The 287,835-nt window shown below is 40.4% G+C and overlaps 8 protein-coding genes and 1 long non-coding RNA gene across 17 annotated transcripts; 8 read left to right on the top strand and 1 right to left on the bottom strand.

Moving 5' to 3' along the window:
- Positions 1-11,904: 11,904 nt before the first annotated feature.
- On the bottom strand, positions 11,905-13,279 carry LOC146392214 (uncharacterized). The gene is made up of 2 exons (XR_014801235.1): positions 12,577-13,279; positions 11,905-12,482 (listed from the first exon to the last, which is right to left on the bottom strand). It is a non-coding gene; the product is annotated as an uncharacterized LOC146392214 (long non-coding RNA).
- A 76,382-nt stretch (positions 13,280-89,661) lies between these two features.
- frmpd3 (FERM and PDZ domain containing 3) lies at positions 89,662-177,770 on the top strand. Of its 6 annotated transcripts, none has more exons than XM_084943609.1 (18): positions 89,662-90,201; positions 128,366-128,443; positions 134,007-134,117; positions 160,238-160,347; positions 160,458-160,609; positions 160,697-160,799; positions 161,098-161,143; positions 161,773-161,877; positions 166,531-166,638; positions 168,285-168,416; positions 169,461-169,580; positions 169,802-169,938; positions 170,469-170,595; positions 170,948-171,037; positions 171,114-171,293; positions 171,458-171,593; positions 172,297-173,190; positions 173,722-177,770. In XM_084943609.1, the coding sequence occupies exons 4-18, from the start codon at positions 160,310-160,312 to the stop codon at positions 176,520-176,522; spliced, it is 5,169 nt and encodes a 1,722-aa protein (XP_084799735.1). In that variant the 5' UTR covers positions 89,662-90,201; positions 128,366-128,443; positions 134,007-134,117; positions 160,238-160,309; the 3' UTR covers positions 176,523-177,770. The 6 variants fall into 6 exon arrangements, with proteins under 6 accessions (XP_084799735.1, XP_084799743.1, XP_084799726.1 ...); XM_084943617.1 differs by having other exon boundaries at positions 128,366-128,447; XM_084943600.1 differs by lacking the exon at positions 128,366-128,443.
- A 6,301-nt stretch (positions 177,771-184,071) lies between these two features.
- Positions 184,072-187,570, top strand: LOC146392212 (uncharacterized). Its single transcript, XM_084943676.1, has 3 exons — positions 184,072-185,758; positions 186,065-186,200; positions 186,476-187,570. The coding sequence occupies exons 1-3, from the start codon at positions 185,163-185,165 to the stop codon at positions 187,226-187,228; spliced, it is 1,485 nt and encodes a 494-aa protein (XP_084799802.1). The 5' UTR covers positions 184,072-185,162; the 3' UTR covers positions 187,229-187,570.
- A 5,548-nt stretch (positions 187,571-193,118) lies between these two features.
- Positions 193,119-197,019, top strand: prps1b (phosphoribosyl pyrophosphate synthetase 1B). 2 transcript variants are annotated; one of them, XM_084943666.1, is made up of 7 exons: positions 193,119-193,454; positions 193,880-194,063; positions 194,631-194,729; positions 194,950-195,074; positions 195,256-195,429; positions 195,617-195,776; positions 195,923-197,019. In XM_084943666.1, the coding sequence occupies exons 1-7, from the start codon at positions 193,333-193,335 to the stop codon at positions 196,013-196,015; spliced, it is 957 nt and encodes a 318-aa protein (XP_084799792.1). In that variant the 5' UTR covers positions 193,119-193,332; the 3' UTR covers positions 196,016-197,019. The 2 variants fall into 2 exon arrangements, with proteins under 2 accessions (XP_084799792.1, XP_084799781.1); XM_084943655.1 differs by having other exon boundaries at positions 193,880-194,069.
- A 1,381-nt stretch (positions 197,020-198,400) lies between these two features.
- On the top strand, positions 198,401-202,095 carry LOC146392210 (solute carrier family 25 member 53-like). Its single transcript, XM_084943575.1, has 3 exons — positions 198,401-198,505; positions 198,897-199,183; positions 199,316-202,095. The coding sequence occupies exon 3, from the start codon at positions 199,323-199,325 to the stop codon at positions 200,199-200,201; it is 879 nt and encodes a 292-aa protein (XP_084799701.1). The 5' UTR covers positions 198,401-198,505; positions 198,897-199,183; positions 199,316-199,322; the 3' UTR covers positions 200,202-202,095.
- A 661-nt stretch (positions 202,096-202,756) lies between these two features.
- Positions 202,757-206,058, top strand: tmsb1 (thymosin beta 1). The gene is made up of 3 exons (XM_084943587.1): positions 202,757-202,897; positions 203,824-203,938; positions 205,164-206,058. The coding sequence occupies exons 2-3, from the start codon at positions 203,836-203,838 to the stop codon at positions 205,202-205,204; spliced, it is 144 nt and encodes a 47-aa protein (XP_084799713.1). The 5' UTR covers positions 202,757-202,897; positions 203,824-203,835; the 3' UTR covers positions 205,205-206,058.
- Positions 206,059-208,771: 2,713 nt separating this feature from the next.
- On the top strand, positions 208,772-219,343 carry LOC146392208 (SLAIN motif-containing protein-like). Of its 3 annotated transcripts, none has more exons than XM_084943555.1 (9): positions 208,772-209,104; positions 209,451-210,113; positions 212,858-212,994; positions 214,595-214,714; positions 215,919-216,059; positions 216,197-216,523; positions 216,658-216,801; positions 217,755-218,052; positions 218,307-219,343. In XM_084943555.1, exons 2-9 carry the CDS (start codon positions 209,455-209,457, stop codon positions 218,359-218,361), a joined length of 1,881 nt encoding a protein of 626 aa, XP_084799681.1. In that variant the 5' UTR covers positions 208,772-209,104; positions 209,451-209,454; the 3' UTR covers positions 218,362-219,343. The 3 variants fall into 3 exon arrangements, with proteins under 3 accessions (XP_084799681.1, XP_084799689.1, XP_084799674.1); XM_084943563.1 differs by having other exon boundaries at positions 209,446-210,113; positions 217,848-218,052; XM_084943548.1 differs by having other exon boundaries at positions 208,773-209,104; positions 209,446-210,113.
- Positions 219,344-219,751: 408 nt separating this feature from the next.
- znf711 (ZFX family zinc finger ZNF711) lies at positions 219,752-227,978 on the top strand. The gene is made up of 8 exons (XM_084943536.1): positions 219,752-219,939; positions 220,973-221,056; positions 221,152-221,252; positions 223,182-224,018; positions 224,109-224,255; positions 224,342-224,521; positions 224,816-224,950; positions 225,124-227,978. Exons 3-8 carry the CDS (start codon positions 221,174-221,176, stop codon positions 226,302-226,304), a joined length of 2,559 nt encoding a protein of 852 aa, XP_084799662.1. The 5' UTR covers positions 219,752-219,939; positions 220,973-221,056; positions 221,152-221,173; the 3' UTR covers positions 226,305-227,978.
- Positions 227,979-233,527: 5,549 nt separating this feature from the next.
- On the top strand, positions 233,528-251,676 carry kctd12b (potassium channel tetramerisation domain containing 12b). Its single transcript, XM_084943526.1, has 2 exons — positions 233,528-235,333; positions 249,511-251,676. The coding sequence occupies exons 1-2, from the start codon at positions 234,490-234,492 to the stop codon at positions 250,080-250,082; spliced, it is 1,416 nt and encodes a 471-aa protein (XP_084799652.1). The 5' UTR covers positions 233,528-234,489; the 3' UTR covers positions 250,083-251,676.
- Positions 251,677-287,835: the final 36,159 nt, after the last annotated feature.

The raw sequence follows: 287,835 nt of genomic DNA, 5'->3' as shown, positions 1-287,835 counted from the left end.
AGAACAGTAGTGGCTCAAAGAGAGGCAGTTTCAGACTTTTTGTGTGACATTTTGGTCAAAGGCAATAAATCTCAGCAGCAACTTTTTGGCTAGAATGGGTCCCCCAAACATTTCATACACACACACCGTGGTTCAGTATGAAAACTGTAAACTACTCTTTAAGATAATTTGCATACATTTAGATGAGTCTGTGCTTGAATAACTGCACAGCTCATGGGATTCTCACTCAGTGTTTGTTTAGAGCTAGATATAGATATATGTGCACATACAACACATGCCAGATCTGTGCCAGCTTGCTCAAGGATTCTGACTATAGTGTCTGACCCATTCGTACACAGATTGCCTTCCTGTCCACACGGTAAGTTATTTCCTTGTAAAGCATGACTTTATAGGTGATGGTTAGGGTCTGGGCGCCTGATAACTCTTTAATGTTTTTAATACCTTTTCAAATGTCAATTTCCGGTCTCATTAGTACTCATTTCAACTCATTTCAAAAAACAAAAAAAAGTTTAACACAGGACCCAACCACTTTGCGTCACCAGTAGTTATTTTGGCCATTGTCACTCGAATGTTGTGGCTGTAGACCGCTGATAGCCGTTTCCATGGTGAATACCCCATAACTTCTGTGGCATTTTTTATTGTTGCACAAAACCAGGAAACAGGAAATAACACTTCATACATCACAAGTTATTGTTCAACATTTTACTGTTACAAACATCTGTCTTTGTATATGTCGCAGTAAGTAATTCTGTTTAGCTGACTTTACGTTTAGTGACTATGCTGACATGAACCTAAACTATTGTTTCATTCCTAAACCTTTTAAACTACTTGTCTTACTGTTACTTTGGTTTTAGTCATTACACGTGTAAGTCAACCTAAGTATGGACCGGAATACTTAATTGTAGGGCTGTGCGATATGACCAAAATCTCATATCCCGATATAAGACATCTATCGTCCCGATAACGATATAAATCACAAAAATTTTACATTTTCTGTACATTCTGAGAATCGCGGGCAGCTCGACTTGCTTAAAGTGTTTCCAGCTGGGCGTCGTGTACCTGGAGTCGAGTGTTTTAACCGATGCATGAAACTATACATTTTTAGACATAAGTTGTAACGGCCGCCGTTTTCTTTGTGAGTATTTATTACACAGCGTGCTGCGGAGAAAAGCCTGTTCTAACATTTAAGGTTTATTTTTTTAGCACCTGGCGGCTCTTTTTGCTTCTCATCCGTAAGTAAAAGCAGTCGCTTGTCCGTCCATAGTGTGGTTATATTAAATATAAGAGAAAGAGAGAACTTTAAGAAATTAATATAGCCACTACAGTGACCATCAAAACGATGAAAAAATATTGCCGTAAACAGTTTATTTTGCGACACCACAAAACAAACGATAGCGTAAAATGAAACGATAGCCGTTTTTATATGTTATCCGATATATATCGTTATATCGAACAGCCCTACTTAATTGTAGCTACAGAAGCATGAAAACCTGCACAGCACTGTTCAGACAGACCTGTATATGGACAGCAGCACAGATGGGAAAGGATTTTGAGCCAAACGACTCGTCTAAAGCTGTCATTTAAATACAAACTTTGACAGGATCTGGTCCCGCTCGTTTAAACATGATGGGATTACGTGGAGTGATCCCCTCATGTTGCTCAAAGCATCATTGTGCAGGGTTACGTGGCCACTAGTTGGGCCCATAAATTTCTTTACATGTGTAGATTGCACAAAGTAAAATAAATAAAATAAAAGTCTACCAACATAAATGGTACTACAGCTATACTGCTATGACCAAAACGATTATCTGTCATGTTTAATCACACATATGTATACATATATACACACATTTGGAGGTAAAGACCCTACAATTATTGAAGGAAACGGCAAAAATCATACTACTTGCTAAGCAAGCCCTTGGAGACAGCAGAAAGGAAAAACTCCCTTTTAACAGGAGCTTATTATTAAAAAGGAAAGTTTTAAGCCTAATCCTGAGAGTACAGAGTGTCAGTCTCCAGAATCCAAACTGGGAGCTGGTTATTCTCTTGTGTAGCAACCCGTGTATTCCTAGAAGGTAACAATAGCCCCTGCAAACAGCTTTTGGGTGGTTTAAAGTATAAGCAGCCCTTTTAGCATTTGATGTGTTACCCTGATATAAAAGAGGGAAAGCAAGAAAATATGTCAATGGTACCCAGTAGCTCTGACTTGCTCCAGTGATTCCATTCACATGTCTGTGCCATCTATCATGAACTCCAGTCAGAGTATTGCTGTGCCAAGCAGAGGTTTCGCTGGGAGGCCAAACGAGGGAGAAGCGGTGCCATTTATTGACCCACGCCACTATCAAAGCCAAGGACAAATGGGCTGCTACTCCACGATGGGATTGATTTTTAGTCTAACAAGAGATCGTAGAGAGGAACAGAGAGTGTCCCACAGAGTGAGGACGACCGAGGGGTGGATAGTTCTCCTGCTATGCGGCGGCCTCTATATGCATGTATGTGTGGACTGAATTCTTTATAACCTGTAGAAAAAAGTCTGGCTCTAAAAATGGACTGGAACAAATTGGGCTCTTTAGCAATATGTCTCTCTAAAATATCCACTTTATAACCATAACAATTGCTTCACCTGTTTAATCACTCATTTAGTCTCCAACTATCAAAATAAATGAGCTCTGATGTGTATGTCTCAGCAGCATGACTCTGGGGAGTGGAAGGGCTAAAAGTCCAGGAGAACTTCTGCTTAAATGTGGCAATTTGGTGTTGTCACAGTTCAATAGAAGGGGGAATGATAATGTTAATGTTATTTATTTATTTTTCTTGGTTTTGTGTTGGAGGTGGGAGGAGCGGTATCGGAGAGTCCAGGGAGAAGAGAGACCTGACATCACTTCTGTGATTGCTATGGCAGGGTTCCCTCTTTAGTTCCCTCCTCACTATTTTCTAAATTATTTTATTTACATATTTTTTTTAATTACTAAGCTCCTTTGTGTTGTTCTTTATCTATTTTTTTCCAATTTATTGAGCTCCCCTCTTGTCTGCATTTTTTCTTACCTTATTTAAATATTTGTTTTGTTATATAGTATTTTAATTACTGAGCAAACTGTCAAGGTTGTGTTTAATATCTTGTTTGCTGTTAAAGAAATGTCCAAACATTGGAAAACAAAAAGTATATGTTATCTCATCTTGCCAAGCATGAGCACTGCTTAGTATGTGGTTCCGCTTTGCGTTGCTTTATTTTATCTTTATTATCCTGTATAAATCTTTCTTTAACTTACCTTATCAAAGCACTCACGACACTACTCCCCCCCCCCTATATTTTTTTCACAGTAATATTATTTTAATTAATTCAATTTAAATTCAATTTAAGATTATCTGTGTGTTATTCATTATTTGGCTAAACTATGAGCCAGTTCCAGGTCAACCTGGAATACTGCATTCACTCACACTGATGCACACTCATTAAATGAACCAAAACAATGATTAATGTATAGTTTGGTCTACTGGCTTTGTGATGCAACCATAAGGTAACTCTTAAATATTGAGAGTGAATTCTTTACAGAGTCACAAAAACCAGTTTTATCTAACAAAGTTACTTCATATGCGCAACACAATGTCACATCAATTTCATTTGCAACACAGAAAGCATTACCACTGATTAATGTGCTTCCCATTAAAACCGAAAGAAGCAACGACAGACAGGGATATGGCATAAATCATTTGGATTCATCAAAGAAAAAGACATGTTAGCATGCCGACTAAAACAGTTTAGGGTCATAATACAAATGGCTGTTTAATTAGGCATCAGATGCATCGCATGCTAGCTTTTCCCCGTTCATTACGCAGACGTGAAAAGAAAACCTCGCAAATGGGAAAGAAGCCGACGTTTAAAAGCTCCAGCCAAATTTTCCTCTGTTGTGATTTTCAAAAACTCTTCTCTAAGGCCAGGGTAACAATCTCCTGCAGAGGGTTGCATCAGCAAACACAAACAGGCGCCGTCATTCTGAACTGATATCGATCACACAGATTGATGCACCTTTCGTTAAACAGTAGCATAAACAGTCCGCACAGGCCTTTGAAGAGTTACAGACGTGAAAAAATAAAAAACGGCTGCTGGGTCAGAGACAAAAGAAATCAAGTGTTGTTGTTAAAGATAGGTTTGAATCGGGTGGGCAGGACATCGCTCTCTGTCAGTCTAACAGCTGACAGAGAAATTGGCTCTTGTATGTTTTGTGCTCTCTACTTTGCAGAACAATGAAGGTTGAATTTAAAATTTTAAAACACCAACGGTAACAGAAAAAAAGCTCTATTTTCACCTGTTTGAGTCAAAGTTTGTGAGAATGAACTATAAAGGTGTCAATCTCCTCAGCACAACCACAGACTTCCTGTTGAGCCACACACAGAGCAGGAAAATTGGACAGTATTGAGAGGTGGACTATGAATGATTGCTTATGGGTTGTTTTTTCTTTCTACGCTTTTCATGGCAAAAAGCCGAATGACACCATTCTCTCCCTGTAAAGCCTTCGAGTTGTTTGTTTTCTCTTGGGGATTTTCTCACTGCAGATCCAGAATACACTCTGATGCAATTCGCAAAGCCCTGCTCGCTATAGAAAGGCCGGCACACCGAGTTCAGCAAAGTTTAAATGTGACACTTGCTATTAATTTGGCCAGTTAATCACAAATGCTCACTATTCTCCATTAACTAAGCTTTTAATGCCCCCATTAAGAATTAATGTCAGCCTATTTTGCACTTCAACATGGGTGAGCTCATTAGAGACAATCGCTGAACATGGCTCTTCTCTGGCCGGCCATGACATAATACATTAAAGCCCTGGGTTCACAGTCTAGATTATAGTGTTGGCGAGTAAATCTAATCTGGTTCATTTAAGTCTGTAGCACAGGCAGGTCTATCGTTATATCCGAGTGCAGTTTAGCCCTCGGTTTCAGCTTCCACCATGCTCTTTTCTTTCCTTTCATTTGTCCTCTCTCAGTCCTCTCTTTTCTTTTTCTCCTCCAGCACGACAGGGCACTTTACATATCTAGTCTAGACCAATTCCAGGTTGCCATGACCCCTATTTATCAGCTGCAGGAATTATAACAGGTGTCAAAACGATAGGGCAGTGCGGAGTTCCTCGGTTGCTTACACTGTGAATCACAATCACAGCACGATCTGAGAATTACAGAGAAATGCTGCCTGGATCTTTTCGTTTAATTAGAAATGCTTGGGAGCCGAAGTCGAGCTGCCTATCACGCCGACTTGTGACTGGAGAGGAAGGCAGCCCTCAGTCACAACATCCATCAGTGCTAGAAAGTGTCGAGTGTGTGCTTACAATAAATATTGTAAAGGTGAAAGGGTGTGCGTAGGTGTGAGGGCAGGAGAACTTTGCAATATCACAGCAGGCTGCTTCCAAAAGATTTCATTTTCCACATCTCCCAGCACCCTAATCTAGGCGCAGGGTAGAGCTGCAGAGCCGAATTGACCGAGAGAAAGAAGGATTATATGGAACATGCAAAGCGTTGTACCTGAAAGGATGTCAGGGGAAAGAATCTAGCAGGAATAGACTTTTGTAAAGATGAATTGCTGCACCACAAGGTACATTTGGCCCATTTCACTCCACCGCATTCTGCTATACTCTGCCATTTAGAAAGTATGGTGATAAAACACTCCAATCATGATCTCATGCAAATTTGAGCTTTAATTCTGTACTTCCCCTGTAATACTTGTAAGGCGGTCGGGGGGTGTCAAAGAACACAGCTGATCTGACTCAGACAGTTTGAATCTAACACCAGGCGATAATAAGCCCGGCTGGGACAATCAGTCACTGTCACTCATGTGCTTATAACTGGACCATAATGTGACCGAGCCAAGACAGTAAGTACTCTCATAACTCTATACTGCTGTTGCTTCTGCTTAGCCAATCTCACAGCACTGTGAGGTGACTGTATATGACATTTCATACATCTTGGCCAGCCCCTTATTGTATTACAATTGCTTAGCTGTATGAATGAGCATACAGAGCAGCACATACTTGCTGAGAAAACAGAAATTCTCATTATATTTATTTCAAAACAGCATGTGGTCATTACGGGGCCGGAGAGAAGCAAATAGAAATTCCACGACCTGTGAAATATGTATTTCTAAGCCACACCTTGATTATGCGAAAAGCTCTGTGTGTACGTGTGTGTTGGCTAACGGAAAATGAACTGAGGTGAAATGCGTGCTGAAGGGGGCGGGGAGGCAGAGAGTCTGTAGGCTCTGGATCGGCCTGACAGAATCAATGGAGTCAATTATCATAAGGAGAGTACGGAAAGCAAACACAATATCAGATCTATCTGCAATCCACTGCGTGTTTCTTCTTTGTGTGTATGTGTGTGTGTGCGTGCTCTGACAGGCACATCAGAATGCAGCAACAGTCTGCATAACATATGCACTGGAGGAGAAAGTGAAAAAAGGTCATTTCCCCTTACTGGCTTAGAACAAGTCTGAGGTGAAATGTAAAAGAAAAAAAAAGAAAGAAAGTATTTCTTAAACTCATAATGCTGAGCTTGTGGAAAAAAGAAGAAGAGTTTTTTTCTTGTTGAAATACTTTATTATCTGCATCTTTATGTGGTGGACTGAAATCCAGATTGGTAGATGATAAAGAGATTAAGAGAAAACACATTACTTTATATAAGACTAAAAAAAGGTGAATAAAGCCCTGATTGTTCAGTGCTAATTTAATTCATAATCATTCTTTATTTTGCTGTTTGACTTCCCTAGGAATTCTTGTTTTTTCCTGTTCCCCAGTAGCTCCATGTCAACGCACCATTCAACTACCAACCCTGCTTATCCCGCTCTTCATTCCCCATCCACTAACTGAACTCAAAGTACCTGCCATGCTTTCTGCTGTACAAGCCTCCTTCAGCTCATCCTATCCTTCCTAGCCTCTCTACCTCTACTAGCCCCAGCTCACCATGAGCTGCCAGCTAGCTTAATATTGTTGAAAGTTCTTCTAAAAGCAAGAAATTGTTGTATTTAGGCACTCTGTTTTAAACATGTGTCTAGACTAGGAAGGCACATGGTGTCTAATCAGATACTTACTTTGGCATTACCTCCGCCTCCAGTGACACTGCGAGTAATCTTGGAGTCATTTTTGATCAGGATTCGTAAACAGAGAGGTTCTTATATTTTCTATACAACATGGCTTTTATAAAACTTGCCTCCTTACCCATTCACACCAGCACTTTCTTTTTTATATGCGTTTCCTGTGTAAGTGCTTTCTATCTCACATTGACACATTTGAACAACTTGGGGTTAGTATGCAGACTGGAGCACACGGGGACTGGACCGCCAATGTTCCAATTAGTAGGTGAACTGCTCTACCGCCTGAGCCACAGCCACCCTATATGCCCTGTAACACGCACATTAAACAAATATATTAGGGCCGCCTTCACTCAGTTGCGCAATGTTGCTAAAATTACAAACATCACTCTCAGAATGATGTTGAAAAACTAGTTCACGTGTTCTCGGCTCAACTATTGTAATTCATTACTATCAGGTTGCTCTAAAAGCTTGCTGAAGAGTCTTCAGTTGATCCAAAATGCTACAGTAAGAGTACAGACAGGGACTAGAAAGTCACTAGACTACATGCTTACTTATGGTCCTACACAAGCCTCACGAACTACACAATCCTAGTTTGTTGTGCTGCACAAGTAACAAACATTAATTACATTTTTAAGGAGGTGTAGTCCTAGAGTGGCCTGATGCATTGGGTTAATTCCCCTTGCCTCTCAAAACCTGTACAAATTGTAGTCTCCAAAACTAAAATATGTGAGAACCCAAACAACCCTCGACTGTGATGATTAACTTTGACTTTCTTAAATCGGTAGGTTGTCCCCTTAAGGCCCGGCTGGACTGAACCAGTTCAATAAACCGAGATGTGTTAAATCGATAACAACCTTCAGTCAGTCATGTGGAAGAAACTGTAAAAGCAGCCATTTTGTGTATATCCATGGGTCTCATCGCACTAACACTTTTGAAGGTAACCTGGTGGAGAAGGAGATAATGATACTCTGAGACAAATACCTGCTTTGGACCCGTTATAGTAAATGGTGGCATTATGCTTCCCAGGTTCCAGACAGTTAGTTCTGCCTTTGCCTTCTTCTCATTTGCTCAACTCCAATAGCACTATTTATGCGGGGTGCTGGGAAATGATAAATAATAGGATGCTGCCTAATAAATATGAAATCCCTGGATCATTAGCTGGATTAGATTGAAGGGGAAAGCCATCAGCCTATGGTTGCACTACAGGCGGGCAGTCATCGATATCATGGCATCAGCTCCCCCAAAGAGTCAGACAGAGATAGAGCGACAGTTAGAGACGGTTAGGGGTATAAGAGAGAGAAAGAAGGCCGTCTGAAAGGATTAATTCAGTAATAGAGAGCAGCTAGAAGCAATTACAGAATATGAGCATCTATTTAGTATTCAAATAGGCACTGTTATTACCATGGAAGAGCAGTTCTTTAGTCTTGGACCTTGAAGAACGCTGCAGGATGTGAAGCGGGGAATAGCTGGAGATTAAAAGATAAAAGTTCCCTGTCAGTAATACTACACAACAGCGAGAGGAGGTAAAACAGTGGAGATGAAGACATGATTTTGTGTTTTCAAATATACTGTGCTGACATCACTTTACACCCAGCTCTGCTTTTGACTTTTAGCCTCCAACTAAGGCTCAGAGATGGTGGAGAAGTGGTTCCATAGAATCCTGCAGCGGGCCATCCTTCCAGCCCGCTGACAGGCCAGTCGATGTGTTTAATCAACCAAAGACACGCTGTAGCGAAACAGGCCCTGCATCAAAGAAGTGCTGACACATTAATTCACCTCTCCTCCAGACATAACAGCACACTGCCTGAACTGGGGCAGCTGAGTGCACGCTCACATTTACAGTCATTATTACAGAGATGGAAAAATAACCTGAAAGGCAAAAATAATACTGAACAGGAAGCGAGGGTGCTTACCAACAGAAGATCAATACGGTATTCAAGTACTGTTGTGTTTTAACATCACATAGAGATGAACTCACTCCATCAGTTTTGTACCAAAAGTGCAAATGTTGCACTACAACTGACTGTGTTGTTTAGAAATTATTTTTATTTGCATTTTTCCCCCAAGATCTAGTCATGAAATCTATACTGTTTTCAGTATCTTTAGTTTCACGTCTTTCATTATAAATACAAAGTGGGACTACAAATAAATACAAAACTACTGCCCCAATTTGCAGTTTTTTTACAGTGTTGCTGAGCACAGAATAAACAAGAGTCTTCTGGATAAATACACAACACAAACACCTGTTTGCTGCTGTCTGCATTTCCTCATTAATACTGCAGAATCTCAAGGGGGCGTGCTGGGGAATTTCCATATTTGTAGAAGCTTAAGACCGTTAGCAGAAACACCACAGCGCTCTGTCATGCCGAGTTGTGTTTGTGCCATGATGAGCGCAGTTCAGCAGCTCCAGTTGTGTTTTATTTGCCTTCACGTTAGATTAGCAAAGGTGGGTTGCTGGATTTGTCAGCAGAGATGGGTGTCATCAAAGTGATGCTTTGCATGCTGTCAAAACTAAGCTCTTAAGCACTGGTGTGTTGCTGATTTCTGTAGAGATTTTTGACATTTGATATTTCTTTAGTCATTCAGTCATCGCATATTACAGAAACTACACAAAACAATGAATATAAGCTCCATAGCTAAAGCATTGCTTATATTCATGTCTGACTTGGAATCTTATCATTGAAGGTACCCTACCTTTCAAGCAGGCAAAGGAAATAACATCAACAAACAGATAAGAAACCATATTTTCACCTGTTTTTGGTAGTGTTTGCCCTTTGTGCCTTTCTGTCTGTAAACTCAATAGCTTGAAAAGTTTTGAATCAGATTGTGATCAAACTGTGTAGGGCTGTAGGGTGGGTTCATGTTAACAGTCCATTAAGATTTGGCTCATTTCCACCAGAGTCTTCAAGGTCAGCGTAATGATTTATTGGTCGAAAATGGACAAAAAGCCTTATAAGACAAAAACGATGCTTACAAGTGTGGTGTGTGTTGTCAACATGCAGAAGGTACCATATACAGATTTCAAATATCATGTCACATTTGACCTCTGACCTCTTTTTCAAGGTCAATAGATTGATCTTGATAATAATGTTTTATATAGCTATTTAGAATTATGCTTTTTACTGCCATTGTTAGTAATGCCAGCAAAAAGGCAGCACATAGGGGACTATATATGTGGATTCCAAATATCACATTAATTTGAACCTCTGACCTCTGACCCTAACCCTACATGGTACTATACTCTTTGAAAATGCCTAAAATTTACTGCCTTTGTTTGTTTTGGCAACATTCAGGAAATGATGTAGGTATATGTAGATTTTAAATATCACACTATATTTCACATCTACATTTGACAGCTTTTACTTTCTTTTAAGTTGACCCCGAAGGACTTTTAGGACTTTTTACAGTAACATGTTAAAATCGTTTAAATTATAGCAATATGACAATTTGAACACATCTACAATATTCCTGAATAAGTCATATTTTTTCTGAACACAAAAATAAACTTGTACAATAATATTCTTTTATATACTTAAACACTGCCCAGAGAGTGAGCTACCTTGGTGGAGGTTTGTGGTCTCAAAGTGTTTTTTGCCAAAAGTATTGGTGTGTCACTTGGATATTACTCTCAGCTTAAATCACACTCAAAGTGCTATAAAAATAGATGTTAAGCTGCAATAAAAATAGATATCTGGAGCTGTTAAATGAGCTCTAACAGTTAAAAATATGATCAGAGAATTACTACAATTAATTAAGCTGACATGAGAAGAATATATCTTGAACTACAGCTCACCAACTTTTTAGCAGTGTATGGAATATATAGCAAAAAAGCTTGATAGGCTGCAATGCTGACTGTGAAGTTCCTCTCATCTGCTAATACCCATTTACATTTGGAAGCCCTTCACCAAATCATAAAGTTGACGTATTACTCCTCAATGCACAGGCTCCATTTCACTTCCACTGTCTCCTTCTGGGATTGTAAAAATGAGCAATAGGCAGTGTCATTCATGGGACAGTGACTTCTCCCAAGCAGCTTTCTTTAAGTAATAAAAGTCTTGAAATCTCTGAAGTAAATCTGCACTTACACCCTCATACAGCCCCTTTAAGCCTTATCTCAGGTCTAATTCACTTTACAGTAAGGTTATCATTCATCACATGAAAAGTGCTCACCTGCCATCAGGACTAACCTGGGGTGTAAGCATTTCACTAAAGGACACGCGTGTCAGAGGGCCGGGGATCAAACTCCCAACAGCGTGACTAGCATGAAATCCACTCTACCACATGAGCCACGGATGTCACGTTGTGTAAAATGATGTACAAGTATGAGCGACCAGATGTCCCCCTTTAAATGATGGCTGTACAGCATTTTTACGCCTTGTCCTGCGGTCCCCGTCTCTGCAGGACATGCACTTTCCTAAGTCTGGCTTTTAATCAATGCATGTGAGGGGAAGACTTTACAGTCAAATGAAGGTTAGCCTGTCTCGCGTTATGGCGATTAGTGAATGTTACACATGAACAGAAAGTCATAAGCTTAAGTAAATAGGTAAATATGATGGAAACTACCACAAAGAAAATGAAGCAGCCAGTATATTCTAACAAACAGAGTTTTTGTCTTTTTTGCTAGACTCACTTTTCAACTTCGCTGAGGAGGAAAATATAATGCGAAGCAACACACAGTATGTGTCATAATTGGCTAAAATTGTCAAGTATGACTCAAAATAATAGGTATACCAATTTTTGGATGCATCCCTGCTGAAACCCAAAGACTGTTACTAGATGCAACAGCAGGTGAAATAACAGTGAGATAACAGAGAATACAGGACGCCATAAAGACTCGCATGAGCTTTTATTCTTATTGTGTTTACTTAGCAAAAGAGTTGGAAAAGTTACATTCAAATACAATACATCTGACTACTTCCCAGCATTGTATCCCACATTTAGTTTGTTGGGATGTGGTGGCCCAACAAACTAAGGCTTTACAGATCTTTGTCACACACTCATATTCCATCACATATACCTATCACAAGGTTTATTTCAGGTAAAACTCTGAATGCCATCATAGGAAATTGGTTCTCTAAAGCATCTCTCTCTTGATCCTGTGACACAGGCCTTCTTTTATATCTGCATTTCACACAAGCCTTTATTTTTTGTTTCATATACTCAAAGAGAGTTCAGCAAATGCAGTTCTTTCTTTGAGGATATGTCCTGTAAGATTACGTTTCTTCTTACATCATCCTTTTCCATCTGGTCTCTACCCTCCTCACAAAAAAGAAAAAAAAATATGAGATGATGGAGCCCTCTAGGTTTCCTTATGCATTTCACTGCCCCTCTGCCTCGGCCTGGCGTCGTTAGCTCACTGCAGGCCTAATTGGGCTGCGTCTAATAACAGCAGTCCCCAGGGTGTGCTCTAATGAACAGAGAATATAATTAATGCCACGGTGACGGATATTGGCTCTTGGCCCTCAGGCAGGACCTGCTCAGCATTCAACTTCTTCACCAACCTGTCTCTCTCAGTCTCGCCATTCAGTCCACTGAGTCACATCCACCAGAGCCTAAGTGTGTATTCACCCAGGTTTCACCGAAAGGGCTCCGCTCCAGAGTGATCACTGTTCTGAAAAAGCTACAGATGCATTAACTTCCATTTCCATATTAATCCCATTGTAAACAGCTTTTCGATTTGCAGGGCTTACTGTGAATTTTAAACATGTTTGTGTGTGCGTGCGATAAGCCGAGGGTGAATGCGCGATTGCATTTGTGGGTGCCAGTGCTGTGTCAGCGCCGTGTGTCAATGGAGCGTCCAGGTGAATCCAACGAAAAAAAAAAAGAGTGAACAGCCAGCTGCTCTGCCAGTCACTGAGCACGCCTACGGGCATCCATCTAACTGCCCGTGATTCTGTCACGCCTCACAGGAAGACGCTGATTGATTCACCCTCGATCCTGCCCTTTCTCCTCTCTTGCGACGTCTCTCGTCTTTGCCCGCCCTCCTCCATCTGTCTACCATCTGCTCCATCCTTCTAAGTCTTTTCTCCCATATGTACAGTTTAATTTCACTCTTCCTGCATAGCCTCTTCACTTACATGGTCACACATGTTTGGGCTACATGATTTTACTTTTGGGTGGGGGGGCTCAGGAGGAACACTTGAAAGTAAAGTAGGGTTGAAAAAGCAAATTCTTTACGGCACAATATCACCCCTTGGTGGTAGCTTGCCGCAACTACACCAACACAGGTACGAGTACTTCCACTGGCCAGGCATTTGTCCAGAGTAAGCTGTTTAATGAGCCTCCGGGAAGGAACTAAATGAGATGAGAGCCGAGGTATTAGGTGGAAGGAGAAGGAGATAGAGGGAGAAAAAAAAGGTTGGCAGGATTGAGAGCTGCAGTAAGTGGGGGTAAAAAAAAAATGATAACAAGGTGTCACTTCAGTTGGCTTGGTGTTAAGCTAGGCTAGTAAGTAAGGCTTTGGCAGGGTTAAAGCAATACGTGCACACTGAGAGTCACCACAATAATGACCGTGCCAGAAACTGACGGACAAATGACTGCACAGATCCGTGTATGACTGTTTATAGGTGACTGCATACCTTTTTTTTTTTTTTTTTTTTTTTACGTACGTGTTTAGGTCATATTTGTTTGTCTGCGGTTGCTTTTGCTCTGCTTCTCCTTGACTGACAGGTCATTAATGCACATGGAAGCCCACATATCTATCAGGCTGACAGAGTAAAACCAAACCATTATGTTAAAACCATTAGCAGGAGGCAGAATTCATGACATGCATGGTTTCCACGCCAGATGACTAAAATAGCTATAAATGGATTAAATTAAATATGCACACATCCTGACTGACACAGACAAAAAATGCTCCTACATTTATGGTTTCAGCGCTGTAATACTGTGGGACGATAATAACGTCTTTGTTTTAATAAAAAATGAAGATTTCCTCTCCCTGTTGCGTGCTATCGTGGGTATTGGTGTGTGCACCGGCGCTGAGTAGGACAATTATGCTATAAAAGCGCTCATTCGACATCTTAACATCACAGTGCATTGCACTCCATTGCACTGACCTTGGCTGTAATTGCAGCAGGACCTTTTCTTTTATGCATTGGACACCAGGATAGAGAAATTAAATGTCAACCAAGCCCGAGGGAGGAAGAAGCAAGGTATTGCACTGTATCGGATTGGAAGCCATCCAAAATGTCCGACATTCAGTCCCACTGTTCTCTCTGCTTCCCTCAAGAGAGCTCCAGTCTTGTACACACACACACACACACACACACACACACACACACACACACACACACCATCAAGTACTTGGAAAGATGTCAGAAACAGTAAAACCGTACACTGAAATAGATACTAATGGAATTCTGTGAGAGTCTATTTAACTGATTACACACATCTATTCATTCAAGCAGACAAGCACAGAACTGCAAGACAACTGCATAAACAGAGTACACTCTACACACACACACACACACACACACACACACACAGCCACACATACACCTGTCCCTAAACGATATAGAAGACAGAGGGATGGAGAGTATTCACATTTGGAGGGGAAATAGAGCATGTGGTGACAGCAGAGTGGTGGGAGCGTCCAGAGGGAGTCGGTGATGTGCAGCTGAGAGGAACCGCTTTGAGTCAAGGTTTCTCGGAGTCACAGGGGGAGGAGCACAACACCAGGCTTTTAAAAATATTTTTTTACGATTCAAAAAGTGCCCACTTACTTTTTCCCCCCTTTTGGCTACACACCATCATCACACTCCTGCATTCAAGCGTTTAGGGACCAGAAATGGAGTAAAATATGATTCGTTCCGTAGATTAAGCACATTTCGAATATGCCAGCATACACTTAACTCTCATTTAGATAATGCAAAACAAAGTAATTTATCTTATATTACCATCCTCTCTGTGTCTATTTGTCATGCCACATGCAGAACATCACAAATTTTCTGTCTTTAATCTTGTTCTACTTCATTCTTTTCCCAGTCCCATTTGGGATCAACATTACAAAAAACAGGCACTTTTTTGATATTCACTGGAAACTGATCACTCTCAGACTGCTCTTCAGGAAGTGGTGCAGCTGAAAGCTCCAGACCCCACGGTGGCCGTAGGGTGGTGAGGTGGTGGGTAGAAGAATATCTGAGAGGATAAATGGGTAGACATTCAGCAGTTCAGCAAGGTACTGTGAAGCGAGGTTGTGGATTGCCTTAAAGGTGAGGAGCAGAATCTTGAAATCAACACGATATTTAACTAGAAGCTAATGGAGCTTCTGAAGGATGGGTGTGATTTAACTAAAGCAGAACAAGAATGGCAGTAATGTTAGGTGAGAGAGATGGACGGAGGCAATTAAAGTTCTGAAAACAGAAGTATGAGGACCTAGTGATGTTACTGATATATACTGATAATAGTTCTCTTTGCAAAAACACTATTTAATAGCATAGCTTTTTAGATTTAGCTCAAAAGTAATTTATTTTAATAATTTATTTAAAGTAAGAGGACATTGGATAAATGAATGAAACAAAATGTCATCTTGGCTTGGTAAAAACTTTAAAAAGATCACTGTAAATGATGTATAATATGCTCTTTTGCTATCATCACTACTTGGCAAAACACCATATGAGACTCAGCGGTTAGAAAGGCTCTTTCAAGGCTCCTCATCACATGTAAATGTGAAAATCCTGGGTATTATTCACAGACTGGTATTATATGATGAGTCATCATCCATATCTGAAGTGGGGAACTGAGTTTGCCCTTAAATTCCCACCAGACCTCTGAAGAAAGTTAATTCCATTGAACATGGCACTAGTTCATATTTCCACCATGCAAAGGCAGCAAACATTCATAATACCCCAGTGCAAACTTCCAGTCCCTCATATAAGATCTCCAGCTGCATGAACACGCTGAAACGGAACAAACAGAAGCAGCCTTTTCATGAACGTCTTTAACAAAAACTGTCTGAACATACTGTTCTCGTGACAGTTTGATGCCTTGTCCTGCTGGGTGAGTCAGGTGCGCTTTTTAAATAAGCTGCGATTAGTATGCCATCGCTATTAAACATTCTGGGCACACGGTGTAGCAGCAGAGTATTTTGTTTGTGCGATTTTCCTTTTATCTTGAAATGTACTCCAAAATATTAAATTCCAGAGTGAAACTCAAGTCAGTTTGGCACACTTCGATGGCCCCAGCTTGTAATCACTTTATATTCAAAAGGTGTATGAAGGCAGGGAATATCTTTCACCAAAATCACCCCTTACTTTAACCCTCTCTAGCAGAGCATATTATGTGCAATTTACTATTTAGGACAGGAAATAAAAGTGATATGCATGAGTACTGCAAGTGTAACTTGTGAAAGGTCTGTAATATGTAAACATATTTTTCCACATGTGTATGCAGCTGTAATGCGGTCATCTCATGGGTCTGAATGAACATTTTCCAATCGATATACAGTAATGTAAACAACAAGGTTTTCACAGGACTCTGCAAATCTGTGAAAAATAAAGTACACCCTTTGATTGGATGTGGAGCCACCTTAAGCGGCAATAACTTGAACTAATTATTGTCTGTGTAACTTTGTCTCTCACATCAGAGACATTTTGTCCCAATCTTCTTTAGATCACCTCACATTTGACTCCAGAACAGTCTGGCTCACAGAGGAATTGATGGTTGACTCAGTGCCTGCAAGATGCTCAGGTTCCTGTGGCTGCAAAGCAAGCTCAAATCATCACCCCTCCACTAAATATGCTTGACAGCTGGTAAGAGGCGTTTGTGCTGATAAGCTGTGGTTAGGTCTTGCCAGATGTAGGACTGTGCATTATTGTCCAACATGTCCACTTCAGTCTGTCCAAAGGCCAATGTGGCAGAAGTTCTATGGTTTGTTTCAGAGCAAATTTGCAAACCTAAGCAGAGCTGCCATTTTTTCCCCTCTTGTCACCCCTTCAGACATACTCGTTCATTCTTTTTGTAATTCTATTGTCACAAGCTTTAAGATTTAACGTGTTAACTGAGGCCTGTGAAGCTGGCACAGTCTGACCTTGGGGTGAATTTGCTGGGATGTCCACTCCTAGGAAGTTTGCAGCACAGTGTTAAGACACACCTGAATGCTCCAGACAAGAAAACTGCCAAAACCTCTGCGTTTATACAGGTACTTGGTGATGATCAATGAAGCACATTTCCCATTTCTTATGGAATTAATGAATGCATAGTTATTTGAAAACTTCCTGTAAAAGGTTTGCAAATTTATACATCTATGTAATTTCAATTTTCTGTGTTCAGACATTTAGTAAGTAAATGTGATACACATGCAACAATATGAATGGAAACTGCATTTTTAATCAGTTTGCCACATTTATCAAACCCAATTTACTATTAAACATCCAGATTGCACATTTAAACTCTACCAAACACAAGTAATCCTTCACACTGTATCAATCAGCAAAACTTGTGTTTTAACGTTTGATAAACTGCTGCTCTTACATTACATTAAACATAAATATATAGCATTTTTGCTAATGTAATCCACTTGCTTTGGGCTCTAATAACATGTCAGATTCATTTAAGGTCAGGTTTATACATTCAGAAGTAGATGTACTGCATGCTACATGCTCTCTGGACAGTGGAGCACTAAGGGATACTCACTTTTGGTAGATAAAGTACTCCAATGAGTTTTTTCTAGATAATGCGATAACAAGTAACTTTTAAGTGGAAGTGATTTTGTAATGCAATTTAAAAGTCATGTTCAATGGAAAACAGTTTTGTATAGTCATTTAATTCTAATTACAGGGCCTTGAAAAAGTCCTGTGTCAGTATTCTTCTCCACTGTTCCCCGAGGTCAGGAGTGGGCAGGAGTGGCTGTCTTTCTTGGATGTGGTAGGCATTTCTCAGGCTCCTTCTCCAGAATTGAACCCTAAATCTGTGTTACCCACAATCACCATGGTACGCACAAGAAGTTCCATCGAAAGCTAATGGGGCGGACATTCGAATAAGATGTCCCTGGAGGGACTCCTCAGATAGGTTTTGGTCATAGATACCTGCAGGTCAGTCCTTATATGCATGTTAGCTCCAGAATTGTTGTCCAAATAACCAAGGAGTGATCAAAGGAGCCATAACTGATTTAATGAGCCATTCACAACTTCACTGAGGCAGTTGCATGTACTTACACCAGCATGGATTAATCTGAGATAAGCATATACTACTGGCAGGATCAATTAGGAAACCTCTTGGCTATCTTGGTCTGGCTGGGAAAAAAACAGCTCAGGCTGTGGTTTCTCTCCAGACTTCCTCCCCAAAACATGCATGTGGGTTAAATAGCAATTGTAAAACGGGTTCGGCGGGTTCAGGTTCCCTGAATTGTGGAAGAATAGTGATGGGCTGATGGATAGATAGTCCATCCTGGATTCATTTAATTAGACTGTGAAGCCTTGTAGCAGTGTTTTTTTTTTTTTAGTAAAAGAAAAATGCAGCATTTTAAGACCTCCTTTTCAGTCTTTTTAGAGCTGGGGGACGAATTATGTTATCCAGTCTGTATTTATGTCCTAATGAAAATGTTCTTTTCCTCTTTCTTATTGTGCATGCTGTTCTTTTTCAGATGCAGCTAATGGAAGACAAACAACTTTTTGATTAAGCTCAGTGACCTTTCATGCAAAATAACAGAAATGTGTGCTGCTTTAATGTGAATGACATTAATATTCCACATGTGTTATAGACACTGTGGAAACCCTGATTGTGAGTATAATTACGGTGATCATATCAGATTATAGTGTTTGCTGTGCTTGATTTCAGTTTGCATTAATTGCACCGCGGCAGCATATCAGACATACATATAAATCCTGAGTGCCTAAGTAGTTCAATCTAATATACATTTATAAACATGTACAAATGGAATATAAGTATTATATAAGTTTATTATAATATGCTAATCTGGGGCCAGGGGTGAAGAATGACAGCTCGAGGAGAGTGGGGTATGGGTGGGTAAAAGGATCGAAAAGTGGGCGAGTGGTGGGGAGATAAAAACAAAGACACATATTGCTGCACATACCAGTCCTGAGTGGGTGCCGTGACACTGAAGAACTACAGTCTTCAGAACAAGAATGAACACAAAATTAGCACATATTATCATAATCCTTCCCTGTTTTCAATGTTTTATGACTTCTGCCTGAATCACTCTCTTTTCTCATTTAGGTCTTATTACTCAAATCCAGTGTCACTGCAAGTCTTTGCTTCCACAGTGAACTGGTGGGCCACATCTGCAAGTCTGCCCAATTTGTTTTTCTATTCAGGCTGATAAGAGCTACATAGAATTAGTCGTTTGACAAATACAAAAAAAACAAAAACTACATGTAACGAATTCCATATACATAACATTTATTAAAGGGGGAGCAACCCAGCGAGGAATTAGAGGATTATAGGAGAGACTGAGGACGCTGCTCTGCTCTGAGGTGAGTCACAGCGACTTATTGAGTAGCTGACAATCCCGACTCTGCTGATAAACGATGAATACCTGAAAACAAGACTGGATTACGGATGAGGAGATGTGGAGCGTGTGTGGCCATGTGCATCCAGGTATGAACAGCTAAGTGCAGCTAGGTACAGCTGTCTCAGAAATGGAGGGAGGAATTAAGGACTATTCAGACTCATTGTCCCCAGCTTCCCTATGACTACTGCAAAAGTTCTGCTAGAAAACCAGCTCCCAAGACAAACTCACTTTCTGGCATCTTATCCGACTTACCACCAGATGGACCACCACTATCAGTTCACGGCTCCTCTATTTCAGTATCTATATATGAGATTATCTACCGCTGTTGCTAGTCCATCCTTATGCTTACTTGAACAGAGGATTAGTTATGGACTAACTGTGATTAGCACCGAAGCCCACGATTCAACAAATCCACGCATACCGAGGTTTTGCAACTGTTACCTACACGAGTCCCCCAGCACTACAACAATGTTCCCAGATGAGGAGCCTTCCAGCACCCCTCCCAAGGACTCCAAGAAGGCCACATATATTTACTGCTTTTATTTACAACCTAATCACAAACAACAATTAGAGCTGGCGCCTGACCTGAAGCTGCAGGGAACGGTTCACGGAGGAGGATATTATTATTACTTGTAATTAAATGCTTGTGTGATATATTAGTTAAAAAAAATATTACCCTGACCTTCCCATGTGAATATAATACCCCATATCTCTCTAAGAGTAGCTACTCCTCTACTATGGCCAAATTTTATTCAATCAGAAAAAATTATTATGGCTTCACATCGAGGCTTATGTTTAGGAATAATCCCCGACACATAAATAATATTGTTTATGGCCATATTTGAAATGCTTTGTCTCACTACTTACTCATTTTCATTGCAATCGATATCCATTTCTTGAGTAAAATGCTAGTTAGAACTCATTGCTAAAGTCTGTCTAAGCCCTATATATATGTATATATGGAAGCATAGAGTTTTGAGGTCCTGGGTCCCTGTGAAACACAGACCCTCTCCTGAAAGCCTTGTGAGTGGGGAGGCAGAATGAAGGTGGTAACAACCTCCTGCTCCCGCTGCCTGGCAACGCCTCTTCACTGGAGGACGAAAAGTGCCTCATTGTTTTTCTGCCATTCACAGCAGCTGTCTCAAGGTCCCTGTGTCTACAGGAGAAGAAGACTCCTTACTTTTTTCTGTTTTTCTATTTGTGCATCTGTGTTTGTGTCAATCTGTGTCTGAGGACGAGTCCAAGAATCCATGTGCTGAATAAAACAAAGACAGCGGACCCCAGTGGGTAAAGGGTGATGTAAGGTCTCAATTAAAGCGTGCCACGGTTCCCCTGCTCACTTTGGTCTTCTGCCTCTCTGGGAATTTTTTTTTAGATTTCGAGACATATGTTTCAATCATTAAGACAGAGAAAGGCAGAGAAAAGTAGAAAAAAGATAGAAAGGCACAATGGAGGAGGGGATGAAGACCCAGCCCAGTGAGGACAGAAAAAGCCCGTCGCTGTCACAATTTCAGTATCCAGTCACGTAATGCTATCTCGCTCACGCTGCTGCTTAGCTCCAACTTGGCTGCAGATCAATAAAATGTCACCTATCACCAGAAGCGTGGTTTCTCATACTAACCTCGAGGACAACATGCCGCGTCTTTAGCTCAAACCACCCGCCGTATTTACACACACATTCTGTCAAACTTCCTTTCCCTCCCGAAGGCATTAAAGGTTTTAAACCAATGTTCTCCTCCTCTTCTGCTTTTCTCACACAGCAAGGCCTTCGGTGAGGAAAGCTTCCCTTTCCTCACAATAATGAATGTTCTATGAAATCAGAGGGAGGGTTATTCTGTTTGATAATAAATACCAAGCATACACACCAAGGAATAAAGATGCATAGTGGCGAGTTTGCACACAATCCGACAGAGGCAAAGCAGTGAAGTGAGGGCAGACTCTTCTGTACTTTAAACCAATTGCACCAACAGCTTCAGAGCAGATAAAATGAGGTCTGGGGAAAATAAATAAAAACACAACTCCATTTTTAAACCTTTAATATAAGTGCCCGAGTCTTCCTTTGACTCTCAAGGCCTGGAAATTGGGGAGATGGAGAGAATGCGCCTTATCTTCTTTCAGCGCCCTGTCACTCTTTTGTGCTCGTTTCGGTTGGCCTCAGAAAAACTCTTGTCTCTGATAATGGCGCTCAGTGTCAGACTCTTTCACCTCCATTTAAAAGGAGCATTTTTACTCATTCATCGTGGCTGGACGAACTGGGAGCTGTACAGCATATGCCATAGGTACCGTTCTGTGCAAGTGTAGTTAGCAGCAAACAATAAAGCTTGATGTATGCTCAAAATATTGCAAGACAACAAACTTGGGTTAGCATGTTTATGATGAATTTTGGCTCAATAAAGCAAGGGCGCAATAGCCAAATTAATATATTTTTTTAACTTGCTAGTTAAATAGCCACTTATAGCTCATGCTGTAAACACCGTTAGGCTGATTTATGTGGAGCTGCTTTATCAGAGCACAACAGGCCAACCAAGCACAATGGCAAAGATGGTGGGAATTAATATTTCCACGCCCCGTGCAAGTTGCTCTGAACTGGACTACTTGTAACACGGTGAAGATATGTCTACTTTTATTGCACTTCTCCTCAGATTTTCTTTTTTTTTAATGAAAAGTAGTTAATTGCAATACATCCAAGCTAATTTTTCAAACAAACATAAACTCAGATCTAGAAATAAGGCTCTCGTCTGTAATCCAAACAAAACTGCAGGACCTGTAAATAGTTTCGGCACATTGTGTAATGATTAAAGGTCACTGTTTTCGCTCTTGCAATCTCAGTTAATTGACTGCAGCTTTCCACCAGAATGGTTTAATTGGTGCTAATTACAATATGGAGGGGAAAAAATAGAAGAAAGAAAAACAAATACCCTAAAAGTGGTTGATACAATTTATAGACTTTCTTCCCTTATACTGATAGTATTTTTTTTAAATAATGCCTTGTAGTGATCATATGCCTTGGTTGACTAAAGTGTATCGCATAATTAAATCATGGTAAGGGCTTGTTAAATCTATAATATCAGTGAAATTGAGGGGTGATGTTAGCCTTAATCGACTTGCAGACTCGGACGATAAACAGTTTTAACAAATGACTGATGGCATGTCCTCACTGCATTGGATATCTTAAATAAGAGGCACTTCTGCAGGAATCTCTTTATGGAGGAGCATATTTCCCACACACACTCTTTTGTACCTGGGGAGATGAAGACTAAATCCAAATGAATCTCTTGGCAAAGAGTCAGAGGACCATTAAAACCTCCAGCAAAGTTCAAGTTCTTATAATGAACTAAACACTTTTTTTGACCTGCTTTATAATCACAGTTTATAAATGTGCCACAGGAAGCAATTACTCTGTGCAGCTAAAGCCTGATTTAGATGAGGAGATCACAGTAGGAAGTCTACTTTGGTTTGAAGCACTACAGCAACGATCTACTGGCATACTGTAGACACCGAGGGAATATCTGGTCTTCTGTTTCGACTAAGTAACATGGTGCTGTTTGTATGTCGTCAGGCAGGATTCAATTAAACGAACCACAGAAAAATGTTGTAAATATTTGAAGGGGAAAAATGTAGTGAGCTCAAAGAATTGTTTAAAAAAGTTAAAATGTTTCATTATTCCTACTTATTACCTCTGAAGAGAGAAAGCACTTTAAAGCCCTCATAGTTTTGACAAAACCCCCATCTAACCTTTTTAAATATTCCCTTTTTAGTCTGCAGACCAGACAGCAAACCTGAACACAGACAAATGATGGATAATGCCTCCATCCCATAATGAAACATAAAAGCTTTTCACTGATTTATGGGTGCAGTTAAAGGGAAAGCAACTTTTTAGGCTGCCATCAGAAAGTAATGTTCTGAATAATGATATATGCTGCTGGCTTTAAGCACACGTTCTGCTACATCTGAATCAGATAAATTGAGAATGAAATTACAAAAGACCATCACGGAGTTGGTGCCTCGGGCATGCAAGTTAATCATCACAAACTGCTCATCAAACAGCGTGTTGTTGCTGTGTGGGTCATCGCTGCAGCTGGGATCATAGAAAAAGAAGCCGGAGCAGAAATGTTGTTGGTTTTAGCTGACCAAAAGAAATTATGAATCAAATGCTTGCATCGTGAATTCGTTGTAAAAGAAGGGGCTACATGCAACTACTCTATATAGACAAAAGTATTGGGCCACACCTCTTTATCTTTGAGGTCACAGGTGTATAAAATCAAGCAGCTACCATGCAAAGAATGGGTCAATCTAAACAGCTACTGTAATAGGACGCAACTTCCTGTGACACGTCTTCACCCCTACACTATATTGCCAAAAGTATTCACGCACCCTTCCAAATCATCTAATACAGGCGTTCCAATCACTCCCACGGCCACAGGTGTATAAAATCAAGCACCTAAGCATTCAGACTGCTTCCACAAACATTTGTGAAAGAATGGGTTGCTCTCAGGAGCTCAGTGAACTTCAGTGTGGTACCATGACAAGATGTCACCTGTGCAACAAGTTCAGTCATGATATCACTACTAAATATTCCAAAATCAGTTGTTAGTGGAACAAAGTGCAAGTGAATGACAGCAACTCAGCCACAAAGTGGTAGGCCATGTGAAATCATAGAGCTGGGTTAGTGGCGTCATGGTCCAGGTTGACTGCCTGTGTTTTTCCATAAAGTTTCCACCTCTGGGCGGAGCCACTCCATTCAGTGTTCTGTCCACACCTGTCAGCAATTAGGCTGCCTGTATTTAAGACCAGCGATCTCATCACCAGATCTATAGCTAACCTTTTTTAGTGTTGGCCGCCAAAGCTCTCACAGTTATTAGTCTCACTTACCTTGTTTTTTTTTTTTTCTTTTTCCAGTAACCCACCCAGTAATCTTGTTCACCTACTAACAATACTCATCTTTATTCGGACGCTGGTCTTCTCAGGAGCTTCACTGTAACAGTCCATGCTCTACTCCTCTCTTCATTCCATCTGCCTGCCTCCCTGCCATGGCTACTGGGATTCATGCGATCACGACATCTGACAGGAAACTCACCCGGACCTCTCTGACTGCTTTCTCCACCACGTTGTTCTCCACCTGCGAACGAGTAAGAGACTGAAAGTCACCTGACTTACTTACCTGACACCTCTTTGGAACTCTCCTGACATTTCTCTCCTCTCGTTGCAGTGACTCTGAGCACCTTCTCCAAACAAAGACCCATTTCACCTTTAGCCCCCGTTCATGGACTCTTTAATCTGTATAGTTTCATCGCTCATAGTTCATGCTCTACGTCTGGCTCACAGTTCATGTTTGAATTATAGTTTAAGATTTTCATAGTTCACAGTTTATGCTCCACATTTGTTCACAGTTCAAGTTTGCCATATCAGCCTGTAAGTAAAACACAGTTATCACGTCTAACGGTGCCTCCGTACGTGTCCGCGTTTGGGTTCATTCTCCTGGCCTGGCCTCCTGGCCCTGACAAGCAGATGCTGAAGCACATAGTGTGCAGAGGTTACCAACTTTCTACAGAGTTAATCGCTGCAGCCCTCCAAACTTCATGTGGCCTTCAGCTCAAGAACAGTGCATAGAGAGCTTCATTAAATGGGTTTCCATGGGCTAGTAGCTGTTGTAGGTTTTAGCAATATTGGCTTATCTCAACTGGCACCCTGTTATATCCATAATCTAATAATCAGGCCCCATCTTATCTTAAAAAACCTTCTAATAACATATCACCCCAATAGAGTACTTTATTCTATTCAGAATTACAAAGTCAAGAATTATAAGAAGAGGTTGACTGACATATTGTTTGTAAATCAAACAATGCCTGGCTTTAAAGTAGCTGGCTTGACTCGGGTGTGGATGCAAAAATAAAAGTAACAGTAAGTTAAAAAAAAAAAAAATTGGATCAATAGAAAAAAAATTGAAAAGGTTCACAAACACAGCACAAAACCATTGAACAAAAGACCACGGAAGTTGAATAAAATATAAGACAACGCAATAGCGGTTGAAAAAAAAAATTGTCACAAAACACAACAAATGAAATATGCTTAAAAGAAGCAAAGGGTTCATTAGCGTTGTGAGGGAGAAAAATATGCAGTAATGTGTGTTCTTATTGCATGATTCATATAATACTGTAGATACAGCTAGTAGCTGGTTACTGTTAGCTTTGCACTTCCGCAGCTGTTCTGTGACATTACTGTCTGCCCAAAAACACTTCCATTTTATTTTGTTCAACCTTCGTGTTGTGTTGTATTATGATTTGTGTACTTTTGCAGCATTTTTCTATCTGCTGGGGTCTTAAGTTGCAGTGCAGTTGACTGCAAAGAGCCACCACAGTATGTCCTGGTTAAATAAATAAATAAACGTGAAAACAAAAACAAAAATTCATGACAGCCAGATAATGGAGCGCACGCACGTGTTTGTGTGTGTGTGTGTGTGCGCGTGGGCACATATATATATTTTATCCTGACTGTAAACATGTTGTAAACAAATGTTTAGTAACAAGATTTGCTGGTCTTTGAGGGATCTGTGGAATAACAGTTTTTCAAAAAAACAAGTACAAAAAAACAGACGCAATATTACAATAAGCTACCAGAAAAAACAGTAATACTGAAATCTGTGGAGAACACGCGCACACACACGCACAAACACGGATTACACAAGAAGGACAAGCAATAAAAACCAGCTCCTAAAAGCCTAGGAAAAGCCCATACACGCATACAGTACAGGGATATGCATGCACCTGGCAATAGCAACATTTATCCTTCCATTTTTATACCTGTTTATCCATTCAGGGTCACAGAAGTAGCATCATAAAGTCTGATCGCACCCATTAAGTCTCCATTAAAAATATGCCCAATAAATAATGTTGCTGATTTTCTTTCCTTTTTGCTTTTATTTGACTGCATCAAAATTGATTTGATTAATATTTTACTATCATCTAATAAAATTAGTCGATTTTCCTTCAGTTAAGCTGAACTGTTTATCACCAGTGCCCCCACTGATGTCCTGATGCCAGTTTATATCAGACTGACAGCAAAGAAGAGTCTTTTCACAGCACATCTTGTCACGGGTGGGGTGATGAGTGCCTTAGGTGACCATTCATCTTGGAAACTCTCTCATTGGGGCAGGTGTCAAGTGGTTCAACAAGTGATGGAAAGCTTCTCTTCTTTGCGACCTCTCTTTTAAACTGCTGTACAAACAATGTCCTCCACGGCGGTGCTTGCTGACTGTATTAGGTCTGAATTAGCAGCTAGAGGGAAAATAGTGCAGGGGCTGGCATTTTTAAAACTGTTGGCTAAACTTGAATTTTCTTTATCCTAGTGTGCCTGGTGTTTTTTTCTTCTTCTCACATTACATAACCAGTTGCATGTGAGGTAGGTGGTTTCTCATACTATTCTTACTTAAAATCGAAATTCCAGGGTCACAGACATATAATTTAAAACGTTTGGTCATTAAAAAAAATGTAAACAGTAGTGGTAAAAATAAGCAGCAAGTGTCAAATATTTTGGTGTTTTTCACAATGTAGTGCAGCCCAAGAATTCATTGATGGGGTGCAAGTGAAAACACAAGGACATTAATCTGTCTTTAGCCTGCCAGCTCCTGAGTACAAAGTCTCTGTAAAGTGCATCTGTGCCTACACAGATAATGGTTTGAGCAATTCAGTGCACCTTAATGTCACGTTTGCTGTCTCGGCAACCTCATCCCAGACAGCTACCCTGCTTAAAAACAAATAGTACTACCAATAGTGACAGCTGGTTTTAAAAAGATTAACCACTGTTGTGTGGTACATGTAAAAACGAGCAACAAACCAACAATATCTGGACCTGATTACAGGTTTTACAAGTCATACGGTCCAAAATAAATTTAAAAATTGCACATTACAGCTTACAGTCATATGAAGAAGAAAGTTTTTATAGTACAAGTAGTATCTTTACTGCTTCCATAGGATTTAAGAGGGTCCTTTCAGGCAATGCCAATCATATCCCAGGAGTCTGTGTTACAGTAATTTCACTTCAAGGCCAGACACTGAATTTTTCAGATACTCTACAGGCCTCACTCAACACGTTAAATGTTAAAGTTCATGACAGTCTGTGAGCGTGCTGGGGAGCATCTCCCTCACTAAGTGATGTATGCACTCATGATGTCTGATAGGAAGTTTTGATTTTGTTATGCTTTTGTTTTGAAGTCCATTAACCTCCCTCTCTCTCTCTCTCTCTCTCTCTCTCTCTCTCTCTCTCTCGAAGTCAACTTCCTGAAGGCCTGAGTCATGGAGTACACACATGATTATGGCCTAATGATGTTCACCTGAAAGGAGTTCTCCAATCACTCATCTGAACCATCTGATGAGAGCTGAGGGGGGGAGTGGGCTGAATTTTCAGTTTGATTTGATTCAGTTAGTTTGGATATTGTTTACCTGGGGGGTGTTTTGTAATCAGATATTTGTGAGGTGTGTCAAAATAACCGCAGTATTTCACTCATTTGTAGCTGGGCTGTGTCGGGGGGGGGGAATGCATGCTCAATCATCCAGGTAAGTAAATCTCCAAAAAGTTTATTCTGTTCATCTGGACGTAGCGTTTTGTGGGAGAAACGTTTCGTCACTCATCCAAGTGACTTCTTCAGTCTCAGCTCACTGCAGGTTTCCCCAATCTTATAAACACTACATTTGCATAATGACTGAAACCAGCCCACTGAAGGAACAATGGGCTGGGAGGTCAGTTCCTTCATCTTAATTATGCAAATTCTCGTGACCATTGATCAACAACCACTGATCAAAACCCACTGATCAAAACCCACTGATCAATGGCCATGAGTACCATTCACAGAGAGTTGGGGAATGGCTGCAATCACAGCATTGTAAGATGGTGACAGATGTACCCTTAGGCCCCCTGCTCGATTCAGAGATGGTCTTTTCCTTTTTCACGTAAATGGCCTCTTTGACTCCAAGCTCAAACCAGCGTTCCTCCCTGTCCAAGATGTGTACATCCTCATCCTTGAAAGAGTGTCCACTGGCCTGTAGGTGTAAATAGACTGCAGAGTCCTGGCCTGACGAGGTAGCTCTTCTGTGTTGTGCCATCCTCTTTGCCAGAGGTTGTTTGGTTTCCCCGATGTATAAATCCTGGCAATCCTCCTGGCACTTAACGGCGTACACTATGTTACTCTGTTTGTGTCGGGGGACCCGATCTTTGGGGTGGACCAATTTTGGCACAGCACATCAAGATAATCCTGAGTAAATGTGGTTATCCCAACTGGACTTTTGTCAAAGCTAGGAAGGCGCCAAAAGAAAGCTCCAGCCAATCGAGGAAAGAAGGACAACCGCTGCCTAAGCGAAAACCTGTAATGATCCCGTATGTGTCAGGAGTATTGGAGCAGTTGAGACGCATTTTTTCTAAACACCATGTCTCTGTGGCTTTTTAACCCCCAAACACGCTGTGCCAAAATTGGTCCACCCCAAGGATCGGGTCCCCCGACACAAACAGAGCAACATAGTGTACGCTGTTAAGTGCCAGGAGGATTGCCAGGATTTATACATGGGGGAAACCAAACAACCTCTGGCGAAGTGGATGGCACAACACAGAAGAGCTACCTCGTCAGGCCAGGACTCTGCAGTCTATTTACACCTACAGGCCAGTGGACACTCTTTCAAGGATGAGGATGTACACATCCTGGACAGGGAGGAACGCTGGTTTGAGCGAAGAGTCAAGGAGGCCATTTACGTGAAAAGGAAAAGACCATCTCTGAATCAAGGAGGGGGCCTAAGGGTACATCTGTCACCATCTTAGAATGCTGTGATTGCAGCCATTCCCCAACTCTCTGTGAATGGTACTCATGGCCATTAATCAGTGGTCTTTGATCAGTGGGTTTTGGTCAGTGGTTGTTGATCAATGGTCACAAGAATTTGCATAATTAAGATTAAGGAGCTGACTTCATATGTAAATGTACTGTTTATAAGATTGGGGAAACCTGCAGTGAGCTGAGACTGAAGAAGTCACTTGGATGAGTGACGAAACATTTCTCCCACAAAACGCTACGTCCAGATGAACAGAATAAACTTTTTGGAGATTTATTGGTGATGGTATGACCAGCATCTATTTAAGGAGGAATTTGTTGAGAGGCTCGAGTGGTTATTTCTAGATTAGCTGCTGGTGAGCATGACAAAACTTCTGTGCCAGAAAAAAGAAAGAATACATTCAAAGCTTTGAAAAACAACTGAAGGCTCGTGTGGTTGTTTTTTTTTCCATTTGGTCCCCTTCACATTGCCTTGCTACCGCTACACAGTCCAATTAGAAAAAGGTTAAACAAGTATGACTTGTATGGAAATGTTGTCAGATTTGCATCAAAACAAAATCACAAGACTTTAGGAACAATGGACAGATGAGCTCAAAGCAGTAAAAAACAAATCAGCACAAACATCTCATACATCTGTCAAGCACTTGTTTTGCAGCCACAGGACACGGGCACTGACTTAAGAGAACTGTGCATGAACTAATTCCCACAAATCTCAATGAACAGAAGAAACATTGTAAAGAAAAGTGGGTCAAAATTCCTCCATAGTGATGTGAGAGACTAATAAAGTCAAGCAGAAAATGACTTCTACTAGTTCCATACATCCATTGATCCCTCTTATCCAGTTCAAGGTTGTGCTGGAGCCTATCTAGGCTAACACAGAGACAGACAATAATTCACATCTACAGCCAATTTAGCATCACCACTTAATTAACCTAACACATCTTTGCTCTGTGGGAAGAAGCCAAAGTAGAGAGAGAGAAACGACCGAGCTCTGTCACAATATCAAGACGGAAAGGCCCTAGACAACCCATGGATTTAAACTCAGGAATCTTCTTGCTGTGAGGCAATGGTGCCAACCGCCACACCACCATGGTGCCTTATTTAGCTATCAGTCACAATCACACTGGTTAAGTATCTTGGCCAAGGATACTTTGGCATGCAAACTAGAGGAATCAAATTCCTTGGAATCATTAGTCCGCTTGCCTATTAAACCTTATCGGATCTTGCACATGTGATATAATGAGCTGATTTCCGTTCATGTGTTTTAGGAGGAAATATTAGAGTAGTTTACAGCATGGATATGGACATTACTTTTATTTTTGTTGCACAGAAGGACAAGAGCGTAGTGATAAAGTGCAAACTGTATTCAGAACAGAAAAAACTGTAATATGCTGCTAACACAACTTCAACTCTTTGCAAGTATCTGCAGAGAGAGCTGATAATGGTAAGCTAGCCAAATACCCAGAGTGATGCTGAAGCTGAGGGAATACCAATCCCAGCCAAGGATTGGGGTCAAGTGAGCCGTCATTTGTGAGCTGCAGTGAAGCCAGCCGCCGCTGAACTTCATCAGGTAACAAACAGATAAGCAGTCAGGCCGCAGCCTTCGTTTCTACCTGCACGTTTCTATTGTTCATACCTAAATACTAAGAAAAAGATCACGTGTGTCCTCATCAGGACAGGGATTTGTGTTGGTGTGTGGGACTGTAGCCTCAGGTTTATATTGTTAATGGTAATTATGAGCTATTGTGTTTCAAATCATTTTACAGAATAAGATCAAAGTAATGTTATGAGTAGCATCATGAATTGTGTTCTCCTTGGCGTAATTAAGTAATGTACTGCATCACTTTTAATAAGTGCTCTGTGTAATATGTGTACCACATTACTTTTTGTGAGTAATGAGCCAACACTGATCAAAACAAGGAGGGAAAACACCTCCAATATCCACAAACATTTGACGTCACAGCATGAAATCCACGCACAAATGTAATGTCTTTGATATGCTGCTTAGTGATGGTGATTAGTCTCAAAGCAGAGCTAGCAAGGACCCAATGAGAATCAATAAGAGAACTGATAACAAATCAAACCTATAAGTGACATTGATAATGGAATCAGAATCACTAGATTCTTATCAATTCTCACCAGTTCCTATAAACATAACTCACTCAGTGTGCATGAGGTTCCAGATAAACTCATATCTCATCTCTTCTTGATATCTACGTGTAATAAAATGAAACTCACAGTTTGCTCATTTCACTCTAAAAGTGATTTTATGCCCACTGAGGAACAGTTTCAGGACTGAGTTGGGCTTAAACACAATAATGCTTTAAAATATCTGCGTGTTTGCTATGTTTTTTTTCACTGTCCAATCCAGTGAACACTGGATTTCAGCTTTTCTTTTTTGTATTTCTTGCCAAGAAGGTACATTTAAGAATTGATTTGTACAACATAATTCAATTGAATGAAATCTATTGGCCACAAAAACAATGTCCCTCCATAGAGCATATGTTTTTTTCATTTAATTTGATACTGTTTCAGAGAGCTGTTAACAACTTACTATAGTTCCTAAACTGATTTTGTGTCATGCAGAGATTTCTTGCTCCACTGACAATTTTACTATTGCAAAACAGTCATTGGTATGCTACTCACCACTGATTCTTCCTTAAACTCCCGATGATTGTATCCTCATGAAGTCACCCACCAACTGCCATCATTTTGATATATAAGCTACAGTCACTGAGCCGCACTTACACTGAAGAAACGAGAAAACACCAAAATAGCTGCAGGGTACGCCATCTACGTTATTGTGTATATAAAAAGAGACATTTTTATTGTGCATCAATGCAGTACTGTATTTTGTTTCCACATTACCGAACAGATATTCTGTAGGGATTATAGATTGAATGTAGATTCATTATGTAAGTTCAAAGGAGTGAATCCGAGTTAAAATGTATGTGTTGTGTTGCTGTGTCTGCATACGGTATGTTGTATGCTGTGTTCCAGAAAGTGCTTGGGGCTTCTGGTAAAGAGATGACAGATGCTGAGAGTGCAGGAGTGAAGATAGACTGAGTCTCTCCAATGCTAAGTAATAAGACATGAGTTTGAATGTCTTTTTTTTTATTTTCCTGTCACTGAGTCACTCTACATGTGGGAGATGTAGTCCCTGTGTTGGAGCTGTCCTCCACATTACCAAACACACCAGACTGAAGTTTGACTAAAGTGCAAGAAGACGTGGTGGTGTCCTGTGTGGGGTTTTAGACAGTACTCCTGTTACATAGCAATTTGAGTCATGCACTGACTGGTTCAACACACAGCAGATACAACTTAAGGCTGAGTTTGGACTACTAAACCAAACTGTGTAGCGATTAACTTTTGCTTTTGTCTCAGTTTTTAACTTTTGGATTCAAAATGTTACATAGATATATATAAAAAAATACAATAAGGTATTTGATAACAATCTGTTATTTGATCTGATAATCAACAACCTCCACAGTTTCCCAGACTCCCCCAGTCAGGAGAACTGAAGAGTTGTGAAAAGTCTGCCCCATTAGGTTTAGTTGATTTAAAAAATATATCGGAGGTTTGCGAGTTTGTAGATGGGCATGAGTTCGGGAAGATCTATAATCACTAATCTGCCTAGTTTCCTGGGTGTTTAGCTGCTAGTCTATTTTTTACATCACTTACCCTTTCCCAAGCTGTCAACCTGAGAGGTGACATCACTGCCCTAATCCAATCATCTTCTTTCCAGCGTTCTTCAAGCTAATCAGCCTCCACTCAGCATGCTTTCAATCTCACTGCTCTTCTGCCTTTTAGACCCTCATTGGTGCAAAACAACTCCTTTCTGCCTCACCCTGGTTACTCAGAGCTCCATCTAATCCTCCATCTTCATCTTCACCAGCGTCTAAATTCCACGGGGTCCTGTCCTAATCCCCATCACTGGCACCTGTAAAATTCCACAAACACCAGTGAAGCTCCTCATAATTACATTTTTGAAAACAGTCCAAAAGTTGGGATTAAAGATGAACTGAAGTTGAGACAAGCCAACACTTTGGAGTACCAGTATTAGCATTAGTGAAATTACTTGATATTTTCCTGCTACTGTATATTTGATTTGATTTGATTTGATTGATTAGCATTCAAATATCTCAATGAATACAGAACAAAGATCTACCACAAAGCAAGAAAGCATGAGACAAGGCTAATCAAAAGGTATTGGCTGAAGCATTTGCTTATTACGCCAACCCTTTTTATATCTGTGTATATCTTCACAGGCTTCACAATGAAAAGTCAGGCTCCAGTCCCCGTGACCAAAGATGAATAGTGAACTAATGGTCTTACATTTTCACTGTCAATCAAGCTAACTGGATCAATTTCCTATCCCTCCCATACCTCACACAATACGGTTAAATTTCAGCTTAATGTGTATTTTGCTCAAATTTAATCAAATACTGTGACCATATGTCTCAGCTGCAGGCATGTCAATTATGCTGATCTACAGATGCAAAAACAAAAATATCAAGGTACATCTCCACTGACACCGTTTACAAAAATATGCGATGTCCCCTGCAGTTTTGTCACATCAGCCTCTGCACTGCTCCTTTATACTCTGTTCATGTACTGTATTTCCTCTATCACTGGAGAAGACTGATGAAATACAGTTCACTTTAATAGATGATGTGGAGACCTTGCTCTGATATAATGGAATCTAACTAAACAGATCTTGGTGATGGACACAGAAGCTGTCTCCTTTTATACACACAAATAGAGCTGCCATTTCTTGCTGAGAACCACATTTTAGTTTATCCACCCACAAGACTTCTTTTAAGGCAACCTGACATGCAGCAAGTGGTATGTGGCATTTTCTTCCTGACTGTCAGAGAGAGGTGACAGGTTGAAGTGCACAATTAAAGCAGATCTGTTAGAAGAAAGGTACAACATTTGGAATCAAAGTGAATTGTATTAAAATGTCAGAGAGAGAGAGCGAGAGAGAGAGGTAGCCCACTCACTGGCAGAGCTGGGAGAGGAGACCATCAATTTTCTGCATCCCATTAAGCAAGGCTTTAAATCCATCAGCACGCTTGAATAAGCCGAGGTGCCTCTGAACACTTAATTGCTCCTTTTAGGCACTAAAGGAAATCCAGTTATAAAAATTACACATACAGGTACAGTACATGTGCAGAAATGTACTGTACAGCTGTCATATATTCAGCTGTGCACTGCGATCTGTAACGCCATCTCGCTATTTGAATTCTATAAGAGATTCACATTTAGACTGTTTATCTATGCATATGAAACACCAGGAGTCAGCATATTAGCATAATGAACTACTTTGCATTTCAAATTCTATTTGAAATCTAAACATTTCATTTAACCAAGACAGCCTAAGGCTATTGATCATAAGAATATAAAGAAAGCAATTTGGGCCTTTGACAATATTTCTGTGTTCTGTTTTCAAGGTCGTTTAGCACTCTCCATAATGTTGTAAAACGATTAAAAAAAGCCTTACAATTTTATCACTGTGAATTCATGCAGCGCCACAGTGCTTGTGTGTTGGTTTTTTATTCCTGTTTTTCTTTTTTTCCATGCACACTTACAGTTAGGCCTGAGCTAAGCAGAGCTTTCAGACCTTTTCAAGAGCATCCCATAGCCGCCGCCACCGGCTACCACCTGTAATCTCCTCTATCCTCCATTATATATGTAGAGACAGCATAGAGCTGCAAGGACTACAACATCATCTTCAATTCATTCAATATAATTCCATGTAATTATCGAAAATATTTGGATCCATACATATGCATAATGCAATAGATGCATTCATATCTATATGAATCTGGATGGCTATTTCATATCCTTGTGGAAAGCCTTGTATGGTTCAAAAGGCCTGCCTGGGCATATGGTCTGTTTACTCTAAGAAGAAAAAAAGGTGTAAATTGCCTGTGCATAGTGATGTAATGCAATTACTCTGCTGGAGTACTTGATTCCTCTTGGGACAGATAAAACAGGACAAGCTCTTTTTGTCCACCAGCCTGCTTGGTTAAATATTGATGCCTTCAGGGCCATCTCAGTCTATAATCAGGTTACACAGTTGCATCTCGAGGTTTGTAAACAGGCTACCCCTGTTGTGCCAGCTAACGTGTCAGCGGTGTCAGTCAGACTAATCACCAGCTGCAGCCTTTTTGTTCCCCATAATGCAGAGCCAACAGCTGATGGAGCCTGTTGTTTGATTGCTGAGCGTTTAATGCACTTGTCCATCACAAAATCTGTAGGTGTGGAAAAGTGAAAGCGAGGCTTTCTACTTTGTCCAATTTAATCAGCCTTTAACCTACAGTCATAGTAAAAAGAAAGTACACCCTCTTTCAATTCTAAGGTTTCATGTATCAGGGCATGAAAATAATCTGATCCTTAACAGCCCCCAAAGGTTGCTGGTCTGGAGCATTCAGGTATCCGTTGGCACAATGTTAAAGAGAAAAAACGCCAGCAGTGATCTTAGAGAAGCAATTGTTGCTGGCCATCAGTGAGAAGGATTATTCACAAGTGATAGAGATTCAAGACAATCTTCTAGCAAATTTGCACTTAGGTCAGACCATTTCTACCAAGCCAAATTTCGAATGGGCTCTGGGTGTACTCCTCCCACTTAGGGATGACCGGAAAACCCCCAAAAGGAGGTGCCCAGGAGGCATCCTGACCAGATGCCCAAAACCACCTCAGCTAGCTCCTTTTGACATGTAGGAGCAGCGGTTCTGCTCCATGAGAAAGCCATGGCAGCATGGATTAGGTTCACAAAACTACATTTGGAAAAACCATGAGACTTCTGCTACAATGTCATTTGGACCAAAGAGATCACTGTAGCACTATACTTGGTTATAATGCACAGCAACACATCTGGTGAAAACCAAACACCGCATATCTGCAAAACATCTCATACCAACCATTAAGCACCAATGGACAGGCGATGATTTGGGTTTGTTTTGATGCAACAGGACCTGAACTCCTTGCTCTCATTGACTTGAGCATAAACGCCTCTATACACCAAAATATTCTTGAGTCAAATGTGAGACCATCTGTCTGACAACCTTGACTGTAATTGGGTCTAATCCCAAGCTCAGCAGAAAATCAATAACTTAGTGTCAGAAAATGAAAAGAACAAAGGTGCTGCAATGGTCCAGTCAAAGTCACGGCCTCAACCCCATTGGAATAGTGCTCTCAAGGTCTTCTCACAGTATGCATAAACAAATCTAAAATACCTCCAAACCTCAACATACCGAAGCAACTTATTAAAAAGGGAGTGTGCCAAAATTCCACCACAGCTATGTGAGACACAGATAAAGCTGTACAAAAAGAGTACTTCAAGTTACTGCTCCTTAAGTTGACACCGAAACATGCGATGTACTTTGTTTCTGACACTTTACATTTTGGCTACACTCCGGTTTGGTGTTGGTCTCAGGCTGTATTTACCGCATTTCAAGACAAGATGATTTTTTATTTTATACCAATATGTAAAATCTTACAACTGACAGGCGGCATACTTAAGCATGGCTATACAGTCATTCTGAAATGTATTTATTTATGTATTTTTTCATATTTCTTAGCTCTGCACCGTTTCCTGGATACAAAGAATCATTTTTTTGTGATTCAAGCCTCAGCTTAAACCAGCTGCTCCAACACCAATACCCATCTGATAAAGTATCCAGGGAATTGGCTTCATTCAGACAGGATGTCCTTGCTCACAGCACCAGAAATGAAGGCCTCCACACTGATTGGCATTTTTACATCTTACTTCCTCAGTTTGATGTTTCCCCAGAGGATATGTTGATCTGGAGGCAGATTTCCTAAAATGTCCATTTTCTTAAGTTTCACTTGACAAAACATGTTTTCAAATCCATCATCCAGCTGAGGGAAGCTGAAAAGGGGCTGATTTTACAACTGCGTGGTCAACTTCAACTTCAACTTTCCACTCTATAGCACTCAAGATGTAGCAGTGAGCAGTGTGAGCTCACTGTCATGTGAGCTTGCCGAACAAAAAAAAAAAAAAACATACACAAAAAGTCTGCTCTCTTATACTGAAAATCACAAGGGGAGTGAATAAAGCTTGTTCACTTTGAATGATGAGGTCATTAGCAGAGATAATAGGACTTTGCTGTAACGATCTTAAAACTGGGATAACACATCACATTTTAAAAAGCTGAACCGCACAACCATAAGTCACAAGTCTCATTTTCCCGGTCAGATCTCCGCCAAATCTCACCACTGTCATTTTCATACAGGGCCTAAATTTAACACCATTCCCTCAACGCCCATCTGAATTTCAGAATCTTTGACAGGGTGAATAATCACCACCCCCTGACGAAACATCTGACACTCAAATTATTTCTAAGTTGAGATAATGGCAAGGTAGGTCATGCATACTGGAAGCTGTAATGTGTCAGTGGAAATGGTGTTCTACTCTTTCATACTCTTTTATATGTGTGTGTGTGTGTGTGTGTGTGTGTGCATGCATGTGTGTGCTAGGGGTTAGAAAGGGCCCAGAGTGAACAGCGCAATTGTTCTTCTGTGTGCATATATGAAAGGTGTGATGGCAGATATCATCATGAAAACAGACAGATATGAAAGCCAGAGGGTCGCTCTCTGAGAGAAACAGAGCTTAAATGAATAAATAAACAGCCAAGAGAGCTGTTCAGTCATATGTAAAGGTGTGTGTAGACAGGCTTCCACATGTTTGGAATATAAGATATAGTTGTGCACACATACTGTACCAGCTGAGATCAGAAATGTATGACTCACAAGTCCTAAATGATTTGCTCCACAAATATCCAAATACGCATTTTTGTTGGTTTTCTCCACATATCTAATGCCTTGCCAGGAGTATTGTTGAAACTCTTATTAAAATGGAGCCTACAGGGTTTCCTGTTTGCTTGGCAACCGCACAGTGAGAACATGACTACAGGAAAAAAACGAGACCTTTTTAATACTTTGTTCTTCATGTTCAGACTAAGAGCCTTGGAAGCATAAAACTGACAAGCTCAATTCGAGATTTCAAATTCCAGAGGACAGGAGAACACAATCAGTTTGTAATTGGAACAACATTTTTGCCAGCCACCGTAGCTGGACTGATTACAACACATGTACACCTGTTGTGACAAATGATCTGAAGTGAAAGGTCCGCTGATGGGCTCTTTTAGAGGGAAAATGGCTTTTTGTTTCTTTCAGCTGCCGACTGTGAGAACACAGCTCCCTTTACTTTAATGTTGTAAGGCTTTCAGTGAATATTCTAAATTTTAAATTGTTTTCCGAGCTGCACAGAATGCAAAGCTAGATTTCTTCTAGAAATGTTGTTAGACCCTGCTCTGCAGACGGGTGGGTTAATGAAACAGTATCCACCTGCAATAAGGCATACTGTGTGTTAAAGTCGGAACAGCAGTGCAATGCACCCTGGTGCAGTTTTCTCTGCTTCAGACTTCAGATGTAGCCTATGAGACATGGAGAGATTGGCCACTCCAAGCTAAGAAACATGGCAGGGAAACATAACATATCATAAATAGTGCAATGAGTTGTAAAAGTCGGATTTTACTTTTTAAAATTAAAACGATTTAGTTATAACAAGGTGGAATTGGATAAACAGAAGAAAATTGATCGATGGATTGAACTATAAAGCTATTTGTTTTACTGCAAAACAAATCTACCTAAGGGTATCAATAAAGGAACCTGAACCTGACTACATATCTCAGACTGTTAGGGTTTGAGCAAGTTTGGGGTTTACTCAGTTTTCTTTCTCCTTGTTCTCTTAGAGCTGGGCTGGTTTGTGTTCTGCCCATGGGCCGAGCTGTGCTTCCCAAGCTTGCACCTTCACACCTGTTGTGCCTCTACTGACTGTGGCTGTGTAGGACCGGCTGTGCGCTTGCCTCTCTTAGTCTTGCGCTTGTGTTAATGTGCTTTGTCCTGTAACCCAGCATCTTTGTTTCCTTCCTGCTGGAAGATGGCGCCAGCAGTATGCACGGCGACACGTCCGTCAACTCTGCTAGCTTTGCTTTGGCTTTTGCTAGCCTTATCCTTTTCTATTTTATCCCAAAATGCCCTCGCTCTGCGTGTGTACAATCGCCAGTTACTCTTAGAAATCAAAGCATCGTATGACCTGGCTCTTAAACAAATGGAGACAGGAGATGATTATGGGCCTCCTCCACCACTTTTTGAGCCCTGTATTCCGGTTCATCTGTGCCAACACTCCTACACCACTTCCTGGAAGAAGCGCCCGAGGAAACGAGGAAAGCGGGCTGGTACACTCATCAAAGTCCAAGCTCTTCTCCGTGCTTCTTATGGAACTACTGGACCAGCAGAGTGCATCTTTAGATGGATCCTGCCTGTTGTCCCTGGAGCTCCCACGACACTTGATCCCCCGCTCTCAGCATTCTATTTCCCTAAGCGGCCTCGGACCCGTGGATGCGGTGTGGACCACAGAAATCTTCGCACACTTAACCGAGCTGGAACATCTGATGTTAGGATCTACACACTCCAAATGGCTTTACTAAATGTAAGATCATTAGCAAACAATACGTTTGTATTAAACGACTTCCTAAAGTCACAACAGTTGGACTTTGTTTCTGACAGAAACATGGCTTCAACCCGGTGAGTCTGTAGCTTTTTCGGAACTGGTTCCTCCTAATTTCTCATTCTTCAGCCTCCCTCGGCCCTCTGGCAGGGGGGGAGGCTTAGCCACCGTGTTCAACACTCGATTTCATTGCCATCAAACATTACAGCACGACTCCTTTTCTAGTTTTGAACTCCAGCTGTTTGAGTTACACCTAAACTCTGCTGCGCCTTTGCTGTGTGCCCTCATATACCGTCCTCCCAAGTTTAATAAGGATTTTATCAAAGAGTTTTCAGGTTTTATGGCTGGAATCGTAATTAAATCCGACAGTTTTTTAATCCTTGGTGATTTTAACATCCATGTCTGCTGTGACTCTAAACTTTTGATCAAGGACTTTTTAATTATTATTGACTCTTTTAACTTGGGTTACCGGTCCCACGCATAAAAAAGGTCACACACTGGACTTGGTGCTCTCCCACGGGCTGGATGCGTGCATCACGGAAATATCCGAGTTGTGCATCTCCGATCATCTTCCTGTGTTGTTCACTCTAATGCTGCGCTGCTCGGTAGATAAGCCGTACGTCTCAGCGCGCAAAAAGCAAGCGCTTAATGCTCTAACAGCGACCGCTTTTTCTGCTGCCTTTATGGATTCTGGAATAATGAACTCCAACTGTAAAAGTGTTGAGGACCTTTCGGACATTCTTCATTCTACCTGCACTGATATCTTGGACTCTATTGCTCCGCTCAGGACTGTGCGCGCTAAGCATTTATCAGAGCCGTGGTTGAATGAACATATGCGCTCCCTCAGACGCGACTACAGACGCGCCGAAAGGAGATGGAAAAAGGACAGATTGCACGTTTCCCTACAGATTTTAAGGACTCGTCTTTCTGCTTACCAAGAAGCTGTAAAAACTGCAAAGACAAAGTTTGTCTCAAACTTAGTGTCAGTAAACAGTCACAGGCCTCAGGTACTTTTTAATGTCCTTAATCGCTTTCTTAGTTCACGTGATAATGCTGGAGTCATTTCTTCACCAAGCATGTGCGATGATTTTTTAGCATTTTTTAATGACAAGATTCTATCGATTAGGGCTCTTGTCTCGTCGTCTGCTGCTTCAGATCCGAGTCTTTCTCCTATGTGCTCAGCTGTCTTAGAGCAGTTTGATCCCGTCTCCCTTAATGACTTGACCGCGGTAGTTAGTAACCTAAGATCATCACACTGCCCCTCTGATTGTCTCCCTCCAAGCTTGCTTAAAAGCACTTTTAACACTGTCGGGCCTTTTATCCTGAGATTAATTAATACGTCCCTTGCTACAGGCTGCGTCCCATCATGCTTTAAACAAGCTATAGTTCAGCCTCTTCTTAAAAAACAAAACCTGGACCCAACTGTTCTGTCCAACTACAGGCCTATCTCAAAGCTTCCTTTTCTATCTAAAGTCTTGGAGAAAGTGGTCTACCTACAGTTGCAGGCCCACCTTGATTTTAATAGCATAGCACTGAGACGGCACTTTTAAGGATTTTTAACAATATTCTTTTAACTCTGGATTCTGGCAGCCCTGCTGCCCTTTTATTGTTGGACTTGTCAGCAGCTTTTGACACGGTCGACCATGACATCATGTTATCACGGCTAGAATTTCATGCTGGCCTAAAAGGATCTGCCCTACAGTGGTTTCGGTCCTATTTGTCAGAAAGGTCTTTTCATGTCAATATGGGCCCCCACAACTCCAAAATAGCCCCTCTTAAATACGGTGTACCTCAAGGCTCTATTTTGGGTCCTGCCCTGTTCGCACTCTATTTGTTGCCGTTGGGCTCCATCTTCTCGCGGTACAGCATTTCATTTCACTGTTTTGCTGATGATTTGCAGATTTATCTACCTTTAAAAGCAGGGTCAGACCATCCGCAGCTCTTATTGCGCTGCCTTGACGATGTCAGTGGGTGTCATTAAATTTTTTAAAGCTAAATGAAAATAAAACTGAGGTTGTCATTTTTGGCAACTTTAATCATATCGACAGCACTCTGGGCCCCCTTTCCTCGTATTGTAAAACACATGTAAAAAACCTCGGTGTCTACATTGATGGTTCTTTTAAATTGAATAAGCAGGTGAGTGCAGTAGTCCAGTCCTGCTTCTTTCAGTTAAGACAGCTAGCCAAGGTAAAGCCATACCTCCCGGCTAACGTCTTTGAGTGTGTTATTCACCTTTTCCTTAATTGCAGATTAGACTACTGCAATTCATTGTATTATGGTCTAGATCAGGCCACCATCCATCGTCTTCAGATGGTTCAAAATTCAGCTGCTCGCCTGCTAACTGATACCAAACGGAGAGAGCATAAAACCCCAGTTTTAGCTTCTTTACACTGGCTTCCTGTCTCCTACAGGATCCAATTTCAACTTTTACTTTTTGTTTTTAAGTCACTTAATGCCCGAGCCCCTCCTTACCTGTCTGAGCTCCTCTCTGCCTATGCTCCAGGAAAAACCATGAGGTCTAGCTCAAAATGAATGCTGTCCATCCCACGGACTTATCTCAAATCCCATGGTGTGGCAGGTCCCAGACTTTGGAATAGTCTCCCCTTAAATATTAGATCTGCACAAACACTTGAGCAATTTAAATCATTACTAAAGACACATTTCTATGCCCTGGCTTTTAACACACTATGACCCAAGCATTTTGGTCTTATTTGAATTAGTTTTAGTTATTGTTTTAATTATTTTATTGTCCTATTATTGTTTTTTATTGTTATTATTGTATTACATTGTTGCTTTTTAATGCCATTTTTATATTGTTAAGCACTTTGTGCAGCATCAGCTGTTTGAAATGTGCTATATAAATAAATTTGACCTTGACCTTGACCTTTGTCTGTTTCCTTGTTTCTTGCCTGAAGTCTGCCTCCTGTCCTTTGAAAAAACATCAGCCCGTGTTCCCTCGAGTCGAGAGTGCAGGGCCTTCTTTGCTCTCACAGCCAAAACCACAGCTCAGATCTCCTACACTAACAAGTAAGACCACAACCTGTCAACCCTCTCTTCGTTTTAGAAATTGTCTGGCTCAGACTGGCCTTATCTAATAGTCTTTCTCTTTTCTAAAGACGCTGTCCAAATACTCGAACAGTAATTAAAATTTGCCCCGTCTCCCTACCGGCGGTCACTGAACTCTTCTCATTTGCAAATAAGCCTTTAAAAGTTTTAGTTGTGATTCATCTGTTGCTGTGACCACAGAACCTTATTTTGTGGAGTTTGGTCCAACATTCTTCCTCAGTCCAAACAAATGCACAATAGGTTAAGTGGTGATATATGTTAGCCCTGCAACGGGCTTTGTTTTTGTGTCCCAAGTGTTGCCCAGTGACAGCTGGGATAAGCTCCAGTCCCTTAAGACCTAAGTTTGATTAAAAAAGATTGATGAATGGATGAAATCTTGAGTTTGAACAGTGTATGTGTATCATTTTCAATAATTGCACAATGTTAATTGTGATATGAAAACTTTACTTTTATAAAAGAATGCACCAGCAACAAACACTACAGCCATCATGTCAGATTCTAGTTTCTACATAATCATCAAATGTGTGTTTATAGCCACACTAGAGGCTAATGACTATGTCAGTTGGTTAGTGCTGGTCCAAGACACGAGATTCATGATATCTTGGTCATCTGACGAGCAGCTGTACATTTATATTAATGCATAAGCTATTATGCTATTATACTAAGGCTCGAAATAGTAACAGAACTGTTATGAAAGAAAATGAGATGCTATCAAAGTACAGTGAATTCAAAACGAAAAAGCTGAGTTTCATTATCTTTAATCACACAATTCTTCCTCAGAAAGAGAAAATGCAAGATGGAGACGAGACCTTCGTTCTGCCTCTCTCATTTTCTCTTCGCATGAAGTCCAATGACACCAAGTGCTGGTGTTCTGAAGCGTATATGGACAAGATGTTATTTTTATGCTGAGCACAGACCCATCCCTTTGTAGATGAGAGGTGAGATTTTAGACTGCCAATTACTTCAGGCTGCAGAGAGGTCAAGCATAGCGGCCAGAATCCACCAGCTCAACCGGCTTTGTGTGGACGGCTCCTGGGAACGTCAGCGCAGTTAGCTGAACTCCCAAAACAAGTGGAGGAAGTGAATTGTTGCAGAACGGCCTTGTTCACACCTGGGACCTCTTGTGAATCTGAATTTAAGCCAAATATTCAATAAGACATTATTGAACATTTTAGTTGTTGTGTTTGATGTTTATGCTTTATGTTTAGGTGTGAAGCTCATCAGTTATAGCAAACCAACAGCAATAACAGTGGAAGTTCATCACTTCAGCTATCAGTGCAATTCAGGACATTACATTTTTCCATGCATTATGCAACAGAAAGGCCCTCCTATGCTGATTAACATTATGTGATTTATGAGGAATAAAAGCTAAGGCTGTACGGCATTTATGGTACATTGCTCATGAATCTTATCTTTTCTATGGGTATGCCTCAGAGAATGACCTTCTCAATGATATTCTGATTCAGTGCCTGTAAACCAACATCACAACCACCCAGTACAAATGAATGAAAGGGTAACCAGGCGCAGAATAAACAAGTGAAAGTTAATATTAAAGAATCAGTGTGTCTACCAATAGTTAGGAGTCATCTACTACTAATTAAATACATTATAAGAACACAAAAGGAACGCAAAATGAAAAAGGCTACCTGTTAGCTAGCAAAGGTGCTCACTGTGGTGCATTACCTTTGACTCTTCAGTGTGGAATCAAGGGAAGGGTGTGATTTCTCTTTCAATGAGTGAGAAGGTCAGCACACCACTGGGGACCGGGAAGGTCTCCTGCCCTGCGAAGGTGAGAGCCAACGGTCCCTTTGTGGCGAAAAAAACAATGGATAGCATTTCAGAAAGGGCAGGGTATGCCCTTGAGGTATGCAGATTCAGCTCCAGATGTAATATCTTGGCTCTCTGATTGCACTGTGCTTCCTTGTAGTGCCCTGTGGGCATGCTCACACTAGTTATGCAACAGTTTATTCACACACACAGGAGCATATATTTTACTAGTCTGGATTATTTTGAGAGGGCAATGCCACACCAAATCTGAACAGGGCTATACCAAGATTATATGCATTATAAATAGCAGAACTAATGTATTTTTTAACTCCTGTGGAGTCAGGGCTGACAAGCTGAATCAATTCTTTGTGTTTAAGATTCATGCTGACTTTTTTTAAGCTAAATTGTGTGGTAATCAGTGTCCAGGTGAAATGCTTTAAAAGTAATAAAAAATTAAAAAGTGATGGCCATCTTAGTGACAGGCCAGCAAACCCAGTTTATCAGATCCATTCATCTTGTCAGTGCTATTGGTGATCCTAGACTGTATGATAGATGATGTGACAAAGACACAACAGGACTTACATCCTACCATTAATCACCAGGCTGGTATTTACACACTAGGAGAGCTGTTAACAAAGACAGACGAGGGGAAGGGTGGATTAGCTAACAAGAGCATTTCAGAATACTATTCTGTCACTAAATGCACTGTAAATTTCATGTGTATGTTGTGTAATTATTGAACGTTGCAGTGCACGGAGAGGCACACCTGTTTTTATTCTGTTTCAACACAGCACCATGCACATGTTCACGATGGCACGTACACACCATCTGGCTCTGGCACTTGTGAAATCCCACTAACAGACCGCTGGGCTGCAGGGAAATAAAGATCTAAAAAGTCTCGCTATCAGCACCAAAAAGAATGTCAATATGAACCGTAGAACTCTTCGTGGATGATTTGTCATTTACTGCTACTGTTTATTATATTTGTAGCGAAAGCACATAGAGCTTCTTTGTCTTTTCAGAGCTGTTTGACAGTTTTACGTCAGTGCTAACGATTGTAAGTAAATGACAGCTGTCATTTGATGTTTTCTTTATGGATTCAAATATTCTCTGTGACCCTGAGGCCAGATTTATTTAAATGTCAATGAATAAATGTCATTGTGTGTGTGTGCATCTGTCTGTCTGTGTGAGGCCTGTCCAGATAAAGATTAGGGAGACAATACGCCCATATGAATGCCAACGCTCTTGGTCTCATTTCACAGATCTATCTGCTTTGTAGTCACCAGCCAACGCCTTTAATCTCTCGTTATGTTAGATTCTATTACTAAAGAAGTGACAAAACCTTTTACAGACAAGTTGCTTTAAAAGTTACTGTATGTGAAATGCAGAAGCCCAGTGCATAAATGCAAAAGGCAGACACTCGTGGAGGAGTAGATTACATCCATGGGGAAGAAAAGGGGCGATTGCTAACCAGAGTTAGCCACGCAGACATGTTGGTGGTATATATCTGATCAAAACATGTCCTGTCAAAACAGGATCCTTCACCTAAGCAAACAACAATGAATGATTGATTTACATCATTCAGTATAATCAGGTAGGCATTTAATTCTCAGTTATTTAGACAGTATGACACTGACCCCACATAGCGCTATCTTAAAAGAATGAAGAATGGATAGTTTCTCTCCACTAAGAGTCACATATGCCATAAACAGAAAATGCAGGGAGCTTAAATCCAAACCAATAGGGTTTTTGGTATATAATATCTAATATATATAATATATAATAATACTGGAACAGATTTCTACATGGAAAAAGTGTCATCATAGTGCCATATCATTACTATAGCAACTCCATGTATTTAGGTTTGCTAATGCGCACAACAAGGAGACAAACTCAGAAATGTCTGATAGATAGAGCAGTGTGTCTGCATTCGATGAAGATTTCATACATTTCATACGTTTTGCTACTTGAGACAAAAACATATCAGGGAATACAATTAGAGTGCAAAGGCACACAAATGGCTCAACCAAGCTTTTTTAGAGCACTTGCTAGTTAGACTCTGTATGACAGGAAGAGAGAAGGTGGATGGAAATTACTGATGCAGTTACATATTGTTGGGCAAAGTATGTGATGCCATTTCAAATGGTGGATAAACACAAACGCTAGAAAATTCGGCTCAAGTTACAACATCCCAGGTAGAAACTTTTTTATTTAAAATTTTGTAGTTTTATTTTATGACAATATTGTGTAGGGTCCAGAAGAACTGCAAAGTTAAGTTGCTTTGATTATTTTTAGACTAAAACGTTAAGCAGTTCTGTTTTACTTCTACTTAAAATCTCCAGGGAAAACGGTACCCAGGCTACTTTTGTTCTTACAGTTGACTTACGTTGTGCCCCTGTATATACTGCTGTCTCACTATTGCACTATAAAGCTGCTGCTGACACTTTGTGGCAATATATTCACACTTCAAATCAGGTAGTCTGTCATCAGTGACAGTAGTTCATTGAAAAAGAAGGGTGAAAAATGTCCTTCATTTTATTCGCGCTAATAAATGCTTCTTCCTGCAAGCTGCAATCATCGATAAAACTTTCAGTTTATTTTCATCTATATCATGAGAAATATGAACACAAATTTAGTTAAAATACTGTGATATAATTTTGAGAAAATATCGCCCACCCTTTCCCTCCAAGTGCCTTATTAGAAATGTGCATAAAGCGATCGTGGCTCAAGAGTTGGGAGTTCGCCTTGTAATTGGAAGATTGCCGGTTCGAGCCCCGGCTTGGACAGTCTCGGTCGTTGTGTCCTTGGGCAAGACACTTCACCCGTTGCCTACTGGTGGTGGTCAGAGGGTGGTCACCAGTGGCGCCAGTGTCCGGCAGCCTCGCCTCTGTCAGTATACAAATACAGGCCATTTACCATATATTAATGGAAATGATGTTTTGTAGTATCAATACCAGCTAAAATGAAGCAGAACACAGTCGGGTCCTTTCAGTGTTGACCACCTCTGCCAGCTACTGTTGCAGCGCAGAGCTCTGTAATGTGAGCATCACTCAGTGAAAATTACATGTGTAAATGAGAAAACTGTTTGGTTGCTCTGCTGATTGTTTCTGTTCTGAGTCAGTCGCTCACAAAATATGCAAAGCTGTTATTCTTCGGTCTTATTGATAAATGCGTACAGTTGTGATCATAAGTTCAAACACAATCATCATGGGTATGAATGTTATGGTAATTTTAGAGCTTTTACTGATTTCTTTGAACTGTTCTTTCTCCAGGGCGGATTGATTATATAGCAAACATCTTTAATGACTTCAAGAAAACAAGAATTCAGTGCAACAATTTGAAATTCTATTTGATGTTCTCCAATCCACACAGGGTCAAACGTAAACACGCCCCACAATAAAATTAAATGTCCCTCCTGTGGTCAAATATTCAGCCAGGAATTTTATATACTTATACTTAACACTTGACTGCCACTTTGAAAAAACTGACTCAAAATTAGTGCAGGCAGCAGGTTTATTAATCATAAGCGTACCACCTGCAGCAGATGCACAAGAAAGAAAATAACTCCGACAAACAGCAGGTGCTGAAGTTATGTGAGATGTGCTTTAAGTGTATGGTGACACCGGCGCCTCGCCAAAGATCGTTTACGAGGTAAATCATCACACTCATCATCAGCTGAAATTAGTGTTTATGCAGTCTCGTTTTTGACGCCAAGAATCTTTCTTTCCTTCTTTCTCTCTGCTAAACTCTCATTCATAAAACATAAATAACCTTTTATTATCAACTTCAGTGTTTGGCTCCAGAGGCTTGTGAAAAATATGGTGGCAGGACTTATCAGCAGCATGAGCAGACATGATATATTAAAGGGATCTGAATCAAGATAAAAAATAAAATAAAATAAAAATTGAGCATGACATCCCAACCTATTTTTAATGTATTTGCTTCAGAAGGTTTGCAGCAATTTTAAAAGAGCTGCTGATTCAGAGGCAGACCACACTAAACACTGGGATGTGTGTTATGTTGATATACCAGGCAAATGTGAGCATCCTTCAGTGCATAAGGATTATGTCTAATGAAATGATGACACTAAAATTTCCTAGCTTACTTAAACTCAGTGACAAAAGGTGAATTTGCAGCTGCTTTTCGAGACAAAAGATCAAGAGAGTATTAAGGAGAATCAATATAAGCAAGATTGCTGAGTCTTTTGTACACAGAATGATCACCTTCTGTCCAAACGGGCCTTAAAATCAGTAAGCAGTGGGATCGGTGAATCAATGGTCAACCACCCTGTGAGTAGATGTCCCCAAATTACACTCTTGGTATAATTAAAGATTGACTTCACATTACTCTTTTTGCTTCCAACTTAAATGTACTTGAGAGCATTAGCAGGGCAAGTGTGTGATTTTTTTTCTTCAACAACATCAGATCTTTGCAGGACTTTTACAAACAAGGGAAAAGTGTCTTTATCTCCTGTTAGAAAGCGCAGAGAAAAGGAAACAAAAACTCAAGGAGCATTGCATCTGCTCTTTCACAAAACCAGTCAAGTCTCATGAGTTAATCATTCTGTGAGAAGCATCTGGTCCCCCTTCCTGGACAGCAGGTTAGGAGGCAAGTCTGGTCACAAATCAGATAGCTGATTCCCAACCTGGAGGCTAATTAAAGAAGGTGACATTCAACCAACAATTCAGAGGATGAATTATGGCAGCCGTGTTAATAACAATCTTTAAAAAAATAACCACATCGAGGGCAAAATGAATCCAATAGAGTAAAGAAGAAAGCAGTCCGCACCATTATTTCTCCATTATCTGCTATCATGGTGAACGACAGAGTTAATAAGGACTCGTCATCTGTTTTGACAGATGGCTGTCTTATTCTGTTTCACGTTTCCATTGTTATCCAGAAGGCTTGGATAAACATGCCAGCAACTTACCGATGATAAATATTAAAATGCACCCTACACTGGTCACCCACAATCTGAGCACTACTGCTCAGTCATACAAGCTGTGAATACATTAAATTAAATATAAAACAGGATCATTTACTATTTACTTTGCCTTTAGGTTAATTTAGCAGCACAGTATCACAAGTGACAGCTTTGACATGAGAGGCCAGAGGAGAGCATGTGTGTGTATGTTGAAGCCAGTGAATGAGTTAATCACCAATAGCCCAGCAGTGATAAATGAAAGGTCAATGGGCCTCATCTCAGCGGCTTTCCAACCTTTTTTTTCTTTTTTTTTTTTTTAATCCTGCCGGCCTCTTTCCTAATCCCCCCTTTGACTTTCTTTCCTGGCATTTTGTCTGCCTATTACCAGCCTATGCCTTCCCGCTGATTTCCTCCCTTTTCTAAAAGACTGTACATAAAACCGAATATAAAACACTGATGTAGACTTTAGGTGAGAAAAATGAAGTCAGTGCACTCAGTGCTTCTTCTAGTTTCAAAAAGAAGTCAGATTATATAAAAGTCCATGGGAAAAATCACCTTATTTCTCACTTGATTTATAACTTTAATAAATACTTTCCAGACAGTTTTATGATCCCAATAGGCGATCTCAATTCTTCTTCAATACAGCATGATGTCCATTTTGTAAAGTGCGGACCCCTTTAGAGTAAAAGAGACAATAAAGCAGGGTCACGTCCTGTTTAAAAAAAAGAACAGAAAGGGAAAATAAAAAAGAAAGCTCAGCTCGAGGCTTCAATAGAGTAGTATCCACTCCATTCATTTTCTCTTTTTTTATACAAAACCTATAGTCTAATCTATTTCACTGCTCTTGAATTGATTTTGGAGATATGGGTCTGCAAAATCTGACCCATGCTGGACCGGTCAGGAAGTCCACATCCCATCTATAAAGGTCTGCATGTTCAATATCAATCTTTCCAGCTGGTGATATTTTTCAGTCTGGACCATCCACTGCCTGCTTCATGCTCATCATGACAGCTCATCCCATTCAATGCCATGGAGTGCCAGATCTCTTTACAGAAACCTTTTTGTGGATTACTTATTACCGAGGACTGACTAATGTATCTGCAGCTAACAGGTAAGATGGGGACAGATGGTGGCCAGTGAGAGAGAGCACGTCTGCTGTCATCAACTCACTGCATCAGGCTCAGACAGCCTCAGCTCACCATGAAATACCAGACCTGTCTTTAGGAATTAAAATCAAACATTCATCCTAAGACCCGATCAATAAACACACATAAAGACAAACTTCTACCCACTTCACCTATGGTCAGTGTGTGTGTGCATGGGTGTCTGTGTGTATTTTTTTAATATGTTAGAAATTAAAATTCAAGAGAAGACCTGCCAGTCTCCGAGCACTCTGAATTCCTGCCCATTCTTCAATTGTTGGACTCGGTGAACAGCTTTGCATTGAAACTGCTTTCACCGCTTCGCTCTTGTCTCTCCACATCAGTCACTGCCAGAGCAGAGAGGACGTAGTCGACACCAAAGATAAAGGGTCACATCAGAGACGCCGTGCTCCTGAGGCCAGCGCCGTGTGTGGACTACACCGCGCTCCTCAAACTTCTGCCAAACTTGTCAGCGCATTTAACAACTGTTATGAAAAAAGTTAGGCGTGCCCGCTCGGATGGCATTTTCCAATTACTGATGGGAGACGACAACTTTATTGCTGCACTCTTTGTCTCTCGTTGTTTGTCTTCATCTTGATGCCGTCTCCATATCTCAACTTTTCTTTCTCTCCTTCTCTTTCTATGGCGCTCTCTCTGTCTTTCCTAGAAAATCAATAATTTCTAACAGATTCAAGACATGATTGAGTGGAGGCGTCAGTTCTCCCTAGGCTGGAGGAGAAGCATATTAATCACAGAAAATGTCTTTTTATTATTTTGCACCATAAAATCCTGTTGCGAGCCTCAGGCGAACTGTATGCATGTATGTGTGTGTGTGTGTGTGTGTGTGTGTGTGTGTGTGTGTGTGTGTGTGTGTGTGTGTGTGTGTGTGTGTGTGTGTGTGTTTGAATTTTGAAATAAAATCATGTCATAAGAAAGATGAGACACACAAAACACAAATTGAAGCTATTGTCACATTAAATACATATTGTTATTTGGTATAGATGAATACTGTTTGTGTATGTATATATATGTATATCAATAAGCAGCCTTTAAATAATGGTTCAAGATAACTACAGAGAGTAAACCTTTTTCTGTTTTTTTATTTGCCACCTGTGTTTCTCTCTCTCAGTCTCTCTCTCACACACAAACACACACACACACACACACACACACACACACACACACACACACACACACACACACAAAAACCTCAAGGAAACTCTATCGTGAGCATAAAAGCTTTTAGTCTAAAATATCCAGGAGGTGTCAGGGAGAGAAAGAATATCTGTGGCTCTCCAACCTTTCCACTGCGTGAACCACATTTACCAGAACAGAACAGCCCAACTCTGTACAACATTGAATTCAAGATCAGCAGAAATATACGATCTACCTACACGGAGAGTAAAAAAAGAACTTGAATGGATGAATAGAAAAAACCCCAACAAATTCAGATGCTTTAAGCTAGTGGTGCAGACCAATACTGACAACTTAGTTTAGTTAGTTTTGTTTACAGCATCGCACATCAGCAGAAGTGCAAGTGTACACCGTGAAAAGGAGAATTAGCATTGCATTTAATACACCAAAAACACTGATCTGGAGAGTCGACAAACATGGAAAAGCAGGGTTGTGGTTATATTTAAATTTGCTGAACTTGCTTTACTATTTATTAGGATTTTTGTTTTATATAGCAAAGTAACATAGCAAGTATAGTTTGGCTAGGTTTTTTTTCTTTATTTTGTATTTTTTGGTGCCAATGCAAATACATGGAACAATACGTTGCTTTTTATTCACAAATACCATCACATAATTTTGATAAAATGTGTTATCCTGAAATATTTGTTCATTTAGAGGCTTCAAGGTGTCCTTTGTCTGATTGCTTATTTACATTTCCTACTTTGGCAAATTTGTCTGGATTAAAAAAAAGATGTTCTTGTTTGCTTTACTGGTTTCTGGTCTGATGTTAATGTTTTCAGATTAACAGCACCTGTGCATGACAATGAGCTCACACTGTGAAGCGTGGATGAAGAGAAGAAAGAAACTAGCGCTGTAAAGTACCGTAAATTACACCAATATGCAGAAGAGACTCTCATGCTGCGGTAGAATGAGCTAAAATAAATTAGCCAAATAAATACCCTCTTCATTTGTTTTATTGCTCCCACATTAGGTTATGTTTACTTGAGTTATTTAGCAATTGCATCTAATCACAGTTTGGTGTTGGTGATGCTCAAAAGACAGATATTTGGACAGAAACCCCACATATTACAGCCTAGGTAAGACAATATGCCATTTCACCACTATGCAATCCAGCTGAGAGCTGATAAATCCTTTAGTTATTGGCCAGCCCGGTTCCAGTGTTGTGTTATATGAATTCACCATTGCTTTACAGTGCTTCTCAAGGCAGATGTTCCTGCCTCTTAAGAAACCCATGGGATAGAACAGAAATTGTAATTTTGAAGGCAGATTTTGTCAACAGTGGTAGCAGGAATCTCATTTTCAAACCAGTCAGACACAGAAACCAAGAAGCCAGCCAGAAGCTTTCCCTTCAGGATTAGCGACACAGCGTCTCACTCAAGGACCCGGCGACAGCTTGAGCTCAAGCCCTTTGATTAAACAACTGTGTATCGCTGCCCGTGCTGCTAGCCTGCTGCAGCTCTGAAAGGTGCACGGGCTGGCAGGTGCAACACAACAACAACACAGCACATGCATGCCGACTTGCAGTGTGTGTTAAGAAACGATGCAGAAGTGAGAATTAAAATCAGTCAGAAGGTACAGCAGCCTTCCTCAACAGAAACCGGCCTCACACTTGGCCAGACCACATGGCAGATGCGAAGTCAGTGGATACTAACTAGCTCCTGCCAACAGTGCCCATTATCTGCTGGGCACGCAAGCAGGGCACAAGGTTAAACTAACAGGCCTGTTTGTCCCAGATTGAGCCTTGCTGACTAAACACACACATGCAGGCATAAACAGCAAGTTCAGCACACTATTCTGAATTTAAATATACAGGAAGAAATCTTGGTTTTGATTAATTTCAGTGTGTGCGTGTAGAGATTGGTGCAGTCTGTAGCAAAGGGAAAAACAGGAACGCATATAAATGGCATGCATGCATGCTCTATAGACCCGCATGCGTCAGAAAGAGAGAGGGGGTTGCTGTTTGCATGTAAACAGTTCTATTAGCAAGCTGTCCTTGAATGATTGAGAGCACCATGGCCTCCACAGGATGTCTTTCTCCGGTGTTCTGACTAACAACCCCTCTTTCTTTCCTCTTCATTCTGGCATCACAAGATGGCACATAATGGAATACTTAACAGACTGTGGGAGCCTTTATCGTTTTCCTTGTCATCTCTGATGCATCCACCTCTCACTGCATGGCGCAGGAACGACCGCTAGCTCTGACAAACTGTTGCTAGCCTTCTGTTCAGACGTCACTTTACATTTCCCCCTTCTTTAATATTCAACCACCACCTCATAATTACATTACGGTCAAAAGCCTACTTTGTGTCCCATGTGTCTCATGATCTCGTTTTTCTCTCTGACAGTGAGCTGGCAGTAAAATGAGCCTCGTTCTGTTCTCAGGAGAGACGGCTGAAGATGAAGAAGAGCGAGGGACACAAAAGGCAAGGCAGGAAAATGGGGAGGGCAAAAAAGAAAAAGGAGACATGGACAGAGCAGAAAGGAGAGCCAAATGCAAAGGTTTAGGGATCCATTTTTATGCCAAGGCGTCAAAGTGCTCAAAGATAATTGTCAGATCGAGCTCCACCTTCAGGTACTCTGCAGTCTATTAGTTCACATAAGACCTCTTCTAATCTCTTACTCCCCTGCTGCTTGCACATGTTCGGCACCACTTCATCATCATCCAAAGGGCTCCACCGGAAAAAAAAGATAAGAGAGTGGGAAATCTTTTTTCATCAATGCAACTCTGATGGGGCAGAGCACACAGGAATGCAGACACCTTGGAGCTGTCTTTGGTTAACATATTGCACCATTACCTCCTCACACTGCAGTACAATAAAAGACAGATGATAAGACCTGATGTTTGTGCGTTCATGTCTGTTTTTGGCTTAAATTTCAAACTACCTGACAGCCCACTATTAGCCTGTTTGCAGGTGAAAACATATTTTACATGGGAAATCTCTGTCTTTCTTACACACACACACACACCGGTTGCTGATGTGTTATCTCAAGCACTGTCACCGAGACACCCCTTCTATAACATACATCCAAGCGGCGTAGGCCAAACACATCCATACAAACACACACAGGTGTTCAGATGCACAGCCCAGGGGGAAGAGGCGGGGAAACAGACAGAAGCATGCTCTCATGAGAAACGAGCTATGTTATCTCTGTTATCTCTCTCCCCAGCTGGGCTGGGCGAGACACAATAACGTTGTCGCAGCGATCGATGCATTTCTACAATTCATAGAGCTGATGGAGTAGGTGTCAAACTCTGTAACTTACTTTTTACATCCCATTCCCCAATGCACGCGCACGCAAACACCTGCCTACGCACTCCCCAGAAGTACTCAATCAAAAGTCCTTATCTGAGTTATGTAGAAGGTTAAAAACATCAAAGGTCACGGAAGATTGTGGATGTGTTGGGAAGAAGCTTTATTATGTTATTATGTTGCTTGGCAGCTTTTATATGCCAGTGATGAAGGTTGTGTTGTGCCACAAAAACGTATTTCACCCGGGAAGAAGGAGTGATTGCTCAACTGCTTAAAGCGTACCTTGCATACTGAATATCTCAAGCTGTATAGATGCAAAGTGCTGATTGATGAGTCATTTCACAGAAAAGCTATTTTAACAATCTGTTAAAAACCAGTCATGTTTTAAAGCTTCAAGTTTTAGATGTTCAGTTGTGCAGGTTTGCCGTTTTTCTTTAACATATGTGAATGCCAGAGGTGGCAAAAGTAAAAAACATCATTCTTATTTTAAGTAGAAGTACAAATACCTGGCTTAAAGAAATACTACAGTAAAAGTTGTACAGGCTCTGAACACACTCAAAGTCAGAAAGTAAATAAAAAAGCTCCTTGAAGGACAATTCTACCAACTCTTTCTAAGCAAAGCTATCTGAACCTTATGCCATATTAATATAATATTAAAATATTATTAGAACACGAGAATACAAAACGTTATTCCCATTTAATTTCTAATTCTAATGAATGTACTTAGCTTGAATGTGTTATGTGTGACACAAGCAGGGAAGGAGAGTTAAAGAAAAATAGCAATTTTATTTTCTGATGCACTGTCTGGGGTTAATTTAAGGTTCGAAAAGTGGGGAAATGTTGACATCTGCATGTACAGAAATTCACATTAATTTACAATGAAAGTCCAGTCAAAACCTCACAGATTCGAAACAGAAATTCGGAAATTTCAGAATGGCAACTTAACTGCAAAATGACATAGAGACGTTGTTTTGAATATAACCTATCCCAGCTAATCAAGTCAGATCCCTCTGCAGAAGAGTTGGACTCTGACTCAGCCAGACAGTTGCAGTCAGACTGTCTGGATTTCTAAATTAGATGGCAATTTTTTCTGAACCTCCAATTTCAGCCCAAGTCAGACCAGAGTTAGTTGGACACGAGTGTCCTTCCACCAGGTGACCTGTCCAATTGCCTTGAGACCAAAAGTGGTTTCCATAACTACTTACAATTGGTTGCTGAATATGAAAAAACTCAATGTAATCACTGTGCAACCACTGAGTTTTTTCCTAGTTTGAATCCTTGCTGTCCTGTTTTTACTCCAGCGTGATTGAGTCAAAGTTCAACTTTGGCATTATGTAGTTGTTTAACTGCACAGTTTTCTCGCACAGTTTAAATAATTTCAGGTTGTTTAGTATTTAATGGAAGAAAAAAAGTGACAGCATATCTAAAAGTTCTTTCCTGTTACCATTTATTTTTTCATTTTACCTACCTTAATTATTTTATGTGCTGATGGCCTACACCGATCTGTAATCCTTATACTCAATGAGGTATATGTTTGTGTGATTATCAAGAAGTAACTGTGATGGAATTAACTTTTAATAGCTTATTTTATAATTGTAATTGAAACAAAAGGTATTATGAAATATCCTTCACAACAGTGGAGCAGTGAAAACTATTGTAATTTCAAGAATGATTTATTTATTTGCCTCAGTCTATCCAAACGGCCCAGGCCACATGGGAGTACATGACTTTCCTCAGACTGTCTCCTGTGTGATTTTACATCTTACAACCTCGGCAGCGACAAACGGGGTCTTGTAATGAAAAAGAGAAAAAACCTCAGGGACTCGCTGTGGCAGGTGGTGTCAGGTTTAGTTTGTAGGTTTCACCGTGCAAGAGGACACACTCTTACACACATTTGATTTTTGTGTGTGGGGGCAGAGAGTGTTTTATGCTGTCAACATGTGTTTGTACATACATTGTCTGTGAGTGAGAGAAAAAGAGGAGGAGGGGTTCCTGGATTCTAACACACTGGTTACAGGATTCGGGCTCGTGACATTTCTTGATCTTGATCTGGGCTTCAAAAATTAAAACACTTTAACTTGCTGTCTCCTTCTGTTTTGGCTCTTGAGGATTTTCTCTATACCTTCCTCTCTCCCTCATTAAACATCAACCTGAAAACAATCCACTTTCAGCTACACAAATTTTGCATCATGCTTCATCCCAAAAGGCCACAAAATTTTAACTCCTATTTGCAAGAAAAAAATATTTTTAATGTTCATTAATTAATATTATAATATTAGGACTTAGAGGTTATTTATAGTAAATATTATACTAGGACTAAAAGGATGGAAGCACTGGGGGAAACGGAGAGCTCCCTCACTGCAGAGTAAAAGAGAAAATAAATTGAATCAGGGACCGTCGCATGTGTAGTCAAAGAACAGTATCTTCCACTTAGATAATTGAATTTCCCAGAAACTCTCTTTATCCCCAGTAGACAATAAAAAAGAAACCTGTGATTAAGTTGAAGGTGAGTGTGGAGGAATGGAAAATAAGTTCTGTAATTAGCTGGCACATTAGATTTAATTTGGCGTTATACAGTATTCCCACGTTTCCTAAAGTGGAGCTGTGGGTTAACTGAGACAAATGCCGTTTCGTGGAAGCATCTGTCTGGTAAAACAAGTACAAATCCTGTAGCGTTTAACAGATTCTAAAAAGGTATGAACATTTAAACTGCTAGAGACAGATAAAGAGCAATATTATAATATTAGGTTATACGAGTGCAAGAGCCATATTACCAGTATTGCAGTTGGCCTCTTATTTACTCCATTTAAAAAGTGTGGTTTAGCTGAGCAAAAAAAATGGCTAAAAGGAAAAATGAAGAACCTTGTGTGTTGAATGGGAAATGAATGGTGCTAGATTATGTTGGGCATGTCTAATGGCAGCATCTAGATGTTTGGAAAGTCAGCATTGTTGCAAAGATGTAGACATTTGGAAAGATGCATCCATGATTCAGACAAAGAATTATAATCCAGCAAACACCTTATACATACTCATACTCAGGGTTTTACCAGTTGTTGAGATGAAATGCAGTGTCATTAATTACAATAATCATCTTAACCTTAGGCTAAAGCCCCACACACTGGCACAAATCCTTGTCTTATTAAAGAGTACATGCAATAAAGTTTTCCTTTAGCGTTTAAATACGAACATAAATCCAACAGCAAAGTTGGTGGAAACGAGCTTAAAGAGTACTTCAGAGAAAGAAACTTTTGTGCGGTAAAAATTGAAGCCATGTTTATATTTTCACTCTGCAAAAGATGTTGATTGTTCTATTAGTTTTTTCTCACTTTACAGGAAATTGCAAGTCCACAGGAAGAGAGTACATTTGATCTATCACTTAAGGATATAACTTAAGGACTTATGTAACACAAGTAATGGTATAACTGTTTGCCAAGTAAATGTCATGATTACTCATTTAAGTACAGTAATGCACTAAATTACAGCAATACTGAAAAATGCAATGAGATTATGAGAATGCAACTATTACCGACTAATTTGTGCATGATTTGTTTTATGCTCTCTTAAATAATAATAATAATAATAATAATAATAATAATAATTTTTAATTTTAAAAAAGCATTTAATAAAAAAAGACTTCAGGTATGTGAGGGAGGTACTAGTTTAGCTCATAAGGTTGAGCAGGCAGCCATGCATACGGTGAATGTAAAGGCACTACTACCTACTAAGACAACAAGCAGTAGTATAATCACCACCTGCATGTGTAACTTCATCTGTATTAGGTTGAATTAAGATTATATTTTGGTTAAAGTTTGCATTGACCAGCTAGAATATCAGGCCAATTACTGACTCAAAGCCATTTTCACACATGAACTGCAGCCCTGATCTTTTCTCGATCTGCTGGAGCTGCATGTCAGAACACAAACTCACTCACATCAGACATAAAAGTCTTTTTCTTGCCAATTCTAGTACAAAGTCTGTGTAATGAGCCCATAGATGTCATGTGTCTTGCCTCCTGTGTGCTCTGCTCAGGTGCCAAACCCAAAAGAAGTATTTATAGCAGAAGGCATCTGATATGTACGATCCCCTGCTGCGTAGTACATGTAAGAAGAGCCACCATGAAAAAATATCAGGACACGATTCTACAAAAAATTTCTGAAGTTCACATGTGAAAATGCCCACGGATCCTTGGAAGGAGAAAGAATGCTAACAAACATTCTCAGAATTAAAATCTCATGCATTATTAATTCAGTCACACACTCACTCACCCCAACATCCTCAGACACGGGATTCTCAGCACGCTAACATACCCGCACAGGCTTAAGATGTTTCTTATGTGAAAATAGGTCTTTTATGTTGAAAAATCGATAATGTCTTCATTGCTTCCCCTGCAGCAGCTGAGTAAACATTAAAATAGGTCTGTTTCTTTTGAGTTACAAATTTAAAGTTATTTTTATTCCTTAAGACAGAAAGAACAGGTAAGGAGGATCCTGCGCTGTCTGTTCCCGCCTGCACATTTCTAAACCCACTGTGGACTTTCTGTCTTTGATTAAGCTGCCAAGACGCTGAAAGCAAAGCTATTGGGTACTGCCTGCAGGGAGAGAAGAGAGATAATGTGATAGATAACGGGCTCTGAGGTGTTCAGACTTCTTAATGCTGCTTTTTTTTTTAGTGTCTCAGAAATGAGAGAATTTCTCTCTTCACCTTATTACAATATGATCACTGCTTTGAAATGCAGCCGCTTCCTCTGATTGGAAACTAAACATTATGTGTATAGATATATAAAACACAGCAAACTAGACCAGCACAAAGACCTAAAGACTAATTTGATTCAGATTTGCCAACTGAACCAATTACAGGTGTAAGACATCCTCTGGCTGTATGGGCCAGTATGCACCAAAGAGCCGAAACTCAGTCCAAATCAAACTACGAATGTCTGACAATGATTTTGGATAGTTTACTTCCAAGAAGTGGCAGGCACAACTGAAAGGAAAAATGAGCCACAGAAGCATGTGGTAAGAGGATATTAACTGTTTAATCTGAGGATAATCCAGTGATGGTATAAAAAGTAGTGATTGGAAGTCTAGCAGCAGCAGTACTAGTGGGAATCAGTAGAGAACTGATTCCCACTAGTTCAATTCCTTGGAATTCCTTGGAAGTCTGCTTGCCTATCGATTCAGCTTATCTGTGTTGGTTGCACTTTTTCTATAGTCAGCAGATTTCAGTTCATGTGCCAGAGTTGAAAGCATGGTTATGGACATTACTTTTATATTTATTACACAAAAGGAGAATTGCAAATTGCATCCAGAACAGAAACAGCTGCATTATGCTGCTAACACAACTTCAGCTCTTTGCAAGTATCAGCACAGACAGCATGCTAACACTAACTAGCCAAGAACTCAAGAGTGATGTTAACGCAGAGTGAATGCCGATCCCAGCCCAGCAGTCTGGCTTTTTTTGGTCTCCGATTTCATCTGTTCATGTTTCTACAGTAGAATCACAATGGGGATTGCAGGGTATCCTCATCAGGATAGGGATTTGTGTTGGCGTTTGGGACTGCAACTCATAGGTTTAAATTGTTAAATTGTAATTATACGACAATGCATTTAAGGTCATTTTGCAGAAACACATAAGACGTAGTGTAACTAATTACTTTCTCCTGGAAGGGATTAAGTAAAATACTGCATTATTTTTACTAAAATGTGTTCTGTTCACAACAAAGAGAGGAAATACATGCAACATGCACAAACATGTGACTGCACAGCATGTAATTAATTTTTACAAATGTAATATCTTTCATATGCTGCTAGTGATTATGGAGTCTCTCAAAGCAGAGTGAATGAGAACCCAATGAAAATCAATAAGAGAATCAATAAAGAATCTAATCAATAAGCAATATCAATAATGGAATCAGAGCTGTTAAATTCTTATCAATTCCTATCCCTAATAAAACCTAAATGAAAAAAAATATATATATATATTTCTACTGTAGGTGGTATGAGAAAGAGAGGGCACTGCACTGTGAACTAATAAGCCGAAGCAATCATGCGAGAATCTCAGTGGGATCAGATGCATTACTGGTAATATTTCAATGTAGTAAACCTTTGCAATGATCAGGATGGATTAGATTGCATTCACTGTGAAAAGTTTGATTACCTGTGTGAATATGTCACTGACCTTTTAAGACACTATTTATTTTAGGCCTGCAACTGTTTTTAATCAGCACTTAGTCTAACAGTTAAAAAGAGAGCCTCACCAGACTCCCTGCAGTCAGTAAAAAAACACACCTAGTGACTCGGTAGCTTGTAGAACCACCTTTAGCAGCAATGACTTGAAGTAATCGTTTTCTGTATGATTTTTTCAGCGTCTCACATTGTTGTGGAGGAATTTTGGCATACTCTTCTTTACTACATTGCTTCAGTTTGTTGAGGGTTTGTGGGCAGGTCAGTTTGAGGTCTGGACTTTGATACTGGGGCATTGCGATGCCTTGATTGTTTTCTTTTTCAGACATTCTGGTATAGATTTGCTGTTATGTTTGGGATCATTGTCCTACTGTATGATCCAATTTCTGTGAAAACGTATTTTTTCACATGACTGTATAGTCACTAATCATATACACGTCTAATATACAGTAATGAACGTGACAAAAGAGCACACGATGACTTATTCAGTGTTTATTTTGTTTAACCAGCATTGTAAACTTAGCTATAATATGGCAACGGAGCAATTAGCCTCATTTAAGAGGCGGTAGCCAATAAAGGCTTAACATTTGCTTAGTAATTGCTAAAACAGTTGACTCGTCATAAAAATAATTTAAATTAGCTATTCAAATGACTGAATATTCAATGCTGTTTACTTTAAAATAACCTTCAGACAGCATTACATATCCGATAAATATTATGATAAAGTAGGTAATATAATAATTTTTGCACTGACAGTGATTTCAAATAAAAGTCTTTTGGTTTAAGAATTTTTATTTTCATAAACTAGTGTGACTTTGTTATAACATATGAATTTTAAAGACCGTGTCTCTACAGCTGGAGGGTTGGCAAAGCTTGCCGAGTCATTCTAGGGCTTTTCCTTTCTTCTCTTTTCATCTTTCTCTAATGTCATTAAGGTTCAGGCATACCTAAGGCGCTTACAAGTTCTCACTAAGGGGTCTAGAGTGTCTGAAAACACAGCGTAAAAGCTGTTACAGGCTCCTTGGACAATAGGCACCAACATCATCTCTGTAAGATAAAGGAAAGTGGCGCTAAAGGGGAGATGGTCTAAATCCTTATTAGAGCAGGCCATTTGTGAGCTGGGAATGAGTAGCTTTGCCTTTCCTGAATAACTAATAAACTCCAAAAGGGACATCTTTTGGAGAGTTCTCATAAAATTCTTCTTAGTAAGCAAAAAATGTTTGCCTCGCTTTGCAGAGGACAGGGAAAGGCAGCGGACTATGTTAACAGATGAGCCTTAGCTTAACTGTTATTTTGTCTTTTTTTCTCTGCTTCATTCAAATAAATGAGCTTGCAGCTGGCACCTCTGCCAGCTGCCAAGGATGAGTATGTATAAGGTGTTTGCTGGATTATAATTCTTTGTCTGAATCATGGATGCATCTTTCCAAATGTACAGCTTTGCAACAATGCTGACTTTCCAAACATCTAGATGCTGCCATTAGACATGCCCAACATAATCTAGCACCATTCATTTCCCATTCAACACACAAGGTTCTTCATTTTTTCTTATAGCCATTTTTTTTGGGGTCTGCTAAAATGCTTGGGTGGATGAACCACTGCAGAATTGCCAAAAAGCAACTATGACTTATTCAGACTGTTTAACGAGCATTAGTTCGAGTCATTTCATGCTATACCAGTGAGTAATTAGTAACTGCATGTCTAACCTAGACTAATAATAGACAAAAGGAAAGGCTGCTAAAGTGGAATGAAAAACATATGTTCAGAAAAACAATCACACTGGGTTCATAATTTGCATGCACTTAGACAAAAGCATATGTTGAGGTGCCGTTGAGGATAACTACTGAGGAGCATCAGTGAGGAGCGATTCATAAATGAATGAATAAACATTTTGACACTGTTGACTTATTCATGCTGAGCTTTCAGGCGCAGACATATATTTTCACATTTGGCTTTCAACGATTCTCAGCTGGTATGAGAAAACTCAAATGGCTCCATAAAAAATGAATCCCCTTCTCTTCCTTTCACTCCAAGAATAACACAAAGTGCAACAAACAGACTAACCTTGAGTTTATAAAGATGGCTGACCAAGGAGTGGTGCTCCTCTGAACTCTAATGTCATTTTACAGTCACGCAGACATCAGCAAAGAAACATTTGTAGAGGGTGGAGGCACAATTCTGTGCTTTACTTTTAGCATGTCGCCGTAACCAGCAGTTATCTACAGCAGTGATATCACTGATTATTGATTGAATCACAATGCCAGTGTCAGGAAGAGACAACCTTGGTACAAGGTGGTCCCTCTTGTTTTCATTTAGTGGAGCAGACTGACTGAAGAACACCATGATGATTTAAATATTGGTTGAAAGTGATTTACACTTCAACTTCCAAGCATGGAAACAGCATCGCTCTCCACACACAGCAACTCTCTTTCGTTCTTGGGATGTGCAGCTCTAAAAAATAAACAAACTAAACTCACACTCACACACTAAAGGCAACTGAACACTTGAAGGTGATCACCAAGTTAGGCTAGTACCAGGGTCTAAGGCAGACTATAGAGCCTTCTGGAAACTGCTATGAGAAACAAAAAAAAAACTCATTTAAAAAAAAGCACCAGCTGCCAATCAGAAACTAACAAACTCCTGAAAACTTTTTTTTTTAAATCCTGCAATCATCAAGTAGAAGATGTTGAACCTGTTTTAAACTCTCAGTCAGAATACTCTTTCTTGAGAAAAGCCCAAGGGATTACTTCAAAGGCACATTAACATTTGCAGTGTCACTATAAGATGGACACAAATTTAATGTCTTAGCACTGATTCGAATTTGGATTTGACCTGGCTACATAAAACTCTCCAAATGCAGTATTAAGCATCTCCGGCTAAAACATTTATAGAGGGACAGACCTGAAGGAAGAGATTAGAGGTTAAAGTTTTATGTCACAGATAATATCAATTGCTTTCAAATTCAGTGGTGAAGTGATAATGGACTTATGTAATGGACCTGAAATTACATTGTCCACAACTGCTGTTCAACCCTGTTGGTTTCTAGGCTATCCTCTTGCAAAATTGATTTTGAACAATAAAACATATATTTAGGTCATTTTGAAGAAGAATATCATAAATATGGAAGATAACAGAAAAAAAGACAAACATAATTACTTTCACTCTATCCAGAAAACTGTCCAAGAAGCACTCCAGTCCATGTAACTTCTAAAGTCCATGCAGGTCAGATTTCCAAAGGGAACCATAATACTTTAAAAAAAAAAAAAAAAAAAAAAAAAAAAAATGAAAGTAGTAGTCTGCGTTATTTTGATGTTAACCTTGATGGCTTGGTTTTCTTGCTTAATGAAAACTAAACTAGCCTGAAGACAGAAGATAGATTCCCTAGTTAAATGCCAAGTGTTTCTCTTTTAGCTGTGTGGCCTGTGACTGCTGCAGGTCCAGAGTTGGGAATAATGGGAAACTCTTCCGCGTATAAAGCAGTGGTGTCTTTTACGGACCAACAAGTGGATAAAATGAGACAATATCTACAGGGGATGAAAAATATTAATAAAAAGTGCTTTGTTAGATAAACAACTATGCTGCAGGTCTCTCAGCTTTCCCTGCTCCAGAATTTGATACAAAATACACTTCAAACACAGCCAATCGAAATGTAGCGACAGAATAGCAATAATTTAGTGGATGGATATTAACTGGCAGTGGGAGATCTTATATGGGACAGGATGCTGTTTGAGATTTAAGCAGAGATTGCTTTTGCATTGGTAGGTTTTAATTGATGTCTGTTATAAATATTATAGATTTCAAAGGACAAGCACTGTTTACCTTGCTTGTCCTGACAGAATGCCACGATGTCAACTTTACTGGTTACTTAAAACAATATTTAGTGATTCTCACTATATAAAATGAGAGCATCACTCTTATTTTGACAGTTCAGCCATTCCTAACCAGCAAGCCTCAGCCTTACCCATCATGCTCACAAGAAGAGTTTGCAGTCTTGCAACCAGAAGGCCTCCAACTCTACCAACATGGACTGCAGCACTACAAGTCCACTGTGACTATTTTAGCAGGCGGAGTGCTGCTTCACAGGCCACGATGCCAAATTCACCGAGACTCCAGAGCAGCTGATTACTGTGCTACTGTCACAAAATATATAAGTATTATTTAAGAACTTGATTAAGGAAGCCTGCAAGTGCTTTGTATGCCTTCCACTTGTGATTAACACAATGAATTAAATTTGTTTCCTAATTGCAGGAAACGGGGATATCGATATTATGATTATTTAACTCACTGGCATCAAAGTATAACAAAAAATGTCTAACAGTATGCATCTTGCAAACAAGTCCAAAAAATAAATAAATAAATAAAACATAAAATCTTTCTGTTGAGTTAAGGCTTTCCTCTTTCCATGCTCTGGCACTAAAGGGAAAGTTGTGAGGTTAAATCATGTTAGAACGAGGCTCAAGAGACTTTCGGTCTTCTTGTACAGCACGGGAAAATGAAGTGCAGCAATACAGGCTGACACATGTAAAATTCATCCCAGACTGTAAAGGTCATTCCAAAACGTGATGTATTTATCCTCATTTGTACAGATCTAGAAACCCCTATAGAATTTAAGACTTTCTTCAATTCTGGGGAAGGAATGCTAACCTGCAAAATATTTTTTTCTCTAAGCTGAGTGTGAGCGATGATTGTGTTGGTATCGCTCTACTGGCAGGCAATGAATGTACACTCAGAATCCAATCCAGGTGAAAGAATTCAGGGTGCACGGCGCATATCCCACAGATGTTGGAAATAAACAACAACCATTTACCAGCTCGGATTACCTTGACATCAAGGCTGGATCAGTTTGATACAGATGTTAAGTTTTGCTTTCAAGCACAAGGTTATTAGGTAAGCAACAAACATCATCATTAGCATCATTGTTCTAAACACCATGAGTGTTTAGAACAATGATAATCTATTTTTAAAATGCTGTGGTTTGTTTTTTAAGGATCACAAAAGTGAGTAAAAGCAACAATCTTGTTTTTTGGCGATATTTTGTATTGCGTCTGCAACACATGTAATGTCAATATATCGCATAAGTTTAGCCCTATAGGTCTGAAATATGACAGCTTTGGATATGAGGATGCAGAATTGTTGCTGAGATTTCTTTGATAATGACAAAGATATGACCTATAAAACTCAAGACTCCAAAAAACATTTTGAGTGTGATATTTGAGCTCATTTAGCTGAGGCTTTGCTTTAACCACAAGCTAAACAAGCAGTTTTGCAGAAACAAGAAAAAGTTACGTTTGAAATTAATTATTTTATATGATTTAAGGCTCTACAGTTATTATAGAGCTTTTTTTCAGCTGGGTGAAAATTTAATCAAAACCAGGTGGAAGGCAATTTATTTTTTCCATCTAACAAATAAACATGTATTTTATGCTCAAGTTACAGTTTTTGCTTTTTTTTCCCAGTGCAACACCTATGAGAACTGGCTAAAAACAAAGAGCTTTCACCAGGTATAATCCAGCCTTCATAACTTATTAAGCTCATTAATTAATTAATTATTAATAACACTAATTATTATTCATTTTTTCATGTTAAATACAGGTAAAATCACTCTGCCAGAGGGACTAGTTAGAATTTAGCCAATTAGCTTTACTGGCACATTTTAAATGTACGATATGAATAACAAGTCTGTTATGTGATTAAACAACATATACATACACCACAACCGACTTTCAAATGGGTCATCATCTTTTCGTTTTTCTCTCAAGTGAGAGCAGGTCATTAAAACTAGTTTTCAGCTTCCTCCAAAGTATTCCATAATTATGGTTTAAGTGTGCCCAGACGGCCCAATCGTATCCGTTTACTGCAGGCAAGGCCCAGCTAATTCAATGTTCCCATAATGAACTAGACTTTTCAGAATTAATATGCTCTTGCAACAAATAGCATAAACCGACATTGTTTATAATGTCATGCATTCCACTTCAGTGACTAATGAAAAATAAAAACAGGCAAATCATCATTAGCTTTGGGAGGCACTTTCAATTTACTCATGTTTAAAGGAGGGTTTAATCACAGCCAAGTTCTCAAAACACCTTTGAATAAGCCCAAGGAGAAATTCCTTCAGGAACTTTTTGGAAAAAAAATACCATCAGGGTAAGCTTGCAGCTTAGTTTCTCCTAGTGAGAGAAGAAGTGTGCCTGTTTTATAAATATAGATCTGCTTATTGAACAGTATAGGTACAGTTGTGCTACAGGCCCCCCTGAGCCCAAGTATAACTTAACCTCATGTAGGACATTTATATTGTTTTCTTACTCCAATTGTAACAGTTGCTGCACTTTATGGACCCATAAAAACTGGAAGAAGACACTGAGGTTCATCACAGAAAAGGTCAAATGTGCAATTCCATGGGAAGGTAGGCAAAGATGACCTCTTATAACAGAATGACAAAAAACAACAACAACATAATAAAGTAAATAAATTGAAGTCAAGAATGCGAACACTGTAAACATAAATTTGTGAGAGCAGCTGCTGTATCAGCTGAGACAAGGACCGCCACATAGGATGGTGGTACAGGTACTAAAGGTACTTTTACCTTTATAGGTAGAAGCACCTTTAAGTCATCTGTGACAGGAACTGGCACGACATAAAGAATCTGAACTTTTTATTAGCAGCACATTGTGAAGGCTGGGTGACGTGGCTAAAAATCATGTGCCTCAATAAGTTCAGGGGATACATTGAGATAAAATCTATTTTAGGATTTTCATTGCAAAGTTAAAAATATCAGAGTTTATTTGTAACACAAATTTGATAGTTCTGTATTTAAAAATAGTTCCTGTAAATAAAATTGTGAAATATAAGTCAATAGAACTAATGTGTTATTATATGAAGCAAATGTTAAGAGTCACACTTGTGGGAAAAAAACAACTCTCAGTGTGTCATTGTGTGAGAAGTAATGCTGCCCCAGAAAGCCCCAGCCTCTGTAAAGTGCATGTCGACAAGGGAGAATTACTACAATCAGCCATGAAAAGTGCAGAAAGGCTGAAGTTCCCGTATAAAAGTTGTCCAAATGTTGTGCACCATGTGCAGCAGCAGAAAAGGAAATAAAGGCCCAGTTCATGCAAATTTATGACAGCGTCTCTCTGAATCTGCCTTATCACTGCAGAGTGGAAAAGCTAGTTACCATCTGCATGCTAGAGGAAAGACAGTTAAGCCATCTAGCATGGCTGTGCAGTCTGGAACTTGAAAAGTCAGTGTACAACGTCATTGTCTGCATTTCACCTGTGTGAGCCTAGTGTAGGTAACTGCAGCGCAAATATGCAGAAGGTGATCATTTTGTGACCAACCTCATGCTCCATCTACCAATTTCTGGTACTGAGACTGTATATATGCAGATTTCTTTCTCCTGTTGTGTATTAGACATAAAGAACAAGCAAATTAGGTTTTTTTTGTTTTGTTTTTTTGTGATTCTACCAACCCTTAAGTTCATGTATGAAAATGATATCAGCCTAAAATTAAAGGTTTTCCTTCTATACTCAGGAGTTACGGATCTGGGTATTGTGTGTGCATGCCAAGATAAACTTAACTTAATTGATAAATCAATAATTTTCTTTAAAAAATATTTTCACCTATTTTGAATCAGTTCATAATGTATTCTTATCTTTGATATTTTACCTAGCCTTCATTTAAGCTTGGGATTTTTGACGACGACATTACACTGTTGCAACAGTTCATATGCAAAAACTCTTTAGAGCATGTGTTTCACAAATCCTCTGAAAGTAATTTGCGCTGCAGTTTATCTCCTGTAGGAATTTAAAATCAAGTAGAAACCTGCCATATACAGTGATCAGCAGACATTTCATACACCGTGTGGACCGTCACAGTGTTAACCCGAGGAAATCACAGCATCTTACTAACCCAGAGCACTAGTTAAAAAGTACATTGTAAAGTCCAGCAATCAGCATATCCTGATTATCAGAAGAGCATGTTGCCACTAATGTAAATGCTAAAGAAAGATTTACAGAGCTGCTACTGCATGAATATAACACTGTGCTTTAAGTTGGTTGGAAAAGGATAATTAATAGGGGAGCAAACACAAGCAGCTCAGTGCTGGCCCTCTCGTTCTGCTCCATTAGAGGGAGGGAGCATCATTGTCCTAATGTGCCCAGAACCAGCTGTAAAAGAAGAAAGAGATGTCTGGAGTCCAAGTGGATGCACTAATGAGCTGCTTTTAAAGACACAGCCCTGCTACTGGCCAACAGACTGAGGCTCCAGAGGATAACAGACACACACATGCACACGCACATTTGAGCATGGACACATATAGAAAATGGTCAACTGGATACCCAACACTAGGCCTGTCTCCTCAGCTAATGAGAGGAGAAGAGGGAACAGGATGTAAGGAGACAGCAGGGTAATTGTGTGAGTGGAGTGAAAATACTTTGTGAAAAAAAGGGCAGAAAAAGTAAAAGGAGTGTAATGGCTACTGGATCGGAACCTTCCTCCTCGCTGCCGCCGAACCCTCCCCCCAAAAAATTAAAAAAAATTATATAGCACAGAGCGATGGCTCAGCAAACCACAGGACTATTTCATGCTGCACATTCGTCTTAACCTCCCTGAAGAATAACATTCTTTATTCTGCTGAGAGCTGCTGATGATGAGACTGTTTAAAAATCAAGGACACACACAGAACAGCACAAACAAACAAACATGCCCTCGAACATGCACTGAGATATACATCCACCCACACATCCAAGAGCAAAGTGATCCATAACAGTGACATTGCTGTGTAAGGCATGACCTCCACGGTCCCAGCAATCCCTTTAAGCTGCTCTCTTGGTGGAAAACCAAAATTTCCTGCAGTGTTACAGTAGGGGTCATTTCCCTGTTTTTTCCTTCTTTTTTTTGCGCTCCTGCCCGACAAACTTTCTGTTCCCGGTATTATTCTGTATTTTGAAAAGGACAAATTTATCCAAAGGTTTGCCAAATTTTGCAGCACCTCATAAGTAACAGCCGTCTATAACACTGGTGTCGTCTTGCTTGTCTAACATTAGTATTTTAAAATATTTTAGGTAAACATCAGGTATATTATTCACAGAGTTACTGAAAGAATGTGTTTATTTTCTCAGCAAACTTTAACATTTTAGTCTGATTTTATTTTATTTCATGATATATGGTTACATAAGAACTGTGACTATTACTATGTTAAATATTTCCCTTGCTTTTAATTAAACAGTATGTTGTTTTTAGACAGCTGCATCATATGAAGTCAAGCTAATACTTAGAAAATGTGTCAAAAGAGAATAAAAGCGGTTAAAATTACATCAGCTCGATACAGCAACAGTTACTCACCACACATGATAATGCAGCAATATGCAGCATTTTAGAGTGAACTGTCTTACCTTCATCCAAGCGTTTGGTCTTTTGCCTCTGTTGGTGCCAAAACATTTGCCACTAATTATAATGGGCACAGACTCAATTCATTCTTTAGGCAACATATTACAACTCCAAAAACCTGACTGGTCAGGTTGTTCTCCTTAAGCTAGCTAACTGAGTGCTGAATTTTTAATTAAGAGCAGCTGGCACCAGCAATGCTAAATAACACCAGCTAGTTTCACTGGCTCCAGCTTTTATCCCTCTGCCTTGTTCTGCTTAGTTTACTTCCACTTTATATTCACTTCTTCTTTTCTGTAAATGAGCAAATTAACAAATTAAGTATATTTCCACCAACTCTAGTTGGGCCCATCTGTTGTTCCACTTCATGAAGCTAAGCTTCTTAAGAGAGCCATTCAAAAAAGCTTTTCTCATAACAAGATAATCGATCTTTAACTTGAGTGAGATCAACAGTGACACCCAGTGGCACAGTAGCAAACAATGAAATGTATTATGGCTAATTTATCAGCTATTAGCGCAATCGTTCCTCTTAACTGTTGTTGAGCTAAGCTTGATCATGTGAATCATACGCTGAGAATGTAACTTCCCCCCAATTTAGTTTTTTGGTGAAAGCGCTGGCTTTAAATCAAATATTTTGTATGCTAATATCACAAATATGAACAAAAGAACTGAGCCACGTACACATTACGCATAAACAAGCTGCTAATCAATGGAAACCCACACCATGCAGCTCCAAGTGCACATGTTTTATGCTGATGTTAATGCCAGAGGATGACTGGAGCTCTAAAGTTGCAAGATTTGAAATGAATATATCAGAGGGCCAGCCCAGATCGAGTAGTTTGCAGACAAAGTTAAAGAGGTTGAGATGGTTTCGACACGTGTAGAGGAGGGATAGTAGATGGAAGTATATTGGAGAAAGGATGCTGAAGATGGAGATGCCTGGCAGGAGGAAAAGCGAAAGACCACATATTCAAAGATTAATGGATGTAGTGAAGAAGAATGTCCAGAGGTTTGTTGTGACAGAAGAGGATGAGATAGGGTGAGATGGAGACAGATGATTGGCTGTCTAAGGAGAGCAGCTGTAAGAAGAAGAAGAATTTAACAATCGTGTATAGGCATTTGACTGATTTTAATTAGCTTGGTTTTGAGCTCATCCGGGAACATCAGACAGAAACAAACTCTGAATGTAAGGTATCAATATTACTTCATGCATCCTTGTGTGAAAGAAATATCCAACTTTTTATTCATGCTAAAACAAAAAATATTCTCTATAAATCACAATCTTATTACTTTTGAGAACCCAAAAAAAACTCTGATATTTTTGCCAAATTTGTGTAAAAATTGATGTAAAATGAGCATCGAAATATATGATGATCTAAACACTTATCTTTCTATCTGCCAGCCTCACTTATGTACAGGAGATGAACCGCACAATACCACACATTCATTACATCTTAAACTTGAAAAATGTTTTATATTGGAAGCATCCTGCCTAAATTATAGAAAACCTCCGCACTTCTTTATCATCTCACAGCACCTCAGCACTACTTTCACTCATCCTAACTATGACAGACCGCCCCTTGTCTTGTCAGAGTGATTTATTCTTGGATGACTAGAGTCATACCTTAGGACAGTTCAGTGACCTCAGATTTATGTCGTTTTAGTTAGTGCAACATCAGCCTGAGGGTAAATTCCACCAGAGTACTAGCTATTCAAGGACTGAAATGCAATAATAATGGTCAAGTGACACCCCAGTTTTGATGTCAGAGGAACAAAGAGCCAAGCCCTGAGGTAAACAGTAACAGCCCCAATAGCTGTCCCAGACAAATGGCTGAAGTCAGAGGAGTTTAGAGAGACTGAAGGTGTTGCCGGCTGACACGCTGTGACAGACCACTGAGTCTGCCTGTTGGTATCGTAGCATAAGCATGTCATGTTAGCTGAAATACATGAACACTGGGAGTTTAGCTGCCAGTTTAAACTGAGGTGCAAAAGAAACATAAGTATACCAGTGTCAGGCATAATGGCTGAAATGACGCCAAAGGAAATCTGGGCTGACTGCTGGGTGACTGACAAATGTTTCTTGCAATACTTAAACACTTTGCTCTATGTCTGGTTTTTTTTTTAAATTAAGCCTGCTCTTGGCCTTTTGAATTATCCCTAATTGCAGAATAATTTAGCATCGATCAGATCATTAGCTTCGATGTCAGGCAGCAAATAAATGTCAGAAAATCGCTGCCTTTTCAGAAAAAGCAGCTCCTACAGTGAGAAAAGCATTAGTTGAAAACAAAACAATTATTAAACAATACAGACCTCACTACTTGTCATATATTCTTTTAACAATAAGGTGAAACTAAGAAGACTAAATGTAGTTATAGCTATATTAGTTTTACTCTTAATATCTTTATGTCACAACGTAGAGACAGCCGCTGGAGTTTCATACAGTAACAAATTGAAATCCCACACTGTCATATGATTATCCTTGAGGCCAAACAAAAGTATATTTCCTAACACAGCTGCAAAGGCTCTTCCCCCCTTTTTTCACACATGGCTGACTTAGTAACTAATTGTGATCGCAATCTAGGTGTTTAAAGCTGACTGATGTAAAATTAAATGTGAAAAGCAGGTGTGATCTTTTTCTGTCTGGCTTGTCTGTCATTTCCATTTTAATCCATCTGCAGTGTTACGCCACTATCTGTCTACTACACTTGCCTTTTATGAAGGTAAAAGCAATTACACTGTTAGAACAAGTGACCTTGAAAAAAAAACATTAAACTTTTTTTTTTTTTATCCTGAGATAACAAGATAATTAATTTAGGATCTTGAGATTAGAGGAGTTGAAAAGCATGTGAAACAATGAACTGCTGAGGTCCCAGATCTGTGGTGGAACAAAACGTGACTGCTATTGTAATGTGTTTAATGGTTAACTTTAAATGGCCGAGAAACATGGGGGGGGCTTTGTCTTCACTTTCTTATCTCATTTACACCTGATGTATGCAGCAGTCTTCAGAAAACGAATTAATGGGTTCCTTGTAATGAGACACCCTAATTATCACAGCTAAAATAAACAAACAAAGTCTTCCCATATACAATGAGATACATTTTTTATGCAGACACAGTACAATAAAACAAATGGCAAGAAAGCAATCTGTCATTGTTAGCACATTGTGGCTGACTGATCATTCTCTTTTAGGGTTCAGACTGTGCTGTTAAACAGGCTTCTGAATCAGACTAGTGCAGAGACATTCACAGGTAGTGCAGCCAGTATTTGACCAGCTAACTCGGTCCCAGGGCAGGTCTGGATATAGTGTTGACGTTTAATCAACAGGTGTGTGTGTGTGTGTGTGTGTGTGTGTGTGTGTGTGTGTGTGTGTGTGTGTGTTCCTCAATGCAAATTATCTTTGATGATCAGTAGTTTAAATACACTCCAGTAATTTCCAGTTCATGGCCCATTTGAGCCTTTGGAGGTTCCTGGGTTGTTTTTAGACATCAAGACCACTTTCCTCTGAGGGTGACAAGTGGGTCTTCTTCCAGACCTTGGCAAAGTTGTGACACATCCAACTTTGCCAAGTTGGCCACGGTTTTAGTTTTAGTGGTACCAGGTACTAAAACCGGTACAGGTACCTCCCCACCTGGGGTTCCAAGCAGGTACTAAAATGTGACTTTGTCAGACTGCATGTCACTGATTGGCTGGTCAGTAGCATCACTCAATGAGTCATGAGAGGGTCTTCTTTATGAAAACCAAAACGACCATTTTTGAAACCCAGTAACGGGGCAAAAGCTACAAAAACAACGTCCTGGTCCCTGAATCTGATGAAAAGCCACCGACCGAGCAGCAGGTATATTCTTGCCTCGACGTCCACTGTTGTAGCGTTCGTGTCGCATATTAGTTACCCTGTAGGAAACTCACGTGCATTGCTATGACAGCAACAGCGCACATTAGGAAGTACTCAACTGTAATGGAAAACCAGTCAATCTGAGTCGAGTTGTGGCGAGTCGATCCAAGTAGGTACTAATGGAAAATGGGCTTAGTACTTTGGTATGTGACAACCCCCAAGTTGTCACATACTACAGCTTGATTACAATCTTTTCGAATCACAGATGAATCCACCTAACAAGGTAGTATCCTGTCAGATAAGGTAGTGCAGTAGGATGTAGGTGTGGTGGCCTGGACCACAGAACTTTGAAAGGGTAAGAGTTTTGCATCCCTTTTGGACTTGTAATTTTCAGTGGTTAGATTTAGGCACCGTGGTACATGGGTGGGTTTGGGAAAAGATCATATTTCTGATTAAAATACACCCTAACACCTGCATCATCTCATGGATGATGAAAGGTGGTTCTGCAACAGGAAACAAAGAACATTTGTAGATATCACGGACAGACATCAAGGGACTTCTATTGGAAACTATCAGACTCTTCTGCATGCTGGATAATTATGCATTAGTGAGTTCAAATGCGATGGCTGCCTAACCAAGTGTCAGTGCGTGATGACTTGGGAGTTGGACCGCAGTATTTGGCAGGCTGCAGTGTGCAAAGATTGAATTCAGCTGTGCAAGAGTGCCAGTTGTAATCAGTAATAAACAGACCTCCTGTTGTTCTCAGAAAAGGAAAGGGGTGTAAAATTGTTTTGTGTAGGTTAAAAAAGAACCACAAATTGATCTGGGACCCAGGATCCCAGGAGCCCAAGGTTATGTACTAACAAGCCTGTTTTGTGTCTCTCTGTCTAATATGCTGGCGGAAGTCCCTGAGGCTATTTTTAGACTCACTCCCATGACAGTAACAGTCAAAACCTTGATATGTCTGGGCAAAGACCTATTCAAAGAACTACCCTGTACAGTCTTTTAACTTGGACAACAAGGACTGACTTCTTCCTTTTAAAGGACAGAGGCCCTCGGTGGCATGCTTTTATCGCTTTAGTGCAGCACAATTGGCTTAACCTAAAACAAAAACACACAAGCGCACAAAACATAGCATCATTGTTCTTTCTGACAGTTGGGATTTGGTAGGGAAAGCTTTGGACAAAACACAATGGGGACAACCAGGCTTTGAAACAACACAAATGATTTCTTCTTTTAAGGTTCTTTATATGCCTTTGCACAAATTATAGAGGATAAAGTTGGTAACAAATACCAAGTGAGATGACGACCAAAATCTCATAGAGCCCTGTTGTGAGAAAGCCCAGTTTAGAGCTTTTGGTTATTGAACTAAACTGCCCAGTTGCCATGTCCAAATGAAAACATTGTGTGTTCAGGTGGTAAATTCAAGGTAAAAACAACATAATGTAACTTGCAACACTTGACACATAAGAACCAGATTATCATCAGTGGGAAGAAAATACAGAAATTAAATATGTGTCTTTTTTTTGCATTTGGGACATGAAATAAAAATGTACACATGTTTTAACCTTCCATCCAAGAAGAAAATAGACATGTTTTAAGACCTGAATTGAATTGAATTCAGTATGCAGCAATTACATTAACCGACTTTTGTCACAAAACATACCTTCTAAATAAAAATAGACTTTTAGATTAAAAACTTAAAAAGTCCTGGAGAATGAAAGCACCAGCCTGTTATTTATCATTAGTGGAAAATGTAAGGGTCTGAATATTATAGCTATAAATCATATAGCTCCAAATCACAACAACAGTCCCCTCAATGTGGTTTGTATTGTATGGTAAAGACCCTACAATAATAGAGACAGCTGTATATGAAGTGAGATGAATTTTTCATGTTTAACATTTACTTTACAAATCCCTACTTAACATCTCTATTAGAAAATCTGAGTGTTTGCTTTTTCTTTGTTTTTTTCCCTCTTGAGTCTGTATGTTTTTTCATCAGGCCTCAAATTACACAGTAAACAGTCAATATGTCATTAGACTGTACAACTGGCCATCATGTCAGTTCAGCCTAAGGTCAATGTGGATATTAACAGTCTTACTTCTCATTCTGTTTTGATTGCTCAGCCACTCATAAATCCAATAGATGCAATGAACACCAGGCTGTGTAACACATGACCCCTGAAAATGATGGGGCAGATCGACATCTGTGTTCACAAACCTAAAGTGCAAATTTGACCGATGATCGAGATGATGGAGCCATTATCTTGCAGCGGGGCATGTGTGTGCAGTATCTACTGCATGTGTGGGCTATACGGCTTTGTAGATCACATGGATCAGATGAGATCAAAGGGTTAATGAACTGTTAAGCCTTCATTTTGTTGAGATCAAAGACTTGCAAGCGTTACGATCGCAATCAGCACCTTCGCCGATGCCGAAGTCTTTCCGGCAAGGTCATCGCTAACAGAACTTGGGATATGTTATTCTGGGTTTTTGTGAATCCATGTTGATGTGTGCGTGTGTCATTCTGTAGTCCTGCCATACCACAAGCAATGACTTTTTTTTTTTCAGCATCTGTTTACATGGTGAAATAGTGTGAAAATATTACACATTTCGTCTGTTGGGAGACAATCAAATCAAAACAAATGGTTCATTTCTTGTATGGTTGCTTCATTAAAAATAAAATGATGTAGCCAGGCAATCATAAGGCAAATAGATATGTATGGAAACAGAAAGGCCCTGATTGAAATTACTATTATTATTTTTTTCATTACTATTATTTTTAAATGGCGTCATTACCTCAAGATTGGGAGTTAATTATTTTGTTATCTCAAGATAAAAAAAAAAGGTTGTTTTCTCATCGGTTAAATTGTGTCATTATTTCAAGAAAACAAAAGGCAGATGTCTTGAGATAATGGGATCATTTATCATGAGAAACTGACTTTTGTTTTTTTAAGATCACGTCATAATTACAGAGAACTTGGTAGCCCTGAAGACAGCTCGGTCCCCTTATCTTTTTACTGATAGAGTTATCAAGCAGGATCACTAAAGTGGCTGTGAAGTTGTGGTGGGACTAGTGTTCTTTTTAAATGATGAGGATTGAACTTTATGTTATCTCCAATAGAAAAACACAATCCAAATCCTTCAATTTAGACTTCGACTGATCTGCAGTTTGTCCATCCATCCATCCATCCATCCATCCATCCATCCATCAATCATTTGGTATTATATTTATTATAGATATTGATTAATTAAATCAGTTGCTTCAGTTGTCATCTGTCAAAGCAAGTGAGACTATACTTCACCTTTAGACAACCTGACTATGTGCCAAAATGGACAGATACATGATTTCTAAACCACTCTATTCACTCAATTCAGTTCATATTTATCATTGCTCCCATTAATAGGAATATAAGTAACACTGATAAGGAAAAAGATCAGATTAGCTCATGCTCATGCTTCGGTGTCAAAATAAGTACCACTCTGTTTTCTCTGCTTTAGGTGAGAACGAAAGATGAGAAAGAAAAAACAATAGAGCTCATGTTGGTACCTTTATTTAAGTGAGTAAGTTGAAAATCGTTCTCATGCATGAATCACACACCAATAACAGCCTAATTATATGCATGACCGAGAGGAATTAAGGCATAAAGAAATGCATGGCAAAAAAGAGCATGTTGTCAGTCATTCGAAAGACCACAAAAGACCCCATAAGAAGGAGAGCTCATGTCTTGTTAAGAGGAGAGGCGCTTTCCTTTGGCTCCCCTGCAGTTCACACCCTGCTGTCTTGGCACTCCAGATCTCTTATAAATGAAGTGGAAACAACCTTTTGTCTCCTTGTGATAACTAAATAATGAACCCATTACCACAAGAAGCATGCCATGTTATCTCAGCATAATTAGATAACTTTAACAGTTTAAACTAAATTAAACAATTATACGTAAACACGGTGAACAGATACATTTAAAAAAAGCTGTATATTTATTTATCTATTTGAAGTGACTGCAAGATCTAATTATAGTTGAAAATAATAATATATTAATATAACTTTTTTGTGCAAAGTGGTAACTGTATAGCAGTGGTTGTTTAAAGGACCATACACCAATATTATTTGTTTTGTTGTATTATGTGTGATAATCATCACCACTGCCAGAAATCACTGGCTCCTTATATACTGAAGGAAGCAGTGCAAACATTTGTTTTGATTAAGGCATGCACATGGGAAAGCAAAGCAGTAGTGCTACTTTGTGCCCTCGGTGTTGCAACAGTTTTTAAAGTAGATAGAGTTGAACTGTCAAACTGATGTGCCAATCAGAAACATAAAAGAAAAAGCATCCGATTTATTTGGAGTGGTGCTGAAGGATCATGGACAATGCATACTCTCTATTACAGCTAAACACTGCAAAAGTGTATAACCATAATATGAATGTTGTGCTGTTTTTCCAAAGCCAAGAGCAGTATAGAGCAAAATATCTATAAAAAAATAAAAGTTTTAGAGGTAACATAAAAACTCTCAGAGAAACGTGTCATGGTAGTACTTCACTGTCACAGGAATTTAACCTCGGTTGCAATTATGCATAAATTTAAATCAAATTTAAAGTGATTATTTTTATACATGCCTTAAATCGCTTTTGATCTGATAATAATTCTCTCTCTAGAGAAATTATAATTAGCTATAATTTAGCAATACACAGGAAATATTTCTAGGTTTTTATACTAGCCTCTGATTATTACACTAAGATTGTAATCAACTTATTTTAACGTTGCACTTAAACACCATAATTCTGTATATATAACAGTGGGGTGGGGTAAATTCTACAGAAAGGCAAGAAGAAACAAATCATCCTCAATTGTTAAACAAGACAAACTGGAACAGAGGAAAACAGGCTGTTTTATTATTTTCTTTTATGTGTTATGTATTCATTGTCTCTTTCTCAAGATCTTTGCCTTTTCTGCACTGATTCATGGATCGTGGAACTAATTAATCAACTAAGGGATTGTTTGCAGACAGTAATCTGAAAATGTTGGTTGGACTTGCACCTGTTGAACTTACATGTTTTATTAAACAGGAAATGGCAGGTTGATCAAGGATAAACTACCAAGCTAAATAAGTTAACTAAAAATTTCACACTATACTGTAACTTATCTGTATCATCCGCTCCCTGAAGACCAACACAGAGAGACTGAGGAGGAGCTTCTTCCTGCAGGCGATACGGTCTCTCAATCACACCACCACACAGTCCTGACCCACACATATAGTTCTTACACACACACTGGACATTCTGGACATTGTTTTTCACTTAATCACTTAAAGCATATTTGCACTGCACAAGACACTAAATAATGTGGATTGCACAACACTGGTCATTATATTCTTCATTTCCAGTTAATACTTGTACAGCTGCTGTTATTGTATATATATATATTTATATTTCTTCATACATTCTTATATAGTTCTATACTGTGTATTGTGTATTTGTTGTACAGTTATTTTATTTTTCAACTTTAATTTATATATTTTATCTTATTCTTTCCCAGTTAAATTTACCCTTCATTCTAATTTGTGTTGTACAGTTATTTCATTTTTAACTTTAATTTTTATATTTTATTTTATTCCTTCCTAGTTAAATTTACCCTTTTAATTTTCATATTTATTTCCTATCTTATTCATAGCCTTTTCTTTTTTTCTTTAGGTCACGAGCAGTTGTCTAAGCATTTCACTGCATATCGTACTGTGTATGACTGTGTACATGACAAATAAAATTTGAATTTGAATTTATCATACATGTTAACCAAAATGGTTAGCAAGAGAAAACTTATCTGTTAAGATGATAAATCACAGGAGCTTTTTTATTTATTATTGCTAATGCCAGCTCTTTATCCAGAAATGGATAGGTCGGCCTATCAAATCAACAGATGATACCATTGGTTAGTAGTCATGTGTTTTTAAGCCTGCTTCCAAAGAGAATAGCCAACTGTGGCAACAGGGTAGCAATAAATTAAAGAATGGATGCAAATATGAGAAACATTCTGACAGAAAACTGTTGTAGATGCAAAGAAAAATATATTTTTTTCTTCTCTTTTAACTGATGTCTATGTATTTAGATTTTACTGGACATGCAGTACTTGCTTTGCTTGCCCTGACTGAATGCAACTGATGTATGACATGAAAACAAACAACTAATTTGCTTTGAGAAATAATATGAAAGATTACTTCACATTTTCTCTACAAACAGCCCTATTTTCTTTTCATATTTGAGCAAGCTACAAGAATTAAAAGAATGACATATGCAGAAGGGCTTTTGCCCTGCTGGAAATCATCAAACCAAAACAGAACAAATTCAACGCAAGAAGTGGAACGAGGAAATGTGAAAAAATGAGAAAATATTACTGCAATTGTCAAAAATGTGTCATTCCTGAGCCACACTGTGGCAGACATTAGGAAAAATAACTGAAGAATGAAATGAAAGAAAAATCTGGACGTGTATGTGCTTTCATGCAAACTGTAATTGGAAAGTCACACTGGACAGCAATTTGCAAAAAAAGAGAAAGAAAATCTAAATAGCCCCTGCTGATAACAGAATAAATAAATATAAAGTGAGTAGCATGTTTAATCTTTACTGGTTTCTGGGATTTTAGATGCAGAAGCTATGCTCCTCTCCATATGCAGGATAGCCAGGGAAAACAATGTGTTTTTGGGCTATCCTGGCCCAATCATGATTGATAACAGTAATCATAAGAGACACTGTGAGAGAGGTAGAAAGTTGGTCAACATGGTCTTACAACCAAATATTAAAAATGACCATCTTACATTGTGACATTGTGATTAGTTTGTATACTAAACAAATAATCAGCCAAATTTGCAGAATTGCATTGATGCCCATATTTCACTTTCATCCTAGAGTGTGTATTAATTTATGTCAGTGCTGTAACCGAACTTTCCTACATCCATTTCTCACAGTATAGCTGGCAATTAACTAACATTGCTGAAATTTCACTGCACACTCAGATGCTGACCTGCACTGTTTGGGTTCAGAATTGCTGGAATGGATAAGATATCTACAGCCCCGAGGTCTTCCTCTGATGCGCTGACTGTTAAAACAAACTTCCTTCTAACTTTGTGAAAAAAGCTCAAAATTATCCAAAAAAGGTTACTGGGAACTCTGGAGCTTCTCTCTGTGAACTTGTAGTCAATGTCTGTTTTTTTCTGTCTACTGCTGGTGGTCCAGACAGAAAGTTGGAGCTTCTAAAAGTCAGACTGCACTTCTATGATCTCTTTACTGTGGCAAGCCCTCGCCCAGGAGCTTCAATTCCTGCTTTAAAGGTGGCCATTGCTTTGAAAAGCTTTTTCTTAAAAGTAGACGTTCAGGTGTTCGTCTCCTGCTCCACCAGCTCATCAGACAATCTTCGCAGACGCTGTGACTACATGACAGAAGAACAAGGCTGTCAGAGGTTTCACAGCAGTCAGGATAGTCGAGGTTCTCCCCTGTCAAGAAGGACGTTTTCTTACTTTGTTTAAGCTGGAAATTCAGCCGATGAAAGAGTGAGTGATGGCTCCATCCCCTCCTCCAGTCTTTTCACAGACATGTAATTTTACTTTGACTGTTTTTAAACTCAAATTGTTCTTTAGAGTTAGCTGCACTCAGAGTCTGTCCCAAATTATCATACCTTCAAATCTTAGCGCACTGATGAACCTTCAGATAGTTACAGAGACCATCACTAGTCATAGAAAAAGAGAAGATAGATTTCACTTTCACATTTCATTTTATTAGGACAACAAAAAGGTGATGGATAATTGTGCCTTCAACTCATTGAATTAATTGAGATTTTGCAAGAGCAGGTGACATGTATGTTGTTAACAATCCATTTTAATTTATAGATAATTGCTGCCTAATTTATTGCTCTTTGTTTTTAAATTATAATAAATACAAACTGCTTTGAATGATTACCAAAATACAGACACGTCTTTGTCAGACATTTATTCTCTGTGCAAAGACCCCAAATAGTTTAATATCTAACTTCTCCAGAACATTGTAATGAGTGTGCTGTGCAAGAAGGCAGGTTTAACACCCCAATGTTCAGAAACAGGTAGGTAAACTCAAAAAATTCAGCTTTATTGCTGGGACTCACAATACATAGAACATAAACTGTGCAGGAAGCCATGACCACAAAACTAGGAAACTATAAGAGATGACACAACAAAGAACAAGGGGAGACTCAAGATGTATACACAGCAGGATAACGAGAGGAGAGACATTAGCTGGGACACACAGCTGGGAGTAAAACTAGACACGAAATCACAGAGGGACAATGACCACAAGAAATAACAGATGGCAGACCCATAAACGAACTAAACGGGGAAAACAAACGTGGACTACATACCAAAGGGTAATCCAACACAAGACTGACTTTACACATGAGACTAAAGGACTAAACATAGAGAAAACACGAAGCAAGGACAGACATGGGAACATAACAGAGGCAAGAATACAAAGGGACACAAGAAATAAACTGAAATCGTGAACAGATTAAATAAGACCCTAGACCTGGGAAATATAATGAAACAAATGCACATAAAAGATACAAAACTCAAAGGACTCAGGAACCATGACAGTCATACCTTTTAGCTGCTTCATGTGTGTGGTGGTATGCAGCAAAGATACCACAAGATTTTGGCAAATTTTACTGCTGAGAAAAACAAAGCATTAAAACAAAAATTCTCCACAGTGCTTTCATAGCAAGGGTTTCAAACATAAATTGGTTGCAAAGTGGGCTCAGGGGCTCTGTAAGGTTCATTAGACACATTATAATTGCATCTGACATATCAGCTGACTCCTCATGACTTGTTAGAAAGTGAGAAATCCGTCAGCCTTTATTAATGACTCTCCATAGCCACAGTACAGATGCCTTATTAGAAAGTAAGGCCTATTACCCTATATTAATGACTGACTTTGCTAACTGCAGACTTCAGGGTTTATTAGAGACTTTTCACAGTGTAATGCTGAAGGATAGCCAATGTATAAGAGTTTTCTTCACAACTTAGAATCAAGTTTGTAATCTTATATAATCCTACTCTGCACCACTGGATTATTCTGTTTCGCTTCCAACTGCTCCTAAAATGTAGCATTAATGCAAAATGGATATTTAAGCTAAACTCGTGGGACTGTCGTAGCACATCTGGATATGTGTCAGAGACACAGACACAGTGAGGAAATGTATAGATATAAGCTCAGCTGTAATCCAGAGGTCTGCCAGGAGTGCAGGTGTGACAGGGATTTAGCATCTGTTAGTCCTCTGCCAACATCCAAAGCAGTACTAACTGTTATCCTCATGCATAATTACCCATGCACACACTCCATGTGGCTGATTCTTCTCCACAAGATTGCCCCAGTTGCTGTCTCAGCTCACTTTTAGAGCCTGATTTAGCAGCAGATTACAAAGTTAGATTAACACCAGCAAGCGTTGGGAATTACTTTCAAAAGCAGACCCCAGATCAGTGCAGAACTGTTTCCGCTGCAGGATCAGGTCTGGATTTTCTGAAGGCTACCTAAGCTTTGCTTTGAAATTAATGGGGAGGTTGTAAAGGAATATTTAACTGTTGTTATTCAGTTTCTTCCCATTGTTATAAAATGAACCTTTAGGAATTGTTATTGGTCAACGGTACTTGTGTGACTGCATTGTGCCAGGTGTTCTGTTCAGTTTGGGGCAGGGGGGATTATGGTGTGGAGGTTTTTTTCTTAGGAGTTGGGCTCAGCACCTTAGTTCAAGTGAAAAGAACTCTTAAAGCTTCAGCATGGACGTGCACAAAGCAAGGTCCATAAAGCTATGGGTGAGTGAGTTTGGTGTGGAAAAGCTTGATGGTCCTGCCCAGAATGATGACTTCAACCCAATAAAACACCTTTGGGATGAATTAAAGCACAGACTGTGAGCCAGGACTGGTCAGGTTTTCTAATTGGATTATATATCTATCTGGCACATGGGGTTAGATGGAGGTCAGGTAAAGAGAACTGATCGTATTACCTTTATTATCTGTATAATTTGTAAATAGACAAAGAAAAAAAAATGAATCTCTCTTTTCATGAGTGCCAGAGCATCCACTGCCTGGCCTCAATTTGTGCAGGAAATAGAACAAATGTGGAAGCGTGGTCTACAAATTCAACTGTTGGAGATAGCCACATTACTATATCAAGCACAAAGTCAATAACATGAACCTAAAGTGCAAAGACTTTTGTATTTCCTTTGTGATGGGAATTTCTACTGATATCCAATTACTTTTTCTGGGAAATATATAAATAATGTAACAAGTAATGTACAATATAATGATTTTTATATTGTAAAGTTTTTTGATGTTTCCATAGACTTTAAGGGGGGAAGGTAGCAGTGGGATGCTGATTATCAAAAGCACTTGATTAATTGATCATCAGTAAGTGTGCGCAAGCTCTGTAAAAGCGGAACTTTTGGCCACTGTGTGTTATCAAAGAACTAAAGAGGAAAGATTTCAACTTTGAACATTAGAACTGAAAGAGAGAGTACTTTGTTTTTACCATGACAAAATGCGAATCAACCAGATTTCCTTTCCTAATCTGGCTGATTCATGTATAATCCTCATCACTGAAGCATGTGTCATAAAAGCTGTCATATTTAAGGTGTCTTGATTGACTCATAATGTAGGAAAATATTCCTTAATTAAATGCCATTTGCTGTCTATCTATATTAACTAATAAACGTAACATCTATTGGAACACTAAAATTGTATCATTGAACATTATAATTTAATATTACCAGCTTTTTTCACTTACTGTATTTCCACATATAGTGACCTTTTCCCCCTGAGCTGCTGTTTGTAGCTGTACTTTTCTAATTACCTGTGTTTAATACATAATTGCTTTTAATTTATTGTTTTTGATGCATTCCTGCCCTGTTAAGTTAATACAAAAGTAAGACTGGGTAATATTAAAAGCCCCCAAGAAAGTGTTCCAAGAATAGAAATACTTCCTTTCTTACAAAAAGCTAGTCAGATGTTAACATATTTACAACTTTGCAGGTCTTCTGTCTTATACAAATACAAAATACTGGACTCTAGAGCAGAGAGACATGTTCTCCAACGTGTTTCCTTCTGGCAATTCAATGGTGGTTTCCAGGAGAACGGTACTTGTGTGACTGCATTGTGCCAGGTGTTCTGTTCAGTTTGGGGCAGGGGGGATTATGGTGTGGAGGTTTTTTTCTTAGGAGTTGGGCTCAGCACCTTAGTTCAAGTGAAAAGCTTCAGCATGGACTTCTCGTCCAACATCAGTGTCTGACCTCACAAATCTGCTTCTTGAAGAATGGTCAAAAATTCCCATAATCACACTCCTAAACTTTGTGAAACCCCCCCCCCCGAAGAGTTGAATTATAGCTGCAAAGGGTGGGCTGACATCATTTTAAACCCTATTGATTAAGAATGTGATGTCACTCAGATTCATATATATGAGTGTGTGTCTCTGTGTGTGTGTATGTGTGTGTGCAGGCAGATGAGTGAATAATTCTCAGGTATTACCAATATTCTCAGTTATCATTAATTAACATCTGATTAAGTGCACATGATTGGACTCAAGAAGGTGTAAGCTGTTTTATTTAATCTTTACTTTGCCACAGATGTGTGTGGAATTAACGTGCCACAGTCTTAAAGGTTTTCTAAGGCAGCGGTCCCCAACCCCCGGGCCTCGGACCGGTACCGGTCCGTGAGTCGTTTGGTACCGGGCCGCGAGAGTTGAGGCTCAGGTGTGAAATGTATGTTTTTCAGGGTTTTTATCGGTTTTCAGCGTTATTTTGTTATCGTTTTTATTGTTTACTCGGTTTTCCTGGGTCTTTTCACGTGTGTTATGAATAAATCTTCTTTTTTTCGGTACCGGTACTAGTTTTATTTTGTTGTATTTATCCGCGACACCTTAAAGGCCGGTCCGTGAAAATATTGTCGGGCATAAACCGGTCCGTGGCACAAAAAAGGTTGAGGACCGCTGTTCTATGGCTTTCGGAGCACCGCTGTGGAAGCTTGAGGCAAATTGATTTAAACCAACCTCCAAATTATTTGAAATCAAACATTTCACTGTAAGGAAAACTCTTTTCAAGAATGTATTTCAAAATCTTCCCAGGACTGGCTTTTCTAGCAAATTCACCACGAGAGCAGATCATTTTACTCAAAAACAAACAAAATAAATAAATAAGTACATAAATCACCAATAAGCCTCGCATTTATTCTCCAGGTAACTCTTGCCACTGTTAAAGCGTACGTGGCTGCAATCAGAAACAGACTGCAAAAATTCGACCTGCAATGGAGAAATGCCAGCAAAAGGCTTTGCTGTCCAAAAAGAACATTAGTGCAAAACTACAATTTGCCAATGAACATGTAGGCCAAGACCACATCTATTGGTATAATGTGGTCTACAGAGATGAATCGATGTCAAGAGTTGCACGGCCACAGTAACAGCAGTCATTTTGGCCCAGATGTTAGGGAATAGTGAACAATTAGTCAAAAAGTCCTGGGAAGTTTTTTTCTTACAAAAAGGGGCATATGTAGCTTTTGAAGCCTGTAAGTCACTTCCACGGTTTACTTGTCTGCAAATATGTGGGGAACAAATTAAAGGAAAGAGCTCTACCCCTGCAGTAAGGGGATTTGGTGCCTCTGTTTAGTTGCCAGGGGATTTTCTGGCATTGTTTGGGTAAACGTCTCCCTTTAGAGCAAAGAGTCCCTGCAAATCAATACAAAGTTAGACAGACTGATCACCCTTATCCTGTGATGAAACAGTTCTTTTATGATGGGAGTGATCTCCTCCTGCATCACAATGCTTTCATCTACAGGGCACAAAGAGTCACTGAATTGATGTGATAAGGTCTTTACAGTCAACAGATCTCATCACCAAAACAAGCGAAATGATGGCTTAGTTAATGAGGGCAGACAAAAAGAGAGGAAGTGTGGGAGTCTTCCACAGACAAAAGCATAACTACAGAGGAAATAAGCGCATGCATGACTTATATAAGACAAAATAAGAAAAGATGAAAAGGTTGGTATGCAAGTTGTGCAAATGTCCTTGCTTTATCAGAAGGAAAAATGTCTCACTCCCTGCATTTTTTTCTCTCTCTTGCTATTTCTCTCACCAGTGGCGGTCCTAGCCTGTTTGGCGCCCCGGGCGAACACTCCCCCCCCCCCCCCCCCCACACACACACATAAAACATATCAAGGATTATACATTAACATAAAACTGTTGTCGAAACCATACTGAATTTCGCCAGAGACACACACACACATATGAAGAGAGAGAGAGTATGCATTGTACGCAAACGGCTACCAAACAGCCATCATAATTCGTCATACAATGAGAACAGGACAAATCAACAATTGACAATGACTAATTAATATTAAAATCTGTAACATAATGTATTGTTTGGAGTTTAGTCTGTTACTGTTACTATTTTTACAATTTCTTTTTGGAGCAACTGTAACCCACATAATTTCCTTAGGGATTAATAAAGTATTCTGATTCTGATTGTTTCAGGATGACCTGCCATTATCCAATGACACATCTGCTTACCTGTATCTTTTGCTCGTTTCTCCTCCTCTTCTTTTCTCTTTTTTCTAAACTGAGCACCTGATGGCTTTGAACTTTTCTTGTCCATCTTCCATTGGTTTTAATTTTGCACTCCAGTATGAACACCCATCCCCCAACTCGAGGATCACCACAACATAACCTAATAGACCTACACCTTAGTTCACAGATTCACTTTGTCTAAGGTGTATTTCTGGGATTTCACACAACCCAGGATTCAAATCATGAATACATAATGGGCTTGGATTTACATCATTATGAATGAAATGTGCTCTATTTGGAAGCAGCCGGCCCCCCTCCCCTTTCAACGGGTTGTGTGTGAGACTTTAAATCAGCAAACTGTAAATTATAAAATTTAAATTGTTATTGATCCCTTTACCTCTAGTCCTAAAGCGTATATTTATTTTCTTACTCTTCTTATATTTATTGTTTGTTTACTTGCACTGCTGTAACTGGAGCCTCGTCGTCTCGTCTCTCTATATACTGGACTGTATGTAGCGGAGATGACAATAAAGTTTACTTTGACTTCAGCACCGAGCAGGCCGCCCGTGTCGCCCGTATCAAAAACCGCTACTGTCTCTCACTGTCAATTTCAAAGGCCTTTCATCCTATTGCCAGATCTTCATTCTTCTTCATTTTATCTCCTACTGCCTCACTCTTTAATTCTTTAGGCAGTCAAAGCATAGCAGACAGCATGCTCAGAGAACAAAACACTGTCGGTGAAATTGAGCCTCAACATTTCACCTCTTGTCTGTCTTATTTTCGTTCCACTTCCTTCCCTTTCCTCTCTCTAATCAAACGGCTCACCTGCCTTTTAGTTCTTTTCGGAGGGGTGTCTCACTGCAGGGGATTTTATTTTTATTCCTCCCCTCTCTTCACCTCTTCTCTTCTCTCCAGAGTGTTGAGGTGTGATATATCATTCCCCTGGGCATTGGGGAGGCAGGTAGCCTTTTAAGGCTGTAGGTTCTTAGGGCTTGTTGATATAGTGATAGCCTGAAGAGATACTGAGCTTCTATTTAGGTGTACCTTTTTTTTTATGTGCATTTATTTTAATATATATGTGCATTTACTCTGTACCTTTGTGTGTGTAGATGCCTGGTTGTAAACCTCTCAGGAAGCAATTTTAAGCACACTAAAAACACATGAAAGCTACACAGAACACAAACAGGTAACCTCCTAATTTCATGTAAATATATTTGTCCTTTGTTTTCTTCCCTTTTGTTGCACGTCTCACACAGACACACACACACACACATACAGGCGAGCAGGCATGCACACGTGCAGGTTCAAGTGAGTCATTAACACAGCCATGCATCTCTGATTGATTGATATTAATAGACGGAGCAAGAGGACCTTTCAAATAGTCTCCCTTGCCATTGTCCCTCCCCTGTTCCCACATGCACCTCTTCCTCCCCTCTCTCTCTCTCTCTCTCTCTCTTCCTCTCTCACACTGCCTCAGCATCTCATCTCGGTGCCACCAGCAGCATTAACAGTGAGGCAGTAGGCAGACTCTTTTTTTCCCCCCACACACAGCACAGACAGGAGCCGGCACTGATGCGCAAATGCACAGAAACGCACACACTCACATGCACTGGAAGCAAACAGGAACTGGACAGAGACTCCAGCTGCAGCATGTCCACTGGCTGCAGTCAGACATGTAGGAGGAGGAGGTGCTCTGCTCGCTGTTCCATGTCCGTTTCAGTCCTCTAAGCACCTCCCATCCCCCCGCGTTCGCTCCCTGGCTCTGCGGTTGCTGAGGGGCTGGCTGGAATGACCCGGGAGAGCGGGAGACACAAGGAGATGCGCTAGATGGGGCTGCTGGCTGGGAGGACTCTCTGATCCTTGCTCCCTCCTCCTCTCCATGCCGACAGAGACAGCAGAGCTCTGATCTGTCCCACAGATGTATGCCCATATAGGAGGGCATGGCTGTGTAACGCGAGGGTCTTCAACAAGCACAGCTTGAGAGGAGGACCACCACAGAGACACCAGGTAAGAGGTGCACAGCTGGGGCTACTCTGTTGGATTTCCATCTATATTGATCTACGCAGATGTGAAGGAATCGGCAATGTGTCTGAGATATAGAATATGTCATTGGGTTTTTTTTTCATCCTCATCAGTGTTCAACTGTTGGTTTGGTTATTTACTAAAGGTTTGTATCTGTTTGGTTTGTGTGTGCCTGCTGTGCTGCATGGCCATTGATTAGAAGGGAGATGGGTCTGTGGATGAGCACTGTGGCAGCATAATAATGGAATATGTCTCCTGGAGGACATGGTCTGATATCCATCTGAGGAATGTCAGTGGGAATGAAGAAGAAACAACAGAGAGGTAGCAGGAACGGGGAAGAAAAAGCAAAACAGAACAAGTGATTGAAAGTCCATGACATTTCGTATAATTTATATGACTGTCATATACTGTAGGCTTGTGCTGCTTTGGGGCTGGGAGGGGGGGACCATTTTGCTTTGTTTGTTTTTTTTCTCCTACTGCTTCATTTGTAATTCATATATTCATCCCACACTCCACATTTGGACAGTTTTTCAATTACAGTCTAAAGGCTGTATTTCACAGTGTGGCAGGGTAGCTGAAAGTGCTCATGTTGAAGAAATGACGCAAAAATGCCACACAGGATTTTGAAGAAATGATGCCGACTTGCAGAGCGGGACTGGCCCCTGGGTACAAGTATGGCACAGATGAGGGTAGAAGTTTGGGTATGAACACAGGAAGAGCAGTGAAACTGCAACAAACACATGTTGAAGCCGTGTGAGGTTAACACAGAGGATGCAAGTGAAACTGAACAATCACAACTATTAATACGAAAGATGAAATGGTGGTGGCATCCCCTGCAGACCAGGGAAAAGGTCGGTTTACAACCTCTGCTAATGAAGGATCTTTCCCCTGAACTCACCTCTAACACTCATTACAGGACTTTAAAATGGTTACAGTGCCTTTATTTTTCTGTGTATATCAAAGACCAGGGGGCAGCAACAGCCTCAAAGTGCATTTCAGAGATTGGCTCTGGGTGAATGTGCTTATGCAGAGGTGCCTGTGGCTGAAAGAGATGAGCTGTCCGGTACCGTTGCATGGAGCATACATCACTGAACGCAGGGCCATGGACCCAGGAGGAATCAACAGAAAGAAATCCATTACTTAGATGACCAGGCATCTCTGATCTCATCATTTGACTAGGCAGGCTATAGAGACAGTGGGTAGGAGCAAATAGAGAGAATGAAAGCATTGAGGGAAGCCAGTCAGATGTGGAGAGAACACTTGCTTCAACGCCATGATTAATTCTAGAGGCAGTACATTCAACATGTGCCAAGAAATATCAATATTTTCCATTATGCGGCGTGTTTAAGAATGGACGGTGGCTGATTTAAAGGTTGTTTTTAAAAGCCATACTGCAACATCCATCTAAATGCCACTCAGCTCACTCAGAGTCTGGTTAGACTGGGGTTTGATAGAGTGGATGTCTGATGTTGATTAGGTGTGCTTTTGCGGAAAATATATGCGTAGGTTGATTGTATGGCAGTAAACAAGAATCACTGGTGTAGACCACAGTTTATCAGGTAAATTTTACTTCAGAAAAAAACATGTTTTATGAATGTATAAAACATGATTTAAAGCCACATTAAAGCCCAGTAATATTTTATATGATCTTGTTGTACATTGCGCTTTCAGATGCAGCTGCTATGTCATCTTATCTGCCAAGTTCTGCTTAGTCATTAGAGGAAGCAATAAAGCCCCAAGGTTATCGACTACAGCAAATTAACAAAACTTGCGATGCAGCCATTGCCCAAGTGCACAAACTTATCAACCTCTCATAATATGGCTCATTGAGAGATCCCGAGTAAGAGGCCCACCACTGACAAATACACAGCCTGGACATGCTTTCAAAATCCAATCAGCTTCATGTAAGGAGAACTAGCTGGCACAGGCTGGCAGTTCTGAAGAGGCACATAAAAGCACAGTTAACAGACTTGGCACTAGATAAAACCTACCGATTACACCAATTACAGTAGAGGGCATTTAAATGAGTGGAAACAACATGCATTATTTCAGTCTCATGAACATTTTACCCTGATAGTTGAGCACAAGTGGATAGCTCTGTTGCAAGACACGTGGGCACTCCAGAGATGCACATGAATAGGCACACTTGCACCAGCTGCTTTGATTTTAAATCTAAGCAGTGATGCCTATCTACAGTCTTGTCAGGCACAATGATTTCTGTCCAGTTTTCAAAGCTCTGCAGGCCTTCAAAGCAACAATGTAGAGTGGAATTAAAGGATAAGGGTAGGAATGTTTTATATTTTTATTGCAATCAAATGTGGTTAAAAAAATGAATGCCATTGTACAGCGGGTATTCCAGAGATCAAAAATATGGAGCTATTACAGTCTTGTTGAGATAAACTATCCCTGTCTTTCCTGTAATGTTGGGATTTGCCGATCAGTACCACTGAATTGATTTTATTGACATCCAGCTGCAATATCAACCATCAGGGCAAGTTTAGGTGTCTAAACTCACCAAAATAGCTCTGACCAGTTGAGACATCATCGACCGTGATTCTGAAGGTATGCCATCTGTGGGTAACTTGTGGGGTCTCTGTGGACTGGACTTGTTCCAGCCTGTATCCTGCTGATGCTTCATCAGATTGGAAGTGGGGAGTCTGCAGACTACGTGAAGGCCTTAGGCTGTTTATCATGTACAAGCCGTTTCTGAGCAGGTTTTGTGCATTGCCCTGCTGGGGGGTGGCTGATGCCATTGGGAGTACTGTTGCCACGGGTGGTGTGCTTGATCCGCAACAATGTTGCAGGTGGATGGTAAATATCTATCTATCTATCTATCTATCTATCTATCTATCTATCTATCTATCTGCAATGTTCTGTTACTGTCACCCTTGACAACCAGCTGTTCTGTTCTGGTGCTGTATCTCAGGGCCAGTTTGGAGGCCTCAGACGCACACAAGACAGAAAAACATTAATAAACTGGCAATGTTACTGTGGTAATAAATATCTGAGTAACAATATGCATATGCATTGGTCTTTTGTGCCAGCAGATTTCTGAGAATCATGCTATTGCTTTGCAGACGAGCAGTGCAGTGTGAAGTCATTGCTTAACTTGGCCAGGATCCCAAACTATCAATTGGGAAAAGGAAGCATGTGCAGCATACATAAAAATAAAGCAGACTTTGAACACTGGATTATAATATGTCTGTGTCCTTATGGTCAGCCCTCCACCTCAGAACCATGCTTCTCTTAACCTGTGGACTCACTATTAACCTGCTTTCAAACCACCACAGTTTTTTATTGGTTGGGATACATTACTTCGAGTACCCGTCTAATGAAACATGAAGATTATCCAGCAAGTCCAGTTTGAGAAAAACATCCCTGGGTGTGAAGGCCTATTAGATGCCAAAACACAGAATTTTTACACCTCTGGAAAGTTGTCACAGTGATGGTGATAAAAATGTCTTCCATCAAAACACTTGGTAACTAAAGGGTAGAGGAAAATGTTGATTTAGAAAGTCAATCATAGCCAACAGGCAATTTGCACAAGAGTGAAAACTCTTTTGGGAGGGCTATGCTGCACAAACACTGAAGCTCCATCCACACTGGCACTGGTGTGGTGATCAGAGGACCTAGAAAGTCAGCGACACTTGGTGACTTCAAGTAATTACAGGTGAAATAACCAAGACAGATACAAAGTGGGCAGATCCTTAACCTTTCCCAACTTTAGAGTGAGGACTTGAAGTTCCTATAAACAAGAATGCAGGCTACTGTTGATTGACACATTACCTGGTAGTAAATATATTAGAGGGCTATCTACAGTAGGTGTACCAGAGCTTGTAATGCCTGGAAAAGCGACCAGCTGTCAGCTTCAAAGCCATATGTGTGGACGCAGCTTAAGAAAAAACTTTCTGTGGTAGAAGACATACTGTATTCTGTAAATAAGCTTGAGTATATCTTTGTTAAATGCATATTCATCAATGTGGGAGGAAGAAGAGCAATTTTAACCATTTGTCAGTAAAAAAAAATACACAGATTCAATGTATGCAAGTTAGAATGTATGCATTTAAACAACGCCTCCTTGTGCAAGCTGTAGTTGCAACCTACAAAACCCACTCTTATTTTTGTTTACAATTAAGCAACATAAGTGGGCATGCAAACTGGTGAGTGCATGTTTGATATGTGAAAGGTTTGAGTGGAGTTTAACTCTTAACTCTGTGGTTCAACTTAACTAAGGAGGGAGTGAAAATAAACGATAGCAAGTAAAAACATTTTTAAAAAGTCTCGTACTCCAAGCTCCGAGTCACCTCTCCCGCACCCTAATGTATCCTTTAATGGGGTCATTTCAGATAGCAGAAATAAATGACGCCATTTAGTCGGAGAACTTGTTGGGTCTATAACAATAAGAAGCTTTTAGATCCCTTTTGCTGACTGTGTGAAACAGGAAATGAGCAGTTGTATATCTTGTTAAAATTGTGTTTTTTGCTGAGTCACCCATCCACCTCAACCCTCCATCCCCATGCTCTGGCTTTGCAGCTGTACAACAATGGCACCTTATTTCCTCCTTTGCTCCCGTCATAATTACCACAACCATCTCTGGGCTCAGTCACTTGAACATGACCATATGTCATTTTGTGGCACTTCTGAAATGACTAATTTCATTTTGTCGTTGTAATTCACTCTGACCTCGCACTTCATTTTGTACATTTTGAAGCCAAACATACCGCATCACTTTTACCGTTAGCATACGGTGTGGAAAATAGCATATAAAAAATTAACATATAAACTCAAGGAATTAACTCTAACTCTGAATGCAAGAGCTTTCAAGCCAGAAATGGAGGATTCAAATCTGTAGCACTGTACCAGCAGTATGCTGAATATGCTCAGGGTCATGAATCATCATTGGAGATATGTGCAGCCTTTGAGAACATTTGCATTCTCTCAAACATAATATAATTTTGCATCCTTTACACACACATATACACATCCGCACAAGTCAAAATATAATCATCATTGGTAGGATCGTGTTGAAGATTTTTTCTTGTTGTTGCAGTTGTTGTTTTGCAGGGTACAAACATAGCCAGGGGCCATAAAGTTAATTACTTTTTTAACTTTGGCGTCACGTTCCTTTTTCTGTCACCATAGCGTGCCAAAGGCAGCATTAAAATATCCATAGCATTTCATGGTTGGGCGTCACAAATTTCCCATCTAGTCCACTCTCTGTGTCTCTGTGTCTTCCTGCAGGTTTTACATAGAAAACAGATGACTGCAGTGTTTCTTGCAGGTTTGCTTTTTCAGAGGTTTTTATTTTTTAGCGGGCGGAAAAACAAGGATTTTAAGTGTGCTACATTTGTTTACTATAAAAACTCGATTCTGCACGTGAGGTCACTTTTAGAAAATTAGCCATGGGTGATGTTGTGAGCAGAGGGAAGGTGGCGATATGGCCACTGAGGAACAGAGATGGGCAGTAACGCAGTAATGCGTTACTGTAATCCGATTACTTTTTTCAAGTAACGAGTAAAGTATGGGATTACTATTGCAAAAACGGTAATTAGATTACCGTTACTTTCCCATAGGAATGCTGCGTTACTAAGACCGTGATTTTTTTGCGAGAATGTCTCATCACAATGTCGTAAGCAAGACGTAGAGCAACAGGACCGCTAGTCTTTGATTTTATTTATTTTCTGCTGTGTTTTACTTGCATCTATTTGAAAGACTGAGTGTAAACACAAAAAACTATTTTATTTTATGTGCTGGAATGTGCAGAAAATAGGTTTAAATGTTAAACAAATTTCTTCCAGTCAGAGAATGTTGCATATAATTAAATTTTTGCTTGATGCATAAAGTTAAAAGATTAAAACTAATAAAACAAGATTTAAAAAGACACTTTTCCATTTGATTACACTTTGTATGATGGATTATGCAGAAAAAGTAGAATTGGGCTGAAAGATCTATCGCTTTATTACCTATTCAGGTTGTAAATCGTGTTTTTAAAAAGTAACTAAGTAACTAAGTAATTAATTACTTTTGAAAATAAGTAATCAGTAAAGTAACTGGATTACGTTTTGGGGAAGTAATCAGTAATTAGTTACTGATTACCTTTTTCAAGTAACTTGACCAACACTGCTGAGGAATGAGCGGATCATTGAGGGAGCCTAAACTGAAGAGCCATCAGGGCCTTTTTTTATCATCATCTACAGTCCATGTCCACATGTGTAGAAAACAGAAGTATTTACTCAATATTTCAAAAGGATTTAATGGATTTTACTGATGCTGTCCCTGCGTCTCTCTTTCAACCCCATCTCCCACCTCTCCCACTTCTCAGGTCCTGTTGTGTTGTTCCTTTCTATTCATGAAATCTTGTTTACACGTGCGTCTACACTGTCGAAATACTAGAAAACATGTGGAACAACAATGTTGATTATGCAAGCTTCAAATGGCTGCAGTTTTACATTTTTTTATTTGTAAAAGAGCTGATCTGCACAAGCAAAGGTTCAAACATTTACATGAATATTCTTAATTAAGTAAAGCAAAAAATCAAACTATTATCTGAAAGTTTACTGTAAGCACTAAAACTGTCATAATGCATGTTTTCACAGTCACTGAAATGTGTATTATACACAGTGCTGTGCAAAAAGTCTTCAACCACCCCTCATTTCTTTATATCTTGCTCAGTAGGAGCCATGCTTTCTTCTCATTTTTATACTAGTCTTGCATAACACCTTCCCGGCATTTGGAGGTTTTTTTTCCTTTTTTAAAAATGTTTTTCTTTAGTCTTTGTTTTTTCAATTTATTTCATGTTTTCTTTTGTTCGTATATGACGCAGTGTCATATCTGCCCATACAGTAACAGACAACTTGGCAAATCATCAACTTTAAATTGTATCTTTAGACACTAGCAGCATGACACAAAAGCACATCTTTTGTTCCGATTTCATCAGTGGAATCTAAAATGATATTCTTAAGAAAGAGGAAAGAATTCAGCAAAAGACCTGACAGAGTTACATCTGGCCATTGTACTCCTCACTAACAATGAGAAAAGGGCTCAGTGGCTGTCAAGAAGTCATTCTTAAAGAAGGGAAACACCGAGCAGGTGAACAGGTGTTAGTGGCAACAGGTCTTATGGACTGATAAATCCAGCTTTGAACTTTCTGGTTCAAATCATTGTCACAGAAGAGGTCAGGAGAGCAGTACAACAGCAGCTGTTGTAAAACACGGTGGAGTCTCTGTCATGGTTTGGGGCCATATTTCAGCCAGTGGTGTTGGAGATCTTGTCATAATTAGTGGAATTAGAAAGCAGAAAAGTACCTTTAGATTTTGACCCACCATGCAATACCATCTGAAAGCATCTGATTGGAAACAAAGCCACTTTTCAGCATGGCAATGAACCCATACACACCACCAATGATGTAAAACAACAGAAAAGCACACAGAGGAATGCCTCTCCTCTTCTCTCCTCCCAAAGTGTGCGATCATCATCTTGTCAGAGGACAAAACAAAAGGCATCTAACATACAAAAAAAGAGGTTTGAATGTCCTTGAAGAAGCCCAAAGAAATTTGTTTGAACACTTACAACAAGTTTTTTTTGTATTATTTGAATAGAGGAATTACTCCTTTTTCATATAATTTGAGTAAAAGTGACAGAAGTTGGATCAATATATATTTTTTAATGAAATCTGTTCATCGAGTCTGACAAACAGAGATGGGACACAAGATGCACAAAAGTATGTGGCGTCACAGATGATGGATGGTGCTCGTTTTTCACTGCTGAGATCTAAAACTGCTAGAAAGTACATTTTGACAGCACATTTCCAGCATTCTTAGATGAGGTTTTAAAAAAATACTACAAATGCATGAACAGCTTTTCACTTCCACAGAAAGCAACTTGAGCCCTGCCCCACTTTATGCACAGTTCAAGCCTCGAGAAGCCTCTTCTGGTATTTTAATTGTCCCACAGGTAGAAACTCTGGGTTGCTAATCATGATCGTCTCCAAATGTGGGGCATATACTAACAAGCTGCCTGAAAAGAACTGCGTCACTCTTAAACCAGATATAGCTCTGTGAAGTGGAACCTTCACATCAGCCTAGAGTGCAGCTCTCCAAGATTTTTCTAAATCACAGCCTGCAGTGGACCTGCTGCCTCTTTCACAAAGCACCACTTTTAATAAATCTCTAGAAGTCTTGAGAAAAGCGCAAGATTTCCACGTCTGCTGCCATTGCTGCAAATTGGAAGCCTTACAGTTGCTCGTAAGATGGAGATTTGAGATCAGGAGATCGCACAGACACAGGATCCGTTATATAAACAACAAAAAGAGGGATGATGATCGGGGGGGGGGGGTCTCACAGCTCATAGTTGTTTTATTTTTAACACTGCAACCACTTGTTTATTGACAAAATTGAACCATTTATGTAACAGAGTACAACAGATCATCAAATCACTGATTTAGTGCAGAACGAGGAATCACATGTTGCTGTTCTCTGGCTGGACAGTACACCAACAGTCACAAAATGGAGGCCAGAGTAACTACAGTATGCTAGCGTGTGAGCAGAGGATTTTTATAATTCTCCCCAACCATCCAGAAACGATTTGTTTCTCATTCTACACAGTGATGCAGTATTTCCCATCGTGATTACAGACAAGCTTGAAGTAATCAGTGAAGTCAAGAAGCAGAAAGAAAAGAAAGAAAGGAGAACCAAACATAACACCGGAGTATTCAGCTGCATACAAAACTGCATTTTGTTAGAGGAAGCCTGTGCTAACTGTACTGCTGCTCCATGTGAGATCACAGACGATTACTTTTCACATTTGCATTTTTTTTCTTGCATCTGCTGTTTCACAGTCATTTGTAACGAAAACTGTGTTTGACCCCAACCTCACCGCTGTGTTCTGACAACATTGTGCTGCTGAGCTAGCTTCTTCTTCTTTTGGAAGTGCAGTAATGCTTACAGACCACACAGAGTAAGCCTGGCATTACCAACAGGTGTGTGATCTGTGGCGCAAAGTCAAACGTCATTTTTAACCCGTGTTGGACTATCGGGGTTGCCCCTCGTCTCGCTGTCTGTTTAGGGAGCCTCAGAATTGTGCCTCTGCTTTTTTGTAGTTGACATGGTTCCACTGGTTTCATTATAACATGACCTTCAGCACACGCTGGGGCACTTTGCAGCAGAGTGTGAAGCAGATGGTATGAAGCCTCCATTGCGGAATTGGGCACAGACAGCTGGAGACAGCATGGCCGAGTACTCATTCCTGACTGCTCTTGATGTCTTGTTCTCTTGAAGTCCGCATGCAACGCATAAAGACGTTGTAATGTAACGTCTCTGCGGACGAATCTGTGGAAACACAAATAACACACACTCCTGCTCACTGCTGGATTAATTGATTGATTACATTTATGTCACTCAGACTCGAGCGGACTCAGAGACTTGGAAACTTTGTTAATCAGCAGCATCTCGATCTGAGGTCATCGTATCTCAGGATTTTGTTCACAAGTAAAGATAAGATGAAGCGAGACGGACCAGCAGGTGGTTTGTCAGTACAGCTGAGCCAATAAGGAAGTGGAGATGGAAGATGAAGCAGTTGGTTTAGATTTCTTATGAGCATGAGTATTGAAAGAAACAGTGAGAGGTTAGAGGAGCCAGCTGCATTTGAGGTTATATAATCTCATCTGAGCTGTGAACACCTCTGGAGCCCACAGATGGAACTAGAAGGACACCTGAAATATTACTTAACCTGCTGCAACAACAACCTAACTTTGGTTAGATGTAAAATGGATGGATGGATGTTATCTGTTTTGATTGTAGTGGTACAGATAAAATGCTGAAAACCTCCTCTCACTGTTCCAATCACATTACACCTACTGCAAACGAAACACTGTTCCCTCTCAAGAAAATATGTAATGAGAGGTTAAAACTAAGAGGATCTCTCCTGATACTTGCGATTTGTTGGAGTAAACATTTCTGAGGATTCATCTCAATCTTCTGTTATTGTCTTTCTGTGGAGATTTGCGAGGTTCTTTGAAGTGTGTTCTGCTCCCTCCCTGAAGCGGTGCAAGCCAAAGATAAAACCTTTCCTCATAATACAGGGATTCACTTCAAAGGTCTGAAAATGAAACACTTTGACATACTATCACACTTGTACACACTTGCATGTGTACATTACCAAGATTTTAAATTACTCCTTAAAAAGGAAGTTCACACTGGAAAAAAATCTATTTTTTTTATTTTACAGGAACTAATTTTATGGAAGCCTTATCTGAAATATTGCAAACTGCTAGAGTGTGCAGTGTAACAGATAAAGTATAGATAATGCCAAGATAGAAAGGCTATTCTTAATGTGCCTATTATTTCCAATGCATGCATGCTAGGTTAATTGGCGATTCTAAATTGGTCATAGGTGTGGATGTTAGTGTAGCTCTTTGTCAGCCCTGTGATAGACTACCAACCTTTCCAAGCACTTCACAGCTCGTTAAATACAATAATTAGCAACATTTATTCAGTTAAGTTAGCAGAAAATCTGATCCAGTTCCAAATTTTTGATAACCACAGTTTGACAGGATTGTAATTTAACTGCCTTTTTCCATGTTTATAATTCTTTAAATCAGTTGTAGAAAAAGATAAAGTGCCATCCCTCCTCAGATATTACATTGCACCTAATAATGCCATATTCGTTCACTGCAAACATGTATGTATTCGTAGGTAATCCATTAACGTGCAGAGAAAGCAACAATGTGCATTTAATATTCTGCTAACGTAGTCACGGCAGGCAGGCGGTGTAATTCCCCTGTAGATCATGATGCTTTCTTGCATAAAGCCCAGCTAGATTCTGCTGTCAACACAGCATGTCTATGTACAAACATGAGCTACGGCTCCAACAAAAAGCTCAGATTTGTACTTGGATGCTACTATGTCAGATTCTGTTTGAATCAGACTGATTGCTTGTGTAACTGAATAGTTCTGAAAAGCACACAGACAGGGTTTATTTTCATCTGCAGACTGTTTCGGGGGTTGTAGCTTTCAGCCCACAGGGCTGTTAGCATGCACACTACATCCTGCGTGTGTGCATGATCGAATGTGTGCACTCATGCGTGAGTACGCACAGCTACAGCAGCCCACGAGGAGTTATTACTGTAAGAGAGTCTCTTCCAAACACCCCACACCGCTTCTGCACATACAGATGTGCACACACGCACACACAAACATAAAGACTTTCACAAAAGCTGCAGCGACAACAAGGTTGTGCGAGGGTACATTCATTCTCTTCAGAAAAGACTAATTTAAAATTTTAATGGGTTCAGACTCTTTAAGGAAAATAGAGAAGTGGCTTTACTGAATAAGCAGCCATCCTTCCAACATCTAAATTTCTACAACCCTGAGGGAGAGATACAGCCCAATATGAACTTTTAATGTAATTTGGCATACTAAAAGTGTTATTATGCAGAACATGTTCTCACATAAATATCAGCCTGCCAAGAATTAATGACTGAGCAATGAACATCAGCGTTGACTTTATTTGTCTTCACAGAACATATTTAAACAAGTCAGTCAATGGTATCACACAAAAGTCTTGAGACATTTCTTTATAGTTTGCTGGAAAATGGGAAATATGTGCAGAAATGTATTGAAACATGTTCAAACATACATGGAGATAGTATATAGGGCAAAAACAGAGTCTGTACCATTTTAAAGAGCTTTAAAGTCAATATTCAGTGTGACCGCTTTTATTCTTCAACACAGTCTGAACTCTCTTAATCAAGCTTTCTTGTAATTTCTTGAAGTAGTCTTTAGGAAAAGTTCTCCAGGTGTCTTAAAAGACATTTAAAGCTTTTCTTTCGATGTTGGCTGCCTTTTATTCTGTTCCCTGCAAAGATGATCCCAAACTGCTTCAATAATGTTGAGGTCCAGGCTCTGGGGAGGACAATCCATGACAGAAACTGTTCCATCGTGTGTTTTTCTATCCAGATTTGCTTTTACTGCGCTGGCAGTGTGTTTCGGGGTCATTGTCATGCTGGAAAACAAAGTTGTTGCCAATCAAACACTTTGCAGATGGTATTGCATGAGGGATCCAAATCTGATGGTACTTATCTATGTTCGTAATTCCATCAATTTTGACAAAATCCCCAATGCCACCATCAAAGCACCTCCATAAACCATCACAGAACCTCCACCATGTCTTAAAAACGGCCCTAGATATTTACTGTAGGCCTGCCACTTCTTTGTCTTTCCTTTTTTGTCTTCCTCATGTCAAGGTTAACGTTTTTGAGTATAGCCAATAGTTCTTGTTAACTTGCTACTATTTTATGCCTTTCAAACTGTGTTATCTTTGACATTTTTCATAGATTTGACTAAAGAACACATTTTGTGTTTTATAATAGCTTGTTAGTAACAAGGTGCCTAAAGATGCAATTTAAATTTGTTCTTGGTAAGTTGTCTCTTATATGTAGATGCAACATTGATTGATCCCTTGAGTTAGATGTCTTTTTTATGTTTAAATATGCTTAAACTTTATAAGACCTGCTTCCACTGATTTTCAGTCCAGTTCTTTTGATTTTTTTTGCCATACCTCAGCCCTTTCTTCCGGTTTCCCTTCCTTGTGAACGGTTTCTTGACAGCCATCCTTCCACTGAGACCATTTCTGTTGAGGCTTCACTGAACAGAAGAATCAACTGAAGGGCCAGATGTGCCTCTCAGGTCCTGTGTCAGGTCTTTGCTTTGTTTTCCCCCCCCATTTCTTAAGGACATGACTTTCAGATACTGTTTGTCTGCTGTAGATAGTTTTATTAGGCCTGCCATTTTTTTCTCAGTATAGTGTTCAGAGCATATTTTGAGCTAATAGCCCTTTGGGAATCATATTGTTGACTGCCAAGCTGTGTTCAACTGAGGAAATGTGAACAAATGATGTGTTTTTGTGACAAAAATACCATTTAAAATTGATTCTTTGCTAAATTTTCTGTTATGTGTAGATGAAACGCTAACTAATCCCTTGAGTTAGGTGCTCGTTTTAGCCTTGGTTGAGTTAAGTGATTTAGCATACACACAAACAAACAAACAAATAAACAAACGAAAAATTATCTGAAGATGCTCAAATATAAGGGCTGGACTGAAAATAATTGAAAAAGCAGCCAATGTTGAAAGAAACCTTTGAAAGGCCTTGGCAGAGGAATTGATCGAGATAACATACATTACAAAATTACAAGAATGTCTGTCTCCTTTGAAACAAAATAAAGATAAAGAAATTAGGGTGGTTCAAGAATTTTTCACTGGACAATATACAATATACATATGCAGTACAGTTGGATGATGGTGCAGATTGTGGTAAAGATGAAAATGCTAACATATATTCAAATGATTACAGTTTTAGTTGACAAGATTTAGAGGATTTTTTTTCCCAATTAAAGTCCATATAATAATTATAAAGTAAGGATATCACTCAAATCTATCTAACTATCTATCTGTTAATAATTAAATAATATTAAGTAATATTTTAGATGATGTGATTATTAAGTCATGAAGCAGAGGAAACTGTAGAAATGTAAAAATATGAACCATAAATCACAACACAGATATTTGAACACATTTGTGAGCAATGCGATATCAGAACAGAGTAATACCTTGGTCGGTGAAGCGTAAACCTAATTGACTATGTGCACGTTAGCATATGCTACTTCCGGTGCGGAAACTCCTGTGGGGAGCTTTGTTTCTGGTGTCCTATTCGCGCCTGGTTTACGGTCCAAAACAAGTTAAGCAAATGAATGAATCAAGCGGCGATTTACATTTCTATAGATGTCTTGGGCATTTACCCAATATATCTGTAAATGATGTTCATCGACTTGTCGATATTTTTCCCCTGCGCCTCAGAGCAAAAGAGAAAAGGGATTCAAATGTTATATTTCTCAGCTGTCCCTCATTTATCGCAGGTGTTATGTTCTAAAAATAACCAGCGATAGGTGAAATCAAGTAGCCAATTTTATTTTTTGACGGTGCAAAACGTTTCGTGGACATACAGTACTGCACTTCAGAGTCACACTGCTAGCGATCGATGCAGCGATTCTGTACTGTACAGGAGAGACGTCACGGAGGAGATCGTCTGCAGCGATCAGGACGCAGGACACAATGTGACGTAAAAAAAAGCATGCAAACTTGCACTAAAAAATCCGCGAAACAGCGAGGTGAAAGGTGAACCGCGTTATAGCGAGGGACCGCTGTAATTTTGAAGGTAAGTCACAACATACCCTTCGTAAATACTAATGTATAGAAACCGTTACCAGCAATCATTCATTTTTTGTGTGGCTTTTTTCACGGTTTGTTAACATGCTGTGTAGGTGTGTACTTGACTAGCTGATATCGACATAATGGGGGAAACATCTGGTTTGACTATTCTTCACCTGTAGTTTGAATGCTGAACATTTGCCTGTTTAAATCATAAGACCAGTCATTATACAGAGATGTGCTTCTGAAGGTGGACGATGTGTCTTCTGCATGCAGTAATGCAGTTCTGCTTGTGTTGAGTGATGTAAACAACTGATCGATCTAAACGCTTTAAACGTCAAAATTGATCATTAGATTTTTTATGACACAACAGCGGTGAGTGTTCCCACCTTCTGCTCTTTGTAACTTAACGCAATCTTTCCGTTTTCGAGTTTTGGACATGATTTTGGAGTATATCTTCGTAGTAGCGATTGACCGCAAAGTAAAGCTACCGGAAATGCACAACCCCACATCCGGTCTCAAACCAGGAAGTTAGCATTGTCTCGTGCACATAGTCAATTATTGATACTAGTAACAGCAGAAATGCTGACATTTACCTTTATATAATGAACTAATAATAATTAATCCTGGAAAAGCACATTCACTGTATGTATGAATCTCCTGGACAGTTCAAATGGGCCATAAAACAGGCTCCTGAAGCTTTTTATCAAGACCTTTATTACTCTTATGTACTGAGATTTGTTTTTCTGTGAGGAGAGAAAAAAAGTCTATAGAATCCAGTATTTGTAATCCCAGAGAGCTTAAATATATCCCAAGTTATTTTATTGTATTCAAATAAGGTCATAAGGTCTTTACCAGAAATGTTATGTTTATCCTTAATGACTGTAAAATGGAGCAAAGCCTGGAAGTTAGTTAAGACACTTAATTTAAGCTTCTTCCCACACGCGTGACATGCCTCACTCTGAACATAATGTTTACGGATATACACCAGAATTACCTGTATGGTCAGTTTTAGCATCAGATTTCCCATCTCCCCCACTGGCTTGTCAATACCACGGGAGCCTGGCATTGCTGCCTGCTGTTTCGACCTCTGCACCCCTCCCAGCATCCACCTGTAAACCCCAGTAGGATATTGACTATGAGCTCAAGGTCTAGTTAAACTAACGCAGTTTGTGCTTGCTGTAATCATTTTTGTACTTTATACATGCCAGTAAGAAATCCCTTCCTGATGTCCGTTCAACACAGTGATGATGGATAATAAATCTAGTGTGAATATAGAGATGAAAATATAAAGTCAATCTAATATAATGATTAATGAGTGAAGAGGAAATCTTCTGAAGAGAAAATATTCCAAAGATACTATGAAATTCTCTTTAAGCATCTCCCCCTTGCAGCAAAAGAATAGGAACACAAAGAAGAAGTTTTGTTCTCAAAAGTTAAGAAGACAACTGTGTGGATTTTGTCCTCAATTAGGAAGGAGTCTCTTAACAGTGTTAAAAGGAAGTAAAATTATAGAAATGGGCCTATGGGAATCTGACGTCAAGAGAAAGCAGAAAATTGTGAATTCATTAATTTATCTACTCATTTAACCCTCTTTTACACATGCTAACAGTTCTTTGTTATTAGTGCATTGCTTCGTAGTGGCATCAGCTGTGAAAATGAATCTGTAATCCTATGACCACTTAAAAGAGAATCATTATTGTAACATGTAACATTAACATATTCAGTCCGATCCCCTCAAAAGTGACTCACTTGGGAAAAGTGTGGAAAAAATATCTCAAATTTATATTCTTGAAGTGAACCTAATATTATAATTTCCAGATCCACATTTTAATAGTTTAACTTTACCGATTCACAGTTCAAAATGCATGATTTTTTTTTATGTACATGGATGGACCTTCTGTGGTCATACAGAACAGGAAATAGAACATCAGGTCTGAAACACTGATGTTTATAGCACCAAGCCCAAGCTGTTCAAAGGTGCTTTGGCTCAGAATTACCTGAACTTTAACTTTTGATGACCTCATTATTTATTCTGGCATGTCTAATATAAAACTCAATTTAATTCATTTCAATGCTTCATCTGCCATTGTGACAATATACACTTACTTTATTAGGAACACCTGGCTTGTACTGGGCTGGAGCCTTTAGAACATGACAGCATCACACAGTTGCTGCAGATTTGTAAGCTGCACATCAATGATGCCACCACATCTCAAAGGTGCTCCACTGGACTGAGATCTAGAGACTGTGCAAGCCGTTTGAATACAGTGAACTCACATACAGTGTTCAAGAAACCAGTTTAAGATGAGTTGAGCTTTGTGACATGGCATGATACCGTGCTGGAGGCAGCCATCAGAAGATGAGTGCAGTGTGGTAATAAAAGGAATGACATGGTGTGCAACAATACTCGGGTAGGCTGTGGTGTTTAAACAATGCTCAGCTGGTACTAGAGGGCTGAGAGTGTAACATGAAACCACCACCATCATTACACCATCACTATCAGCCTGAACTTTTGATACAAGGAAGAATAGATCCATTATTTCATATAGTTTATGCCAAATTCTGACCCTACCATGTGAATGTTGCAGAAGAAATCGACACTTATCAGACCAGGCAACATCTTTACAATCTTTTGTTGTCCAATTTTAGTGAGCCTGTGTGAACTGAAACCTCTGTTTTCTGTTCTTAGCTGATAGGAATGGCACCCGGTGTGGTCTTCTGCTTCTGTTGCCAATCTGCTTCAAGGCTGGACATGTTGTACATTCAGAGATGCTCTCCTGCATATCTTGGCTGTAACCAGTGGTTATTTCCTTCCTATTAGCTCAAAGCAGTCTAGCCATTCTCATCAGACCTTTGACATAAACAAGGCAGTTTCAGCCAGAGTATTGCTGCTCACTGAATATTTCCTCTTTAATCAGTCCACTCTGTAAACTCTGAAGATAGATGTGTGGGAAAATCCCAGTAGATCACCAGCTTCTGATCAAATACACAGCAAAGAGAGAGCCTCTGGCACCAGCAACAATGTCACATTCAAAGTCACTGAAATCACCTTCAACTTCAGCAGGGCGCCTTGACCATGTGTACATGTCTAAATGCACTGTGTTGCCACCATGCGATTGGCTGTTTAGATATCTGTGTTTAAGCGTAGTTGAACCTAGGTGTATCTAACAAAGTGGCCAGTGAGTGTACATTAACACACATACACAGGTCTGCTTTAGCTATTGTTTTGCCTCACATTAAACAGAGCTACAAATCACACACAACCCTTGAGACAGAAATTAGGGTCACCCCCTTCCGATGTCTTCTCCCTTTCGACATTAGCTGATGGTTACAACCCGGCTGGGTGTCTTATCGGTTGATTTATGAAATCAGAGCCACCATTGATCTTGTCTAGAAATTTTACAGTCTCTGAGTGATCGTGGTTTGTTGAGCTGAGGGCCACTGCTGAGATGAAGCTCTCATCTTGTTAATTAATGGTCTGCAGGTAATGTGGGAGGCCCGGTCTTCAGCAGGCAGTGGAGTACATTCTCTGGAGAAGGATCGGCCTGTAATGAAGGGCACTTAGACCACCTGCCAGGAGACCACAGCCAAGATTAAAAGTCACCAAGAGCTTCTTCAGACTAAGACAGATTCATCGCAGATGTGTTAGTGAAATATTGTGCTGCAATAAACCCACTGTCAGGAGCATACGCTTCCTCTATCGCTACATACCATTTCTGTGTATTCTTATTCAAAATACAAACAGAAGAAACCACAGAAATACAGTTAATGGCGTGTGTGCCTATTATCTCAGTGTTGATGAAAAAGTATATTTCTGTGAGGAGTGCAGCGGTGATAAATTGTGCACCAACACCGAGGTGAAAAGCCTTGATTCAGAAAACTCCTACCCTAATGGTCTGTCATTCCTCTGGGGAATTCAGTAAAAACTGGCTCTGAAATCATTTTTCAGAGTGCATGTGTTCTCAATAAATGTGCTGACAACACAGAGTGCGAGAAACATAGAAGATGAATAATAAATAAGACAATATTCATGCTAAAGCCTGTTGGAATATGTGCATATCAAGCATTGGTTGGAATGACTAAACTGTAATCAGTTTCTAGAGTTTGCTGTGGGAATACACAGAAGGATGTTACATCTAATTTTGGCTAAAGAAGCAATGATGCACAATCACAGCTGCAGGTTTTTGTCCTTTTTCCAGGAAACACAATCAGATTAATTGTACATTTTAAAGGAAATTAAGTAAAAGAAAGAGCAGCAGCCTGCTGTCATATGAATATGCCTTCAATCCAGCATTTATCTCAAGGTGAAAATTGTGTTAACTGCAGGCTCCTCTTCGCTGCGGAGTGGCGATCACGGTTTAGTTCAACGTTTTTGTCACGCCCTTTGCTTCAGTTTGCATGATCCTATTTCACATATGTTGTCCCATAGATTTCAATTCAGTTTTTCTCAGACTCTCTGTTGGCTCGTTTCTCATAAATCAGCCGATCAGATATTGATGACTCATTTTATTCGCTCCTTTCCAAATTGCGTTTTCCTCCCTTGAGAAGCAGGGCTGCTTTCAGCCCTCTGTGTTTAGATGGGAAGCTAGAAATATTAGGTGGGCATCGAGGGCTAATAAAGCAACCGACCAGTTTGTTGTTTGCGAAACCGTCTGGATGCTGATATCTCTGAGATCACTGGGGTTGTATATGATCCATGAAAAAAATTATTATAATAAACAACTTGAACAAACTAATCTTTAGAACACTTATTTGTTCCACCCCATATGTAGCAGCTACAGGGGCTCAGGAAAAGCACTCACTGCAGTCAATCACTCCGCACATTCATTCTCTAAAACAGCGGTACAGTGAACACACACAGGGAGGCAGACTCTTTTCTTTTGTGTATGTGTGTCTGCCATAATACTTTCTTTTTTAAAACAAATACTGCTGTGATCAATGGCGTTATGGCAACTACAGTCAGTGCATGATGAAAATGATCAGTGAGTTAAGTAATACGAGTAATGTAATGTATTCATTAAGTAAATCAGCCCTCCAGTTCACATGTAAATATAAGCAGAGGAAAAAAATACAAGAGCTCATTAGATAAGGATTTCACATTGTTAAGCTGCTCTTTCGATGCAATCCTACCATTAAAAAGTGCATAAGAGTCTTATAAATAATAATTCATCATCATCATCATAATGCAGATTTAATTGAAAAGTTAATACAGATACAGAGTAGCAGGATCTCTCCCAGCTCAGTTAGAAAGGATGCAAATAAGGGAAAGTCTCTAATGTCTCTTTCGATGACTAAACAGTTTTTTTATTACCATAACAATGCAGTATTAATCTATCAATACATTAAACATGTTAGAGAGAGCATTGTGACATATCTTACCAGCACAGAAACCGCTGCAATAGGTAAACTGGAATTGCACAAAGTTAAAGGTACAGTGTGTAAAATCTCACCACTAGATGTCAGTAGATTGCAGATTGCACTCCACTGAATTGCACTGAAAGTGTATAATTTTAGAGTGTAAGCTGCAAGTCTGTTTACCTTAGCTGTCAATATGCTGGGCGTTCACATTTATTTATTCTGATATAGGCTGTAAAGCTTTGTGAAAGGAGTCCGGTACGAGTCAATGAGTGAGTGAAGCTCACTCATGTTCAGTGACGGTGATACTGAGGTGAGGTGTGCAGGGTATCGAGAACTTTTCTGTCACTAAGCGCTGCTGTGTTTGTCTCTGTTAGCCAAAACAATGTTGGTCAAACTTTCTCAGATGTAGATCTAACAATGTTGGACTCAAACATTTAGCCAATAAAGTCTCATATAATGTGAGAATCTAATCAAACTGTTTATCAGAGCAAAAGTGTGGACTGAAGGCTGATATAAGCTCGTATAATGTTAGCCTATAACCAGTCGTTGTTGTTCTTCAGTTTATTCTAAGCTGGCTGGAGATGGGAAGGTCGCATGTCTAATCTGCTGACAATAAGTAATTGTGAGAATATTGGGAATAAATGAATGCTTTTATGAACTTTTTCAAGTTTTAGAGCCCTGACTTTAGTTTAGGAGATGAGGCTTGAGATGAGGAGGAAGAAGAGGATATTTCTTTCAGATGCCAAGTGTTCTGTCTCAGACAATAAAACACAGATATGATCTTTCATATGTTAAGAGTGAAGGTGCAGACACAAATTAAAATTTTCATTTTTCAAGATGGCGAGGCAACATGGCAACTTCCACAGACCGGCGCCGCTGCTGTGCACTGTTTTTCTAATGGAGTCATTCTGAAAATGCATTATTTTGGTAGAAGATGTGGTTACACACTCATCAGTGTATATTTACAAGTACAATATTTTTCACATTAAATGTGTTAGAGAGAATATTGTGACGTACCTGCTGGTAAAAGGTAAACTGTAATGACAGAATCATATGCACAGGTCAAGTTCTTCATTTTTGTGTAATATTGTGATCTGCTTCTTCTGACCTCCTCTGTGAATGCAGAGTTTATGACACACCTGCCATACATCAGCAATAGTGATAATTAGTAAAAATTATTTTTTGTGTTTCTGTAATGGTTAATCGACAAGTATGCCCAAGCTCTTGAATTCAAATGGTATTTTTTCCCCGCTAAATTATAACAATTGTTGTCATCCACAAATTTTCAAATTTACTCTTTTACTGTTGTTTTGTATTAAAATGCCAAACTTCAGATATTAACTTGCATTCTTGAACAGCACTTATCTTTTCTGTGATGCTTCTTCCATTTATCAGAAATATAAGAACTATGCAGATTTGCATCTTTGCTTTGTGTCGAAAATCACATCTTTGGTTTTGTTTTCACCCATTCCAAAAAATACAAAAACCAGAAGAAAGAAGCAATGCAAGTGGGGGGGAAATGAAAGGGAAAAAAAGAGAAAATAACAGGAGTGCTGCTGGTGTCTTAAATCACCGGTGCTCACTGAAGGGAATAATGGTAAAAAAAGAATAGTGGGGCAGAACAAAAGCCAAAAAAATGGCATAAAGAAACCAAGTCCAGGCACTCAGAGTAGGTTTGAAATAGTAATGAAACTCCTTATTTTACTGGCCAAAGAGATTTAAATTACACCAATGCTTACAGATTGACACCAACTGAGCAATTAGCTTTACTCAATGCTGGTGAGCAAAACTGTACAGGCATCATTTTCTTTAGCCTCGAGGGGGCAATAGTGAGTATAACATTTCTCTAGATTTCAAGGACTTCTTCCAGGAAGTGCAGAGACGGACGTACAAAGATCTTTCAAAAGCTGTTAAAACATTACCAAACAAAAATAGAGCAGACACAAGACATTAAAGAATTAATTGTCACGTATACAGCACAGTCTGGTACGAAAGTCAACATTGTAACTCAACTGTAGTCAGTCACAAAAACAGTGATCTTAAATTAGGACCCAGGTGCTGATTATAAGAAACATCAAAGGTCTAACCCCTAAATTAGGCCAAGGTAGTCAGTGGCCTTTAGGCTACAAATCCAGTATGCCTTTTATCCCCACCCTTGGCATCAAACTAAGATTTTCAGTACCTGACACTCTTCATGAGACATTTTTATTTACAAAAACAATCTTTTGCACAGAGGCAGCATCGAGGTGCTCTAGAAAGATTCCGTTTATAGCCCTTTCCCACTCGTACCTACTCGGCTCGACTTTGGTCTTTTTCCATTACAATCAAGTACCACCTAATGTACGTGGGGTCGTTATAGCAACACAGCTAAAAGTCCAGTGACATCATTTGTATGCAAAATGAACGCCACAACAATGGAGGACGTTGAGATGATGGCATACCTGCTGCTCGGTGTATTTTTTTTGTCAAGACTCGGGGACCACGGTGTTTATTATTGTGTAGCCACTTCGCTCGATGCCTGCTGCTATGCCTATATTTGGTGTAGTTAATTTAAAAGCTGAATTTTACATCCAGTTTAAAAACTGGCTTAAAGCTGACTTCAGTTCAATAAGGATCATCATCATCTCGAAGAATTGAAGATGATTTATTGACATTCATAATTTAATTAAGCTACTTAGCGATTAAGTCTCCAACAACCCATCACAGAAAAACAGAACCCAGCAGTGACAGAAATTAGAGTAGGACCTCCCAGAGACTACAGGCTGGTGAGGATGAAGGTGGAGGCTCGAAGCTTGAAGCAAGAAGATGATTGGACAAGAGCAATGATGTCAGCATGGAGTTTGACACTGTGGCAAAGTGGAAGTGATGTAAAGAATAGACTAGCAGCCAACCACCCAGGAACGCAGGCAGATGAATCATTACAGATCTTCTTTATTGAACTTGTGTATAAGCTTCATTTAAGTTGCTATTGGAAAAGAACATTTCTGTTTAAGATGTCATGATGGAGTCTGATAAATACACAATAATAAAAGCAGGGTTTGTCATGACGGTATCTTCTCAAATAATCATGAACATAACAGAAAGCAATCATTGTTTTTGAGATATGTTACCCACTGGTTTCGATTTCTAAGACATTTACCAGGTTTCATGTTAAAGTCTATGTTTGTTTGGCACGGCAACAACACACAGTTGTCGCTTGGGAACAATAAACATCATGCTGAAGTTGAAAATAACACAATAAGACATCATATGATCTATGACATTACAGAAATCTGGGAGCTGAAAAAATGATTTGCAATTTTGAGAGACTTGACAGTCGATAGAGAACACTTTGCAATGCTGGGAGGGCAGCTCTAAATATAGGCCATCTCTGACTTCCCATCTGGTGTTGCGATATTTGCAAAAGACTGAATGCCTACAGTTTTAACAGTCTCAGTTAGTGCAACAAGTAAACGAGTGAAACAAGCTGATAATAGAGCAGCAAAAGAATCAACTGATTTCTCATCCAACTGGCACATCCTATTAACTGCATAGCGCTGTCATTTTTTTGTCTCCCATCTCAAATACGTCACATACTATGCTGTAAAAACACACCTCACAATCCATAATGTCTGTAGGCAGTTGAGAGCTTCATACATCTCTGGCAATTCGAGGCTGCAAAAGAACACATGCCCAGTCTCTCTTCTGCCAAACCTCTCACTGGGCAAAGGTGCTGCTCCCAGCTAAAAGCTGTAATTTCTCTTGCACCTGGCTAGTGTGGTCGGGGCCAATAACTGTGTGCCTCTCAGGCTCATCAGTCTGGCAGACACTAAATCAGTCTGGTCCCCTGCAGGAACCCCGAAGCTGTGCTACTTGTCACATGCAGCACTTTAATATGTTCCTGCAGGCTTACCGCTCTGACAGAAATTTGCTTGCTTTGTGAACATGTGGCTGTGGATGAAAACTTTTATATATCTAGCTGTATATAAATTCCCCAGCACTGCAAAAAGTCCAGGACGTAATTTTGATCATTTACGATGCAAGTACAGATAACAGGGATATCTTCCATCCAGAGGGTAAGCTTTCAGCTTCTTTGAAAAGGCTGTGCAATTACTTTGTGCTCGTCTTCTGTCGGAGCATCGGGGAGAAAACGGCACAGATTCCTTGTGTTTCTACTGGTGCTGGATTCTGATGTGTATTTGTTATCAGTTTGTGCCCATGCTTGTGCGTGTGTGCGCGTGTGTTAAGTGGATTTCTTACTGAGCCGGATGCTAGAGCCTGGTATGACAAAAGCTCATGGCTTCAGACAGACAGATGTTCCTCTTCAGATAACGATCTCAGCATAGAACATGGCTGTGAGAACAAAGCTGTCTCCTGTGATTATGTTCCCTCTGCAGCTCCAACCTGGGGAATACTTTGTGCCGGGTACAGTCGAGATCCAGCTGATTGGCGTCATACAGAGTTAAATGATTAATGCTTTTATGACAGTTTCTATTTTTACATCTGCCACAGTGGCTGTTTTGAAGCTGATGAAAAAGAAGATTCCGTGCAGACTCACCAACTTATTTGCCTTGTTTTCGCTGCGAGTTTCAAAGCCCACCGAGATAAGAGAGTGGGGGATCTGGCAGCTGGCGGAGTGGAGGGTGTTTTTGAAAGGGAAAAACTTCAGAGCTGCGTTTAATCTCCACCTTCATACCTAAACCGTCCCCAGCAGCTGGGAGAGGAGGACCCGAGCAGGTGATTACCAAAGTCAGGGGCAAGGATGTGACTGAACCACGCATAAGATACTGAAAAAGATGCGGCCCTAATACGTAACCACTGAACTTGCTTTAAAATGATGTAATCACATTCACAGACATAGAAAACGCACACAGCGCGTTTAGCATTCATCACCGTTTGACTGTCAGCTTCAGGGCCTCTTTGAGTGACAGCTCCTTTTCTGATATCTCCAGGGGAAAAAAAGGTAAGAGTTTCAAAAATCTTTTCTGGCTTTACTTGACAACCCAGACGCCACACCGTGATGTATGGAGGATACAGCCCTAATGTGACTAACTGCCTTAGGTGTAGGCTCTCAGAGAAGGTTGCTAGGCTAAACAAATGCAGTGAGAAGAGAAAATCTCATTTTGGAGGGAAAATCTATTTATGTGAGAATGTACTGTATACACAGAAACTAAGCATTTTTTTTTAACATATACAACACATATAGAGTAGTCACACAGTGGTATTTTGTACAGAACAAAATAATACCTCAAATTATTTGCCTTACAGTACTGTGCAAAAGTCTTGAGCCACCCATCATTCCTTTATGTTTTTCTTGCAAGGAGCCAGATGATCCTGTATCTTTAAAAAGTGGTCTAATCTATTCTGAATGTCAGATTTTTCACTCATTTTCAGTCCAGAGGGTTTTGTTTGTTTGTTTGTTTGTTTACATGTAACTCTGACCTATGACTCATTCAAGCCTGAAAAAGGCAACTAACCCAAAGGACAAAGCAGTGTAGTGTCAACACATTACAGAAACTTAACAAAGGATCAGCTTTAAATACATTTTGCATCTTTTTTACTAGCAGCCTGTCACAAAAATGCATAATTTGTTCTTCAGTTGAATCTGTGAAACATACCAAAGCTAACACAGTAACAGGCATAAAATAGCATTTTTTCACCAACAAGGTGATTCCAAACGAACCACCAAAAGCTATTAGCTGGAAAATTGGCATATCTGAGAGTGGTGTGTAGTGTGTCCTTAAAAATTTGTAGAAACTGGAGAAGTGGTGGACAAAAGAAGAAATAACAGACCTGAAAAGTCTAGAGCAGATGAACAGTATCTGAAAATTATGTCCTTGAGAATTAGGAAAGAAATCCAGCAAAGGCCTGACACAGGAGCTGAGAGATTTATCTGACCTTTAAGCTGATCCATCTCGTGTTCACAAAAGTCTCATCAGAAACGGTCTCACTGGAAGAGTGGCTGTCAAGAAGCCATTCTTAAGGAAGGTAAGCAGGGAGAAAAGGCTGCGGGATAACAAGTTACACAAGACTGAAAATCAGTGGAAATGGGTCTTATGGAGCGATGACACCAAATCTTTTTGCACAAAATGATCATGTATGAATTATAAATGCAGAAAAGTTCCATCACATTTTGAACCACTATCACTATCGGTCATGCATTGGCCTCCCCAGAGCTCAGACCTCAACGTTAATGAAGCAGACAGACAGAGAACAGAACAAAAGGCAGCCAACATCCAAAGTGTTGAAGAATAAAGGTGCTCATACTAAATATTGACTTTCAAGCTCATTAGAAATGGATTTCTTTGAAGGACTTCCACCCATGTCCACAAAAAGACAAAAAAGACAAAAAGATGTGTTTTGGAAGTGTTCAGCAAATATTGTGCTTGAATATATTATCATAGCTCAATATGTGTATGATACCTTTCTGTTTGGGGCAAAACTAAACTAAATACTCTGTTAAGGTACTTGAACTTGAGTAAAATCTAATTATAATTCACTTTATATAAAGTGTTCAATTAGCAAATAAACTGAAAACAGATCAATGTTGTTCTTTTCACTGATTCCAACCATCTGATGGCCTCACAGCTTTATCCCTGATACTTTTGAGAGAACCAAAACACCAGCTGAACAGAATGTACTTTAAAATTTCTCCTCATGCTTATAAACGGCCACAAAAGTATTAATGATTTATCAGCCCCAGTACTTCTGTACTTTCATAGGTTCAAATAAAAATTCTGTTGACTTCTTTCACTGCAGGTTTTGTCTTAATTGTGGGGGTTTTTAGGCCATAAAACACAAGTTCTCCTGTTTATTTCAAATAGTCAAATAAGAACTGGTTGATCTGGTCACATGAAACTAAACATACAAAGGTGATCAAGGAGGCTGTTGGTTGTAGTCAATTACAGATGATGACACACTATGGAAATCATTTTTATTTGTATTACTAATATTATTTCACGTGTTGTGAAATCACAGTGTGACTCTTATCACAGGTTTTTTTCTCTGCACTAGTGAGAGGAATGGCTTCATGATCTAATGTTCTACGGCATGGTCTCGTATTTTAAAGTCAAATATTTCAACCCAGAAATCATACACCGATTTGACAGCCAGAGATTTGCAGTCACATCTGGGACTCTGCAAAGGAAAGGGCAACCTTGACATATTGATGCAGAGAGGGGGCACGACCTGAACTGCCGCCACTAATCAATGTTCACCTCAACCTTCAACATTTCCAGCAAAGCAGCCCCATGGGTGCCAATTCGATCTGACTGCTTTTCCACTGTGTAGATGCCAAGATAGGAGAAAAATTTGTGTCTGCACTTTTTTTTTGTTCAAAGCAGAAACTTCAGTGGTTCAGTGCAAGTGCTTTTAATAATCTTGGTTTTATGGCACCTCATAAAGAATGATGTTAAAGATGCACGACAAGAATGCTGAGGAAGCAAAAGGATGTGTTGCACAGCTTTACCCCAATACGATCCCATTTCCTAATCACGGACCTACTGAGCTCCTCCCAGGTCTTCATTGCAAATTTATGTTTTCTGCTGAATGCAGACTGAGGTGTTTTGCATATTACCTATCAGCCCCTGGGAACAGCACAATAGATCATTGATTTGTTCAGTGGTTTGCTTCTGGATGAGCTATGCAGGTAAAAACAAGAGACGACAGAGCTGTCGCAACCTTTATTTTAAAGTTTCTCTGAGTGACTGTGGAACCAAAACAGTCCTTAGGTGCACTCGAGGGGCCAGATGTGTACCTTGTCTGCACAACAATGCATATGTCTTTCCACACAGGTAGACTGGCATTTATAACATATATAATATAAGAAGAATTTGCAATAAAAAAGTGTTTCTTAGTGCAAATCAAGCCTGATTTGATGTATAATTTTCTCCACTAATTTAACTAAATAATTTAGGGCAGTGGTTCTCAAAGTGTGGACTGAGGCCCCATGGTGGATCACGAAGGTACTGCAAATGGGCTACAGTAAAAACAGTTTGAAATCTGTTTGAAATTACTAACAAGTATGTACACTTACATATTTGTATAAATTTATTTATTTATATAAAACTGAATTAAAAGCTTTAGCATTAGCAATTTATAGCCAGCATCCTGTGTTGTTGATAATTTTACATCATTTTTTCTTGTGTTTTGATTAGAGTGAAAATTTAGGATTGGATGGGCCTCATGGGATTTTCTGGTTTTTAAGTGGGCTGCAGCATTTTTGACTTTGGGAATGGCTGATTTAAAGCATGTTCACTAAATGTGCCAAATTGGTGTGAGGACACTTTTGCAAAAGTAGGAGTGGGAATTCCTGCAGGGCACACTGATGGACCTGGTCATTTCACCTCAGTCCACCTCAGCCTACATCAGGGTGGCTGTAGCTCAGGCGGTAGAGCAGGTCATCTACTAATGGGAAGGTTGGTGGTTTGATTCCTGGCTTCCCCTAGTCTGCATGCCAAATATCCTTGGGCAAGATATTAACCTCAGATTGCTCTCCAATGCATCCATCGGAGTATGAATGTGTGTGAATGCTACTTAGAAAGCACTTAGAACAATGTGCTTGTGCGAATGGGTGCGAATGAACGCTTTGCGTGCTCAGAAGAGTAGAAAAGCGCTATATAAGAACCAGTCCATTTACATCACCAATGCAAATTACAATTCAAAAACTAGCAGCCCTGGTGATGAAGCGAGTAATCTGTGAACTACAATAACAGTGTAATAGAAGGTTTTAGGCATGTGGTTTCTCCCGAAACAGCAATTTAGATCAATGGGAGGCAGCTGAAGGTGAACCAGACAAACCGAAGGAGACTGTATAAAGACCACACAGGGGCACATGTTTGCACCTTCTGTGTGGAGTTCGCATGTTCTCTCTGTGTTTGAACATGCACTTAATGAGGTCGCTTAGGTTAATTGGTGATTCTAAGTTGGTTTAAATGGTTGTCTGTCTCTCTGTGTTAACCCTGCGACACACTAGTCCAGGGTGTACCTTCTTGTCCTATGGCAGCTGACACTGAAACGGAAGTAAATGGATGAATGGACCTGAAAACTGTGAAATTGTGACCAAAAACCTGAAACACTACAAGCTACTCTTTCTAAAAAGTAACTTTACCGCCTGTGCTCATATGGAACTTTTCTCTCCCTTTGACCTGGTTCATCAAAGTAGTACTACGGCTTAACAACCAGAACCATGCAGGGCTCGGCTGTAAACATGCAGCGTAAGAACACAGAAAGGAGCCACAGGACAAAGCCAACACTTTGGCATGATGCTCAGATCACTGAGCAAAACACTCGTGCTCGTTCTGATAACATCTCCCTTCAGCCTTCCCATTACATTAACACTCTTAGAGCCAACTATGACAGCCGCATCAGGCGCAAAAACGGCACGATTCTTTTCTGGTGCTAAAAAGGATACAATTTGCATCGAGTGAGCCAGCAGAAGTGTTTTTGTTGTTGTTTTGTTTTTTAAGCCAAATGACAGTCTTAGTGCACTCATAAAAAATGGTGTCCCTCACAAACATGAAGCAATAATTTTGAGTACAATGCTTCTGAAACAAAAAAAAAAAAGGTTTATTTATTTTAAAAAACATTAATCATTAATAGAAATATGCTTGGTATAAATTGAATGTATACCAATCATACCAATCGCATTTCATTTGACCAGATTCCTGTTCATTTAACACTTTATACTGTGCATTATCTGTAAACTGCACATGTACAGTACAGACATATACTTAAAGTCTGCTTTTTGGTACATGTGTAATAAGTATGATCAGAAGTATCTTAAGCCTAACATTTAATCTTATCTGCTGAAGAAAACGCAAATGTTTTGTGGAAGAAAGTAAATTGTTTTTGATTTTCTTTTTTAGTATGATTTGGTATGCATTTCCTCTGATGTCAAAACCAAGGCCCTGTACTATGAAGTGAGTATCCTGGGTTTCTTTCCATTATATGAACTCGTTCACCTTAACCTCGGCATTCACACGAAGCTGGTTGTCTTGGTAAGTTAACCCAGGGTTTCCCTTCCATGTCCTCCACGTAATACAGATCAGTGTACATTTTACAAGGGAGGATAAAACTTTAACATGGGAAAAATATGAAGAGGTTAAACACGCAATACAGGCTGAAAGTGAACCAGCTGCTACAGAGTTGGAGTGTACGTGAGAGGAAGACCTCTGTGCAGTGGTTTATTATTAAATGCATTGTATGGATTTGGTCAGTAAGACTGGACAAGACCTGCTGTATTGATAGCGCTTAGGCTATTTCAAGCCACTAGAGAAAGCCTGCTGAAAAATACTGTGTAAATTCATCACAACTCACTAAAACATGGGAGAATCTGACAGATTGTAATCGGGCATTTCATTAAATTCATGTTTAATAGATAGTTTTAGCTTTTATTCTTTCAGCTGTTGCCCCGATTAAGTTCGAGAGTAAGAATAAAGAGAAAAACAAAAACAAAAACAGGATCATATATTATCACTCTATATTATCACATAGAGCAATAAAAATGTAAAAAATTGTTAGTAGCCAAAAAAGAAAATCAAGGAATAAATTTGTGTCTAAGAATCTATATTACTGATGCTCTTTCTCCTTTCGCCCCTGCCATTATCCACATATGTGGATGTGAGGGACCTTCTGGGAATGATGATGATGTTTTTTTTCCCACAGAACTGACTGAGTAGGCGTTGATTTCATACCTGTTGATCTCTGATCTGTAACATAACCTGCTCCAGAGTCGGTCAGGTTACCATGGCGATATAGTCCTGTAAGAAGTGATCTACCTTCATGGTAAAGAAAATCCAGGGTTCACCTTGAAGTTACTTGGGTAAGATCCAAGAACCTGGCTGACTGTATTTCCACATTTGCACAGTAGAGTGAAATTCTTTCAGTGGTGCAAACAGTGATCTTATACACAAGTGATCAGTAAAGGATTGTCTACACGTGGGCATTATTATGGGATTGGAGTGTAAATCAGGCATGAGTATGTGCAAATATGCACAGCTTTATAAATCTGATTAAAAGAATGATTATGCAAATGTATCCCTTTGTGAATACATACGGTTTCTGTCCCATATTTGAGCAGATATGGGACAGAGCTTTTCCTCCACGTCATTAGAATGACTTGTTTTTGTGTTCACAAACTTTATTCCAGCTTTCTGACTAAATATTTTTTCTGCCGCCATTGACATAGAGACACTGTGTATCACCAGCTAATGAGGAGAAACTTCTGCATGGTAACAGCCAGTCATTAAACACACACAAAAAACCCCAACAAACAACAGCAACCCGAGCCAATCTTGTAATTAAACTAGAGCTACGTGGCCTGGCTCTCTAACCTCGATGCCGTCGTCACAGAGGAAGACAGTCATAGCAAAGCGAGGATTACAAGTTGTCGTGTAGCTTTAAAGACAGACTTGTTCCTTCGCTAACGGTTACCCTCTCTCTTTGCACAGTTTCGTTTTAGACAGAGACCAGCACTCTTTGAGTCATTAAGTCCTCTCACTGCGTCAGCATATGAAGATCTCTTCAGCGTTATCAAAGAGGATACATCATCTTGTTGAACTGAGAACAATTTCCTGACATGGAAAGCAAAAGCTTCTCATTACACTGATGTGACAGTTCGCACGTTAAACGCCATTCACGCACATCTCTTTAAATCGACCTATTGTGCTGTTTTCTGTCTTATTCGCTTCAAATGTATATATGAGGAAATATTATTTAGTGTTATAAAGATTCAGTGGAATCTTTATCTCCACACACACACACACACACACACACACACACACACACACGCACACACTCACACACACACACCTCTCTGTGTAATGGCTTTCTGTGGATGAGTAGTAGACTGGATGGTCTTAACTTCTCCAGTGGGCCAGACCTGTTATGATGCAATGCTTTTAACACTTTCCCTTGAGACTTGACTTTTAAAGAGTTCATGGCGGCGGCCTTTGAAGTATTAAGCTCTAGTTTATGTCACAGAGTTATAATTGGCTGCTCAAGATCACACTGTAGTGCTGGACAGTATGTCAGTGGACTCGTGTTCCCCGTGGGAAGTGGGCCAACCAAAGGTTTCTAGTTTTCAAATGCATAATTTAGTTTATTTAGAGGTGCATTCAGGTGCAGTGGAGTCGAAAGGGCGAATAACCGTAAAATGGAGCTTTGTACTTGTGCGTTTACAGCAAACACGCTTTAGCCGATCCGTGACAGACAAAAATCAAATCAGATGCAGAGAAAAACACCCGTTGTAAATAAATACACACTGTACACACAGCGTGTTTAGCCTTTGAATTCTGTCATGTTTGTCAGTGGCATGCCATGCACTTTGTCACTGACTTCTTTCTGCAGTTAAAGCTGCGAAATACCAGCGCCAGGTGACATTATTGATCTGTGACTTACATGACTTGTACAACATAACTAACAATGGCACTGCATTAATTGTTAATGTTACTAAATATTTTATGATCAGCGGTCAACGGCAAGCGTATCGTTTTGGATGTTTTTATGAGTTTTTCAAACTAAATAAATTGCACAATAGATTTTTTTAAGCAATAAATTTAAAATAATGCCAGATGTAGCAATATTATACCACTCATATATGCAAATTAATACTTATTTTCTTCTTTTACTTGTCAGAAGATTCAATAAATAAATTTAAAAAATTTGAATTTTCTGAAAATTATTTCATGGTGAGGGCTTTAAAAAGTGAAGTTAGTCAAATTTTCAACTTGGCTGCTTTATAATCTTATTCAGAATCCATATTGTGCAGAAGACATTGTGCAAGACTTTTTTTAGGCTCATATTCATGCTTTTTAGGCCCTTTAGCCCTTTGCTGTAAGATATATGTAATGCATCAGCATTACAGCATCACAGCAGCTTGGAACTTGAATTATTTTTTAACGAACACGTGTGCTGATATTGGTATTGCGAACTTCATTAAAAGCCATAATCCTACTTTAAGTGTGGTATCAAAATATACTTAAATTACCTAAAGTTAAAAAGGTTAAAGTACCTCTCTGCCTGAGTTATATACTATTAAAAGAAGCAGCTACAGTCAGCTCTTCCCTTGTCACAAGAGGTCGCCACAGCTGGTAGCTCCACATGTTTGATTTGGCAGAGTTTTATGCCTTTCCCCGAAGGGAATTTGTGCCTCCGGCTGGAATTGAACCAGCAATCTTTCGCTTGCCAAGTGAAGGTGTTAATTTTGCAGGTGGAGATAATTTTAATTCCGTACATACTGCTGGGTAGTTTTATCTGTAAAAACAGAGCATATCTCAGTATATTTATATTTTAAAGTGCACAAAACAGTAAGTTACTATAACTTTTAGATAAATAGTATGGAGTAAAAAGCACAATATTTGTATCCCAAATATAGCAGAAGTAGAAAAAAAACATAATAAAGAATGTTCCTGGGTCCTTATGCATTTTAACATTTCATAAATTTTTGCATTTTTCTTTATTTGGATGGCTTAGCTGTATAAAGATTGCTTGTTAATAACGGGTGAAACAAATAAGCTTTTGACTGTAATGTGGACTGTGTCCATAGTGCAGCTCAGTATCAATCAAATTAAACTGAACTTCATTGTTGGAAACACTGAATGCAGAAAATGAGTGAAAAACTATTTTGAAAATGAGGCAAAAGTTAAGCTGGCTGTTTGTAATCAAAAGTGGGTTTTTTTATCCTTTCAAATTATAATTGCAAATCACCAGCAGCCGAATGTTCCTGCCTTCTGTATTGCGTTGCTTTGTTGTGCACGGTGGTAAAGTACAGCATGAATAATAGTCATTTTTCTCAGCACAGAGCATCTAAGTGGTGGTGCTGTGTGGGTGTATTTTGGGCACTGTTTAACATTAAAAGAGAAAAGGGGAGAGTGCAGTGAAAGACATGATTAGTCACAGGTGTTCTAGCTGCTGACGTAAAACTCCTTATGCTGGGCACAGGGTGCGTTCATGTGGAAAAAAGGACAGATTCCAGAGCTGTGATGAGTGGGCAGCGCAAGACACTATGATATATGTGTACACTTAGGTAACAGTGATTTTAAAAAAAGACTATAGTACACAACACTTACACTATGTTTGCATTCAATTTATTACAGAGAGTGCTTATTCTGTTTAAATAATCACCATTACTGAGAAAGATAACTAAACTCTGTCAGCTGGATATAAACTCGTTTTAACCCATATATATTTAAAATAAAATCAATAAAAGCAATGTATTTAATTGGACCATGATTGATAATGATGATGCAATTTTCTACCCTAAAAGTACTCATAGTGATCAAACACAACAACAGTGCTGGGATTCAGGAAATTAGCCCATTGTAATCAAAAATCCCAACTGATTTAAATTTGATACTGATCTGACCGTAGCAGCCATCCTGAAAGTGGTTTGGAGATGCACGGGAAGTTGACCTTGAAGGGCAAATCTGGCTCTATTTGCACGACTGATTCCAGTATGAGAGCGAAGTGTCGAGGTGATACGATACTATGAGGTCTTTAAGATAAGATGGGGCCTGATTATTCTGTGAGGAAGTGCGGCTTGTATTTAAAGCCACTGTGACCTCACATGAAGGGACTAGCAGCAATCAGAAACCATGGACCATCAAACTCTCCATTATGTGGCAAGGACAGATAAAATAACTACTCATGACTCAAAGTGGGTGGGTGCAGAGTTAAACTAACCTTATCTTTGAGGCCGCTGATTGAAGGGACTACCAGAGGAGCTGGAGAATGCTTACTGACATACAGGGTTTAAAATATCCAAGAGGGTTATACAGACAACCAGAGCACAGATAATGTCCACTACAGTTAAACTGTCAGCTACAAAGTGATGGGCGGAAAGAGAATTGCTTTATATGTGGGTAATGTCTTCGATGAGATTCAGTCAGACATTTATCCCAAGGATGGATAAAGGTTTGTAAAAAATACATGTATGAACCTTAGTGGGCTGAATGCCCCTTTGTAAAGATTGAAAGGTACTCCAGTAATTTAATATGCCACTTTCCTTCAAGTAGAGGCCTCACAAGAGACCAATTTAAAAAGAATTGAAGAAGCAGAGGCCAGGCTATCTTGACTTTTAGACAAACTCCAAAAACCATTCAGCCGTGCCTTTTATTAGCCTTATCCTGTCCTCTAAATTGGTGTCTTTCTTTATAACGCAAGCTTTGATTAAAAATTGATTTGAGCTTATCTTTTGTACCTAAATTCTCATTTTTTAAAACAGCACGGAACTATAGCAGTCAAATAAATCCGTTGTGAAACGATACAATATTTCCCAGTGAACTGCGGTGGAGATAAAGCGTGAAGTATAGTGCTCCCAAATGGTAAAGCACAAACATTAAAAGTAATGCTCTCTGAATCCAGTAACACAACAAACACAACAACATAAAGCCATCTCTCAGGACGCTAAAAGTGGATATGGGATCTGATATTTGTCTTCCAGCTCCCGCAGTTTGAATATCCACAGCTTCAACCTCAAGCTTTCTTGCTGCGTTCTGTTTAGACGGAAACAAACACAGCAGAAAACGCTGAATTCAGAGGGCCTTCTGGGGGCATCGCTAAATAAATTATTAATTCACCCGACTCCAGCTGAGGCTTATTTTCACTTCTTAAAACCCTTATTTTGTGCTTGGCTAGAAACCATCGTCTTTTCCGTTCTAGGTGAACATCCCACTGATCACAAAGTCAAACAACATGCTGATTTTTAAAAGGTCTTATTTAATTTTCGCTGGAAAATCAGTTACTCTGATGCACATTTTTTTCTAACTGGACAGAAACGACTCGTCTTTGGTTCCACGGTACAGTTTCACAGATTCTCTGTGTGCCAGAAAAAAAAGCCTCCAACTGAGCAAAAAGTAAAATGATGTTGACAAAGACTAATCACATAATATTATCATGAAGGCAGGTGTACCGTTGGCCCAACCTAGGGAGAAAATTATCTCAGTAATTTGGATAGTTCCAAATACAAGCAAGTATCAGGTGTCCAAAGACTGCAGCCAATTTTGCCTTATCTGTGAGGTGTGCAGGGAATTAGAAATCAGCAATCATCCAAGAGAGCAACCCATCAGTATCAGACACACACACACAGACACAGACACACACACACACACAAAGATGAAAAAAAAAAACTGTGAAAAAACACTATTAATTAGTTGCACACCTTCCCATTCTTTGTTCTTCTCTAGGCCCTTATTTTCCTTCTGTATGTATTAGGTAATCGGGTCTAATTGTCCTGAGGTGTAAACATGAAAGTGCAAACTAAATCATTATAATAAGCCTTGTAAGGTTTATTAAGGGGAAAGCAGTAGAACAACGCATTCAAAAGGCTAATGAAGTACACAGTAAGAAGAAATAATATCCAAGTGGCTGAGATCATCAGAACTGATTATAAAAGGGGGGCTGCTCTTGGCAACGTCTGGTGGAATACGATGTATATAAAATGCTATCAAGTTAAGTTCAGCTAGCTGAAGAAGTCTGACATTTCTTTTCTATCAGTAAATTAGATTACCTTCCAGAAGGGGTGGTGGTGGGTTATAATGAGTTTCTGATGTTGTTTTGAGATTGTTGGAAGCTTGTTTAAAGCACTAGTGGGGGCCACTAGAGTAGCTTTTTGCACAACAGCTGCAAAAGTGGGAGGGGATCTGGAAAACAATGGTACTGTCTGGAATCATGCACTGGTTAATGTTAAACAGTGCAAAAGTCTTAAGCTACCGCTCATTTTTTTCTTTTTGTTAGGAAAATGGGAAATAGTTATCGTTGTTCATTAAAACATAAACATACATGGACATACAGTACATACGGCAGAGTTTGTGCAGTTCTAAAGCACAATATTTGGTATGACCACTGAACTCTCTTCGGCAGTTTTCTTGTTATTTCTTTGAGTCATCTTCAGGAAAGGTTCTTCGGGCTTCTTGAAGGACATTCAAAGCTCTTCTTTGGATGTTTCTGCCTTTTGTTCTGTACTCTATAAAGATGATCCTGCTTCAGCAATGCTGATGTCCGGGCTCTGGGGAGGCCAATCCATGACTGATGGTGTTCAGCTGTGTGTTTTTTCTATTCAGGCATGCTTTGACTGCATTGGCAGTGTGTTCAGGGTATTGCATGGTGGATCAAAAGCTGATGGTAACTGTTAAGTATTTATAATTCCATCAGTTTGACAAGATCTCTGACACCACTGGCTGAACTGCAACTGCAAACACTGACAGAGCCCCTGTGTGTTCTATAGATAGCTGTAGAAACGAACTGTTGCTCCATCTCGTGACCTCCTACGTACATATTTTAATGACAATTTGAACCAAAAGTTTCCAATTTGGATCCAACACTGCATAAAAGCTGTTGTCACAGATTTTCAGTCCAGTCCTTGTGTAATTTGGAATAGCTCAGACTTTTCTCCCCATTTCCCTTCCTTAAAAATGGCTTCTTGACAGCCACCCTTCCAGTGAGACCAGTACATTTTTTAATTGACATATATCGGAGATAACGTTGCAGATAGATTTTTGTTGATGCTTGTGCCACTTCTGCACATGCTCTGTGACGCCTCTCCCCTGACCGCCCTTACCCCCTATTTTTTATGCAGCATGAGCAGGTTTGGAGAATTTCTTTGATTATGCTGTGGGTAGGAAGTAAAAAAAAATACTTCAAAATAATAGCATGCAAAATATATATAAACGTGTAAAAAACTATACTATAAAACCAAATCAATAAAATACAGAATAAAGCATTAGGTCTACTTCTACCCCATAGCAGTAGCACCAGCTTGTGCCTCAATCTTAACTAAAATTACATTAGAGGAATCAGGGGGGTCAGGGATCAGAATAACTTCTGTTATTCTGCTGGTTTAGCCTCTGAGAGATATTTATTTTGGTGTAGCCATCAGATATCTAATATTTCTGTGCTGGTGATTGTTTACAAATACAGATTTTTGTTCTTAAAAAAAAAAAGAATGCATGAGGAAAATGCAGTCCTTCTTTTCTTATTTAAAAGAACTGTTTGCATGCATGCAACCAAAGCCTCCTCAAATATAATTAGAAAGCCAGAAAGGCAGGCAGTAGTGTCTTGATGCTGCTTCTCTAGCCTTACAGATCACTCCTGGCTTCATAGTGAGTGGTCAGTGAAACAAAAATCTTATCCTTTGCCTACAGGCTTTACACTTCTTTCAATTTTTAAACTCAGTTCAGCAGCATTCTCCTGACAAATATCACTATAGCAACATGATACGTCTGAAATTGCAACACGGCTTGGGTTATAAGCCAATGTCACAGCTCAGTAACACAGTAAGAATTCAAATCCACGTCTCGGAGACACATAAAAGCTTTGCAGGCAAAAACCAGAAGAAAAAAAATGTCTGAAAGGCTGGAGCTGGCAATACATAAGCAGGAGCGCAAACGACCAGATTAAAAGGGGAATCTAGACATCGTTTTGCTCGTTGCGACCTAAAATTTATATATATGCTACATTGTCACATCGCTTTAAGTGATACGAGCTGATTTTTATTCTATTATTTTCCGTAGGTACACTGTTTACGCTGGCTGCCTTAACTGCATGCATATGCACAAACACGGTTCACTCTCACAGGCTGTAATTACAATGAACACTTGTTGTGTCTGCAGACCTGCCAGCGCCTCCCACTCCCACAGTGCAAAGAAGTTGGCCAAAGAGAACAACCTCTGGACTAAGCATCTTAATTAGCAAGTATTCTTCCTTTTTTTTTTTTTTTTTTTTTTTTTTTTTTTTTAAATAAAGCGTGCAACAGCAGAGGACACAGTGAGAAAAGGGCAACCCACAGTTTTCCATTACAAGCTTAACTGGTTAGGAGCAAGCAAGAACATCTACCAGCGGAGTAGATGTTCTTGCACAAAGACACACAAATCAGTAAGTACTGTATGTTCGTGAGCACACATACTGACCAAATGCGTGCGCTGATCTACACGGACGCACACACACATACAGCACAAACTCGCAGCCTTGCATTAAATTGAAACCATTTATGCTTGAAAAACAGCTGGACCACTGCGATATCAGCAAGTCTTGACACTTCAGCAGGTTTATTATGGATATCCAAAAAATTCCTACCCGCATGCATCCAGTGGCTACATTGGCCACAGCCATGTGTTATCTCACAAAAAAAAGGGAAAAAACCCCAAAGCACTTCCTCTTATAAGGAGAGGGCATTTGAAGGCATTAGGATGCATATTGACATTACAGGACCTTGAGCAATTACAGGTCTTATCTTCCTGCCTGACAAACAGTCCGCTTCATTATGGGCTTTTAGCTCACACCTTACCTCAGCCTTTCCCACTGAGCCATCGCTGCTAATGCAGAAAACGAAATGCCTAAGAGGTTTGTTAAATATACAGTATCTGAATTGTTTAACTATAATTTTCTTCTTTAATAGTCCTTTTAAAGATTCCATTAGTGAGTGGATGCAGCGAATGGCAATTGAAGAAAGAGCACTGAGGGATGCAGAGGAGGAGGAATAAGTAATGCACTAACTTCTGAAGGAAAGCACGGTCCACAGAAGTTCTTTTAAGTACAGTATTGACAATTACTAGAAATAAAGGAGATTCTCTTTTTTTTTTTCAAGGCTAATTGTGTGGAGAAATCGTCAAAGGAGATTGCATTTCAGATCATCGATCGATTTGTGTGCTCGTTCTTTTGTGTTGGCAGAAGTTTTGCGTATTTAAAGTGCATTGCAGCAAATTACACATGCGTTCGCTTCATTCAGATCGAACTGTGAAGCAGTGAATGAACAGCAGTTCTTGGCTGAGTTATTTTTAAAGTTATGGCTACAAGTGTTGAGCCACAAACCAGAATTCATAAAACTAAAATAAAAAAGCCAAATAGTTGCTGGTTTAGGCTGCTCTCATGAGCATATGTGGCCAGTATCACTCAGGACCAGAAAACTTTGATTGTTTGCTCATTCAGATCAGTGATGTTTGTCTTTATTTTTCCTTTTTTTCAGTGAAAAATGAACATTTAGGCCCATGGACTAATCAGCTCTAATTGCTGATGATGACTAATGCTCATGATGTTACCATAGTAACACAGCAGGAACTATCCTAGTGGGTGTATTGTTTATAAAAGGATGCTGTGTACAATATGTTACCCATTAATTAAAATGTGAAAGCATCTCAAATTTTCAATGATAACTGCACAGAATTTTTTTTTTTTTTCCACATCTTTACCAACTAATCAAACCTTAATGAACCTAAGCCTAAAATAGACAGCAATAGTATTTTTTTAGCCTTAGATCAAGTCAGGATGATGTGGTCAAGCTTTCAAAAGAGCACTGAGTCAAGGATGAGTTTGCCCTGGCTGCAGAAATAACCCCAGCGGGGAGTTGTGAAGGAGGATAAGAAAAGAAGGTGTAGAAAGACACTGTTTGTACATGACAAATAAGAAGCATTACAGTGTGTGCCCTGGGAGAAGAGAGGAGCAGAGAGGGTGAAGATGTGCGCTGAAAAAAGGGCTGGGCTCTGTTTATGGAATATACGAATCAGATGATGGATGCAGGACGGAAGGAGAGAAGGTTAAAATGAGGAGGAGACGAGGGAGGAGAAAAGCAGTGGGAGTAATTATGGTGATGGGAGGATTAAATGAAGGAGCAGGAAGGTCTTTCTAAACATTATGGTATTGACTAATCCATGAATAGCAGGTGGTGAAAATGTCTGACCGCTCTTTCAGCATTCATCAAAGCGAAACACCAATTCACCTGGCATTGCGTTCAACAATCAGTTGACTGAACCTGAAATAAATTACATTTCACTCGATTTAACCAAATGTCAGCTTTGAAGGCAAAATCCACACACAATCCAAGAAATCTGTCAGGCAGTGGAATAACGAAGCAGAAATATCGGTGGCTTTGGAGACAGTGGGGAGTATGAAAACAGTTACATCAAATCGCTCAATTAAAGTGGACCCTCTGTAGAGGTCATTTACTTCACCATGCTGAGGCCTAACAGCAAAAAGTCTTTAAATCTTTGAGCATGTGGAGTAAGCAGACAAATATATACGGCAATGCTGACAAGACCATCTATGCAGTGTAATCTTCTCTCAGCATTAAATATGAAACCAAATGAAGAAACAAATTGATTTTTGTGGTTATGGGTTTAAAGCCATAATTAATGGAACAGCCAGTTCTTTCATAATGGACATTTGTGCCACTGTTTCCTCTGGCAAATTCAAATCTATCCATGTCTTTTCACAGCTCAACACCATCCGTGATGCTGATGCCAAGACGTGATACATTAGTGTGAGGGAGGAGGCAAACTCATAACTATGATTTCATAACGAAGAATGATGAACTAAAACAAAGACCTTTAAAAATGTGCATCCCCCCCTTTTTTTTTTTTTTTTAAAACGGTGATCCTGATTCAAGGCTCGGTATGTAGTGAAAAAAATGAAACTAAATTAAAGCCGTTAAAAGGCAATAATCAAAATCTTCGATATAACAGTGCGACTGTGTGAGAGGCGAACACTGGTGAACACTCTGGGCCATGTAGCAGCCAAAGTGCAGGAGATTTCCCCTGAGACTGGACAGACTCCAAAGCCGGAGCAAAAAGAGTATTAGTATTAGAATTAAATCTATTATTGTGCCCAGAAGTACAGTTTCTGCTGAATGTGAAAATAAGCTACTGTTTATCACATTCACCTAAAAGGTGATAATGGCAGCTGTAACTGGATTTGCATATCCCTAAGCCTCACTCTGTTTGCTCCGCTCCACCATAATCAGTATCTGTAGATTACTCAATCTATTATAGTGAAAACACTTAATATGATGTTTTTTTTAATCAAAAAGACCCCTCTGGTCTTCAGTATTAAGAAAATCACAACTACTTTAGCATCCGTGGAGGTTTGAAGCTCTAATATAGTGCCACGGTTGGGGCCAGCCTTGTGCAACGTTTACCCTTACTAACACACGAACCACCAGTGGGGGCTTGCTGGTGCTAATTAAAATCCTCCTACTTTTATGTCAGATCTGATTCTTATTTTTGCATTCTGCACTGGGCATGTAAAGAATCCTCCTGGGTCGGTTGTAAGAAGTATTGCGAGAGAGTTTGTAGCGGTCTCTACGGCTCCGGCGAGTCTTCATTTCTTCTTTGCATCCTGCAATCAAAGCGACAGGCAGCTTGTCTTTGAAACGTATAATTTATGAAGTGAATTATGAAATACATGCAGATGTTCTCGAGTCCATTAAAAACCAGAACGCTGTGCTCAACAAGAGAAAAGCGTCTCAGTCCGTGTCTTTAGAAAAGTGTGATGAAATATTGAATCAGAGCGTGTTTGAGTGTTTATGATGTCAGTTTAATGGCATGTTCTGAAACCTATAAACCAATCTAATCTAAAGAGGGCTTTTTGAATCATGAAATTAGTGCAGAGTGTGGGCGAGCAAATACAGGGAAAACAGTAAACTAAAAACACGAGGCGAATGCTTAAAATACCTGGATGCGTTATAACGCCAGTCACCCATTAGTCTAAATCAATTTGTCAGCGGGATTTAGCACCAGTGCCAGAGCATTATGTTTCAGTCGCCATGGAGTCCAGCTATCACCTGAGGCATTAGGAAACATAATGCTTCAACCTGTTAAGGATCAACAGCAGCCACAGCCTGAAAGGAAATAGGAAGAGGGCTTATATACTGTTCAACATACTCCTAAATCAAAGAAGACACGCAAGAGTGCAATACTCTAAAAATGGAACTGGAAGCCTGAACATGTGAAATAATAACACTGTATATAATTAAAACACTAGTATATGAAGATAATGAGTCAGTACTTTCCTTTCTTATCAGCAAACAGAGCTAAAGTACAAAAAGCCTGAAGAACTACTGCTCAAGATGACTTCAAAAAAAATGCAGGAATTTTTCCACCCTTTCCAAATAAACCATCGGAATGGATCACGTACTCTTTGCTTCTTATCCTAATGTAAAAGGATCGATCTCTAAAATTCAGAAAGGTCTGACTGTACAGCATCTAAGAGAACCACGGCAGGAGGATTTTGATCTCTCACATGATTGGTCTGGACAAAGACAGAATCACCTCATATAGTGGTGGAAATATGTCCAAATATTTGAAACTTTTGGACTTTTTAGACTTCGTTGGAGGTTCTAAAGAAACTCTGAATTCAGTTCTGGCACTATTTGGAGTGAAAGAAGTCCCCCTGGAACTAATCTGTACACATTGGTCTGTGTTGTTACTAGCACAAAGACTTGTGTTGTTGATCTGGAAACAAGAGAAACCACCAACCCACCTAACCTTGCTGAAAGATGTTAATGAAAACAGCGGAAAATGATCAATGATCACAGTGAAAAAATGTGAATTAACTAATAATATGACAACCCTTTTTTATTATTTTAACAAATCAAACTCATGAAAGACATTTTTCAATAATATTGCCTGTGACATCTATTTTTAAAGCTCTTCTGTGACGATTTCTGAAAGAAAATGATATTTATGTTCATATTGCACCAAAAAAAGAAAAAGAAAGTCTGGCTCCTTGGCCTTAAGATTTTTGCATGGTACTATAGACATATGTGCATAACTTCTACTCAGTGTTAAACTGGATAAAATTAGTGAGTTTGTAATTAGAACTACCGCAGGTAGAAACAAATAGTGGTATTTCATTGATGTCCTGTCCCTAAACTGTGCCTATAGTGTAAAAATCATGGGGTCAAGTAGAGCACAGGCTCAGGGCTGTATGTGAAGTCCTGAATGACTGATACACATGCTGAAGGCTGTATGCTCATAAATTTTTATCATTCATCTGTTTTTGCTTTCAGTTTGACAGATGTGCAGACCATAGCTTTCATTCCATATGGCACCAAGTCTATTTTCATTTTCATTTAAAATCTGAAGAACCAGAACCTCACACCAGCCATTATCACTGCCTTGTAAAAAATCCAGCACACTTTCCTGCTCTGAGGTATATCATTATGCTTCTGCCGTTAACCGACTTCCATAAATGTGTTCTTTCCACTGTCATTTACTGGCTGCATCAGCGTGCCGTGCATTATTGCTGCAGGGACATGCAGAAATCTGCAGTTATGTCTCTTAAAAACCAGTGTAGACATTATGTAAGAAAGAAAATGTGTGGTATTTTACTCACCCACATACGTAAACATGTTTGATTGTACTTACCATGTAATACTTTTTGTTTTTTTATGTTAGAGCTTGTCTCAAAACTCTGCTTATTTAAGCGTCTGCACAATATGACAAGCATTAAGGCTTTCTTTGCTTTTGTGTCTCTCGACAGGTACAGTACACACACAAAACAGCCCCAGCACTCGTGTGTGCGTGTGTGTGTTTGTGGCAGATCCCTGCTTAAAAAAAGAAACTCCTACCCATCAGTAAGCATTCAGAGATCGTAAGTACACCTTCTAACCTACCTTCAATTTTCTCTGACTTAATGTGCCAAAGCTGTATATGTATATACGGCTCCCAAGTTAATATCACACTGTGCGACTGTTGATATAGTACAAAAAGATAAATGTAATTCAAACTAAAAGGCCTATTAGATAGAGCATGAATCTTGTGGAAAAAAGAAGATTTCTAACTCCTTCCCTTTGAGTTTGACCCAACAAAAGCGTATAAATCCTAGTCTTACAAAAATGAATCTCTAAATCCTTTATCAATGAGCCACAGGCAAAAGCTATTGAGTTAAATTTTGCTTAAATACATCTGCGTCTTCCTCACTGAATGGTCGCACTGTAACAAGCCATTTAAAACGAGTCATGCATAATCGTTCTCAATTCTTTAGCCTCTAACCTTCTCAGTCTCTGTGTCTTTCTTCAGAAACATAACCTATATATATTCTGTCAGGAGGTTGCGAACCCTGTCTTGGCGGGACTCCTGTGTTGCTATGATATTGCAGTAATGCTGTGCTCGCACGTACAGAGGCGTTTTGTGTGTGTGTCTGTGCGTCCTCTGCAGCTTTTGCTCACATCTGCAATTCTGCATTGATTCCATGCCAGTGAGCAGAGAGCTGATGCAGAGTGGGAAGGGTGGGGGGTGTCTGTGTTATAGCCAGGTACATCAGCTAGCGGCTATTGCCATGGTCGAATGTGCTTGAGGGAGTTTAATAATGCTGCAGTGTGAAAAGTCTGCAGGCAATACAGTAATCAAATTTGCTGCAGTCATAAGACATTGTGTTGAAATGTACTGTATATGTTACATACACATGTCACAAGATTTATTTATTTTTCACCGTTTATCACTTTGAGACTGAAATATCTCAGACTAGGATTTTTAGGCATTACAGAATAGTGTAACAAACATGATTATTTTTCATAAAGGAAACACTCACCCCCAGTTGGACACTTTCCCTAATTAGCATATGAAATATTCAAAACATGTTGTTTATCCTCAGAGCGCTTCAGATATAAAAAAACAACAACTCATAGTCCACTTATTGTTTTCGAAAGGTGGCCTTTTATGCTTGTCGGACCTCCTCTGTGCCGAAACCCTGCCGTGTATTTTATCACCTCTTTTTTTGTTACGGGTTGGTGGTCAGAGACAACTTAAATGAAAAAAGTTTGCAGTGTGTCTCACGAATCAGCTGATAGTGGTCCGCGTGAGTCTGTGAGAGATGTTAGCGATGTAAACTTGCAACCCTCCCCCCAAATCGAGCATTTTCATTCCAAATGCAACGTGACGGGTTTATGTGTAAAATGTCGTTTCGACCCCGCTACTGAATTTCATCTTTGTTCCCGTGTGTCCTGCCCGTTTTCATCCAGTCTCGGTGTACAATGCAGAGCTTTGCTAAGCCAATAACAGCGAGTCTGCAGCCATGTTTGCAGCTCAGTGAGGCTGCACTTACGCACAGTGGTGCTTTCACAATGCTAATGTCACCATGCTAACTTGCTCATAATGATGATGCTGAAATGGCGGGTATAAATCATGGCGTTCAGCAGCCCATTTAGCATGTCAGCCAGCTAACGTTGCAAGCAAAAGCACTTAACATAAAGGGTCATGGCAATTTGGTTTATAAAACGTATTAGACAAATTTAAAATTTCACCTAGTGATGCCGTTAGCCGATCATCCAATGTACTGTAATGACATCTATTAAATGGGAAGCACAAAAATTAAACCTACCTCATGGTTGTGGTCAGGTATTAGTCTGCACCAAACTACTAGACTGAACAGCACACAGACTGACCAATCGACATGCTGCTAGCGTGACCAAAAAGTTTCATTTCATCAAATCTGTAAACACATTTGACACTTTTGTTCAGTTTGACAGCTGCATGTAGTTGTACCCCACAAATAAAGTGGTGCTCCTGAATGGTGTTACTGCCAGCAGAGAGAGGCCAGTGTCCTTTTCCACTTCACAGAGATTTGAACAAACTGTGATGAGCGGAGAAGGCCACAGCGGACCTGACGTGTCGGGGACAGAAAACATAAAATCATCCTCTGTGAGGGTGGATACAAACCACAACTCAACCATATGGAAGGTATAACTATCAAAGGCAGGAGGGAAGGAGTCTGTTTTTCTGCATCCGTGCATTATATACATGGTGATGTTTTTCCCTAGAAGACTCCAGTGTGATCTATTACTAAGCTTTTAAGATAGGGCAACGGCATTCGAATCCATATAGTGGGAAAAAAAACTAGCTCAGACTGACAGATCAGATAGTGATTAAGTCTGAGATGCAGTTAAGCCACAGTCACATCACCAGAAATGCTTCATAGACACTTAATATAGCAGTGTAGCTTAGCTGGATTTTATTGGACTCTCTCCTCACACTTTCTGCATCAAATTTCTCCTTACATGATTTTTAGGCTGATACTGATTGTGGGATAAATGAAGGATTTATCTCCAAACCCTCCTGAAACATAGTGACAGTAGAAGGTAATAGACACTAAATAGGACACCACAGAGACATCAAACCATTTAAACCATCCAGAGGCAGGTTAGAGACCTGTGCCCGTAGCCTGTATCAAATCTTTTCCAAAGGTTTTCATCAAAGACAGATGTACTTCAATACAGTGAAGCTGCCGTTTGAATCCTAGTTTCAAACACCAGTCCACTTCGGTTAAGAGGTCTCTTTTACTCTTTTGGTACATTGCTACTGACACGGGAGCTGGCCCAATTCAATGGCTGTATTGATAAAATTGATTAAATGACAGTCTGCCATGTGAGCTTACTGCAGGGTTCTCTCTATCTGACAACCCATGCACTGCTCAAGGACCCCGCTCAAATTTCTCTCTAGCGTCTTTGTTCACATGTCATCAGGGGGCAACATTAGCAGGTGAACTCATCAAAGGCCAGACTGGATTTCCTAGGGGTGCAGCACTTACCAGTTGAAAACCAGCACACAGATCTTCAGCCTATTCTGTTTTTGATGCTGTGACCCTAAAGTCGCTCCATCTCTGCCCTCTCTCCTGCATCTCCCACACTCGACTTCTCCATCATTTCTGGCTACAACTCTCTCTTTCTTCTTTCGTTTGTGTATACTCTGGATTCAACTTTTTTTTTTTCCATCTTAGAGCAGTTGAATGCTCTAAGATGTTGAGCTCAGAGCAGCCATCAAACACTGCAAATTTTCTTATGTCTGGTCCCTCGAGCTGGGAGGCTCTGAGAGTCCTCAGATGTCTCTTCCCCTTCTGTTTAGACAAACAGATGTCAACATCTTTGGGAAGCTAACAAGGCTAGGCTTGTGCTAACATGTTGATAGAAAAAGAAAAGAACTGCAGTAAAGCAGAGACTGCTGCTTCTAATCGAAGCTAAACTATTGTAATCGGCCATTTTCGGTAATTCTTTTTGCAAAGTTCACTATTTAAACCAAGTTTTATCTCTTCTAAATAATAGCGGGACTTTTAGAAGCAGTGTACTTCTTACTCTGTGTGTGTGTGTGTGTGTGTGTGTGTGTGTGTGTGTGTGTGTGTGTGTGTGTGTGTGTGTGTGTGTGTGTGTGTGTCCTACACGTGTACACGACTGGGCGTGATCATCTCTATGCTCCTCTACATGGTCCTCATGTTCTGTCACAACACTATCTGACAATGAGCAGCTCTGTCACACTGTGTGACAGAGCGCTCCAATTAATCACGGAGAAGGACCACTAATGAAGTCATTATGTATTCTGAGAGTTTCATCTTGACATCTACTTTTCCCAGTGAAGAAACGACTGCTGCAGAATTACACATTAAAAAGCTTAAAGGCACGGCGATAATGGATTAATAATGGAGTTTGACAAGTGAAATGTAACTCTGAACAGAACAAAACAGGGTATGATTTAGTCCGTCTCTGAAAGTGTTTATGTGGGCTATCTCCTTTTTTTCTACCGCTGCTGTTATTTTGTTTTCTTGTCTCCAGATTTTTCTAATGCCTTTATAAATATCGTAATGAGTCCAGGAACACAGACCCGATGTCCCTCTGATCTCAGAAAGGGACATCACATTCATCGTAAAAAATCTATTCATCAGTACAGTTACAATCAAAGAATTCAGACTGCCCAGAGAATAACAAGAGCATTCAGAGAGCGCAACTCCCCCTGAAGGGCGAGGACTAAAGTGAAACGTTGATGTTTTATGACCTTTTTATTACAACGTGCTGACGTCAGCCTGTTTTTTTGGAACTCCCCAATAGTGACGTCTGCATTGTTATCATAGATCATTTATGCTGATGTTAGCATTGTTAATATGGAAATTTAGTGTGGTATATTGTTCTTTTTGTGTCATTGTTAAATTACATCTTGATGTATCTGTAGCTCAAACAATAAAAATGTCCCCCAATAACTAATATATTGCTATAACGTTTAGAGATGATCCAATGGAAACTAATTTTTCTAATTCATGTGACCCTGATCTTTGACCTTTGACCTTGAAGCATTACATAATACACTGATGTTTTTTTTATTATCTTAAATGTATGATTGGAGCAGTATTAGGATTTTATAAGCTGTAAACACTTGAAATCTTAAGAAATATTCATTGGGTGAGAAAACTTGATGACATCACTATGATGTCGTAGGGCTTTGTATTAAAAAAATAAAAATGGTGCTGTATACAGCTCTCTCTGTGGCCTTTCACATGACATATTACTTGAGATGGTTTCTTGATTTTTTTTTTTTCAAGGTCAGCTTTGACTTTGGGTGCTAACAATAAAGGTCAAGGTCAAATGCTTAGTCAACCAAGGTACTCTTGTCACTCAAGGCCTACTATATTGTTGTGAAATTGAAGAGGATCCACAAATAATTGTGGGTGATATAAAGGTTGTACTGATTTTCCCATTTGCTGTGACTTTGACCCGATTGTCATCAAAATTAAATCAGCTCAAGCTGTTATCACTATCTACCATCACACAAAATTTGAAAATGATATCTTAACAAAATGTGGACTGCTAACAACAAACAGAGAAAAGGGTGGCGAATGTCATGTCCAGGAATCTATCCCCATTGCTCAATATTTTTTGACACTAAGCAGAATAATCTCTATCAGATGAATCGCTTTGTTTACAGTGGTGTCCCAACACACATCACAATGACACTCAAGCAGTTTTGATACAAGACCTGACCTGTGTACTAGCATGACAAAGGCTCCAGTGTCAGCAAAGTCTGGCGAACAGCTCATAGTTGCTTGTCGCTCTGTGATCGTTTTTTCTTTGTGTGCAGATGTGTGTGTGTTTTTTAGTGACAGTAATATATTTTCATTTGTGTAAATGTCTAAAGTCTGAAAGCAATAATTAAAAAAAAGGAGAGTTCAGTTCATCAATGTGTCTTTTAAATTACATTAATGTACGACTAATTTACATAATAAAAGGATGCGGAAGTGAAATGTAACTCTGAAAAGAACAAAACAGGGTGTGATTTAGTCCATCTCTGAAAGCGCTGCTGTTATTTTGTGTTTTCTTGTCTCCAGATTTTTCTAATGCCTTATAAATATTTTAATGAGTCCAGGAACAAAGACCCGATGCCCCTTAGATCTCAGAAAGAGACATCACAGTCATCGTAAAAATCTATTCATCAGTACAGTTACAATCAAAGAATTCAGACTGCCCAGGGTGTAGCTGAAACTAGTCTGCTTGCACCAGCAATGGAACGCTTCAAGAGACCTATTTGTAAAAATGTGGCATCCTCAACAGAAGCCACATGAAAATCTTCTTTATGAGATCATCCGTAAATGGCAGCGATCAGCAAACTCATTCTCAACAGGTCCTGAATGCAGCCGTGCATTTCAAATCACCATAAAATGTGACACTTCAATGGCATGCCCCTGACTAAATTGAAATAGTAAATAAATATTATATGTATATGAACAGTGAGGGAGAAAAATGATTGTTAAAAAAGAATCCCAGCAAGATCTGAATCTGAAAACAAAGAAGCGAAACATGAGCAACAGAGATGCATTTACACAGACACGCGTGCACCCGGCCAATCAAAAACAGCGAGTGACAAAATGTGAAAGGTAATTCTAAAGAGATGAGTAACAGCCTTCACATTGTACCATCGGCTTGTTAATGGATGCAGTGAAAACAGTAAATAAATCTAATTGTTTTTCAGCTTTGTACAAATCCTAAATCAGTGCAATAAATGGTACTCTGCTTTTGTTGATGTCCTGCGTGCGAACAGTGTGTGCGTGTGTGTGTGTGTGTGTGAGAGAGAGAGGAGCTGTTAAAGACCAACATTTGTAAGAGGATGATGAGGTAGTCTCAGGGGGTTGTACAGTGTATCATCTTACTTATAACATCTCTTTATACCTCATCCTTGAGGCTTACAGCTGCTGCACTGTGAGGATGATACTATGGGTCCCTGATCCTCAGCTTCCACAGTGATCCCTGTCCTATGGAGTATTTAATTACAACCTACTGAGTTACAGTCAGAATGCTGAATACACGCATTCATTTTTGCACTTCAGGGTTACTGTTTTTGGACAATTATTTGGACTAACTTTTTTTATAAGTGCTAAAACTACCGTATGTTGGCTTGTTATATACTACCATATACTGGTCAGATTTACTACTGAAATAGCAGTAGTCTGCTATCTCCGTGAGCTTTTTAGGGCCCTTGCAGGGAGGAAATTCTCACTTTCTCACTTTCTGACACACCTTCAAAGGGCTATCTGTCAGCTAAGGCCCGGTTTCAGGTCAGTGATGGAGGCTGGGGACTGCAATATGCCACGGAGTATCCTCACACAGACGGAAGTACAAATGTGTGTCTATCTAATAACAGAAATGAGAGTAAAAGAAATGAAGCAATTTCCAGTTTGAGTGCAATATCCTGAGAATAGCAGCGCAATATCCGCGAATACCCAACAGCATAAAGGTGTTTAAAGCTGTACACACTACTTTTCATGCAAGGCAGAGAATGTGAGTTTGTGCTTGCATATATCGTATCTCCATGCTTAAAGACTTTTTGTCTGGGACTCATTATTTGACTACCCTGCGCACCTCCTCCTTACAGACACAAAGACACACATAAATGGTGCACATGTGCATTGTGAAGGCTTTCTGAAGCATGAAATAAGCTTTCCTAGGGAACAGTGAAGAAGAGAGTGGTTTGTGTCCCTTGCTATTTCTTAATTAAGTACGCACAGCTCTTATCTTAAAATCGTAAATGTCACCTTCGGGCTCCTGGCTACCTCTCTGGTCCTCTCTTTTTCTGACGGCTTTTTAGTAAAAATGCTCAAATGTAGTCAGTGTAATGAAGCGGGTGGCCATGCTCCTAATAAAAAGGGGTACAGTGAATAAAGGGTTGTGTTGCCACAGCAGCGGGTCATTCATTATTTTGAAATCCCAAAGATAAACATTACCACTGCAAATTTTAATGAAGCATAATCCTCTCATCAGCAAATAAGTTGCAAAGTGAACGCAAAACACAATGAACGCATTTGCGAGGTTCAAAATAAGGACCTTTACCGGATATAATAATTTTGTCATTCAAACCTCATCCAGCAATCAGGCTCGGTGGCATCTGAGCGCTCATTTTGTTGATGTTCACAGAAAAATTCATCCCATGCTTCCTGAAGTGCCTCCTACAAGTTAGATTGCATTGTGTGCACTCATTATGTCCTGTACAATCAAGCTGTTCTCACAAAAGCTCACAAGGGTTGAAATCCTATTACTGTGTTGGTCACTCCATTACAGACAAAATACCTGCTGATGGTTTCTTCTCTAAAAATTTCTGCATAGTTTGGAGCTTCGTTTTGGGTCATTTATTTGTTGAGGGAGAAAATTGCCTCCAATCAAGCAGCATCCACAGGGTGCGGCATGATGTGGCAAACACAGTGAAGATCCTTTCTATTCTGTTAGAGGAAGTCATCGCATTCCCCTTCACTGTGTTTGACAGATGATGTCCAGCCCTCCTCGCATTCAGTTTTTCTTCTTCTCCAGCATCGCACAAATTTCCTACTTTCTAACGCAAACTCCTTGAACTTGGCTCCATCTGTTCATAACAGGTGTTTCATACCTTCTCCTGTCCTGTGTCTGTGTTCTTTTGCCCATCTTAATCTTTTCCCTTTAGTGCCAGATGTGACTTTTTCTTTCCACTTCTGCCTTGAAGCCAGGATAGTTGAGTTTCCACTTTACTGTTGATGTTGAGACTGGGGTTTTGTAGATACTGTTTAATGAAGCTGCCAGCTTAGAACCTGTGAGGTGTCTGTTTCTCACACTATAGGCTCTGTTGGACTCATCTTCTTGGCCTCTCTCTTCTCTTTCTATTCTGGGCAGCGCCGCTCTGTGAACGGAGTAGTACACACTGTTGTTTCCCACATGGAATAGCTTTCATTTCTTGAAACAAGAATACCATTTTGAGACTACAAGCGAACCCACAGAGGCTCGTGCTCCAGACACTCAACTAGTCATATTTCTTGCATCTTTAATCAGCAATACAGTTTTCAGCTGCGCTAACATAATTGGAAAAAAGACTTTTCTAATGATCAATCTGCCTTTTAATATAATAAACTTGCACTTTGGTATGGTTATGTCGATTCCTCTGGAACCATGAAGGATTTCTGATTAATGATTCCATTAAGCAGAAATAGTCATCTGCAACATTCCTGACCAATTTAATGTTATTTCAATTAAAAACAAACGTGTTTTGTTTTTTCAAAAGACAAGCATGCTGCAAGGCAAAAAGAATCCTCTGCACTGAATCATACGTCAAAACGCAGAAGAGTTTATTTTCCAAGATAGGTAAATAGACTCTCAAATCTCCCCTCCCTTCCCTCTCCTTCTCCTGCCTTCATATCACACTCAAGGGTGTGTGTATGTGTGTGATGCGCTGTGGACTGTGATGAGCCAAGAGGAGGTAGTTTGACGATAAGAAACATATCGGTGCTCGGCACCTGTCTGCCTGCCTACCGACTGACTGACTGACTACACAAGCCAATTGCACGTGAAGTCTCTCTCTCTCTCTCTCTGTCACTAACAAAAGTAATGAGGGAAAAAAATGTTGTGCAGGCTCGGTTTTGACTCTTAGAACGTTTTCTTGTGTCGTCACATAAAAATCTAACCAAACAAACCTTAAGTTGAAACAGAATTTTCATTATTGTGTCAATCCGATTTCAACTTTCAGTATGATCAGAAAAGTCACAGCTTTGAAGACGAAGCAGCTTCGAGGCTCAAACGCAGACTATTTTGTCTCACCCGTAAAAAAGCCTCAGTGCATTTGTCACTGTGTAACAAAAAGCTGCACTAATGCTCCTGACAGATTAGCTACTGCCAGTGCAGCTACGCACATTTCAGCTTGTTTTACTTGTTTTAATAGGCGTTCCGGCTCTGATCATATATCCCCAATACAAACAGTTTACTTTACGCACTGTAAAAGAGAAAAAAAATGATACACTCTGTATATCTTTTGTCTTTCCAGCTCCGGTTTGTGCTTGGCTCGGCTTATGACTGCAACAGGGCAGCGGAAAGAGGGCTGTAAATGCCATTTAGTACGCAGCGTCATAAAGCACAACCGTTAATTATTTTAATGCCATCAGACGTTGATTTGTCGAGAGCTTATAGTAAACCTAAGCATACACACGCACAAAAATATGCCTGTCTCCAGTGCATCAACCATCGTATCTAATTAACGTCTGACTGCATTCTATTCATTACTTCCTACGTTTCTGTCCTCCCCAACCCCTCGCGCGCTCGTAAACAAACACTGCATTGCACAAACCTCTCAGCGCCCCTGTCATAACACCACCACTTTGCAATCAACTTTGCTTTCTCAAACTTCACACACATGGCTGAGCACAGGCTATCACACTGGCGTGGAGGAGAGAGGAGGAAACGAGCTGTGACAATTAGCTGAGACAATGCCGGGGCCTCAAGGAGAGAGGCAGCGTGCACCTCTTAGACACCTCAGGGAAAGTCCACCACTGACGGAAGGTGTGAAATTTACCATAAAATGTTGGAGGAGTCTTTAGTGCTAGCTCTTCCCATTCTTGGCGCTGGATTAGAAATAAAGTTATGTGCTTTAGTGACAAAGGCATGAAAAATTAAGGACGCTTCCAAAGAACAGCTGGAATTATTACAATGTGACAAGCTTTCACCAAAAAAAAGACTTCTTCTGTTTATCTGTGGTACAAATCCTCTCATCTTTCTCCTATTCTTGCCTTTACCACAAAGACACAAATGTTCCCAAATGTACTGTAGGCACAGTCATTATGCAATAGAGATTGATCCTTTCAAACGCTCCTGCAAAAGACCACCCGGAGTATTACCTGCGATCTTGTTGATTATCTCCACATTCCCATCGACTGGCATGTGTCTCCTCCCCCCAACCCAATACTCATGCTGCACTTATCACTCTGTGGTTCCTGATACAGAGCTACGGTATTGATCGCACCCCATTAACAAGGATGAAAGTGCACAGTTGCAGCCTGATTCATCACAAATCACAGTGCAGCCATCACTCAGTGGGCCACCTACACTCACAACTGAAATAAACATCCCTCCGCAGGTAGCCTTCCAACGTGCTACCTTCTATGAAACGATTCCACCAAGTCCACCTCATAAAAGACCAGAAGAGCTGAAGTGCGTGTGTGGCTATACACAATTTATACGAGTCAAAAGGCAACAATGGGAGACGCTATCCCCCCAAAAGTATCTGATACACTCTCTCCATTAATTGTTCTGGCTGAATGCCTCCAGAATCGATATCAATGTGAAACTGGACTTGCTACTTTGTCATCTTTGCAGACAATAAATGGACAAAAGTTGGCAAAATTGTCAATATATCATGAGTCTGTCAGAATAACGTCATAAAGATTGAAAGCAGCATTTGGGCAGTGAGAAAAATTGTTTGAGCACACTTATTTATTCTTGAAAGATATCAAGGAACCATTTTTTTTCTTCAAATATTGAACACCCTGACTGATGCTCGCGAGCGAATTACACACGACAATGACAGCCGCAACAAGAACTGCATGCAGTCAGCGGTTCTGCTTCAATGCAATAGTCAAGCTCTTTTAGACGCACGCACCACAGCAGGCTGCATATTCCCCTCTCCTCTCCTTTGCCCAGGGTGCATTAAATGGATTAAAGCTCTAAGAGCAGCCAAGCATATATTCATTTCCTCCACACTGAGGATGAGAGCAGCAGACAGCATATTATAGAGTGTCACAAAGTCCCGGGATCATCTCTCCAAATCAAAAAAAGCAGAAGATTAAAATCTTTGAGAACAGATGCAATCTTCTTCATTTAACAGTGCTGATTCCAAAGTGTTTGTTTGCTTTTTACGCAAGATGAGTGGGAGTTATCCTGCTCGGATGTGAAAGCTACACAAGTAAAAATTAATCACAACATAATTACTAAGAAACAGAGCTGAAGTCAGAAGAGCTTCTGATATTTCTCCAGACAGGTTATGATATTGGTTCTGTGTCATCAGTTTGGATGAAGAATACTTGAGAGGTAAAAGAGATAAAAAAAAAAAATAAAAAAAAATGCTATGTATCGAGAGTCAAGGGTCAAGTCAAGTCATCCTCGTGGCTATTTTTTGGAAATAATACTCACCCTAAGCAGGATAAAGTCTTTCAGATGAATTACCTTGTTTTCAAGGGTGCACCAACACATATTACAATGACACAAAAGCAGTTCTGATACCTGATCTGACCTGTGTATACAGAGGCTACAATGTTAGCGGAATAGCTCAAAGTCTGGCAAATAGCTCGAAGTTGCTTGTCACTCTCTTGTTGTGTGTGTGTGTGTGTGTGTGTGTGTGTGTGTGTGTGTGTGTGTGTGTGTGTGTGTGTGTGTGTGTGTGTGTGTTTTAGTGACAGTAATATATTTTCATTTGTCTAAATGTCTAAAGTCCAAATGCAAATATTAACAAAAACTAATTTAGCTTCCTAGCTGCTGACAGTCTTCACTTCATCCCTGTCCTCTAAACTGCATTCATTTACAGCTAATTTACATCAGTAAAAATGATGTGGATGGATTTTTGTCTGGATTTTTCTCTCTAATAATGTGTCAAAAATAAAGTGTGCTTTATCGTGGCTGTTTTAGTTACTTGGTCATAAAAAAGTCCAATGTTTGTGCATAAGTTAAAATAGCTCAAATATGAATGCATGAAAAACTGATGGAGTATATTTGGTAACCTTATCACCTTTAATATACTCTGCCACGCTCGCAACCTTTTACCAGAGTCCCAGCATGATCGTAAAGCAGCGTTACATAACTCAAGGGTGGATGGATTTTTCTCATCTAAAGTAAAATTGTACACTTCATAACCTCTGCCTCCCATTAATGGCAGAACCCCACTGTAACCGTCATCAGCTACATTCTCTACATAATGGTGTCACTCTGTGTGTTTTACATTGTAATGCTGTACACAGAATGAAATTCATATCAGGTCCTTTTATCAGGTTATGCTGAGGTCATAAACACTACAAGAAAAAAAAAAAAAGACTGCATGCTTCAAGTCAGTGTTGACTTTCTAAAAACATGACCTTCACTGCTTTGGCTTCCACAGACTTTTTATAGTTAACTCTAAGAGTCCATCACAGTTTAATTTGATAAAATTAACACAGAAACACTGAATCAACCAATTTGTACAGTTTTCCAAATTGCACATGCTTAAATAAAATGATAAAAACAGGTAAATATTTTGCTTTATGGTAAATAAATTATTGCAAAATGTTAGGGAACTATACTCACTGGTCACTTTATTAAGGTGTATGTGGTTACCTTCAGGTCTAAAAGTCTTCCGTTCCATCACATCCCATAGGTGATCTATTGGACTGAGATCTGGTGACTGTGGAGGATTTTAGCATAATGAACTGTCTTTAACTGTTCAAGGAGCCGATCTGAGATGATTTCTGCTTTGTGACATGGTGTTTCACTGAATGCTGGAAGCTGCCATCAAAGGATGGGTGACTTATTAATGGGTAGATATAGTCAACAATAACACTCGGTTAAGATGTCGCGTTTAAACAACACTCAGTTTGGAGTTAAAGAGGCCAAAGTGTGTCAGAACAAGAGACCATTACACCAGAAACAGGGCGGAGCCATGCTTTTGTGTTTAGGCATAATTCTGACCTTACTGTCTGAATTTTGAAGCAGAAATCAAGACTCCTCACAACAGATAATGTTTTTCCAATCTTCTGTTGACAGATTTTGGTGAGTCCATTTGAAATGTAGCCTCGGTTTTCTAGTCTTATTTGACAGGAGTGGCTCCTAGCATGGTCTCCTAATGCTGTAGTGCATCTGCTTTAAGGATCACTGTGTTGTGCATTCAGTGCTGCTCGTCTGCATACTCTGGTAGTAACCAGTGGTTATTTGAGTTACTTTTGTCTTCCAGTCACGTCAAAGCAGTCTAGCCATTCTTCTTTGACCTCTGGCATTACCAAGGCATCTTCTGCCAGTGAACCGCCGCTCAATGGATATTTTCTTTTTCAGACCATCCTCTGCAAACACTAGAGATGGTTGTCTGAGAAAATCCCAGTAGATGAGCAGATTCTAAAATACTCAGACCATCTTATCCTCATTCTGATGCTTGGTTTGAACTTCAGCAGGTTGTCTTGCCTAAATGCATCAAATTTGTGGTTTATTAGATATTTGTGTTAATAAGCAAACTGATGTACCTAATAAAATGGGAGGTGAGTGTAAAATATTTCGCTGAGTGTCTATTTGAGTAAAAAGTAATGATACCTTTGGCTCTGTGAAAGGACAGAAATTACAATTCATGTAATCATCATCATCATCTTTATTTATAAAGCATTTTTAAAACAACCACAGCTGACACAAAGTTATGTACATTACAAATAAATAATACAAGATCACAAAGATGGCATAACTGGTGAGAAGCTAACTGGTAGTACTAAAATGTTTTGTATCTAACACTTAAAAATTTCAGGCTCAAGAATCAACACAGCTCATTTCACTCAGAAGAATTCAGAAATACCTGAACCACAAGTGCAGTCGCTGATATCGCATTTGACTGACTTGTTTAAGTTGCGCATTTAGTTAGATACAACACCAAAAAGCTATGCTGACACATTACAAAACCTCAAACAGATTGAATGCACAGCAGTGGATGTTGGTCAGCGATGAGGCAAAAGAAGAGTCAGGCCTAGCTGGACCCAAGTGTGCACGCAGCGGGAGCACAGAAACTCAGCAGGCCTGATAATTACACACCCTGATGGTAGAGCCACTTTCAATTCTCTGCACACCACCAAAACATACCAGCACTAGATAAGTCACTGGCGAGAGACGGACACGGAGGGAAAGAAAGGGAGGGAGAACTGTTACAGAAGCTCCCAGATCAGCCAGACCCAGACAGCAGGGAGGCTCGCTTGCAAATCAACCGCTTGCTGCGTTCTGAACCTAAGGTGTGGAGTTTTCTGACAGACAAAGCCAATGCACTATGCTAATGGAGCAAATCTTACATTTTACCAAATCTTGCATAATCTTTGGCATACGTGGAATCATCTCATCGTGCCAATAAGCACAAGCAAAAACACTTTCCCAGTAAAAAACAGTGGTGTTAAAGAAGCAAAGAAGCCAGACACAGTAGAAGCTCAGTGAGTTATGTGCAGTATAGCACAGAGGTCAAACCAGGTATTGTGATTACTGGTGCGCTTCACTGTTACGCCCCCTTGTCATTAATACATGTAAATGCAAAACGTGCACAGAACTGCAGTACACCAACTGACACAAGCTCATTAATATTCTCTGTTGGGCTTCTCGTGTTATCTCGAAATGAACAAAAAGCATTTGTAGCATCGGTTTTTGCACAGTTAAGCAAATGCATGCATTAATATAGGGTTTGCTGAAGTGTGCCTGAGTGAGAAAATGTGCTTTGAATATTAAGATGCTGCCCAAATATAGAAAGTGTTGAGAGTGTACATGAAATCAACTGCATGTTGCAGACTGCAGAAGGCCACTTTAATGGCAGTCACGGAAGGGTGGAGCTGGGAGGGGCGTGTGGGTGATATCTCATGGGTGGCAGCGATAGGAGAGGGAGGAGGAGGAGGAGGGGGAAACAGCCATGCTGTATTTCTTAGAGAATGAGTGTGACTCTGTGTCGTTCCGCTGTCAGGCGAGCTGCTGAGAACTGCGTGCTTCACTGAAGGGTGACAGCGAAGAAACAGAGCCGCTCTGCTGCTGTCACTGCCACTCTGCCTCTCAGTTTTCAACTGTGGACAACTGGATGGTGTAACTAGTTGCTGGACCTAAAGGGCTAATCATATCATTTCCCCCATGAATGTAAAAGCTGTAGCCAAAGCCAGCTGTTAGCTAATGGTGTCATTTATAGCAACTTTGAAGAAAAAAATAAAAACGAAAACACGAAGGAGTCTGGAATTGATTTTGTGAAGGTTGGGAGTCTCACCTCCTACACTTGTGTCTTATTATTTACAGTATTTATACATCCTGAAAGGTTAGGTTGGGTAAATAAAAAAACTAGATCAGGAATGAAAGCTGAAGCAGTCACACAGGAAAGATTCAGAGTCTTGTCAAAGCAGAGGCTGCTGAGTAAACTTCGGGGAGAGAATAATGCAATGCAGGCCTGGCTTTCTCCTTTCAGCTCCTGACTGATGAATCAAATGTAGTCAAGTGGAACCTCCGCAGCCTGAGAGCATAGATTCACAATAACCAGCCAGGGAAACTGCACCGCCTCCCTATCTTATTGGTATATGATGACTGGTCTCTTTTCCTGAATTGCTTTTTCCACTTAGGAAATATTCTTCATTGCTTACATCCCTGCCTCTATATTTCATCTGATATTTTTTTCCCCCTCCTCAGTTTCGCTGCCGTGTGGCTTCATTTAGTTTTTAAACTAATTCCCCATAGCTGCTCTTTTGCACCACCACACTATAATTTAAAAGAAGGCAAACACATTCAATCACATGCGCAAACAGTAGCGCTGCCATGACGATATATAACAGACTGGAGGTTAATTTTTTCACTGGTGTTTTTTACCCCCATTTATTTCATTTTAATTTATGGTTATTGGACTATCAGGCAAGCGTACTGTATGACTCAGGGTAATTTTTTTTGAGACTGCCATCAAACAAGTGAGTGTACTTTTGGCATGAATATTAAAATGAACTTTAAAAAAAAGAAATTCTCTGCATTCACTCAACCTCAAACGAAACTGAGAGGTGGCCGCTTCCATCTCCCTCGGTTTTAAAGAGCTTATCCACGCTGTTATGAATTAGAAGCAGCTTATACTGTATCACAGGTATATACAACTTTGTATTTTAAGGCTGGGATGGTGACTCTCGGTCTCACATAGTATAACGTCAATGCAGATGAATTAAAAAAAAAAAAAGAGGACAGAAATATTACATTTATTTATGACCTCTACAGGTGTGCCGCAGTGTGTGGACGTTTAAACCTACCACTTTCCTTCTATAAACATTTGCTTTACGACCAAGAAAGTGAGGGGAAATTCTTCACAAGCTATTACATGGATGAGCTGGCTCTCTTCACCTCCTGCACCTTTTATCAAAGAGGATCACGCTCAGGAACAGTCTGAGCTTCTGTTTTATGGCACGTTTTAATGGACTGTCGCTATGGGAGAAACCGGCTGTCAGACACGGTTTTGCCATCGTGAGACATGGCGTGTACTGTTGAGTGTGACCCAGCTGTCAGAAAAGTCTACATGCTGGGACTGAGCCTGTGAATGACAGCAGCTGATCTAAAGTGTGTGTTACCAGGGCTTCAAATAACGGTTCGGGATTGGCAGCAGACTATGTGAACTGGACGAGCAACCGGCTCAAGTCACTATGCTATTCCATAAAAAAAAATGAAAAATAAAATGCAGTTGGACTCATACGCACTATGCATAATTACAACCATATACCCATAAAAGAGCAGAAACATCTGTCTTAGATTACTGACAAAACAGGAGAGACATTTTCTCAAGATAAAGAAGTGGATCTATCAAATGACCAAATAAAAACCAGGGTGTCAGTCTTTAAAATGCTTCACCAGGTTTGTGTGCTGCTGTTCACGTGTTCTGCTGCTAGTGATGGGAGGGGCTGGGCCATTGTGTGTGTTTTTTTCTTAACAACCCTATTCTGTACATATGTTGCCTATTATATAAACAATACTGTAAAAAAAAAAAAAAAAAGTCATAATTTTCATCACATTTTCAGAATCGTCAGCATAGTTTCTGGTGACATCCCTGGTTACAGTAGAGGTTTAACCTGAAAGTAAGCATTTTACAAAAAAAAATATGAATATAGATTAATGAGAAGACTCCACATTGGTGACATATCATTAGAAATTATGGCTGCCATTAACCTTATTAGCAAATCATTTGCAGAACTAGAGCAGGGCAATATGACCAAAAATATTTTTCACGATATACATTTGAAAATTTGCGATAACGATATAACCGACGATATAATTGACACTAGACAAAATACTTTACAACTCCTTAACTTTATTAGTGCAAAAAAAAAAAAAACATCAATGTATTTCCACTTAAACAAGCAGCTTTTTTAAGGGCATTAAAGTTATATAAAAAATTAACAGTGCAAATGCAAATTCCTTGCTGACAGTTTAACCAAAAGGCATTTCCAGTGGAAATTGGCCGACATATCCTCAGCATAACCATGTATAATATCCACAAAACTTAAAAAGAGGTCATACACACACAATACGGTAATATTATGTTGAAGCACAGTACGTATCACTCCGCGAGGCTCCTGCCTACGATAGCCGTAATGCTCCGACAATCCATCAAACGTGCGGCTTCGTAGCTTAGCAAAGTCGTACTGAAACATTTGACAGATTTTCGAGCGCCGTGTACATAAAATCGTTTCGAGGTCAGTAAACACAACCAGAATTCATACATAAGACACACGGGATTATAAGGGGCACTGTCGATTTTCTGAAAAATCAAACTGTTTCACACTTTTTGGATTGCTTGCACTCAGTGTGCCATTGATACAGGTTCCCTATGAACTGATCCTTTTTCCTCTTTTTTTAAACTATGAATTGCATGAAAGCAGAAATTTTCATTATTTTTGGAACAGTCATTTATAGTGGTGAAACAATTTGGAAAAGAGGACATTTGTAACACGTGCATTGCATCCAGCTGTTTCAACTTCAAGGCTTAATAACTAGTTTTCATTTATGACTACTCCAGTCAGTAGGGCGCATCACACTGATGTGTTTCCACTCAAATAATTTCACCCCAAAGAGCAAAGAAGGGACCAGCAATTCAGGAAGTAAAAGTAATAAACTGGCACATCCTGTTAAATGAGTATTTGGTCTTTTACTACATTTTACATTCATATGAAAAAGGAAGTTTTAATCACAGACTCTACAGGCCTCGGTTAGTTTGTCAAAGATTAAAGCTCATAACAGTTGGAGTGGGAAAGGGTGGACTTTTTTGGAAGGGTTTCAAGGACAAAGCCTCTTCTTTCTATAAAGAACATGGCAGCACAGCTTAGGTCTGAACAAACCTCAAGACTTCTGGAACAACATCCTTTAGACAGATGATACCAAAGTGGAGATGTTTGCCCATAAAGTCCTGACACAAACGCAGGACACCTCACATTACAAACACCTCATATAAGCTGTCAAGCATGGCAGTGGAGGGGTGATGGTTTGGACCCAGGCACCATCACAGTTAGTGAGTCAACCATCAACTTCTCTGTATACCAAAGTATTCTCCAGTCAAATGTAAGGATATCTGTCAAGCTACAGCTAAAACTTGACCAAAAATATGTAATGAAAAGGGGCAATGATCCCAAGTGCAGCAGCAAATCTACAACACGAGCGCTGAAAATGAAAAGCCTCAAAGCATTGCTATGACCAGTTAATGTTCAGATCTCAACCTGACAAAAATCCCACAATGGGACCTTAAGAAAGGATAAGCTGTGTGCAAAAGAATGCCCGAAAACCCCAATAAACTTAAGCAACATTTTAATGAAGAGTGCAATCAAATTTCTCCACAATGTTGAGAGAGGTGAGTAAGTAATTCAGAAAACTATTATTTTAAGGTATTCCTGCCACAACCTACTGAATCGTGGGGTGTACTTAGTTTTTCATATGACTGCGTAGAGTCCTGTGAAAACTTCCATTTCCACATGATTGCAGTGGGTAGAGGCCATGTGTGTAAAGAGAGGACAGTGTTCATTGGTATTAGTCAAGTAAGCACACAGACACGAGTGTGAAAGCATAGGTAAGCAGGTCAGATATGGTAGAGCTAACTTACACTGAGGAAGTACTTACAGTAAGTCACTGTTATTTACGGTGGCCCTGAGAGGCCAAACGGACTGCAACTTAAGAAAACATCAGCAATAAGAAAAACGCTGCAAAAGCACACAAAACACAACGGAAATAGAAAAAACGACAACAGAAATAGGAAAAAACAGATTTCCAAAAGCACAAGGGAAGTGTTTCTGGGGAGACAATAACCCAACGGTCCAGTTGCAGGAACCCAAAACATGCTAGGTGTGTTTTATCGTGGTTCATATAATACTGATGACGGATTTTTAGGCTAACACACTTACCTCTCATCTTTTCTTTCCTCACAAAACCGATAGATCCTCCACTTCTTTTAAGTGTCTCCCAGCGAAATTCTTAACATATTTTGGTTCCTACAACTGGTCCGTCGGGTTATTGCCTCCCCAGAAACACTTCCCTTGTGCTTTTGGAAATCTTTTTTTTTTTCCTATTTCTGTTTTCTTTTTTCCTATTTCCGTTGTCGTTTTTCCTATTTGTGTTTTGTTTTTTCCTATTTCCATTGTTTTTTGTGTGCTTTTGCAGCCTTTTTCTTATTGCTGGTGTTTTCTTAAGTTGCAGTCCGTTTGGCCTCTCAGGGCCACTGTAGTTATTGCTATTTAAAATGAATATATATATACATACACACACGTGTGTGTGATATGTTTCTTTTGACAGACTGGATGAAACTGCACAGTTTTACTGAAGGACAGGAAGGAAGGAACTTGCAAGATTAAGGAAGAAAAGCAGTGTGCAATCTACTTCCAATTTTAGCCAGGGGACTAAAAAAGGTTTTAAATGATTCAATCCTACAGATAAAATACACAATGAAAAGTTTATCGCAAAGAATGTCCAGGACAGAATTTCATATCAGCCTTCACTTTCCCCACAGAATGAATTGGGTCGTATTCCCCAGTTGGATTTGTGCACGTCTGGCTCAGGCGGACTGCATTGACAGAAGGGATTAGGCCCAGTGCCGATGGCTTCATTTGATTGGCTCTCTTGGTGCAAAGGTCTGTCTGTGTATCGCAAATGAGAAATTCTAAAATCTTTTGTAAAAACAAAAAACAAAACAACATAAATATTTAGTGAATGTTTTATCGCAGCCTGTAACTGAAAACAGATTAAAGACAGTGGCTGCTGATATGCCAGAATGACTTTCCTGTTTGACGTTTCCTAGAGGCCAAACATGTGACAGAAAAATGTATCATTGTCTGGGAAGGCTCATTTCACAGTACACTGAGGAGATTATTGTGTCGCCTCTTTCATAATCCTAACAGGATTTCTCCAGAATCAAGGATTTGCTACATATGATACAAAATGTTGGCTGAACTTTGGGTGACAGAGGATGTCTGCGATTGAACTAGTAGTATCACTATGCACTTTAAATCCACTGCTCAAAAATAAAAAAACAACAACAAAAAAAAAAAAACGTGGGCACTTAAGTTAAAATAGAGGGATATTATCCTGTCCAGTTAGGAGACATAAACCATTTTAGCAGCTTTGGTCCACCGGAGAGGCAACAGCATAACAATCCTTCAAAAAGGAAATGGTTTTGCAGGTGGTGGCTGCAGACCATAGCTGTCTCCTCATCTCTCCTGAATGATTTCTCTCTAGTTTCACTTTTTGCTAGTGCCATGTCACTATATCTGCTGCCTATTCGGGCTGCTTATCCAGAAGGGCACAGCCATACTTGGTGTCATGAGAAGGTTTGCCTTGTCTCCCAGCACATTCTCAAGAGTGTGCAGGAGATAACAGAAGAGGGACTCTTACACAAGGAGAGCTGGACAGAAGTAGCTGCTCATTTCTGTGAGGAGGAACAGGAAGAGCACTGCTGGAGGCCTAAAAAACGACCTCCAGAGGGCATGTTTCTGTCTAAACTGACACAGACAGACTTTATGATGGCATCAGGGACCAATGTCTTTAAGTGGGACCTGTGCTTGACTGGCATCCAACCAAGAACACCAGAAGAGGCAGGTCCACCCCTAGTGCCCCCTTCTCTTCACAGATGATGTTGCAGTCATCATAACATTCACCACACTGACTCCAGACTCTTTCACACCTGTGACAGGTGCACACTGTTAACCTCCTCTCAACTGTGAATAGAAAAGGGTTCCATCGGCAGACCTGACTTTGTCTTATACTGGAATCACACCTCAATTTCTTTGACCAAAGCAAATATATAACAAGAAGCACTCAGCGAGAGCAAACCTCCACTATGGTAGCTCACTCTCTCTGAGCATATTTACTTTTAAGAGAACAGTATTGTACATTCTGTTTTTTCCTTATTCTCTTTAAAAGACATTAAGAAGTTTGTAGTGCAATAAAAAGTGGAATGGATTAGGCCCAGGGCCCATTTTCATTATTTGCCCAGTTGAAACCCATTTTAACGTACTTGTTATATTATTTGATTACTTTTTATTATATTTTTATTTTTGTGGATATAGTGCATTTGTTACATTCATTTCATTGTTTACTCAATTCATTTAAATATTTAATAATAGATATATCAACTGAAAAAATGCTTTGATGGCATATTTATTTTGTTTTCTAAACCAAATTATACTTGTGAACATGCATTAAAACTGATATGTATTCAAATAGTTACATAGCAAAGTCATAATAATATAATATGGTATTTACAATCCCCATAAACAATGCAAAACAATGGAAGTAAGAAACATAATTTTAAATAGCTCTGTATATGATTATTATATGACCTTGAGATCAATCCAGTGGCCCTGACATGATCATTTACATTTTTATATAGTATTTTTTATATGTTGACAGTACACACGATGCTGGTAAGAGTCAGTTTCTACACCTTTTGTCCATTTTTGACCAGTATTAGATAATAATAATCTTTAAGTTGACCTTGAAGGCCTTGGTGGATGTGAGGCAAATTGTAATGGATTATTAACATGATCCCACTCTACAGCCCTACAATGCTTTATTAACATTCTGTTAATGTACTACTGCTTGCTAGCAAGGACCCTATTAATAAACCAAACCAGTGTAACCAACTCTAATTTCTCTAAATGCCATTGCTGATGCCTTACAGTCTAATATGTATTATTTAGCTACAAGACATGGCCTGTCCATCAGTCACAAATAATCACTGTGATACTACACACTTATACATTGTCTGACTTCTCAAGGCAGTGATCCAATAACACTCAGCTCCTTACAACAGTCCTCACTTTCCAATTAGTGCTGCACAACTCCCAAGTTTCTGATGGTGATTCCATCTCTGATTCAAATTATAAGTTATAATTCAAGCGTTTAGCAGACTCAGTTAATCAGAGTGATTAACAATTAGTGTAAGAGTAAAATAAGTGAAAATTCCTCAAGCATCAACGGTAAGTAGCCAGATAAATCAAAGTGCCATGGGTAAGTGTCATGCCAATTGTTGCTGAAATTGACTCTTTGATTCTGTAATTAATATAATAATTAAATTGTAATTAAGAATCAACATTTGAGATGCCGCATCCAAAGGGATAAGCCGCAACTACCGCATGTGGGAATAGCCTAAACTAATATTCATTTTAAATAACGTTGCACAAGCAGGAAAAACGTTGCATTCATTGATTCATGCATGAAAAAAGCTCCATGGCCTGTTTTGCTATGTGTGCTGATGAGCTGACTAGGCTGACTAGACTATTGTTCTGGAATCTTAACAACAAATTGTCAAATTGATAACGTTGCCATGTAAGACATTTCTTTCATTATCAAAGTTGTATAGTTTATATATGTCCTTTGTGTCTGCATGTTCTGACATGTGATGTAAAATGATATTTCAGCCAAATTTGCCCTTTTCCACCACTTATCTTTCAGGCTCCCAGAATATGCTATTGCCGATCTGGATATGTCATTAGACAGACATACAGGCACAATGAATTTAGTTATTGAGTATCTGCATTATCCTTTCCTAGCCCTAGATAATGCTGAGTGCGTTTAACAAGGACAGACAACGTCCGCTGGACGGTTTGGGAGCAATCCAGACAATAAATTGAGCTGAAAGTTAAAAACCAGAAACATCTGAGCAAACTAAGCAAATGCAAGTTGGCAGCAGGGACTTTAAGTGGACAGAAAAGTGGACAGCTACAGGAGAGACAACATATTTACCCTCTCCTTGATAGTTCTCAGTGGTAAGTCTAATTTCGCTGAACAGGAGCATTTCTCTTTATGATGTCTACAATGCCCTTCATATATTCTTTGATGGTAATTTGGGTTATCATAATGTAAATGTTCCCATGGTAGCTATTGCTGCATCATTCCCATTTTAAAAATGCTATTCAAAACCCATAACATTTAAAGTGCTTTTGAACGTGCTTCATTTATGTAATTATGTATGGCAAATATATATATATATATTTATGTCATGTATCTCAGCTATAATTCCCAGTCTCAAACTTGCAATCTTCCCAGACTACTGTAAAGCTCCCCTCTCTCATCTTACTAAGAAACAGCCACAGGTCAACTACAGTGCATAAAACTCTGCTGCTTTGTTTTAATGAGGACCAGAAAGAGTGTGCATGTAGAGTGTTCTATTGAAATCAATTTTAAGACCTTTTTATTGGTTCATAAAGCATGAAATGTTTCTGTACTAAAAGGGCAAAAGTTTGATATAAGCCAGGCAAGACCTGGTAGCTGCACAGACACATTATGGATAAAACAACCAAGTACAAATTGCAATATTAAATTGAAAGAAAGAGAAAGAGGAACACGGCACAACAAACTTAATTTAGATTTTATCCTAATGTAGATGGACTGCACTGAATGTTGAGCGACTGCCTGACTGGTTGGTGTAGTGTTGCCAGTTTTGACATTACTTCGGAACTACTAAGCATTATGAAATACAGTGGCTCTCTAAACTACTGATAGGTCTGTTAGGATGCAGACCTGGAAAGATGATAAGCAAAAAGATCATTTTTCCTACACCCTGAGGCCTAGGAGACAGCTGCAGACTGCGACACTGAGGAGGGTCAGGTATATGATGCCTTGACCTCAAGGGGCCTGAGGAAGTGTTGGCATCTAGCCACAGTGACTGCAGGGTGATGAGAGAGCGTCTAGCTAGCCCTTCCTATATCTTGTAGTGGCCAGATCGCTATTCTTATCCACCCACTATCCCTCCATCCGGTTGAGCTTCAACAAGCTACTGAGAGCTGTAGTCATAGCAACGTACAGGCCTGGCGATGCCCTTGGGGATCATTTCTTGACAGAATTCCTCGGTGTCCTCTCTAAAAGGTTGGCCCCTCTGCTGAATAGCTGTTTATCTTTGCAGATGTGCAAGCTTCAGTGTCCGCTGGCTACCTTCATCTCTCCGCTTCTGCTCTGTCCTGTTTTTTTCCTCAATACTTTTGAATGCCAAAACTAATCTCTGAATTAAGTGAGGAATCTAAAACTGTAAAATCTGTGTGGCCATCGGCTGAAAACCAGATAGAAGAGAATGTATTCCTTTGTCCCTGAGTTCATAGCGGTTACCTGCAGTTGTATAATAAAGTTATCGCTGGCAATGAGCAATTTTAGCTACATCATAGACTCTTCTACAACAAATGTACAAGTGCAGGCCATTGTTTCCCTGCTTAGTTCACAGATCTTGCCTTTCACTGCACTGGAGGTGTTTGCAGTGACACACATACCTGAGAAACAGAAAATAACCGATCTCAATCAAAAATGGGTAATCTTTTTTTGGAGGCAGAACCAGCTGGTGCAGCGCCATTTGTCACCGCCGTGCACCTTTGATACAGACGGATGATCCCTCGTAAGTCAGCTGAATGTCGAAGACAGAAATTTTTTTATATGAATCTAATCTTTTTAAATTATTAGCATAATTGAAATTCAAAGCACATGCAGCGTAATGGATTGTTAGTCATGGACCGAGCACAATATGAAGCCTATCTATGATACATCTACTCTCATCTGATACCATGACACAAGGTAGAGATCAGCAATGCATCAATGGAACTGCAAATGAGCCGTGCTCCCTCATAAGCCACTGTTATCAGAAACAACAAGTGACAGGAATATGAATCTGGACTATTGACTAATATGACTACTGACAGTTTGTTCTCTGCCTGTGGCACTCAGAAAGGTATTTGCTCTCAACAGTACCCCTGCATAATAATCCTGAGCAGTGCTGTCATGCTCTTTCTGTTTTGGGCCATCTGCAGCATTAACATTACAATCAGCGTCTCTCTCTCTCTCTCTCTCTCCTTAGCCAGCAGTCATCAGAGTCCTAGATCACAGATATGAGCATAAATATCTGGCTTTCTATCCCTCGCACAATAATTTCCATTTTTTCTGCTACAAACACAGAAACCCACATGCTACATTCACACTCAGTCTTTCAGTAATCTTGCTTTCGCTGCCTCCCACACAGGCATCTGCAAAAGAGCATGTGTGGTTCACGGGAGTAGTTTGGTCCACACTTGCAGAAACTGGCAGAATCAGAGACCTTAATGTGTTTCATCCTGTGTGTGCATTATGTTACCGTTCCTTGATAAGTGCAGCTTTCCTGAAGGTGTGCCTCAAAGGGCAGGTACTTTTAACAAATATATTTTAGCGCCTACATTTTTACCTGCATCCCGCACACTCACTCGGTACAACAAACAACCTTAACCAAAGCCAAATGCAACTTGTCAGCTGTTGAAGATGTCTGGGATTGTAATCTTGAGTGTTACATTTTTCAGCTTCACATTTATGATTTTATTTTTCCCTGTAGCAGTGTTCCAAGATGTGCTTAGATAAACTGAGCACATTAAAAAAAAAACCAACAACAAAATAGTATTTTTGCTGCTGTCAAACCAGGAAACATTTTATTTCAGTTTCTCACATCCCCCCCCCACCACCTTGTTCCCCTTCTTTTGAGCAGGTGAATGATTGCCAAACAGAAAGCAGCCTTTGCAGTGCAAACCTGTCCCATGCTGCCCCGTCCTCTCAGGGGATGGCCAAGGTCCAGGATGGACACACGAACGCACGCAGGTACATGGTGCTCTTTTCGCACTAGTTTTTCTCAAAACAAAATGCACATTCATCACTGTCTCTGTGTGCACTTGCCCCTTTTTATGTCTGAATATCTGTGTTCTATATAGCACTGCAATGTTAGAGGAGAGCCAGGATGGTATGGACAGTGGTACCCTAAGTCCTGCCTCTCGACAGGTCACCATCCAGCGCCACCCGACTCAAGGCTTCGGCTTCATTGCAGGCAGCCAGAGACCTGTCATTGTACGCTCCGTCTCTGCTGGTTAGTGTTCATGTATGTGAGAAAGCCAGCATTCAGATTTCAGGTTTCTCTATGCTGCATGCATATGGTATCCCGTTTCATTTGCAGACGGCCCCTCCTTTGGCAAGCTTCTTCCCGGAGACCAGATCTTGGCTATTAACGAGGAGACGGTGAGCGACGCGCCCCGAGAGAGAGTCATAGACCTTGTAAGGTAACATCCTTTACTGTCCCAGGAGGGAGGGGGGGTGGAGGGAGGAGGGAGGAGGGGGTGGCATCGGGGGCAGGTGATCAGCAGCGCAGGTGAAGGGGAGTAAAAGTGGTGAGTGTGAAAAGGAACAAAGTGTTTCTTATTGCTGGCGATGCGTTACATCAACCCAAACCTGCGGATGAGTCAGTCACTTTTGCAGCTGAAGAACAGCAAAGGAGACGGCAGCTATAAACTGGGGGCCTCCAAATACCGTGCAGTCTTTGGCATTTTCTAACCCACTCCATTCTCTGTTGTTCCATAGACGCTGCAAAGACACGATAGTTCTCACTGTGCTGCAGCCCCATCAGGTAGTATGCTGGGAAAATCGCTTTCTTTCCTGTTCCTGTCCTTCAGGATTTCTCTTACTTCTCATCAGTCAATAATAAACACTTTCACTTTCAGCCTGAATCTATACAGTACTCCCTCCTAATAGTACACACCAATGCAGTGCAGGCACACATTAGTATTCGCTGCCATGCTTTACACGCTAGAGTGATTTCTTTTTCTGGTCACCCCTCAGAAGAACTCTAAGTAAGCATATTAGCACCTATATGAGACCTTATTAAATAAAGACTCTTCTGTGTATGCATAGATAATACAGAGAAAAAGGAAAAGCACCACTAACCATCTGACTAAACTGGACATTGTTAGAAGGTGAAACCCTGACAGTATGAAAGCGCATGAAAGCTCATTATCCATGTACTGATAATACTAAGTGGTAAAAATTTTTATTTAGCTAAAAAAACAACCAGTTTTAAATACTGAAAATGGGGTAAGGCTAATGTTAAAAGTTTGCACTTATCCAGTTGTTGCATTGCAGTAGCATTAGCCTGCTCTCCAATATGTCTCTTTAGCACTAGCAGTCGGGGGGGCTTTTCTTTCATTTATGTCTCATCCTCTAAGCTGAGTTCCTCTCCCACTCTCTTCTCATCCTCAGTCACCTAAATCTGCCTTCATAAGTGCAGCCAAAAAGGCCCGCCTGCGAACAAACCCGCCCAAAGTGCGCTTCTCAGAGCAAGTGTCCATCAGCGACCCGGACTCAGTAAGTTCAACTTGTCAATGTCTCTACGTCATGCACACGCGCGCAAACACACACCTCCTGTGCTTTTCTCTTGGTTTGATCAGCAGCCACAAATGCTTTCAGAAACCCTTAAGCATCCTCTCACCATCCTTTTAGGATGTTCAATCATCCTGTTTGTGTGTGTAGTGAGAAAGAGGCTGAGGCATTGAAAAAAAACAACCTGTAGCCTCCCTCTTTTCAAAGCCATGTAAACAATCACAATATGACTTCATTTGTTTTTTTGACCATTATAGTCCAACCTTTCAACTCAGCTGCATATGGCAAACCTCCCAAAATCTCACTCTACAAATCAACATCCACACGCTACAGATACCACCTCCATTTGCAACAAAATGCTCCAGTAATAAAAGCATTTCTGTACAGTCCCCAGCAACATGTCAATCAAGAACACATTTAGGGAAAATTAGCCCACGCACTAAATAAGGTGAAAGCAAAAACATAGCGGGAAACAGATAATCAATAAATAAAAAAAAAATCGGACAAAATTTTATTTTCCTTTTTGTGTTTTGTGTTAATCGAAGAAGACAGAGAACAATGTTTAGTGCACGGACCACCAAATCACTGATCTTTGAATAAAGGCAAACGGCTCTTTTTTCAGTATCGATTTTACTATCTGCTTTAGACTTACAGTGTCAGCAATCATCATCATGTGGTTTCTTTTGCTAAACTTTAAGGTGCAGGACACAGGGAATGTACCATTTATGTGACCAACCATAGGCTGTTATTGATGATCTATAGGGTATCGGTGTGGACCTTGCTTGATGCATAATGAGACAAAAACAGGGGCAATGACATAAATCTATAGTGTTGAGTTGTAATTTGCCTCTCTGGGCAGACTTTGCATATGTCAAACTGGCTCCAAATCACTGTAAACCAGCAAGGACAAAGGTGGTTGGCTTGTAATGGGAAGCGATAGACCTGTTTATCTGAGTCGCTTAACCAGTGCACCCTGGCTTTAGTGCTGCAGTATGGAGGAAGATCTGTTCACTCGTAACTCAGACTTCAGTTTCTTCCAATCTGCACGGAGGAACAGCTTGTTGAGTCTTTTGAATACTTAAGTTCTCCAAAAACAGACTGCTTGGGCATCTGCTGCGGACACAGCTCTCCGCTTAAACTAAATGCTTTTTGTGAGACAGATACTGTTGCAGTAAAATCCACATTTCTCTGCCATGACTAGCAATGCCTGACTAATTTTCTTACCAACCTTGTCATATATATGTATATGTATATGTATACATACATACACACTCACACACACACACACACACATACATATATATATATATATATATACACACACACACTCACACACACATATACATATATATATATTAGGGGTGCAACGATACTCGTATCGATATTGAACCGTTCGATACAGTGCTTTCGGTTCGGTATGCATATGTATCGAACAATACAAAATTTTTAATTTATTTTATCAACTTTCCTTCTGACCATGCTGTCTGTGTTGAGCGCTCAGTGGATCTGCGCTCGACAGTGCAGCCTAGGCGGAGTAGTCAAACGCAGATTCACTGAGCGCAGGGCAAGCTAGCGAGACAGAAGTTAAGCTTCTGTCTCGCTAGCTTGCCACATGCAACATGGCAAATTGAACCTCCCCCACCCTCATTCAGATCTGGCGTTTGGAACTATTTTGGTTTTCATGTATGACCCTGAAGGTAAGCGCCTCGTGGACTAAAGTAAAACAGTATGTTGGATGTGCCACGTAATGCTCAATTACATGGGTGGGAACTAGTGTGTTAGCGCAGTTAGCTCGTTAACGTGTTGGCCGTCCAGCCCCACGCACGGGGCGATCCGCGGTAGCTCGTTAACGGAGATTTGCCGTGTTGTGGCGTTAACTTCATTTCAACGAGATTAACGCTGACAGCACTAGTGGGAACACAACGAATATGACTGCACATTTACTCCGACAGCATCCTAGTGCAAAGACAAGTGGAAGCAGACAAAAACAACAAGCACGCATGCTACAAACTTTACCCGAGTCATTTAGACAGCCGTTAGTACATGATTCTTCTTATGGGGACCTGATATGTTTAATATGCTGCTGAGAATATAGCCCAGAAGAAGCGTATAGTATAGCTTTTATTTTGGAAAGAGCCATTTCTCTGTAATAAACTCTCTTTTCCAAAGATGAGTGATTCCTCAATCAGATACAGGGCTCGCAAAATCGCTAGCCCCACGTCCCGGGGCTAGCGATTTTTCCAGTCTACTATGCAAACATGACAAGTGAAATCTCCCGCAGCAAGCTTAAACATGTGAGAGGTTGATCGCGCAGAGAATCGCTGAGCGTTATGTGAGTGCGTGTGTAAAAGCAGCAGGATATATATTTTAGTTCTGCTGAGCCAAATAAGACAGGTCAGGGTGAAGAAGTGACAGCCAAAGAAAAGCTTACCACAAAACGGAAAAGTTATGACAAATCAGACTATAAGGCAAAAAGAAAGTGCAGCTTTATGGTTTCATGGACAAAATAATTTCTGTGGCTGCATTATGACGAGCTAAATAACCAGGGGTGCACATAAGTGGTCCGCAGGTGCGCATTCGCTGTCAAAATAAAAAACGCGCACAAGATAAGAAGTTGCAACGCGTGTTTGCATACATAAGATTTTCTGGAGGAGGACAGACACTTGTTTAGAACTCTTAAAGATGTCAAAGAAGCTCCTTTAAGCAATTACTTTGGTGTTCCTCCACCTCCAAAGAAATGTCAGAAGGAGTCAGAACCACAAAAGAAGCGCGTATTCTCGGAAAAGTGGTTGCAGGAGGTGAGCTGGCTTCAAACAAATGATGAACGCACAGAGATGTGGTGCAGAATGTGCCGTGAAAATCCCACTCTAGCGGACAAAAACAGTGCCTTTTATATGGACGCAAACGCGCGTTGTAACTTCTTATCTGGTGCGCGTCTTTTATTTTGACAGCGAATGCGCACATGCGGACCACTTATGTGCACCCGTGTAAATAACATAATGTTCTGCCGGGTGGGTTGTTGGTTTTCCCTCGATTTCTGAGTCGACAAGCGCCTTTGTTACTGGGACCAGTAATTTTAAGAAAGGCCCCCATTAGAACCCATGAGAAATGCAAGAAATGCATTATTGCTCAGTCTGCAATATCTTTCCCAGAACAAACACCAATTGCAAATAGAACAGCATACTATGTTGCAAAGAGTGAACTACCACTGGCACAATTTAGCAGTCTTTGCAAACTTCAAAAAGCAAATGGCCTCGATCTTGGTTCCACTTGCCTCTTACCTGTGACTTCAGTGGAAATTTCAAATTCAGGACACAGACTGATTCGTGTTCTACACAGTTCTTACAAGTTCATAGAAATTTCTGTTCAATTAGAACCAAGTATTTGAGTTGATGATTGTAATTTTTATACAATGTTGTAATTTGTTTTTCAACAATTTTTTGATTAATGTTTTGTTTCCTTTACAATATTATACTTTAATGTATAATATTGTAAAGGAAACAAAACAGGAAACAAAACATCAATCAAAAAATTGCTCTCTTTTTTATTCGGGCTACTTAAATTTATTTTGGGCTACCAAAAACTGAAGAGTCCCTGCCCGAAGGGCTACCAGGGATTTTGAAATTTTGCGAGCCCTGCAGATATATATATTTTTTTTATTACTTTTTTGTTTCAGCAACATTAAATTTAAAAACTGTACTTTTGAGTTAAAATATATATTTATAATTTTAATAAGTGACAAATTAAAAAGGCATGAACATTTTTTTTGTATCGAAAAAATATCGAACTGTGACATCAAAGTATCGAATTGAACCAAACCGTGAATTTTGTGTATCGTTGCACCCCTAATATATATATATATATACATACATACATACATACATACATACATACATACATAGAGAAACAGGACAAGAAAAACAGAGCTGGATTTTGGGAGGGAGGTTTATGGAGGATTTTATTTGGGCTGTGAGGCCGTTTCCTACAGAATCATTATGGCTTATCACAGTAAAACCAACTCAAACTTCATCTCATTACACTACCTTCTTTTTCTTGATCACAAGTGCAGCTCTTTGAAATTACACAATGACAACTTGAACATTTTTTTCTGAGCAAGACTTTTTTTTGAAAAAGATGATATTGAGGGAAGAATGGTATCACATCACATTTTAGCAAAAAAAGGGAGAAGACGTGAACTGCATATCGCAACTTTTCTTTTAATGTGTGCTTTAAGTCCAAAGCAGTAACCTTGAATAGTGCTTGTCCTCTTATGCTTTCCCTCACCCTACTCTGCAGTGAGTGCTTCCACTCCCACCATCCAATTTTCTTTGCATGACATACATATTGAATGGGTAGACCAGAAAAAGTGAATAGGCCTTTCTTTGATCATGATACAACGCATGGGTTCGGAATCGTAAGGCAGGCTCTGGAGGTTCCTTTTGAGGCTGTCCGGAGTTCAGTTAAGAATCACTCCATTGTTCTCGTAAGGCCCCTTTGTTTCTTAGATCCTCCTTTTGCAGTGCTTTTTATTATTGCCTTTCGCCAACGAGTAAAGCTGATTGTGTTGATTTTTCTTACAGCAAAACTAGCTCACACATGCCTTTCCTGGGCTAAACACAGGACTTTTTTCTCTTTCAGACAATGCTCAAGGACGACTCTTTGCTACTCATACCAAATGTGTTGAAGGTGTTCTTGGAGAATGGACAGATCAAGTCATTTACGTTCGATAGCCGTACCACTGTTCGGGTACGTACAGCCTACAGCTGAGCACAGGGGAAAGGGCAACAGGAATTACCACATGATTACAGCAATGACTTAGTGCCCCTATAATCATTAATTTTATTTGACTATGGTTGAAATGGCTACTCGTGAAGTAGATGAAGATGTGAAGTGATAATTTGTGGTGATAAACTGCAGTTCCCTCCTCCCTCTTTATTGTTTTGCTATAAAAAAGCTGGAGAATATAGTTGAAGTCAGACTAAAAGGGAAATGTATGATGGATGTACATTCATCATACATACCCATCTTGTGTTTTGGTTTTTGCGTCTTTTCTTTTTTTTTTGGTGTCGACATAAATCCATTTTGTAGCCAATAAATCGTTAAAGTACATTTTGGATCAGAATACAGAAAGACTATCAACACAATCAAATTGCCATAAGTAAATAAACAGTTTAACCACAAATCTGTCAAGCTAAGAGCCCTCAAAGTTTATCTAATTAATCACAGGTTTCAGAAAACACAGAAAAAAAATAGCTTTAATTCTATGAAACTTTTTTCCTGGCAGTTTCTGGAATGTAAAATCTCATTAAAGTGATTAAGGTCATAAAGCAACAAATGAATTCAGTCAGACAGAGGTCATTTCTGTCTCTATGTCAGCCTCTAAGATGAGTGTGACATCTCCGAGCAGACTCATTAAATGGACTCTATTAGATTTTACAAATCTCTCTTCTGCTCATGGAGGGTGAGGGAGAAAAGAAAAAAGAAAACTCAGAAGCACTTTAAAGGAGAGATAGCGGAAGCTCTCTCCTGTCAGCCTAATTAAATGGAATTTCAGCATAATAAGAAAGCTCAGATCAATAATACAATACCGCAGATTTAATCAATGGTACAAGAGGATGCCTACTTGTATGGCTATTAGAGTATCTGTCAACTAAAGAAGCTTCCCTGCGGTGTTTTCGGCTGCATTCTGTGGCTCCTTCACTTGATAGTGTGGCTTCCCCCAAGCGTCATTTAATGCAAAGCACATAGATCAATAGCATTAAAACTGCTTATCTTTTAGGGACAGCTATTGGAATACATCAGCACAAGTCAACTAACTTCTTGATGGGCAGCAAAGCATTTAGTGTACTTGCTTTTCTTTTGCAGTTGTTAATAAGAGTCCATATAAAAATTCATTACCAAAATGCAGTAACATCACTATATTAGACTCCTTTTTTCATGTCCGTGCAACTTAGAGTGCGAAGAAATTATGAAACCTTATCCTGAGGCATTGCCAGCAGTGAGGAATGCATTTTAGAAAGATGATACAAGAAGCTCTACATCATTCATAGATACTGATCTGCACAGAGGTAAAATGTTTTCCCTGCACACTCCAACGTGCCGGCGTTATTTTCCTAAATCGGTTGCAATCACTGTGCAGAATATAGAATATCTATAAAAGCTCTCTACTGCACAAAATGGCAAAACATAATATCAAAGCACAGAGATTTGAGTGAAAATACTCACTACAATGATAAAATGCACCACATAAACATGGAGGGAGGGGGGGTTCAAGGGTTCAAGGTGAAAAGTAGCTTCAGTACAATGAATGTTCATATTTCTTGTAGCTTAATGTATTCTTACTGAGGCAGTGTATCCCAGTCTCTCATCTGCTTCCATCTCATTTCCTCCAGGATGTGATCTCTTCCCTGCAGGACCGCCTTTCACTGCGCTACATCGAGCACTTTGCGTTGGTGTTGGAGGCAGGTGGTCTGGACCAGAATCAGAAGTTGCATCTGTTGCAGGAGAACCAGCCACTGACACATGTAAGAAACCTAGAATGAAAAAAAGTAGAAGACTTGTCTAAAAACACTTCAAATTTTATACATGCTATGTTAAAAGTGATTTCCTGTGTTAACAAATAATAACAGAACAAAAGCCTACCCACCAAAGGTTGTTGGCACTGAAAAGTTTTTGACAGATCATCTCGGGTAGCTGCCTCAAAGGACATCTAGAAAGAGACGCCCTTTTATAGCTACATTTAAATGAACATGATAAGACATGTTCCCCTACCAATAAATCCAATATCTTCAGATAACCAGCAGATTAAAACTCAGCCCTTGTTATTGAGAAGCAGCATTGCCTACTGCTACACCAGAGGTTCCCACGATTGTTTGAGCAAAAATTGAAATTCATCAGACCAGGTAGCCTTTTTCCAGTTGTCTTCTCATCAATTCTGGTGAGCCCATGCAAATTGTAGCTGCAGTTCCCTGTTCTTGACCACACAAGTTTGACATGTTGTCCATTCAGAGATGCTGTTGCCTTCCTATCAGCTGGAAGCAGTCTGGCCATTCTCTCCTGACCGCTGGCATCAACAAGCCACTTTTTCTCACAGACCTCCTGAATAATTTCTCTTTTTTTGGATTATTCTCTGTGTTGCAAAAGGGACACATAAAAAAGTTTCAGGGAACCGGCCCTCAAGGACTGAAGTTTGAGACCCCTGCAGTAGATCATCAGTTTCTGAAATACTCAGATCACCCATCTGGCACCAACAACCATTCCACGTTTAAGGTCACTTAAATAACTATTTTTCCGTTTTGATCCCCGTATTGAACTTCAGCAGGTGATTTTGATCATTAAACATTTTTGCAGTACTACACCTTGACTAAAATGACACATAAACAGAACTCACTGTGAAATGCCAAGATAGTGCAGATTGATGATGCATTCATGATGCATCAGTCTTCTCTCTTCACTTAAATGATACTGAAATGAATAAATGAAATATGAAATAAATGAAAATGATACTGCAATATGTGAATAAAATCAGAGTTATTTGGTATGTGGTTGATATAATTGTATTCCCACAGGTGGTGCATAGAACCTATTTCCAAGGGATGAAGTGTCTGTTCCGCATTTGCTTCTTTCCCAAGGACCCTGCAGATTTGCTAAGAAGGGACCCTGCTGCATTTGAGTACCTTTATATACAGGTAAAGCATTGGATTAAAGGAAGATTAAAACAGATCTCAACAGTCATGATACTTCATCTCCATCTCAGGCCATCTCCTCAAAGTGCTGTTTGAGCCAGAGCAAACAGTTTTCTTGCAGTTGTTCTTTGGGAATATGAGGAAATCGAAACAAATCAATAATACATTTTAAAAACAATTTGGAAAGAGCACTATACAGAGCATGTGTCATCATGTCCTCACAGAGTCGCAACGATGTCATCAAGGAGCGTTTTGGCATGGACTGGAAATCAGACGTCACGTTACGATTGGCCGCACTTCATATTTACATCACTGTGTCCTCTGCAAGGCCCAATCAGAAGATCTCCCTCAAGCATGTCGAGTAAGTCCACAAAAAAGTGACGTTTTCAGAAATTATAGAGGGGGGGAAAAAAACCCTGATCTATTGCATTCTTAACCTCATTAACCATTCTGAGTCCCTTAGTGACGTTTGTTCATTCAACAATATCTAAATGATTAATAATTAATCCCAGCAGTATTAAAAACTCAAATTACTCAAGGATCATTTTCTGCAGGTCATTATGAAAAAAAGAAAGCCATTGCTTTGTGAAATTACATCCCTCCCTCAACTTGCCCACTTACTCTTCGAAACCTCGACCTAGCAAGTAATTAGCTTCGACTATCACAACCACAGAAGCAGAACAGGTTCAATGTGCTTGTAATAGACTTAGGATAGCCATGTCAAACCAGGGCTGGTAGAAGATGTCAGCCAGGCTCACTACATCTTCCCATGGGATGAAAGAAAACTTCTTTGTTCCTGCAGTTATGACATCTTCCTTGTACTCTTGCATGCCACTCTGTTTGTCTTTTGTGTACACTTCTGCTATCCTTTGTGTTTTCTCCCTGTCACAGAAAAGAGTGGGGTCTAGAGCCTTTCCTTCCACTTACTCTACTTCCAACCGTAAAGGAGAAAAACGTGTGCAAATCCCTGTCTCAGTTGCTGAAGACGTACCAGCATCCACCACCATCGGGGAACAAGGTTTCTTCATATAAAACATTTTATCAGTAAAAATTTGAACCATTTTAATGACTGCAATAGCTTGGATCTTGCTGGATGATTTTATATGCATATGCATGCAAATGCTCCATATTCTTGATTACTATTAATGCAAATTCAAAACCTCTGCTGGATCTTAGTTTATTGTATAGAATCTTTATGTCTGCTTGATAATCATTCCTTTCGACAAGCTCTTCATCCTTATAGATGTAACTGTTGCATAAGAGTTTATTAGAAAGAACTGTGGCTCAAGAGTGCCCCTAAGAGGCTGTATGGAGCACTAAAGAAGGACTGGTCTTTATTAAAAGATTCTTCTTTATCATTCTGTTGACAGGTCCCTCCACTGCAAGGAAAGCTGCAGTACATGCGTGTGCTCAATGACCTTCCACCTTTTGGTGGAATACTGTTCCATACTGTTGGACTGGTAATACATTTTTGGATCATTCGTCTGTAAAATGTCCATCCATCCATCATGGTAAAGTTGCTGTGTTCTTCTGTAGGAGGAGAAACAATCAGCTACAACCCTGTTGGTGGGTCCTCGACATGGCATCAGTCACGTTATTGATCTGAAAAATAACCTCACAACGGTTTTGGCCGAGTTCAGTCGGGTGTCTAAGATCCAGCTCTACCGTGAGAGCCAGGGAGTGGCTCGTGTCGAGGTGACAATCCATGAGGCCAAGGTATTATTACAAAGTGCCAAAAGATTCATATTACAATAGTTTAAAACTTAACTTCGGAAATACCACAATTGTTTAGTATACACTGGTCAACAGTTTAATTTGATAAGGTCTATGCTTGTCCCCTATTAAGTCTCCTAATTCTCTTTCGTGACATTCCCTTACAGCCACTTGTTCTCCTCATGGAATGGCCTGATGCCAGTAACTTTGCGTGCCTCATCTCTGGTTACTTCAAGCTTTTTGTAGATCCTAAACGTACAATCTACTTCAGAACCCCGGGTCAGTCGCAGCTGACCAAGGCAGGTATGTCACTTTTAACCTCTATTGTTCATTTGCAAAATGCCATGTTGATGCTGAACTACATGCCCACGCCCAAGTAAAGATTTAATTTAAAACTACAGAATACAACATTGTTTCCTTAAAAGTTTAATTTGAACAACATCACACATTCAGAGTCGTATAAGTGTCTTTCTTCTAGTTTCGTATTAGACACTGCATGTCAGGAAATTGGCAGCCTTCATTATGTTCAGTCTTCATGGACATTGATGGACGCTGCTTGAAATCATTACCTGATTATCCAGGGTATCCTGGAAATCCCATCCCATGGCGCCCTCTGCTGTCTCTCTTCCCATCTCCATCTTGACTCATTTGGAAAAATAGTAGTCCATATTTCACTTTTACACAAAATATTAACTGAAACTGATTAACTGAAATGTATTTTTGCTGTAATCATAAACATTTGCTGTCCAGACATGAACAGATCTGCTTCCATCTGCTGTATCAACCTTTAGTCTACATCAAAGAAGAACAGTACCATTCTATCATCACATCCCACTGAATCTAACCTTCTAACTTCAAACAAACTTCAACGTTCAATTTTCATTTTTGAAATAAATAATCCCCATGTGACCACCAGCTGCCGCCTGCTTTTCCATCTGGATCTTCTCTGTCCCCATTAGTTTTTAACTCCTCAAACTCTCCACTCCTCTGACAATTCTATCCTCAGATTACAGAAGTTCCTACCATGCGCACCCACGCTCTGGGGCAGCCAGCTTGCCAAGTGGAGGGCGACGAGGAGACGAGAGGGAAAGCTCGCACAGGGAGTCAGGGTCTTCAAGGGCCGTGGTTCCCGCAGAACCTCAGCATCTAGGCCTGTGTCATGTCCACCTTCGAGAACAACAACAATTTCAGGATCTCCAAACGCATGCCGAAGCAGAACTCGACATCAATGAGAACTTTATTTCACAGGAGCCACCCGGACGGCCCCGCACAAAGTCAGATCCCACCCAGCAAAGTACAGAGGAAATAGCCGGAGTTTTAGAAAACCCAGTAGTGGAGAATGCTGGATTTAGAATCCGAGCACAAACAATGGGTCAATCCCAGAAAACTTCACGATACTTCTGTGACTCCTGCAAAGCCAGGCTTAGGGCAGAGGGTCTCTCACCTGCAATGAACAGCAGTGGGAGCTCTGGGAAACACTGCTCCAGTACTTGTGCCTCCCGAGATGGAGGAGCTGTTGACCTGACAGCTCTACCACCACCACCTGGGAATGAAGAAGAGGACGAGGAAGAGGCAGTTGGCGGTGGAGAGAAGCTGCAACCACCACCACCTGCCATTGCTGCCCCACCACCTGGCTTCAGGGACAACAGTTCTGATGAGGATGACCCAAAGAGAGGGAGGAAGGCTCGTACCAGTGCCAGCACCGCGGTCGCCTCTGGAAAGCTGTCCCAGGCAAAGGAAGATGTGCCTGTGACACTTATTGATAATGTGGCCACAAGAACGGTCCGAGATCATGCCCAGGAGCTTGATGACGCTCTGGTGTCCACCTTACAGGCACTTGAAGCTTTGGCTGCCTCTGAGGATTACCCCCATCACCCTCAACAGCCAACACAGACTGCAGGTCAACAACCTCAGTCATGCCACTGTTCTCAAAATACACATGTACAAAACAGGCCATGGATTATGTACTGCCAGTAAACAGTATTACCATACATTTGCAATACATCATTTTAGTTCATTAATATCCAACCAGAAAGATATTTTAATTAAGCTTAAAATAATATTGTCAGTCATCTAAAAAATAGCAGATTTTGCATCAATAAGGAATCAGTAGCTGCCTATTTAACAAAGTCGTGTGCCTAAAAAAACAAGCCAACCAAATTTTTATATCTGCCTAAAATAGAGGCACTTACACTCATAGAGCTGTGCACACGCAACCCACAGTACTCTTGTGTCTTGTGTGGAAAACCCATTGATGCATAAAATTATCTGAAGAGAGGCAATAGATTTGATCCCGACTGATTTTCAGTTTCATTATCACAATTTTATCAGTCAGCTGGAAATATCAGTTTCCACAGAACACTATGAAAATGTTCTCTTTTTTTATTTCGTGTGTTATTCTAACATTATACTGTGTTGCTCTCCTCTTCAGGCCTGATTGTCTTAGCTGCTATTACACCTGAGTCATCACTGGACTCAGGCCATGAGACCAACTCTTCTGAATTGACAGACGTTTCTGAGATGGTGTCGGCTATGAAACAGAACCAGAACCAGGCCTACCTGCTGGCTCACCATATCAACAAGGATCGGATCCTCTGCCGCCGTGACTTTCCCCTGGCAATCCCTGGCTGCACTGCAAAGACCATAGGGACTGGGGCCTTCTCCGTGGGTCAGATCCGTGCTGGCTGTCCACCCAAGCAGGTAATCCTGAGCAAGACTGTTCCCTTTAAAGTCAGCCCAAGCCAGGACTCTGCGGTTCTCAGTGTTGTGACAGAACAGGCGGGCAATCATGAAACTACTCAGATTGAACCGAAAGGGGAATTAAAAGCACCCACCAAAGCAAACACCCCAGAGCCCCCTTCTAAACCACCTGTGGAACTTAAGGCTTCTGGAGCTTCACACACAGAGCAAGTCAGCAAAGATCAAAAGTTAGTAAATTCTTCTGGGGAGACAGTGAGAGAAAATCTCTCTGATGGTATAAAGGGGAAGACAGCAGTACCTCTCAATACAGACCCTACAAACAAAGCCTTATCTAGTCTCTTGTCTGTGGATAGAACTGCCACTGCCAAGATTTCCCCCTCTAACATGTGCCAAGATGCCGAGACTGCCTCTAGTGAGACCATGAAGCCTTCAGCCTCTACAGAACTTCTGCCAGTTGATGACCTTTTCTGTACTTGTCCAGTACAACAGGAGTCTACATCTCAACTGAGACTAAAAGACCCACAGGTTCAGAAAATAGTCGCGTTTCAATCCTCGTCTCCCACAGATGATGAGCGCCTTCGAGCCAAAGGTCTCCAGCTGGCTAACAACAAAGAAAATGCAGCGAAAATAGGACCAGAACCTAATTTGGCAAAACCCAGCCCACAAATACAAACCAAGTACTCCCCTCGTTTGCCTCCAAAAGCGGAGAGAAAAGAAACAGCTGAAAGCAAAACTGAGGGTGCCCAGGACAAATCACAACCTGAGTCGCAGAAATTCCCAGTGAAATCCTTACCTATTTTAGATGATCCAACAACCCCTAGTCACTCTGTAGATAAAGTCTCCACTCTCCCTGCCAGAGATTCGAAGAAACAGAGCAGCGGTAAGGGGAAGTCCCAGCGCAGTGCTCCCTTCCTGAGCTTTAGAAATCTTCTTTCAGCCACATTTCCAGCGAGAATGCGAAGAGAAACAGATGAGCGCAGGGCTCAGCTGCAGAAAGTTCGCCAGTATGAGCTAGAGTTTTTAGAGGAGCTGCTGAAACCAAAGTCATCGCAGGGAGAATTTATGCCCCAAGGTTCCTCACCCGTACCCTCAGGAACTCCTTGTTCCTGCCAGCTCCGTTCCAGTCCAGTCCTTAAGGCACCAGGGATCTCCAGGGAGCAGCGACGCAGTTGTGACTGCAAGCGAATGTGTAGGGGGATGCGACTACCTGACACACCGGTTGGCTCTACAACGGAGACTCAAAACAGAGGTAGAGAGAGAACTGTCTCGAAGACCCCTCCAGCAGTCTCCAAAGCCCCTCACACCCAAGGTGCTACGAGGAGACCTCAGACTTTGGAGATCAAAACCACACGAATACGATCTACAAGTCTTGAGTCGAGAGAGCCAAGAGGAGAACATGGCTCCTGCTTGCCCACCTGTACTTCTCAAACAGATTGCATGGGAGCGCCACAATATAAGAAGCTTCAGAGGCGATACAGCATTGGAGAACTGGACAACAGCACTAGCACACCTGTGTATGCTGAGGTAAAACCCAAAGCCAAAAGTCTCGAGAAGGAGATGGAGAGAGTGAGAGCCACAGGGCTGAGGCTCCCCACCCCAGTAGAGCCAGTCCACGCTCAGTCCCACCAGGAGGGGAAAGGGAAAAAGGGTGTGTTTTTCATTCAGGGAGAGGAACTACTGCGTGAAAACAAAGAAGGGACTGGAGAGGTGTTGCTGACCATACCTAGCGAAGACAGTGATGACAAAGACAAATGCTGCTCATTCTGTTTTTGCTACAGGAAGTGTGAGGCTGCAGACGAAAGCAGCGAGAAAGATGAACTTTCATACTCAATACCCCTTCAGGTCCTTCCAGGCATGGAGCTGGACTCACGTACCTTTCCTGTCGTAAGCAAAACCCTCCAGGTTCTTAATGCCGAGGACTGCAGCGGGGACGAAGAGGAGGTGGAAGAGGAGGAACCTCAGATGCAGGAGATTGACCTGAGAGCCTGCGGTACACTGGAGGGGAGCCTAGCTCGGGTGCAGGCTTTACAAGGGAAAACATTTAGCTTGCCTGATGGTTTTCTAAATGCTCAATTGGATGCTAATGAGTTGTTGGCTATCCTGCGTCACTGTGCTAACACCCCACAAGTTGAGGGTGAGGCTCGCCTTCAACCTTCACGGATTACAGAGTACAAACAGGAGCTGGCTGTGCGCTTCAAAGAATTCAGAGCATCTTGTCGGAGAGTGGCGAGCGTTGAAAAAAGTCCAACACGCATGCTTGCTGTTGTCACGGCTAGCTTTCAAGTGTTGTGTGAACTAACTCAGACTTTCATCAAACTGGTCAGAGGGGTTCGTTCAGAAGCCCAAAGGCTGCAGCTGTTGAGAAAAGTTGAGGAAGTTGCCATCAATTACACTTTGCTGTTGCGTGCAGCAGAAGAGTCAATGGGGCACTCAAGCAGCTTACCGACAAAAACAGTGAGCCCCCAAGTTTCCTCCAACGCCAATAACATGAGCTCCCTCACTCGACCCATCAAAACTTTGCCTTTGCAGTAAGATGAAATCAGAACAGTCCCGAATGTGGGTGGCAACTCTATCCAAATTCATTGTTTATTTATTTATTATTTACATTTTTTACGAGATGTGCAATGAATCATCTTCAGTAAAAATTGCAATGCAACTGTTCCATCACATGTTTACAGGCCCTGAGGTAGCCTCGTGGATCTTATTATGAAGTAGAAAGATACACCAAACTAATGCACAATGGGATAAGAACCCTACACAGACTGGGTGATACAGGGCTAATCACCTCATATCAATATTCACAATATACATAAATGATTATAGTATAATATTTTATATGTAATGTATATTTGAGTTGTGTCTACCTAGCAAATAATATAAAGTTTTGTGAAGAAAAAAGGTGAAGAATATATTTGAAATGTATTGAAACAAGAGAACTATTAAAATTATAACACATCAGAAATAAATGTATGCTTTGGACAAAAATATTTCAGAAGTCTCGTCAAGTATAGCAACTTCTGTAAAGTACGTAGTCCAAAGGGTTGGCTGGTTGGTTAGATGGTGTTAGATGGTGTTTGTGTTTATTGAATTTTCTGTTGTAATGCAAACTGGTCTCTGCTAGCTATGTTGACAGTGTGAAATACTGATACAAGAGTCAAAATGTAAGTGACAGTGTTGGAAAATGAAAAGCACTCAAAGACAAGTATAAATATTTAACTATACTGATAAACACATGCCCTTTCTCTCACTATAAAGGTGCAGGTATGAAACAGACCTGCTCAGGGCAGAAAATGTAGCATAGATTCAAGTCACAATCTTATTCACGGTACAGTAATGAGTGTTGTTACCTCATTCTGCTGCAGAGAAGGCATACCCACAATGTACTTAGTAACACAGACTGTATTTTACACCACCACTAATCCATAGCTCACTTGCACCTCACCAATTGTTAACAATAGTTTATACACACCCACCTGCAAGTGAGTAGGCTTATCCTTAGGACTTTGCACAACCTCTGAAACTAGTTCTGAAGTTGAACTGTATCTTTTAACGTTTGATTCGCTGTTTCCAAGAGAGTTAACGCCGCTATTTTTTTTCACAATTCATCTCCTAAAAGTGAATGCTGATCAATTTTAAAAGATTCCCCTGTTTTTATTTAAGTTTTCAGAAACAATATAAACAAATTTGCTTTCTATGTGCTGTTACACATTGTGCAATCTAGCAAATATTTAAGAACACATAAAGTAGTTTTCTATGTATTTTAATAAAACTAACACATCATTTCCTGTCTGAAATCTTCTTTGTGTCTCATCCTCTTGTTATTCCTGGAAATTACAGCAAGAGCCTTTAGAATTTATGCCAGCCTAACGTGTGTAGTGGATGTGCTATTAAAAGAAAGTGCTGTGAAACCGTTTACCAATTATCAGAGGCAATTGGGCTAAATAACAAAAATACACAGGAAATGCAACTTACTGTTTTGAGTAAAAAATAAGATTGATCAGTCAGTTTGGATATACAGTAACGTTTTATTCCTGTTAATATAAATTTAAATATTTATAAAATATTATATAGTCATGTGAAAAAGGAAGCATGAAATCATCTGGTCCACAAAAGGTCTTAAAATAAACTGCAAACAACCTCAGATGAATAACAACACATAATCCAGTGCACCATGTCATCATTTTATTTTTTTAAATTTCTTTTTACAAAAACTAAGCCAAACTGTAGAAGCAGTGTCTGAAAAAAAAAACAGCAACACCCTGTGAATCAGTAGCTTGCAGAACCACTTTTAACAGGAATAACTTGAAGTGATTTTTTTCTGTTTGACTTATTCATCAATCCCATTGTTGTGGAGAAATTTTGGCCCACACTTCTTTGCAAAGTTGCTTATTTAAAGTGGAGTTTACATTTGTTTATGCACAGCACTGCATTTGAATCCGATTGAGGTTTGGACTTTGACTGGGCCATTGCAACACCTTGATTCTTTTCATTTTCAGACATTCTGTAGATTTGCTGCTGTGTTTGAGATCAGTGTCATGTTGCACAGCTCAATTTAGCCATCAGACAGATGGCCTTACATGTGACTCTACAATATTTTGATAAATGAGTTCATGGTTGACTCAATGACTCCCAGGTCCTGTGGCTTCAAAACCTGTCCTGTTTATGCTGATATGTTGCTTTTGGCTTTCACCACTGTGAATTATGGAGAGACAAACTTCTGTGGTCTTGTGGTCTGTTCAAATGCTGTCATGTTTTTTTAGAGAGAAGAGTCTCCTGGTAACCTTTCCAAACAAGACTTACTTGTTTAGTTTTTTTTATAATTGAACTGTCATAAAGTTTAAAATTTAACATGCTAACTGAGCCCAGTAAAAACTGAGATGTAGCTCTTGGGGTTTTTTGCAGTTTCTCTGAGCATTGCACAGTGTGACCTTTGAATTTGTTGGGATGTCCAGTACTTGGCAGATTGGCAACTTTCTTGAATGTTTTCCACTTTTGAATAATTGAATGATAGCCTTCAAATTCTTTGGAAATGGCCATTTAACCCTTCCCAGAGTGATGGGTAGCACTAATTGCTTCTGTAAAATCGATGCTGATTCCTTTCATCACAAACCTGAATCTTGCAGATGAGCACTGTCAAAACATCTGCTTTTACAGAGGTGCTCACACTTGCTTAACAGATGATCAGTTTACCAAGTACATCTAATTAGCAGCCCATAGCTGCTGCTTACATTTGTGGTTTCTATAGAAGCAGGAAGAGTGTACATAATTTTTCACATGCTGCTTCTGCATTTGGCTTAAGTTTTTTTTATTTTTTGAATAAATAAAGAAACTTTAATATTTCATGTGTCAAGTACCCTTATGAAGATACCGAGGCCAAAACATTAACATGTTTGTTGGCAAGGCAAAATACATTGCGAAATTAAGAGTTGTTAACTATTTACCTTAAGTTTTGTGCTAGTGCTAACTTATCCCCCCAGGAACTCGACACTGAACTTAAAATTTTTTGGTTTAGTACCACCGAGTTGTATTTACTTAATTTTATCACCTGGTAAGGACCCGATGATTGTTTTTATCATGTACTAATAAGTAAATCTTAGAACTGAAAGAGGGTGTGCTCTTTTTTACATAAATGTAAATTATGAAAACATCTGCGACAACACTGCTTGTAAGGATGCTGAATGTCAAGTGGTAAACATGCTGTATAAAGCTAACTTGCAAATGTTCAATATTTTAGCATTTACATTTAATTTAAGCACACCTAAAAAAAAAAAACTTAAATTATATCAAAGTGTTTCTTTAAACATAATCTCTTTTATTCAATTCTTTTTTCAAATAGATTAAATCTTTGATTACAGAAATATACCTCTGAGTGGTTCTACATTATCCTCATAACATAATCATCGGTAACAGCGAATGTGGCACTTATTACACCTATACTGTGATATGCATTTTGTATGAGAGTTTCACCTTCAGTATGAAGGCCATTGGCACTGGTGTCTTGGTTTTAATGAGCACTTTCTTCTAAAAGTTTTTTTCCTGTTGATGTGTCATTTCCATAACCATAAGCAGTGTTTTCTTCTTCACTGTACTGCATGTTTCCCTTTACGTATTACACTTTCAGGGGCAGACACTTTGGCCGTTGAAGGTAAAGATATTATTTGTATAGATCATTTTCCACTTCTAAAGTACAAAAAAGAAGCAAAACTGAAATGGTATGATGGCAATATATTAATGTTTTGAAAATGATATTCAGTATGGAGATGTATAATTTTACAGTGAAAATGTACATAATAAGATGATTCATTTAAAAAAAGAAGAAGAAAGAAACACTTTTAAAGCATCACTTGTATTCAGATTTATCCAACACTATGCTATTTTGTAAATAGGACAAAACAAGACATATCTGTATGGTAATTATTTATAGTAGTAATGTAACATAGTGACTAATAGCAAAACATATATTTTAAAGACTATATTATGAGTATAAAGCATGGGACATGTTTATTTTTATAATCAAAAATATCAGACAATGTTCCCTCATCAGCATATTTCCACATTATAATAAACATTCTTTGTGGTTGTCATTGTTCCAGTTGCTTTGCTTAAACTGTGTGGAGTAGTCTGTGCTTCATTCATACGAAGAGCTCACCCTGATTGATCCATTGTTTCTTTATGTGCACCTATTCATTCCTGTCTTTATTTACTGTCAATGATCTTGTCGTCAGTGTGGTCTTCTGTCTGTGTACAAGTTAACCCATGTTTTAAGAGTAATAAAGCATATTATATAAACTTCTTCAGAGAATTTGACAATGACATTGCACGTACTAAAGTCGAGCTAATGCCAGGCTGTCCATTAAAATGACTGAACGAGTAAACCATGTGAAAGACTACCAGGAAAGGTTCTTGTTGCTGTCTTACTGCCTTTGGCTAAAAACAGATGTTGACAACAGTGCAAACGGCACTGACTTGGCACAATACCAACTACTGACATGGCTATGATATTGCATATATTTTCCTGTGCTGTGCTTAATGCTAAATATTCCAAATCACATCAGGCCACAACCAGATTAGCCAAAACAATGCAGTAAGGTTGTGGAAGTTACAAAAGTGCCAATATTTAAAGATAAAAACAACAGCAACAATAACTTTCAGTGGAAGTAACAGAGAAGAGTTCCAGGAAAGAGGTGTAGTTTGTTACCCCTGAGATGAATTGTACCAAAAAGCTAATGCAATATTAAATCAACAGACACTACTTCCACCTTTACATTGTGCTACGTTCCTGTTAAAAGATATTTGCAGACAAATTAGGTGTTTATTCATCTAAAGTCTCCCTCTCCATTACTGAGATCGCTCCACTCTTCCCCTCCAACATTTTTTTGTGCAGCACAAGTATTGCTCCTTTGGAAAAATAAATGCATGAGTAGATAACATATCATTTATCCAGAGTGTCAGCCATTTTCCTGAAGCTTCTGTTACCCAGCATGTTAAGTGGACACATACCTTTGGCCAGATGAAATGTGATTGTGTGGGTGATTGTATGTTTGCGAGCTGGAAGGATAAGTTCACGTGGTGTACAGTCTCACTTTCATGGACACAGGGTAATGTTGGACAATTTTCATTAGCGACCATTGCCTTGTTGTTCTTGGTCTTCATGCATTCAGCATACTGCAGTTTGTGGTGTGTTTTGAGGCACTCTTCTTGGTTATCGTCACTTGCATTAAATCTGAGTTGATGATGATCCACTTTGAAGAACAAGCCTTTTTACTTTCTGCCAGACTTGTCCAGGAAACTTCAGCACACATGCAGGCACGTGGGCGAACACTGATTTGGGGAGTGCTTGATTTGCTTTGCATGCTATTCACAGAGTACACATTTATCCATCTGGTTCCATGAAAACACAGCTTTACGAAATCCTGAGTTTCATTTCCTTATTTATACGGTCAGTGTAAAGCACATAACAGAACATATGTACAGACTCATGTGTCTGAAAACATGAAATAGCAGTTTGTTATTATGTCTTACTATGTTTGAGATGAGCACTTTTATAATCAGGCATTGAAGAAAGGACATGGATGGTCATCAGTGGACACCGTGGGTTTATTTTCAGCTCAGAATAACATATATATTCTACATCTTTCTAATACTGTGTCTCTGTGGACAATAAGGCAGCTGTTAGACAGTTTCTCTGATACGTTTGCCTTCTGTTACTCTGTTTGAATAAAATTACAGTATGGTATTGAGCTCCAGTGATCTAATCAAGCCATGGGTAAAATTTATTTAGTGTGTTGAAAATGTGTTTTTCCAAGTCATCTTAAGCCACATATATAGCAATTACATTTATATGGCTGTTAAATCTAAACACATAAATATACCGATCGTTGATAGAATTATTTGTTTTGTTGTAAGCGGTCACACTGATGGAGAAATGTGTGTCAAACTATCTTTAATATTATTTAAGTGAACATGATGCTGAAATAACTTTAAGATTCTAAAACAAAAATTAATCTAGTTTAAAGTGAGTAAAGCAACAGTAAACTCATGGCACTTTACATTGTAAGATAAACACCCCACAATGATACAGAGAAGAACCCAACAATAAGTTGACCCTAATAAAAGCACTTGGTGATAGTGTGAATGAGAAACTCCCATTTAACAGGAAGAAACCTACGACAGAACCAGGCTCACAGGGGACAGCCATCTGCCACGACCTGTTAGGGATGAAGTCAGTAAATTTATGAAATATTTAGGCACAACGTCTGAAAAGTCTAAGTCTGAACCTCATTTCATCTGAAAATGACCTAAAAGTCTCACTGTGTTTAAATTAAATTAGAGGTCTATAGTGTCTTATTTGTTTGATTAATATTATTGAAATTTATTTTCAATCTGCATTTTTCTGCGTGAGCTGAATAATTAGATTTAAAAATATCTTTGTTATGCATTTATGAAAATTTAGCCGATCCAATCATTCTTTTCTCTCCTGTCTTTTTTTTTTATGTATTTATTTTTTTATATATAGATACATGTCATGTGATAGACAGTGATATTTCTGGTCTGCTGGACTGAAACTGAGTCTCTTCCCTTTATTTATCCATTGCCATGGTGAAACCTGTTAATCTGAGGGTAAACTTGAATTAACTCTGATCAGCTTTTCTGCAATTAAAAACTCAGAGTTACCCATGCCAGACTTAATCAACTTGGAGATTAAATTAGACTGAAACTAAGAGTTTGATGAGCCTCCTTTCTGAAACAACAATGACTTCACACACCAGTCAAGCCCCGACATAAAAACACAGTTCTGTACTCACAATAGAACTGTTCACAGCAGATAGAGCGCATGACTACAGTCCCCTTTGTGTGAGGTTCTGATTTTCTCAAACGCTATTTACTTGGACGCTTAATGGACTGAGCCATTGTTAATTCCACCTGTGCAGACTTTCAATCAGTCAGCAAAAATATTACTACAGTACCGAAACTGGATTCAAAGTCACACAAAAATCTCACAAGGTTGCTTTTTTAACCAGCAAGAATCCGAATTAACATTTTTTTTTTTATTATTTTTACATATCCTGCCACATATTGTGTGATGATATTCTCTCATAAAGGATTGGTCCAGGGTAGCCTAAAGTAAATAAGGTAGTAGACAAAATTAAGCAGTGAAGCCTTTGCTTCGACCATCGATTATCAAGACACTTTTGAACATTCCTAAGAAAAGAATTACTTCTGCGATCACTCTCACTGTCAAATTATTTTACCATTAATATCTGCTTATTCCTCTATGACAACACATCTTTGAAAATGAATATAGTGGAAAATTAATACCTTTTCCTGTTTGTATTTTTCTTCAGGTCAACAGTTTTGTCAAACAGAAAGAAGGAACAGCCAGTCATGTGCTAAGACCTCCGCCAACAGAACAAACAATTATTAGTTTTGATGACAGTGCAAAATTGTGCAATTTTGTTTCACATCCAGCTTGAGGATTAACAAACCATGTATTAGTCACAGACTACTCTGCAATACAATACAATCGATATCTTTTGACCCTCTAATGATTCTAAATGGTATGTGCTGTGACAAAGATGCAAGTCCTGCTGCACACTGCATCAATTTTTTCCCCTTCCACATGGAATGAGGAACATAGAAGAAATCACCATTTTCACAGCCTGGAAGCATAATTAAAAATTCAACATCCATTAAGTCTTATCTACTCCTTTTTACATACTACGTTTTGATGCTGTTTAGTTTACAATAAGGAGTGTGGATAAGAGTATCCATGACATCCATTTATAATAGCAATCCATAAATGGATCCCAGTTGTTCTACTGTATGCTAACCTTATGGCACAGTAGTCAGCATGCCCACTGCTAACAATTAAGTTTTTTATTTTCCTCTTCAAAAACAGGATTTACTGGTCAGTGTTTTTCTGTCGCTGTTTGATTTGTGCTACATGTAGCTGCCGTTGGTTAGCAACATGGCTAATGCTAACAGCATAACAGCAATTTCAACTTTATACACACGATTAGCTTAGAGTGAGGATTATAGAACCGGTCATTTACAAAAAGCAAAAATACGCAATGAAAAGATCTCACTACACATCAGGGTTGGGACCAGATCATATCAGTTGGACAGAGGGGCATTCGGTGAATAATTAAAATCATAAACACACATAGTACACACATAGAGAAATGTAGCCACAGTTAGAAATGCGCACAAATGTCTATCTTGGATTGCAGAGACAAACAGGAGACAGCAGAAACATTCTCACTGGATGTAGAAAGTGGATCAGTGAACTCACCATTGAGCAGTTTACCGTGAGCACCGCATTTCCATTTGTTTTGCATTTTTCCAGTAGGACCATGCTTTAAAACTAGCTGCACAACCTGATGAATGACCTCATTTTAGCTTCAAAAACACTTGAAGTACTTCCCACTAAAGCACTAAACTACAGTGAACCAAATAATTACACTAAGCTCACACTACATTACACTTTTTGGAGATATGGGTGTTTATGTTTTTCATTACAAAATTGTATAAATTAGTGTAACTTGTAGTGTATCAGCAGAATGGACTACTTGCACTAGGGCATGTGACGTATTTCCGTTTCCAAATACTACCGCTTGGGCGTTTCCGGTATGTTTGTTTATCTGTCGGTAGCTATGCTAATGTCGCTTCAGAATGAGTATAAAAAGGAAAGTATTTAAAACAGAACATTTTCAAAAACAGGAGAAGAAATACTCCGAACATTGCTGTGTCCCACTTTGTTCGGCTTCAGCCAAATTTAACGGCATACTAAGTTTTCATGGCGTTCTGACCCATTCTGACTTGAGAAGACAATGGCTGGTAAACATACGCCGGGATCATTTCACGATTACCTCTCACACCAGGGTCTGCTGCAGACACTTTGCCAGTGATCAACTCATAGAGCCAACAACCCTCGATGGTCGAAGGCGGCTTATTAAAGGTGCTGTACCAACACTTTTTGAGTGGAATGGCTATAAAGTTGAACCACCGCGGCGTAGTGTTTGGGGGAGAACGGAGCGACGCCCTGAACTAGTTCCTCCTGACGATCAAGAAGAGCACAGTCTTACAAGAGATCATGACTACTGCTCAGTCCCTGAGCCGTCTGCATTGGACATATCTGCATCAGCTGCAGAAGACCTGTCCAAAGACGTGGAGACTCTGAGAAAGGAAATACAGGAGTTACGTGTCCAGCGAGAATTTGGGTTACAGCGTTTTGCTGGCTCCGACACTGACATCCGATTCTATACCAGGTACACCTAAGTTCTATTCAAGCTAACTGTTTAAAATATACCAAGGTTAAATTTCAAGTGTTTCCAGTCTTAATGAAAACAAAATAGATATTTACTTTTTCTCTGCTGATTGTATGTTTCATGTAGGTGCTTTAGTATTTAAACGATATCCTAATGCTACAGGTAAAATACAACACCAAATAGACTCTTAATCAGACTATTTTATACAGCATACCATTAGCATATTTGTCACAGTTTACATTATTTTTATGCCAATGTTGGATGTTAATTAATGATTGACACGATGTATGTCTCTCTCGTGAATAGATTTCCAAGCTGTGATCATTTGATGGCATTTTGGTTTTTGATTGAGCCTTGCATCTATAAAATGATCCGGGTTTCAAGAGCCAAGTCAGCTGCCAATCAGAACGAAGAAGTGTTGACACCTGCACGAACATCAACGGTAGGTTATGGGTTTGTTGGTAGTTAGAACTAGAGGTGTAATGTTATTGTATTTATGTACAATAACATTACATAATGTACAATAGCATACATACACAGGTGTATGTATGCTAGACTCAGTATCCTTTACATACTGTGTACTACAGCACCTCATTGTTTACCCCCTGGTACAGTATGGTATGCATAACCATTACAAAACATTTAGCCAAGAAAAGCATAATTTTACTAGTTCATAGCTTAAGGAGTAACATTTTCCCTTTTGTTTTCACCTTCCAGAGGCAGCTGCTACAGCCAATTGACGAGTTTTTTCTTTTCCTGGTTTTCCTGTCAGTTGGTTTGAAGGAGAGGGACCTGGCACACCGATTTAACATACACCAGTCCATAGTGAGCCGCATTATTGCAACATGGACAAATTTTCTTGCCACTGCACTGGGGTCTCAATGCATTTGGCTTACACATGAAGAAGTGCAAGCTTACTTCCCTGAGGAATTCAAAGATTTCTCAGACACCCAGATGATCCTTGACTGTACAGAGCTGCGGTGTCAGACACCATCCTCACCACTTCTCCAAAGTGAAATGTACTCTTCGTACAAATCCCACTGTACGATGAAAGCCCTGGTTGGCATAGCTCCACATGGTCCAGTGACATTCATCTCTAATCTGTATGCTGGTTCGGTTAGTGACAAGGAACTATTCAAACAATCAGGCATTGCTGAGAAGTTGACTGAAGACATGGCAGTGATGGTAGATAAGGGCTTCCTAATCACCGATTGTTGTAAATGCAAAGTGTACTGCCCACCTTTTCTATCTAAGCAGAAGCAGAAGCCAGCATACCAGGTTAAGGAGACGCAGGCCATAGCCAGACTCAGGGTGCATGTGGAGCGAGTCATTAGGAGGATCAAACAGAACAAACTTTTTGATAGCATCATTACCATGTCACATGTTTACAATATCAACCAACTGTTTGCAGTAGCATGTATGCTGTCAAATTACCAGAACACAGCATTAGTTAAAAAATGGGTTAAGTGAGACAAGATGGATTTTTCCCAAGACACCAGTGCCAGTACAAGTAACTTATGGAAAATGACCTGCAGCTGAGGCCACTACAGTTGCATTTCTTCCTTCTCAGCTGACAATACTTGATTACAGAACTGGTACTTGAGTGCTGATAGTTGAGTTTCAGTTATTGATAATTCAAATTCATTGCAAATGTTGAATGTTAATACTGTTTAATTATACTACTATATTACTATTCAGATTCAACAAAATTGTTTATCAAAATTATAAAGTAAATCACTAAATCGTTTTAAAATCATAAGTGACATTGTGCTTTTGTAACATCAAAAATACCATTTGTCAATACTCATTTTCTTCATTCAGTTGTGTTATTGTCTAAATGTATATCAGTATGCTAGGCATGGAGTTTTAAATACTATGTAAATAAGTTCTACACAAATTCAATGTTTTAATGTGTGTTTTTAAAAAATGAAATTGATGCCATTGCTTAAATAACAGTTTATTGATTTCACATAAAAGTAACATGTAACAACAAAAAAAATTCATGAAATACATTGCAAATAAAACATCAGTTATTTTGTTCCAGCCAGCCTGAAGGATCTGTTTTTCTTTTTGCTATGTTTTCACTGTTCATTTTTCCAAACACAGGTATCTTGGCATATATATGTAAAAAAAGAAATAGTCTGCCTTTTCTCTGATTGCATTGTGCACATCTGTATCCATGTATATTCTTTGCACTAGGTAGTCCTCTTGTGCCCACACAACAAAGTCACACCACTGCATCCCACTGATGAGCAGTTGAACAACAACTAAACTAAAAACTAAAAGGTGTAAAACAGTGGTGCATAAGTTAGAGACTGGGATGTATATGTACATGACTGAGTTAGCCGTCTTCAGAAAGTGTAATGTTGTATGTAAATTAATACCTATTCTGACACATGTATGTATGAACAAATAGCAACATACATTTGTAACACATGAAACCAAATTTTACAAATCTAATTACCGTACTCCAGTCTGGGCCATCCTATTTGGTACCGGCTTAGTGAAGATCATGGAGTTGATGGGTCCTGGCTTCACACCCTAACAGAAGACACATTTACTATGGATGGTGTTGCTGTTCATATGTAAACATGGACTAATTCAAAAACTTTAACCTCATTTAAATTACCACTGTCCGTGGCTTGTGCCATTGCTGTTCAGATTCCGTGCAGCTATGCACAGGGGGCACAACCGGCACTCTGAGTTGTGAGTAGTGTGCTGTTTGGAAGAGCAGTGCCACTGTGTGATTGCACATAACAGCGCCTGCCACACAGGAGCACTGACTATGTGTCAGTATCACCAGCGATGAATCCAGAAGCTTAATCTAAGAAGAAAGAACAAAAATTTAAAAATGTAACATCTTCATGGAAGAGCCGAACAGGAACATAGTTCAGTATTATGGTTACTGACCCCTACAGGCTTACCCTCCTGAATGCTTAGTGTTTCCTTCTCTCCCTATTAAAACAACTTAACCATCCTTGATAACTGTAATAACTTTGATTGTGTATATTTGCAGTATTAACTTGGTGTCAAATGTTTCTGATCACCCAAACACACGTTGATTTAACTATCTGACTAGTCAAATTAGGAGTGATAAAGCAGGGAGACAAGGAAAACATTCAAGTTGATGGGCCTTTAGGAATGAACTTAACTAATGCTTAAATGAACTGAACCCCACTGAACGGGGATTAACAACTTTACACAGCTTCCTGCCTACACTTAGTCTGTGTGGTGCCTCACTCTTCTTCATTGACCTGTAGCACAAGGCTCTCACACCGACCTCCCCTGACAACCTGTCTTTATTGGACACTGAATAAAGATACAAGTACCATTAGCATTATTTCTGTATTACTCATGTCAGCACGTCTTAAACATATATATTTTACACTTAGCAAGAGTAGCATTAGGTAGTTAACTACCTCCTTAGTTAGCCAACTACCTAACGCTATTATAACAGTGTCTAACAACAAAAGTGACATTAGTTAAGAAAACCTCAACTATAGTTTCGGACGACATAAAATACCGTTTAATAAAACATGTAATATAGAGAATTGACATCAAATGAAGGACATAGCGGAGTAACGTAGTGTTTGCATTTGACGCTAGCTAGCGTTTCTTTGTCGGTTAATTTACGTTTTCTTACCTTCGTAGTTGTGTATATATGATGCAGCATATAACTTAAATCCTTTATCTAATTTGCTGGCGGGGGTAGTCGTCACTCTGCAAATCCGATGAACATCAGTGATGTTCAATTTTGGGAGCTCTTGTAGGCAGCGAGTGTAGAACGTCGCCATGGTTTAACCACACCGGAAGCACTGTGGCAGGACTACATAGAACGCGGAAGTGATTGTGCAAGTAGTCCATTCAGCTGAGTGGGCATAATTACTATATTGAGTGGGCCTGAACCCCCAAAGCCTGTCCATGATGCCAACACTAATACACAGTTTGTAACAGCACTAAAAGTAATGATTCAGCAGAAAATGTTCCCCATCAGCGCTGCTGCACATGTTCAAGCTTGAGTTCACTTTATTTTATTTTCTGTTTAATCTCCAGTAACACAACATATTCTATGAATTAACATGTTTTTAGCAGCTGTCCTGTTTGGACTACAGCTTTTAATGTGCTAGGAAAAATCAGGACAAAACTTTGATTTAAACAATATATTAATAAAGTGAAGCTAAATAAAGCTTCACTACATCTAACCCTACCTAACTCTACCTATTTGATTAGGTCATATTCTACCTAATCAAAGCTTATATTACCCCTTACCGAATATATATCTAATCCAGCCAGGATAGCAAGCACAATAAAATGCAATCAAATAAAAAAGATCTTGGCACTCTGTTTTTATATATATTTTATGCTTACTTTACTATTTCCGGGGCTAAATGTAAGGAGTGATTCGATGATTTAGGGTGAGACAACCAACAGTTTAGAGTCATGGCTTTTAAAAGTATGGTCAAGTATAGACGGCTGGTTTGCCTATGATGGGTAAAAATCCCAGACTCTCAGGACCATGTAAGGTAGGCATGGCCTCAAATACCTGGCCTGGTTACACAATGCTCCGTGTTCTTGTATAAGATCACAAGACTTTCATATTACAGCAGATGAAAACAGTGTGAGAGTAATGCAAATTTAAGGAGGTTGTGGTATGCTTTGAACTAGATTGGAGAATTTTTATTGACACTTAGGAATCAGAGAGACACTCTAGCATTGTCCTTTAATAGGCTTTCTTCAAGTGGTGCCTTTCTATTCTGGGGGAAGGCACCACCAATTGGTGGATGTGAAACCTGGATAAAAAGGAACATAATGAAAGAAAGAAAAATGGTGGAAACTTGCTCAAGAATAAGAAATGTTGAATTAAACCTAGGCTTTATTATAGATCTGACACAAAATTAATTACTCCTTATTTGTGCTTATTGCCTACCCCAATCATTCACTTTAAAGTTGCCTTAAAATGAAACAATCCCTGACCAGTATGAACAGGAAGAATGATTATGAGCAAACCTGCTTCGGTTTTCCTATTAGTACCAAGCTATTATTCTTTTTTTTTTTTTTTAGTATTTGCTTTGTGGTTGGGTTTAGTTTAAGGCAGAAATGAAGCAATAAAATGTACGGCTGGAGAGACAAATAGGTCTACAAAATGTCTTAAGATCTAAGCAATAACACTGTCATTGCCTCCCTCTATTTACTCGACCTCTATGTTCTATCAGTTGTGTGCATGTGCAAAGGTGTGTGTGTGCTGCACTGACCTCTTTTCCACGAGTTGGCGTGGCCGAGGGAGAACTTCTAACCTCTAGTTATCAACAGTACTTAACTCTAACCCTTTATTCATTGTCAGATTGTTTTTCTCCTCCATGTGGTGGTACTGCTGACAGAGAGCATGGTTAGCAGTAAAACTTTCTTGTTAACCAGTACATGCATGGTTGTCGTCTTCCTCCTTGCAGATACTGGAAGCCTAACCCTTTGGAAATGTAGTAGAAATACTTGCTTGAGTCAATGTTTTGGAAATACTTTCATAAAGCTTATTCTTATTCTGTTTTTGCACATTACTGAACTCACAGTTGTGTCCTGACATTGAGTTTCTTGGGTAAAACTGTAATGCAGTAACTCTGTCTAGGAGAGACACTCTAATAATAAAGTTAGTCTCTTCCATCATGGTCTAAAGGATTACTAAGTTTAGTCACATCAGAGTAGGCAATGTTGTTATATCTCACAAGGTTAAAGTTTTGTCATAATGTGAGATTGGCTGGATCCACAAAGCAGACTTCGTGAGTAAGTAGGGAAGGGACTGTGGTGGTGGAATGAGTAATACTTCAGTGCAGATGGGAACACAGGAGGTTTACAAGGTGAGAGAGAGTGACACTGTGAATATTGCAGGTTCTAAACTGAAGCAGATCAAATCTAACTTGAAGTGGCAGAATATGGAGGAAGTACTAGATCAGCAGGTGGGTTTCCTTGGAGAGCAGGTGGAGAGCGGTCAGGCAGGTTGAGTCTGGGTCGCAGACATCCAGAGGTCCAGGTAGCAGTGAGGAAGAGACGCAAAACAGCTTGAGTTGTTACCAGATTGCGGGAAAGTTGATTTTCAAGCCAGCATGCTCCAAATGGGGCTCTCAAATGAGCAGCTAAGAAGGGCAGAAGAATAAAAGGATGAGATCAAACAAGACTGATAGTGCCCTAGAGTCACCAGTTTAATGGGAACAGTCTGTTAGGGAACTGTGGGCTGTCCTTCTTACACTTGAAGCCTGATGAATCAACTACCAACAGGTGAGGAGGTGTTGACCCACACCGCGAAACTCCGCCTTCAGGTGGAAACCTGAGACAAAACTAGCCTGACAACTCCATGTTGTAAAATTGAAAGAAAAAGCGAAACACAAACAAAACCTCAAGAAAAAAAACCCTCAAGAAAACCCAGTTCTGCAGAATCAACAAGTTTGGCCAAGGTTAAGGGGCTCTCTACTTGTTTTAAAAGCTGTCTAATATCCAGTGATGTTTGTTCCATTATTAGACATGCACTTTAAAATGTCAAAGTCAGGAGTCTGCTGTCTGATTTAGGTGAGGAGTTTTGAGTGGTTGGTAATGTAGTAAAAGGGGTTGCAAATGTTACTGCATGTTTGCATGCACCCCCCCCCCCACTTCCAAAAAAATAAATCTACTACACCCTGTCAATAAAAATTCCCCCTGAGTAAATCCATGTGCCTTCTTCCTTGATTTGGTTAAACATAAATTTTCTGCCCTTAGGGAGGAAAATCGGAAACAAAACAAAAAAACAGATGCACATCTGCTACATTACAAATTGTTAATTATTTGCTTCATCTTGGAGTTGCACAGTGTCTTTGTAGATCTACAGAAACTATGAAGATGCTAAGATTTTTTATTGGCAGTGAGTAGAATGGACAAGATTAAAAATGAGAAAGCGACAGCTGAGGTTGAGCAGTTTGTAGACAAAGTTAGAGAGGTAAAAATGAGATGGTTTGGACACATGTAGAGGAGGATATGGAGCTGCAAGGCAGGAGGGAAAGAGAAAGACCACAGAGGAGCTTCATAGATGTAATACAGAAGGACATGCTGAGGCGGTGGATAGTAGGGATGGGGTGCAATTGAGGCAGATGGTCTGCTGTGGTAAAATCTAAAAAGAGGAGATTTACTAATGTCAGTTTCAGGCATGTTTTTTATATCATACAATAAAATGTACAACTCGCAAAAAAATGTTGAAAAAAATCAAACACAACTATTCATATAGTTGCGTGTGGACTAATTATTACATTTTTACCCGTCTAAACTTCCGAGCTTTCTAGACTCCGCTCGCTCACGTGACTGTGTCAAGGCCGGAAGACGTAATTACGGTGTCGACGTCAGCAAAAGCGTGCGCGCCACCTTCAGAGGAAGCTGCACGCGGGATGTGTGGGACATAATGGTGGATAGGTAGGGAACACACTTAAGCTCGCTAAGAGTAGCTCTTCAACTGTTGATCAATTCCCAGTTGTTGTCTTGGACTCTTCCATCGCTCTGACCCGACAACCGCTCGCTGCTGCAGCCTGCTTGGACTGGACGACGCCCTGGACCACAGAAAAATGCCGAATATCAAAATATTTAGCGGTAGCTCACACCCGGACCTGTCTCAGAAAATAGCGGACCGCCTCGGTCTCGAGCTGGGAAAGGTTGTAACAAAGAAATTTAGCAACCAGGAAACATGGTGAGTTGTTTGCTTTGTTTTGTAGCTACTTTAAAAAAGGCTTAGATTTTAGAGGTGTGTCTGGTAGGCAAATATCGTAGCCTAGCGACATGTATTAATGGGAAACGTGGTGTCACGGTGAAATTGCCGCGCACTGTTGTCAGGAACTTGTAGTCCATGCGTTCCACAGAACTAATGCTAACCAGCTAATTCTCAGCACCAAAGCCGCCTCAAAATAGGTTTAAAGTGCCATCATGTACCGTCTGGAGACTGTCATTTCCGGACCGCATGCTTCCTTTTTTTACCCTCAGTTTAACGCATGTGCAGATCAGATCACAAAGGCAAACACGAGCCACTGTTTACTCTCCCTCATCCATCTCCTACCTGCCATGATGTGTTAGCTCCTTAGCCCTAATTGTTTGTTTTTGTCACCTCTCCTCTGGCAGCGTGGAGATAGGGGAGAGCGTGCGTGGGGAGGATGTCTACATCGTACAGAGTGGTTGTGGAGAGATCAATGACAATTTGATGGAGCTGCTGATCATGATAAACGCCTGCAAGATTGCCTCCGCCTCCAGGGTCACCGCTGTCATCCCCTGCTTTCCGTACGCCCGGCAGGACAAGAAGGACAAGGTGGGGGTGAGGGATATCTGTCTACTTACTTCTGTCATGCCATTTGCCATCCAGCACCATGACAAGAAGCCTGCAGCCATGCCCATCAGCCAACAGGGCATATTTGCTTTTGCCTTTTCTTTGTTTTTTGTTCCCTCCTCTGTATTGTTTGCTAAGCTAACTTGAATTACATTTCCACACCTCCCCATGCAGCTGTTTGGATTTTTATTTATTCCCTTTTTGGCATTTTAGTCATACTGCACAAATCAAATGTTTTTACATGTTAATCTACTAAATAAAAAATGTTAATATAATATTGCAATGTGAGTTTGCTCTGTAGCAGGGCCAAACCATCATTCTCAACTGTTTTGGCTATTCTAATGAATGCCTTTTGTAGCTAAATCAACCCATGTACCTTTTATATTGTCAGTACTAATGTATAGTGTCACTATGACAGGATAACCTGCAGCATTTGGCTGCTGTAATTTTACTGAACTGCTAAGCTCTCTTAAATGTTATTTTTAGAACTGAGCACTGCTTGCCAGTTTGCTTATTCCATGTGACTAACAAGAGCTATTTTCATTACAGAGCCGTGCCCCTATCTCTGCCAAGCTGGTGGCCAACATGTTGTCGGTATCAGGCGCTGACCATATAATCACAATGGACTTGCATGCTTCACAGATCCAGGTGAGCAACACAACAGTACATGCAAACAGACTTGTTTCTCATACACCGCCCTCCAATTGGTCAGCCCTGCAAAATCACCATTTTTGGTTTGCATTTTAAACTCCCATGTGGCTGATATGTGAAAATTTTCATTGTGAATCTCGTTGTTTACTTGGATACTATAAAGGAAAATGAAAGCCCATATGTTTAACTGGTGTGTGTATATATCTCTTATTTGCAGGGATTCTTCGATATACCCGTTGATAACTTGTATGCAGAGCCAGCTGTTCTGAAATGGATTAAAGAGAACATCCCAGAGTGGAAAAACTGCATCATTGTCTCACCTGATGCAGGAGGAGCCAAGAGGTATGCTCCCACAGGAGTTCTACCTTTAACCATAGCTTAACCTTTCCATATCTTCTCTAGAGTTTAATTTAGATTAACATTCTGTTGGCTTTACCTATCTCAACAGGAGTTTAATTTGATATGCAAAAGTAGTTTAAACACAGAGCTTTAACTGGTGCAATGCTTGCTTTTTCTTTTGCAGGGTCACATCAATAGCAGACAGGTTGAACGTGGACTTTGCTCTTATTCACAAGGAGAGGAAAAAAGCGAACGAGGTGGACCGCATGGTTCTCGTCGGAGACGTGACCGATCGGGTCGCCATTCTTGTGGATGATATGGCTGACACGTGTGGCACAATCTGCCATGCTGCTGACAAGTAAAGCACTTTCTTAATCTTTTAAATTAAGTAAATTTTGAGCTTTGCTCCAGAGCAAAACGCAGAGCTATTTGGGCTACCGTGGAAACTAAGTGATCATTACTGAATCCCATTTAGACATGTGTTTTGCAGACTGTGTCCAGTGATATGGAGAGTTGTAATGCATCTTGCTCTTTTTCTCTTTTAGACTCATTTCTGCTGGAGCAACTAAGGTGTATGCCATCTTAACTCATGGCATCTTTTCTGGCCCAGCGATCTCCCGCATCAACAATGCTTGTTTTGAAGCTGTGGTTGTCACCAATACGATCCCTCAAGAGGAGAAGATGAAGCATTGTTCCAAAATACAGGTCAGGAAATTGAAAACCATTTCCAGAACAGAAATGGACATAAGAGCTGAAAAACTTCAGGTTGCTGTGTGCATTTTTGGAAAGCTGGTGTTTGAAGCTGCAGAGTCTTACAGTTTGTGTGACATCTTGTTCTTTCTTGCCTTCAGGTTATTGACATCTCCATGATCCTTGCTGAGGCCATTCGCAGAACTCACAACGGCGAGTCCGTGTCGTACCTGTTTAGCCACGTTCCCTTGTAACAAAAGCTGTCTACCATCAACCTTGTGCTATTAACACCAAATAAGAGAAGAGGGATTTTCCCCAACTCAAACACAACCATTAACAAAGATGTTCAGCTAATTAATTGTTTGGAGGGAAAAGAAATGTTATGTCTGTTACTAACGCTGGCCCCACCTCACTTTAAGTCCTTTCCCTTTCAGCGGTGTACCGTCACGCCTCGGGCGCCAAAGCAATCACAAGCTACCAATTCAGGCTGGCATATTTATTTTATATGGATAAATGGTGTTTTATCCACTGTGAACTTTGTTCTTTGTTCATAACTTTTCGATCCAGAGTTTCTCCTGACCATCTCACCTCTGCAGGAGTCATTTCAGTCTGTTGTCAAAGAGCTAATATGAATAACCCTGGACGGCTCCAGTGGTCAGGAGAAGCTTCTGCTATATGAAGCTGTTACAGTGCTTTTTGTTACATTGAACGAGAGTAGTTTTTTTTGTTGCTTGTTTTATCCACTGCTGTTTAAAAGATTATAATTACTGAAGTGAATGTGTTTTGAGAGAGTTTACAGTGCCACTGAAGCTCCACTCAACCAAGTGTGCCTCAACAGTCTGAAATGAAAAGATTTTTCTTGCTTTATTTTATTTCTCTCCCTCCCATGTTTCTGTTTGGATTCCCATTGGACAAAGCACTTCAGTTTGTCTTAGCAGGCTGAAAACAATAATTTTGGATATTTCTTTCGGCTCTTGAGGTGCCCTCATTGAGTGGGGTTTGCCCAGTGTCCTCGAGGGTCTGTGAAGAGCCTTCCATAGTTGGGTTGTTTGGTTTTTAGCTTGGGGTCTCTGCAGGCTGGAGCTTCCTTCAGAAATGTTCACCTGCCTTTTATTTCTTTGTCTGGAGGAAGGAGTTGTCAGTTATGTGCATAATCCAAATCTTTGTGTTTTTATTTTTATTTTTTTCAGTAGAATGAATGTGCCAGTTATTTGATGAATGCATTCTTAATACAATTAAATATGCGTCAGATCTTAAACATGGCTCTTCTATGTCTTTTTTCTGCTTAGACACATGAAAGGTGAACCCAGTTGAGGTTGTCCGCAGTCATCTTAGACCACATAAAAGTATGTAGTCCATTAGAGTTACATTCTCAGTACTAGGAAAAAAATGTCTTTCATTAAAATGCTGTTTAGATGGAGCTCTCAAAAACCAGGAGTGAAGGCTGCTTGAAATTTCACCTACAAATTAACCCAAGCTGCTACATGGGACCAATGAGACGTCGCAGAAGGTTGTACTAGACAGCTGGCAGGTTAAACACTGTAATGTGCAATCCCACAGTAAAATGTTCACAAATCACTCCACAAGCTCAACTGAAAAAAGTTCAGCACCGCAGTGCATGTGTGGGGTGGGGTGGGGTGGGGGGGGGAAGGGCTGCAAATGTTTAATTTAAATGAAATGTTATATTTAATGTTTTGGGCGTTTTTTTGCAAAATGGAAAAATATTCATCAACGTACCCTATGAAAAATGTGTTTCATCTGTTTTGTATATGGCCTGTAAACAACCAAGGCTGACACATTTACATTCCAGGTGTCTAAAAAAATTCCGGATCAAAATGCAAGATGGCTGAAAGGGATATATATTTGTTATTCTGGAAAGTAAAAATCACAACCTGTTCATTAAAATGTGTTCAGCATTTGCACATTGATTATTCATCTGATCAATCATGACACGTACTGTTCTCCCCTGTATAAGCCATATCTGTAGGGTAAAAGTATCAGTATTGGTATATTGTAAATGCCAATACTGATCCTGCATTTACTTGGTATCAGATCAAAACCAAAATCTGCAGTGTGGCATGGCACTAATGCACAATACTTTAATTAGACTGGATGTAGCTTATAGCTAATTTCCACAATGTCCTTTTTCCTGTAACCTGGCTTATTTTATTCTTTTTAGTAACCAAGGATACTTTGTATTATTTTATATTACTCCTGCATTTTACCGTAATATTTTGTGATGCCATTTTTTAATGTAATACAAATATAGAGGGCTGTTTGTTTGTTTGCCCACCAGATACAGTCTTGCAATGTGTAGAGTCTGCTGATAAATTTATGTTTTGAAAGGGAAGATGAGGTTCTTTATACATCCGTTATCAGTTATCGGATTAGTAACTTAAATATTTTCTTAAAATTGCTAAAATATTTTAGCTTTGCATTGATAAAACTCCGTGGAACATCAGCCTGCCGGAAACAATTTCTTCATGGGACGCACCCTTCTCCCGAAGCTCGGTGGGGGGGGGGAGGCGGTCTTGACTGACAGATGATACAACCAATCCATTGTGTCGTGACGTAGATAGTCCAATGATTATTCTAAAGGGGGCGGGGTCAGTCACAGACACCAGCAGATCAACGCTCAGTGCGCCTTGCTCTCTAATCCCATTGCAGACCCAGGTTAGGGGAGAAACAAGTAATGGAAATGGTTCAAAGGAAAATAGAGGAAGATGGTGACATTCACTGCAGAGGTAATAAATGCAAAATCAGATGTGAAGTCCAAGATGGAGAGGATTCAGATTATTGTTAAGGCAGCATGCCATAGTTTAGATAAGAAGAATATCAGGTGGGTGGATGTAAGGGGGGACTAAGTAGTCACGGAAGTCAAGAGGGATAATGTGGTGGTTAATTTTTATAACCACATTAATCCTAAAGTGGAATACAAGGAGTCTTGTCAAATGGTCAAGATTTTTAAAAAGTTTATATACAATCATACAGAAAAATCTGACACTTGTATTCAGGAAACATGGTTGAAGCCTTTTTGGGGTTTTTAGAGTGTATGGGTATATTGCGGTTAGATATGATATGAAAGAAGATGAATTAAAGATATTTCATTTTTTGTTTAATGCTGGACTCATCAAGAGGATCTAAGGATATAGAAGTGATGTGGGAGTAAAACCCAGAAGATGGCAGTAGTGCAACATCGTTGGATGCAGGCTGCCTTTAAAAATGGAAGAAGAAGAAGAAGGAATTCTATTGTGGACCACTTATCGGAGGAGCATCTATGGTAACTACAGGCACAAGCAGAAATACCCTCTCCTCATGCAGCACTGGAAAATACAATAACGACGCACCTATTCTGCCTCCACATTCCTACAATGAACTGTGGAAAATAACAAATTGTTTTTCTGGTGGAGACAGCTGACAGAGTAAGTAAATGATTATGATCACACACTGTAAATTGAGTTTTTTTAACCTAAGTGTTGTAAATGGCTTTTTCATTCATTTTTCTCTTATAACTGACTGTGCATGCCTGACTGGATCTGCTTAATTTCTCTAAGGAGAATAATGGCCGGCGGTTCTGAGAGTAAACAAGAAGAGGCACTTGGCAACCTAATTGTTCATTTCCAGAGCTACTTGCATGGAGGAACCTCCAGCTTGCTGTCCACCCTTCCCACCCTTATCGTCTTTCCTGTCTATAAGACTGTTTTTCGTCAACAAATCCACAACACCTCAGTTCACAAGGCAGTGGCACAGCTCTATAGAGAGGGCCCTGTGAAGCTCTATAGGGGTGTGGCTCCACCATTAGTGATGAGGACGCTGAACGGCACACTGCTCTTTGGCCTCCAGGATACCCTCCTCCGACAGCTCCCTCTGTCATCCCAGAATGTCATCTCTGCCAAGGCCCTTCCTGCTCTGGCGGGGTTTGGGGCAGGTGTTGTAGAAGCCGTGGTTTTTACGCCCTTTGAGCGCGTTCAGAATGTGCTGCAGAACAGCCAGAATGACAGTCGTCTACCCTCGTTCAAGAGCGTCCTTCTAAGGCTAAAGGCAGAGGGGATAGCTTTAGGCTACTACAGAGCCTTCCTGCCCATTGCAGCCCGCAACGCCTTTGGCAGCTCCCTCTACTTTGGACTGAAAGGGCCTGTGTGTGTTGCTGTGGCAGAGCAGGGGGTCTCACCAATGGCCTCCTCTTTCATCTCAGGAACAGTGATATCAGTGGCAGTCAGCTTGACTCTGTACCCACTCTCTGTGCTTGTGGCAAACATGCAGTCACAAGTAGGTGGGGACGTTAAAGGGGTCATAGCATGCTGGGCTCTGCTCTGGAAATCTCGTAATCGGAGTTTGGTGTTACTGTATCGAGGAGGTTCCATGGTTATCCTGAGGTCGTGCATCACTTGGGGACTCACCACTGCCATTTATGACAGGCAGGAGAAACGATCAGGCTGAAGATACGTGCTCCAGACATTTTTATCCACAAAAGTGTATTCAATTTTGATATTGTTCAGAGGAGACATTTTGACTTATAACTGCAAGAAAAAAAATGTATTGATAAGCCTTTATAGTGTGGGAGTGAACTACCACAAACCATAACTTTAACAATTATTCAATTTATTACTTCCACCTGCGCTTCTCTGATGTTTACTGCAGTGAGTGAAGAAAATGCAGTCATACTAACAAGCTAATTTTCTGTGTCAAAATGTGCTACCAAGCTGACAGCACCACTGCTAAGACTTCTGGTCTCAGAGATGGGTTTGAATAGTTCTCCTTTGATGAAGTTGTCAGTCACATATGCTTTGAATTTTTATTGTTTTGTAAGGAAAGAAAGTTTGCTTATCATGATTAAGACTCAGAAAACAAGAAATGCTGTAAGCCAGCCAGGCTTAAAGAACGGACGCCATAATATAGTCAGAAACACAGATTAGTTTTCTACTACCTGAGAATTAGGATTATCTCAATACTCATCACGTTGGTTGCTTTGTGCACTGCCGGTAATGTCATCACACAGCCACAATGTAGTTTTGCAGGGGCAGTCTAAGATTTTTGGGGCCTAAAGCAGAATTTGATTTGGGGCCCATCAACCACCCACTTCAGCGCAGCCACAATTATCCATGAATTGTCCATGTTTGATCATTTGTCATATACGTATATATAATCATGCCTTTCTAGTGTAGTGGAAAGAAATAAACCAAGTTAACTTTTGTAAATTCAAAACAGCTGACTGTTCATACTGTTTTTAAAATGTGCAGAATGGCAGAAAAGTATATTAATTCATAAACATACCTTTATCCCAATGCTTCCCCCTCATTTTTTTCTTTTTAGCAAAATAAGTCTTTTTTTTCTTTTTTTCTTTTTTTTTTACATATTTGCTGAGGTCTACTTTGAAACACTTATAATGGGCATGAACATGGCCCCAGCTATGACAGTGAAAGTGATCAAACCAGTAGCATTAACCTGTCATTTTATTAATATATGTATCAAAAATTTTTAGCTTTCTCTTTCATGAATACAACTTATATATCACAAAAATTTGACATTTATTAACCTGCATTGTGTGACATTTCAAATGCTCTCGGGGGCCCCCTGCTGGTGAGGGAGCCCGCAACCAGCTGCTTAGTCTGCTTATGGTTGACACATTGACTTATGCTTGTCCTACTTAAAAAAGGTCACTCCCTCTTTCTATGCTTCTATGAGGTCATTTACAACAAGCAAGTTGTTAATATCAGCCAGGTACAGCTTGACCACGCACACCCATTGACGAGAGTGCAAACTGCAGGTCGTGAGGTACTATTATTATGTGTTATGAAACAGGTTTTCTGTGCACAGAGGGAGTTATGTTGTAGTTCAGTGTAAAACACTGCCATTATACTGAATTATATTCAGTCTTACACGTTTTTAATGTAATCTGTTATTTCCTCAGGACTGTCAGTCTTTCTGTAGCCAATGATTGAAGGTAATAATCATTGTTGTTTTACTTTTTAAAAAGTTAATTTGAATGTTTTTTGTTTGTGTGAAATGTCATTTTTATTCTGGGCATTTTATGTGCTAAAGAGGACAACCTACTGTGACTCATTAACTCACCTGTTGTTTTATTATTATTATTTTTAATAAAGGATAAATGATCCTTTTATCCTTTATGATCCTTAGCATAAGACCCCATAAATCTATGTGCTGTTTACATCTGTGGATTGCCGTCTTTTTGCAAGATAAACAATTTCCTTCTGAAAAAAAAAAACCCAAGGTATTTAAGCCATGTATGGTCTCAATATATATGGTGACCATGAATCATCATATACATATTATGAATTAAAGACTGTAAGAAAATAAAGCTAAGTTTCAGTCACTACTGCACTGTTTCCTGACAGCAAGAAGGTTTTGGGGCAGGGCTAAGTGGGGCCTTCCTTTGAGGAATTTTCCTGCTCTTGCTTGTGGAAATGTCCAAACACATCCCGACTGGATGAATCAGGAAAAGAATTCTTTGCTGCCTCTTGTTTAGCTAGGTGCCCCCCCCACACACACACACCCCAAGAGCATGCGGCTGCTTCACCTGAAGGTATATAATTTGCTTACAGCGTAGAACAGTAAAAGAACATGTATTTGACTGTCAAAACAGCATATTTTCCCCTATTTACTGCCAAACAAAATAACAGTTACTGGAAAGTATAGGCGTTTTCCCTCCAAGTGCATTAACAAATTACAGTCATTCGACTTTAACTGGTTTCTTTCCCTTTCTTGTTATGATTATTTTTAAGTTGGCTTGTCATAACCCTGTAGCCCACTAGATGGTACTGTCCTAAAAGAGAAAAACGTGAAATCCATCACATCACCTACAATAGGTGTCCGTTTTAATTCATCCAAACGTGCGGATACGTGAAGGAATTAATCATGCGATTGCAACACTGCATGGGAAGAAGTTTGACCCAACATATCATTTTTAAGGAGGTTTGAGAAGGCGGTGAGACATCAAGAGTGTCCAATTAAAATTCGCCTTCTGAGCTTTGGGAGCCAATGAGAGCCAGAGGACCGGTGTCCATGTTGGCGTGCACAAGGGCGTGTTGTCTCTATTTAAACCATTGGCTTTGCACGGATTACACACACACACAGTTACCTGTTAAAGATTGTCTTGCAACGCGGTCCTGCACCAGGTAAAACTCTTTAAATTGTTTTGTTTTTCAGCTGTCTTAGTCTGCTGATAAATCATTTTTTTCTTAATTGCTAAGAAAAAAATGCGAACGAATTGTTTATTTCAAGTGATTATTTATGTGCTGTGTATTAAAATATGAAATACGTTATGCAACGTTTTGGTATAGACTATGTAGCTCCTTTAGTACACTCACTGGTGTGTTAGTCACTCCAGTTATGGCGCAGGGTGTGTGATACCTGACAGTGCCTCATTTCTCTGCCCGCAGATTAGGGCTGTCTATAAGTCTTTATCAGGCTACCTAATGTTACTTTTCCTAGACAGCATGGTCTTTAAGGGGTCATTTCCCTAGGGTGGTGTTAAAAATAAAAATGCACCCATTATTCTGTGCGGTCTATAGGTGTGGACAGCAAAGAAGACAGATGCTCCCCTAATGGGATAGGCCACTGAATTTCCTAATACTGCAGTATTTATGCCCTGAATTCAGTCCTCCTGGAAATATTAAGTTCCTATAAAACTTGTTCCAACACACATGCGCTTCTAATCTTATTTGCTTAGTTGGCACAGGTGTAAAATTCTCCGTATCTCTTTAATAACTGTACATAAATGCAAATCAGTGCATAGATGCACCATTTTTCTCTGTTAACAAGAGCCATTTGTGGATTTGAATGCCACCCAGTTAAACACTACATCACATATCACGTTAGTTCACCGTGGTGAGATAGAGGTACAGATACTTGTTGTTTCAGGTGACTGCACGGTTCACATAACCTTTTTTTTTTTTGTTTTGTTTTTTCTCTCTCTCATGTCAGCTGGAACGTGGTTTGTGTACATGTATGGGCATGCACTGCAGACAAGATCTTAGCATGTCAGTCAGATCTTGAAAGCACACAAATTCTTCTCTTAAATCTCCCCTTTTCTGTTTTATAGAACTCCTCCAAAATGAGCGACAGCAACCCAGTCAACCAGGAAGTGGAGCAGTTCAACAAGCAAAAGCTAAAGAAGACTAACACGCAAGAAAAGAACCACCTCCCAACAAAGGAGGGTAGGTCTTTAAGACAAAAGAAGTGTGCTCCAAACAAGCCTCTCATTTACTACTTTCACCTTTCCCCTTTACTCTGGCTCACTGGTTGGCTCAACTCCTCCCTGCCTTTTTTTTTTTTTTTTTTTTTTTTTTTTCTTTTTTTAATAAAGGTAACTGCAAATATTGCAAAACAAGGACCACACCCAACTACCTGAGACCTTGTACTTAGCACCAACCTGTAAGGAAGAAACGCACGCATATTCCCACTCTTGAAACTCCAACCTGCCATCTGCCACTAAGAGTGGAAGAATACAAATTTTAGAGCAAATAAACAGAAACCCCAATCATAAACTGCACAATGTTTTGTTTTTTTGTTTTTTTTTTTTAATTTTTTTTTTTTAAAAAGCAGTGTTCATCTCTGGCGTGACATGCAGCAGCAGAAAGAGGAGAATGAAAGTGTGTCAAAATGCCCATCCTTCCCCTCTGAGGCTGTGAAGCTCCCTGCTGTCTAACTCAATCTTTCTTAATCTGAACACAGCTGTGGCTACTATATGAGAGAAGAGGCTCAGAAGCAGGTGGCACTGTCGGTGCATGCTGTCCTTTTTATGAGTTCTAAAGTCTTTTTTAGATATGTGATATGCGGTGCTGCCATCCAGACAGCAACGTTTCTCCTTGCTTCATTAGGACAAAAATTGGACTTTAGGCACAGACAATCATCTTCATCCAGAGAAGTGGTTTGCACTTCTGGCTGTAAAGTAGAGCTACAGGGCCCCATTTTTAGCTCGGTCTTGTGGCAAATGAAAGTTTGGAGCAGCTCAGAGGTATGTGAGCACTCGTGTCATAATGTTGTGCTCATCTATCTGTTAATGTGACGCGACGCATTCACAGTTGAAAGTGGAAAATGTGGAAGTGATATGAAAATGTTATTCATTCATTTCTGTCACGCCTATTGCAACAAACAGAAAGTGGCTATGAAGATAATCTATTCAGATACCACGCCATCTATAGAAATGAGTGGATGACTCAAAGGGTGTTAACTGGACAGCAGCAGGATAACTGCCGTAATGCAGTACAGACAGAATGTCTCTTTGTGCATGAAGAATTGCAGTGAATTGACTAGCAAACAAACATTCCTTGAGTTGGGTTAATACACTCAGTGGGAGCTTCACTATAGCCTTCTGTGCTTAATACAGCAAGTGGGTTATGGTTGGTAATATTTTAAATTTTTGTTTTTTCTTCCTCACAGAAATTGAAGCGGAGAAGAAAGCCATTCAGGAAGGAAACTGAAGAGAGCCATGATTCCTCTCCTTCAGTCGACCCCCGCTACCTGCTCGTCTTCCAAGCCCAACCATCCCCACCTCTGCCTCAGTTTTCTGTGCCACGCTGTCTTTGCTTTGAAATGGTGTTTGGGTTGACGCTATGGGGAAAGATCTGTCTGTGATTAAATTAAGGCAATGGATGCATTTTATTGTTTTGCAATGCAGTGTAGAAAAGGGTTGAACAGGGCATGATAAACATTATACAGGGTGTAGACTTGAGCAAAAAAGGGAGGGGGGGGGGGGGGGGGGGGAATCATAATTTCAGCATTGGAAATCCATCAATCATGTTATATTGCTATACCATATGTATGCCTGTAAATGGTGCCATTCAGGATGTGTTATGAAAAAGGACATAAAAGATGATATTGTTTTTAATAAAAAAATGTTCAAAAAAAGTTGTTTGAGTTACTTTGTTAAAAATTAAACCAATGAAACTTATTTGAGCAACTTGGCACCTTCATTTTAAAAAAAACTTTATAGAATGATTTTCACATTCACCAGTTAAAGTATTTGAGGAAAGCAAATGCATATGATGGGCTCGTTTAAATAAAAACTTTGGAAAGAAACTGGAATTTAAAAGCATCAGAGAAAAGATACAAACAAGCATGATACATTAGTTGAAAATTTAAAATTTATAATGCATAAAAGCAAACCTACATATCATTTAAATGGCTGTGTAAACAGATATCTACACCTGATGCTTAAAAGCTCACTTGGACACGAGTGCTCAGTTATTATCTACTCTTTCCTTTCTCGTCAGCACTTACAGTTACATGCAATGTTGTTGTTAATTTTTCAATATGCAATAAAGCCTGAGGTTCATTTTAGGATTTTTTTTTCAGCATGCATAATAGAGAAAACGAGGGTTTAAGGCAGTGAAAGACACAGATAAACTCACTGCCAATACTGTTACCAAAATATTATTAGACGACCTCTTGTTATTGGAGTGACTAGGACTAAGAAAATCATTCTGTTATTAACATTCATATTCAGCTTCTTTTGGGTTGCAAACATTTCATTCCAGATACCTCATCTAGATATACAACAGGTTTAAGCCTGCAGAAAAAAAGGGAGTGAACGAGCAGTAGGCTTGGGCACACTGCAGATTGCCAACAAGGATTTTTAGTTCACGTTTAAAAGTTTACTTTCGATACTGGAATTTAGCATACATGTGCAGGGCATCATTTACACTGTCTCTATGCATGTAAAGTCAGGATGCTAAAATTAGATTATTTGCATTCTGCCTTTAAAATGTTTTGGAAAGCACAAATTTATCACGCAGCTCATTGACTGGGCATGTTTTCCATCAGGCTCCTGTGTGTGTGGATTGCTTAAGATAGTGCAGTCTGTGTTTTTCCGCAGCAAGCCTGCTGGGACATGTTCATATAGTGGTGCACAAATGCTTGAGAGCAAAGACACACTTTACGCTGTCTAACTTTGTTCAAAATGCTTTTACCATACTTGTTAAAGGTCGTGCAGATTTACATGTTCCATTGTGTTGTAATGAAACCTGTTCAATATCATGAATAATAAATTAGGCTTCTTTTGAGAGGGATGATGGTATGCACGTTTTCTCTTTCCGAGATCTGTCAGGATCTGTCTTTGATAATAAACTTAGGACTACAACAAAACAGTCTAGAACATGTGCAGAATTATCATAGGACTTGTATAAGCAGATAAGGAAAAGTCAGTCTAAGATATATAAATGTAAAAAGTTCTCATCAGCAGATGAGATCCAGAACACAGGATTTCTGATATCTTTTAAAAGGCATTTGATCATTCTGGTGCTATAAGAGTGTATTTTTTTAACAGCTAAAAAGGCTGAATCTTTATGGTCCAAATATGTGCACACATACAAGAAATTGACCTCTGATTTTTCATTGGTCTGAATTTAACAAACTTCTATGTGTAATAGTGATGTGTCGGTCGTGAACGAAATGGCTCTTAGAGCCGAATCTTTGACGTGAACGACGCGAGCCGTGTTTTTTTTTTTTCCTTCTCTCACCCTCTCTCTCTCGCACTTTTTTTCCGCTTCACTCCGTACATGAGCCTTGTGCTTTGCGCTGGGCAAAGGGGGGAGGGGCGGCAGTAGCACAGGAACAGAGCAGGAGGGAAAGACAGAGAAAGAGAGCCAGGGACAACAACGTCACATTAGAAAGGTATAGTAATCATCCACAACTATTTTCAGTTGCAGATGATAAAGGATTCAGAAAGTTTATTCATGCAGGTCCATATGACAGAGAATGTGCATCTTCTTTTTGTTTTCATATTATAATTTATATTTAATTGTGTTGTGGTTTGCAGTGTTTTGTGTTGTTTCATTTTAAATTTGTTTAAAAGGAAAAAGCTGAAAATTTAAATAGTTAAAAGTTGAACTGTGACTAGTTGGTTTTTTTGTATTATATGATTTATTTATTACATTTTATGTGGAGTGAATAAATAAAAGTATATTTACAGTGGCCCCTACAGACAAAGCACGTACAAACTTCAAAACACGTACAAACTCCAAAACACATAAAAACTCCAAAACACATAAAAACTCCAAAACACGTACAAAAGACAACAGAAGTGCTCCAGAATGCTAGGCGCAGTGTTGAGCTTTTGTTACCTGGTGGCTACACAAGCCAGCAAGTACCAATGACCGGATTTGGTGTGTGGTAGTAACAGGTAAATGAACTTTTTTTTTTTTTAATTATTTGAATATATATGAGTGCTTGTGTATAAATACACAAACAATACACATATGGTTTCAATTGTTTAATTTAAGTGATCTAGGTAGCTCTGTTTTGGAAGTTCAGTTAATGCTAGAAATGTGTTTTGGAGTTTGTACGTGCTTTTTGGAGTTTGTACGTGTTTTGTCTCTAGAGGCCACTGTATATATTTATATATAAACATATATAAATAAAACCACTTTTTTTACATTAGTAATTCCTTTTGTGCATAATTTTATATTATTGTTAATAATAAATTAATTAAAGCAACAAAACAACCTGAAGAGCCGGTTCGGAGCCGAAAGAGCCGGCTCTTTTTAGTGAGCCGAGCCGAAAGAGCCGGTTCTCTAAAAGGAGCCAGAAATCCCATCACTAATGTGTAATGGTGCGAAATGCAAAGATACTGGAATAATTCAGCCGAAAATAAGGGACTGATAAGAGGTGTATACTACATAGATCATATAGTTTAAGTAGAACTTAAGTAGAAGGTTTAAATTTAGTACATTATACTTGTGCATGCTTTTCTTAATTATAACATGTATTGCTCCGTTTTCTGTTTCTATCCTTAAACTGTATTTTTGTCTACGTAGATAAAATATTCGATAACAACAGCAGTGGGAGTCGACAGTTATTCACTTTATGCTTTCTTTCTTGGTATAACGTGCTGTAAGGCACCCATAGACTGCATAACAGACGTTTAAGTACGGTTATTGAATGCAGCATTGTGTAAACAGTGACACCCAGTGGTTACAATATATAATAATAATATGAGGTTGTTGCAGTACCATGTCCTGCCTCGGGGAGGCGCTTAAAACAACAGGAAAACCAGTAGAGGGAGGAGCGAGCGCTGCTGCAGGTCTCCTCACTGAGCTAACTAAAGTCCACAATCAAGCTAGTTAGCGGGAGCGATGTGGTAAACGCTAGCGGTGATGCACTAGCAGCAAGAGACCATGGACTAGCTCGCCGCTCAGTAAGATAACTCCAGAGGGTTATTGCACCGTCTCGACAATCACTATCATCACGCAGTAGAGCGTTTCACCTGGATGTAATTAGCTTCTTCATTCATGCGCTCGTGCTGGTCCACGGGGGATTTTGAGCTGTGAGTGGCGGCCAAGCTCAGTCATCTGCTCGCAGGGGACAACACGGCTCAGTCACCGGTACGTTTGTTTTGTTGATAGCGTGCTAGCTGGCTAACAGTAACCAAGGGAGTTCAAATGTTAACGTTTGAAGAGATATAAGAGGTGTGACGGAGCCGCAGCTGCAAGGATGCACTCGTAGTGTACACATAAATAAAGTGAGAAGCGACAGGGAACTAGCGTGCTTCCGAGTACTGAAAGCTTTGTGAAGTAGTCAGAGAACGCTAACATATGTGTTTGGGTCACTTTTATGCTGTTGAACTGCTGTTGTGTTGCTCAGGAGCCACCAGGTCCTAGCTTAATGGCTGTAGTCATTTAGAGTTTTTATTGCCACAATGTTAACTGAATGTTTCTCCTATCAGAGCAGCAGCATGGTGGTCCCGGACAGTGCCAGCGTGGTGCCTCAGCCTGACAATGGTAGTCCGACTGGCCTCGCGGAAAACAACGAGCCGGGGTGCGAGGTGGCAGGAGAGGGAGGTCAAGACCTGGCAGGGGTGGAGCTGGAGGAGGTCCGAAAGCTGCAGGAGCTTGTGCGCAGGTTGGAGGTCCAGAATGAGACCCTGCGCAACAGGGGAAGCAAGACCGTCATCCACAGAGGAGCAAACAGTAACCTCACAGCTGCTGTCAACATCAACGAGAGGCTGGCTTGTGAAGAGGTGACAAACTCCCACCTCAGATTGGAGCACAGCAGCAGCCAGCTGGACAGCAGGGACTTGATGCTGTCACCTCCTCAGGACAGCAGCAGTGGAGAGGAGATGTCCCCCTTGCCTGTGGCTAGCAGGCTGGAGGAAGAGGATGATGAGGAAGAGGAGGATCGGGGTCTGTGTGGCAGCTTCCTAAAGTTGACCAGCAGCAACGGAGCAGCACAGTCTCAGGGCCAGAGCCAGACGCCGGAGAGCCCGTCTCAGGAAAGTTATGAGTCAGAGACACTTGCAGAGAGCGACTCAGGGGTGGACCAAACTGCACTGGATGAAGTGGATGTCCTAGATTTGGATGATGAGTGTGCAGACATAGAGGACGAGGAGAGCTGGTACGTCTCATTATCGGCAATGCTTTCTCTGGTTGTGCTTTGATCCCACTTGTTTGGGTACAGCCGGCATCTATTTGTGGCTTTAACTGTGTGGCTAAACATATGCAGCTGAGACGGGGATAAAAAGTGATGTTCGTACAGCAGCAGCTGCGAAGAGTTACCTCCAGGGGAAGCTGAGCTCTGAAGTCACATTTAAAGTTTCAGTCTATAGGTAGAGGAGCCCCTTTAGCCACATGAGTCATTTGTGCCTTTTCATTTTAACCTCTGAATTCTTCAGTGTGATACTCCCCCACAGGGCAGTGACTGTGTAGCATGAGGCTATTTGGGTTTAAAATTAGACTCGATTCTGAGTTGATGCAGAAACTGTGGTTATTTCTTATCCCACACAAACAAAGTGTATTTAAAAGCTCAAGTCGACACCTGCTCCGATTATCTTTTTGTAAGCAGGAGAGAAAGTATACAGATTCTTAGCATTTCGACAAGGCATAAAATATTCAAGAGCAATTAGGAGAAAGTAAAAGAAAGCAGAGTCAGTGGGGAGTTGTTTCTTCTGTCTCAGATTTAACCTTGAGTTCTCAGACTCGAGTGACATGTCTGCTACCTGTTTGACAGCTTAGTCAAACACAAAGGATGTTCTTTTTTTTAGTTCTAGCTGTCTGAATCAAGCACAAATAAAAAACAGGTGTTGTATCAGGTGAAAGACTATCCTGTTTATTAAAAAAGAGACCACTAATTTGACTTAACCCAGTCAGAATAAAAAGGATATATCTGCATGTAATTAATATTCAGCCTTTTTAAAGCCTGATTTGTTTTGAACCAGTGTGACCTTTACTTGTTTTGTTTAATTGGCTGATAGCAATTACCTAAAAATAACATTAATATGGGGCTATGCAGGAGATCAGTCTAGACATGAGTGTTCATTCTGTCTCACAGTATTGTCCTAAACAGGTACCATATTGTGTTCACTTTAGCAACTGAGGATCTGGGGATTTAACAGCCAGACTACTCATGACTTATTTTCAGTTTTACATCATTAGCCATACCATATGTGCTTTGTGGGGTTATCATAGCCAAAACATTAAGTAATCCTAAACAGCAGCATAATCTGATCTGCTCCGGGCTGAGTGGGTCCGCGTGGCTGAACTACTTTGGTTGGGATTGCACAGCATGTGATTTGACCCCCCCTTCCACCCTGTGTAATCACGCCAGAACAGGGGGCCAAAACAGAAGGCAGCTACTGCAGTACTTTTATATTTATTGTTTTGAACCATTACTTTGTGAAAAGATTAGTAAAAGAAGACCATATTCTTTAGACAACATTTGAATTCTGCAATGGAAATTCACCAAGTTGGGTAATTTCTTTCTGGCATGTTTGTTTACTTGTTTTAAAAAAACTAGTTCAGACTCATAAAGCTCAGGGGCCTTGGCTTCAGTCCTCCTAACTTGCACTTGTCACGCTGACACAGTGGAGCAGTGACAAAGGCTGCTGGTGCTCTCAACTGTGAAAGCATAAATATGACACAGCTGAATATGTTTTGTTATAATATCACTTTGGGGTTTATTTACAGTTATTACAGGATTGGTTTAAAAGTGTAAGAGACTCCTCAGTGCCAACATTGTGTTACAGCAGCTGTTGCCAGTGTCCTGCATAATTGGTAATAGCAACACTGTGAGCAAAACCGCACTGTGAATGGATCAAAAGCAAACAACATTGTTCTGCATCAAACAGCGGGTTTGTGCTTCTACTAAGAACCACCCTCCCCTCCTCTCCCTGCGCAGAGAAGCCGTGCTCTCTGTGCAGGACGTGTGACCTGAATATTGCTTCCTGCATTGTCGCTCATTCCAGTGGGAAATGGGGTCCTTTTGTGTTTGCCCAAATGGGAAGATGATTTGTAGCTGATTGGTCCAGAACCAGTCAGTTTGGGCCCTTTTGTGTATCCGACTCAAAGCATCAGCCCATGTGATCAGCCACTTCAAAGCTTGTGGTGACTAAATGGCTGTTTGCTCTCACTAAGGCAACATTGGACACATCGCGGAGGAAGCGTCTGACACTGCAGCTGCATAAAACTCATTTTTGGCTGACACTTTTGTCCTTAGTGGATATTTCTCATGTGTTTTTCATGCTGTAGAATGTTGCTCAAAATGATAGCGGGACTAAAAGCCACAAAACTGTTCCATCCACATCTGTGCTCAGCTGCTAATCTGAGTTTGAGTCCGTGTTTTAGGCGTCTTTGGATGTGAATTTTGCATTTAACCAAAAGGAAATGAGGCAAATGTAAATTCAAGGTTGGTTCCGGCTTAAGCTGTGATAAAGATGTTCACAAGTACCTGCTTGAGATGATTTCCCACTCACTGTTTGCTTTGATTACATCATTGAAGTCAAACACACAGTAACATCCTGGTTGTTTTATGTGGGATCTTTGCTGCAGGATACTGTCCTTCTGTTGGGGAAAACACTGAGTGGCTGGGCGTTAGCATATCATGTGCAATCTGAGGAGAAAAAAACCATTCTGTTTTACATGGCTTTCGCATCCACTCTTACCTTGCATACCTCACACAGCAGCAGTTCACACTAATCTCCAGCTTGTTCTTATTTAAATGTTCTGCTTCTCAAATCCTGGCAAACACTGCAGCATGTAAGCATGATCAATATGAGAAGGATTAGACTGACTTCTTTATTCTCACTACTCTTCATTTCCCACATTTAGTGATACGTTTTTCTCTTGTGTGCTGCTTCTCTACAGGTTATATGTGTCTCCTAAAAAGCAGGTAGCAGATCCAGGGCCAGACTCTCCGCTGAAGTGGTGTCGGCAGGTCCTTGACCATCGCAGCCCCGAGACCGAGATGGCTTGCCGGACTCTGATCAGTCGCTTGGACCAGAGTATGCAGTTAGGATAGTTTACTATAACTGAAGAAAGTCTACTTTGTTTTTTGTTTTTTTTTCTTAAGAGTGCTGCATGGATAATGCATTTTTGTAGGGCCGATCCGGAAGTTAGCTTCTCCCTTTTTCCATGGCTTTAGAGTTTCTGCAGAAAATAGAGATTGTGGGAGCGCAGTCACCAAAAGTAAAACACTAATGTTAGGCTATAAAAAAACAACAACAACCACTTTACCATCACCAGTGCTGAACTGTGTTCAGTGGGATTACTTTTAATGTCCTCCACAATTTCTGTAGTCTTAGTTAGCCATTTGTGAGCAAGCATCTTGTTCTGGACAAATTAAGACTTGAAAATTTAGGAGTGGGATATTTATTCACATATTTATGTTTAGAACAAAATGTGAAAATGTCTAAAGCCTCTGCTAACCACAGAAGGTCTTTCCTTATTCTGCAGCGCTCTATTCACCCTCAGGTACCAATGCTTAGATTACCAATCTTTCACGCTGTTGAACACTTTAAGCAAAAGAGCTTTGCCTATTCAATAAAATTAGTATCTGATGGTCTTTGATTTGTATCCCTGCCGTATGGTTCAGATTATGCTTCAGCAGCACGTAGGCAGCTTCGGCCTGCCAATCTACCTGCAGTTTGGTAGATGGGTACTGTGTCAATAACATGTGGTACAACCGGTCTGTGGGCAATACTTGCTTATGCTGTTGTTAGTTCACCAGCCATCTATGGAGAAGAGCAAAGTTTTAACATGCAGACAGCTGAAGTGAAAGAGTTTCAATGCAGTCACTGTCTGTACTTTTCTTACTCTTTTCTCCACACTTCTCCCATTCCTGGTGAACTTCACTATCATGCTCTTCTCTGTTCTGGCTCACTTGTTAACCAATTGACGTTTGACCGTCATCCACGTCGAGCAATGTGCAGTTGGGGTTTTGGTAGACTACACGAGAACAGTGTGTAGGCAAATACCAAAGCAGACGGACACAACTGTGAACGGTGGTAGAATAAATTAAGCATTAGAAATTCTAGGCCTAAACCAAGGTTCAGGCACGTCATTCAGCACATTTAGCAACCAACTTTACTTACTGCTTACCCCTGCTGTGCACAGGGCTGTATAACAAAGCCTAAACACTTGCTGTGAATCTTACTACGCCTTTCAGTGTGGATAGAAGTTTGCATCTGATCTGAAAGACCCCATTCATTATTAAACCTGTGAGCAGCTCCCTCATCTTACATGCTGCAAAACCTGAACAGCAAAGCTATTCACACCAAGGCTCAATGACTACATGAAGTCATGGGTGGGATTGGATTACCTTCCTCCCGGAACAGCTTGTGTTTTTAAATGCCAGCACCAGGCCACATATCCACCTGGATCATTCAAGCTTCAGAACAAATCATTTAGCATGCGAGGTGCATGAATCAAGTTTTTAAGAAAACAAACAAAACAAGAATTTAATTGAGAAATTTTAACTATTGTGAGAGCTTTTTCTGAGGACATTTTACAAGTAACTTGATAGTGTCACATTGTGTATACAATAAGTACTGGTGTATTTTCCTTCCTGAAAACATGTGATATCTCCTGTCCTGTCGCCTGCAGCATCTCGATGGAGGAACATGTACAGCAGTCCATCAGAGGCGGGCTCGGCGGGCTCAGGCCTGATCTCTCCTGGGTACCACAAATCAACTAACAAATCCCTACTAACCTGTGGCAGTTCAGGTATGGCATGACATTAACACACAGCGCTTCTCATTTTCCCTACAACACAACAGTGAGAATAACATCAGTTACTGTAAGGATGTGGGTCTCACAGCGGTCTGACTGGTTAATTTTAAGGACTGCTTTAGCATTTTTGCATGTTTGAGCTATTTTACATATACTTTACATCGCTGCAAACCATTCTTCAAAGGTTTCTGTAAATGTTTATTTCATTTAATAACTGTTATGGATAAAATTTGCAAATACGGTCAGAAACAGTCGATGGGTATTTGTCCACACTACATTTGTGTACAGCAGTCACTTTGGTTATTTAATGGTATTAATTCCTTATCTTAAGTATATTAACTTTTCTTATTAAATTAAATCAAGTTGATCTGAGCCTCAAATAAGCTAAAACTAAGGTGTGCCCCGCAGATAACACTGGTGTACTTTGGAATATGGTTAGTAATTATGTAAAGTGTATGTTGTTTGTGCTCCCGGGCGGGACACACACACACACACACACACACAGACACACAATGACAGTCTTAACATATGTAATATGTATGGTATGCATAATTTTGTTCCTTGAACATGTGATTGCAGTTGTAATAGTTGCTTTGCACGTCATTTCTCACAGTTTTTTCAGCCCAGCAATGTCAGTGTTGCTGTGGAAACTCCTTTAATAACAAATCTTTGAGTGAACTTGAAAGTGCTTGGAGTATGTGTGGTGATTCTATCTAATGCCAGACTTTTTACATAACCAAATGCTGCTGGGTGATGTCGTCTCGCATTCATCAGGCATGTGTCAGGCTGAACTTTGGCTACAGCTTCCCAGGGCATCATCAGCAGACTGGGCTTTATAGACCAGTGCTGTAGAACAGGCTGTGGGGAGACAAACTAATGTCAGACTGTTAATTCTAAAATTGTGGGCCCACTTAGATAAATTGCATATTTACTTTGTGATCTTGATGAAAGGTAGTACTGCATGCATTAGCCTGGGTCTGTTGAGTTATACCTCACAAAGCTCCATTTTTATCAGCCTGATTTTATGCTGATCAGCTAATGTCATGTTTAAAGTTCCCACTATCAGTATGCATAAGAATTTAAATATTGTGCTGTACTAGTGAGTCATAAGGAAGTAGGAGGTTTTGGCTGTGGTCAGTATTCTGTCTATATCTGTGTAATTCAGCTTACTCTAACAGGTATTCTGCTTTGTTTAAAGGCGTCACAAGCATGCCCTCAGCCCTGAGTTCCCAGTCCTCCATAGACAGCGAGCTCAGCACATCAGATGACTCCATCTCAATGGGATACAAGCTGCAGGATCTCACAGACGTCCAGATCATGGCTCGTTTACAGGAAGAGAGTGAGTGTAGAAAGGTTATAGCATTTTGAGTGGCATCAGCTGATTATTTGCATTTCTAGACGTCAGTCTCATCTGAAAAACTGAGTTTTTCTTGACTTTTAAGTTGTTTCATTTTGACCTGGTATTTCCGGCTCCAGGTCTGAGGCAGGATTGTGCTTCTAGCTCAGCATCTGCATCGCGCCGCAGCTCCACAGCGTCTCTGCAGTCCTTGCGCCGGGGCGGTACGTACAGCGACCAGGAGTTTGACACTTACAGCCTGGAAGATGAAGAGGATGACTTCTCCATGCCCCAGCGACGGCATCGTTTCACCCCTTCGCCATTAGGCTCACCACGGTGCCTCTCTCCCTCGACTTCTAACCACGGTCAGGAATACAGCAGCCATCTCAGGGCCCCACGCACAAAAGGACCCAGGCGGTCTCTCCAGGGCCCCAGTGCAGAGCTGCTTAAATTTGCAAAGAGTGAGGGTAGGCTATAACCAGTTATACTTAAGCAGTTTTACTCTAGATAAGGGACAGCCATGGAGATTCTTCTGTTGTGACAATATACAGTTGATTGTAGTTAAGTGTGTGTGTGTGTGTGTGTGTGTGTGTGGTTCCAGAGGAGTTGAGGCACAGCATGCCTAATCTGGCTCCCCGCACCAGCCTACGTTCCCTGGAGGCAGTCAGAAACAGCCGCAGCATGGAGGCTAACCTCCAGAGCTCTGGCAACCGCATGTCTCCCCTGACTCACTCCCCCTCCACAGGTAACCCCTCCTCACCTGGTCCCCACCACTCCTTAACATACTTTGTCCTACATTTCCTTAGAGATAACTCTCTGTGGTGTCACTTTAATCCTACAATTTAACCTTCACCTCTGCATGATCACAGGAAGAGTTTGACCAATATATATGTCTTTGAAGATCATGAGCAATGTTGCAGCACAGGGCCTGTTTTTATTTAGGAATTCATATATCTATTATTTATCAGTCTAACTCTGACAGTACCATGCAAGCCATCATCTATAGGTTTTCACTGGATACTTGGTACTTTTTTAGTACCTACTCGGCTGGGGTTCCAAGCGATCTACGAGGTCACATCCAAATGTGACCTCAGCAGATTGCACGTCACCGATTGGCTAATCAGCGGCGTCACTTGTTGAGTCATGGGAGGGTCTACATCATAAAAAGGAAACTTTTCATGAAGTTTCCTTTTCAAAACCCGCCAACGAGGAAAACGGCTACAAAGAAACGACACTGCGGTCCATGAGTCTGACGAAAAGCCACAGACTAAGCAGCAGGTATAGCATCGCCTCGAGGTGCTACTTTGTTGTAGAGCTCGTGTCGCGTACAATTGATGTCACGGGATGTTTGCCCGTGTTGCTATAACGACCCCATGCACATTAGGTGGTACTCAATTGTAATGGAATATGGTTCGCGTCAAACCGATCCAAGCAGGTACTAATGGAAAAAGGGTATACATTATTGGTCACAGCTACTTGCAGTTCCACAGTTCTTTCCTCACCCTCTTCCCTGACATCCCCAGGTAACTTCCTTTCCACTCACCTGCTACATGACTGCACCACTACTCTGATAATTCAGTAGTTTCCCTAAGCTTGTCTACAACTCCCGTGTACAACAAATGGCCTTACAGTAGCTTTTATTTACTGAAATTGTCTTAACGAAGCCATCTGGATTGAGATTTTGTTCTGTCACTCAAGGTATGGTTTGCAGTCGGCTGCGAAGCAGTGGCCAGTCTCCTCTCTCCCTGCGGACTCCAGTTAAAGCCGTCACTCCTGTGGGCTCTTTGGCAGGTGGTCGTCAGACTTCCAGAGGCCTACCTGTTGTCCAAGGACAACAGGCAGGAGGGAGCCGCAGGGTCCAGTCGCCAGGTTCTGCTAATGGAGGAAGCTACGTGCCCGGCAGGGCTTCAGTTGGAACCGGGAGGCCCGGGGTAGGACGAGGTCAGGCTGCGTCTTCAGCCTCCACTAGAAGTAAACTTTCACAGCCTCAGAGGAGGTGAGTGCTCCAAAAAACACTCTTAAAGGAGCTCTGTAATTTCAGGAAATCCCTCAGCTGCAAAGTGAACTGCAGTTAGTGTTCTACTGCTCTTGGTTGCACACAGCTCATGCTTTCAATCTGTGTGCAAACTAAGCACTAAAAACTGCAGTGCACATTTAAGGAATGGTGAGATGATGAGGAGTATTTCCCATTATGCTATAGATACTTGGTTTCTTCTGTGAATTGAGACTAAGCTCCTCTTTTATTGACAGGTCTTTGGGCATGGCCAAAATCTCAGATGAGTCCTGGAAAGATGGCTGCTACTGAGGTCTCCTGGCAATGAAGGATGTTCACTGCTGCAAACATCACCCCGACTTCTCCCCGTTACCTCTAAATACAAAGAAAAACAGTCACTGTGTTCACAAATGTGTCATACAACCTCTGCCCCCCCCCCACCTTATTTCAGACTGGAGCGCTGGGCTGCACTGGATTTGTAGTTAATCTCTTTCCCTCGCATGAAACACTGTCAACCCACACAAAGAGAGGATGTGTAGGCAGACAAGAAGACACGTGCACACTCGACTTGTTAATATGGACCAAATCTGAGCTTCCAGAAGATATGCTTGTGTCAACTTTACTTATTTTTCTATGGTATTTGTGAGAAACTGCTGGAATATTAAGGGGTGTATTACTGTTCTGTTGATGTAATTGATATGAAGACAGTTTAAATGAAGATTTTGCCAGTCTGTTCATTATCTGTGACTTACTCTAGATGAAGGTGCTGAGTATTGCATGCTTGGTTTTGTTTTTTTCCCTGAGCCCAAATGCCTTCTCTTCATTCTATACCTGCAATATGAGAAAACTTTCATGTCTCCCTACAATTATCTTTGGATTTCTGAATGTTTGAGTGGTTCATAGTGAAAATTATCTTTAGATTTGTGTTGTATTTGTGTTTTGCTGTTTGCTTACACGGCAACACAACTCCTGCAAACCACACTGCCCTTACGAATTATCATAAAGGAGGAAAAAAAAAAACATGGGTTGTGCCAAGGTGCATTAGAGCTGTAATTCTTTAATTCCAAAAGTAATTTTAGGTTGGTAAAGGTACTGTTAAAGAGTTTTCAAAGCATTTTTACTGCATATCTACATTTCAATTTTAGTGTCTGTCGTTGGGAAACCCACTAATAACAAATGTTTATGCACAAAAGGCCTCCTGCCTTAGTCAGCTATGCACCCTCATGAAGAGTGCCTCTGAATAATTAGGAGCTGTTATGAAAACGATTAATAAAGTCTACCCTGAAACTCTAAATGCACTTCTGGTCATATTTAATCCATGCATGTTAAATCGTGGTCTGTTCTGTATGAAAGGCTAATTAGTCACACTATGCAGCACAAGCAATAGCAGCGGCAGTACCGTTACCATGTCCCGGATATTTCCTGGGTGCGTGACCAACCACTTCTCAAATGAGTGCTCAACTACTACCCACCCCTTGTGACAAAATGGCCTACAGGCCTCATCTTCGCAGGCAAAGTCTGAGCGCACACAGTACAAGCACATAAATGTTTATTTTATTTGTTACTGTGGTAATGTTTGAATTTCGCTCCTCTGAGCCCGCTTTAAACATGTCCCGATTAAGAGAATGACTGCGTTAATGTAACTCTGCTCTCTTATGCATGACGCAAATAGTAAGGGATCAGCGGTAAACGAGGCCACGCATTGTCTGCCCCCCGCCCTCCCTCTGCTTGTCAGGAAGCAAGCTGATTGGCCGAGGCCTAGCAAAGAGTGCCCGGGGATCCAAAACTGCAGGCCGCACTTAGCTTACCGTCAAAAATAAACCAAAAAAATAACAGACAAATCCGAGAAGGGGGAGAAACGCCGATAGAGTCAGAAGACAACGTTATCAGGTAAAATTATTCTGAGTCGATCAAAAACGAGTGTGGAATAAGACGCATGGGCCCAGTTGGACGTAGCGGGCCTCTTTCAGCCTTTTCGAAAAACAACATGGAAGATAATGCGGCACAAGCTGCACCACCTAGCTTAGCAGGCTAGCTAGCTGACCGGACGGCAGTCGCCGCACAAAACAGAGCGAAATGCAAAACTAGTGATCTCATTGGTCATCATAGTTTGTTGTGTGCGTTTGGGACTACATATGCATTATAACGTTATGTGTAACCGTTGCTTACATCGACGTATTGGACTGGTTATCGCGCTCCTTGAATTAGCCTTTATGCTAAAACAAAATGGCGCTTTGAGACTCAGCCCTAGCTTCCTTGCTAGTTAGCTCCGGTGGGTGGAGGGCGGTAGCCATTGCATAACTGTGGTAGTTTCAGTGGCGGCCATAAACCCGGGAGCATATGTGATTTTTGTGTAGATACTTAACACTACAGTACTTCAGAAACGATTAGTGCAACGGAACTGCATTTGTTTTTTACCCCAAAAGGATAAATATGTGAAAACTAACAGCCACAACACCGCTACAGACCGCTGTAAACACATTTGCTTCATTTAAATCGTCATGTGACGACAGTGTATTTCCTCCCACGAAATTAAGCAGGAGTCCTTATCCAAAAGCTATCAGAGCCGCTGCATGCGAGCTCGCCCGCCCTGCACACTGAGTCTTTTGTCTCTGCTGCGCTCCGGCCATCAGGCTCAACCAGCTCCAGGTGTATATAGCGATCTGTCCTCAGGTTGAAGCTGCATGTAGTACCCCTGATTGGCAGTAGAGGGAGGCAGTCGTCAACAACAACTGTCCACGGTTTAAAAATAAGTTTGTGTTCTGTATTTAAGGCTTACGGAGGTAGATTTTGCAATAGAGACTAGTGCTTTTCTTATGAACCCAACGCCAAATATTTGTGCATTTCTGCAAAAAATGAACAGCTGGTGTTCAGTTATAATCCCAAGCTCATGTGATAATTGTATTTTCTTTTACTTTGTCAGAATAATTCAGTATCTTGATGGAAGGAAGCACATCAGATATCCTGTTGGTTTTATTGTAAAGATTTTCTGTCGTCAAATGTGAAGGTATGTAATACTAACTGCATTTTTTTCCCTTTCGGTTTCATTTTTAGCAGTGTATATGAAGTAAAGGTTAATGTAATCTGTGCTGCAATTTTCAGTCTGTTTTTACGGAGTGAAGACATGGATCAAGGAGGAGGGGTGTTAGAGCTGCACACTCAAGAGCTGAAGATGCCCCATGCTATGATCATGCAAGATTTTGGTAGGCGAATTAGCAAGAGAAATTAATACACGTGTTGTATTTGGCATTTAGCTAGAGCAGGGCGATATGACCAAAAATATTTATCACGATATACATTTGGATATTTGCGATAACGATATAATTGACACGAGACAAAATACTTTAAAACTCCACAACTTTATTAGTGGAAAAAAAGAAAAAAAACATCAATGTATTTTCACTTAAACAAGCAGCTGTTTTTTATGTGCATTAAAGTTATATAAAAATGTAACAGTGCAAATGCTAATTCCTCGCTGACAGTTTAACCAAAAGGCATTTCCAGTGGAAATTGGCCGACATATCCTCAGCATAACCATGTATAATATCCACAAAACTTAGAAAAGAGGTTATACACACACAATACGGTAATATTATGTTGAAGCACTACGTATCACTCCGCGAGGCTCCTGCGTACGATAGCCGCAATGCTCCGACAATCCATCAAACGGTGCGGCTTCGTAGCTTAGCAAAGTCGTACTGAAACATTTGACAGATTTTCGAGCCCCGTGTACCACATAAAATCGTTTCGAGGTCAGTAAACACAACCAGAATTCATACATAAGGCACACGGGATTATAAGGGGCACTGCCGATTTTCAGAAAAATCAAAGGATTGATTTTAAGTGTGCCGTATTTTCCAAAAAACACGGTAATAACGGCGGCCCGCTGGCATGCTCTACCAAAAATAGTGCTTTGTTGTGTATCTGACAGACAAAAGCTAAACCAGTGCCACACCACTGAAATTGCAGCATTTTTGCAAACCAATTCTGGTTCATCTGTTTCATTCAACGATCCGGTTTCGCTCTTCTTAGGCTACGTTCACACTGCAGGTCTTAATGCTCAATTCCGATTTTTTGATCAAATCTGATTTTTTTTGTCTGCGTGTTCACACTATAAATAAAATGCGACAGCAAACGCGCTCTAGTGTGAACGCTCAAAGCGGCCCGCATGCGCAAAAGAAGATGTCACACACAACGCGCTCTGTTTAGACCCAGAGCAAACAATATTGTTTGACTGATGGCCCTTAATATAAAGACTTCGGACTTCACGTTTCCCAATTTTTGCTTTAAGTTATTTTGTTATTTACATAATAATGTAGATAACCTAATAATGATCCTTATTGCTGTTTTAGAGGAGCGGTGCTTCAAAGGATAGTTGCAGATTTCTGTCAGAATCTGCAGATTATACAGTACAAATAAAATGTTCACGTTTCTCCAACGTTGTCTTCCCAACAGTTTCACTGACATCTACACCGGATGGCCAGGAAGCGTTCGCGATGTCTTCTCGGGCGCTTCTCCAGCGCTGATAATTGGCGTCTGTCTTGTGTCAGTGACATAAAAGACGGATTTAATGCGACTTGACCATTCACACAGCAGTCGCTTTCTGAAACATCAGATATGTATCGGATTCAGTACCACATACAAAAGTGACCCAGATCGGATTTGAAAATATCGGATTTGTGCCGTTCACACTGTCATACCATGATCGGATATGGGTCGCATAGGGTCAAAAAAATCGGATTTGATGCGCTTTCGCCTGCAGTGTGAACGTAGCCTTATTCTCCGTCGCCGCCATGCTTTTTCCGCCATATGCGTATGAAAACAAAGGCACTGCGCATGCATGTTTACCCATATTGTATTGCGATATTTCATTTAATTATCGTTGCCCAACATTATACCGGTATTACCGTGAACATATGATGGCCCAGCCCTACATTTCGCTAATATTTAGAGACCAATTTCCCAAAAGGCGTAAGAAACCGGAGTTTCAAGCTAAATAAGGAAGTCAAAGTGACATCACATTGTCATTATCACATTTTTATCTTATACTAACAAAAAATGACACACTTTCACAATTATTTGACTAATATCAAGCTTTAATTGTGATTTTTAAAAACTCTTTATATCATCAGTTGCAGGCATGGGGGGTCTGGCTCACATTGATGGGGAGCACATTGTGGTGTCGGTGCCAGAGGGTATGCTGCTTTCTGATGTCATGACAGACGAGGGCATCCTCCTGGAGCACGGACTTGAGGTGGAAGGTCTGGAGACTCAAGTTGTTCAAGGCCTGGAGACGGAGGTAGTGGAGAGCTTACATGCAGATGTAGAAGGCTTGGAGGCAGAAGTTGTTGAAGGGCTACAGACACAGGTGGTAGAGTTAGAGGCTCAGGTTGTTGAGGGCCTAGAGGGAGAAGTGGAAGTGGAGGGTCTTGAGGCGCAAGTGGTGGAGAGCCTGGAAACTGAGGTTGATGTGGAGGGTCTGGAAGCCCATGTTGTTGAGGGCCTTGAAGAGGAAGTGGAGGTGGAGGGCCTAGAAGCTGAGGTCGTCGAAGGGCTGGAGGTGGATGTGGAAAGTCTGCAGTCTCAAGGTGTGGAGGCCCATGAAATGAGCACTGAAGACATGGTGCCTTCAGAACACAGTGTAATCATGCCTGAAAATATTCTGGGGACTGAAGTTGCGATAGAGGAAGCCCTGGACGCCCATCACCACCATGTTCTGACCTCAGACCTCATACAGGACGCAAACCACCATCATGACGACATGCCAGACCAGGTGTTTGTGGCAGAGCTGCTGTCTGAACACCAGGACAACACACTGGACCACCAGCTTGTGTCTGAAGGGTTGATGGTGACCGAGGCCAATGCCGAGACCATAATCCACGAACAGCTGCCAACTGAGGCTGTTCCCCTACAGACAGATGAGGATGATGATGCAAGGAGTAGCTCCGAGGATTACCTGATGATCTCCTGTAAGATATCTTGGCACATAACACGGCAAAGATCTTTTATAAAGTTACATTTTTTGCATAACCATTGGTATTTGTTTTTTTTTTTTAAAGTGGATGAAGTGGGAGAAAAGTTGGACATAGGGGACACTCCCCTTGAGATCAGCACTGAAGTAATGGAAGACAAGGACTCCAAAGAGGAGGATGGCTCTGAGGTCATAAAAGTCTACATCTTTAAAGCTGAAGCAGATGATGATTTGGGTAAATGATCTTCAGTACAGTACATCCAGCCATGTTTGTGTTAAAAGTCATATGGCTCATCGAGATTTTTGGGGTTTTTTTTCAAGGTGGGACAGAGGTAATAACAGAGGATGATTACCAGAACGGCCATCCTGATTTGGAAGCAGCTTCATCGGGCAGACTGGGAGTCGGCCGTGACAAAATGGTCTACATGGCAGTCAAGAACCATCCAAAGGAAGAAGAGGATGATGAGGATGACAGCGATGATGATGAAGATGAAGACATTGGTATGCCGTTTTTATGAAAGGGTTAGATGGGTATTTTTTCCTAAATTAGTAGTTTGAGATAAAACCATGTTCTATGACTGCTGAAATAGATTATTAAGAGGAAGATGCTATGCTGCAGCATTTCTGTTTAAATGAGATGCTCAGCAAGATGGTTTGGAGTCAGTATGTGTGGCAAATGTGTTTAAAAGACGACTTAGCAGCCAGAGTTTGTTTTAAAAAGTATCGTAGTAGAAATAAGACAAGGTCATCCATTCTGTTGTTATTGGGGTGTTATGTGTTGCAATGTCTGTGCAGGTAATACAATTGATCAAGTGAAGAATGGAGCAGCTACACCATTTTTGCAAATCCGTGAGGGACTGGGTGCAAACCGTGCTCTCAAAACCAAATCGAAGAAGAAGAAGAAAGGCGAAACACGGCAGTGTCAGACTGGTAGGATCAGCATGTCATATTGATACTGATACATACCTTAAATTGATCAATTTTATCTGTGTTGTCACCAAGTCTGAATGTATATAATTTTATCATTCACATTTGAGGAAAACTTAGAATAATAATGGTTGACTGCATACTCTCTCTTTTTTTTTGCAAACTTCTCTGTCCAGCTGTTATCATTGGACCAGATGGGATGCCTTTGACCGTCTACCCTTGCCACATCTGTGGAAAGAAGTTTCGCTCGCGGGGCTTCCTCAAATGCCATATGAAGAACCACCCGGATCATCTGCTCAAGAAGAAGTATCAGTGTACAGACTGCGACTTTACCACCAACAAGAAAATCAGCTTTCACAACCACTTAGAGAGTCATAAGCTCCTGAGCCACAACAATGAGCGATCTCCAGAGTATACAGAGTACGCGCGGCGCTACCATGAGTCTAGCCCACTGGGCTCAGACAAGCTCATTGTCAAGGATCGGGAGCCCAAACTGCATCACTGCAAGTACTGCGATTATGAAACAGCTGAACAGGGCCTGCTCAACCGTCACCTGCTGGCTGTGCACAGTAAGAACTTTGCACATGTGTGTGTTGAGTGCGCCAAAGGCTTCCGTCACCCATCGGAGCTGAAGAAACACATGCGCACCCACACAGGCGAGAAGCCCTACCACTGCCCGCACTGCGAGTTCCGCTGTGCAGACCAGTCCAACTTAAAGACTCATATCAAGAGCAAGCATGGCGCAGATCTGCCTTTCAAGTGCAGCCACTGTCCCCAGGCTTACGCTGATGCACGGGAACTGCAGCGCCACATAGAGATGGTGCAGGGCCACAAGACCCACCAGTGCCCGCACTGTGAGCACAAGAGCACCAACTCCAGTGACCTGAAGAGGCACATTATTTCAGTTCACACCAAGGACTTCCCCCATCAGTGTGACGTGTGCGAGAAAGGCTTTCACAGGCCCTCAGAGTTGAAGAAACACGCGGAAACACACAAAGGCAACAAAGTGCACCAGTGCCGGCATTGTAACTTCAATGCACCCGACACTTTCACCCTGAGTCGCCATATCCTATCCCTGCATACAAAGGACCTACCCTTTAAGTGCAAGCGCTGCCGGCGAGGCTTCCGGCAGCCCGCCGAGCTGAAGAAGCACATGAAAACGCACAGTGGTAGAAAGGTATATCAGTGCCAGTATTGTGAGTATAACAGTACGGACGCTTCTGGCTTCAAACGCCACGTCATCTCTATCCACACCAAGGACTACCCCCACCGCTGCGACTACTGCACCAAGGGCTTTAGGAGGCCTTCAGAGAAGAGCCAGCACATAGCCAGGCATCACAAAGACATGTTGATGTAATGTCATTGCACACAAACACACTCCTCTTTACCGAGTAAATCTGTGTCACACACACCCAGAGGTAATTTTAGTGTATTAACAAAGAAATAATGGATGCAGGCAGTTGATGAAGAAAACAACATTATAATTGCTGTTCTGTGTTCTGTGTCGTTTTGGGTCTAAACCTCCTGCCCCCAGGAGTAAATGCAAGAACACGTTTTAGGATGGGGGTTAAATCCGGGAAAAAAAAACAAAAAAAAAGACAGTGTGTACACTGAGTGGGACAGTTGTAAATTGTCTTCGGTGGCAGAAAAAAATCACATATGAACATATATTCAGGGTTTCAAATGTCTATATTTTTATACCCACTCAGCTGAAATGCTGCAAGATGATGACTGTGTCTAGTAAAACAGAAAAGCGGTGTTTTGGGGACGTCATGCTAGTTCTCCAGGCGATGTGGAATTAGTACATGAGAAGTTTGCCTCCATAGTACCAACTAGTATCTTGACCTCATGAACCAGCTTTTACCCTGACATTTTTTTGTTTTTTCTTTTCTAATGCCATCTGGTCTTTAATGAACAGAGCCATTCACAAGTTCAAAATGGGTTCGTCACTGATGTTGAGACATAATGCATCTTGAAAAATATGTTTAATTAAATTTAACCATTGAACTCACATTTTGGATTTTCCTCTCAACCCTGAACTCTTGGAGCCCCATTAAACGAATCGTGTATAAAACAGTATAGACTATTTTCAGTTAAATACGTCTTACAAGTTGAATCAGAAATGCTACTCTCTGGTCAGCAGAGTCTAGCATGGAGCAGAAGGGTGGAGTTGGTATGTTAGAATATCCCTTTAGTGTACACATCTCTGACTGGTGTATTATTATTATAATTATATATGACCTTGACAGATGGTTGGCTTCACATATAATAACCAGTGACGTGGTTGCGTGTGAATGCCACTGTAAGTACGTGTGATGTTACCTATGACACAGATAACCATTTGATAGCAATCATGCCTTACATCCGTTAGTCTTTATCCTTTAAGCACTGATGCACACCGCTAATCAGAAAATAAGTGATTTTTAACTCTCAAACATGCTGTATCAATGCCATTCTCTCAGAGATTATGTGTTTGAGTCAGTAGAAAGCACTTTAATAATTTTGTTTTTGTATTTTAATGACATGTATGAGAGTTTATTATCTGGGGATATGTATAGATAAATAGATAGAAATATCCCAAGATATTAAACACGTACAGAGCTTTGTGAGTGGGTAAAGGTAAAGATTGTTTTTGAGTGTTATCTCTAATGAGCAGGCAGCGATCATTACTGCATCACAACTGAATTGTCATTGAAAGTGGTGGGTGAAACCGCTTATTGTTTTGTTCTATGGATAAGTGATTGGGTTTTGTGTTTTTGTTTGTGCTCACTAACAAGTTTCCCAGACACTAGCCCTACAATCCCAAATAGCCCGACCCAGTCCCAAGCACGGGAGTATTTCCTTCAAGTCATTGCTCATCATATTGGCATTAGTCTTTAAAGTATGCACATATGCTGTCTCCATGAAATTAATTGTGGTATATATTAAAAAAAATCCCTGCATTTCGTGTACCTTAGTCTATATTTTCTTTCAGTCTGATTGTGGATAAACTACTGGTGGGGAAGAACCAAAATAAACAATTATCTTTTTACCCTTTTTGTCCTTTCTGTCTAACAAGAAGGAAATGTTAAAAGCTAACAGGGAAATTTACACATAGCTACTGTATTACCAGTAAATCAGTTTGGCTTTTCCTTATTTTCCACATCAGCGCTTCACCTAGTCTGCGTCTTGCATCCTTGTTTCTCATTAAGGTTTTAATACTCAACTTACTGCCAGGAGTACATGAAGGATTGGAGTTATAACTCGCTATTTATCCAGTTTGCATCAGTCTATGTCTTTATAGGACCTAATGATTATCTGTAGTTGTAGCTGTCTCTTTATCAGTTTCATGTACAGAGTGCATTTTCAGTGATTCAGTGATTGTACAACCATCAGGCGTTAATAGATGATGAAATATGGAGTAAGCTTCAGCAACTCGGGTCTAGAGATTGATTGCTAAAGAGAATTCAAACTTTCTCTGCTTCAGGAGCTCGTCATCCCACATAATTGTGCTTAAATGTAGGATTTACTGTGAGAAGGCAGAGCAGCACTGCACTCTCCCAGAATGTATATTTTTCCACTTGTGTCAGCACAGAGAAGCTGAAGAGAAACCTGAGCTCCCTTTGGCCAGGCTGCTTTATTTAGTTGTTTTTTTAAACTACTACGTCGAGATCCTGCAACTTCAAGAGCCTCTTTAACTTGGCAAGTAGATCTGATACATACTGTACAAGCTGAGATGCTTCAAAGAGCGATCATAGCCTTGTTGGCTTTGTGCAAGGCTGAGACAACAGTGTGGGGAAAACTACCCAGCGCAGTTGCACAATCCTCAAACATGAGGTGAATCTGAAATAGTCTTCCCCAGCAGGATAGAACCACAGAAGCGAATTTTAGCTTGTTTTATGAACTCGTCGCCTAACAATCTGCTTATATCCACATCATGTGTGGGTCACAAAACAGGTTTTGTGCGCTGAAATAAAAAAACAAAACTAATGGTCCTAGTGTAGTTTTATTATTACAGCAATTTACTGTTATTATAAGCGCCTGAAAGTTAGACAGACTGTAATAGTCTAATTTTTCAAAGAAGCTTTCTTGTCATAATAGAAATAAAAGGTTTAAGAGTGAGCCTATGTGCACAACAGCGAGGCCTTGAACCTAAAACCGCTACATTGAATTCACCCACCATTAATGTCATTACATTGTTGCTTTTCCCATTGTGGTGCTCCCAAAAGGGTATATTGTTTGCAAGTTGCTTGCAGATCTACCTGAAAGCAGGACTGACGAAAAGAAAAACCCCTTCACTGTGGATCAAACACCACATGTAGTCACTGGCCACTTTATTAGGTACACATTCCTTGCACTGGGTTAAATCCCCATTTACATTTAGAGTTGCCTTAATTCTTTTTGGCATGGATTCCCTAATATTTTGGTCCATATTGACACATGTCAATGTGAATCTCCTGTTCCACCACATGCCATATGAGCTCTGTTGGATTGATTTAGTGACTGTGGAGGCCGTTCGACTACATTGAACTCATTGTCGTGTTCAAGAAACCAATTTGAGATGATTTGAGTTTTGTGACATGGTTAACCTGCTAAAAGCAGCCATCAGATGATGGGTGCACTGTAGTCACAAAGGGATAGACCTGGTCAGCAAGAGTACTCAGGCAGGCTGTGGGATATAAATGATGTTCAGCTAGTACTGAGAGCCCAAAGTGTGCGAAAAATATCCATCACACCATTACACCACAACCTTTGATGGCAGTATGGATTCATGCTTTCATGTTGGGATGCTGCCAAATTCTGACCCTACTATCAGACCAGAGAGCGTTTTTCAAATCTTCTGTTGTCCAGTTTTGGTGAGCACATTTGATCTGTAGATTCAGTTTCCTGTTTTTAGCTGTCAGGAGTGGCACAAGCTGTGGTCTTCTACTGCTGCAACTCACCTGCTTCTTTTATGTGTTATAGATTCATAGATGCTCTTTTGGATAACTTAGTTGTTAAGAGTGGTTATTGGAGTTACTCTTGCTCGAAGCAGTTTCGGCAGCAAGCAGCAGGATAGATGCACCTATTCTTCTGCAGGTACCCCTTATTCTCCTGGTTGCTGAATGTAGTTCTTTATAGATCCAACTATATCAAAGGATTATGTCTCTTTTTCTTTATTTCTTTATTTCTTTTTTTTTTTTTTACATTTCTGAGGTCAGAATTAGGAGGATTTGGGAAGGGAAAGATCTGTGATGAATAGTGGTGAATGTTGAACCACATTCATCAAAGACATTTATATTTAATTGAGAAGATTTAATTTGTTTTGGGAGAGAAAGGGGAAACCGCCTCATTTGAAATTTTTTTTTTTTACTAAACTATCCACTAAAAGAGGGAAAAGGAGCGACTGATTCAATAAAAAAGTTTGGGAAGGTTGTGCGAGGGTGGCTGAAGGGAGTTGACTTTCCTGATTAAATATCCACTTTGATTTAATTATAGTGTTGTGTAGCTATCAGAGTGATTGCTGTCAGCCCTGAGTCATTATTCAATGGTCTCATTATTAAGCAAACAAAAGCATCTTCAGGCTTTATGGAGTACCACAGACAATTTATTTGCTCAGCTGAACGATTAATACATAATATGCAAAAATGTAACTAAAATCTCTGTGACGTGTGTTGAACACATATCTCCTGTCGTGAAGGATATATGATGCTTCTTAGTGAGGGAAATGAGGGTATGCAGATGGGTTTACGCCGCCACCACAAACACCTAAGCGAAATGGATGCAACAGCTTGACCATTTTGGTGAAATCCACAAAATATCTCATAAATCACTCACAGGTGCGGCTGTCAGCAGAAACTGCTGAGGATGCAGAGATCAATATGCAGACAAATCCTCCCTGAGTTAACCGTTCTTTTGTCACGACATCACATCGTCTGCCAATTCAGCACGAGGAGCCTGTCGAGTTGTTTTTTTTTTAAATTCTGAATTCGTACTTTTTAAGCAACAGTAAGCACATTTTTCCCTTTCCCGCCTAAGTACGCTAAACCTCTGCCTCTCTCCCACGGGTGTGCGAGCCACTTCTCTGCCCATTTTAAATCAGCGGAGCATCAAACACACGCAGAGTACACCTAACAGCCTCAGACGGCCATCAGTGTTATGAGAATTGACAGACGTACACAGATAATCCAACCGTCGCAGAAGGTCAAACTAATTTATTTGATGTAGTCATTTTTGTTCCTAGTTTTCAGGATCAGTGTAGATGTCTGTTGCATAGATGTGATTGGAATGATGAAATGGGCAGTACAAGGAAGGGGGGGGAAAGGTTCTGATTTATGCACAAATACTGTATTTATATTAACAGAGTCATTTTCAGTCACTGGCATGGTTCAGTAGGAGTTAATAACTCCAAATATTTAGATGTGGTTCTGCACTGGAGCGTTTTATGTTGGATATAATTTAGTCTGGACTCCACAGGACTCTGGTGTTAGGCAGCATATTGCTGTTGCATATTTCAGTGAAGATGAACAGCAAATGGAGCCGGGACCGCTTCATCAACTCATTTCATTGGCAGACAGCACTGCCACATTACCTCCATATCCTGTGGTGGCCCACATAACGGGAGTTGTCCAATCCAGACTGTTGCGTGAGGCTGCTGCGCAGAAAGCCAGCTGGAGACCAAAGGCCCTCGGGGAAATTACTGCCAGATTGCTTGGAAAGAGGCAAAATTGGCCTGCTTATTTGTCAGTGAAGGGTCTGTGTGGTGGACACAGCCGAAATTGAAAAGGCAGGGAGAGAGATTAGGTAGCCTGTTGACTACACGAGTCTGTGCTACCTACTGGCATCTTTAAACTTTGGTGATTACTCAGTAAGAAATATGTTTAAAAGCTGGGAAGTGCAATTATAATTTCAGATGACATTTTTTTCTACTTGACTTTAATGATGATGAAGCCCCATAACAGTCTAGTCTGTGCAGTGGGATAATTTCAACATACCAGAAAGTTAATTCTTTGAATGCAACATTTTCTCACTGGTTTAATAAAAGGAAAGGTTGATCTGGGCTTTTTAATATGGTGTGTTATTCTGCTAGAAGCAGCCATCAGAAGAGCGGTACTCTCTGGCCACAAAGGGATGGACATCAGCAGCAGTGCTCAGGCAGATTTTGGTTTTTAATTCAATTCAATCTTATTTATATAGCACCAAATCACAACAAAAGTCGCCTCAAGGCGCTTCAAAATGATGATAAATGATGCTCAGCTGGAACCAAGTGCACACAGTGGACCAGTGTGCAGGGAAACATCCCTCACACCATTACCCCACCACCACCAGCAGCAGCCTTAAACATTGATGCAAGTCAGTATGGATTTGTATTTTCAAATTCTGACCCTTCCATCAGAGCAAGCAAGTCTTCTGTTGTCTAATTCTGGTGAGCAAACTATAGCTTCAAGTTTCCTGTTCTTAACTGACAGAAGTGGCACTCAGTGTGGTGCACATGTTCTGTGTTCAGAGATGCTCTTCCGCATACGTTGGTTGCAACACTGTATGCGGAGGAGCTACTTGTGGCTTTCTATCAGCTCAAAACAGTCTTTCAGGGGTCTCGAACTCCAGGCCTCGAGGGCCGGTGTCCTGCAGATTTTAGATCTCACCCTGGGTCAACACACCTGATTCAAATGATTATTTCATTACCAGGCTTCTGGAGAACTTCAAGACATGTTGAGGAGGCAATTTAGCCTTTAAATCAGCTGTGTTGGATCAAGGACACATCTAAAACCTGCAGGACACCGGCCCTCGAGGCCTGGAGTTCGAGACCCCTGGTAGATATTCTCTCTGACATCTGGCCTCAACAAGGCATTCTCACCCAGGGAACAGCTGGATACTATCTCATTTTTGGACCATCATCTGTAAACACTAGAGTCGGATGTGTGGGACAATCCCAGTAGATCTAAAACACTCAGCATATATATATATATATATATATATATATATATATATATATATATATATATATATATATATATATATATATATATATATATACATATATAGCGAGAGAGAGAGAGAGTTTTAAAACCTGCAAAATGCACTTGTGATATTGTATAGATGCATGCCTTTACACTATAAAATAGATGATTCAGTAAATACCACATCTATTTGTGACCATGCACTCTGTGTCTTACTTTAGTAAAACCCTGTGTGATATGGGCTGCTGGTGGGTTGTAGTTTCAGATTCATAGCCGTGCAAGCCGCATGGTCGCATCACAGTAACTCAGATCTCAGCTGAGCACAAAGAAGCTTTCCACCTTGCAGAAGAGCAACAGTGAGCCAAACTGTGCTTGTAAATCATTGTGCACAGCGAGGTTCAAATGTGCAGATTTCTGAGTGAAAAGGTATTTAGACTACAGCACTATCTCCAATAACAACTCTTTATATCTTTATAATCAGAATTTAAGTTGTTATTAGTGTTTAGGGTTTCCTGTAGAGTGCTCACTAGATGTCGCTGTTATCCCACCCCACTCGCGCAAAGTGACCACACTTATCACCGCGAGCGGTGCCAAAAATTATGGCATCAAACAATATAAGAATTTTCTAAGAAAGCAGGAGGGTTTGAATGTGACCCTGGCAAATATAAGGTTCGGGCAGTGGTGCAGTTTGGCGTTTAGATGGCTGTTTAGTCAGGTCTAGCTCACTGATAAAAACCGACCCATTAATAGACCATTATAGGACAACTTGGAGTCAAATCGCACAATCATAACCGCGACTCCACTGGGAGAATCACGGAAAGGTGCTGTCGGCTTGTTCTTGGAAGACTGGGTGTTTTTGAGCTGAATCACGGCAGAGGCGCGTCACCGTGGGGCGTGGTTAAGCGTAAGAGATAAACGCCGTGTCCACCGTTACGATGCAGTTAAGTTACAGTTTGGCACAAGACGACACCGGAGCGGAGAGTCTGAGCAGCTAACCAGCGCGCGTAAAGGGATGGAGACGAATGAGATCTTTTTAATTACTGTCATAGCCTCTCACTACATTTGGAACTTAGTCTTCTTCGCGTGGATTTTGACAACAATTGAACCTTTAGAGCCGGACTGCTATAAAACGCATTGTTGAAGTTCTGATCCTGTTTGCGCCAGGACACCCAAACGAGATTAGACCAAGAGAAGTCGTAATGAGTAGTTTTGCAAATGGTGCATTTTCTGACCAGAGAGCTGGTACGGAAAGCAGAATTTCATGCTCAAGCTACACGTCTACCTGCGCGTAAAGGACATGGACACAACGGCTCCAGTCGCCGCTTCCTGAATCCCTGCGCTATGTTTTAGTAAGTAAATGAAAAAGCTGTAGTTAGATTAGAAGCAGTGTGGCAGCTTAAAGCATTTATGCGAGCTTTTTTTCTTATTTTTACGCGCTGACAAATAGTGCAGCGCTCCAATAGCACAGGACCTGAAATTTGGCAGCCAAGCAGCCCACACCATTGACCGTGAAAGGCTTGGAAACAGTTTCAGTGCTTATCCCGATTCGAACTATAACTAAAACAAGTTAAAACAAGTAAAACAAAGTTGCATCTAAGTGGACGAGCGTGGCAGGAGGGGAACATGGCTTTGCCAGATAGTGGCATATCTGCAGAGGAGATACCCTTTCCAGAGATCATAGAGCTCAATGTCGGTGGGCAGGTGTACATAACCCGCTACTCTACACTCACAAGCGTGCCAGACTCTCTGCTGTGGGAGATGTTTACTCAAAAGTCAGCCAAAGGACTGGCCAGGGACACAAAGGGGCGCTTCTTTGTAGACCGTGATGGTTTCCTGTTTCGTTACATCCTGGACTACATGCGCGACCAGCAGCTGGTCCTTCCAGACCACTTCCCAGAGCGCGGTCGTTTGCAGAGAGAAGCTGAGTTCTTCAACCTGCCAGAGCTCGTCAGGCTTCTGGCACCCAAAATCAGCAAACAGAACTCCCTTGGTGATGAGGGATGTCCTAGTGACACAGAGGACTCCTCACCTGGGACTGACACCTCCCGTAACCTCGGCTCTCTGGGTGCTGCTGCTGCTGCCTGTGCCAGCCTGGTGCCCGGCGCCATGGATGGCAAACGTTCTGGGTTCATCACTATTGGCTACCGAGGCTCCTACACTTTGGGGCGCGACAGCCACACGGATGCCAAATTTCGCCGAGTGGCACGGATCATGGTGTGTGGGAAGACCTCCCTGGCTAAAGAGGTGTTTGGGGAAACGCTGAACGAGAGCCGGGACCCGGATCGCCCCCCTGAGCGCTATACATCCCGCTACTATCTCAAGTTCACCTTCCTGGAGCAGGCTTTTGACAAGCTGGCAGATGCAGGCTTTCACATGGTGGCCTGCAATTCCACAGGAACCTGCGCCTTTGCCCACGAGCAGACGGATGACAAGATCTGGACCAGCTACACTGAATATGTGTTCTACCGTGAGTGAGACTATCGGCTTTGTTTCCCCGGTCCCCTCACCCTGTATCCAAGAACCCCCTCCCCCTCCAGCCTCCAGCCAGCCTGTCTTTCTTTCTCTGATGGCTTCTGAACCAGTAGATGTACTGTAGATGTTGTGCCCTTCCATCTCTCTTTACAGCCTCCAGCTTTTATCCTGTGAACAGTACCTGGCCGCTGCTCTGACTCTTCATACCTTCTCTGCAGATCGAACCTGCAGCCTTCCCCTTCAACCCCGAATTCACCCCCCCCACCCCCATCCTCAGGCCAAGCTTTTGCCCTTGCTTAAGCCGCCACCTCTCCATCTAGTTGTAGTCCCCAGCCCTGAACCACAGCAACCCCACAGCCTTTCCTGCAGAGACTGATACCTTCTATTCCCTTTTTGTACTCTCTATATAGTGCATATGCCTTGGTTAAAGCACAATACTGTATCCAAGAGCTAATTTTGTTGAATAAAAAACACCAGTGTGTCTATATGACTACTGAACCAGTCATAAGGGCATAAGGGAAAGGGCTTCAAAGAGTTGCCGTGATGTACAGTGCTATATTTTGCCTGCTTACTCAAGCAGATCGGACTGTCTCCTGCTCCTTTGAACTAAATTACCAAATAATTGGACATCTTATCAGCCTTGAGGCATGTGAGAAACCCCAACACACACACACGCACACACGCACATGCACACAAAGGAAGTGTAATCTAATTTCCTTTAGTTTTTATTAAATGTGTCCAGTACCATGTCCGTGTGGTTTGGGAACGTGCCATAGTTAATCTGTTCTGCTGCTTTGGAGTGAATAGAAAAGAAAAGACTGCAGTGAAGTTATTTTTTCAGAAAAAGCAGATTGAAGTTGTGCAGAGGTGGCAAATGTTGAAAAACTATTAAAGCTCAAATATCAAGAGATCTTAGAGACAGACAACGAGAGAGGGGGGAAAAAAGGTGTGTGTATTGACTGTGCAGTGGAGCTTTCAGTATTTTAATCACCCACACTGACAGGGCAGAGAAGATGGAAGGTGTTGCATCACTCATGGTCCACTGCTCTTTTTTCACTTATTGTGCTTCTTTGAAATTTATTTGTTCAATTACATCTTAAAGATAATTATTTTTCACAGCCGGTCACATGTCAGAATGGGCTTACACATTTCTTCCTGTTATTTGCGTAAGAAGAAATCAGCAGTCATCACAGCAGATCTTTGGATGTCCCGTAATCAACAATGTTATTCTTAATACTCAGTATTAGCTGAAGTGGCTGCGTATTTGACTATAGCTCACTCCTTCTGTAACTGAATACCAGCGAGAAAGGGTAGGATTTGCTGTAGCCAGCCAAAGCCCAGTGTTTTCTCACCACTGTAGCAATGGCAGCTTATGTGAGCGCGTGTAACTTTCAGTTACTCACAGTCGGCTCAAAAAGGAGCACAAGATCCAGATACAGCCTCAGGACGGGTCTGCACATCATATACCTCAGACTAACATAAACGTGGGACACTTAAATCCAACAAAGGATTCATCAGATTACAGGAAAATGGAGAAATGGCTCAAAATGAGGACAAATAAGAGGTTTCGTTTAAAACAGTTTGGGGAACAGGCAGCGCAATGCAGAGTTCACCCGTGCGACAAGGTGTCGACTTTTTAGTGTGTCTGACAGTTGTAATAAATGTATTCTGAAATGTCTAGAAATTGCAATATTGTGTTTCAGTGTGATGAAGTGTTGTTGACATCCGAGTCAGTCTGTTAGACCCTGCTGCAGTGTGTCGCTGCAGGCATGGACAACACTGATATTAAAAGTGTTCCACCAAACGCAAATTGATTTGTCAAATAAAATATGCTTTCTTTCTATCCTGCTTGTATTTCCATTCCTAACCCCCAAAAGGGGGGGTTATTTCTTTTTTTCTTTTTTTCTTTTTGAATACCAGGGAGCACAAAGTATGATGAAAATAGCACATTCCCATTACCGCAGTTTCACATTTTAATTTTCGGTGACAATGCAAGTCAATCACAAGTAAAGCCGTTCAAATTTTCATCTCAGCGTTTCCCATCAGTGGAAATGTCCTTGGACACAAACTCTCCTCCGTATGAAATTTTCAGCCCTCAGGCACCATCCTTCCATCTGCTTTTCCACTTTTTTTTTTACCCTCTTTTTTTACTCTTCAGCCTGGACTTGCGTGGAGCATTTGACCAAAAAATCTGAGCCATGATAGAAACGAGGACATGCACAGATAACAGGCCTTGTCCAAGCAGATTAGAAAACCCTTATTTTGTTGCCAATAATTGACCTAATTTCTGTGTGCAGTCAAAATCTTAAAGATTGAATCTAAATTTCAGGACTCCGTAGTATTTGCAACCTCCCGCAGAGCAACAGTTTATCCATTTCTGAGAGACTAGAAATCATTTTTGTGTGTCATCAATAAAAAACAACAGCAAAATACAATATAAGTACAAAGTATTTTCATTGAGGGCAAAGGTGTCATAATTTACACTCGAACAACAACCAGACTTAAGGGTTATGTATGTTGAGGCAGTCACGTGTCATTTTATAAACTCTGTTTCAGAAGTTCTCTACCGAGCGATTATCTCATGCTAATTATCTTAGTATAAGACCTCTAAACCTGATCTCACTCTGGCCTTGATAAAAGCATAGCTAATGAGCTTCACAAAACTTTGTGAAAAATTTATGTTGCTCTCTAATTCAGGGAGAAAAAAAATTATTCCCCTCCCACTCTGGAATGCATGACAAATCCTCAGAGACCAGGACAATACTGTGCCTGCAGTGTCTCTCCAGCCCAAATAAACACAGTCACAGGCAGCATTCCTCTGTCACTGTCCTCCGGCGGACTACAGCAACACGGGAGTGCCAAGGTCAGTCATTAGCGCAAGCATGGAGAAACATGCCTTCGTGTGAAATTTCAGGCACTGGCCTCCTTAACCTCTCCTCCTCTCGTCAGCGCAAATTCCTTGAGATTCAACATTCAGCAGCAGCGAGATGCGTGGAAGCGTTGACATTCAGACGCTAACATTCAGAGCAGCAAGGTCCACAGGCCAGACGAAATGTGCGCGGTGAAATTCAGTGGTGTTTTTTTTCTTTTTTTTTAAATGTGTCTTGTGAAACATGTGGTTGAAAAGTGTAGCATTATCTGCTCGTGTGCTTGCAAAGGCAGCAGGTTCTCACTGTGTCGCCACGGTATGCCTATTCATATTCAGAGTGTCACAATAAAGATATTTTACCATGACCTTTTGCTTCTTCATGTTTTGGGGGGGGGGAACGCAGCAGATTGCAAAATTTCAGCTTGTCACACAACAAATTATCAACTGAAATCAATCATTTGTTGTTTCAAGCGCAGATTTTCACATTTATGAGGACTCATTTGTCACTAAAGTCGAAGGATTCGAGAATGAGTGCGAGACTGGCTTCTCTGCGTGCCTTCAGGCAGTGATTTGACCCAAGCTTTTGCTACTGTAGGCTGCTCTACATGACAACATGCTTTGGCCCCGTCTCTTTTCCCTCTCTGAGGATGATCCTTGTCTCGGAGCCAGCTGGGTCATTGCATCCTCTATTTGGAAAAAGAGGGGAAGAAGGCAGAAGAGAACAGGAACAGATGCACGTCAAAGGAAATGGGGATTGGAAAATGGGGCACAGAGAGATAGATATTTGGGAGACTGCGGGGGTATTTATTTGACAAGGATTCGGTGTTCCCATCTGATCTCTCTTCCTGTTATTTGGAGAAGGGGAGGACTGTGCTGTAAGATGCTCCTCTGTGGCCTGTCAGCTCCATCAGCACCCCCAAAGAGATTCAGTCACACTGCACCCAAGGGATACACTGCAGAATCAAGAGCGCACTCAGTATAGTTGCTATCACTATCAATCTGTAGCATAAAACCAGCACAAATGGGGGGTTGTTGATCTTTACCATAAGGAAGAAACAGTATTTTTTATCATCTGTTTGTGATTCATGAACTTCACCATTAAGCTGACTAAACTTAGCCAAGATTCCTAGACTACGTCTTTTTTTTTTTCTTTTTCGGGGAGAGACATATTGCATGTGTGAGAGTGACAAGACAAGAGTGAGTCAATTTCTCAGCACCTTAGACTTCAGTGTGCCATCAGATGAAAGCTGCTGTTCCTGTTCATTCTGAGCCTTCAGCTGCAGCCATGTGGCTGTACTTGTTTATGTCTCACTGCCTCGTCTGCTTTTGGATCTGTCTGCCAGGATAATTTGGCTCTTGTTGTTTTGTTTTGTTGCCTTTATGCTTGTGTGGAGTTTTTTTTTTTTTTTTGGATGACAGGTTGGAAAGGCCTGTTTCGGGTGCGTCAGTGCGACTGAGGTCCACTCCCTCTCACACAAACATGCTGAGCGTGCAGTTGGCATCTCTAAACGCACGCTCACATGGATGCGCACGCTTACGGGGAGAGGGAAGTTGCTATGAGAAGATGTGCAACACAACTCCCGTGCCGGGATTTTGACTCTGGGCCGTGAGGTTTTAGATCTAATCGGCTGCCTTGTTTTCACTCTTCTTTGAGAACAGTTAAAAATGCATTAGCAGGCAAATAAGGCATTTACCTCCCTCCTCCTCTCTTGATGGCAGTTAAAACAAAGAGAAGAACATGCTCATATAGAACAACATCATTGCTGATAATTACCTTGGAGTAGCACTGACCAACCTGGGCGGGGGGTAGCAGGGAGCAGCGGCCTGAGGTGCACCGCTGTGTTCTCTGTGTGTTTGTGTGTGTGTGTGTTCACCCCTTGTTTGCTATTGCTGCCATGCAAGCCAACATTTAGGGAGTACAGTAACACTGGCTTGGGGCTTCTTGGTCTCATTGTGTGTGTGTTGGGCTATTTATAGTGAGTCAGGCACCGAGCCAGATGTGTACCTTATTCACTTGTATCGCTCTGTCCTCCAGCTCCTCCACATGCCTGGCTTCCCTCATTCTCAGCTCCTACAGAGAGCAGCTGTCACAAAACATTTTCACCCTGAATGACAGGGGAGGGGGGGACGGGGGACGGGAGGGACTTCATTGTGCTAGGACAGGAGATGGTCACGTCAGGGGGGAAGCCAGAGGGGGGAGCGACAACCTGGGATCACTACTGATTTACAGTGCTGTTATCTCATCTCTCTCCCTGCATTGCCAGTTTGTTTTTCCCTTTGTCGGTGCAATTCTCCAACACGGAAACGATGGCTCTGTGCAGACACTGAGCAAGAGCATGAGTGGAATGAAGAAGCACGATATAAGTTGTATAGTAAGTGAAAGTGTCAAGGGGGAAATTGTAGGATAAGTGTAAGCAACAAGAAGGAAGAACTGAAGTGGCAAAGCTTGGCATATACAGTCCCACGGAGACTATAAATATGTGACGAGGCAGGAGCAATTTTAAAAGAAAAGAGGCACGATTAGGCCAAAATGGAGACGTAATAGATTGGATTGGGAAAGGCAGGGCGGAAGCTGCCTCAATCGGCATGTTAAAAGCAATCCAATGATTCTATTTTACGTAAAACTTGACAAATTAAAGGGAAGACTAGTGTACAAAGTGTTTTAGTAGTAACTTCAGTACTTCTTGGCATTCATTCTCCAAGGGTCTGTAACTTCCCTGGAAAAAATCAACACAGTTAAATCAAAAGATATTCCCTCATTTTGTGTTTTGATGGCGCTGGTGGACAGTGCTAACACTTGGTACAAAATCTCCCGTAGGTGTTTAATTATTTTGAGCTCTGCTGACTGTGAAGCATATAATTCATATCATTTTCATTCTCATCAAAACAGTGAACCCGCGTGCCCTATAGACGGGGGGAGTTGTCATTCTGGGAAAGAGGGCTGCCATCGTGATAGAAACTTTTAATGATAGGATAATAATGATCGCTCAGAAAAACTTTGTACAGATTTGTAATGACACGTTCCTCTCGGGGGGCAAACCACACCAGTAAAATGTCTAGTTCAGCACAATAGAGCCACCAAATGCTTTCACTCCAGAGGCCATGGCGTCAGGTGTTTCTTTGATGTGTCACCAAGAGCCAGGTTGGGTAACAACTGCCATTATCGTGTCCCGTGGTTTTTTAATCAGGTACTAACAAAATGCTGATTTAACTCTAATTATTAGAGTTATTAATAATACTTATTAATGGCCCATTAATAAGTATTAATGGGCCATTTTAACTCTAGTAGCCACCGCAGGTACTCCTGTACAGTTACACCTTGCAAGAAACCACTTTAAGCTGATGTGAGCTTTGGGAACCAGCCCGAACCATTGATATACAAGGCAGGACAGATCCATGCTTTCATGCCAATTACACCAAATTCTGAGACCCATCAAACCAGGCAATGTTTTTCCATGGTCCAATTTTGTTGAGCCTGTGCTTTAAGGCTGTGTTGTGCATTCAGCCATGCTCTTCTGCATACCTTAGTTATGACAAGTGGTTATGCTGTTGCTGTGCTTAACCTCAAAGCAGTCTGGCCTATCTCCTCGGGCATTTTCGCCCAGTGAAGTGCTGCTCGCTGGATATATCTCTTTAAAAGTCAACAGAGAGTAAAGAGCAATATAGAGCTGTATTATGTTTCTCTACTGATATCTCTAGAATCCCTGTTTGTTCTTATTCTGTAATAAATTCAGGTGTATTAACCCCACCCTTCATAAATACATTTATTATAAAGGGTATACGACAGTGTTTTTAAAGTTTTATATTGCATGTTGGTAATCGGGCTTAGTTTATCCATTTTGAGGAATAAAATGATCTATTCCAATGTTCCTATGCAAACAAATATCTCTCAACAGCGAATTATTCAAATTTGTTGAATTTGATTTTCATGCCATCCATTAATGACAGAACTGGAAAAAACATGCGACTGAGCGTTTTCTGTGTCTGTGCTGGTCTAAAGGAGCTCAGCAGTGGGCTGTAAATGTGTCTGTGAGTGCTGTCATTAGAATAGGATTCACCTTGGCCATCTGGAGACTTGGGCTCTAATCTGTCCCTCTAATTATCAGTAATCTGAACAGTCAGGATTGGTTTTAGTGCTGCAGCCCAGGATAGGGTTGGACTTTGCTGAAAGCAGGCAGGAGGAAAGAGGAAGCAGGTGGCACAGTAGGTGCAGGAGCTGAGGGGTGCCAGGATGGACTTTAGGGTGCTTAGGCAGGCTGGTTATGCCCTGTGGGAGCCAGTTAGCAGCTCAGGGTTTTGAAAGGAAAGCGAAGATAAAGAGGAGGCACTTGAGGCAGGTGAATCAGCAGACACTCAGACTGAATACGTGCAAGCATGCAGAAATAAGAAAAATGTTCTGGTCTTTTCTAAATGCAGTGAAACACCGTATCTGCTTGTAAATTTGTTCCAAACTTTTCCCACTATTTCACCCTCTCTTTCCTCTGACCTTTACTCCCCTTTTTAAGTTTTCTTACATAGCAGCAACTCTCTGGTCTCCAGCTGTTTACATCAGGCATTTCCTCCACATTATGCAGATTGACAGATTTGTAATTGCTCGGAGACTTGTGAGCGCACTCCAGTGATTTTGACATAGGCAGCTCTGTTTATGCCCCAGCATGTAAAGTTGATGTGAAGAATAGAATATTACTATGTCTGATTACACCCCCGTATGTATTTGCTTGTCGTCAATCAGAGATAAAAAGGACAATGAAAGAGGCGACTGTAGGAGGCGACGCTCGCACTGTCATTAGGCACCATGCAGATCGTTTGACAAAACAGAGATGGAAATCTGAGCTGAATACGAGGTAATTAGATATGCAATTGGCAAAACTATGTAGCGTGCAGTTTCCTTTGAAACAGCAGGATACAGCCATATGTACATCTCCAGAAAGGATAAAATGCTCCTCTCAGTCTGAGAGACATTACTATGCATTTGTGCAGCTCTGGCTCCTGCACATCATTGTGGCGTTTCCATGGAGATGATGATGTCCTCTTGTTTGCCAGTCTCTCCATCCTCAGGCCACGACACCTGTCAGCAGTCGCAGTGAATTTTAAAAAGTACCCGCAGGCTGATTGACCCGGTCGTGTTTAAGCCAATTCAGTGGCTGCTGATACGCAGCTTTGTTCTACACTCATCTACTGTTTTTAGGATTTCAATAAAATTTTTATTAATTGACCTTGTGTGAGTAGCAGATATATTTTGATGAAACATCCAAGCACAACAAAGCATTTAGGGACTTTAAAGCCAGTGCAATATGAAAGTTTTTCCTCTTTTTTTCAACAAACCAACATATCGTAAACATTTGTAGGCTACTAACAGACACTGTAAAAGATGGCTGAAGCCACTATGATGTCACCTGCTGTTAAAAAGCCTCATATTGAACATTGTCTCCATCACTATTTTGTTGTTATGAAACTAAACTTGATGAGGGTAGAACACTTCTCACTGTGAAACCAACAAAAGTGCACATGTTCCAGGTTCAATATTGCAACTTGCTAATGACGTTGTTTCAGTTAGCATTCAGTTAGTTTTAGCCAAGAAGTTAGCTAATGCTTTTATAAATTATCACTAGCAAACCAACATTAGTAACCTAAATTTGGCCTGACTTGATAAAATATTTATTATATTGTATAAATTAATAAAGAAAACACTTGAAATGCTTACTATTTCTTCTAGAACAGCGGTCCCCAACCTTTTTTGCGCCACGGACCGGTTTATGCCCGACAATATTTTCACGGACCGGCCTTTAAGGTGTCGCGGATAAATACAACAAAATAAAACTAGTACCGGTACCGAAAAAAAGAAGATTTATTCATAACACACGTGAAAAGACCCAGGGAAACCGAGTTAACGATAAAAACGATAACAAAATAACGCTGAAAACTGATAAAAACCCTGAAAACCATACATTTCACACCTGAGCCTCAACTCTCGCGGCCCGGTACCAAACGACTCATGGACCGGTACCGGTCCGAGGCCCGGGGGTTGGGGACCGCTGTTCTAGAAGATAGTTTCATATAAACATCGCAACGCTATGACATCACAACTATATTGACATGGACAGACATTATGATGATGCGGGAACAACATCTTCACAGGGATATCAGCTCTTACATAGAGTGTATATACATCTTTTTTAATTTGTAAAACAGACATAACGCTTTATTCAGCATGATCTAAATTTTTTTTTCTATAAAAAGAGCAGTAGCCCCCTCCTGGCCATTAAAAAGAAAACACATTTAAGGCACACCAGCATTGGCTTAGTTTTTAGAAATGGAAACAAAGTTCATCTATCATGCTGTCTATGTACAGCATTAGCAGTCCCTTGAATACTTAACTTATAAAATTATTCAGTTCAGTGAACTTTTAGTAGCATGGAAATTTGAGGTTTAGCTTGCTAATGATTCCCTCTAGCCATTACTTCCCAGCTTTGTTATGGCAACATCTGTGCGCTTCAGCTTCAGGGTACAATTCTAGCAAAGACCTGACACGGGACCTGAGAGATCATCAGTTGATCCGTCAACTGTTCATCAAAGCCTCATCAGAAATGGTCTCAGTGGCGGGGTGGCTGTCAAGAAGCCATTCTTAAAGAAGGAAAGCAGGGAGAAAAGGCTGAACTATTGGCCTCCCCAGATCCCAGATTCCAGCCGCAAACATGAAGTCACACAGCAGCAGTCTTCACAGTCTGTGAACATATTAAAGCCTTGACTTTAGTTTGATGGTGACCTTGGTGTGTTTGGAGCAAAAAGTGAACATTTCAACAAGGAAAGAATTAGCAATCATCAGCTATCGGAGAGCGTTATCAGCTAACATTTGCATGTTTGGTTAGCAAAATGTCAACAGATCCTATATGGCACAGATACCAGTTAATCAGTTCTTACTAACATACTGATAAAAATCCCAGTATTTACCACACCAAAGATGGAACATGGACTTCTTAGAACTGTTAACCACACAGTGAGCCATGCTATCTGTCTGATATTATTGCATTAAAATAGTCCAAAAGGCATTAACATAACAAATAGTAGTGGTGAAGCTAGCTAGCAACACAGCCACCTGTATCATCAGCTACCTGTCGCTCAAAGTGGCCACTAATATTAAAAATTACTACTAATTAAAAAGGATTGTTATAATGTGGGTAAATTAGCCATACAGACTAAAAGCATTTTTTGCACCACGATGTAAACATATTTATTTCTGCTCAAAAGCTGGGCATTTTATAATGAGGATGATTTGTTCAAGTGGCCATTTGACATTTATCATTGCCTTTTTTAACCTCTTTATAATTACACAAGTCAAAGAAAATCCGTTATTTTTATTTCAATTGACTGTTAATATCAACCCAGCTTTATTTAAGGCCCTACAAGCTGTTTCATGGCTTTATTTAGTCTCCGTGTGGGAATAAATGGTGCGCTTTGATTTGACCAAAATGAAAGATCCAGGTGACAGCATTACAAACAGCGGAGGAGACGTTTTGTAAGAGAGAGGTGATAAACCCCGGCAACAGTGACACATTAGAGTTGCTAATAGCAGTAATGATGGCAACGCAGGGATGTGACACACTGAACAGATGGGAAAGGCAAAAAAGGAGGTGGGGCGGGTGATGTGTGCGAAAAAGCTCTAGCTTTTGCATATATCCCTGGAGAAGTGGCCCGGGAAAAGGGTTGAGTGCACTCTCTTGCTGTTCTCCTCCGTAAGGCTTAGTGGTGGAGGAGGAAAGTACGGAGCCCTTCCCCCAGTGGATTACTCCTCTGACACTACTAAGCCCCCATACTCCCACGTTCAGGAAGCCCACAAACACATGTATTCATCATGAAGACACTGAATGCACCAAATGCACAAGCACACACAGCGGAGAACATCTTTCTACCCCGCTCCCTCCTCCCCCTACATCCTTTCTTTCCCTCCGTCTTTAGCCGTCCTCCTTTTCATGCCCAGAATAACGACACACACAAACAGACGCATCTGCCCATGCATAAGCACACCTACACATGCACACACACATACGCTTATATATGCATGCCCAGGCACACACAGCTGACACTGACTTGCTCTCGCACACTAGCTTGAGCACTTTCTGTCACACACTCGCATTCAGGTATTCAGAAAGCCAAGGAGCTGGGAGAATATGCCGTGCCGCCTCCGTTTGACACAAGCAGCTTTTGCCGTTATGTAAGGCTGGTTAGCGTAATGATAAGCTCTGCTGAAGGAAACAGTGCAGGCCGTTGTGTGTCATGGTATGTCTGTGAGCATGTCTGTGTGTGTATATGTGTGTGTGTGAGCATGTGTGTGCTTGTTGCACTGAACATGTTTGAGAGTGCTTAACTGTTCATTTGCATTTTCATGCACTGTACCTGCATGCTTCACAGCCAGTGGAAATGTGAGTGATCACAGGAGTAGGTTTCATTGGTAAATGGAAGGAGACACATTAGTTGTGGGATCTCAGGGTCTTCCCCCAGGAAATTTTGAGCTCCACACACTTCGTTTCTTGCATTCTGATGGATTTTTGCACCCCTTTGCATTTTTTTCTGCATCAGTTACTGGTAGACTTTTCTTGAATGGGAAATAGCAAAAGTCAGACCCCCAAGGTAACAGTCCAAGTATGCTTTTTTTTCTTATTTAATATGATTCATGTTGCATCAACACACACATTGAGATCTTGAAGTCATGTGATGGCTAACCATGTGACGTTAACTTGTCTGTCATTTTGGACATGTGACAATTATGGTACGCACTGGAGCGAGGTATACACAAGAGAGAAGAGGAATGAAAGTCGATGAAAGCAAGAGAAAATACACGTGTGTGAATGAGAGGGAGACACATGGAAATATGAGTATGCAAGGAGCAGAGCTAGTGAAGGTGGAAGAATTTAAATGCCTTGGGTCAATGACCCAAAGCCACAGACAGTGTGCTAGAGAGGTGAAGAAGAAGAAGAAGAAGAAGAAGAAGGGCATCTTTGAGACTAGTGTTGGGGTGATTTGTGACACAAGGATAGCAGCAAGAGTGAAAGGGAAGGTTTACAAGGTGGTAGTGAGACCTGCTGTGATGTATGATTTGGAGATGGTGGGACAGACAAAAAAAAAAAACAGGAGGTGGAGCTGGAGGTGGCAGAATTGAAGATGCTAAGATATTCATTGGGAGTGATCAGGATAAACTAAATTAGCAACGAGTACATCAGAGGGACTGCTTGAAGCAGTTTGGAGACAAAGTTGGAGAGGCAAGGCTGAGATGGTTTGGACATGTGCAGAGAAGTGATAGAGAATGTATTGGACAAAGTTGTAGAGTGTTGATGGTGGCGCTTCCAGGGAGGAGGAAAAGAAAAAGACCTCAGTGGAAGTTCATGGATGTAGTGAAGGTGGACATGCAGAGGATTGGTATGACAGAGGAGGATGATAAACATAGGGTCAGATGGAGGCAGATAATTGGCTTTGACAGATTATCTCATCCATCTAAAGAGAGCATCAAATAGATGAAGATGGCAGTCATGGTGACAAGTGGGTTTAGTGACTAAGGTCCCAATCACAAAGCCCTAGAGACCATCTGTCCATGACCACCCAGCACTGTTTATGAGAAGAAAATGTGTATTCCTCGACAGGTTGGCAAGTGGTTGCTGGAGGTTCATGGGAGTCACTAAAACCCCAGTCAAACAGACATGGAGGCTGGTAGTTGACCTCCTGGGCAACCACCATCAAAACAGAAAGATGTGCATTTCTAAGCAGTTGGTAAAAACTGCTTTGTGGACGCTTTAATCACTAATGATTGCTATGGTTGACCATAGTTTCCATGCAAACTTGCCTACAAACACTCACCAGCTACTCTGCGAGTGGTAATTAAACTGTGCAAAGTGAGGCAGAAACCAGAAAAGGACATGTTTGCCTTTTTTCCTTCAAAATAAAATGGTTGCAGTGCTGAGGCAACCAATTTGAGACCTGCAAATGAATGGTCTCCATTTCCAAGAAACCAAAAGGAAGGTTTTGGTGCAACATCCTCCTTGGGACCATTTTCACCCTGTGAGAGCCAGCAACCTCCAGCTACCCTTCATGGAAAATACATTTTTCCTCTCATGACTGGTGGTTGTATCAAATCCAATCTGGTTGAAAACTCTTGAGCTGTGTGCACATTACGGCATGTCAGAACCCTATATCGACATTTGTGTTTGTGCTTGCCTGGATCATCGTGTTATGAACTCCTAATACCTGTTCAAAAATTTTAAAGACCTCTTGCTGCAGAAGAAAAACATTTCCTGCTGAGTAGTATTGTAGCACAGTGTTTAGCGTGCTCCCATGTAATGTGAATGACGGGATAAATGTTTTGCTCTTCTTAAGCTTTTGATCAGGAGGTTTCACGCCATCCGTTCAGCGCCAGTATTTATCTTCACAGATAAACAGTCATGCAACCAAAGGTAATTTAAAACTGAAAAAAGCAGTGAAACTGCCCTCCACTCTCCTCATCTCTCACGCTGAGCTCCATTCTCTGCTAATTACTGCCTGCATAATGCTCCTACATGCTCTTGTGCCAGCGTGTGTTTACTTTTGTATTCTTGGAGACAAAAAACTGTAGCGCTGAAGACTCAGGTGTTTGTTTCTGTGCCAGCCGCACACTACTGACACACTCTGATAAAGAAGAGGGAGTAAAAAAGAAAGAAAGAAAGGCAGGTGAAATGTAATCAAATTTTTGTGGAAAGCTTCCCAGGTGGCTGAGACCTGTATTCAAACAGAGCAGACATCTGAATGTAAATGCTTGTTATTCGTATACGTTTCATTTTTATAGGAACACTTGTCGGTGAATGGTAAATGAGAAAAGCAGTACAACTCTGAAGCCTGTAAATCGAATGCATTGCTGGATCCAGAGAGTGATTAGCTTAGCTTATTTTAGCATACAGACTAGAAAGAGGAAAACAGCAAAGCCTGACTGAGTCCAAAGATTGTAATTACGCCTACAGGCACCTTTAAAGCTCCCTAGTTAACCTGTGCTCAAGTCAAATCCAGTACTTATATATAGTGTACATTACTTTACACTACAGGACTGTGGGCGGTCGTTATGCCCTCCTGTCTTTCAGGCAAGAACTAGTATTCTGGAATGCCCTCCCTATTGATTTTAAGCTAAGCTAATCAGCTGGATTTGTCTGTGTATTTACTGAACATATGTAGCCTATTGTATAGACACAGTAGCAATATTTTTATTTCACTATAAGCACGAAAAGATTTGAAATCAGCATAAATTTAGCTCATAAATATATATATTTTTTTTATTTTTTCTGCAGGGAGTTCATCAGATATTTCCAAGGCAATGACCTCTGACCCCCCAGCAGTGACTACCACTGAAGCAGTGACCTCTAAACCCGCTGCTGCACCTACACTGTCAGCCACAGCAGAAACCAGCAGCAGTGGCCGAACCCAAAGCCTTCCTGAAACCAGCACCATCCCAACACTGGACCTCCGAAACCCACTTCCTCCTCCCCTAACACCTCCCCCACCTCCTCCTCCTGCGTCAGACATCCCCGACCTTCCACTGCCATCACCCCCGGGCTTCCCCCTTCCTCTGCCTTCATCCAAACCTTCTTCGTCATCCAGTCCTCCTTCTCCTCCATCGCCGCCTCCCGCTGACAGCCCCCAGCGTCCTACCACGCTCAACCTAAGGACGCTTCCACGTCCCAGCGTCAGGGAGAACGGCTGCCCCCCGCCTGGGCTGGATGAGGATGAGGATGAGAGGAAAATGCTGGAGGAGGATCTGAAGAAATGCATCGAGGACTTTAAAAAGATTCGCATGCCCAAAGTTTTTCCAGATCGCAAGAGGCACTGGCAAAGGGACTTGCTAAAGAAGTACAATGCATAGAGAGCTTTGCTGTGGCATCATAAGGAGCAAACCTGACAAGGACTTTAAAACAATGGCGAGGACATGCTGCTAGCGCCATACTCGGGCTTTATATTTACATCGCTTTGATTCTGACTTTGTGAAGAGTGTCAGCAAAAAACCTCTAATGTAGCTTTTGCATGTCAACAGAAGTGAACTGCTAAAGTATAGTTCTCCAGCTGAGCTTGTCTAGCAGACATGCACTACATTTGATGTGTTTACCCAGCATAGAAAACATTCACGTCCAGATTGTGAGTCATACTTATGTTTTTCCCACACAAGTTTTTTTTTTTTTTTGGAATAGAAAAAATATTTGGACTCATTTTCTTTTCACTCAGTCAAACAATATTAATTGGAGCTTTCTGCCCTTCTCCCTGTACTATGTCTGCTGATCAAGCAACTGGAAAATGTAAGCAAAGTTTGAAATTTTAGGCGTTTGACCTTAATGATGCAAAAATAAAAGACAGAAGTGAAATCTCTGGTGCTAATCATCTAAAACGTTTCAACTCATCAATATTAACTGTATGACTTCAAAGTCCTTCTACAGTACTCCTTTCTGCCTCTGATTCAGAAGCGTTGCAATTTTGTTCTTTTTGTGATTACATTATCTTCCAGCCCGCACTGTTGGAACGAGGGGGGGGGATCAGAAAGAGAAAGCGGTGTACCAGGAAGGAAAGTGGGTAATTACAGGCAGCCAGAATGTGGAATAATAATGACAATAATGACTACATGAAGCAATGCACAGTACCATTTGTTCCTCTATCTGCTCCACATAAAATGCTCATCCAGCTGCACTAATGAATTACCAGGTGTGTGTGTGTGTGAGTGTAGTCCCATTATGGGCTAAATGATTTCCATAAAAATAAGGGGAAAGAATTTATTTTACAATTACTTTGTGAATTAATTCTGAACATCGTAGTATTCAACCATTTAACAAGCAGTAATATCATTCTGGAAAATGTGCGTACTTGCTTTCACTCTGACACGAGAAGGAGACTCTCCCACAGTATGGAGCTTGGTGGTTAGCTTAGCTTAGCCTAGCAATAAAACTGTCAACTGGGAAACGGCTTGCTTTGAAAACCAGCCTGCCACCACCTCTGAAGCTCTTTTGTAACATGCTGCATTTAACATTTATACAAAAAAAACAAACTTAAATCTTAAACTGGGCTTTAAAGTGTACATTTGAACTCTAAAGAGTGCCTGCTTCTACTTTGTATGCCATAGTATGCTACTTTGTCAGTTTCTAGCTCCTGATTATTCACAGGCACTAAAAAACGCAAGTACACACTGTGCAGTTCTAGGGTTTAATGAGGATATGATAAAATATAATCTGGTCCTTGGGAGGTCTTAAAGTGATGTACATGCAGCTCAGATGAACAATAAAACATAACATATCACACTGTGTCATTATGTATTTAATAAAAATTAGGCCAAACTACAGAAGCAGTGTGTAAAAGAATAAGTACACCCTTAAAGCACCACTATATCCTCGAATTGGTTGCTTTTGAACGGCACTGCATTATCACACAGCTACTTCTATTTATGCATTAAGGCGCAGGAATCATAGGTGCTGGTATTGGAGGACATGAAGTCAAAAAATATGTGTACATTTCTCAACTTCTGTACTGGAATATCATTAAGATGGTGGTAAAAACTGGCACGATGGTACACCCGTGTCTTCAATTCAGCTGTGGCAGCGGCGGGGTTACGAAGAAGTGAACAGCTGGCCAAAGCGTTACAAATACATTGGTATGCGCCACAGGATGTGGCGTCAAACTAGGCGTGCGTCACACATTACTGGGGGGAAGCACGGCGAGCATGAAAACACCATTAGTGCTTCTACTGGAGTGTGAGTAGATCAGACTGTGCAACACTCAGAGAAACTGCAATAAAACATTTCACACTCTGAAATCCATCGCTTCTGCTGATCTAAAGTTGTGTCACAGTGGCAGCAGGATAAGGAGGGTATTCCTGATCACCTTCTCCCCAGCCAACTACCCCAGGAACTGTTCCCAGTTGGGCATACTTTGAAAACCTCCAAAAGCGAAACACCCAGGAGGAATCCAAACCAAATCACATTCCCACATCTCCTTCCCATACCAGCCCATCAGCAACAGTCTGTCTCCTGACCCCCAACGGAATAAATCTGATGTTAAATTAAATTAAGAACATTAAATACACCGACCCTTAAAACTGCTGGTGTGAAAGAGGCTTACTGGAACTCATAATTATATGATGTCTGAGTTTCAAATTGTCGACACTTACACTATTTGTTACCGAAATACACACTAATAAGTTAATAAGTAATGTGTCTCGTGCCCAGCACGGTTTTACAGCTGTGGGGTGTTGAGCCACAAAAAAAAAAAAAAAAACCCTTCTTCTTCTTAAAAGTTACTCACCATAATGACTCTTGCCTAATTACTTTTCTCCAACTGCAACTTAACACACAAAATGCTTTTGAATTTTTACACCTTTTTGATAAACTTTCCTCCATGTCTACGCCAGCATCCTGTTTCCAGTGATGCAAGAGAACATCAGACCTCTGTTTTGTTTTGCTTTGACAAAAACACCCATGTTTCATTTGCTTTCATATTAAGCTTCTACCGAGCAATAAATATTACACAGAGCCTCGAGTATATATATATATATATATATATATATATGTACACACAGTAGAGTTTTGACTTAATGAATGCAGCTTTGAGGATGTTTTTATGAGTAATTCTTTCCTTTTTGATCATTTTATTTCTCTGCCTGCCTCATTTGACCTGATGTAACCTGTTGCTTTTCCATTAGGCCCATAATGAGACCCGGTGGCTGTCTCTGGTTAGAAGTCCTAATGATGTTGCCTTATCCTAGCACTTTCCATCAGCACTTTGCCTCCAGCCTGATGCATTTTAGCTTGGGTTAATATTGCGGTTAAGGCTTTAATCCTTGAGTGTTGGTTGAGAGTGAAGTTAAACATGGTTAAGCAAACAGAATAGTTTTATCGGGCACTGGTACCTGCTAAGCAGCACTAGAGATATCCTCTGGCTCTTAGCAGAGGATTAGCAACAGATTAAGGTTTTCACAGTCCAAAAGAGTCGCCAAAGAGATAGCTCCTTTTAACAGCTACATAATGACAACAATTTATGCCATCCAGTCAGTCCTACCATATTTCACACCGACATCAACACTCAGGACAGCTCCGACTGGCTGCTGATTGCTGAGAAATCCATAGTAAAGATTCTGCATTGAAGCTCATTAGAGAGTATTGCCTCATCAGCTCATTTTCTCCACTTTTCTAATCTTTCAACATTGGCTTGGATGGCGACAGTGTGCTGGCCAGCCTCCCGGGCTCAATGGAGTGTCACCATGAGCTTCGTGAGTCAGATCACATGCAGAGGACTGAAAAGATGAGCCTCTCTAATTTAAAATTCCATATTTACTGTTGCAGAAGTTGCTCAGGCTGCTGTGTTTGAGTCATGTTAGACAAAATAGGCATCTTGCATCCAAAAACAAAGCTCTTGATTTGCATTTGGGCCTCTTCATAAGAAACTTATCACTTCCCAATTCTCTTTCACCCTTTGTCTTTTTCTTTTTCTTTTTTGGTATAACCTCCTGAAGCTGGCCCCTTGACTTATTACAGATGCACCAAGAGGATTTGATCTCTGAAGTCGAGAGGCTTAGCCCTCCAACAAAGGGAATACTTATCCTTTGAAATAAAGAGGTAAAGCAGTCTAGTGGGACCGGGACTGACAGAAAACATTCTTAGACAGAATATTTAACCATGTGAGATCAATCTCAGCAATTGTAGCTATACGGTGATGATTAGCGGACCGGGGAATACCATCAAGTCTTTCTTTAAAGTCACTTCCTAAAGTTTTTACTGGATTGCAACTAGTGCGCCCTGGATTCAGGATTTCTCTGGATTTCTCTAAGTGATACGCCATAATGAGTAATCAGAAAAAATGAGAGATCCATGAGGCGCTCTCAAAGGAACCAGTCATCTGTTTTCAGGTAATGTCCTGTAGACCACAGCAGCCTTGAGCAACAACAGTGAGTGTCAGAGTGGGGAAAGCTGCCACTAACTTATCTGTTTCTCGCCTTTTTTTGCTGACACATGGGGCGCCTTGCATTTGCATAAAAAGAGCACCTTGCAGATTTATTTCAAATGGCCAGCAATACATTAGCATCTCATTTCTTCTGGGCATGAGTTATCTTCAGTACAGTCAGCTCTCCTGACAATTAAAGCACAGCTGAAAGTGATCCTCGTGAAATACAATGTTGCAGTGAGAGCGGGGATACTTCAGCATCTCAGCAGTCAAGAAGAGCTTCACATTTTAAGATAGAAATATTTTGTGCAAGTAGTATGTGCTAATAAAATTAGGCTTTAGAGGAGATAAGAGAAGTGAGGCCTAATTATTATGCCTAAAACGGAAGCTGGCAGTCAAGCTGTCTAACACACTTGAAGGATAAGTTCTGAAACATTCTGCAGTTTTTTTTCTTTATCGGGGTTTTGGAGTGACCCGAATCAGACTGCTTTGATGCAGTTATTCTAAGAGGCAATCGCTACTTTGGCATGAGTTGAAATCATTGAGTGCAAAGATCCTGAATGATTAAAAAAAAAGTCTTATCATTATACGATACTCCGTGTGCAAAACTCGATGTACTGCAGCTTAGTAAGGCACTTAATCAGGGTTGAATCAGAGTAGCTGACTCACGCCCTTGAATAACAGATCGGACTTTTTAGTCCGTCTGTTGATGCATGTGTGCTTGGGCAAGTTTGGGTGGGGGGGGGGGGTTAATTTTATGGTTGCAAGTGGCTATAGCAGCTTTTACTTTACACCAAGGAAAGCTGCAAAGATAACATTAATCACACGAATGTGCCCTACAAGACCAGATAAATATAAACAATGACCTCAATATTCTTCCCTTTATTTTGTGGCATTAAGTGATTATGCAACGTCCCAGATGCAGACCTGATTATACAGGTTCAGGTTATTTTGGAAGTCTGATTACTGTGAATCATGCATTGTAAAGTGTTTCAACCAGACTATTACCTTAATCTTGTTATTTACAGTCCACAAGTCAGCATGTGAGTGCAAACGTGAATGTGTGTGTTTGTGTGGACAAAAATGGAAGTGCAGTCCAGTCCATATAGTAATCGTTAACCAGCGCGGCTGGGAAAACATGTGCTTGCACATAAGCGTCCTTTAAACAAATATATGTTCTTTAATGGAAAGAAGCTGGCCATCCCTGGAGGTGTTCTACACAATCAGCAGGAGACACATGCTCTGGAGAGAGGCAGTGGAGAGGAGAAGAGGGCCAGAGAGAATGTGTCAGACACTGTTCACAGATTTTCCATTTCCATCATTAAAACCTGGAGCCTAATCCTGCAGCTACTTTAATCTCTTAATTCTGTACCCTTTTTTTCTCCTCTGCATACAGTGCACTCCTATTACATTCTCTGTCTCCTCCTCGCTGATTTAAAATATTTTCATAGATTCAGTGTGAAAGCTTTTCCCTCCTCCACCACACACACACACACAGAGAAATACTTGTAGTCTTTAAGTAGGGTCACTTTTCTTGCTTTCAAATCCTTTGCGTGAACATGCGTCCACACGTTGAGTGCACATGGGGGGGTTTTGATGCCCGTTTATGCCGTCTCAGTGATTGCCGTCAACCTCTGGATAACCCAACATCATATGGGCAGTGGCGTGAAGTAAATGGGGACACTAGATGACTTGAATATCAAGCATCACATAAAATAGTGAATATGTGGGATGGCGTGGCAGATGGCCTGATAGTCCTATGTGTGGGCCAAGTGCCTGGCCCGCTACTTTTCTCAGTGGAAAATATGACATAGTCCGTCTGAATGCGAGGCAGTATTGGAAAGGCTTCCCTTGCTCTGCATGCAAATTATAGCTCACCAAATATAGAAGCAAATATCAAACAGGCTAAGCCTCCTGCAGGAGTGTTATATATTTACAAGAACTTCTAATAATGGCAAAAGCCGGCATTAGCAATGTAAGTCTGCATCTACATCACATCATTTGAATTGATTAAGATTCAGCAACGTCACTCCGACAGTCGTCCCAAGATGCTCTGCTGCTCATTAATGCTTTCCTTGGCACAAACCACTGCACCGCGTTCCATATCATTCCCTCCCTTTTTCATACGGTTGACAGTAGTTTTTCTGCATAACAATAAGTGCCCTGCTGACATGTTACCCTGCAGGCCATCTGCTGTCGTCGTGTAGAGAAGCAGGCCGGAAAATGCAGCCTGACATGAGTTTAATCTACAGCAGCGGTGCCGTCTGCTTTGTCCTGTCCTGTGACTGGTCCCATTTCTCTACTTTGTGAACTCCATGGTGGGAATTCAGTGCAAATCTGAAAAGCAGGCACACGAGAACTGCTTGTATCTGCACAAATCTGGGGAGGCACCCTGCTGCTACAGCTTGTTTTGATGGGTTTTTGTGTGTGTGTGTGTTTTTTAGATAACTCTGAAACAGCATTAAAAATATACAGTACATCTGACAGTAGGAGACGGAAGCACGTCTCATTGATGTTGCTGTGAACAGCAAGCATTCTGCTGATGCTCATGATGCAGAAAGAAATATGCCTGCAAAAACAATACACTTAATACAGTATTGAGATATCGGTCCCTGTCTGTCTATATAAAAATTTGCTATAAAAATAGAATCTGACACTTAACTGTTCTTATAACCCTCCTTTAGCGCATGGTATCGGCGGGGGAATAAAAAGCTCTTGAACGCTGGCTTTTAAACACCAATTAGCCCTTAATCCTATTTGACACGAGTTCACCTTAAATGATATTTTTAAGAGCGTTAAACCTCACCTGCATGTAACTTGTAAGCTGCGGTCTTATCTGTTATTCAGCACAACACAAATAATTCAGCTTCATGAGCGCATAATGACTACATTCTCCATTGCACGGTTTATCCTTCCTGTATAATACGATTTGAGGAAAAAAAAGGAATACTTATGCAAAATACATAAGGTTGACTTGGAAGAAGAAATTCTAGTGAGTTTGTTAAAGACTAAAATCACACACATCAAACCACTTTCAGATGACAAGTGTTTCCTTGTGATCTTCACCACTAAGCTCCATACCGAGCTTCAAACGCTGTGCTGTCACCTAGTAAGTGCAACAAAACTGAATGCACTTATTCCCAACGCTTTGCTTTCTGTTTTGTTTATAATTTACACAGCAGGCAAACTATTTTTGGTTTTTTTGGGAGGCTGGACATGCTCCATGAATTCATAACAATGTTTTCCTTCATTAAATAGGCATTTTTGATACAAACAAAAAAGAAACTATGGAAATATTCTGCAGTTCTGGTGTTATTGTTAAACAGGGAATATGAAGTCTACCCGATAGCAGAAATCATACATTTTTCATGTGGACAGTCTGGCCTGAATATTGTCGAGCTGCACTAAGACACTAAAAGAGAAAGTATGGCTGCAGTAGTAGGATCCTGATTTTTATTGTCAAAAGGAAATCTCCAGTGTCCGACTGTGACATTGTTAAAATTTATATTAATTCCCACCAAAATGCTGGAGACTTTCAAGCTCTGTGAGTTGCACTGCAGGGACTGTTGTTGCTGTATTCTTGTTATTTGTCACCCCCACACCCCGAGGTGATGATTTCAAATGCTGCGTCTCTTTTGTTTTTAACATTAATTGAATCATTATTTTTACCAAGAAGGTCTGCGGGAACCAAATACGCTTTCTGAGTTATTTGGCAGCGCATAAAAGAAGGGATTATTATCTGATGGGGGGATGAGGAAAAGATGAATAAAAACTCAGATTTGCAGTTGTTTAACATTCGGGGACACGTGCAGCAGCAGATAGGCCGCATTAAACGACAATGCCATTAATAACAAAGTAAGGGAGTCTTTGCGAACTTGCTTCTGGAGCTGCAATGCTGCACTGTTTCTGGCACGGGAGGACTTGCGGTGCTTTGGGAACAGATAGTAGGTTCCTTGGCCCTGCACCCCCGCTGTGTGTCAGCCTGAGTCACTGCACTCTCCTGGCATTGTGTACTGCTGAGGAGGCTCCTCAACAGATCGAGGCTGTACATCATCATCAGTCCCGATGTGCTGCGTGTGTGTGTATGTGTGTGTATGCCTTCTCCGCAAGTCTCCCACGGGACACACACAACTCTTGAGCAGCAAACAAACACTGCGGCAACAACAAAGCCTGCTCGAGTTCCCCGCTGGTTCCAAATATACCGGGAACATTGTTGGCTTCCTTTCTTTTTGCATTCAAATGCATTAATGTTGCTACATCACAAATTCACACCCTCAAACGTCCCACTCACAGGAACTGACTTTAGCTTTGTGGAAATTTTTATGGTGGCTACTGATAACATTGTTATACCAGCAAGCGTAAATTGCTAATTGTATGTTAATAGAGATCGTCCAAAGTGATCCACAGAGATTTCTACCTCCTCAGTTTCACAGAGCTTTATGGTTTTTCAGATCATATTTTTAATTGATTTCTCACCAGCAGCTCTAATGTTTTGGGTTCTCTGTCAATACTGCCTTTAAAACCATCAAGCAAACCTTACTGTGACAGCAACGTCGCCCTTGGCCAAAAAATTACGGATTTATAATATTTACATTCAACAATCACATAACGCCCTTTGAGCAAGCACTTGGCGAGAGTGGGGAGGAAAAACTCCCTTTTAACAGGAAAAAATCTCCAGCAGAACAAGGCAAACTTCGCACTGGACTTCAAATTACTGGAATATTTCCCAAGATTATTTATTTGTTATACATTTAATTATTATATTTATATATTTCCAAAGGCTTTAAAACAGAGATATACCCAGCTAATGGAAAGTATGTACATTTATGCAACCCCATTTCTAAAAAAGGAGGAATGTTGAAATGTAAATAAAAACAGTATACAATGATATTTAGATCATAAACATGTTATTCACAATAGAACAGAAGCAACAATACAAATCATATCAGATCTTTAAATTGAGATATTTTGGGACAGAGACAACAAAAGCCTGGAAAAGTAGGTGATGCTAAAGAGGAACAGGTGGAGGAGCAATTTAATGTCAGACGACTGTCTGTCCCTGAGCCTGGTTTCTTCCTGTTAAAGGGGAGTTTTTCCTTCCAACTCTCGCCAAGTGCTTGGTATTAGGGGATTGCCTAGTTGTTGGTGTTTTCTCTGTATTAATGTAGGATCTTTACTTTACAATATAAAGAACCTTGAAGCAACTGAGGCTATACAAATAAAACTGAATTAAATTAAATTCTCTGCTTGTCTGACGGTGGTGTTTACAGTGGGTAGTATTTGCCATCATGACTGAGACTGCTGTGCCAGTTAATGAGGTCTGGCCACTGTTCCTGTTCATTCATGTAGATAATAATGCTTATGAAGCTGGATACAGACAGCATAACAAAGAAGACCCAGGACTGTTGAGCAGTATACTATATCAGACAAAAATGAGACAACATTCCTCACCTAAAGGTCCAGCCACTGGTCTCCTCACTTCCATGCTGTTTACAGACTGGTGTTAAAAGAAGACTGGATTTAAACCATTTGTAGTACTGCTCAGGTGTTACAGATGGCCAAGTTGCTTGATAGTAGCCTCATTTTTATGTTGGGTTTGGCATTTCTCAGTTTCGTCTTGAAAATAACCTACAGATTCACTATGAGGTTCAGGTCAGGGCAGTCAGTTAGCTAATCAAGCTCAGGAATAACAATTAGTAGTACTTTTGGCACTGTGTGCAGGTGGTAAGTCCTGCCGGACAAGGAAATCAGCATTTCCATAAAGCTTTTCAGCAGATAGAAGCATGGAGCACTGTAAATCCCCTGGCAGAAAGCCATGATGACTTTGGACTTCATAAAGAAATTGAGGACCAACCACGACCACAAGCACCAGCAGATGGAATTATCACAGTTAAATTATCACAGAATACAAAAGCTTCACACTGGACTTTAAAAATGGTGAAATCTGTGTTTTTCAACTCTTCCTCTGGGCTCTAGGACCTTGATTTCCAAATGAAATGCAAAAATTGAACCACAAACCTTCCCATTAATAGATATCCTGCTTTACCCCCTGAGCTCCAACCACCCCATGTTTTATGAATGCAACAGTTGTAGCTCCTTTCCCGAATGATGTACTGACATCAGTCTTTTGAAGCACTCCCGAGCACTCCTCTTGACGATCCTCTCAAGGCTGTGGTCAGCCCTGTTGCTCATGTATCTTTTCCTATCACGCTTTTCCCTTCCAGTTAACTTTCCATTAATATGCTTTGTTACAACACTCTGTGAACAGCCAGCCTTTTTAGCAATGACCTGACAAGTTAGCAATCATCCCAATGATTGTGTTTGCATGTAATGAAATTTACCCTGTTTCAACAGCAAAATACTCAAACTTAAAATTAAATATTCTAATAAATTCTCATCTATATCTTGTATCTTGGTGTACCCCGCCTCTCGCCCTATGACAGTTGGGATAGGCTCCAGCGCCCCCTGTGACCCTAAAAAGGATAAGCGGAAGCGAATGGATGGATGGATGGATGGATGGATCTTGTATTTATTCTTACTAACACACTGGAAATTTTTAAAAAAGTATGTTTTTCCTATGTCGAAATATTTCCTTGAATGTGCCACAAAAACCAAAATGGACAATGCAACAAAGCAAGTCGAGTGACTGGCATGTGATCAAGGCTTTGCTTGTGAATGGGTTTTCTAATTCCAGCAGCAGTAGCTGCATCCTCTCTCAGGTGGCCTCTCATCTTATTAAGGTGCCCAAGGAATAATTACCTCTAAATTAATTGGGAGGGAAGAACAATGCACTTCAGAGCGGACTGCTCTTGTGTCATCCATTATGTATAGGTCCTCTGATGGCTTTGAAGTGATCATCACATTGGTGTATTTTTCTACCACAGTCTTGTGAAGTCTCTATTATGGCCTGTGGCTGTATCTCTGTCTCGGCACATCAAGGTGAGCGGAGAGAGTGCACTCCCTTGTGGCCCTGGCTATTACAATGTACAGAAAGAACTCAATTCAAAAACACCACCAATAGAACATGGCAGAAATACTGAGATTTAATCAGAGTCCGTCACACTCAAAGCACTGAATGCAACCAATTAATGGAAGGCTGAATTAATGGTTTAATGGAGGGCTGAAAGAGCAAAATGCTCATTTCTACCCATCAGCCTCCACATATTGTTAGAAATGCATTTAGAGCTTTTGTTTTGTTGTAAACCTCTAAGCGAGAATGCATTCCAGATTTTGCTTTTAGCTTTTGTAGCCTACAATTAAGCGCGCACTGTAACAGACCAACTCATTTGTTTCTCATGGTAATAACCACAGCAGCAATCTACATTTCAGGGGTCATACCACATTTTAGTCAGGGCGCAAATTACATCAAAAACTGGACGCAAATGCTTTCCTTACACAGTTTTCATAGTTTGCTAAATTTTATTGGAGTCAAACAACACAAACCACTCAAAGTGTGTGAGTTCATTTGTGCTGCAGACATTAAAAGGACTAAAAAGCTTGCTTGTTTTGTCATTGTTTGTTTTCACAAACATTTAAGGAACTTTTCACTACTGCTAAGGCGAGCACTGTGCCTTGTACCATCTGTAAAATGCATGGTTTAAACTGTTATATGAGTGCCCTGACCAGACAGATGCCAAGTGCATCTTCCATCAAGTGTTTACTGTCCTTGATGGAAACTTGGAGGCTGTAGACTTCTTGTATCTTTTACACATTTACAAACTGATGATGCACAGTCAGCTTGCAATACAGTTTCACTGCTCTCCACACGATTTGGCAAATCATTTTTCTCCATTTATATTTCCTCATCTTTGCACCATTCACAGGAGATGTGAGTATGTTGGGTTTTTAACAAGTGTCAACATTGTGTTATTGTGTTCAACATGTCTATAGAGCATAGAGAGTGTGATATATAGATATATATCTATATGTAGCTTCTATATATTTCATCCAATTAGTGCACTTCACTCTCTGACTGCAGGCTTCCTTGTGGTTCTTAGAGTATTTAAAAGTAGAATGGGAGACAGCCTTCAGCTTTCATGCCCCTCTTCCCAGAAACCATCTCCCTGGTTGGGTTTGGGAGTCAGACACCATCTCTGCTTTAAGATTAGGTTTAAAAGTTTCCTTTTTAATAGAGCTTTTAGTTAGAGGTGGATCAGGTGACACAGAATCCTCCGTAGGTTACGCTGCAATAGGCCTAGGCTGCCTGGGTATTTCCCTGATATGTTTCTTCTTCACTCAGCTCTTTTCACTCTCTATGCATTTATACACCACTTTACATTTAATCATTATTAATAATCTCTGGCTCTCTTCCACAGTGTATATTTGCTCCTGTCTCCCTCCCTTCACCCCCAGCTGGTCACAGCAGATGGCTGCTCCGCCCTGAGCCTGGTTCTTCCAGAGGTTTCTTCCTGTTAAAAAGGGATTTTTCCTCCCCACTGTGGCCAAATGCTTGCTTGTTGATTGTTGGGGTTATCTCTGTATTTTTTAGCTGGATCTTTACCTTACAATATAAATGCCGTGAACATTGTTGTGATTTAAGGCTATATAAATAGCACTGAATTGTACTGAACTATGATTTTAACATTGCTGACAGAATATACAAAGGCAATGAGTTAAATTTTGGAAACCTAGACAGTGTTATTTATTTAATGAGTCCTTTATAGGTTTTTCACCTGCCCATTTTCATATTGCTTTAATATAATAATGCAATATTTATGCTTGTACTTTGGTTGACAAACATGACTTCAGACTTCAATTAAACTTTGATGCTGAAACATAAAGTACAAACTTAAAACCATTAAAATTTAAAATGTCTTTTATCCAGTAGTTTCTATGCAGATGGTTTGCAGCTCTGTGAAATATAATTTTACTTTCTTCACCTCGAAAACAAAAAGAGGAGCTCCTGCCCACTGTGTTGCTTACTGGTGAAATATTCATGTGATTATAAGCATGCAGAGCAGTTTTTGTTTTGTTTTTTCAAAATATTTTACGTGATCACTTCCTCCAGCGTGATTCTCCTGCTCCTCTTTGCTGAATCTGTTGTGTTGCACTGTAAACAGTGTCCTTCTGTTGTACTGTCAGAAACATTCATTTTATTATGCATTAGCCTGTTTTATGCTTAATTTTCCACATTTTGTCCATCCAGTATCAACATTGTAGCCATTGTCATCACCCACTGACTTTAGAATCGTAGTTTCGAAGCCTTAATTTGACATCTTCCTTTTGTTTTGTTTTTTTAAACAAGTAGTGGTCATTTCTGTCTCAAACGCGGAGTCCCAAGTTGTCATCTTATCCTAGCTAGCTTGTATAGCAAGGAGCATTTGGGTATACTGCACAAAAATAGCTACCCTGCTAGAAAGTGTTAAACAACATACACCTAAAATATTAAAATTTCAGTCACCAAAGCTGAAGCATAGACACCTTGGACAGTTAGTTAGTCCAGTTAAACACACAGTCATCAATGCTACTTGTCAGATAATAGCTTACCCCATCAGAAACACTGTCAAGCGGTACATCGGTGACTCAGATTAGCTGATGTGATGCCTCGTGAACACATAGCAGACTAGCTGAGACCCACTTATCAATAAAAGCAGCCCCTAATTCGGAATAACTGCAAGACTTAACATGGGTTGGATTGGTGCATGCAGTGTTGCATGTACCGACACAGAATTGTGTTTCAAGCTTTTCACGCCTCATATTTCCCAGGAAAAAGTCCTTCCACAGAGTACTGTGGACGCATGCTTTCCTAAACCTGTTTATTATCTCAGTGAATGTGACATTGTATAATCTATTGATCTGTATCTTGACTCATTCAAAATTTCAAAAGGCCCATTGAATTGTGTCAGTCATTTCTATGTCACACTTCTCCTGCGGTTTTAGTGTAGTTTTGGTGCAAGCCCCGATAATTGGATTCTCTAACATCAGTGTGTCCGCACTGCCAGAGAGGTGTGGGGAAATTAAAGTCTTCCTTGTGCAGTGAATCAATATAAAAACAATCCCCCATCACTGTTAAAATGTGTGACATGCACAGAAAAGCAATTAACCCACTGTGGGAATTGATTTGGTCCACTTCAGCTTATCTCTTTTTTGGCATAACCAAGTTTTTACATACCCGCTGGGAAGATCAAAAGTTTTTCTTGTTTCAAAACCTGACAACATCACCGGATTAGCACTGATTTTATCTTCACCAAGCAATTACCTGCTATGGTAATCAATGCAGGGCTGCTGGCTTTAATAGTCTGTGATATCGCCTCCTCTGCAGGCTTGCGCAAATTACAGTGATTCATCACAGCGCCGCACTGCACTGCTAGCAATGCTGAATCAATTCACACATACTGTACACGCACACATATACGCCCGCACTGTGTATTTGCTACTACACTGGCTGCTAACTAGCTCTCTATTCTGGCGGAAAGGTTGCATAGAGAAGCTTATTTTTAAAGGAAGTCTTTCATCAAGATGATTTCCGCCAGGAAACGAATTAACAGCAAGAATGCCGGCATTCACAAGCATTCTGCTTCACACCAGAGGAGCCACAGACACGTAAACACAAGCTGCCAACAGTTGTAAACTGTCTTGGCGAGTAGGCTGTTTATAATTATTATCATAGAGACTGTGTTAACAGATTTGGCACCATGTTCCTTGGCACAGCCTCAGAAGTTGCAGTCAAACATAAAGGTGGATGTACTTAAGTCTTTGTTGAATAGAGTAAAATTAGAGACTTTATATACAGTTGAGGACTAGCAGCCTTATGGCTCAGTAACACTAGAGTAAAAATAGGATACAACCTACATGTGAATAAGAATCTCTGAGTGACCACTTTTGATTGCAAGGTGACTGCATAGGTCGCCTGATGGGAGGCAGCCTATCACCAAAGAATCACAGTGTTATGGTCCAGTCAGTTTGGAGGTTTTGTATTGTTTTTTCCCCTTCTGCTCGTCCGAAGAATCCGTTTCTGAGTCTCAGGTGGAGATGTAGGCAGGTGCTCCCTGGATCTGCCTGTGGGTGGAGTCTTCCTGTTTGGCTTGTGCTTCTCACATATATGGTTGTAAACAGTCACATGGTTATCTGCTAGTGTTCACTAACCCCAAGTCTCTGACAGCTTCCTAGTGATCTGCTCAAGCTCAGGTTCAGAAACCTGTTCCTTTGAGGAATTTAATCTGAATCCATGTCTGGAATCCTGAACCAAGAAACAGAAGGACATTGTTTTAACTCACCTGCCTTCTCACTCTTGGACACCTGCAATTAAAACTGCACAATCTGACCTGCAAAATTCAAAGACCTGCTTATACTTACCTTAGCCTCAAATTCTGCCTCTCCCACAGTGCTTCTCTTTGCATTTCTGCAGTGAGTCCCAACTCTCAAGTTCCATTTTGGTGTGTCAAAAAGTCGAGACTGAAGAAGTCACTTGGATGAGTGATGAAACATTACATACACATGAACAGAATCAACATTTTGGGATTTCCTTACCTGGATGATTGAGCATGCATCAAGACATTCCTGGTGTGCTGAGTCTGAATCCAGAGTCCTACATTTGTTAATATGACACAGCATCTGATTTGGCCCGACTACAGTCACTCTCAGACAGAATGACAAAGGTCTGCCAAAAGTTCTGTCTAAATTTTTTGAATGCAGACAGATTGCCAAGACATTGTAATCAATCTGAGTCAGTCTGAGCTATTGGGCACAATTTATCAGTAGCAGATTTCTCTTTGCAGCAGGAGACTCAGATCAGATGGTTGCCAACTGGTTGTATTCTGATTATATTCCTACGTTAAAGCAAGGCTGCAGAGCGCTTATGTCATTCTGCAATTACTACGTCACTACTCTGAATCTAAGTAGTTCATATGAATGTGCTCTGAAGATGGCAACTGACTGTGAATAATCACAGGCCAGGTCCTCACCTTTGAAGCTACAAAGGCAACAGTATTGCACATTCATTGCACACAGTTGCAATAATTCTGGTCATGCCACAATCTGCAACCGCTATTTGCCCTAGTGTCACTGTAGCATTACAAAGCCTGATAAACCCCAAGAGGAACACACTGATTGTTCTTTTTTGCTTTCCCTTCATACAGATACATGAGCTTAGGAGAAAGAACAACGGCAGCCTGTTTCTATCTGGCCACTTCCTACAAATGTTGCATCTCAAAACAAACTGCAGTTCAGCAGTTTTCAACAGGAAAGTGTGGAGACAGGAAAAGTCAAAACAGGAAAACAGACAAGCTGGATGCATAGTGGGGGAAATAAGAGGGAGGAACAGAGAGCAGTGCTGTACTTCCCCTTTTAATGTCAAAACTTAAAAAGGGTTATTCTTGAACCAGTGATGGTTTTAGCATGAAACTGAAAACAGGAGATAGCAATATGACAAAAGGCTAGTAGATTATTAATAAATTGAAATTAAGGAATGCAAGCCATAGTCGGTATGGACATGGATAAAGCCAAAGCTTTATCTTTTGAACGATTGCTTTACTTTTTTATTTTTTTATTTATTTCTGGTGTTTTATGTCATATTCGTTCTCAAATAGAGGAATGCTTTCCTAACATGCATCCATTTATGAGCTCATCCAAAGCATTTTTCACACAAAAGTCAAATTTTACACTGACACACACACTGACACACGCACGCAAAGAAGCACAAGTAGGTCTTCCTGCTGAAAACAACTGTGGCTCAGTGGCTCCAGAGATCTTATCTAAAATATCTATATGTAGATATAGATATTTTAGATAGGATCTGAATGACAAGAATACAAGCCAGTTCACAGAAAAGCGACACATTTATGTTGTTGTAATAATGTATGTACTGTGTATGTACTATTATGTACTGTGGTGAGAGTAAAAAACTCTGTATGGGAAATTTTCCCATACAGATAGACTCACTGAGGGTAGAAGATCAATTGCTGGCACAGGTAATGTTAAAATCACACCATACAAATCACTTTTTTGTTCTTCTTTTGATCAACTAAAAAGGACGCGGCTGGTGTCCTTCAAACTGCCGGTGCTTGTGCAAGGGAGCAATGGTAAAATAAATAAATAAATAAAATATGACCGAAAAACAGCATAAAACAAGGTCAATCTTAAAACATGATAAAAGGCCTTTATATTGCATGGATAACAAGATTAAAAATACACTAGTGCATACTGGCTTGTGCCTTCTTCACAATTCAGAGATACAACGACACAAACATAGGATGGTGTGCAACACTAGTTACATGCAAATTTCCTTTAATCTACAGAGCAAGAATGCCAAATTCATTTCATATCAATGGCCACATACAGCCCAGTTTGATCTTAAGGGAAAGACCAGTGAACTCCCCTTTCTGTCACTATAAAGACGTTTAATTACACATTGAAACCCTGAGATATCCTAAAACTGTAAGACAAAGAAGTGCAGTGTCAGCTTCTCCGCTTTATCACATGATAAAGAAATGCTGCTGCATTAAAGAAAGAAATCTGCCAGCACGACTCTTTGGGCTTAAACCGTAAAAATGTGTAAAAATACAGAGAAAGTCCTGGTAGCTCATTGCCTGGTACCTTTTCTTTTTTATAACGTATTGTAAAAGCATAAGTTTTTTAGTAAATAGTGAAAAGAACAGGAACTTTTCTGTCACTTAATTGTTTACCTATCAGTGAATTATTTTGGTGTAGTATGAGTGACATGTATCAATAGGAAAATGCAGTTAAAAGCCCAAAATGTATGTCCCATTTTTTCAAAGCCATCCTGTGGGCCGGGCTGGGGTTTCTGCCAGGCCGATTCTGGGCCCCTGTCCTTATGTTTGACACCCCTGGTCTAGAGGCAATAGTGAGCATGAAATACATAGCCCCCCGATGGACAGTTAAAATCACTTTTCTAACACAAGTTCCAACACAAGAAGTTTAAATGTATAAACAATAACAAAGAACAAATACATCACAACAGAGCAGGTCCTCTGAAGCAACAGCACATTAAATATACAGTAATTATGTTCCCCCTCCCAAACCTGAAAGCTGGATACACCGGCCTAAAGGTAGCTTTGCTGTGTGTAAACAGACACAGATGTAGCTTAGCAACAAAAAATCCTATCCCCAGTTTCATAAACTGTTATTGCAACTCATGACATACACCATCTCAGTGCATTCATAGCTGTTCTTATGTAGGTCTGACTATGCATTAGTAACCTGAATTCTTCTGTGGCTAAAACACTGCATGAAACCACATCGTGGGAGTGATTCAACCCTAAAAATACCAGATATAAATATATTTGTTATGTTTTATTGTGTATAGATTTGAACTTCTTGTGTTTCTGCTCTTTGGTTAAAGTGCTTTTGACTCGCTATCACAGGGCTATTTACTTCCTGCGTGTTGCACCTAAAGGAGAAATGCTGTACTTACCATTGCCCCCAGAGACCAAAGAAAATGATGCAGGGTAATTAGTGTTGTACACATGTGGTGAGTGAAGCTATAATTGCTCTGTTTGCCTCTTCTTATCTCTAAACCCCAAAGAAGGCACAAGCCAATACGAGTCAGTGTATTTTTAATATCTCTAGCTCTGTAAAATAAAGGCCTTTTATTACTTTTCAAACCTTTCCTGGAGTCCCTAGACTTGGATGTTTTATGCTGGGGGGGGGGGGGGGGGGGGGGGGGGGTTGGTCATATTTTTTCCATTTTTCTTTTTGTTTTTCATAACATTATGTTTATCTTGTTTCCTGTTTGTGAAGAAGGGATGATAAAGGAGAGTGCATTTTAGGACAGGCCTTGCAATTGATGAATAGCTACCATACGAGTGTGCATAGTCTCTGGATTACTAAGTGTGAAGCACTATTTGCTCATTAACTCCAGTCTCAAAACACCAAGATGGTGACAATGAAAAACCTCAGCTCACATGACTCTGCACTGACCTGTGAATGTCCATCTGTTTCTCCATGTTAGCCCTGTGATGGACTGGGGAACTATCCTTTCGCCCTGTGTCTGCAGGGATTTGCTCTAGCCCCACTGCAGCCCTGGTTGGATAAAAGGCCAAGAAAATGAATAGACGGACACCCCATGTAGGCTTACATGTTTTCTTCACAGTTGTTAGCCTCAGATAGAAACATCGCCGGTATGAAGCACTTTTATCTCAGCAGCCATCCGCCCATCTTGTGTGGGTGGATTACATCTGGTTCCCGTCTTTCTTTGTATGGCGGTCACGAGATGAGCATCTTATTCTCCGCTCTGTTCTACACAACAGGGAGCCGTATTGGAACAATACCCTCTGTGGTTTATTGTAAGCCAAACAGATTGATGGATAAACACTACCTAAGCCAAATCCATTCCTCGCAATTTCGCTTGGGTTGTGTTTACCCAACATTTTCTTTGGTTCAAGCCCCAAGGGTGAGGGATCAGCTGTGTCTGCATCAGCAGACAGTGAAACAGATGCTGCCGTTCAGAGGCGTTTAAAATAGCAGGTTGTACGTCTTTGTCTCACAGCCTAAGACAAAGACAATAAGTACAAGAAGAGGTTTGTCATAATCAAGGTAGGTTTGGTGCCAAAACTATTATGTTTGGACATAAAACGAGTCCCTGGGCTGCTGTTAGAATGAAAATGTCGTCATTATGATTAAGTGCATCTACATGAGTGGAATGTACCTTCATTTCCTGAAAGGACAAGATTCAAGATCAGATTATTCACATTAACGGTGCAGCAGCATCAACTCACAGGCGAATTTGATGACAATAGATATGAAAGTTCTTGGATCTTTTTCTTAACTAAATCAGCAATGTCACAATGACCTGCACTCAGATTTTCAGCAACAAGTACTTATTGTAAGTATAATTTGGGAAAGCAATCTCCCAGTTTGAGGAGTTTATTTGTCAGTTAAATGAGGATGCTGTCTTTCCTCAATTCTGCCTCCACTGCTGGGACTATTCTGAGAGAATTGGACTACTCTTTTTGTCACTTTCCCATGTGTCAGACTTACCTCATTCTCACTATTCTGGTCCAGTGACCTTCTCAGTGCTTCCTCAGAGGCAATCAGTGTCTGCTTCCTATTTATTGTTATTCTGTCCCTCTGTCTGTCAGACTACTTTTTTGCGAGTGCTCTTTCTCCACCACCACTAGTGGAGTCTAGACTTCATGGTCCTGTCTCTACCTTACACACAAATTACAAGTCAACAATCATGCACCAACATACCAATAATTTTAACATACAGTCATGTCCAAAAGTATTTAGACAGTTATTTTTTTAGGGGGTAGTTTCCCCTGGATTTCGCTGTAAATCAGACCTTCAGCACCTTCAAAGGGTTTAACAAAAGCATTGTATTACTGGTTTAGAAATCAAAGCCATCTCAATATATAGTGTCTCATGCTGAGAGGGCCAAGTGTAAATGTTGCTGTACAAATGCAAAATTAAAAAGAATACATCACTGTTGAAATACTTATGGACCTAAAAGTAAATTTGTGATAGCTTGCTAGCATTAGCATATCAAAAGTGAATATGTGCATAGTGAAAAAGAAAAAGAAGATCACCAGAGTCTATAGTCTGGTAATAGATCATTATTAAGTGAGTTACTATAGATGATTACTAAGTGAGGTAGATGTATCAAAGTCTAGAAGCAAGAGATCATGAATGAAAATACAGCAACAAGGTGCAAACCACTGGTTACACTCATTAGCACGAAGAAAAAAAAACAGGCTGCACAGTTCTGGGGAAAAAAAATCTTTGGATAAATGAAACCAAGAACTTGTACCAGAATGTTGGGAAGAGAAAAGTCTGGGGAAGGAGAGAACATTTTCCATCACTGCAGGGTCTTTACCTGTATAAATAAAAGTGAATCGAATTGAACTAACTACAAAAATGTGTGACTGTAATCACATTATATTTTTCAGTAACGCAGTAATATAGCATGTTATTGGACTAAATTCACTAATTGCATTAATGCAAATTACTTCATTCAACGAGTAATTAACTAACATTTTGCATTACTTTAATTAAAAGTAATGAGTATTACTTTTTTCGAGTAATGACCCCAACTCTGCAGACTACAGCAGATTTTAATCAAAGCATTAAAAAAATAACCCTAATATTTTAAATTGTGTTTGTTTATAAGCGAGCCTCTGAAAATGAGAAACTGACTGTAATACTTGCTGAACCCTTTAAAGCTTAAATGCTGAAAGTCTGCACTTTAATCACTTATTGATTGATTTAAAATCCACTAGAGTGGTGTACACAGGCAAAATTAAGGAAGGAAATTATGGACTGAAGTGTATTTTTTCACCCACATTCAGATAGAGGAGTTATGTAAAGACCAGCGATTTATATTTGCTGCCCAGTGTAGGTAGCACTGTAATATAGGAGGCTACGAGGGGGACTGCCAATTATTGTAAAATTAAAAGTACAACATTTCCCTTTGAAGCACTTCGTTTCTCGATCACAAGCAAAAGTAAATATGCCTTCTCCTTACCGCTAATAGATATTAATTACATTAATGCGAGCTGACAAAATGAATGTGCAGATATGAACATTATGATACATACATAAATACATAATACACAGTGGGGTGTCTTAGGGTAAATCCCTCAGAGCTCATGTTCAACCCTTCTTAACTTTGTATCATGGACTGAGCATCAGAGACTCAGTCATGATTTCACAGTGTGTCAGTGGGCAGACGCTGCTGAAAAAGCAGCATGGTTCTTCTTTTACTTACAGGCTAGAAGAGTTTATACAGCCTGTCGACCAGGAGGCAAACAGAAGGTGAGAGCACATCTAACCACAGGGCGAAGCACCTATCCACTGTTTCACTGTTTAACTGTGGATTTCCGCTCGGGAGCTCACAGCCATACGAGCGTACATACCAGCTTATTTTCTGCAATGATAACATTTACTTTGCTGCAGGTGGGGTCTTAGCAAAACTCTATGTGATGAGAACATGCCGCAATAAATTTCCCATACAGATAGGCAGAAGGTATTTTGCCTCATGTGGCTTTGCCTTGACTAGAAAAGTCTAGCCTCCTCTAGCTGAAAAAAAAAAAGAAAGTTAATGGTACAATTTGTAATTACATCACATCCAGCTCTTGACAGGTGGCTTTGTAGCACTTTAGTTTCAGGCGCAGTTCTTTCTTTGCTTACGAATAGTTTCAGGGGCTTCTGCGTGCCACTGGGGATGTGTTGAGTCCTCAGATAGGAGGAGATGTGTCAGATCCTGTGCTGGATCAAAGCAGCCATCACTCTCCATCTGTCAGCAAAGACAAAATACAGACTGTCACAAATGGCTCGCTGGCTGTTGCTGCTGCTCCTGCAGAAGCTCAAACCTGCTCTGACGTCTTTGTTATCTCTGCCATCGCCTCGCTTCCTCCACGTGTCCCCCTCACCTCTCGGTTTCTTTCTCCATCAGCACAAACGTGAACCTTGAATTGGAGATCAGAGCGCATTAGTGCCAGAACTTTGTGCGTTTGTGAGTGTTTACATATTGAGGGATGCGAATATATATATGTACTGAAATTGCCTTGCTAAACAAAATAAGGCCAGAAGTTGCTTGAGAAGGAAGACAATTGCCTTGGACAGAGTTGAAGCTTTTATATGTAAACATAACTGCTGTGTTTATTGAATTAAAAGAAAAAGCCGTCATCCTGGCAACGCTGCGTAATCCTAATGGAATTTGATCGCTCCGTGATCTCATCGGGGTGGCAGAGCTTCTCCCTCCATGCCAAGTTAATGTTTCGTTATTCGGCAGATGCAGTACATGTGGATGAACACCTGACAACTGTCCTTCCCCTCTCTTTAGATGACTCAGAAGGTGCAGCGTTTCAGTGAAACACATGACAGCACTCTGGCAGCTTGATATTCCTCTGTGCTTCCACAAGCTTTGTTTATGCATTATGTAGAAAGAGATAATAAAGAAATAAAGAAAATAAGCAAGTACTGCTTATTTTCTGACTAAAATATGTCCAAAAATAGTCTTTAACTAGGTTAGATAACAGGGTGGTGACATGGAGACTGACTGCATCTGTCTGCTGTCTGGACAGGGGAATAAAAAGTGTACACAAGTGATTAAAAATACATTAGAGAGAGCAGCCGTCTCCTGACTTCATACTCTGGCAGTCCCAGGAGCTCATGCGGCTGATGCATGAAACAAGCTAGTATTTGTTTTGTTTGACGCAGGTAGCTTCAGTTCCCAGGGGAGGTTTGCCGTTAATGACTTAGCAAAGAAGGAGCGTAGGTGTGAGGGTGGGCTGGGATTAAAAGAGAAGGGAATAAAAGCAAGAGCTGGAGCTAATCACCACAGGCTAATTAGTCTTTCAAATGTATGCAAACATGCTCAGGTTTCTAGTCTGGAGAGATTTTATGCAATCTGTGTGATTTCAAGGTAATTTAAGCAACGACAATGTTATTTATTGTTGTCGAGTTATTGTTGCATCTAACTTTCTGAGAGCAGATGATGAATATGATATGTGGCGAAAGAAGGCTTCCGGGTGAATGACAAATTAGGTGAAAAACAAACAGAGAGATCAACAGGGTCACTGAAAGGCTGATGAGTGAGCAAATGATATCAATGTGGACTTCAGGATCTGTACATCTCCTTTATGGTTAGTTATATAACAGCTGTATGCACTTACTAGCCACTTTGCAAAGTACATCTGTTCTTGTTCAACTGATGATTAACACATATATTCTGTCAGTCAGTCACATGGCAGAAACTCAATGCATTTAGGCATGTAGACACACGACAAATCTGCAGCAGCTCTGTGATACTATCATGTCAACATGGACTAAAACCTCCGAGGAATGTTTCCAGCACCTTGTTGATTCTATGCCATGAAATATGAAAGCAGTTGTGAAAATAAAACAGGGTCCAACCTGGAGTTAGTAAGGCATACCTAATAAACTGTCTGGTAAGTTCATAACAAAAATATGAACTGGATGTAGATATTTATAAATCTCCTGACACATGTAAACATCTCTCTTCTCCTTGCACTTCATCTTAGATTGCAAACTGCATTGTGTTATCTCAGCACCTGTCTTATGTGCACTGACAGCACAGTTGAACCTCATCTAATCTAAATGATATCAGTAATCTGATATATTCATCTAAATGTACTGCCGATGCACCACATAAAAGGAGTGATTAATCTTCTGCAGCACAAAGTGTAGTTTGCTTGGTGCATATCATCTTTTGAAAACTCACAACCCACTTGCTTGCCATTTGCGTAATACTAACAAATATACAGAGTGTCAGTGGGTGAGTTAATGTTAATTTAAACACACACATGCCACGACAGGGAAACAGATAGAAACAAGTATTTTGAGGCAGCTGGTCAAATTGAACAATTAAAAACATTTTAATGTCAGTTTCATATGTATAGTTAATAATCTTATATTTGAGGACGGTGCCTCAGTGGGTGTTATATCGGCAAGATGATGCTGAAAGAATGAAAAGCAACAAGGGTGTCTTTTTGTACATTTTTGAGAGTGTGGATTTGTGTGTGTGTGTGTGTGTGTGTGTGTGTGTGTGTGTGTGTGTGTGTGTGTGTGTGTGTGTGTGTGTGTTTGTTTCTCCAAGCACAGGAACAATGAACATAAACTAATCTCATGCCTCTCTCTTTCTCTCTCTCCCTCTCCCACACACACACACACACACACACACACACACACACACACACACACACACACACACACACACACCTTCCGTGGATGTTTAGAATCAATCCCAAGATGCATTGATGCTGGCAGAGCATAGTGAGCCAGCAGAAGCAAGGTAATATGTGGTTTGTATCGATACACCACAAACAAAAACTGAAGCAAATGACAAGTCATCATTTTACTGTACACATACTAGACTACAAATCTTCTCAGGAGCTGGACAGCAATGCTCAGAGAAAGTGCAAAAAACTTAAGAGCTACACCACAGACTCTACAGGCCTCTGTTTGTTAAAGATCATGACAGTAAAACGACTGAACAAGTAAGGATTATATGGAAGGGTTAGCAGGAGGAAGGCTCTTCTTTATAAAAAGAACATGAACAAGACTTCTGAAACAATGTCCAGACCAAACTGAAGAAATGTGACCATAATACACAACACCACATTTGGCAACAACAACGGCATATCAGCACAATAAAGGTGGTTCATTAAGCTACTGAGTTATGGGATGTTCTTAGCATTTTCAAGGAACTGTAGAGTCCAGTGAAAACTTTCTTTTTAATATGACTGAAGATCTCATTTGTCTTATTTGTACACAAACTGCAAAATGCAAAAATAGGAAGTGGCGAGATATTTATTGGCCAGATTCTTCTACTTCTCAAAGACCTCATAGTAAAGTTAGCATATGGTGTCAGATTTATCATGTGCTGTGTACTGACTTATTGTCCACCACCCTGGACCATGTTCCAAATCAGTGTTCTCTACTTCACTGCTGATATTTAAGACCTTACTTCTGGAGTCCATTTGAGAATTATTCGCAAACCTTAAGTCTTAAACACACCCTGCTTCCCCTAGATTGAATCCCTGCCCTGCTGGTCACCTTGCCCGCCAGCCATTCATGCCCTACTCAATCCTCACTGGGTTTTATGTGTGTCAAGGCCAGAATGGAGTGTGCCTGCTCAGAGATAGCCCAGTGGGATTGCAGCGTCCACCAAGCTCCTGGCTTTATTACCTCCATCTGTTTCCTGTGAGCGAGCCCCAGCTGCAGCAAAACAACAGTGGAGCATTTGGGAAAAGCATCAGCCTGATTTAGGAGTCGCAGCACTCCCTCCGCCACCCCCTCCCTGTCCATCCCCCCGCTGCGTCTCAGCGCGATGTGCTGCATTTCACATAAGCACATTCCTTGATAATAGTACAAATCATGCCTCTTTTCCCTTCTTTCACTCTTCATTTCCTCTACATTTACCTCTCCCTGCCTCTTTCCGCTTCCAATCAAGATGCAAGTCTTGTCGTACTCATGACTCTCCTGTTGCTTTCCTCTACCTCCTGCCTTCTGTCTCCCATCACCTTTAACCCCACTCTCTCAAGAATACATGTTATTTAGGATGCTCTCTCCCTGTAGCCCTGAGAGACGTCCACCCTTGGGGTTAGTCTCATCTAACTGTCCCTTTATAGATCGTTCAACTTCCTGTGAGCTCAGATGCTTTCGCGCGTGGAAATGACAACAGGCGTGCACACACATACATCCAGTGAAGAAATCCCAAATCCCTCTCCGTTTTCTCCTGCTTCTCCTCCTATCAATAATTCAAGCCTTATTGATGGCAGCCTAGGCAGGGGGAGGCGTTGGAGGCTTTGAACAGAAGGTCAGGCCTCACCAGGGCCCCTGGGATGGCATTAATTAGATACTTCCTGGTGCCCCCTAAACAAACACCTCCACACTAGATCTGCTCTCATTACCCTTCCCCTCGCAGCAGGTACTGAAAACCTTGACATATTCATACAATAGCCAACCACTTGCACCCTTAGCTTCTTTCCTGGGAGGGGTTCCTGGCCACCCCCCTAGACACACATAAAGACATCGAAACACACCTCCACAAGCTGACCTCGAACTGTAACCAAGCCCCTAGCAGCTATTTCTGTTTCCCACTAACACTAGGGTGTTTGTTCTCTTCCTCATCTTGCCTGACTTCCAGTCTGACCTTTCATGGACTGATCACTCCTTATTACCCGTCACTCCATTCCAACCTACCCACTACCACTCCCACTGATCTGAGTTTCTGTCCCAGCACCTCATTACAAGAGTGATGGCTCACTCACGCTCCCCCATCAGGCAGCCGCTTCCATCCTCATCTGTGGCCATTCATCTCTGTAGCAAAGGGGGAAGGTAAGAGGAGGACAATAAAAAAAAAAAAGGAATGTTAAGGCAGACAGATATAGGGAAGGAGAGCAGAAGTGCTGACGGTTAAACAAGACAAAAGTCTTGTTAAGTTCATCTTTGCTTTTCTTTAAGTTGTCTAAAATAATCCCCTTTGAGATGCTGAAACACCAGAATTACCGCCTAAAATGTAAGACCCAGAGGCTGAAAAGTGTAAAAAATGTGAGCTGCAACACTTCTACTGAAATATTATGCCACATTAAATCTTTGCTCCAGAATAGGCATCATTATGCATATGACCTGGTTGAATAAGACTAAATGTCTGCAACCATTCTGGGAGTGCTGTGCAGCTCTACTTAACCCACTGGCTAAAGTATGGACTGAGGAAGCTGATTGTGCTTCAGGGCTGAGTTGATTGCACTAGATGAGATATTTATCATCTGATGCAGTCACTTGGGGAAAAGCCACATGTGTGGCAGCAGCTGCCTGGAAAACACAGTGCCCGCAGAGTTTATATGAGCACAACCCAGCCAAAATCCCACCAGAAATTACAAGATGTGACCCATAACTATGTGCCCACTCCCTTCTATTTTTGCAACCCTAGAAATGCATCAGAGAGGCAAAGAGGCAGCACGGGCGCAGACTGGAAACTGGACTCGTGTTACAAACAGAGACAATACCGCACTGCTAAATGAACCGAACAGTCTATATGCTCATTTTGAAACATACTACAATTTACCTCTGTCGCTCTGAGCAGACCTCTGAGCAGGGTTCACCGACCTGAGGCCGTGAAAACTTTTCTGAATGTGACCTCTGGAAATTTGCAACGTATGGCGAGTACTTTTACACACACACATTCAACCTGCTTCTTCCACAGGCCAAAGTCCCCACGTGCTTCAAGAAGGTAACAGGGTGACTGGGAGTATGATGGCTGTCTGCTGTAAAATATCACAATGCAGATCTAAATGTGGACAATCTGTACTCGCTATAATGAACTGTCATGTGTTGAATACATGTTGAAGCTTTCACAGTGAAGGTTAAGAGTTGGCTAAAGGCAAAACAGAGCGGCAGAGCAGTGAATAACACTTAAATAAAAAGTGGTTACAAAAATGGATGGGTGGCTCGTGTACTTGCTATTATTACTCAAAATACCATTTTAATGTCTACTTTAACTTCTCTACTTTTTACCCAAGTTAACTTTTATTTATTGTAGCTTTCTTTGGTGAATTGCAGTTTTATGAGAATGAAAAACATAGATTTTAACTACATATTCTGTATGGACAAGCTCAATAGGGGATAAGGCACGGAAATTAGCAGTAGCATCAAATTGCAATATACTTTTAAAATAAAATCTGCATTAAGACATTAGTTAGTAAGATGTTACAGTAATTTGAGGTTTCAGCTTGTGTAACTGAGTAAAAAGGCACAGATAATGCTCTGTTTCTCTGACAGTTTGCAAACTTACTCTCACGGTGGGTGGTGTTGCATTTCCTTTCATTTGGTAAAGGTTATGCATCACTGAGCAACTTTCATTAAAAAGATTTAGGTGGCATCTTGTAATCCAGTATCTAGCTCCTATTAATATATTTATGGTACAAGGGGAACTGATTGTTGAATTGATTTGATTCAGCCAAGACAGTATGAGTCATCGCGTGCAGATCACGAATGTCTGTACAGCATTTCACGGCACTCTCAGGCTGTGCCAGTAGCACAGCTATAACAGAGAACTGCTAATTAACATCCAAATATTTGCAACTTTGAGGCAGTTTCTGCACTCTTTTAGACATGCAGACCTCGTGGTTTTCTGTCCATAAAGCCTGTGAGGGCTTTTTAAACAAGTTGTGGTCCTTTACCCACAAACCACTCGATCTTGATGTCTAACCACAGTGACCAAATATACTGACACACACATAACCCCACTGCAAGTTAAAAAGACATAGTTTATCTCTGAGGCAGCACCGCAGGAGAGTGTGCCGAGCACATATTTTGCCTTGAGGCATTTCCACAGCTTGTCCTTCGAGCAAGATAAAGGATGAACGGGTTGTCTTCCTTTCCTGCATAGTAAGTCTGATTTAAAGAGGAAACAGAGACAAGACAAAATACCCTTCCCTGCTGCTTCTGCTATTGATTGAAAAGTAGCAAGGGGAGTAAATCATCTAGCTCTCCACTAGTGTATCATCTAGAGCCAGACGCCAAGCTTAAGATTGGATCTGTTTCTCAGAACATGAGGCCTCCAGCATCTTAAAGACCTCTCGTATCCTAATAAAAACAACCAAAGGTATTCTATTTAAGCTTTTGCATGCTCTTCATTTTACCCTTCACCCAGACAATGTCATCCCCCCCCACACAGACCTGGGCTCTCTAGTCCATGCCTATCCTCAAGCAGACAATGTCACCACACTAAATATCAGTTTTCATGAATCATTCCCCCCCAGAGCCCCTTATTTTGTTCTAGATCCACAGCTGAAAACAAAGGTTGGTGGAATTGGATATTAATTGTGTTCCATCAGAGCTGATTACTAGAGAGGTGTGCACGAAGCTGTTGTGCGCCTCCACACGCTGAATGTGTGTGTGTGTTTGGAGTGCATGTCTGTGCATGTGCGGACACCGCGTGGGCTGGTGAATCACAAATCTATTTTGGTATTGAAGAGAATCAACACTGAGAATATAATTACAGTCATCTCTGTCAGTGCAGGGGAATATGACAGAGGATGTTGGGGCCCTGCAGGTTGGCTGAAACACTCGTGGAGAAGAATACAAGAACACTGAGCAATACCTTGTATTCATATATATATATGTGAATATGTTATGACTCCTGCTAATTAATTTCAATATTGTGTTTTCTGAAAACCCAGTGGGATGTCACTGATGAACATAAAATAAAATTCTTTGTTTTTGCTTTAAGATTTGCCCTCCCGGGAGCAACAGCACTTCTCGGCACCGTGTTAAGCACATTTTGCTAAATCAGATTAAAAATCTAATGGACAATATTGCTGTCTGGCAAAAATAGGTCATCAATACACTTCTTTATAAAAGATGAATGTGCTCTCTTAAATAGAAATTAAAAATTGCTGTATTAACCTCTTTTCTTAAGGTCGGGGGGGTGTTTCGTCAGACAAGATATCGGCACCGTGACTGTTTCTGATTGGCTGGAGATCGTTATTGCACAACTTGCTCGTCATTCAACTAATATCATGAAACTCACCAAACCCCCAGATATCTATAAAGACTTGCTTCTGAAGTTCAGAAATTTCTTCATGTATATATATACAGTATATGTATAATACTTTTTAAAGAACACAAGAGCAGAGGGCACAGTATCCATGTCTTACAGGGTATAAAATCGACTTAAACAGTCTTAATAGATTCCCCTCTTGATCTTCTTTTTACTTCTGAGGCTTACATTCAGCTCAGTGCTGTGGGCATCAGGGATTCTCACTGGATGTTTTATTCAGTACAAATCTTGTTCATTTACCAATCTGCTTTGTGCCAAGTAGACAGAGTTGTCTTCTCTCTTCAGCTGTGAAATTAAAACTGTGGGGGAAAAAAATAACCCTGGAGGCCACTGCAGAAACTCTTAAAGGGAGAATATGTGACTGACCTTGTGTCTGCGTATACCTCTGGGTGCAGTGACGCATGCACAAAGAGCATGTCTGTGTCCGAGAAAATGTTTCATGTACAATTCTTGACTTAAATTCCATCACACGGTGAGTACTGTGGTCCTGTGTGTTTGCGTGTGGTTTAGAAAATCCTCTGGTTGCCTGTACTGCAAGATTGTGCACATTTGAGATGGCTTAGTGAACACTATATGTGTTTGATTGTGTGCAAGTAGCCAATATTGACCTTCATTACAGGAGCAACTAAAAAAATGCAGGCAGGGGTCAAACACACTCTACTGGGCAGTGTTGGGATGGAGGTAGACCTTATTAGCGATTAGTACAGAGTCCTCGGGGGGCCAGCTTCAATTACTGCACACAGCTTGCTTACCAAGCCATTGGGGGAGCCTAAATCCACACCGCTAAGCAGCCTAACCCACATCTGGAAGAGGCATCTCTCACACTGAGCCAAGCAGACTTCAGCTTAGAGGAAGAAGATATCATTTGGGTGTGATAAACTGGTAGTTTCATCCAAGTATTGGGGGGGGGGGTAGCATATGGCGACCAAAAATGTAAACACACAAGACAAGATCTGTGATGATTGTGTTTTCATCTGTCTCTCCTTCTCCTCTCCTAATCAGTTATGCTCTTCAGGATGCAAGAATCTAAGTGTCAGCCCGCTGACTGCCGTAACCAGTGAACCGGCTAATTTCTGACCTGTCTCCATGGTCACAGAGAAAGCTGTCATTCTCGCTTCGTACGACATTACAAAAGCAAACCATCCATCAGGAGCTCAAACATAAACTGTCTACACACAGCTTCCTGCAAGCAGAAGACATACACACACAGCTTGAGCTTTAGCTAGCTATATATGATTCAAACCCTGAAGGAGTCATGTACCATTATATTTTCTGTATGTCTGTATTTTGAGTCTGTATACCACACCAGTAAATTTAATAGGTTATGTACCACTATGTAGGAAGCAATAAAAATGATTTTTTTTAATTCTTTGTTACAGTTGGCCTTTTTCCTGCCTCTCTCTGCTCTAACCCCCCAACAAGGCACGGCAGATGTCTGCCCCTCCCTGAAACTGAGCCTGGTTCCGATGGAGTTTTCTTCCTGTTGAAAGGGAGTTTTCCCTTCCCACTGTCACCAAGTGCTTGCTCATAGGGGGCAGGCTGTATGTTGAGATTTCTTTCTAATATTCTATAGTCTTTATCTTATAATATAAAGAGGCTTGAACTGACTGTTGTTGTGAATATGTGCTATATAAATAAAACTGAAATGAGATTTTTTTTTAAATAGATTTCAGATCCATATGTATGTAATCAATATGTGGGATGTATGAGTGGAAAATGTTGTCTTTATTCAGAAAACAAGGCTCTTCACCTTTATTTATTTGATTAACGGTGAAGATTAGTCAGGAAAGCAGGGATTGCCTCAGGTCGGAGGCAAACCCAGGCCATTGCATTTTGCCTTGCAGCATATGGTCACCTACTCAAACTGTGAGCTAAACTGGCACCTAGCAAAAAACCTATATTGACACCATATTGGCAAAAGTATGTGCACAACTTATTGTATTCTAGGACTGCTTTTTCAGAGTGACTTTAGATTTGTAACAACAGTTTTGGTTTCAGTTTTGTGACCACCAAAACAATTCATTGCTGTTTGAAAGCTACATCAGTCACGCATGTCAGTGCTTAAAAACTGAATTCAAGTGTAAATAGCCTGGTGCTCATTTACGGTCTCAAGCTTCATTCAAGTGTATTTATGTGACATGTTTTTTTTTGGCAGATGGATTTAACCCAGTTGAAATTAAATTTTAATTTCTTTGCTCTTTAGGGACTTCTTTTCTATTTCAGTCCTAATCCTCTTGAAAAAACATTCAAGGCCAAAAGCTCTATTAGCTATATGATCTTAGCAGGTATTTGGCAGTGGCTTAAATGAAAACTCTCAAAGTATGAATCTGATTCTAATAACAAGGATAAAAATATCTATCAAACCATGTCTGGATCCGCTGGGTTTCCAAGTTGAAAATCAGGACAAGAGACAGCAGTAAATGTACACATTCTTCTGTGGAGCCATCAGAGAGAGAAACAAAGAGACAGGGGCTGAGGGACACAGAACAAAGGAGGGAGAAGTTGGGAGAAACATCTCCATGCTTACTTTGGAGGAGATGCTACCCATGGGAAAGTAGCATTCTTTGGTCAGAATTAGTTCTTGCTGGCTGCATAACTGCAGCTTAAGCAGACACTAATGATAGTCACAGATGAAGCACTAACTGCTGTTTCTCAGCACAAAGAGCCTAAAATCAGACATTACTCTTTGTGAGGAAACAGCTTTTTAAACCAGCACGTCATCTTTCATAAGTCCAGCTTCCACATTTCATCAGCATCAGACCAGGAGGTTTATGTGTTGAGGGCCAAGTATAACAGTGTCTGCGTCAGTGGTGAAGTCCTTGTCCAGAAGAGGCTCAACTACAGAGGCTGACCTTTCAGTAACTCATAAACATCTCCGATACAAACATACATGCACATGCACAGTTAGCCAGACAGTAAGCCCAATCCCCTTTCCCTCAAAAGAGACTAAAGACAATTGGATTAATGCTCAAACTGTTAAGCTTCACAGCTTATAGATCCTGAAAGTCCTGTAACAATGTTATCGTCAACAGCAACAAAACCACAACAGATATAAAAACAAATCAGTGGTAGATAGATAGATGTGCATTTCAACAAGCAAAAGTCCACAGTAAAGAGTGTGTCTGCTTGTAACCGCAGAAAAGGGAAAGAAAAGTGAGTTCGGATAGGATGAAAACTGGCTCCCTTCTCCTCTAGAAAGCATTTTCCACCTGGTTAAGTCACACAATCTACCTTGATGTGAGCAGAACAGTGAAATCTGCTCCCGAAAGACGAGAGGAGTGAGATCAAAGCAACGCTGCAGGAGAGCAGCAACCAAAGCAGAACAGGACGCACATGGAGGCCACAGCACCACCAGCTCTCTCTTAATGGCTGAAATACATGTTGCAATGAAGCATAAGCAGCCCACCAGACAGGAACAGTGTCTTGTTGCCGTAACTACGCCATGCACTGTGAGCTCAAGGGGATGAAGTTTGCAGAATTCAGAGCTGACAGAGTTTGGGTCCGGTTCAGTATATTGCTGTGACCTTTTGCTTGCTGACTGAATTGACAAGCTTTTGAAAAGGTTCTGCTCTCTTGCAGACAGATCATGTGGATAGCTAACAGTGATGCTCACCAGAAAGCATAAACAGAAGCATGGAAAGGACAAAAGGGAGAAAAAAAATGGAGGAATGTGGAAATATGCCTTGTTTAGACTTGAGTGCTCGGGTTCATGCTGTCTTGTCATCTTTGTGTTATGACAGCTCAGACAGAGCACAAAACCAAAGTTATAGCTGGTAATTGGATAGGGCAAAAGGCTCCCCGTGTGTGGTCAGTCACAAGAGCCATCCAATCTGAAGAAAGAAGCTCAATGATTTCGTTCGCTTTCATCTAACCACAGCATGTCCACAACAATTTTCCCTCTTTTTTTCCCACCCCCCTTTTCTCGCCTCATCGGTCTAACCCTGCAGCGGTGTGAGCGTGCCACGGAAAAGTGTCGGCGTTGACTTGCTCTGGCACCTCTCCCCACTGTGGTGATACAGACATCAGTGAATGACAGCGTGTGAACAGCCTCTTGTGGATTTAGAGGGTTTGCACATCAACAATAGGCAGCCGCATTACACGGGACATGTAATCAGCACAGTTTTAACCTTGGCTTGTTTTTAGCGGAAGCCTCCCCAGAAGAGCAGTCTGAGCACACAAAAAAAAAAAAAAAAGTGAGGAGAGCACGTGAGGACTTTCTGTTCCCAGGCTGTTACTTTAGCAATTCACATGCAGTCAGTTCTCAACCTCTAAGCTGCAAACCAACATAATTAATACTTGAATAGACCTGGGTGTCTATTCTTTTCTTTCCTCTGTTCTGCTCCTCTGCTCGTGCCTCTTTTTATGCTCTCAAAAGAGCTCAGCGCCTGCAGGCCTTCATTTAAGCTCGTTCTGAGTTGTGAGGAACACTGATTTAAAAAATAAATAAATAAAAATGAACTGCATGTTAAAAGAAATAGTTCAAATTTGCTGGAAAACATGCTTATTTGTTTTGTTGGTGACTGTTACCTAAGAATGTCAGTATCAGTGTCACGTCTGTATGCTAAAAATAAAGTTTAGCTAAGAATAACGATTTAAAATGCTGGGAAACTGACACCACCTCAAAATCTCTTCGGCGTGTTATATACACTCACTGACCACTTTATTAACTGCTCCTTTATGCAAATATCTAATGAGCCAATTACATGGAAGCATCTCAGGGCATTTAGGCACATAGACAACCTGCTGAAATTCAAAATAAGAATCAAAATGAGGAAGTAAGGTGATTAAAGTGACTTTGAACATGGCATAGTTGTTCATGCCAGATGGACAGAAACACTAACACCCCAATTTCTAGGCTTTATTGAGAATGACTTTAATAAGAGACAATATCCAGTAAGGGGCAGTTCTGGTTATGATGGAGGAAAATGGCCAGACTGCTACGAGCTGATAGGAAGGCAATAGCAGATGGCAAACAGCAGCAAAAGACCATACCAAAGGCCATTCCTGTCAACTAAGAACAAGAAACCAAGGCTACAGTTCACACAGGGTCACAGAAGACTGTTACCTGGTCTGGAGCAAGCAACATGAAAGCATGGATCCATCCTGCCTTGTATAAACAATTCATGCTGCTGGCGGAATAATAGCTTGGAGGATATTCTATTAGTATGCTTTCCGCTCAACTGAGTCTAATTTAAACACCGAGGCCTATCTGAGCATCATTATCTACCACTTCCACCCCTTTATGACTGCAGGGTACCCGTCTCCTAATACCTGCTCAAAACAAGAACCACAGTCACCACATCTCAATCCAACAGAGCACCTCTGGGATGTGGTGGAACGGGAGATTCACATCATGGATGTTCAGCTGACAAATCTGCACCAACTGCGTGATGTCATTATAGCCAACCTTGTACCTAATAAAGTGGCCAGCGAATTTACATAGACGTCACTCATTCCTTAGCAGACTCTGGCATTTTTCATCTTCAGCTTTCGCCTCATAGCTGTTTCTATTTTTGTTTTGTGGTGTCATATTTAGCTGAGAGGGGATATCTAGACTTTAGAAACGTAGTGAAACCACATGACAACAAACACATCTTACACGTGTGTTTATATGTGTGTGGTTGAGGTGGCTGAAGGTTATTGGAGAGGAGACTTCTGATGCTGCTCGCTTCATGCCTGAAATCTAAGCGTATGATGTTAAGTGGCTTAGTAAAATGGGACTGTACCTGAACTGAAAACACTTAAAATTTCCAGAAGAAAAACCCACAAAACTGAATTTAACTGGGCCCCATTAATTCTGCAGTACCAGAGATTCAGAAGTGCTGATGAGTCAATTTTGTTACCCTTGATACTGTTCTTCATTTTGTGCTAAGATAACCAGCTGCTGGTTGTGTGTTATCCATCTTCTGCTGTCAACAATTATTCTAAAACTGACAGCGCTTCATTATGGTAGAAAAATTCAGGTTATCTTGCTCCTTCGTTTGTCCGCAACCTCCAGTTTTCAGGTGTTATTTACTGTACAGCTGCCATCGTTCCATAACTGACACAGCACTCCTTCTCCTCCGCTCTGAGCCCTGTTTTGTTGCGAACACAGCCATCGGCCTTCACTCCCCTCTGTGTTCCTTTGCAATCTCATTCTGCCTCTCCTTCTGCTGGAACAGTTTGATTTGAATGCAGAACTGCAGCTTTCTCAGTCTCGCTGTAGCTGCAGGCTGTCTGTTAGATCAAGGCTTTTTGCTTTTTCATCTTTAGACAAGGAAAAGAGGAGGAATCTCCCAAGTTCCTTGACTGAATAGTGCTGCTCGGCCCTTTTGGCTTTAGTCAGAACATCATCAAACGGACAGTGTGAGGGAGGAAAGGAACAGGGGAGATTGAGGGCCGATAGACGGAGCTGAGATCAAGGTCCCGACGGGGGCCATCACTCCCACTCGCTACACACTGATGATTCACAGAGTGGATATCAGTTGGTTGGCTCACCCTCAGCTGCACATTTCTATCAAACAGGCAGAGATGGAACAGAAAAATCTCACCTTCTGCTCCTGCGTTCAAACGGTTTTCTGACTGCGCAGCACGCAAAAAAGAAAACTACACTCACCTTATTTACAACAGACTGTAAACTGAATCTCCATTTAATAAAAACAGATTGGAAATATTCATATTAATGTTGGACTATTAAACAATAAAGTGTTATTTTCAATTGATTGGTGCATAGTGTGAATGAAGCTGGTGGTAAGAAACGACTCCCAGAATGCACTAGGGCAGCAAAATACGCGTCAGCTGTTTCTGAACTTCCATAACATTGTACACTATAACTTTTCAGCTAGTTGCACTGCAGCTAGAGTCTCCAAACACATAGATCATAAATTCAACATTTTAAAATTTTGGTAGTGCTCATGTTTGCGTTCTTTTATTCACTTTCTCACTCAATGGTTAATCCAGCACACAAATTTGGGGCTTCACCCTGAAAAAGTCGTGCCCACTGCAGCTAACTGTTAATAAGTCTGAAGCTTTGGTTTCAAGGTCTTGATTCTTTGACAACACAACTCAGATGTTTTTAATCCAGCTTCGAATAACTTTAAATTCCAGTGAATTTATCAGCAGTAAAGTCAGCTACCTCGTTTACATATATAGAACTGTGAGGAGGCTCAAATCAGAGTCCTTTTGCAGTCCACTCGGTTTACAGTGGATCACCATAACCCACCCATGTTTTATTAATCTGCCTGCATGTTGCAGAAAGAAACATGCTTATCCTTCATCATCATATTTGCTCATTCATGGCCTCCAGGCATTATTTTTTGCCTTTAAGGTTCATATTGGGAGTTTACTAACAGAGCACAACTTACACAAGCTGTAAATATACATTCAGCACAGTCTTCCTTGTAAAGCACTTGTAGACAGACCACAGAGGAAACGGGCTCTAAATGCTGCTGCAGTGATGCTGTAACAAGCCTTTGGTAGCGTTTAACACATCCGTCATTTGTCACATCCACCAACCATAAAGGTCAAAGGAATTTTTCAGAGTAAGGAGCGCACTGAATTCTTAAACCCCAGAAACTGATTGAACTTGTGTGTGTCGGCTAAGTTGAATGATGGCCTGGAAACCAGATGGTATAGACCATTAACTTCAAATGTACAGAAGAGGTGGGGGGGGGGGAGAGAAAAGAAAGAAAAAACAATCTTTGAAGACTAGTGCTCATTCTGGATAATAAGCAACTGA

The sequence above is a fragment of the Perissodus microlepis genome, chromosome 2, assembly GCF_051167445.1.
Source record: "Perissodus microlepis isolate ML-2025 ecotype Zambia chromosome 2, ASM5116744v1, whole genome shotgun sequence".
Classification (NCBI taxonomy): domain Eukaryota; kingdom Metazoa; phylum Chordata; class Actinopteri; order Cichliformes; family Cichlidae; genus Perissodus; species Perissodus microlepis.
Note: the sequence above shows the minus strand (reverse complement) of the source record. Positions and strands in the feature narration are given on the sequence as shown.

Bases quoted from the DNA above. Each gene is read 5' to 3' on its own strand.
- frmpd3 (XM_084943625.1), top strand. From the start codon at position 160,310: ATGGCCAAGGTCCAGGATGGACACACGAACGCACGCAG. The intron at 160,610-160,696 runs GTTAGTGTTCAT...TTTCATTTGCAG, and splicing joins TGTACGCTCCGTCTCTGCTG to ACGGCCCCTCCTTTGGCAAG. The intron at 169,939-170,468 runs GTAAGTCCACAA...TCCCTGTCACAG, and splicing joins ATCTCCCTCAAGCATGTCGA to AAAAGAGTGGGGTCTAGAGC.
- LOC146392212 (XM_084943676.1), top strand. From the start codon at position 185,163: ATGAGTATAAAAAGGAAAGTATTTAAAACAGAACATTTTCAAAAACAG. The intron at 185,759-186,064 runs GTACACCTAAGT...TCTCGTGAATAG, and splicing joins GACATCCGATTCTATACCAG to ATTTCCAAGCTGTGATCATT. The intron at 186,201-186,475 runs GTAGGTTATGGG...TTCACCTTCCAG, and splicing joins CACCTGCACGAACATCAACG to AGGCAGCTGCTACAGCCAAT.
- prps1b (XM_084943655.1), top strand. From the start codon at position 193,333: ATGCCGAATATCAAAATATTTAGCGGTAGCTCACACCCGGACCTGTCT. The intron at 194,070-194,630 runs GTGAGGGATATC...TTTTCATTACAG, and splicing joins ACAAGAAGGACAAGGTGGGG to AGCCGTGCCCCTATCTCTGC. The intron at 195,777-195,922 runs GTCAGGAAATTG...TCTTGCCTTCAG, and splicing joins AGCATTGTTCCAAAATACAG to GTTATTGACATCTCCATGAT.
- LOC146392210 (XM_084943575.1), top strand. From the start codon at position 199,323: ATGGCCGGCGGTTCTGAGAGTAAACAAGAAGAGGCACTTGGCAACCTA.
- tmsb1 (XM_084943587.1), top strand. From the start codon at position 203,836: ATGAGCGACAGCAACCCAGTCAACCAGGAAGTGGAGCAGTTCAACAAG. The intron at 203,939-205,163 runs GTAGGTCTTTAA...TCTTCCTCACAG, and splicing joins CCACCTCCCAACAAAGGAGG to AAATTGAAGCGGAGAAGAAA.
- LOC146392208 (XM_084943555.1), top strand. From the start codon at position 209,455: ATGGTGGTCCCGGACAGTGCCAGCGTGGTGCCTCAGCCTGACAATGGT. The intron at 210,114-212,857 runs GTACGTCTCATT...GCTTCTCTACAG, and splicing joins ATAGAGGACGAGGAGAGCTG to GTTATATGTGTCTCCTAAAA. The intron at 216,802-217,754 runs GTAACCCCTCCT...CTGTCACTCAAG, and splicing joins GACTCACTCCCCCTCCACAG to GTATGGTTTGCAGTCGGCTG.
- znf711 (XM_084943536.1), top strand. From the start codon at position 221,174: ATGGATCAAGGAGGAGGGGTGTTAGAGCTGCACACTCAAGAGCTGAAG. The intron at 224,019-224,108 runs GTAAGATATCTT...TTTTTTTTAAAG, and splicing joins GGATTACCTGATGATCTCCT to TGGATGAAGTGGGAGAAAAG. The intron at 224,951-225,123 runs GTAGGATCAGCA...TTCTCTGTCCAG, and splicing joins AACACGGCAGTGTCAGACTG to CTGTTATCATTGGACCAGAT.
- kctd12b (XM_084943526.1), top strand. From the start codon at position 234,490: ATGGCTTTGCCAGATAGTGGCATATCTGCAGAGGAGATACCCTTTCCA. The intron at 235,334-249,510 runs GTGAGTGAGACT...TTTTTTCTGCAG, and splicing joins CACTGAATATGTGTTCTACC to GGAGTTCATCAGATATTTCC.